General features: G+C 43.6%; 4 long non-coding RNA genes across 11 annotated transcripts; 3 read left to right on the plus strand and 1 right to left on the minus strand.

Moving 5' to 3' along the window:
• Positions 1-1,268: 1,268 nt before the first annotated feature.
• Positions 1,269-68,825, plus strand: LOC139045883 (uncharacterized). Its single transcript, XR_011505184.1, has 3 exons — positions 1,269-1,336; positions 42,275-42,403; positions 60,138-68,825. It is a non-coding gene; the product is annotated as an uncharacterized lncRNA (long non-coding RNA).
• A 26,322-nt stretch (positions 68,826-95,147) lies between these two features.
• LOC123286999 (uncharacterized) lies at positions 95,148-230,914 on the plus strand. Of its 3 annotated transcripts, XR_011505187.1 has the most exons (7): positions 95,148-95,235; positions 152,907-153,035; positions 153,746-153,829; positions 154,625-154,713; positions 166,599-166,721; positions 226,580-226,807; positions 229,813-230,914. It is a non-coding gene; the product is annotated as an uncharacterized lncRNA (long non-coding RNA). The 3 variants fall into 3 exon arrangements; XR_011505185.1 differs by having other exon boundaries at positions 226,580-230,914; XR_011505186.1 differs by lacking the exon at positions 153,746-153,829 and having other exon boundaries at positions 226,580-230,914.
• LOC139045884 (uncharacterized) lies at positions 147,533-157,498 on the minus strand. Of its 2 annotated transcripts, none has more exons than XR_011505188.1 (6): positions 156,023-157,498; positions 153,057-153,105; positions 150,067-150,144; positions 148,635-148,692; positions 147,985-148,071; positions 147,533-147,697 (listed from the first exon to the last, which is right to left on the minus strand). It is a non-coding gene; the product is annotated as an uncharacterized lncRNA (long non-coding RNA). The 2 variants fall into 2 exon arrangements; XR_011505189.1 differs by having other exon boundaries at positions 147,985-148,096.
• Positions 230,915-260,611: 29,697 nt separating the features above from the next.
• LOC139045885 (uncharacterized) lies at positions 260,612-272,280 on the plus strand. Of its 5 annotated transcripts, none has more exons than XR_011505193.1 (5): positions 260,612-262,057; positions 262,638-262,749; positions 262,903-263,637; positions 264,190-264,288; positions 266,668-272,280. It is a non-coding gene; the product is annotated as an uncharacterized lncRNA (long non-coding RNA). The 5 variants fall into 5 exon arrangements; XR_011505194.1 differs by having other exon boundaries at positions 260,612-261,738; XR_011505190.1 differs by having other exon boundaries at positions 260,614-262,057; positions 262,638-263,637.
• Positions 272,281-288,358: the final 16,078 nt, after the last annotated feature.

The raw sequence follows: 288,358 nt of genomic DNA on the forward strand, positions 1-288,358 counted from the left end.
TGACAGGACTTGCTCAACGTAATCTCTTGTCTCCTCCTCCTCGAGTCTGCTTCCGAGGAAGCCTGCCTTGCCTCGGACGGCCCTAATGGAGGAGACCACAGCTGATCAGATCCAGAGTGGACACCTGACTGGAAGGCCTGGCCTGCCACTTTAGTTTGCACAAATGGACTAAGCCACAGTCAGGTCATGTCCTGGAAATTTGTGCTGAGACATTCCAGTGGGCCTTTGACCCTAGAGCTGAAAGATTATGGAGGCACAGGTCGGGGTCAGCATTCTGGATGAGGGTTAAGATGAGCAAACAGAGAAAACTTGTTTAGAAACAAAAGACGGGAGCAGAAATGCCAAGAGAGAGAACTAGAAAGAACCAGAGAGCGGCTGAGAGACTAAAAGTGTGGCTTTACTCTCCGGTTCCCAATTTGGGTCCCTGTGAGGCCTAACTGTACCTTAGCTGAATTATGTGAATATCTGTGATTCACTATTGAATTCTCCACACCCTCTCCTCCTTTCTTTGGAGCCAACTTTGAAGAATCTAAGTTGCAACCTCAAATAGGCTGATTAGAGACACTCCTCCAAAAAAGGGAATGGATTTTTATTCAATTCTGAGGTCTCACTTCTGAAAAATGTTGCGTGTGTTCCCAAGGACATTTTTTTGGCCCTTTTTTTATGGAAGAGGGCAGGCTGAGAGGCTATATCAGGGAAAGATTATTTTTGGTGCTTCCTAAGTTTCTAGTTTTTATGTTTGCCTGGGGTTACCTCTGAGCATCCGTATCTCCCACAATTTAAGACTTCCAGTTGCCTCCCTGAAGCGACATCTCCTGTCATCAGTGTTTTCTTTTCCTTAAGACGGAAAAACAAAACACCAGTGTTACTCTCCAGGCTGGGAGAGCTGTTTCTGGAAAGGATCTTGGACCCTACTCCCCTAGATGCTATCACAATATAAATGCAGAACAGACACCTAGTTGGAGAAGAAAGAAAAATATGCCTGTTACGTGTTTAAACACAGATGCACTTCAGATGCTGTTCTTGTTATTATTATTCCACATTGATGGGCTTGCCAGCCTTTATGGTAGGAAGTTAAAACACCTGGTTTACGTTATCATGACTGGTATTTAAGACAAGTTCACGGGCATTTGGGCAGAGGAAGTGTCCATGCTTAGGGAAGCAGTGTCTGACCCTTACCGGGGATTTTTTGATTTACATTTCCTTTCTCTCTTTCCTGTTGCATTTCCTTGAAGCTGGCTTCTCTCTTTACAGCTACTGTGGCTGCTGGTCTGGGTTGGTGTGATCTTCTCTCACCAAAGGGACCCACGGAGGCCAGATGCTTACATCTTCTGAGGTATCCAGTGCCTATAGTCTTCTCCTGCCCTTTTTTCCTTCCCGTGTACCATTTTACTTAACCTCTTAAAGTAATTAGTAATTTAGATGGGACAGGATATGAGGATGTGCAGGTGGGGGGTTTCCAGCTCTGATCTCTTTCTCTGCCTTCCTTTCTTTGATGTTCTTGTCTATGTGCAAAACAAGGCAGCAGACTCCTGGGTTCCGAGGTGACTTCTGGGGACAAATCGTCCATTTTTGGGGAATGATCACTCTCCTTTTGCCACTGGTTATACCAGTGGGGGGATTGTTGAGGCAATCAATTTGGTACCAGTTAGAAAGCTACAGGGGCTTCCTTGCTCTGGATAAGATGGAAGGGTTTTATGAGAATGATTATGCTTGGGGGAACATAAAAGTTTTGAACTGGGTATTCTGGAGGTCACTTACCAGTCTTCTATCAGCCTTGTGGTTCAATATACCAAGGTCGCCACTGAGGAGGTCTGCGTGTGGCATCCATGGACCAGCCTGTAGATTCCTAGAGTCTTTCAGGTGATAATGAATAGCATTGCACTGAGGATGGTGAAGCCATGGGGTTTCTCTGCCTGTTCCCCAGCTGGGTGAGTTCAGACACTGTTTTATAATGTCACCAGGGGTGACCATCCTGAGGGGCTGATGCAATCTAACCTAACTCCCAACAGGGTGATGTATGTCACAGAAAGCTGAGGTGTTACTTTATGATGAGACTATGTTTATGACGATGACCCAGAGCTTCCTGGTCTGGGCCTCTCTCCTGGTGAAACACGGATGCCCACGTCCCCCTCCACTCTGGATTGTAAGACTCCATGTGTAGTCTCTGCACCAAGCTGGATGCCGAGTTTAGAATCTTCTTCAAAAGATTTCTTCAAAAGAGCAGCAGACACTTTATTGAGTGCTCCGTAGGGGAGATGGAAGAGGAGAGTTAAACCATATACTCAACGGCAAGCAACTTAAAATTCCCACTCGACATTCTATTCTCTCCAAAGTCCCTCTAATCCACCCAGTGCCCAACCTCTTGGGCTGCTCTCCCTACCCCCTACCCTGATTTTCCTGTAATTTTCAAATTTTTGCATTTTCATCATGCAGAGCAATTCAACTGTAACCAAACTCATAGTCAAGTTGACAGACCCAAAATCATGGAAACGCTCACAAAATAAAGGACCCTAAGGTGTCAGGACCCAATCTCTTTAGAGGGCAGATCAGCGTTATTATTTATTGCTTGCGATCTCATTCCTCAACCCATGTGGTTAATCAATGGATTTCTTCCTGGTAAATATAGGACTGTCTCCAGGAGGAAGTCTTAGTCCAGCTGCTAAAGGAGGAAAATTTCCTCTATCTCATTACACCAGAAGCTGGAAAGCAAAACTAGTCATTAGAATGTTGCTCAGTATTCAGAGAATCAGAGTGAAAATAGCTGGATGGTGCTGAGGGAGACTGCAGTCTGAGTGGAGAGCAGGCCTGGCACCTTCTCTGCTATGCGGGAGTGTGTCATTCTAATGATGGTGTGACTGTGGCCAGATTCACGGATGGGTAAACCCTAACCAGCTCTTCCTTCCCAGCTTTCCTTCTGGGCTTCAATCAGACCTTGCCCTCGCTACTTGGTCTGTCATTACAACCCTGTTTGTTACTTTAATACTCTTCCAAATTTTATTGATTTCATTGTGTATCATAGTTGGTTGCTTCTGGACTGCATAGAGAGAGGGACCTTCATCTCATGACTTCAGGTTTGCCACATCTGTCTTGTAGGACGCACTCCTTCAGAAAGCAGTCTTGGCTATCACCACTCTGCTCAAAGATTCAATATCACTATTAGAACTGGGAGAAGCCTCTATACCATAGATTCTCCTTTTACCAAGGATGAAACCGAGGGCACAGAAGAATGAAACTACTTACCCAAGTTCACAGAGTTGATGTTGGGGCCAAGACTAAATTTTGCGTCTTCTGACGTTTAATTGCTGTGTTTCTACCCCATCTCATTGTAATTTGTGGTTGTTCTTTTCTCCAGTGTCTCTACAGTTAGACCATAAGCTTCTTGAAAACAGGAACTGTATCTTGTCAGGATACAGTTAGTTTCCCAGTGGATGCCCAGTATATGTTGTTATGCATTTCAGCAGACATTTTCAGAGAATGTATTATATTAGAGTGTTATATTTATATACATACATATGAATATAAAAATACGTATACACATACATAGATATAATAGAATGTATTGTTATTATATATGACATATGTAATATCTATTAAATTATATATAACATATACATTAGTGCTAGGGATGCAGAAGATGAAGAAGTCTTGCCTTCTTTTCTTAAATGTTTGTAGGAAGCTCACTCATCCAGGGGCTCTGGAAGCTTTATGGAGAAGACGGGATTGGGGCTGGGCCTTACAGAGGAAGAATTTTGCTGGAGCTGTAGGAGAAGGAAAGGCTTGTTAGAGCAAACACTGAGAGGCTGGAGAGCCCAAGGGTGTGATGAGGGGTGGCCCACAGGCCACTGTGGCTGATGCTGTGAGCTGCAGTGGAAGAGCTAAGGGTGGAAGGGCGGCATTTGGAGGGCTTTGAGAATGGGACTTTGAGCACACGTGGCACAGTGCAGTAACGCATTCCCCTACCATCTGTCTGAGATAGAACCTGGCTGCAAACGGGCATCTACAGACCAGTGTGTTTGTAGAATAAATTAATAATCACTCTGCTGTGGGTCCACTGACTGCAAAAATCGTAGTATCTAGAGGCAGTATATTGTTCAGGAGCATGGATTTTGGAGACAGAGTGGCTAGGTTTATATCCTAGCTTTGCCAATTACAAGCTGTGCAACCTGAGAAAGTTTTTTAACCCCTCTGGATCTCAATTTTCTTATCTGTGAAATGCAGACGATAATAGTACCTACCTCATCGTTTGTTATGATGATTAAATTAAGTGAGTATATGCAAAACACTCAATTTAGAATACTGCCTATTTTATAGTAAGCACTATATTTCTTAATTATTTGTGTTATTATAAAAATTATTACTGGCTTTGTACACTGTAAAATAGGGGAAAACCTGTCTTCTCAAAAATGTCTTCCACTATATGCCCTACTGTCTGAAAGGCTTCCATTAGGCTTTCTTAAAGTCAAAGGCCTTAAGTAAAATACATATATAATTAGAAAGCCAATGGTCAGATATCAGTCATTAACTCTTTAGTAAGAATCCAGTTACCTAATAGAGCACAGAGGAAATGGGTTATTTAATGCCAAGTCAAGAGAATTAATAATAATACAGCTAAATAAGTCACTTATTTGGGGGAGGTGGGGAGGCAGCCGGGACGTACGGAAAATACAACTGCCTAGACGCTGGCAGTGTTTTACAAACCTTATGTTGTGGGAAGGCATTTAACGGGTTCCATAAATGTTTTATAATGTTTCATTTAAAAATAATCTAAGCTATTAAAAATAGGTGCTGAAAAACAAAACACATAAACGCCAAGTATTAAAACATTGGAGATTACCAACATGATATCATTTGCTATCAGATTACTGCTTTTTTGTGTAGGCCTTATAATACAGCCTCTTCTGCATCTCTATGTCATTGAAGAATATCTTGAGATTGTAAGGCAAACTGGGAAGTAGTTGCAAACGTTGTCTGTTTTTAAGAAAACTTTGTTAGTCAAAATTTTCTTGATGTTTTGTAACCAAAAAAAACCCCAGAAATAAATTGGATGAGGTTGCTAGAAGACTGCCACTGTTTTCCATAACTCCTCATTGAAAAATTTTATCTTCGCCAAAACACCATGGTTCTTATTGACTTTATACTGGGTAACTATCATTAATTTGAGTTTATAAAACAAATATATATTAATAAAATATCGCTTTCATCACTTTCATGTGCTAAAATTCTCTATAAGATGATTCCATATGAAAAAGGGGCTCCACCATTAGAAATGTTTAAAACCCATCAATTGAGAAAGGAGCTTTGAACCTGGAGATGAAATAAAAGAGAGAAGGAAAATGTCTGTGATGAAACCTGAACAACTGGCTATAGGAGACGCATGTTGCTGCTCTCAAGGCCAAGGACAGTGACTCATAGCGGATGTAGAACATGGTGGCAGGCTAGAGTGGCTAGGATATCGTGATTTTTGGTTATCTCTGAACTTAACACTTATGGTTTTAGCTATTCCCAAACAATTCTAGAAGGACCATCACACGGAGCATGTTGTAATTTTACTGAGGCGTAAATTTAAAAAATAATTCTGTACAAATGCCTTCATCAGAAAAATGATAAAATTATAAGATAAAAATTGAGGCATGAATTTGACTTCCACTTGTGACCAGGGTGGAGGTGGAGGTGTGGGCAGCAAGAAGTAGCCCTAAGGAGGGTACCCACCAGATCGATCGCCCAGCTTTCATCAGCCTCTCCACTCAGTTCTGCTCTTTCCTGGTCTTGCCTGCACTCTAACTCTTTTGTATTGTGATAGAAACTCAATTTCTTTGTGAAAAATGGCCCTGGAGCTCCTTGGAGAAATGGCTGATTCTAGGGCTGGAGCAGAAAACATACAGGGTAAACCGGGAGCATCTTGTGGTACCAGTAAGCAAGGAAGTGCTAAACAAAACAAAACAAAGCAAAACACCAAAATCCAGTACAATAATGGCGGTGTTTCAAAGGGACACGGGAGCCAACTGAAGGAGCTCCCAATGGCCAAAGCTGCAACAATTTGAGCCACAAAATACATAAGGTATTATTGGACTATAAAGTATAAAATATCCATGAGTCCATACTGATATAAATAAATGATTGAATAAATCAATAAACTGAGGAGAAGGGACAACTCTCCTGTGCAGAAAAGTTCCAAATAATGCGTGTAAATACTCTGCCCTCAAGAAAGAGTTATTTTATTTAACTCCCCACTTCCTTAAGTGTAGGCTGGACATAGTGACTTCTTTCAAGGAGCACAGTGTGGAAAAGGGGAAAAAAAGGATAACTTTACAGTGGAGAAATCTGGCAAACACAACCTTAGCGGGACGATCACAGTCAACATCCACAGTGATGTCACGTTGATAGTATGTACCATGATGTGATGCAATGAAAATGGCAGGCACTTCACCTCCATGATCTTCCTGCTCAACCCTCATAACTCTAGTCTAATCTTGAGAAAAATGGCAAGTTTCAGGGAAATGATGTCTTACAAAATACCTGGTCAGAACCCTTCAAAACTATCAAGGTCATCAAAAACAGGGTAAGACTGGGAAACTGTCACAGCCAAGAGAAGCCTAAGAAGACATGGCAACTAAACGTAATGTGGTTTCTCGGATGGGATCCTGGAACAGAAAACGGATATTTGGTACAAACTAAGGAAATCTGAATAAAGTATGGACTTTACTTAATAATAAGGTATCAGTCCTGGTTCATCAATTGTAACAAGTGTACTGTACTAATGCAAGATGTTAATAATAGGGAAAAGTGTGTGTGGGGTGAGGGGCAAGCACATATGGAACACTTCGTATTATTTACTCACTTTTTCCAGAAATCTAAAACAGTTCTAAGAGAAGAAAAAAAAGGCCCTGGAAAGAAATATGCTGCTATTATTACTGATGGAATGAAGAGGTCTAATGAATATGGTTCTTTCTTTTTGTTGGTGAGGAAGATTTGTCCTGAGGTAACATCTGTTGCCAACCTTCCTCTTTTGTGGCTTCAGGACGATTAGTCCTGAGCTAATGTCTGTACCAGTCTTCCTCTATTTCGTATGTGGGATGTCTCCACAGCATGGTTGATGAGTGGAGTAGGTCTGTGTCTGGGATCTGAACCCCCAATCTCGGGCTGCTAAAGTGGAGCATGAGGAACTTTAACCACTTGGCCATGGGGCCGACCGTAGAAGTTTCTTGGTATAAATTATATCTGGGGATTCATGAAGATCTAGGAATATACCCCTTATGAATGTCAAGAGTTTGCTGTTTTCACTAAAAGTTTGCTAACTTGGACTTTAGAGAGTCAATATGTTTCAGTATCTTATTAACTTTCATCATGGATAGTGGCTTTTTCTGCTTATGTCCATTCTCTGATTTGTCAGGTCAAGGAGGGAAAACTTTGCGTCTATCCTCTTAGGTTCTTTTCTTAGAGGCCTGCAAATTAAACTGACAAAAGATAGATTAGCAAGAGAAAAGACAGATTTTTATTCACATACATAAGTGGGTGTGCACAGAAAAATGTGACTCAAAACGGTGGTTACAATTTGGGGCTTGTATATCATCTTGATAGGAGAAGGGGAGGAGGAGAAAGGTGCTTAAGGGAAAACAAATGATTTTTAGGAAAGAAAAATGGGCCCTTAAGAGAAGAAACGGGAGGTTGATAGTTCTGTGACAATGTCTGTTTAGGTCATTTCTTATCCTAGTGCTGGGCTTGTCTCCAGCGATAGGAGTCAATTTTGGAGTCAATTTTCGCTGGTTTCGAAACTCCTAGGGAGGGAATTTACGACAGTTGAATTCTTTTGGGAGGCTCTGCTTTTAGGCAGATAAGGGAAGGTCAGGAAAAAAACCCCAAACAACAAAAAGCCCAAATCTCTCTTCCCAGTGCTATATTTTGGATTCTTTCACTTGAACGCAGGCTTCCCAAATGACACCACCACCACCTGTGCTTCCCGTGGTAAGGGAAACACCGTTTCGAGCTTTGGCAGTGTCTCCAGAGGGAATGGCAGGGTTGAAATGAATTGAGAATTGGAAATTTAGGTTAGGGCATGCTTTCAGTGTGGAGGCCTGATTAAGATTGGGTGACGATCATGACCCCACAGCCCCGGATTGGTGGAAAGAGCAAGGGGAAGATTTTTGAGATGAAGGGTCCAAAATTTTAGGGCTCATCTTGTTTGTTTTCCATTGAAGACTTAATGGGTTTCTCAGGAGGTTCCTGACTACAGTCTGCAGGAATAGTGAAGTCACACCAATGGGACAATGGGATGGTAAAGTGGTGTTAATGTTGAATGTAGATGGGGGTTGGTGGGCGTGTGTGGTGGGATAATTTTAGTCCTCAATGTCCAAAACTGTGTGTAGGGTGGATGGTTTTGTTTCTTATATTTCATTGCAAGATTAAAAAAATAAAGAAGATCAATGTATTATAAAGATAAATGGGATTCATGCTTGCCATACTTTCTCTTTTAACCTAATGATCTAACATGTCTGCCCTTCTGAGTCCTAGATTCAGATCTGCGGCGTTCCTTTTAATGGCAGAATCCTTGCAAGACTTTGAGACCCAACTGGCTTTCTGCCCTGCGGCTCTGTCTTCTCATCACTTACTTCGGGGCAGAACTGGCAACGGGCAGATTCTTCTGCCGTTATCTCCACTGTCTTATCTTTATTTTTAAGCAAAACAAACAATCCTCCCAGATGATAATGGCCACTTTCCCAAGGGGAAAAAAGTTCAACTTATCCATATCTCACAGACCTCAGATCAATCTGGAATGGGCTGGAGGGAGAGCTGCCCCCTCACTGCTGGGGTCCCTCGAGGCTGACTGGGTCCCCCTCTGTGGATTTGGGAGCACAGGATGAGGACCCTAGAGGACTTCGAAATTCAGAAGCTGGAGGTGGCTTGGCCAATGCCACACAGGCAGCTCTCTAAGTAAACTGCTTGGCTGAAGAGTTGGTTGAGGAGTATAGCTTTGAAGACATACTTCCTCCTGAGGAGTGACAGAATGAGCCTGCTGTATAAGGCAGTTTCTGAGCAATATTTTTTATTTAATTATATTTAATATACATAATAGATTATGATATAGTGTATACAGAATCTACATACATGCTGCTCTGTGGTCACCCTGGTGTGTGTTTTAGCCAGCCTGGGTGCCATTTTTTTCTCCCTATCCTGCCAAGGAGGCCCGGGATATGCTGCCAGAATTTTCCAGAAAGTTCCGGACAGAGCTTTTTAATCCAGCCACCAGGCCCCATCGCCTTTCCTAGATTGCCTCAGACCCCAAGCCCTCCCCCTTCTTCGCCTCCCCAACCCCAACACTGTTTCCCCCTTCTCTGAGCCCTTGGCAACCTTAAACCTTTCTCTCTGCCCTCCTTTCTTTTAACCAGGGACACAATCTCTTTCTCCTAAGCAGGCTTTGCACGGCCTGTAGGAGCAGCTGACAAAGAGAACAAGTAATTTCTTAGCCTTTCAGCTCCACACTGCCTCTGTTTTTTGTGAGTGGCCTGTGCACCTGTTGTGATAAGCAATACTCGCTTCACAAGCAATTTGAAAAGAGGGCAAGCTCTGCACCCCACTCCCGCCCTCTTTCTTTTAAGTGGATGTTAATAATTTTAAGAAGGAGTGGGAGAAATAAAGAGACAAGCTCTCTGGATGGATTCTTTAGCCTGACGCTTGCCGTGCTGACGCAAAGGCTAATCAAGAGAGGACGGAGCCGTCCTCTCTGGCTTTCTGAGGGGCTGTGCTGGGCCAGGCTAGAGCAGGACAGAGCTGGAGGGAGGCGGGCTCCATTTGCAACTGGGGGTTTTCCTATCCTTGCTCTCTGTGGGATGTTTTGGTTTATTTGTTCTGTGGTTCTCTAAGCTTCTTTGTTTGACCCTGGCTGGTCCAGAGCCTGGAGGCTTGGTGAAAAGAAGTTTCTCCCAGCAAACAAATTTTGGCATAAGGAGAATAAAGGGGTCCCTCTTTTCCTAGGCTGAGTGGAAGGGTGTGCATGTGGCCTCTTCCGTTTTTCTTTTCTTTTTAAAGTCTATTAAACTCATGCTGGCTAAAGGTGTTGGCCTGGCAGGCTGGAGAGCAAAAATTCTCTGTTTAGCCCTGGTTGAGGGTCCCACTGGGCTTCCTGGTTCTGCGTGCCTCAGAGGTGAATGGATGGCGCCACCTCTCAGGGGAAGGTGTCCTGACATTCTGTCCGTTGAGTTCAAGTGGAGCCATTTCCCTTCTGTGAGCTCCATCCTCCACTGCCTCTGTTTAGCTGAGGCTGTGTGTCCTGGAGGCTCCCGTGAGCCTGAAGTTACCATAAGGTGGTCTGACCTGCAGAGCTTTCCTCTGTGCAGTGCCTGGGGAGGTGTTTGTGAGAGGGCTGAAGGCCGGCAGTGTCTGACCTTCCCTGCACCAACTGCCCTGCATTGTTATTGCCTGTGTTGGAGAGGAACAACTTTTCCTCTACCCTGTTAGGTTTAGCATTTGGGGGCCTGCAAATTAAACTGACAAAAGACAGATTAGCAAGAGGAAAAAAAAATCAGATTTAATTACATATTAAGCATGGGAATTCACAAAGAAATGTGACTCAAGGAAGGGGTTAGAATTTGGAGCTTATATGCCATCTTAATAGGGGATAGGGAGGGGCAGAGGGACACTTCTGGAAGAATCAATGATTTCTTGGATGCGGGGTTGAGAAAGGTCATTTTGGGAGAAACAAGTGACTTTTTGGAAACATAAATGAGCCCTTAGGAGAATAGATGGGCGATACAATAGTTTGTGACAATGTCTGTCTAGGAGTGATACAGACTTCTCTCTAGAGAAGAGGAGATTATAGTGCTCTGGGGAGGGGATTTATGACAGTTGAGTTCTTTGGGAGGCTCTGCTTTTAGGTAGATAAGGGATTTCAGGAACTCCAATGCCTTCAGCTCAAAGTAATTTTTATGCCACAGTGGCTTATTCTAGACCCCTTCACCTGTGTCCTTACCTCAGGTCTCTCTGTGGCTTGGAAGTCTTTGAGGACCACAGCCAGCCCCAAGCACAGCCCTTGGCTCCTAGGAGGCCTGTCAAAAAGATTTGGTGAACAAAAGCTGAATATGTCACTCTGGGTAATATCGTTTAAATACAAATGGCCCCAATCAATTTGTGTCTCAGCGTGCAGGGCTTGGCTGAGAACTGTGGAAGGAGTGTGGTGGGGTTTAGAGGAGGCAGAAGGGCATTTCAGAGGGAGGGGTTGAGTCTCTGTGCGCGGGTGTTGAGTCGTGGGTTTAAGATGGGGTGTGGGGTCACGTTGTATGCCTGTTCGATACGTTAGCGATTTATCTGCGGCACACCTCACTCTGTGATTCTAGGTGTTTCCTCTAACCTGGCATTTCTTGGCTCAGCAGTCAGTGGGCCAGACCAGAGGGCAATCAGACCTTTTCCTTATCAAGTCTTGGGCACCAGGAAATTGGAAGGTTTTGAAGCCAAGTGCTAAGTTTCTAGTGTTTGGGCCTTTGGGCCTTCAGTTACCTCTTGGAGGCTGAGATTTGAATCTCATTTCTGATCTGCTATTCATTCTGCCACTGGCCAAACCCAGAAGGTAGGCTTTTGATCTCCTTCTGCCAACTTTTCCTTATGGGTTTTTCTGCTTAACTGCCTGCCAGTGTCAACTCCTTGATAATGGCTGCCTTCAGATACTTAAAAAAATGGGACTTTAATGGGGGTTTCTCCTATCCTGCCCCAATTGATATATAATCAATTAATATATTATCAAAGAATATTTACAGTGGCAAGGCGTTGGAGAGCATGTTAAAGGGAGATTTCCGGGGTTAAAAGTTGACTTAGTACTTATTTTAAAGAATAAATGTCATTATTTCTAAATAGTCCTTGCAATTCATAAGAAAATGAAACTTTATAGTGGTTATTTGGGTGAAGATGAGCCCTTCTTCTCTGAGGGTTGGGGCTGGATTGCCTTTCCTCTGGGGACAGTTCAGGGTCTTTCTGCCTGACAGCATTGGGGGGGTCTAGGTGCTTCCTGAAGAGTGGGAGATGGTTGTAGGTGGTACCCACACTGGGCATTAAATAATAATATTGAATTGCATAGCAAGAAAGCATTGCCTTTTCTTTAAAAATTTTTTTTATTGTAGTAACATTGGATTATAACATTATATAGCTTTCAGATGTACATTGTAATATATTTCAAATTCTGTGTAGATTACTCGTGTTCACCACCCAAAAACTAATTATAGTCTATCACCACACATGTGTCTAATCACCCCTTTTGCCCCCGCCCCCCCGGTAACCACCAATCCAATCTCTGTTGCTATGTGTTTGTTTGTTGTTGTTTTTATCTTCTACTTATGAGTGAGATCATACGGTATTTGACTTTCTGCCTCTGACTTTTTTCACTCAGTACAATACCCTCAAGGTCCATCCATGTTGTCACAAATGGCCGGATTTCATCATTTCTTGTGTCTGAGTAGTATTCCATTATGTATATATACCACATCAACTTGATCCATTCATCCCTTGATGGGCACCTAGGTTGCTTCCAAGTCTTGGCTATCGTGAAAAATGCTGCAAGCATTGCCTTTTCAATTCTGTTTTATGCCCACTGATTAAGTCAAAGAGTCTCAGTTTGGTCCTAACACGTCTTGAACACTTCTCTAATTCTTCTCCTCCTCCATTTTCATCCTCTTCTTCTTCTTCCTTATCATTGTCAAACAAAGAGGGAGCAGGTCTCAGGCTTCCAGCCTTCAGTGTCTCAGCATCCATAACATTGTATTCATTGTATTTATTTTCATGGTTCCTTCTGTTTATAGCAAGCGAGACTGGTTTTCAATTCACAGTGGGTGTCAAAGTCTTATTTAACATGGGAATATTTAAAGATAAAATGTGAACTGATTTAAAGAAAGACATAAAGGGGCAGGTAGAACTTGGATGTGACATAAATTTTGAAGGTGGGGTGCTGGTGGCTGTAGACGGGAAACAGTGGCTTAGGTTGTTTCTCTTTTCTGGCTCTAGAATCCTCTTGTCTCCTCACCCCTCCTGTTCTTCAGGGGTATTTCTTACTGTCGCCAGCTTCTCTTCTGCTTCTGAGAGATTTCCTTTCTTAAGGAGATGACTTATTACTTGATGAAAAAGTTCCTCTTTCTTCCTTTTGCAGCCATTCTTCCTGTAGTTTGCTGTGATAACAGGGCCAGGAACATCAGCAGGTGCAGGCGTGCTCTCTCCCTTGTCTGAACACTTTTAACATTTGTTTTGCACCTCCCCTTGGGCACTGATCACTAATCTGTCTTATCTTCTCTCCTGGATAGCTAGGCCTGGCTGGTTGGGCCTGTTTTACTCATCAGGCCTCTTGTGCAGAGCTTGGGGCATTGTTAGCACACACGGGGTCCCTAAAGTGGAGGCCCACTGGTCCATGCGGCATTTCAGCAACCGTCAGATTCATTTGGTCAATAGTGGCAGCCTCTGGCAATTAGCGACAGGTGGAGGTTAGAAAGCTCCTCCCCCACAACCTCATCACCAGGTAGAAAGCCAAGCCTTAGGCAAACATTTACTAGCAAGTTCCTATAGGCAGGTGAACTGGCTCTCTGTGCTCAGGCACAGGGACAAGCTCATGGCACAGGTTCACTCTGAAGTGACACAGTCACCCTGTTCTTGGGTCAGGTGACGGTGTCTCGGGTAGATAGAGGACACAGGCCAAAGCAGAGTTGATGACCTCAGTATTTATTCTATAATATTAAGATTAGGACTTACGGGATTCCTACTCCTTATTTCTACAGGGTGCTCGTACCGGAGCAATCTTTCTCTCAACCAATATATTGCACACTGAACACTTCACCAAAAGAAAGACAAAATTTAATCTTTCCTACTAATAATGAAACCTCTGGTGTACATTTTCATTAGGTTTTTTGATACACACTTGTAGCACCTTTGGTGGGTTCTTGATTGGGGAAGATCAAGTGATAATGAACTATCACTAGACCACAATGAACCGACACACACAAATAGCTCACTGTTAGTACCAGAGTATTTTAGATATGTTACCGTGCAGACAGTGCGATACTTTTGGAATTGGAGAACGTTGTCCGCAGAGGCAGATGTCTAGGTTTTAGCCACTGCTCCACCTCCCTGAACCCAAGGAGGAAGAGAAGCAACCCCTCCACGGTGGTTTGGTGACTTCCAGCATTGCTATGATGACCTTGTGCCAGCCCAGCCGGTCACAGACAGGCTCTTCTCTTTAATTTCTTGGATTGTTTCCTTATCTGTAAAATGGGGGTAATAAGCTCACTTAAATTATGCATTTTCTTCTTCCCTTGAAGAGCTCATGAGAAAATGTGTGTTAAATGACCTTGTAAGCCAGAAAAAGCCATACAATTGTCAGCTGCCTTTGTTGTCATCACCATGGAGGCCTAAATAGAGGCAAAGGATCTTGGGAATGGTTTTTTCCCTGGGATGGATAACTAAATCACCTGTACCTGCTAAAATCAAGGAGCGAGTCAAGTGCCATCTTTCCTTCCGTGGTGTTGAGCAAGGCCCAAGAAAGTAATCAGAAATAGACTATTTTCTGGTTCAAATGAAGATCTCTGTTCTGCTCTGAGCTTTTATGTGGAGTCCCAGGGTTTAATAGCCAGTACTATGAAGCATAGAGAAAAGATTATTTATTAATGCTAGTGTTGGAGAGATGGATGGTTCATTGGTTTGTCAAAAGGAAGGTCTCAACTTTGTAATCTGCCTGAGTCTGATATTTGGCCTGATCCTATTTGGCTTCCCCCATACGGATGCGCTATCCTCTTTCTGCCTTCAAATATTTCTGCCCACAATGCTTGGCTTAAGAAAACACGCATTTGCCTGCTATACGTGAACTGGGGACTCTCCCACTGAATCAGATTCTCATAGAAAGCAAAAGGAGTGGAGGGAAGAGAGATGGAACACATTATATTTCTTTTAGGCCAATGCTTATCTTCTTGGCTGGCAAATGCTTTTTTTCTCACCTTTTGACATAATCCTAATAGTCCCATTAAAATACGTTCAGCCTTCTCCCTCAGCTCCATCTGCCAGCACTCTGTGTCATATTGTGAATGGCAGGCAGGTTTCAAGTTCTGAAAAGCAGAGAACAGGCTAAGTATTGGGACGGGACCGTATGTCTCCTGTTTTTATTTTCAAAAATATCCCCCCATTTTATTGCTGAGTGTTGAGTTGCAGCTGGAAAGAGAGAGGCTGGAACAGCAGGAAGACAGCTCTGCCTCTGAGCTTCTTGTGACGCCGGGGCGGGTTTTCCAAGGACACTGAGGAATCTCTTTTATTAGGAATCTTTTGGAGCAAAATCTTCCAACTGTGTTATTTTTGGAAATTCCGATTTAGCCTTGTTTAGATGACTCCTGACATTCCTTCCATTTCTTGGAGTGGGTGATTTTTGTGGCTGTACCTTGGGTTCAAGTTCATAAATAAATGCGAGTGTGCCTTGGCCTCATCAGACTCTCGGCCAACAGACAGAGCTGGAAAGAGCTGAGGCGGTTGCACATTAAGGGAAAATAGAACTCACATACAGTGAACATGAGCTGTATTTACTCAGCTTCTTTCATCGCCAGCTCTCTGTCTAACGGTGGGCTGCAGCAGCTGGGGTAGGTAAGTGATACTGTGCTGGAGAGCCTCTTAAATTCCCTTCCCGTCAACGAGAGTGACACACAATCTCTTCCAGGAAACAACGTGAGCCCACCACAGCTGGCCGGGGGAACTTGCTCTTCTGGTCAGGAGCATTGTGCTGTGGTTTCAGCAGCTTGCCTGCAGCAGCCCATGGTAGCTCTGCATGCTGCTGAATGGTGCAGGCGGGGAGAATGGGTTGACTGCCAGTCCCTCGCAGGTGTAGGGGAGGAAGACATTTCCTCTACCTGCTCTGGTTCCTTCTGGTCGGAAAACGAATTAAATTCACATGGGACAGAATAAGAGGAGAAAATTAAACAAAGTTTTGTAACATGTATACATGAGAGAGGCTCAGGCAAACTGAGCACGTCACCAAAATGGCTGAAGCCACCACCTTAAATATCATCTTCAGCTAAAGACAAAGGAGGATGTTGGGGGTGGGGGGAATCAGTTATAGGAGGTTACCAAACAAGTACAGTAAACCAGGGTCAGGTTATTATGCAGATTTAAGTCCTTGCCTTGTGCATTGATAAGAGTTTCTAGAGATAAGGTCATCCCCCTTCTTCCTGGTGCAGAGAGGGAGACACCTTTGCAGATGGAGATTTCCTTTACAATGTAAATGTCTCTTAACAAAGGGCAAGTAAATTCTACTCTTCAGAGTTTCTTTCCTGTCTGCAATTTTTAAAAGTAACCAGCCCAAAATAATCCTTATGCCAAAGAGGCATATCTTGGGGTGGCCAATTCCAGTCCCCCACACAGTGTAACTTTAAGGGCTTGGGAATTAAGTCCGATTTCTAACTCAAGGGTTGGGCTGGGGCTTGGGGATCCTCAGAATGTGCCCATCGTGTCAGGCTACTGAGCAGAAGTGGAGGAAGAGCTTTCTGAGAGGTGGTTGGTCTTAGGCATGGTTATAGTTCAGAGTCAGGTTGTGGGGGCCAGAAGCAGCGGCTCTGACCTGCCTCAGGGCAGAGGAGGCCAACACGCTGCCTTCTTTCTGGCTTATGGAGCTGTGTTTTCAGGGTAGTTGCTTGGCTACACAGCTAAGGCTCTGGGTCTGCAGTAACACTCAGTGCCACGGTTTCTCAACCTGGGCAATGTTATTGACATTTGCACAGGATGATTCTTTGTTGTGGGGGCTGTCCTGTGCATGGCAAGATGTCTAGTAGCAGCCCTGGCCTCTACCCCCTAGATGCCAGTAGCATTCTCCCACACCATTGTGACAACCAAAAACATCTTCAGACATTGCCAAATGTCCCCTGGCAAGGCAAAATTGCCCCCAGTTGAGAAACACTGCATTTTGCGGAGCACAATCAACGCTACCCCACTCCCCAACCCCAATGTCCAAATGGATATGTAGTGTTTAGGAAGAGAGCAGGTGGGAAGTCAGATAATGTGTTTTTAATATCTGAATACCAGGCTCCTTTATTAGATTGAAGCTCATGAAATTGTCATTCTTTTCGGATGTCAACATAGTTAAATAACGACCATTTCATATGGTTCAACCTAATACTAGCCCCTGGAATTAGATTTGTACAAAGCTCGGTCACCAGGGACCTCAGGACAGGGTCATGACCTATATTGTTTATTAAACACCCCAGATGTGTCCTCTGCAAGGAATTGCATTATTTGAGGCGAGAAGGTGGGAGGGAGGGGAAAGGGGCAGACTGAACCTGAGAATGGAGCCAAAAACATTTAAGAATATCTGAGAGGAGAGTGGGGCTGGAATAAGTTTACATGTCCCAGTTGTGGGAAAAGAAGATTCCCACTGGGGTCATACCATTGAAGGATCACTCTGAAACGGAGGGCAAGAGGGGAAAGTTGCTCATGAGCTACAGAGGGGCTTGGTAGAAGAATGGGCTTTCTGGGAGGGAGGCTGACTTTAGAAGTCTCCTAGCATAGATCAACTGGAGCCCTCCTTCCTCCCTTTAGGATTTGTGGGCAGAGCTGAAGTACAGGTACAACTCTAGGGGCAGTTGGGGACTTGCCCTAGGGACTTCAGAGCGACCTAACTTTACTGTGTTTTGGAGGAAAGGGATTAGCTGAGGCTGACTGCAGCCTGGACCATTTCCCTTGGCAGGTTGGTACCACGGGAGCCTGCTCATCCGGTTTGGTAGATGTTATCACTCTTTGAGAAAGACTCCGGCACCTCCTCTCACTCCCGGCACTGGCCTCTTTGGGCGTTGGCTCCTTTGCTTTCATATGTTTTTTGTGCATAGTCATCATGGCACCCACAGGACAAGCTCCTCAAAAGAGGTGGGCCCTTGGTCTTCTTTTTCTCACCTTCTCCTTCATCTCAGCCTCTCTATCGAGTCTCAATATGCCCGTTTGAAAATTGGTGCGCTAAAATCTGTTTTTCTGTTTCGTAACAAAATTGTTTGTTTGCAATTTGACCAGATAGAAGTCTTGTTTGGGGCAGGAGTGGAGACAGGCACTGGGAGCCTGGGAAGCTGGGACAGGTGAGGTACAGGCTTTGGTGGCTGTATGAGGAATGTGATAGCTCAAATAAACAGAGAGAATCCCAAATGGAAACCCACTGAATTCACCGGATGAGAGGGAGGACCTTAGACATGCTCATTTCTGCAGCTCCATTTCACAGATGAAGCAATCAAGGCCCAGAATGACCTTCCAACTTGCTGACGTCACACAGTTAGTTCCAACACTGGGCACTTGAGTCTTTTTCGGCCTAACCATGTTCTTTTCTCTGAAATACCTGAGCACAATGCAGCCTGACCAAAGGTTGCAAAGTTCCATGGTCTCTGGGCCAAAAGTTTTAGCTTCCACATGGAGGAAAGGGCTGGCTACTACTTCTGCTTTTCCTTTTCTTTAATAGCTCCTGGTTTGGAGCAGTGCATTCAGTTGGCACTGGATACATGCTTGTTCAATGCCTACTTGGGTGAGTGACTCAGCATTTGGCTGCCTCCTCCAGGCAGGAGCTCATTGGCCATTGCAGGCTCATGACAGCTTCTCAAAGGATGGCAACCCCTAGCTCAGCCTCAACAAATGTCCACATCCATTGGTGCAGCTTTCAAGTGAAAGGGGAGAAGCAAAATAAAGAAGAAAGATACTCAAAGGGCCATTCCTCCCGACTCCTGTGAGTGGTTCCCTAGTACCCACTTGGTATTTTGGTCCAATGTACTCGGCCCCAGGAACTCTAGCAGAGGGTTCATGCACATACAGCTACCCAGAGGCAGATTTATCAGGAAGCAAAGGAAACTTAAGCTTTGGGGCCCTTCCCTTGCAGGGTCTTTTTCAAGACTCTGCCCCTAATTTGTATTTATAATTTTGTGTCAGCTTTGCATTTAAAAAACTGTACGTGCTTCAAGTCGTGCAAGATGTAAACCGGCCTCCATTCACATCTGCAATTAGAAACCACAGCCTTTGGTAGACCGGTATGTCATGTTTTCACTAAACCTGGCTGGGGAAGGCCGGCGACTCAGGAGTACCTTAAGGCACACGGGGGTGGATGAAGGGGGAGTAGAAAGACAATGTGCACCCAAAGGAGCAGTTCTGCAGAGCACCTTCCACCCCACTCCGCTTCGCAAATTTCAGCTCTGTCCATGAAGGCAGGGAGAGTCGGCTGGACTTTGGCTTCCTTTTTTCCTTTTGTCCATGGTGACATCTGGGGATGTGGGGGAAGAACCCAGTTGAGTGGGACATCCAGGGGGAGCAGGGCCTTCGAAGAGGTTCCAGGCTGTGAGGCTTTCATGGACACAAGAGTTCCCCAGAAGAGGACGATTGAGGGAGCCTCGAAGACTCCTAAAGCCACAGACTAGCAAAGACTGGGATGTCCTTACACAGTCTGGGGATGGAGAATTGGTGTCGTCTCATCTCTGTGTTCAGCTCACATGGGCCACAGGTCCCAGTGTCTTCTAAGGGAACAAGGGCCAAGCTGGGATTGCTTAGGAGCAATTTTGATCCGCTCCCACTTCCTTCCCCATGCTCCCCCTTCTCCCTCATTTGTGTGTGTAGAGTGCCCGGCTGCTGGCCTGCTTACAAGGGGAGGAAGTTTCCCCTCCCACTGCCTTTGTGGTAGCGTTAAGTGGACACTCTATTCTTCTGCGCTTCCTGCCTTGAAAGTACTGCCCAGGGTCACTTGCAGGGCTGTTAAACAGCTGCTGTGCCTCACCCTGGCGGCAAGCAAGGCCATTCCAGGCCCATCAATCAGCATGGCTTGACAAGTGTTTTGGGACCTGCCTGGGTGAAAGATGGGAAGTGAGTGTAGGCGTGGCCCTTTATTCACCCAACCACCAGACCTAATTTGTCCAGAGGCCCTTTGTGCCCTGAAACAGGGAGTCACAGGACCTGTGCAAAGAAGCTCAGACGTCCCCATGTTGTCATCTGTGTGGTGAACATGGATACTTTTTTCTTTCTCATTCATTCATTAAATATTAATTGATTACCTGCTTAAGGCTGAAGAAAAGGCTGCATCGTCAACATTTTTATTTCACTAGCTAACATTTGGAGTTGATAGATGTCAAAAAGATTGCTTGGTTCTGGAGAAGAGAAGGGACTTTTTTTCTGTCTTACTTTACCCTTTGGGGGTGACTAAAATCCAGCTCAAGGCTTTAGCTTTTTCAATAGGTGATGCCATCCATGGTACCGAGCCACCACGGAAAATTCACACATAATTCCTGGTTTGACAAATGGAGAATCTCAGATTTCAACTGGTCACTCTGTTCTTGAGAAACAAACATTGAAAATCCCAAACTTTTGTCTCCCAGGTCTTTTAGCCATCACTCCCTCTGTGGGCAATAGGAAACCGTGTGCATTCGAGGCAGACACCCCCAGACCTGGTCCCTCTAGCACCTGCTGTACTTCTGGCCTCCGCTGTTAGGAAGAGGGGAGGAGTTGACAGGTGGAGATGAGTTACGTACGGGTGAAATAGTGTTCCCCTCCCTTAACCCTCTGTCTGCCCTGAGAACTAGTTCTGGGATTTGTGAGCTCTGGCCCCAGGATAACCTGTGAGGTTGATCCTTGAAGAGCGGATAAGGGAAGAGAGAGACGGCATTGGTGGGCTGGGGACCAGGGGGTGATGGTGAATGAATAATGACTTCTACATAAGTTTTTCAAAGGTCTCTAGAGGCCGTTGTGATATTATACATAATTGTTTAGTTCCATAATTTATAATAGCCTTTTGTCATCATGTGTTTTCTTCATCAAAGGAAATTAAAATACAATTACTACCACGTGGTAGTCAAGGACATTATTTGACTCAAAAGGGGTTCTCATGGTTGAATAGTTTACTCCTCTTTAGGAAATAAAATATGAATGTGCATTCTGTTTTTTTTTTCTTTTTTTCCTAAATCCAGGGAGATAAAATAGAAGCCACAGAAGCTGGCCGTGCCGTAGAAACTGCTTAATCTGTCTTTCACGGTCAGATCATTTGCCTTTCAGCAGTGTACACAAGCTCTGAGCTCTGTACGGACCCAAGATTATCAGCACAACTGGTTTTAGAAGATCTCTGAGCCAGCGTTTGCGAGGTAGCACTCCGAGGGAGGAGAGAGAGAAAAAGAAAGTTAATCTTCGAACAGCTACTGGAGTGTAGAAAGCCCCTCGGATCCCTCAGCACACCTCGGCTGTTTGCCTCTGGCCCTCTTGCCCTGGTCTGGTTGTTGGTTAAATATTTTCCCTGCTTTCCCTTTGGCATGATGGATTGTGGATGTCTAAACACGGCCCCTTTCCCACCTGGGCCTGCCCTGCCTTTTTCCTGGGGATATAAGAGGCTTGTTTGAAGGGCCTGACCTGGCGTGGATGCCGGGCAAACAGAGGCAGGGGCGAAAGCATCTCTATGTGCACAGTGCTTGGGCTAAGTAGCTCTTTCACTGGAGCAGTCGACACCTTTTGTTGCTGCCAGCCCCTTCAGGATGGATCCAGTATTAGCTGTACTTTGAGGTGGCCTGGAGAGGGGTCAATGTGCCCAGAGTAGCTTCCAGAAGGGACACACTGAACACTGCTTCCTTTGGTTCCTTCATCCAGGAGATCTGCTAAGGAAAACAGAAGCTTGTTAGTCTCAATTTTGGCGATAAGTGGAATATATAAGCAGAGACAGTAAAAACCCTTTAGGAAGTTCCCACTTAACACATTTGCTTCTATGATTCTTCACATTTTTACATCCTGCCCTTGATTATCTATTTCCTCTCTATGAAATTTTCATGAGTTGGCTCCTTTTGAAGAACGAAATCTTAAATCACACATAATTATATTTACTCAGACTCTACTTAATGTATGAACTCATGGGAACTGAGAGGGGACCGCTCTGCTAGGAAAACCCAAATTCAGTCAGATGTTCCAAATGGGCTAAGCGAGACGCGGAAACCCGTTGGGTCTGGGATGTGGTTTCCAAACTGTGAAGATCCTCTTGTGAGCTGGTTGGTGGATGGTTGGATTAAAAATAGCACATCTAGTTACTGTTGCAAGAGATGAAGCTAAAGGATGGTGAACCAAACCATACGGAAGAGTTCTTAGCCCATCTTTTCTGTCTTCAAAGTCTCTTCCTTTGCCAAAACCATCAACATTCTGCCTCCAACCTAAATTCAACGAAATTTGACAAACTTGAAGCACTTTTTCCTCCAAAGCACCTTTCTTGATTCCATGCCTCTCCCCTTATATTACCCATTTTAAGAATTTTTTGTTTTGTTTTTGAATGGAGGATGGAAGGAGTACCAGGAGGAATTTTGCATAAATAAATGCTTATGCTCAAACACTTGAACTTTCATTCAAACTCTAAGACTTTAAAGCACTTTCATTATTATATCCACTTTGGTATCAAATTTGCAATGAAAACCAATGAATCCCTTGTACCGGCCCTGGTGCTATCTCATGTGCGGAGACATGGAAAGATATGCATAGTCTCATCCTTAAGAAACTTACCAGGCAAGACTTATGAAGGAGTCAACTGGAGAGCAATAGTTGATGGACCTTAATCTAGTCTCTAGTCTAGTGCTCTGCGTGTGAAAAGAACTCAGTTGCTGTTAGTCCAACAAATAAAGTGGTAAGTTGTGGTATTCCGACAATAGCGCAACTGGACCTCCGAGAACTGGGAAAGGATGTGGGTGGCCAATAGTTGGTGTAGTCTGTAGTCTGTGCAGGAGATGGGGACATGAGCCAAATTTGGAAGCATGGTGGAAAGAGGTTGAATGGGTTAGAATGAGGGTATTTCAGGCAGTTGAGACAATGAAGGAAAGATCCAGGGAACAATACCTTGGTTGGACTTAGAATGAGGACCCGTAAGAGATGAGATGAGATTAATTGTGGAAAAGTTGAAAATCAACTAGAGTCGAGACTTGGAGTAAGCCAAGTGGGAAAAGCTCTCTGGGAGCTATTGCGGGTTTGGAGGGAGTGACATGCTTATAGTAAGTTTCTTAGGATGAAGGAAAATTCATTGCCCTGAACCAAATGTATCAAGGGAGACAGAACAATTTTTTTAATTAAGAAATTTTTAATTTTTAAGTGTGGTAAAATATACATAACATAAAATTTACCACCTTAATGATTTTTAAGTGTACAATTCAGTAACATTAACTATATTCACATTGTGCAACCATCACCACCATCCATCTCCAGAACCCTTGTCATCTTCCCAAACTGAAGCTCCATAGCCATTAAAGAACAGCTTCCCATTTCTCCTCCCCTACAGCCTGGCAACCACCATTCTGCTTTCTGTTTCTATGAATTTTTACTGCTCTGGGTACCTCACATAAATAGAATCATACCGTATCTGTCTTTGTATGACTGGCTTATTTCACTTAGCCTAATGTCCTCAGGTTCATTCACACTGTAGCATGTGTCAGAATTTCCTTCCTTTTTAAGGTTGAATAATAGTCTATTGTATCCATATACCACACTTTGTTTATCCATTCACCTTTGATGGACATTTGGGTGGCTTCCACCTCTTGGCTATTGTGAACAATGCTGCTATAAACATGAGTGTACGAAAATCTCTTTGAGACTTTACCTTCAATTCTTTAGGATATATACCCAGAAGTGGAATTGCTGGCTCATATGGTAGTTCTACTTTTAATTTTTTGAGGAACAACCATACTGTTTTCCATCGTGGCTGCACCATTTTACATTCCCACCAACAGTACACAAGGGTTTCAATTTCTCCACATCCTTGCTAACACTTGTTATTTTCTATGTTTTTAAAAATTCTGTTTTATAGTGGCCGTCCTAATAGGTATGAGGTCATATGTCATTGTGGCTTTGATTTGTATTTCCTTAATGATCAGTAATATTGAGCATCTTTCTATATGTTTATTGGCCGTTTGTATATCTTCTTTGGAGAAACATCTATTTAAGCTCTTCACCCTTTTTTGAATTGGGTTTTCCTTGTTGAGTTTTAAGAGTTCTCTATGTGTTCTGGATATTAATCTCTTATCAGATATGTGATTCAAGTCCTTTGCCCATTTTCGAATCAGGCTTTTTTTTGTTAAGTTCTAAGAGTTCTTTATATATTCTGGAAACTAGACCCTTAACAGATATAACTTCAGATATAACTTATCAGATGTAACTTCCTTCCAAGCACTACTAGTATTTGACTTGCAAATATTTTCTCCCATTCAAGTGGAGATAGTGTCCTTTGATGCAAAAATACGTCCAGTTTGTCTGTTTTTTTTTTTTTTTTGTATATGTCTTTGGTGTCATATTCAAGAAATCATTGCAAAATTCAATGGCCATGAAGCTTTTCTCTTTTTTTCTTTTTTAAATTTTATTTTCCCTTTTTCTTCCCAAAACCCCCCGGTACATAGTTGTATATTTTAGTTGTGGGTCCTTCTAGTTGTGGCATGTGGGACGCTGCCTCAGCGTGGCCTGACGAGTGGGGCCATGTCGGCCCCCAGGATCCGAGCCAGCAAAACCCTGGGCAGCCAAAGTGGAGTGCAGGGACTTAACCACTCGGCCATGGGGTCGGCCCTGCCTCTTACGTTTTCTTTTAAGAATTTTATGGTTTTAAGTCTTACATTTAGACCATTTTGATCCATTTTGAGTTAATTTTTGATTATAGTGTAAGGTAAGGGTCTAATGTCATTCTTTTTTTGAGGAAGATTAGCCCTGAGCTACATCCGTGCCCATCTTCCTCTACTTTATATGTGGGACGCCTACCACAGCATGGTTTGCCAAGCAGTGTCATGTCCGCACCTGGAATCCGAACCAGCGAACCCTGGGACTGCCGAAGTGGAACGTGCGCACTTAACGGCTGCGCCACCGGGTTGCCCCCTAACTTCATTCTTTTGCACGTGGATATCCAGTTTTTCCAACACCAATTGTTGTCTTTTCCCTATTGAATGGTCTTGGCACCCTTGCTGAAAATCATTTAACCATATATGCAAAGGTCTATTTCTGGGCTCTCCATTCTATTCTACTGGTTGAGTATATCTGTCTTTTTGAAAGGACCACACTGTGTTGACTTTGTAGCTTAATAATAAGTTTTGAAATCAGGAATTATGAGATCTCCAACTTTGTTCTTTTTTTCAAGATTATTTTGACTATTTGGGGTGCCTTGAGATTCTGTATGAATTTTAGGATGGAGTTTTCTATATCTGCAAAAAACGTCATTGGGATTTGATAAGGATTGCATTGAATCCATAGATTGCTTTGGGTAGTGTTGGCACCTTAACACTAAGTCTTTCAATTCATGAACACAGGATGTTTTTCCATTTATTCGTGTCTTCTTTCAGCAACACTTTATAGTTTTCAATATACAAGTCTTTCGCCTCCTCAGTTAATTTTTTTCCTAAGCATTTTATTCTTTTTGATATTATGGTAAATAGAATTGTTTTCTTAACCAGAGCAGACAGGTTTGCCTTCTATGATGGTTCTTACCCCTCCATTTCACTCTCCCTTTCCCAAAGGCCAGCTGATACTAATTAGGATGAGCGTGCAGGCCACCCAGTGGGTCACCTTTGCCCTAGGAAGTGGCTGTAACTCTGAATCTGCAGAAAGAGAGAGTAGGGGCTGATTTAGAGTAGACCTGAGGTTGTTCAAGGTCTTTGAGCCTTACAGACGCATTATCTAATATGCTTTATTCAGAGCACAAGTATGAGTAACTTCCTTCCAAGAACTACTTCAAGCAAAGGCAAGAGAAATGGAGCAGCTGTTGGGAGGCTGTTCAATTTTTAAAGTTTGACTCCAGCAAAAATTGCAAGAGGTAAACAGCGTGTCCTTAGTTGTGCCATCTCCTCATGCTAATTCTGCTTTGATCTTTCTCTTCTTTTATCCTGTTTCCCCTTATCCACGTATCTCTCGGCCTCACTCCTTTTTCCCAAGTTCCCTTTTCTCAGGCTCCTTAACAAAATGTACCTATCCCACTGTACTTTCCTCAGCTCTTTGGCCAACCAATGCAAGCTCTTCTTGAAAAGTTAACTCTTGCAAAGCAAGGACAGGTAAAGTCTTTGCAGCTTTACAAGGTGACATCTTCATCTGAGCAAGGTGACATGAATCAGTCTAATCCCAGTGACTTCAAGAGTTCAAAGACTGGGAGGGAAAGTGATGTTGGGTTTGCCTAGACCCGGACCTGATCTGACAGTGGATAGAGAAGCCAGGGTCAGATGACTTGGAGGCAAGATGACATGCTGGCCTTTGAGGCAAAGCAGGTGCTCTCCCAGAGGTGCCCCAGAGGTCAACCTCAGGACTGACTTTGAGTGGATTGTCACCAGGTCTCAGGGAGCCTGGAGCTGTAATTGATATTGGCCTTTCAATGACCCATTTCTAACCTTAAAGCTTCCTGAGGGCTTGACGCTGGGAGGGATCCATCCTTGGACGGGGTGATTGCAAGAACCTCAGGGTACTCCAGGGGGAATCTGTTAACTAGACTTCAAAAATGAGGAAGATTTGTTTACAAGTTGCTGCAGACTGGAGGGCCCCAAACTGCTTGGACTGACGGATTGTCAGAGTGTGGGCTAGTGAAGAGGCCAGCGGCCTGCAGGCTACAGTCTCGGATCATGCCCATGGACCTCTGCCAGGTGTCGCCGGTGTGACCTCTGTGGGTGGGTAACAGGCCCCTATCTCCAGACGTCTTGGAGACTCCCTCTTTCTCTGGAGACCACTAGAGGCCAGGGCTGCACATTTCCTGGGCTCCACATTGAGGGGCGGAGCTTGGCAGTCAGCAGGACTGAGACTCTGCTTTGTGTCCGGCTACTCCACAGAGCTGTCTGCAATGTGAATTTGATACAAAGTCCGCAAACATTTCACTGCAAAAGGCACATTTTATCTCCCTTTCCAGAACCTCCGAGAGAGCCAAGCTTGGTGGCTTGCCAAACAGGCTCTACTTGTTGTGTCTGATCTCATGTAAGTGTGTTGGTTGCCATCCACCTATGGAACCCTGAGTCTGGAGCTCTGGATGCGAAATGAAGGAGATTGTGGTTGGGGGAGCTAGAGGAGAAAGACAGTGCCAACAAAACGTCAGGCAATGGTCAATGGACTAAGTCCACAAACAGATTTAGGTAGTCCAGAAGAGGAAAAAAACACAAAAACCAAAGCAAAGGCAAACACTTCTTTCCTACTTCCTTCCTCCCATGCACCTAATTTGTGTTGCTGGAGGCTGAAGATTGATTACTGTTTTGGGGCCTCTGATTATAAACCCATATGTAGAGAGATTCAACTGTAAGATTAGAACCTTCTTTGTTGAACCAACGGAATCTCATGTTATTAAACCTTCCCTCTCAACTTGCCACCTGTTCCTCTCCTTCCCGGGCCCTAAGGCCCGGAGCCCATTTTGCCTTTTATCTTTGTTGTCTGTTAATTCCTGTTTCATCAGGTGGAGGGCTTGTCCTGGAAATGAAAGTCTTGGGGCAGGGTTCTGCAGCTTCCTCTCTCTTTCGGTAGAACAGGGAGTCCTGAAGATTTCAATAATCACACCCTCCCTGTGCCCCCCTGCACTTATTATCTCTAGCATGCATCTGATGCCTCTAATTTACAGCCTTGAACTGCAAGGGATCTCTGCCGGTGTGTGTATTTTGTCTTCACCCAAATTGTCAGATTGGGTGAAATGATCTCCAAGGCTGCATCCGGTGGCTCCAGAATTCTCTAAGTATTTTATGTGCTCTCACAGAATCTCGGGACCTTCATCTTTGTGCACCAAAGCCCCTAACGGCATAGCAGGCGTTCAGTACATGCGTACAATGACCACCCTCCAGGAGCACTCAGAGTGGTTGTCTTAGAAGTTTTCTGGTCAAGCACTGGGATGGGCAATGACATTCCTCTCCAACTGATGTCAAGAGGCAGACGCCACAGTAACCAATGGCTTCTCCAAACTGCTTCGAAATAGGAGAGCCCAACTGCCACTTCTTAACAACTGTGAAGCCATGATAATAGGCCCAATAAATTTTCCTTGCAGTTTCAAGAGGATGTGGTATCTTTCACTTCCTGTCCCAAACTGCTCTGCATTGTTGTGCCATGCAACAGCTGCTTCGTATCAAGGCATGGCAGAATTCCAGCTGGGGAAGGAGGGGTGAAATTTGGTGTGCCACAGTAACGTAGGGGTAACTTTCATAGGTGGTATAGACACTAAGTCTCCACTCACAAGCTGTCTGGATGCTGATGTCTAAAACAGGACATTAAAATGTTAGATTGGGAAGAGACCAGACCCATCATTCCAATTTTATGGATGAAACGTGGATGTCCTATAGGGTGATGAGACCTGCTCGCTGCGTGCTAAACCACCGTCATATATCGTGTGTGCTTTCTTAAAACTTTGCTTCTTTCATAAATAGAGGGTAGGAATGAAGAGCTAAAGGAAATGTGCAGGAGCAAGGGAGAAAAGTACAGAAATCTCCACCGTGCTCCCATGGTACTCTCTATATACCTGTTTTATTACACTTTACTTACATTGTGGGAAAACATAAAGTTGTCGTTGACCTCACTGTAAAATAATGGGCCATTAATGAAGCGGCTGAGGACTTGGAGATGGCCCTGCAATGTCAGTGCTCACCTTTCCCTGAGTGCACTTTTCTCCCTACTGTTTTTTAGCAGCGCCATAAAGATGTACCTAATTTGTGTCATGTCTATAGAAAGAGAGAACACACATACATCCACGAGTCAGGGTTGACTTATTTTCTAAACTTTTAAATTTTGAAATGATTTCAGATTTGCAGAAAAGTTGTACAAACAGTAGAAAGAATTCCTGTATTCCCTCTCCCCAGATTTCCTAAGTATTAAAACTTTTACTACATTTGCTTCATCATTCTCTCTCTCACAGTGGTGTCCTGGAGCTGATTTGTTCCGGCTTACTAGAGACTTTTGTAAAATTTCTGGAATTTTGTGAGCTACTTGTTCAACATGGCCACTGTTAAATGTTAAGTTATTTTACCTTAAGATTCAATATTGAAAGTAAAGAGGCAGATGCTACAGTGATCAATGTCTCCTCCAAATTCCAAACTCAAATAAATATGCAATAAATCAATACTCAAAACTCATCTCCTAATCATCTTAGTGTTGTCTATGCTCTGGAGGTGATTTTCTTCTATAATATCACGGAGTGATGCTGTACATCTCTTCCCAACTCCATACTCAGTGAGCGCTCATAAATACAAATCAAGGCTTGAGTTATTTTTAAATTATCTAGACTTAAGAAAATGATGAAGGGGGCCGGCCCTGTGGCCGAGTGGTTAAGTTCGTGTGCTCCACTTTGGCAGCCCAGGGTTTTGCTGGTTCGGATCCTGGGCATGGACATGGCACTGATCATCAGGCCATGCTGAGGTGGTGTCCCACATGCCACAACTAGAAGAACCCACAACTAAGAATATACAGCTGTGTACTGGGGGGCTTTGGGGAGAAAAAGGAAAAATAAAATCTTAAAGAGAAAATGATGAGACTGTGCTAATAATGTGGATTAAAGTGTGTTGTGTGTGCGGCTGTTACAATGTGAACAGCAACCTCAGCTTGGCTACAGGTGTAAGAGTTTGGCAAAAATCACAAAAAGCATTTTGTAAGAATCAATTGGTTACATAGAATTTATAATAAAGTATGTACATCTAATTTTTTTTTGTAAATTATGTACTACACATTCTTGATATCAGTAAAATTTACACTAAACTTATTTGTCTGGTGTTTTCTCGTGCATATTTGCATATTTGGTAGGAAAACCACAGAAGCGATGTTGTGATCTTCTCAGTGTTTCACGTTGGAGGATATGATGCCAGTTTATCTCATTATAGGTGATAAATGTTAATCACTTTGTTAAAGTATTTGTCTACCAGTTTTCTCTACTGTAAAGTTATTATTTTCCCCTCGGAATTAATAAGTATCTTGTGGGGAGATAATTTGAGACTGTACGAGTATTCAGCTTCTCAACAAACTTTTATCTGTTAATTTTAGCATTCACTGATGGTTCTTGAGCGCATTAATTATTACTACAGTAATAATCAAGGGCTTGTTTTCTAGTTTTATTATTCATATTTATTAACTGGCCTTCTGCTGTAAGCATGAACTCTCCCTTCTCCCTTTATTTCTTTATTTGTTTATCTATTTATCTCAGTGTGGACTCAGAGATTCCATTTTTGTTCAATGGTTTCTGATCTGTTACTACCATTATTTATTTTGATGTTCAAATCGTCCTAGATTTGGCTGATGGGAGTCCCTTCCAACTGGCTCCTGTGTCCTTTTATAAGGTAGGTCTATTGTGGTATAAGTTTTTTTTCTTTTTTCTAAATGTGTATTCTTTTTTTCCTTTTTCTGGGAAAGATTTGCCCTGAGCTAACATCTGTTGCCAATCTTCCTCTCTTTTTTTTCTTTTCCTCCTCAAAGCCCCAGTATGTAGTTGTATATGCTAGTTGTAAGTCCTTCTAGTTCTTCTGTGAGAGCTGCCATAGCATGACAACTGATAGACGAGTGGTGTGGTACCATGCCTGGGAACTGAACCCAGGCTGCTGAAGCAGAGTGCACTGAACTTTAACCACTAGGCATCAGGGCTGGCTCTATCATGGTATGATGTACATGCAGAAAAATCCATTTTTTTTTTAAAGAAAACAGCTGGTTACGTTTTGAGAAACATATGCATTTGTGTAACCACCACCACAATCAAGATATAGAACATTGCCATAACCCCAGAAAACTCTCTCTTGGCTTTTTCTATTAGTCCTCTTTCTCCACTTTCATTTCCTGAATTTTTTTTTTTTTTTAAGATTTTATTTTTTCCTTTTTCTCCCCAAAGCCCCCCTGGTACATAGTTGTGTATTCTTCGTTGTGGGTTCTTCTAGTTGTGGCATGTGGGACGCTGCCTCAGCGTGGTCTGATGAGCAGTGCCATGTCTGCGCCCAGGATTCGAACTAACGAAACACTGGGCCGCCTGCAGCGGAGCGCGCGAACTTAACCACTCGGCCACGGGGCCAGCCCCTCATTTCCTGAATTTTTGTCTCTAGAGCTTACCTTCTCAGAATGTACTTTTTGTTTGATTTCTTTCACTTAGCCTAATTATTTTGAGATTCACCCATGTTGTTGCATATATCAATAGTTCGATCATGTTTATTGCTGAGTAGTATTCCACAGTATGGACATACCACTGTTTATTTATCCATTCACCTGTTGATGGACGTTTGGGTTGTTTCCAGTTTGGGGCTATTAAAAATACAGCTGCTGTAACATTTGTGTACAAGTCTTTGTATGGGTGTATACTTTCATTTCTAATGGGTAAATACTTTGGGGAAGAATGGCTGGATCATATAGTAGGTGTATCTTTAACTTTAAAAAAAATGGCTAAACTGTTTTCCAAAGAGATTCTACCATTTTGCATTCCCATCATCAGCCTATGGGAGTTCTAGTTGCTTTGCATTCTTGTCAACACTTTGTATGGTCAGTCTTTTTACTTTTAGCCATTTTAATAAGTGTGCAGTAGTATCTCATTATCGTTTTTTTCTTGAAGAAGAAGAAGATTAGCTCTAAGCTAATGTCTGCTGCCAATCCTCCTCTTTTTGCTTAGGAAGACTGGCCCTGCGCTAACATCTGTGCCCATCTTCCTCTGCTTTATATGTGGGACTATCAAGCCTGCCACAGCATGGCTTGATAAGCGGTGTGTTGGTCTGCGCCTGGGATCTGAACCGGTGAACCCTGGGCTGCCAAAGTGGAACATGCGAACTTAACAGCTGTGCCACCAGGCTGGCCCCTCTCATTGTAGCTTTAATTTGTATTTGCCTGATGACTCATGATGTTGAACGTCTTTTCATGTCCTTATTTGCCACTCGTGAATCTTCTCTGATGAAATGTGGGTTCAAATCTTTTACTCATTAAAAAATTGGCCTGTCTTCTTCTTACTGAGTTGGAAGAGTCATATTCTGGATTCAAGTCCTTTATTTTTTATGGTGAAGAAAAAGAATATGTTTGTCAATTTAAGTGAAGACCTAAGCCAGTAGTCAGCAAACTTTTTCTGTAAAGGGCCATATAGTAAATATTTTAGGCTCTGCAGGCCACATCATCTCTGTTCCAGCTTCTCAACTCTGCTCTTTTAGTGTGAAAGCAGCTGTAGACAACATGTAGACAAATGAGCGTGGCTGTGTTCCAATAAAACTTTATTTTCCAAAACAGGCAGATGGATGAATTTGGCTCATGTGCCATCATTTGCCAATCCTTGGCTTAGGCTTTTGTGTCCAGCACTTGAGAGAGTTGACTGAACCTGGGTTCCTGCTGTGAAATGCAAGATTAAAATACAGAGTACGAGAGGGCCGGCCCCATGATGTAGTGGTTAATTTCGGTACACTCCACTTCAGTGGCCTGGGTTCGCAGGTTCAGATCCTGGGCACAGACTTACGCCACTTGTCAGCCATGCTGTGGCGGTGTCCCACATACAAAATAGAGGAAGACTGGCACAGATGTTAGCTCAGGGCTAATCTTCCTTAGGAAAAAAAATTTAAAAAAATAAGACAAAATAGAGAGTAAAGCCTCATTTAACTAGAACTATCTGGGGGACTAAGTCCAGGTCTCTTCACTTAAAAGTCAGAATTGTAGGATATATGGAGAGACTTTCTATAAGTATATCAGGCTACACGTTTTCTAAGTTAATTTTAGTCTCCAGAAGCCAGTAATTTCAAGGATGCACTTTCATATGGAATAGGCTGCCAGAGGAAAGTTTCTGGTTAGTTGTCCCCGTGCTTGGGTGAGCGCCAGAATCCTTGGTGGCGTTTTCCCGTGTGTGTTCCTCGGCTCTATTGGCTGCATTAGAATCTCAGGGGTGGGTTGGGTTACACGCGTTTCTATTTTGAAAGCGTTTTCCAGGTGTTTTCCATGAAGCCAGATGAGGGCCTAGCACTAACTGATGAATAGCGAGTCCCAGGATTTATCTTAATGATGAGATAAGAATAATCTCTAATCACTGCATTGATTTTATGTAAATAGATACTTCTAAAGGGTTCACAATATTTTAAAAGTTAATAAGTAGTTAAAATACTCTTTCCTAAGCCCTCTCTCTCAACTTGATTGCTACTACTGAGCTTCTTATCAAACTATTTTTTCATGCACAGTGAAAAACAGACTTCAGAACAGACTCTGCTGGTTTTTCAAAAAATACCAATTATTGGACTCTAAATTAAAGAGTCTAGAAAGTGTTGTGGAAATTCAAGCCCATTACCATTTATTCATAAGGACAAGTGACTCAATCAAAACAGTATCTTTGATGGATTAAATGTGTTTAAACAAACAGTTAACTATAATACTAGAGGCTTAGTATTTTTGGAGGGCTCTGGTTTTGATAGAGCTTTAGCTGATATTCTTTTGATAATCCCTGTTTTTCCCTGGCAGTTGATACCTCTATTTGCTTTGGAAATAGTCTTTTAATATGTTGCATTTTAATATTATACCCGCAGCACAGAATATGAAATTCTGTTTGTGATGCAAAAATCTATCAGGTAAGCTCGGGAAATGACACAATACTTGTTTGCAAATTGCTTTAGACCTAAAATAGAGAATCTGAAGATATCAGTCTAATTGTGATTTGTTGATATGACTCTAAGCTATTTTTACATTAAAAAAATCTTATCTATTATTGAGAAAAATTATCTAAAACTTTCTATGTCCTCCTAGGACATTGTCCAAAAAGCCCATCCATGGGTTATTGAATTCACTAGAGAAGGTACTTTTGCTTGAATTCGTATTTACTCTTGATTAGGACTCAGACGCTGTGAAGTTACACAGTAACTCAGGGGCCTTTGTTCATTAGAGTAGAACGGTTTCTCATTGGTAGAGAAGGTACCCCCAATGCTTACAGTTTTATCCTCCTGGAGGTCATTAACCAGTTTAGTCTCTAACTCAAAAAACTTATTTTGGCATACCTTTATTTAAAAAATTATTTTATTGAGGTCGTATTGGCTTATAACCTTGTGTAATTTCAGGTATACATTATTATATATCAGTTTCCATATAGGCTGCATCATGTTTACCACCAATGGTCTAGTTTTTATCCATCACCATACATATGTGCCCCTTAACCCCTTTCACCCTCCCCCCACCTCCTACCCCTCTGGTAACCACAAATCTATTCTCCTTATCCATGTGTTTATCTTCCACATGTGAGTGAAATCATACAGTGTCTTTCTCTATCTGGCTTATTTTGCTTAGCATAATACCCTCGAGGTCCATCAATGTTGTCGCAAATGGTGTGATTTTGTCTCTTTTTTATGGCTGAGTAGTATTCCATTGTGTGTGTGTGTGTATATATATACACACACAGCATATCTTCTTTATCCATTCATCTGTTGATGGGCGCTTGGGTTGCTTCCACATCTTGGCTATTGTGAATAATGCTGTGATGAACATGGGAGTGCATAAATCTCTTTGAATTGTTATTTTATTTGGATAAATACGCAGTAGTGGTATAGCTGGATCATGGGGCATTTCTATTTTTAATACCTTTCTTGGTTGGCCACACAAATCTCTTTTCCTTGAATTCTCCTCTGAACTGGCTCTAGCATCCTGCTGGTCTCTCAGGAATGGATAACAGAAGTTTTTGATACATGCTGTACTTGTGGAAAAGTTTCACATTTTTCCCTTTTTGAAAATTATCTATCTTGTTTCTTTTTTCTTCAGTGCTTCAAAGGTAACCATGTTGTTTCCATATATAAATGACTTTTTGCCCTAAATTTTGTTATTTTCTAATTGCAATTGTCAATGATATGAATTAAATATTCTCTTTCACCTGTGAAGATAGTTTTTCAAACTGCCCATCAGCAAGACCTTCAGTTTAGCCAGAAAAATGAGAGTTGTGTTCATACTACATGTGCCAGGTATAGGGGACACTGAGGTAAGTGATTCATGCCCTGCCTTCCTCTGGCACTTCACAGCCTAGTGGGAGACAGATGAGCAATGCCATGTGCTGAGTTCTATGTCAGAGACTTGCACCAGGTGTCTGGTCCAAGCCTATCTAACTCAGCCTGGCCTGAAGTTCCTTCTTCACTGGAAGGGAGAGCACAGAATCGTTCACAAGTTTTATTTCATCCTTCTTGAGACCACTAGTGCATGAACAGGGCAGTATAAAGTCCACAAATATAGGCTCTGAAGCCAGGTGGACTTGGAATGGAATCCTGGCTCCTCCATTTACCAATGTGACCTTGCAGTTTGGTTCACTGTCTAAGCCTCAGTTTTCTCATCTGTCAAATGAGGATAATAGTGTTGATATGTAGGATTATGGTGAAAATTCAATAGGACTTGCAGCAAAGGGTTGACTCAGCTGGTTTAATGTGTTCAAACCCTGCACATTCCAAAGAAACTGACCCTGGAGCGGCTCCTGGGAGATGACCTCAAACTCTTTGGAATTCCCTGCCTGTTAAGAATGTCTGTTTACTTGGGGCCTTAGGCCATGCCAGAGAGATTATGCCAACAATGTGGTTTATGATGGAGGTGTGGGGCACACCATAGCAGTTTGAGTTCTGGAGTGGGTGGAGACTGGCTAACTGAGGTCAGCCATGCAGGCATGGAGTGCCTACGTGACTGATCACCAATAAAAACCCTGGACACCAAGGCTTGGGTGACTTCCCTGGTTGACAATACTCTGTACATGCTGTCATACGTTGCTGCTGAGATAACCAAGCACGGTCTGTACTTCAGTGGGAGAGGGCAACTGGAGGCTGTTGCTGGGCTCTCCTGGACTCTGCCCTATGTAACTTTTATTTTTGCTGATTTTAAGCTCTGTCCTTTTGCTGGAATAAACGGTCACTGTGAGTAAAACAGCTTTTCTGAGTTCTTTGAGTCCTTCTGGTGAATCATTGAACCTGAGGGAAGCTGTGGGGCTCCTAATGCAGGGATAAAGTATATAAAGTGCTTTGTTCAGTGCCTGGCACAGAGTAAATTTGGTTCCATCTTTACCTGACTTCTGATCCTTGGCTTGTTCATCCTTTCCAGCCCTGTAATGATCCTTTGGACCCACTGACTGCTGTTGCTTTCTCAGCTGGATCGAAGGATGTTCTCTGGAGACTTTGTTCTGGAAAACAAAATATGCAGCCTCAGATGGTTGGCTGAAGACAGTGATCCTAAAGATCCCGGCTTGTTTGGGCTTAATCATCTACGGTGGCGCTGATGTTTAACTGCTGATGCGTCTGTGTTTCACTTCCCCCACTAGATTCTAATTCGTGTGAAGTACATAGTGCTTCCTATTTCCTTGCCATCCACAGTGCCTGGCGCCTGAGGCGAAAGCATGGTCTAATGGGAAGGGCCTGGAACGCAGCTCAGCGATTCACCGCAACGTCAGCTTGGATGAGTTGCTTGACCTCTCTGAGCTCCAGCTTCCACATTTGCACAATAGGACTCATATTACCTATTTCACAGGGTTCTTGGGCATTTGGTGGTATCTCGGCTGGCTGAGACCTAAGACACAGCAGTGCCAACATTTAGTGTTAGGTGGCCCTCATGGGGTTTTTTTTGTGTGCTTTATATAGATGAAACCTCTCTAACTAGCATGGAATGTTAAGGGACACTTAGACGGAGGTTCAGCCCCATCCTTTGATTTGCACGGGCTCCAGGAGGTTTTTGGGAAAGAATGTAAGCCCCGCCCACAACCAGGATTCAGAAGTAAACAGGCTGCAGGTAGGGACAAGTGATTACTATTGCTATGACTGGTTGAAATCGTCTTACTATATGACAGATTCTACTGTAAGCAATTAACATATATAGACTCTTTTCATCTTCCTAATTATGAAGGAGGCCAGTTTTTCACTTTGGAAACTGAGGCACAGAGAATTTAAGTAACTTCTCCAAGGCTACACAGCTGGTAAGTGGCAGAGCTGGGCTTGAGAGCCGCACAGTCTGGAGCCACGCTCTTAACCGTTACACCATATGGCTCTAATTGAACTAACTCCCTGCCACAGTGCCAACACACCCGGGGCAGGAGAAGCGGTGGTGAAAATAGAGCTCTTTATTACTGGAAACATAATACACTCTCCGGGGGAAAGCTTTCTCAGAGAGTTAAGTGGTAAAACTGAAGTCACTGTAGCATGAGAGGCCCCCTGCCCCTGTGTCAAAAAGGCTGGCTATTCAAGGAGGAAGGGGCTTCTTCCTATTGGATGGAGAGAGAGGTAAGTCTTGGAGACTGGCAGGCAGCCAGTCTTCAGAAAGCAGCGGCAGCAGGGGGACTGGGCACACGGGACCAGGACCTCTGTGGTTTGGGGTCGATTAGGTGGCCCAAATGCAGCGTTGGCCTCCTTATTAAAGGTCTGTAGATAATGGTGAGGAACTTGGCGTGCCAGCAGCTGAGAACTATAGCTCAGACACCAGGGCAGCACATTCCCTTTAACTCCTTTTAAGACTTCTGTGTCACAGTGTATCCAAGGAAGAGGAAATGCACAAGCCATGTCTCGAGTTCAAAGAACACTTATAAACGGATCCCGACTTGTGACCAGGATCAAGAATCAAAACGTAACCAGCACCCAGAAGTACAACTCTGTTTGTCCTCCCCAAAGCCCCAGTGCATGGTGGTATATTCTAGTTGTAAGTCCTTCTAGTTCTTCTGGGTGAGCTACCGCCATGGCGTGGCTACTGACTGACAGGAGGTATGGTTCTGCAACAGGGAAACGAACCATGGCATCGCTGAGAGCGCCGAACTTTAACCACTAGGCCAGCAGGGCTGGCTCTGGAGCTGCCGCTTTTGCCCCCTTCCCATCATCCTTACTCAAGGACTCCACTATCCTCACTTCTAAAGCCTTGGGTTCACTTTGACTGATTATAATCTTTTTTTCACCATCATTCTAATTGCTTTATTGAGTTGAAAAATTTTGCAAACTGATGAAATATGTGTGTGAAAAGAGAGAGATGTAGTTTTTTATGAAATTTAAGCTGAATGCTTTAGTAAAGACTAAATAAAGGCAGTTGCTAAAAAATTGCTATGAAGGTAAGTGTAGGTGAGACAAGCATAAAAGATTGGGGAAAAGAATAAAAATCTCAAGGGGTACTACGCTAAGATTGCTTTGCGAGTGTCCTTGAACTTTTGTTTGGCCTTCAGGAAATCAAAACTGGCAATCGTAGGCAAGGCGTTATGGTTGTGGTTTAAGAAAAGAAAACAACTTAGAACATCAACGAATGGACCCACATTTAAAAAAATAAAATAAAGCCTTAGCCCAACATCAAAATATTGGTGCATGCATATACATTTTTAGGTTTTGATATAAAATAAAATGTTAGTGAGTGCTTCATTTTGAATGATTCCCCACTTTAGTGGATTCTTTTTTCCCTCCAGCTTCATTGAGATATAGTTGACATATAACGTTGTGTAAGTTTGAGGTGTTCCATGTGATGATTTGATACGTGTATGCATTGTGATATGTTTACCATAATAAGGTTAGTTAACACATCCTTCATCTCACATGAGTACCATTTTGTTGTTATGGTGAGGACATTTGACTTCTACTCTCACAGCAACTTTTAAGAATACAGTAGAGTATCGTCAACAGTAGTCACCATGCTGTACATTAGATCCCTGGATCTTATTCCTCTTAGACTGGAAGTCTGTACCCTTTGTACAACATCTCCCCATTTCCTCCACTCCCCAGTCCCTGGCAACTACTGTTCTACTCTCTATTTCTGTGAGTTTGGCTTTTTTAGACTCCACATATAAGTGACATCATGCAGCATTTGTCTTTGTCTGACATCTCACTTAGAGTATTGCCTTCAAGTTTCAACCATGTTGTTGTAGACAGCAGGATTTCCCTCTTTTTTATGGCTGAATAATATTCCATGATATATAGAAAAATATATACACAACATTTTCTTCACGCATGCGTTTGTCTATGGACAATGTCTTGACTATTGTGAATGATGCTACAGTGAACGCGGGGGTGCAGATGTCTTTTCAAGACAGTGATTTCATTTCCTTTGGATATATACTCAGAAGAAGGATTCTTGGATCATTTTGATTTTGATCTTTATATAAATGGAATCATTCTTGTGTTTTCTTTTGTGTCTTGCTTCTTTCGCTCAACTTTATGTTGGTGCTATTTATCCATATTGTTGTGGGGAGATGCTGTTCATTCATTTTCATTGTGGCTCAGTATTCCACTGAGTAAATACACCACAACATTTTCATCCATTCTATTGTCGATGGGTATTGGGCATAGTTTCCATTTTGGGGCCCCCTCCCCTTTGAGGACTCATAGAAAGACTCATGAAGGGGAAGGGTTGAGAGCCTTTACTGGTGGAATTAGCAGCCAATTCTTATGGTAATCACCTTACGACTCACAGCAGAGGATTCTCAGAAATATTTGGAGGAGAGGACCACTGGAAAGCACAAGCCAGGACCTGGAGTACTGAATGTGGAGGGTTGACTGTAAATTTTCCTTTATTTGTAATCACCTTCTGGAGAAGCCTACTACACGTGGGTTAGGAGGATTGGAAGCAATATATGAAACACCTCACCCAGCACCAAGTAGGTACGCAATAAATGGAAGCTGTGGATGTTACTATGCATGCACAGAATAGCCACTGCTAACTTTATGAATCAATCTCCATGTGTAACAAAAATGGGACATGGTAACAAGAAAGAGAAAGGTGTGTGAAAAGTAAAATGTGGTCCAAGTGGTACTGTTGCCATCCTCGCTGGAGACCATAGAGGCCTACAGCAAACTGGGGGGGCTTCAGGCACAGAACAGAGACGTGAAGTCTGTAGAAAGTTCTATCCAACCCCTTCATTTTAGACATGAGCACACATTGGCCTAGAGAGTTCTGTGGCTTGCCTCTGGGAGCCTTGAGTGGCCACTTCAGCTTAGAATGGCAGAACCAGGAGTCCTGGTGGAAGAAGCAAAAGGAGAACACTTCACCCAAAGATGCAGGGGTGGGGAGGGGGCAGTTCGTTAGTTCACAAAGTCAATTTGTTGAAGGTTAGGGTAGCAGATAGCCTCAGGATAATTTGGAATCAGCATCTGGAATGTTCTAGGACTCTCCTCTCGTCTCTCAATTGGGTTTTTCCTCTCATAAGGCTTTCTTCACAAAGCTGGAAGTAGGGCTGCAGATGGCTCTTGGCATCTTAGCTTCACTACCAAAGAGGGACCATCTCTCTCCCTCAGTCCCTACAACCAGGGAAAGGCTCTGATTGGTCAGGCTGGGCCTTCCATTTTCCCTTGTGTCTTGGGGAGGGATGGTGTGGAGTGTTTTAATTGGCAACCTCCTTTAGAACTGTTTTTTTGGCGAGGAGAAACATTGCCCCCAAAGAAGCCAGGAAGAAAAAACTCCACGTATGCATTGTTTCAGCTAAGAAGCTTTGAGTTGCAAGTGACAAATTCTGACTTAACTAATTTAAACAACAAAGGCAATTAGTTGGTTCACATAACTGAACAAGTTCAAGGTAGGTCCTAGCTTCAGGAGTGTTTTGATCAGGTGCAGGCTCTTTTTAGTCCATTATTGCCTTTTGTTGGATATTTCCTGCTGTGTGTGTTTGTCTGTTTCATCTTCAGGGTAGCTTCCAGAACAAGGAATGTTATGCATGTCTTCAGCTGAAGTCCTGAGATCAATCTGATTGGCCTAGGTTGGGTCGCAGGCCTAGCCCTGACCCATTTTGTTGTGGTCAGGTGATGGAATACACTAACTGGCTTTTCCTAGGTCACTTGGTCCACCTCTGCAGCTGTGGTAGAATTGGTTTCCCCAGAAGGGGAAAGCATGGATGCTAGGGTGGAGGAGCAACCAATAGGAACCCACTTTATCACTAAAAGATAAAGGGAGGTTAAAGAAATTACCCCAAATCGCACATCTAGTAAATAGTGGTTATAAGATCTGACCTAAAGTCCATCTGATCTCCAAGGTCATAAGCATTTGATTAGACTTCCTCTCATACAAATCTGTTCCTGTTATCTAGTGCTGTATTCCACATGGCCCCAAACATAGTAGCTTAAAACAAGAACAAATTATGATTTCTCACAATTCTGCAATCTGGGCTGAGCTCAGCCAGGCAGTTGTTCCATTCCATGGGATGTCTGCCAGGGCTGGAATATCCAAGATGGCTTTTTCACGCAGATGCCTGGTGCCTTCACTGGGATGGCTGGAAAAGCATTCATCTCTCCACCTGGGCTCACCAGTAGGATAGATGGACTTCTTCACATGGTGGTCCAGGCCTCCAAGAGCAAGCATTCCTTCCAAAAGTATAAGCCTCTGCTTGTGTCACCCTTGCCAATTTTCACTGGCCAAGGCAAGTCTCATGGCCAAGCCCAGAGTCCATGTGGGAGGAGTCTGCACAAGGTTGTGAATATCAGAAGGCATAGGTTATTGGAGGCCACTCAATGTAATGACCCCGTGACCTACTTTTGTCCCCTTCCACCAACATGGAAACTATTCTGTAACAAGACAAGGAGCAGAAAGCTCTTTTTTAACTTCTCTATTCTTTAAAGGAAATTACTATCCATAATTAGTCCAATCAAGGATGCACCATCCCATCAGACGTGGGGTGTGGCTGCATGGCTGTCCTACAGTGGGGTCTGCTGACAGCTCTGCAGCTAATGGCAGTTGCAGTTTCCATTACGACCTGGCTTTCACAATATAAATTGTCCTACATGTGCACTTTGGAGTATGGAGTTTTATTTTTATTTGGTTTTGTTTTTTAAACATGGGCTGAACTTTAAGTTGTTTGACTTGGGTTTTCCCCCCTTAGGTTTTATTTTGAGAGCTTTACATGTCTAAAGCCACGGTAGGACACCATACATTTCATCATCTTTTTCCGACACCCAAAGCGTATGTTTTACTTTTGGCATTCGGCTGGGGGGAAGAAAGGAGAGTATTTCAGAGGAGAGGCCATTTGTCACCCACCCAGTGGTCTCCCATAAGGCCGTTGTGTGCTGTTCAACTAATAAATGTCTATTCTCTGCTTTCCCAAGGACCTGGATGACCTGTCTGCTTTTGACTGGTTGTAGGTATTCTGTTTCTTCTTTTGGTAACTATAGCAGATTTAAAATTGGTATCCCTTTTCCATAAAGCTTATCTTCCTCATTCTATTTCTTTCCTTCTCCCCTTCTAATGTAAAATAGTTCCAATATATTCAAGTTTCTAAACTGCAGGGTTAAAATTTGTCAAGCCCAATATTCTTAACACCATATGCATTTTTCTTTGAGGGGATGTAAGAGTATTTATTTTTATTTTCTTTTTCCTTTCAAGGGACATGGCACAACAATTTGCTTAATTCAACTCCACTTCTTTCCACAAATGGATGCCGTTTTAAGTTTAGTATTTTATTACCTCTCTCCTCTCATTTTAAATATCTGAGTTTTGCTCTTTTATCTTGTAGCTTGGCGTTTTTGGAGGAACATATTCTATTGATGTGTCCACCCCACTTCAGCTGTTTTTCTAACTCTGGTTTCCTGGCTCATAAAGAAGAAACAATTTGAGGGCATGGCATTCCTGATGACTCTCAGCGGTAAGTGTTTTGAAGTCAAATGATGATTCCTTCCAGTAGATTTCCAGACTATTTCAAATAGTGAGTCAAATCTCCATCCTAGTCTAGAATCAAAATTGAGTATCAAGTTCCTTTTTTGAGATATTGAAGCTTGGAGGATGCCATTAAAATACCTATAACTCTTGGTATCTCTGGATCTGCAGAGTGAATTTCCCAAGGGTTCATTAAGGACTGAGTATATGACAACCTGTGTACTGCTATCAACCTCAGCGAGCTTGTTGGTTTCTGGCTCAGTGCAGTTGAGAACCATTTGAAGGGATAAGATCACAGGACACTGTGAGATTATTTGGGGCCCTTGCCAGGTCCCTGGAACAAAGCAACTGATCGGTGTTCTAGCTGCATGCAAGTAAGATATGGACTCTTCCAGGGCTGGAAGGAATTTGACTTATCAAATCTATTCTCATTTATTAAATGATACTTTCCAGGTAAATGAGACTCTTGGCTTTGAACAATTTCCTGGATGATTTCCAACTTTGGTAGAGTTTAACCACCCCTTTTGGAAATCTAAGCCAAATTCTATAGAATTGTTGCTTAAGAGTTGATTAAGCCTCCATCTTGGTCTACGCTTGTTAGTGGTTGTGGGACACCCTGGCCAGGCCCATTTGTATAGAAAATTTTGCACCGGCGCTTCAGTGATTTGTGTTCCCACTCGACAGTGGAGGCTTGTTGCTTTCCCAGCCCATATAGATCTAGGCGGGGCCATCGGACTGACCAGCTGAGTTCTGGCCAATGGAATATGGGCAGACGTGATGAAACTACTTCCAGATCTGGCCCCCAAACCCTCCTGAGTGATCATGTATGTACATTCTCTCCCCAGAGATGCCAACTGATGTCAACTCCCAGGTACAGGGAATGGGAACTGTGGGTGGAAGACGGCAGAGCCTCTGTCAGCTGTGTCCAAAATGGCTGTGTGAACCGCATTCTGACTCCTTGGCTCCCTACCACATCCCCTGCCCCCGATCACTAGTCTCTGCCATTGGGCTTTGCGTGAGAAAAATTAAATGACTCTATATTTTGTTGAGCTCCTGAAAATCTGTAGTGTGCTAGGTACGGTGGAGAGCATTAGCTGAACTAATACGCAGGGGATTTCTTAACCTTCATGGGTGGCTGGTGATTACCTCCACCCTGGGCACAGTCCCGTGAGGAAAGTCAGGGGTCACTGAGAATCTCACTAGGACTTCTCTTTGGTGTGAGCTCTTCTTTCCTTTTCAAACTTGCTGAAGCTTGTGAATAGAAATGATTGATACCCTTAAGTTCCATTTCTGCCTTCCCCTGAACCGAGACCTGGTTTTCCAAACTGATCCTAAGACAAAATTGCTTTTTGACAGCTGTTTGCTCTTCTTTATGTAAGTGACAAACATTTCTTAAGCCCCTGTTATCTGTCTAGCCCTGAGCTGGGACTAAGAGAGATAGCAAAAAACACAGTTTCTCTTCCCAAAGATTTTATAAATTAAGTAGAGAAGCAGGAGATCCATATAGAAGTCAACCAGAGGATAGTGAGATGCCATATGGAAAGAGATTCTATAGGAATTCAGCAAAGGGAAAGATTCGTGTGGATTGGGGTTGGTTGCAGAAGCTACTAGCAGATATAAGAATTCTACTTGCCCTTGAAGGGAGTCTGGGCAATGGGGTATAGTGAGTAAGAATGGGTCCTGATGCAAAGTCTCATATGCCCTGCTTAGCACAGAAAGAACTCATCCCCTTTTCTCTGGAGCGGGGGAGTTAGGTCTGGCAAAGCTGAGAATTTGAGGTGACTGGAGAGGCCAGTGGGGTGGGGGAAATGACTACTATTTACACTCTATCTCACAAGGCTCCTCTGGGGAGAGGAGTGCAGGATGGAGACAGAGGAGCCCGTGGGCCGGTTTCCCTGTTCTAGGCCTTGGAGGGAACATAACTTTTCTGGAGGGCCCTGCCCATAGCACCCACTTCCCTCAACCAGTGGTGTGCTGAAGTCGACTTGTGTTGGCTTAGGACGGTCAATTGACAAATTTTCAGGAATTTTGTGAGCCAGTTGTTAAACACATCTATTATTATTATAAATTAAACTAGGTAAGTCTTATTTGAACTTATAATTAAACAAGTATATTAAAACAAAGACAATCAATACTTGAAACTCATCACTTCCCTGGTATTTGCTACTTTTTTCTATAATCTATGCTATGGAGGTTACTTACAACTATTGTAGCTGTAGGGTGGTCTTGTGGGTTGAATTGTGTCTCCCCAAACTCATATGTTAAAGTTTTAATCCCCAGTCTCAGAATGTGACCTTGTTTGGAAATAGGGTTGTTGTAGGTGTAATTAATTAAAATGAGGTCATTAGGGTGGGCCCCTCATCCAATATGCCTGGTGTCTTTATAAAAAGGGAAAATTTGGACGCACACAGGAAGAATACCAGGTGAACATAAAGGCAGAGATTGGGGTGATGCTGCAGAAGCCAGGGGCTGCCAAAGATGTCCAGCAAACCACCAGAAGCTAGGACAGAGTCACAGAGAGTCACGGAACAGATTCTCCCTCACAGTCCTCAGGAGGAACCAACCCACTGACACCTTGACCTGGGACTTCCAGCCTCCAGAACCGTGAGAGATTAAGTTTCTGTTGTGTAAGGCACCCCGTTTGAGATATTTTGTGATGGCAGCCCCAGGAAATGAACATAGGCTGACATACTATATTATGCAATGTGTGCTACAGGTCACGCCCTCTACCCGCCAACTCCTCATTCTTTGACTTCACGTTGATAGCTTGAAATCAGCCACAGGGTGCCACAAAATCTCGGTTTGATTCATTGTTTCTTTGATTGTCCAGAAAAGGTGTTGGTGAACTACAACCTGGGGGCCAAATCTGGGCCTCCACCTGTTTTCGTGGAAGTTCCATTGGAGCACAGCTGTGCCCATTCGTTCGTGTGTTGTCTGTGGTTGCTCCCACCCTGCAATGGCAGAGTGGCGTAGTTGTGACAGAGACCGCGTGGCTCACAGAGTTGACAATGTTTATTATCTAGCCTTTTGGAGTGAAAGTTTGCTGACCCTTGGCTTAGACTGAAGAAAGTGATGGAGGCGATGTCAAAAACACAGAGGAAACTTTACAAATGTGACTGTCTGTAGCCATTACCTTGTGATAGGACAAAAATTGAGAAAATATTCTTCCGGTATTTGAAAACGATTATCTGACTCTGCAAAGTAGTGGCTCTTATCTTTGGTGAATGAGTGAAGTTCTGACATAGATTTTCATCATTTTGCTTACCTCTTATTTGTTTATGCAAATAAAAAAATTAACCAACATTCATGTCAGAACTATAATTGTTTGTCAGTTGCAACCAGAGACTGGCTGCAGATACAAGAGTTTGTCAAAAATCAATGGAAGCCTCTGTGAGAATCAATCGGCGCTGTGGAATTTATTTGCCCGTACTGAATAACAACAAAGCTTATAGTAAACCTACGTGTCTATACTATACACACACGTTTCCTCCCCTGGAGAACCAGTGGTTGAACCTTTCCCAGCACACCACTTCCTCCATCCTCCGTGCGGCACCCTCCGCTGAGCAGAGGTCACCCAGTTCACGGGTCTGTTGCAATCTGACTTCGGCCTTGGCCTCCCCGCTGTGTAGATTTGGCTTGTCTGAGAGAGTGCTGTTGGTGGGAGCAATTGCAGTAGGAAAACTCAGTGTCACCAAGGAGCCTGGCCTGGCTAAAATCTGCTCTGGGTGAGGGGACCGCGAGTGCCAAGCGCTCACGGGTGGAGTGGGCCTTCTGACAGCCTGGGGCTCCAAGGTACATCTGAGTTTGGACCTGCTCCCAGCCGCGGGAGAAGTCCTTATGAAAGAGAGTGACAGGGTGAGGGGGCTGATTAGGAAGCCGGATTTGGTCACAACGTGAAGGACTTATAGGACAGGAAGAGCAGCTGCGGGCTGTCGCAATTCGCACTTTAGAAAACAGCCTCTGAACATCGTGGCCCTGCCTGAGGCGTGTTTGCTGGCACTTGTAAGGAAGACTTGCAAAATGTTAAGAAATGGGATCTTTGCTTGATTGTGGAAGTCTCAATGGACCCTCAGAGCCTGCAAAACAGAAAACTAGAAAAGCGGTTCTGAAAAGCTTGGCCAAATGGCAGTCATGTGGCTTTCTCCATCCCTCTGCTGCTTTCTGGATGCCTGGCAGAAATGAAGAAATAGTTTTTTAGTAAACTTTTTCTTGACGACAACCAGATATGGATGGAAGGCCTTGCTTTAAAACTGAGACTGCGTATTTGTGGTGAATTAGGATGGCCTTGGGGCTCCATGAGACTATATCGGGCGGGGCCTCCTGCAGCTCCTTGGGTTCACCCCTCACAGAGCATTTTAACCCCTGCCCAGCCTTCCCTGGCCCTGGCCAATAGCTGCCTGTGACTTTGCTAACCTTTCAGCCCCCGGCGAGGCAGTCACTTCAACCAGCGTCTTCTCACGCATCTCTCGCCCTGCGGAACTTCTCCCCAGGCTGCTCTCACTTGCCTCTTCCTTCTGGGCCCAGGTTTGATTCCGGGAGGAAGATTTAAGGAAGTCTAGTTTGACACTCTGGCCCGCAGCCCCCAGGCCTCAGTCTGCTCTCTGCCTGCTGAGTTGGGCCCAGTACTGGTTACTGGGTGTGTGCCTTTGTCCTGAGGCAAGGTGGGACAGGTCTGTCCCCGGGAGCCCCACTCAGTGCTACAGATCCCGAAGAACTGGAGTGTGGACTTATTCAGGCCAATCTCCCTGTGGCCTTTGGAAATGGATTCCTGGCCCTGATTCCTACCTTACCTGCTGACAGATGTTCGGATAATGGCCTACCTACGTGCCTTCCCACATCTCCCATTGTGACCTCTTGCTAGATTTTTCTTTTCTTCCCTCTGTATTGCACTTCAGGGATGCAGTAGAATAGACAATAACTTTGAAATCCACCAGGTTTGGGCTTAAATATATGATTTGTCGCCAGGTAGCTGTGTGGTCTTGGGCAAATTACTTAACCTCTCTGAACCACAGTTTCTTTGTAAAAAGGAGATAAGGTATCAGGTTGTTCTGAGGATTAAAAGTGATAACATAGTTGGAGAGTCTGTTATTTACTACTACAACCTTGAGAGGTGAAGGTCTTTATTTATTACTATGCCCTTGAGATCCATTGACTGAGATGCTGCTCAAATGCACATTCTGATTCAGTGGTTCTGGGGCTGGGCTGGGATTCTGCCTGTTTAAGAAACTCCCAGGTGACGTTGATGCTGCTGGACCCTAGACCACACTTTGAATAGAAAGACATGACATTGACATTGACTCCCTTCCAAGCACTCCCTTTGGCCTCCAGCTCCCCTCCTTCAGGCCAGAGGCTCCTGATCTGCCCTTTCCTGCCTCTCTGTCCAGCTCTGTCAGGAGGTATGTCCCTGACCTCCATAACCTGGGGGGACTAGAACCAGGGAAGAACTCTTCTCTTCATAGAGGAAGAAGGGAACCGTGGCCATGTGCGGTGGGGAATTCAAGAGGACAATGAACAGGAAGGACGCAGTGACAGGTATTTAGCAGGAGCAGGTGTGTGAGCGCCCTTTCATCTATTTAGTTTGTCTTAAGAATTTTAACGTGTTTTTGAAACTTATGATGAAGGAACCCTAGAGAGCTGGGGTGTGAAAAAAATTTGGAGGGAGGTCAAGCCTCTGTCTCTGAGCTGATAGACACTGTAGAAAAATGGCAAGAGGGAAGGCGAAAAACAGTGAGGAAGTGTGTGTATTTGCGATCTCACTGGTTTTCATTCCTGAAAATGTGCCTTTTCTTCTCCTTCTTTACGTTTTCCTCGCTGAATGCCTTTGTGTGAAAGCTTTGGATGTGCGGCTCTCCTTGATCCAGGTGTCCAAATCCCCCGCCTTCTCCGAGGCCCAGCTCAGCGGGCACATCCTTAGTTAACCCGCTGATCAAAGCATAACAGGGGTTCTCCAGGCCATCCAGCCCAGGGTGTAAGGCTATCCAAGTGCCGGGAACCCAGTGGCTGCCTGACTCACCCGTCAGCTCATTGCTACATCTCCAGTACTGCCGGGCTCTGCCGCAGGTGGGAAGGGTGGGGTCCAGCAGGGGGCCTCTCAGGGTTTGTAAATGGCGGTAACAGTGATGGAGACACCACAGCAGCTACCAGAACCAGAAGCCACACAGCTGATCTGGCTGCTGTCGGTGCCTTCTGTCTCCTCCAAGGAGGCCTCCTGGTGGGAGCCTGTGTGATTCTCCCTCTGTTTCACCCCCTCTGGGTCAGAGCGGGTGGTTGAGGGGGTGGGGAATTTCCATTCTCCCTCCCCCCACACCAGGCCACACCCTGGGTCAGGACGACAACAGAGCTTTCAATGGACCTGTTTTTCACTTCATCTTCCCCTTCTCAGGAAGCTGGCAGCGGTCTAAAGGCAGGTGGCCTGGAAGAGTTTATCTTCCAGTTCTCTGCTGGGCCTTTAAGGGCAGTGACCCTGTTCTGCTGTCAGAGGGTCTTCATCAAGGGACTCCTTGTTGGTGTCCAAATGGACAGTATTTTGCCCTTCCCATGAGGCTTCTCAATTGCTCGTGCAAATTGAGTGGCTCTCTTCTCTCTTGCAGGTGGCACTCGGATTAGGCCAGCCTGTTTGAAACTCCTTGAGAGAAGTTTGCAGCCTCTCCACATCCTGAAGCATGTCTGTGTTCTGAACTTCTATGACATATTTATCATCTCTGCTTTCTTTTCTTTTTTCTTTTGAGGAAGATTAGCCCTGAGCTAACATCAGCTGCTGATCCTCCTCTTTTTGCTGAGGAAGACTGGCCCTGAGCTAACATCTGTGCCCGTCTTCCTCCACTTTATATGTGGGACGCCTACCACAGCATGGCTTTTGCCAAGCGGTGCCACATCTGCACCTGGGATCCAAACCGGCAAACCCTGGGCTGCCAAAGCGGAACGTGCCAACTTAACCGCTGCGCCATCGGGCCGGCCTGTATCATCTCTGTTTTCTAGTCTAGTCCTGTATACACATGCATTATCTTGAAGACCAGGATGGATCATCCTTGAGGGCAGGATTTGTGCCTGATCTTTAGATCATTTGCATTGGCAGTATTCAAAAATACATACTCGATGAGTGACTGGGAAATTGGGATGCTTTTAAACCACAGCAGTCCCATTAAGCCAGTCTCATTTAGATCTGGAATTGATATTTTTGTGCCATCTTTGGCTCGTCCCAGCTACTAGAAACTCTTGAACCTTTTTGTGCAGTTGTGATGGGCAGATACACCATTTGCTGTACCGCATAGATCTTAGGAAAAATATCATCAGACCATTTTCAAAGTCAAAAGCCAAACAGTTTAGTATCTGGAAATACAGGATAGGGGCCAGCCCAGTGGCACAGCAGTTAAGTGTGCACGTTCCACTTCGGCAGCTCGGGGTTCGCCAGTTTGGATCCTGGGTGCAGATGTGGCACTGCTTGTCAAGCCATGCTGTGATAGGCGTTCCACATATAAAATAGAGGAAGATGGGCACGGATGTTAGCTCAAGTCCAGTCTTCCTCAGCAAAAAGAAGGAGGATTGGCAGCGGATGCTAGCTCAGGGCTAATCTTCCTCAAAAAAAAAAAAAAAAAAAAAAGAAATACAGGATTTTTCCCAAGCTCTAAGACTGGAAAATGAAGCTGGGATGCCAAACATTTGTTTTAAAATTCTTTAAACATATAATTGATATTTCTTATTTTTTGTGGTTTGGAAACAATTCTCTGCAGAGCTGGAGAAGAGCTCCCTCTGACCCTGGCAGTGGACTCAGGCCACCATGTCCCATGAGTATTGGAGAGTCATCCTGCCTGAGTCTGGAAGTTGCTCTGTTCCTGCTCATCAGTAGCCGGAGCAACTGATGGGGACGGAAGTGTGGGCCTCCTTCAGAGCTGTTAAAAAATCAATGACGCTGGCGGAGAAAAAAAAGGGTGGGGAAGGAGGTCAATATGGATCATAAATGCGAGCATCTTTTTCATTCACTGCTTCCTAGCCTGTCCCCGCCCCTAGGCCAGCTCCCACACAGGATCGTCACCAAGAGCGGGTTTAAATTTGCTTTAACTGGTAAGACCCCAAGCTCCAGTGTGGCCGTAAATCAGGGGCTGGAGGTGCAGCAGCTGGAACTCAATGGGATTACCCTATCTTGTGACCCGCTGAGCGAGCTGACTGAGGAGCAGTCCCTGTATCCACTGCTGGGGACACTAAAATTGTCCTGCACTGTGTCAGCTGCAAAGGTTTCATATCGCGTTATGGCTTTGTGTTGTCTTGGTGGCTCCGGAGTTGCTAACTCAGGGCAGTTGGCCGACGTTCTGGGGGAAGGAGTGGCTTCTCTGGGCTGTCTGCTCTTCCCCGTCCCTTCAAACTTCGCTTCCCAAGTGGAGTTTCGGCAGCAGATTTAGCCGGTGGCCCTGTTTGCACGTGTCACCTTTCTGTAGCAAAGCTCCTTTTCCTAGCTCCCCCTCAGTGCCTCTCAGACCTTCATTTTAAACCAATCTCTGGGCATCTCTTCAGGGCCCAGCGACTCTGGAGACAGCCACTCTTGGATCACGGGCTTGAAGTCGGGGTGGACATATGTGGAAGCGTGGCGGTTGTTTAAATTTTTGATCTCCAAAAGAGTTAATTAACATGCCCCCCACACAGAGAGAGGAAAAATTTTTCTTTTTTTCCTTTCTTTGAAGCTGCCAGCTCTTCTTGGCCAAGCAGCTCGTTTTATTAAGTTTAAATGCATCTCTGCCTTGTAAGGAAAGGAGACTATAGTCCATTTGCTTGTAGTAACTGAAGAGACCAGGCACTTCCTGGGCCCCAGTGTCCTCCTGAGATTTCTGGTTTCCACTGGAGGCGTGTTGATCTTTATTCCTTACGCTGGGGTTTTGTAATAATGCTATTTTGGAATCAGGCGACTAGATTCCATATTACAAGGAGAGCTCTCTTGGCATTTCAGCTGTTTATCGGCCAACAGAGACCCAGCACCTACTAGGCACAGGTGCTCTGTGCTGAGGACGTCGAGATGAGTGACATGCTCCTACCCTGGAGAAGCTCCGGGAGCCCTGAGGGAGAGAGTTATGTAAACTGTGGATTGTAACTTCACACGATAAGTGCAGGTGTGCATCTATTTGTAAAATGCATGTTTCCAGGCCCTGCCAGGCTGTGGGTACAGATGAGGTCAATTCACCATCCAAATTCGAATTTCACTCCCCCGGAACGCAGCCCCTCAGCCGGTTATTTCTGTGTGTCCTTGGGGTCTCTCTCGGATGCTCTTTGGCTCGGCCTCCTGTGATGTCCCTTGTGCCCAAATCCGCTCCTGGACTTTGCCTTCCAGTTGCCAGTATTCCGCCAGAGGTCTGTCTGCCGGCGCTCTGCAGGCTCGGCCAACTGGGCCCACATTCCTTGTGACTTTCCTGAGCTGAGCCACTTTGTGTTCCCGGTGTGAGAGGAGAGAACACTGCTCTCTATTTTGGGTCACATTTTGTCACCGCGGCCTGGAGCAATGTGGCTTGTGCTTCTGTGTCTCACACAGTCATTTGAGAAGACAGCTCCTTCGGTTCCTGCCTGCGGCTTCTTCCACGGAACTTAGGTCTGAATCCACGGGGCTGTGTCCGGGGCCCAAAATCTCTGACAAGCACAGTGAGCACCTCCTCGCTAACATCGCTCCCACCACAGGAACTGCACAAATATCTCTTACCCTCTTTCCCGCCATGCATCACTTCCTCAAGCAGACAGCTTCTGCTGGCCACTTGTCGCCATTTCTCAGACAGGCCCAGGTTGAATTCCTCTTAAATGTGTCTTTTCTTCCTGCTCGCACCATTTTATTTCTGGTCCTCATTCCCTCACCTGGATCACTGCCGTAATTTCCTAATTAGCTTCACTGCTTCTGGTCTCTTCTGCCCTCTACCCTGTACTCAGAGTTACTTCAATAAATGACCATCCTTGAACGGGGTCCGGGGGGAATCTGCCTCCTGCAGAATTTCTCTTGCTAGTTAGAGCAAGGTCCCAGGATATCACTAAAATCCCATTGCTAGTTATTGGCCTTTTCAATATTTTTACGTATGTGTTTTCTACTTTACCGGGTTTCAAACAGAATTCGACAGTTTCTATTAATCGTTCCAGTTATTCCCAATGCATCAGTATCAAGAGGAAATGGCCGTTTAGGATGAACATTTTTATTTGTTCTACCTATTTGTTCCATGTTCTTATTTGTTCTATGAAATTCGAAAGGATTAGAACTCTTTTGGAGAAGTTAATCCTGACCAAATTACAAAAAGAAGGATTGGATTTAGGCCAACCATAACTCCATTTGCCATGGGCTTCAAGACCCGTATCTGCAATGGATTTGCTGGAGGATGCCGTCCTGCCTGGTGTGTGACGCTTATGGATTGGTGGAAACCACTGGACAAATAGGTGCAAGAAGTCGGGGTCTTAATTAGGCAGCATTGAACGAGTCAACTGTGATACAAGAAATCAGGAAACTGAGACTTCCTCAGAGAGTTGGCTTTTAATACGGACTAGTGCAAAAAACTACAACAATAAAAACATTTAAAAAATGTTTCGCTAAGGCCGGAAAGAGCCATAAGTGCTTCTTACACATTGACACTTAGGACAATTTTAATAGAATGCATACAATTCAGATTTTTCTCACTGTTTTCATTTCGAAGGGAAGACTGCACTTCAGGAAGCTCTTTTCTTAGTATGTGTTCCACCAGATGTGGGGACTCACGTGGGAGATGTTAGAGGCCGGGGGCCAGGTCACTCCCAAATCAAGATGACATCAACATAGGGGAGGAAGAAGTTTCCCTCGGCCCCCTTAGGGTCCCTGCTTAGGTCTGAAAATCAAACTGATAAAGAGAAATTAATAGGAGATAAGCATACAAATTGATTTCTATGTTTTATGTGATATAGGAGCCTATAGGAAGATAGAGAAGGATACAAGGAAATGAAGATTTGAAGAAATGGTTAAACCTGGGTGTATTTATGCTGGGTTTGATGAAGAGTGGACGGTCTTGGAAAGATCTGACAGGACAAAGGGTACTTGGCAAGTGTAGTGAACTGGGGGCGCTGAGCAAGGCCTGTGTGCGCAGATCCTTCTCGTCTTTGGGATGAGGATGCTCCCTTCCTCCAGGGGTGGGGAAGGCCCCTCTCACGTGAGGGTCTAATGCCTGCTTCCGGGGGAGAGGCAGGAGGAAGGTCAGAGCGAACTTCCTGCTTCTGCCGTTTTCTCAAACTCCTTCAGCTTGAAATATTCAGTATGCAAGGTGCCAGATTTTGGGGTAGAGTGTTAGGAACCTCGTCACTAAGCGTATCGCTCAAAGACAAGGAAGCCAGGATCTTGGTGAAGGAGGCAGCCACGTTCATCTCCTTTCTCAAACAAAGAAAGTGTCATCATCTCCTTACAGCACTTTGTTGTAAGGTAAAGACTGATTATAGAACGAGATCCTGGCAGGCTGTAGACAAGCAAATCTCCACAAGGGGAGAGGAAATTGCCCTTGTGTCTGAAGGATGGACGGGGTTTAGACAGCATATTCTTAGCGAGGACAAGTGAAGTGGGAGTGGAAATGAGAATGGATTCCCAAGACAGTGAGGTCAGGGGCCTTGCCATTGAAGAAGGTACTGTTGGAAAATAGTAGGAAGCTACACTTCTAGACAGGGTAGGACTTTATTACTGAGGGTCACGAAAGCCAGGAAAAGAAGCTTAGCTTGAACGCTGCAGGAAGCTGGGAGCCATGGAAACAATAATGAGACAGTTTTGGAGAGGAAAAGCCTGGGTTTCAGGGTGCTGTAATTTGAGACGCAAGGGGTAGGTGAATATGGTTGCATCTGAACGACTATGTGAGATGGACGATTTACAGAGAAAAAGGGTTGAGACTTAGAGACTGACTGTTATGAGAAAGGAAAGAAAGTGATGTTGAAGGTGTCCCCAGGATTTGGGCCAATGGAAACCAGGGGACCAAAGATGCGAGGAGGAGCTAGTCTGGAGGGAGGCTTATGAGTTTTGCTTTGGCTGTTTAAGAAAATGATGAGAAACCCAAGTGGAACTCAACCAGGGGCTGCTGCCTTAACTGTCAGAGACAGAGATCTGCTCCGAGGTGTTGACTGAATCTGTGAGCGAGGCAAAACCTTCTTTTAGAGAGAGAGTGAAGAAAGAAGAGCAGAGATCTGAGATGGGGCTTTGGACCAGTTGTTGAGGAGGAAGCGATAAAGGAAAGAACATCCTCCTGGCCAATGACTCCCTTGTCCTGTAGAATGCCTTCCTGCCTGCTCTTTGGGGCATGGCCTTCATTCCTATCAGTACACTGACAGTGCCAGCTTGCTGCTGAGAGAAGCAATACAGAGCTGGAAGCCAGAGAGAGTGTTTAAGGTGATTTGCTACATTATTTGGCCTACCACTTCGGTGTCTATTTTAGGGCATAATTCTAAACGTGGCACCCTCTGTCAGGCTCAACGTCTATCTTATCAATTGCTTAAGCTGGTGCTTAAAAGACGACCCTGTAATTAGGGTTGTGAGATTTGGCAAATAAAAAGTATAGGATGCCCAGCTAAATTTGAATTTCAGATAAACAATGGAAAATTTTTTAGTATAAGTATGTCCCAAATATTGTATGGTATATACTTACGCAAAAATTGTTATCATTTATCCGAAATTCAAATTTAACTGGTTAAATCCTGTTTTTCATCTGGAAGGTCTCCTATCCCTGATGAATCTTTTGACTTCTACACTAACAGGGTCATGATCACTCCTTTTCTTAGCTGAGAGGTCCCTTCCCCAAGATATAGTTCATTCTCTTTTTCTTTCCCTCCCACTGAATCAGATGACGTAATTCAGAATCAACAAGCAATTGTCCCACACCCACCATGTTCCTGACAGGGTACAAGGCATTTTAACACATACAATATCTGTGGTTTGCAACTTGTTCAGGAGATACAGCACTTGAAAATCAGGTGTTTTTGTCAGACTATCCTGAACTTGAAGTAATTTTACCAGCAATCTAGACAATACGATGGTATTTGAGGGTGTTTCATAAACATTGCAATAGAAAAACACACATGCCCGAAGTAGAACCATTACGTTTTTAAGTCATTCCACTGATAATTGCAAGGGACAATTTCTTGAGATATTTATTTTTTCTTCTCCTTTTGTGTTTTCACCTCTCCCATCCTGAGAAACCCAGCCTTTGTGTTATGAGGCCAAAGCACGATTTGTTGGTACCCAGAAGACAACCTTATGCAATGTTTTGTTTTCAAGACTCTTTGAGTAGGATTAAACTAGGTGTCCAAGAGAGGAAGGGGATGAAGGAAAATGTTTGCAACTGAAGAGCTGAATTGGCTCGGTGTTCGTGGGTAGGGAGTGGAAGATTTCATAAAACCAAGAGGAGGGGCCAACTTTTGGGCTTGCAAGCGTGGAAGGTCCTGGATCCCTCTTGTGATAAGTGCCTTGTAAGGATTTTGGCTGATTGCCTGTAGAGCAGTGGTGAGGTTCCCATGGGTCTGTGGACAGAGTGACTGCAAGGGGGCATCTCTGAGTCCTTTGAGTGTAGAATGTCCAGACCTTACCAGGCAACTAGTGGCAAAGGCTCTTTTCTTGACTAAATTTTAGTCAGACTCCTGTAAGCCAAGTAGACTTTGACCTTGGGCTTCAGTGTCCATCCTTGTTGATCCCGCGTTGCCCAGTTTTAGCAAGGATCTTGTTAGGTCACTGTAGAGAGCACCTCCACCTTTAATGTCTAATCATCCTTGCTGTCTGATCCAGTTTCTCCTCCATCCTTGGTGTCTGGTCATCCTGACGCATCTTTGGCAAGAATCTTGTCAAGCCAGTTTAGTCAGAGTCCCCCTTACCCTTGATGTCCCCTCTTAGTCATTTTCTATCCACTGCACCCCTCATCCTGCTCCTTGGCTAAAAATCCCCACTTTTCCTTATCGTGTTCTGACTTAAGCCCCATCTCTCTCTCTTACCAAAAAACCCCACTACAGAAGTCTCTTGAATAAATCTTCCTTTCTGTATTTAACAAGTAGAATCACTTTTGATACCAGTCAACAGCAGCAGGAAGAGGAGTGTTGGCCCTCATGGAGGCCTCCACAGCTCAGGTTCCCGGCACCTCCCCACCTTCCTCTTCCCTTCTCCGTGTCCTGGTACCATGCAGCACGCGTGATGCGAAGAAGGTGGGAAAGAAGCCCCAGTAATGACCGAGACCACATTTCCCACCAGCCAGGCAGGTGGGGACAAGAAACAATAAATTCGATCAAGAAGAATAAAAAGTCATCTTATTCTTGCTTCTTCATATTATGGATTAACGTTCCTTCCCAATTTTTCTTTCTGTTTGTTCTTTCAGTCTCAGAGATCACAAGAACTATAAGTTTAAGGACAATCTGGACAAAAACTTACAGTTGAGAAGATTCTATCCATTAACTTGATCCTGCCCAAGTGGTCTCCTCCCCCCACTGCTCACCACCCGGCTTACGAGAATATCACCATTTAAAAAATTTTCAGCAGCTGAACACTTCACTTAGTTCAGTGCCACAGGAATGCAGTTAGAAAAACTGTACGTTATCTCATCATGTAAGGCCGTGCACAGGATGCTGACATTTAAAAACCCAATGTCCAGCATGACACAATGACATTATTTATAGACCAACGAGGATCTCAGACAAATGTGATGCATAGGGAGAAATAAAAAGAAGGAGTGCAAGTCATAGAAATCTGAGGCTGAATTGAGAAGGAAACCCCCCAGCAAAATCTGAGACACATCAAGCTTTTGTAGGGTTCCTGTGATTAGCAGGAAGTTGAGATGACTCACTGCGTCCTGTCACCCTTGCCCCGTGCTCCCATTTATCCCCTCCAAGGGTTTTAAAGCCCTGATTTGTGTAGAAAAATTACACAACTTGTCAAAGAATGACTGTGGTCTGTTTTCCATAACTGTATTTTAAAAAAGCACAAAATGGTTATATTTCTCAATCTCTAAAGATCATTGGGTCTCCCCAGAAAGACCTCGCCCTGGAGGCTGGTGCCATGTGGTGGGAGGGAACCCAGGGAAAGCTTTCAAGGGCTTCTTCTTGTCTCCCTGGGGAAACCTGGATGGAGAGGGGTGATTTTGGCCTCCAACTCTTGTCATGCTTGTTATTGAAAGGAACCATCCTCAGTTGAAATATTTAAGAGCAGTTTAAGTTTCTTTGGCTTTTCTATCTACCAGCCTTGTTAGGTCTTGAGTTAAGGGAGAGAGAGAGAGGGAGGGAAGAGTGGGGAGAGAGAGAGATGGCAGGGGGTGGGAAGAGAAAGAGAGAGAGAGAGGGAGAGAGAGAGAGCTGGCTCTCCCAATATAATAGGGATAAGATCAGCAAGAGAAATTCTTTTTTGTTTTCTTTCTTGCTCTTCTCCTAATTGCCACTTACTGGGGTTATTCCTTTCCTAGATGGGCCTCCACTTCATTCTCACGACAAACTATGATGATTTAAAAATTAAAGGGAGATATCCTGGCTCATCCATTTCCTTTTACTAGGATGACCTGTGGTAATCAATAGAGGAAATGTGGGAATGTTAACAAATGTGTGGCTCTTTTGAGAGTATTGAATTAAGTGGTATGTGTTCAAGGTAAAAAGATGAGATCATTTAGAAATGAGGTTTTTTTTTAACTCTTTGGTCATTATCACTTGCATTTAGAAGACCAATTTGAAAGAAAATCAATCTGAACTGGATTTTTCCCCTTAAGTCTTTATCACTCCTTAGGTGACAGAATGCTATGGAGAGAAAACTTGGAATTGGCTTTTAAAAGGAAAAGAAAAGGAAGACACAATCTGTTGGCTGAATCTATGGAAACAACCACAAAAACTCTGTTATTTACCTGGCTTGGCGCGTCGGTTTATACAGTTTCTCCTTTCTGTCCACCCTCACATTGTCTATTGGTTAGAAATGTTTAATGGTTACAAGTTCTGGTGAAATGCCACAGGTGAATCAAGAAAGAATTTTGCCCAAGTTTAAGGGGCTTTCCTGGGAGATGATGTATTTTGTGGCTCAACATTTTACTACTTAGCTTGTAGATCTGGTTTCTTTTGAAAACAAACTCTAAGTCTGGAACTTTCCATGCTAAGACTCCACATCAGTTTCAAGAAAGCCTTGAAGATGTAGCTGAGTGAAAACAATACTCAGTATGAATGGTTACTGCTGTTTTTTCTCACCGGGAAGCCTGGGGACGTCAAGGATAAAATGACGTTTTTATACAGTGGTGATGTTTCTCCACATCTCAGCCTCCTCTGAGGCTGAACAAGGTGGAGAAAAGCTTTTGTGGAAAACAATGGCAGCGTCATAATTGGCACCCAGTCATCTCAGGAGTCTTTACGTAACTTCCTGTAGTCATGTCAGAGGCTGTGGGGACATGCGCGCTTTGTACTCTTCTCTTTGGATTGTGCAAGGAAGCCAATCAGTTTTAGCAATTTCCAAAGAGTTTGAATTAATATCCCTGAATATGGTCCCTGACTGTGCTTTCCCCATCCTCGACTGCACCCATCCAGAGAAAGTGCTGTCTGCTGCATATCAGAACTCTCAAACAGATGGATGATGCAGAGGTGTCACTGACAGCCTCAGCGATGAGTGCTCAAAGGGATGGGCATGTGATTACTTCCGTCAAACATCCATTTGTCCCCAAAGTGGTCTAGGCCTTGATACACAGAAGTCTGACACCTTCTCTTCTCCTTTGGTTTTCTAATTTAAGGACGGTAAGTAGCAGGCAGCCAAGCAGAATAAAGGCCTAGGGATTTCAAAATGAAGATGGAAGGCTGGTGGCAGAGAGGAAGAGCTTTCCATGGGTGGTTTTAACTGTAAGAATCCTGGAATTTCACCTCAGCACTTGGTTCAATCCTAAAAGAACTTGCATCAGGCGTGGTAACTTGCCTGCTTTGTTTGTGTTTTCTCTGGTGAATGAGGTATTAATAAATGGCTCCCTGAGGAAGTTTGGGCAACCCATACTAGAAAACAAATTGATATGCAAGATTCTTAGGATGGTGTAGACGTGAGACCATATTCACTGGTGGATATCTACTCTCATTTCCTCAATTTCAGAAAAAAAATCAGGAAAACTGTGTGGCTGGCATAATTCCCTATTCTTTTTTTCGCCCACGAACTCTTGGCTTTAAAACAGCAACTAAAACCACAGGTAGATACTTTAGTGAGCAGATTTTAATCTTTCTAAGAGACACAAGGAAATTGAGAGGATAGTCAGTTGTTTGCCACTGAGGAGCGAAAGGGGAGAAAAAAGATTATTCTGGTCACTTCCTCCGCTCCCAGTCTGCTGCCTCTCACCCATCACAGGCCTGCCATCTTCGAGCAGGGAATCAAGACATGGTGGCCTTCCATGGGCATCTCAACTTCAGAACAGACACAGGCAGGTCCATTTGTGCAATCTAGTTTGGGATAGTAGCATTTGTGTAGTTCACCTTTCTTGGGTTAAAAGTATGTGAAAGACAAAGGTGAAACTTGAAAGTTAAGACATGCCTAGGTGTAACAAATTTTCTCCTTGCCTTCATATTTATCTCCCAAACACATGCAATCTCTATAGAACGTCACTTCAAGAAAAAAACTTCTTTACACAGCAGGGAGTAGCTTGCAGAAGAGAGAGAAAATCCAAGACCTACCGTATTTTATTGATTTGTACCTGGTCTTGTTCCAAATTGTTGTTAGATACATGCATGATTAATTATGCCACTGACTGCTGTGTTACTTACTGCAAATCTTTTTTTTACTGCAGTTTCATTGATAACCTTGGCATATCCAAGATTAATGAAGACGAATCCGCGTCCTTACTACTAAGCAAAGAGCCTCCAAGCAAATGATTGTGGACCAGAGAGCTATCTTCATAGCCATAAAAAGTACTTTTCAAATAAGAGATGTCAAATGAGCCAATTGCGTGCTAGATACAGGAGACCACTAGTGCTCCCTAAAGTGCTGGGCTTCCTTGCTGTGTTATTTATTGATGAACATTGGGGAACCAGAGATGACAAGAAGAAAGGAAGAGCAGGAAGCCAATAACATGGCCAGTGCATTGGAGCTGGCCAACTCCGAGCTATCACTGAGACTTGGTAATGATATGAAGGGATGGGCAATTCCAGGGCTGCACCCCGCACTGGGGGTCTGCTGGATGGTGCTTTGAGGATGACCCTAATCCCAGATCACACCAAAGTATTCCAGTTTTGATGGCAAGTTTTCTAGGTATCCAAAGTGATGGCTGCAATCCACGATGACAGAGGCTATGTGAATATCAGGGAAATTTAAGTCTGAGTGGTGGTTTTTTCCCCCGCAATGTGACTCAACTTCCCTTTCTCTAAACACGTATTTCATTTTCCTTTCATAATTTATCCAATTCCTCTCACAAAAATTGCTTTGGGTTGCATTATAGGAATATTTTGGAATTCCCCCCCAACCCCCGTCTTATATTTCTCTTTAATTGTTTGTGCCTAAAAAATGATATTTTGTTTAAGAGTACAGTAACTGGTCAAAAGGAAATGTCACTGAAACACCAAGATCCTCAATTTGGTTTTGTTTTTTCTTGCTAACTTCTCTGAGAACAATTTCCCCACAAAGCTACAGTCACGTAAATCAACAGAGAGCAGATATGTGTCCTTAGAAGTTTCAGTCATTGGCTAGCCTTGGTGATCATGATATTTCTTTCTCCAGAACACTTGACTCATTTACCAATTTCATTCCCGGTGTGTGTGCTGGAAAAAGCTGCCAAGTGTTACTACCAGTTGGGGTGATAGGCCAGCTCCCTGCTGGCAGCATTTATTTACAGTCAAGAGGACAACACTGAACTAACATGAACAAGGTCTATGAAATGTTCCCAGGAAGGAGTCGGTTGACAGATGGCAACATAGACTCAAGGTCCCATTTTCCACAGGGGTCTCCACATATCCAGAGGAGTATGCCCAGGGCATCACACAAGTACACACACGACACCTTGAGTTAATTTCACCCTTGTCTACCCAGCAGTAACTTTAGACTGTGACTTTTTCCTCTTGCATTTGCAGTATGCAACTTAGTTTTGAGAAAATCGGGAAAAGCACCATCACCTTGGGCTTCAGCTAGCCTCTTGCTTTTTCTTGATTCTCTCTGTTCCTGCCCATAAGCCACTCATCTCAGGTCTGAATCAAGGCTGGTGAATGTATTTTGCAGGAGTTTCTATGTATCTAGGGTACAGCTCTTCTTTCATCATTACTCACCTTTTCTTTCATCATTATTCACTTTTTCTTTGGTCTGCTTTCATCCACATAGGGATGTCTTGGCTGACAAGGTGGACTCAAGTGAGAAGTTGTGTCTTCTTCCTTGTCTTCTTAGACATGTGGAAATCTGGACTAATTAGACCATTGAGGAAGTGGTGGGTAAAAACTTCCCACATCTTTCTTCCTGGAGAGGTATCTTCAGATTATTTCTGGAGACAGAGGAGGCAGGTCTGTTGTGTTTTAAAGAGGGACATTTATACGTGTGTAACAAAGAATGTGTTTTGCTGACTATTTTTCACTATATGAACAAGTGGTCTTGCTGTGGGAGCACTTCCTGAAATCTTTAATCATTGATTACACATGAAGATGTTTTTGTTGCAGACCGAGTGACAGCACTTGTAAAGATGGGATGGGAGAACTGAGATGTTCTGAAATGAAGAAGTGGTTGCTGTGCCTGGAGCTTGGGGGAAGAGAGGGGAGAGAAGGCCCAAAAGTGGTTTTGAGCCAGGTTGAGAAGGGCTTAAAACCAAGCCAAGCAGTTTGGGATTTTTGTTGAAGGGTAAAGAGAAGCCTCTGAAAGATTTTAAGCAGGGACCAGATTCACATTTAAGAAAGATAGTTATGGCAGCAGGATGAAGAATGGCTGTGAGGGGCACAGGTGGTGGGCAAGGAGTTTAATTAGGAGGCTATTGAAGTAATCCACAGAAGAAATGATGAGAGTCTGAACCAAGTATGTTAGGAGATGAATTTTAAAGATATTAAGAAAGTAGAATGGCTGCAACTGATCTCTATCTTGCTTTACTAATAGCCATTCCATCTTTGCTCTTTGTGGCTAATGAGATATGAGCCAAATGAAGTGCCTATGTTGCCTCTTCCCTCTTTATCTTTCTTTCTGCCTGGAACTTGGGAATGGTCATCTTATAACCACAATGTGCTCTTAAGGATGGGAGTCTTGTGAAAAGCATGGCAGAGAAAAGAGACAGGAGTACAGGGGCCTAATGACATGGTGGATCCAATGTGCCAGCCTTGGATGGTCTGCCTCTGAACCTCATACTCTAGGGAAAAAAAAAACTTTTTTGTTTAAGCCACTGTGATTTCCATCCATTTGTATCCAGCAGCCAAAAACCATTCCTAACTGAGACAAATGTTGACAAACTGGGTATAGAGGAGGAGCGGAAGGATTGAGGATGGACTCTAACTTGTTACTTGACTGATGGAGTAGATGATGGTGCTAATTGCAAAGATAAGGAATGGAAGGGGAATTTAGGAACGAGTATGCATTTCATTTTGTGCATGTTGAGTTTGAGGAATCTCTACAATGGCCAATATATGTCCAGGAAATAATGGGAGGTAGACTTTTGCTAAAGATATATATCTAGAAATCATCACCTTATAGATAACAATTGAAGTCATGGGAATGTTTTAGGTCACCCAGGGAGAGCATAAGAGAAAAGCACCAATGACAGAGCCCAAGGAATCCAGTACTTAAGATTGATGTGCCCGTGAACAGGACAGGGCAGAAGCAGCTAGAAAGTTAGGGAGAGGCCGGGGAGAGAGTGGTATCAAAGAGATCAAGAACATTCAGAGGACAGAGTGGTTACTAATGCCACGGTTTGGAAATACACAGAAAACAGAAGAGAGAGTTCAGGAAGAAAAATGGCCAAAGAATTCCTTCTTTCTACAAAAAAGCTATTCTCAGAATGGTCATTCCATGGAAGGTGCCTACAAGCGCAATTTGTGTCATGACACCACTGCACCTGTGATTCTTCCGGAGTCTTGTGATGCCCTGTTATTTGCCTTGTTTTTTAAAAAACCATTCCCTCCCCTACCAGTTGATCTATCTCCCCAAATGTACGAAATGATATGTTTTACTTAAGATCAAAGTGAACACAAATACATTAAATATTCATTCTAAGTTATTTCTTTAAAAAGAGTTTTGGGGGAATCCCCTGTATCACACTGAGGTGAAACACAACTGAGATTGGATTCTCTGCTCTGTTAACTAAATACATCATTAGAAAATCTCTTTGAAGGGCTCTGCTATGAGAAGAAAAAAAGTTTTTAAAGAAGATTAAACAAGAAAGTAACACAAGGCAGAGGGCAAGAATTCTTTGGTTTGCTTTGTGTGTTTGTGGTAGTGGCACTGCCAGAACCTCCCCTCCACTGGTGGGATCCAGGCTCTCACAGACTCTTTGGTCTTTGCTGGATGCTGAGCTGAGTTGTCATGGGCTAGATCTGTCTTTTGTCTCTGAAGTCAATTAGTGTGATGTTCAGGGCTGTTTTCCTAAACTTTTAATTTATTTTCTTAAACTAAGAAAAGAGGAGTATGTCTTCTGGGGAATGTCCTCGGATTGCATCAGCCAGGACCTCTGAGGATCAGCTCTCTCCCTGGTCCAGGTCTCTCAAGGATGCTCAGAGAAGCTGTTCTAGCTCTGGGCAGCTTCCTGCTCAGAATGATTAAAATAATTGTTTTTACAGTTAAAGGGCAGTTGAGTGGGAAGCTGTGAGGTGAACTCATTGCTTTTAGCTCTCTAATAGTGCTCTCCTTGGGGAACAGGTGATAGTCCTCTATATTTTAATTGGGAAGAGATCTTACTTGATATCCCCAAAAAGGACCCCAGACACTGCTTCTGTAAGGAGTGTCTTGTCACTTAAGAGTCATGACTATTCCTTGACCCATTAGCCAGCTCTGGGAGAATCAGCAGCAACAGAAGTGTTGAAAGTCAGTCTGAACATTTACTGGAAACTTCCTGGGTATACAATTTCTCTTCAAGTTGCCATACAATGACACATTAGAGATATGATACCTGTTCTCATGTTGCTTAAGCTCTCGGGGAATACTTTATGGTTTGAACTCATCACTTTTGGCTAAATATCTATAAGCATATGCCTATATGAGCACATAATCCATCACATATATAGAGATGCCATAAAACTGCCTATCTGGTGGCCACTTCTTCAGCCGGCTCAACTATCCAGAAAAAAGTCGAGGTGTCTGAGCAGACACATTAAAAATAAACTATGATTCTACAGTTCATGCATTTTACTTGCATTGTTCCAATTCATTTCCCCCTATTTTGGATATATTCGAGCTATCTTTTCCAGAACATGTCAGATTAGAGTTGTGGAGATGGGCTGTCCCAGGCAATGGCTGTAGACCACCTACGAGGAGAAGTGATTTCCGAGAACCTAACATTGAGGCAGTGGTTCTCGAGCTTCTCTGACACACATTAACATCATCTGGGCATCTTTTAATAATTCCTGAACCCAGGTCACATCCAAGATGGATTAAATCACAATCTCTAGAAGTGAGACACAGGCATTGGTAGTTTTGGAAGCTACCTGGGTGATTCCAATGTGCAGGCAAGGTTGGGAGTCACTGCATTGAAGGTTAAGGAAGAACAACACATGTTTAATTGTTTGGTATTCTGGGGCCATTTCATGTAGGGAATTACCTTTCGCATTTATATAAGCAGCCTGTATCTTCCTTGCGGGACATGAAGGTGAGACAATGTCCTGAACAGGTAGCCGGGATAGGCTTTCCTTCCCTGGTCGTTGGTAGTCCTGGGAGGCACCACTGTATTACAAATATAACACACATGAGAGCTTCTTCTTCCGTCTTGCATGAAAAAGCCGGAAACTTGTGAGCCTTCAACATGGGGCATATTATAGTCTTCTCTCCTTGGATAGCCTTCAGAGAGCTATTCCTTCTCAACTAGTGCAGTGTAGTCTCTAAGAGGCTATCACCACTTCTGCCAATGACCAGAGAGGAGAGTGGACACCCCCAGTAGTCAGAGGATATCCCACATGGATGCCCCCCTCCACCTCTATTGGACAAATCTTCTCACTTTCCACAACTTCTCCCTTTCCTTTCTTTCTATCTTAGCATCTAGAAACTCCCGCTGCCATCCCCTGCCCCCTGGGTCTTGCATTTCCTCTCTATAGCAACGATGAAGACTCTGTCCCTTAATTCATTCTCGGGTCCTGCACATTTCACAGCCTCAGGCATTTGTGAAGTATCCACCACTATTCTGCTCTTTCAAGCTTCTGCTGTCACAGCAGAGGATGGGGTGAGCTCTGCTCCCCTGCATGGGGACAGGAGGAGACAGAGAAGTCGGGGATAGAGTGAGGGCCCAGGATTTCTGTCCTGGTTGTAGGGCTGTGTGGGGAGGATGCGGGAGGCAATGGGAGGGGAAAAGTCTCAGTTTACCCTGCCACAAAGACATGGTTCAACAAAAGATGCTCACTAGAAAACCCTCTACACTATAATGTGAACTTGTATGACAGGAAGCTATGAACTTTTATCTTCAATATATTACGTTTTTATTGAGGCAAATCTCCTGAAAAATGAATTGGATAAAAGTCTAGAAAGAGAGACACAAATATGTCAGCAGTGGTTGGTTTTTGGGTGGAATGACCAAGGGTAATTAATTAAAAAAACTTTTTTCAACTTTTTGCAAGGAGCATATTGTTTTTCTGATTAAAAAAGAAAAGCTATTCTTTTAAAACAGGATGTCCAAGAGGATGCACCCGAGTTAATGCAAATATTTCAGATTTTGTTCATTCCTCTCTGTTTCAGAAGGCGAGGAAGAGCCTAATCTACTTTAGCAAGATCTATCAAACAAGGCAGTGGGAGCAGTTAAGATGGAAATTTTTCATCCCCTAAAGGAGGCCCAGGCTTGTTTCTTGGCCTGTGTAATGAATGCTTTCTGTTTGTTTACTTTCATTTATTTAAAATTTCTGTCACGGTACTTGGCACATAACAAGGAAGTGCTCAATAAATATTGGTCCACTGAGTGAATTAAATAAAATATTAATGCTGGGAGGCAGAGCTTTGGTTATCTAGAAAAGTCTGCGTATTCTCCTAAATAATTATGGCAAATGACATAATTTCTGTAAGAAAAAAGTTGGCACACACCAAGTCTATAGTCAAAGGGCGGTAGGTGTGGGCCATATGTTGAGGTTATACTCAGAAAATGAAGGAACGCTTCATGGACTTAAGCATGGTTTTAAAGAAATCAATAGAAACGTTATACAAAGAATGGGGGTGTTCCCGGCACGTGGACTAGCTTGTGCCAAGATCTGATGGCTAAAGAAAGGTGAGCGTAGAGGGTGGCCAGGTTGTTGACTGGAGCAGATGGTGCGGGCAGGAAGGATCCTGGCAGAGATCCCTGTCAGATAGAACAGGCTTAACTGGTGAGAAACTCGTAAACAAGATATTAGATTTCCTTCTGATGTTTGTAAACACAGAGCTTTTGCAGGGTTTTGTGGGAAGGTGTTCCTAAAGACCCACCCTGCTCTCTCGTTTTTCATTCTGTGGCAAACAAGGAGAAGTACCTTCCGGAGAGTTAGCCAGGAGGGAGCTGGAGCTGTCTGCAGAGCGATCGTCCTCATCCTTCTGTCTCCCTCAGTTTTCCAGGCAGACTTAGAGGAGACGAGTGCTATAGGACAAGCACGAATGAGAAAACTACCCCCTTTAAAGATCCAGTGTATCCTTGAACATTTAAGAGGATGAAGAATTTGATCCCCTCCATGGTTATTTGAAGAGCTCTCCCTCCTCCTTATCTCCCAACCCCCTCACTCTGCATTGAAATGTCCTCCATTGACCTCTGCTTTGTTCCAGATACCCACCGACTATTTGGCTCTCCTGCATCATCTCGCTTCTCTCATATGCCTCATTGCTTTCTCAGCCGACTGCTCTTACAGTATCCCCATAGCTTCCCCTACAGTCCTCATACCAATGGCTGCCAAGTCCATCTACATCCTGACTTCTCTCCTGAGCTCAGACTTTTATTTCCAGACACCTGCTGGACACATCCTGCTAGGTATTTTTCAGGCAATTCTAACAATACATCCACAATTAAACTCATTTTCTTTTCCCCTCAAATCTGCTCCTCTTTTGTTCCCAGTCTCAGTTATGACCCCACCATTCAACAGAACATCTATTTACCCTGGACTTGCTCCCACTCACCTCCTTTGTCTAGTCAATCACCACATCTGGACCACTCTACTTGTGAAATGTCTGCTGAGTCTCTTTACTTTTCTTTATCACTCTTGTGCTAATTTTGTCCCTTAACCTCTTTCTCCTGGACCAGTTTGTTAACTCTTAACCGGCCCTCCTGCCTTTCTGAAAAAAATTGGATCCTGCATTTTCTTAAAAATCATTAAGGGCTCCCCCGTTCTCTAATGATGGAGCACAAGCTCCTGAGTGTGGCTTATGAAGTCTTCTCAGTCTGGCTCAGGGTACCTTCCTAGCCTCATCTTGTATCACCTATGCCTCTCCCTCCCCCTTTGCACAGGTGTCCATCCACACAGAAATATTTCCATGCCCCAAACGTAACCTGATTCTATTCTCTGCTTTCACAACTGCTATTTTTCTCTAATGTGGCCTTCTCTCTTGCCCCACCCACAAACCGCTTGTGCAAAATAATGTTATGTACAGGGCTGTTCACAGCCCTGCTCATCCTTCCTAGTACAGCTCCTGGTACCTTCTCTGTGAAGCCTTGTCTATTCTTTTTCCCATGCTTCAATTAAAGTTTGTGTGAGCATGATGTATTTATATGGTTATCTCTCTTTTACAATACCAATTCTACAGAAGGTCGGATCTGAGCTGTATTTGTCTCTATAGTCCCAGATCTGAGCATAGAGCCTGGCGCGAGGTAAGTCGTCAATATTTGTCAAATGGAGGAATGAATGCATTCTTCATTCTTCTCATGTTTTTAATTTTTTTCCTCCAGAAAGATCCCATTTTCTTTATAACTTCATCCCCAAAGGTTAAACAATTAGTAGAGTATTCTTATCCCCTTCTCCTTACATTTGCACAGGGCATGAGAACTACCCTGTCTCAGGTGGGAAAGATGTGGGGCGGGACACTCTTGTGGCTGCAAGTGACTGGCCAGTCTGCTTGAGGAGACCATGTGGCTCAGCCCTCCTGCAGACTCCCACTAGGCTGGCCTGTCCTCAGGACACGCACTCTCCTCTGAGGTCCAATAATGAGTGGCCATTCCTGCTGAGAGGGCTGCCCTTGTCCAGGCCTGCCTGTGACTGGGTCTGTGGCTTTAATTATGGGCTTTTGGTTGTTGTTGTTTTTTGGTTCAGGGCAGATGTTAGAAAACCCATCTGTTTCCTGGTCTAAGCTTTAGACTCCAATCGGCTTTATCAGATGTAAAGCAGATATTTTCATTTCCATCTGTCTGACTCCTGTGACCGTCTCCTGATTGGTTCCAACTTGAAGCTGGGTGGGGTGAGGGTTGGGGAGAGAACTGGGACAGGAATATTATTTATTTGCTCCTCTAGAAGCCCGATAATCATTCTATTATTCCACAACAAAGATATCAGGAGTTACTCAAATCCCAGCCATCTGGAGGCATCTTGAGCCACATATGATTTGAAGAGAGGTTTTGCTTTATACAGCGAAGAGGTGGCTGGGATAGAGTCTTACAGGTGGTAAAAGCCTTATACTATTTAAATGAATGAATAAAGGGATTTATTCATTCATTTTTCATTTATTTGTTCATTTCATTTATTCATTCATAGTGGCAGCAAGTTATAGTTTAAACTCAAGTAACCTGAGGCAAGAGAAGAAATGGATTTTCCATTTTCACCTATCAGATGGGCAAAGACCAGAAAGTTTAACAATCCACTGTGTTGGAGAGGGTGAGGGCAAATGACCTCATCCATGGCTGGTATGCATGTACTTTGTTAAAAATAATCTATATGGGGCAATTTGGGAGTATCTACTAAAAATACATATGCACGTGGCCTTTGACCCAGCAATTCTGTTTCTAGAAATTTATACCGTGGATATACTAACATGCAAAATGACATTATGTACAAGAGTATCCATTGTCATATCACTTACAATAGTATAAATTTAGAAATATTCTAACTGTCCAACAGTTAGAGAACCTGTTAAATAAATGATGGGACATCCTGATGAATTATTTTCAGCTGTAAAAATCATATAATGTTCCTTATACACCAATGTGGAGTGATTTCTAAGAAGTGTTGATAAATGGAAACAATCAAAGTGTACAACATTGAGTATATGGTGCTATCGTTTTAAAAAGAGAGAGCGAGGAAAATGTATTTGCTTGTTATGCTTTTATCTGAAAGCATACAGAAGCTGATATCATTGTTTGCCTCTGGGAAGGAGAAGCAGATGGCTGGGAGAACACGGTTAGGAGGGAGAACCTTGCTCTATTCCATTTGTACCTTTTGAATTTTGAACAATGTGAATATTTAATTAAATTAAAATGGACACAGATACATACACAGTTAGGTTTTCGTTTTTTACTGAAAGGAGACATTTTTATGTATTGGGGAGAAACCTGACAGTTTCCTTAGACAACAATCTCAGCAGGATAATTGAGGAAGCACGAATTAATACAGGCAAAAGGGATAACTGATTAATTTAGCACAATGATCAGTGTTCAGGCTTGGAGGTCAAACTACTTAGATCTGAATTCAAGTTCTGGTGCTTTCTGTGTGACTGTGGGCAAGTCATCTCTTTAGGCTTCATTTTTCCCTTCAAAGGGATAATAATAGTATCCAACTCTCGGAATTGCTGTGAGGATAAAATGAAAGAATGCATGTATAACCCGCATAGAAGTGGCTTCCCATGTGGTCCTGTCTTAGCTTAGCATCACATTCAAAGAAAAAAATAAGCTAACAGAGAAGCTTAGTCAAAAGCAATTCGAGTGTTTACTGTAGTTTCTTAAGAAAATTCCAAGAGGGTAGTATATGCGTAAGAAATAGCTAAACTTAAAAAAATTTCTCTGCCTTCATCTTGTCCACCCCTCACTTTCAACAGTGAGTAGCTGTACTTGAAAATCTCTCTTTATTCCATTCTCAACTGCCAACTAAAACTTCTCATGCTCACCCTACTATGCTTTCTTGGAGCTATCCTCTTCTCTGCCAGGAGTTCTCTCCATTTCAAATATAAATCTCCTTGTCTCTTTAGGCTCAGAGTATTTCCCCCCAATCTGTGGATTAAGGCCCATGAGCTGAGGATACGGGGAAATGCCAAGTGAACCAAGTCAGAATTTTACTAGTGGAAGTAGGGGTGGACAGACATAGCAAGGAATAGAAAAAAGGCTTTAAAAATATTGCTATAATTTTTAGCCCCTGTTACACATGTAAGGAATTTATAACATTGCCTGGCATATTAGAAGCACTCAATAAATTTTAGCTATTAATATTATTCATAATAACCACTTTCCAACAACCTGATAGTAATAGCAACACAAACATTTACTGAGAGTCTGCTCTGCATTAAGTACTGTTCTAGCATTTTACACTTATCAACTCCTATAAGCTTCACAACAACCACGTGAACATAGGTCTTTTTTATAACCCTCATCTTATAGATGAGGAGACAGATACAGCGAGGTTTAGCAACATGGTTGGAGTGACAAAGGGAGAAATAGGGAGAGCCAGGACATGAAGCCAAGCAGTCTGACTCAAGTTCCCCTGTTGACCACCATATTGTATTGCCTCTAAGTCAGGTTTTCTGTTTTAGTGTAGTTATCAGGGATCCAGCCAATCTGATCCATCTCTACTGGATGTTTTCCCAGGGTTTTCTTCTGCCAGTTTCCATAGCCTTTAGTGGTCCCAAATGAGATATGGGCAAATAGTAAGGGTGGTGGGCACCTTCATGTTCCTGGGAAGACAATTGCTGTTATTGTTGCTGCCTTATTGGATGCCAAAGGTTTCTGGCTCTGGACCAGAGAAAGACCCTTGCCAGAAAATCATTAATGAACGAATTTGATGGTTCTCTCCATTGCCTCTCTAGGAGCCTATCTACTAAGGAAAATAATGCCGGTGCCAACTACATCAATAAATGCCCTTAACAAATCAGCTTATTCTGGGGGATGTACTAGAATATTTGTTTCACAGTTTCTAGTGCAACAGGAACCATATTTTCAAGATATCAATGTATTTTCATTCCTCGCTGTCAGGTTGTCCTGGCATTGAATTGATCAATTCAGGGGAGGAGGGGAGACCACCCAGAATAAAGAGTCTTGGCTTGGTTTTTGGGTTTCACGTTAGAATTATTATGTGAAAAGTGAGAGAGTCTTCGAATTCATGCTTCGCAGAGAGAGAAAAGTGTTTACTGAATTCCAAAAAGCTTCCATCTGTACATCAAGAGTAAACTTTGGAGGCCTGAGATGGAGTGTTATTATTTTGAACCATGCTGTAGAGAAGAGAGAATATGACATAATAAAAGTTCCCATACTTCTGGAAATAGAAAATCCTTCCAGTTCAGGGAGGTAGAGCCGAGGAGAGAGAGAAAGGGAATAGTAGGTATGTTCTGGTTTCTTCCTTAGAGTCCAAACTTCTTGGTGAAGGGAGAATGTGTGAGGTAAGGAAGAGGTAGATATTAAACACATCCCAGATAAGCCAAGGGGGAGTCCATGTAGAGGGGGCTGGACTCCCACGCCATGCTCAGAACTTGCAAGGAGGTCACTCCTGTGGTACCACAGGCTGAGGTGGGGCAGCCCCCGGAGAACAGGGCATGTGATGTGTCAGTCAAAGGAGTCCCACGTTGCTACCACAGTGTGTGTTCAGTGGAGACATGGACAATAGCTTAGGGATTGGCTCCTTGAGCTTGCTGGGGGAGGCCACCATGGTGGAGGGCAAAGCCTTCTTGGAGATGAGGGCTGGAAAGGTGATTGCTGGAGTTGAGGATCAAAAGGGAGCTGTAGCCAGACCATGGGGCACTGGTGGGACAAGTGAGAGCTGAGGTGGGGCCTAGTCAGCAGTGGGAGAAGGCAAAGTTCCCTGGGAGCAATGACCTTATGGTGCCCCCACCAGGATAACAGACGTTGAGTCACATTGGCCTCGGACACTTCAGCAACAACAGCAGTGATAACAGAGATCCTCGCCTGGACTCAGGCAAGAGACACTGCAACCAGAGGGGAATGTGACTCTGGGCTTTCCTTCCACTGCCCCCAGAACACCATGTTTCCCTCCACACCTGGTAAAGGGGGTGGGAGAGTCCTTGAGAAAGGAGAGACACTCTGTAAAACTGAGCAATTACTGGAAGAGATTGGTTACTCCAACAAGACTGTTTTGAGCCACAAGAAACTGAGTTCTTCCTTCATCCCTCCTGGCTCCCACCATAATAGTTGGAATAGGAATTTCTGAGCAAGTTACAGAAAAATGTAAAGTGTGTGCCTGTGCCTGCATGCACACATGCATATATGTAAATGTTGACCTCAGCAATTTTAGGGGGAAAAACAAATTTTATGAACTGAATTGTATGACCCCCCCCCCATTCATATGTTGAAGTCCTAACTCCCAGTACCTCAGAATGTGACCTTATTTGGAGATAAGGTCTTTAAAGAGGTGATTAAGATACAATGAAGTCATGAGGGATGGGCCCGAATCCAATATGACTGATGTCCTTATACAGAGAGATTAGGACACAGACAATGCACACCAGTGGGTGACTATGTGAAGACACAGGGAGAAGGTGGCCATCTGCAAACCAAGGAGAGGCCTCGGAAGAAACCAACGCTGCCCACACCATGATCTTGGACTTCCAGCCTCCAGAACTGGAAATAAACGTGAGAAAAGAAAATCTCTGTTGTTGGAGCCACTCAGCTGGTGGTACTTTGTTATGGCGGCTCTAGAAAACTAATACAGCAAACTGAGTTTATCTGGATTGTTGAACAGGAGGATGAAGCCAATAGCTGCAGAGGTCCAGAAGTGTGTTCTCGGTGTAATGTAGATCAGGAACAAAGGAAGTAACGTGGTATGGTGGAGAGGCCTGGCGTGGTGAATAATAGCCTGTGTAGGGCTTTGAGCCAGCTCAAATATGTGCTACTTGATTAGTTTATTTAGTGATCTTGGAATTTCTTCTCCATGATTTTCCCAAACCAATACAGGGCCAGGAGACAAAGTAAATCAGTCTTCCCTTTCACAAGTTTTCCTCCTATCTTGGAGAGTAATAATTTGCAGTAGGCAAAAACAGAGTGATGTTGATTTTGCCAGTGGCACTGTCTGTGTCCCTATCAAGGGCAGAGGTAATGAGTGGTGCCCGGGTTTGGTTGAGGAGAGTGGATCAGATGATGGTGAATGAAGACCAATAAAGACAGTTCCCGCCACGTCCCAGTGAAAAGGGAATGTTGAAAGATTTGTTGTAGCTGAGACCATTTCCTCCAGCTCTCAGGAAGCCATTTACTCAAAATGTCTTTATAAACAGTCTTGTTTTTATCTCTTCCTACGATGCCAGTTGCTCTAGTCTCTTAGCACTCTGACAGACACTGCTAGACTAAAAACACAAGGTGATTTATGATATCCATAAATCACAGAGCCAAATGTTATGATTAAATCTCGTACTTATAGCTAAGAAGTCAAAAGGGGTTGGTAATCATTTTTAATGTGGGATTGTGGTTCTTGAATAAAAAATGCATGATTTTGCACAACCTGAGGCCAATGTGAATGCATTAGAAAAATTGCACGCTGGGCCTACATATCACCCAGCTGGGCCCCACCCAGATTCTGAGTCCCTGGGCCTGCAGAATGGTACACGCTGAGGCTCAGAGAATGTTCTGTCACCATAGCGTTTCTCTCCACTGTTCCCCTGCAAATTGGGAACCGTATGGATAAAGTAACTATTACAGTTGTACCGTGATTGTGGCATTGCATCAGTTACCTGCCAAGAGGTCATTCTTGCTTTGTTCCAGAAGAAGTGACATGTCAAGACACCATTAATTAAAACTTCATCTGTTTTGTGATAATCCTCTTTTTTCTTTCCCATACCTATTATATCAGCAATTAATTAAACTGTGCCGCAGTGGTGATGCTGCCACTAATTAATCTCTCCTCACATCAGTGAAGACCTTTGGCTAGGGGGGAGTATTAAAAATAAAAAAGACCCCCAATACAAGCATTCCATCTGTTTCTGATGCATTGGGATTTCTTTCAGTCACATTTCTTTTCACTCTTCCCAGGAAGATGGTGGGCAGACAGGTTTGTAAAACTACATTTTTCTTTCTCTTTGAATCGAGACAGCATGTCATTTTTTAAAAAAATAATAGAACCTCAGTTTGGTTCTTGAGGGGCAAGCTCTATTCTGCTCCCATTTCTAATGTATGCATCTCGTGTTAGTTGGGTTTTGTCTGTCAGTCGATAGACTTTGAGTGGCCAATGGGAACATGAGGACATTGCATTAGGTGCATTGTGAGGAAGGGACCAGGATCCCAGACAAGTTACTTTTTTCCCTGAAAAAGCAAGGTCAGGAAGGTCAACTGGACAAGTCTCTGTCAAGCTGTGGTGAGCTAGAGTGTTAGGGGGTACAAAAAAAGGAGCTGAGGGGAGCCAAGGGGGTCCCTGCATTGCTCGGGCAATAAACCCCAACCGTGGAAATCACTTGAAACAAGGTGCTGAATAATTTTGGGTTGGTTTTATGACACAGACTATGGGGACAATATGGATTTAGAGAAACGCAGAAGCTCCTGGAGTCACAGATAGCCAGGAAGACTTATGGAAATCAACAATGAACTTGTAACCAAGAGATAAAATCCATTCACTTAAGTTCACTTATGAGAATAAATATTCTGAGCTATATTTTCTGCTAAGTCTGAACTATTTGGTAGGGTTCATATTTCTTTAGGGAATAATCAAGAGAATTGGGCATATCTTTTGGCTAAATGGCAGCAAGATATTATCTCATACCTAGTGTGACACAATTTAATTACCAGTTCTGGGGGAAGCATCCTAATGTTTTGTGTCTAATGAGCACATCTTTTCCCCAGATACAAATGTCTTTAAATGAACATTTATTGGTTACTTCTCATTTAGCTCTTTTATGAGTAGAAGAAGAGCAAGTAATATTATCCCCATTTTACAGATGGAGCTGAAACTTAGAGGGGAATTTGCTGAACTAGGGAGAAGAAAAATTTGTTTTTCAAAGGCAGGAAAACCCAGGACACTGTGGTTAGTAGTGAAACATGAAATTTCTTTTGTCTTTACTGTTGATGTGTTCTTTGTAGAAAATTTGTAAAATCTGAACATGTTTAAAGAAGAAAATAAGAACCATCTATAATTTCAAAACCCAGATCTCTGTATTATTATAGTGGATGTCCTCCATTGATACATTATTGATACAAATATGAAAGTGTCATAAACACTTCTCTAAAATTGGATTGTGTTGAATAAGCAATTTTGTATTCTCCTTTTCTTACTTTCTAGTCTATCGTAAGTATAATGGAAGAAACTTTTAGCATTGCCCATATCTGGCTCACCTCTCCTCCTGGGCACATAGTAGGATTACATTTTTTCATCCATCTTGCAGGTAGGTAGAGCTATGACTAGTCCTCGCCAATGGGCTGCCAGCAAAAGAGAGATGTGTCATTTCTGGGTGGAATGTGTAATGCCTGTGTGGGCCTATCTAGTGGTCTCTTTCCCTGCTAAGAGGGTCGTTTTATGTTCCTCTGAGAGTTTGGGGCCCTGGGTGATTGTATGGGGAGAGCTTTCCCCATTCCTGCCTGCCTAATCTCAGTTGGATGTGGAATGTGAGCAAAAAACGATCGTTGTTGTGCTAAGCGACCGAGATTTTGAAGTTGTTACTGCAGCATACCCTAGCCCATCCAGAGTAATAGAATATTTCCTTATGTCAGGAATACTCTTGAAAACTTGATTTCCAGTGATGACAATCATGTTTCCTTATATGCATCTTCTAAACTTTATTGTCACTCCCCTATTGTTAGGCATTTATTTGTCTCACACTTCTTTTTTTTTCTTTTTTAAACCCCGCAGCTGTGAAAACTCTCAAGTGCTTATCTGATGTGTTCTCATGAGAAATTTTTGTAAATGGAGCTGTTAAGTCAGAAAGTATGAATGTTTCCAAGGCTTTGGATACAAATGGACAAGCTTCTCTCCAGAGATGGTTTTCAAGTCACACTTCCTTTGGCAGCGCACGAGAGCGCCCATTTCCGTGCACTGTTGCCAAAACCAGGTCTTATAAGTTTCAATATTTTTTTTTTTGCCATTTTAAAGGAAAAATAATTGTCATTTATTTGAATAACAATGAGTTTGAACTTTCTTTAAATGCCCTTTTGCCTATTTGTATGTTTTGTGAATGGTATGAAGTATGGCCGGACCTACTGGGGGTCTTGTCTTTTTTTCACATCCTACCTCTTAAGATTCTTGTTGGTTTAAATATTTTGATTGCTGATATAGTTTCAGGGAGAAAAAGGAGACAGATTTGTATGGGTTAGGTGCTCCATAATGAGAGTTAATTTTGTCCTTCGGAATGAGAGGGAGAGAGAAGCGGAGCAGCTACATGGTGTGCCCCTCTGTCCACACTGATGCTCCCTGAAAAGCCATCCTGCATCTTGGGATGAAGGGAGGAGCACCCCACTGCTCCTCAGTGACTCACCCACACAGAGGGAGAGTGAGTCGTGCAGCAGCACGTCACGGTGTTTCATGCACACATCTTAGCTCCACTTCATACAAACCCTAGCATATGAGAAAGGTCTAGGTTTCAACAAGCAAGGCTCATGCGCCTTAGTGGAGGAACATGTGACTCCAGGGTACCCTCCCAAAAGAGGTCTCTAGGGGAGAAGAGCTTCTGTCTAGGAGAGAAGGTGAGCCATGTACATGAATGCCTGCCCCATGCCGTGGGATAGGAAAGGAAAAGCAAGCAGAAGTACAGGTAAAGAGCAGGGCCTGCTCAGAGGAGCAGGTGATTGCTTCTACCTGTGGGCAGGAGTGGGTGGGAATGAGGGCATTTGGCTCCGTCATGAACATTGGGTAGAAATGTGCTTTTCTGAGACATACATACAGTATGGGACATATCCTGAAAATGGCTCTCTGTTTATCTGGAATTCAAATTTAACTTGGCATCCTGTATTTGCTACATCTGGCAATTGTGCTAGAAGTGGAGGGAGATAGAGGATTTGGGTGGCCCATCCCTTTGGCCTCTTGTCCCATGAGAAGGACATGGCTGGAGGAGAGCAGGAATGGAGCCTCCAGAATGTGGGCCCAGAACAGGGACCCTGGTTGCCAGGTCTAAGGACTGTAATGCTAGAGATGTTATGAAGATTAAATTAGGTAACAGATGTAAAGTGACTTGATAAATGGTGGCTATTATTATTGTGAATCTCTCCTGGGTATGGTGAATTGTAAATTTACCTATGGACCTGAAAAACAATTGATTGGCCCATGGGCTACATAGAAAAGGATTCAAAATAAGATTTTCTTTTCACTCTTGAATAGACATTTGGATACTGTGTATAGATGCCTTTTAGAATTCTTTCCACTCTTAACCTGATTTTAAAAATTTTTGTTGCATGGCCTATTAGCCATGGAAATCTGGGCCTCAGATTCCCTAGTTTCGTTGTCTGCATTCAATTGTTGTACAATAAAGGAAGGAACAGGTTTCTGTAGCATCCTACATTCAAATTCTGGGTCCCCTGAAGGGCCTCTGCCAGTTTCTGTTTTATGGAACTCCACGCGCTCAATCTTTCTTGAATTGTTTCACGGCTGTCTGTAGAGTTTGCATGATTCACTCCAGAAGGGCAGGGATCTCCTTTTGTTCTGCATTCCCCCAGCATTCAGCTCTGAGGCTGGCGAGCTGCTGGTGTTTGTCATTCAACAAATACTTGATTGATTAAGTGCATCACCAAAGGAACTGGGTTCTCTCCTTGGGACCCCTCCTTCTGTTATCAATGCAGGTATTATAAGTGGAATTTGTATAATGGATGTCTGAATTTTTGAATGTGCCAAGGCCTCATCCATCATCGTTTATTCACTGAATTAACAACTACCAAGCATGTCTTAGGTATCAGACGCGGGGCTAGGCCCTGGATACAAAGATAAATAGACAGTCCTTGCCTTCAAAGAGCTTGTAGTCAGATGGTGAGCCAGCAAGACAAATAATTAAGTAACAGTGAAATCATGCTGTGATGGAAGAATGGGCAAAATAAGAGGAAGAGAGGATCCTGGAGTGGCTAAAAGCATATGGGTACCCCAGGCCGACTAATCACTGACATTCCTCAAACTGATATTCCTTTAATGTATGTCTAGCCTATAATCAGGGTGAATGTAGGAAAAAGAATTCTCCATTAATAAAAACTGTTTGCCTTTTTCTTCTTGTTCAAAATAGGGGATTTATGACAGACTCTGAATAAACCAGAACAGTTTAACCTTTTTGGAACTGCACTGTTTGAAACCAGGCAACTTTTTGGGAGGCATGTTAAAGTGCTTCAGATTTATATAGTGATATGACCCACCTCTTCTGGTGAATACTGCCCTACCATGCATTGTTTGGTTTCAGAGTTTTTGCAAGTGTCTCAGAAACGGCCTGTGTTTGTTTAGAGAGACCGCTCACACCCAGGGCAAAAATACTTCTGAGAGATAGGCCAGGGGAGGTAGAATGATTCCATTTTGGATCACTGTGCACTTCAACAGTCAGTATTAATCCATATTTCACCTATTACATAAAGAGTCACCGGTGGAAACCTGGGTCAACTGGCATCATCCGCCTAATTGATTCCAGCGATGTTTTCTCATCCCATGCTGCAATCTGATCCTAGGAGTAGAAGCCCCAAAGGCAGTCTGAGGGGAGAAAGGGAAGGTTCTGCAGTGGAGGAAGGCTTGGAGCACCAACCCGAAGGCGACATTAAATTTTTCCTGGAGGACAAAGAGGAGTGGCGGGGGAGAGAATAGCGTTCTGGCTTAGGGGGTCGCAGATGAAAAGAAGTGGAGGCAGGAAAGACCACGGTGTGTCTGGATGACCCCAAGGTGTCCAGTGTTTGCATCATCAAGTGGTTGGAGTGGTTAGAGGGCAAGAGATGAGGCTGGATAGGGAGCCCAGAGCCAGGATGCAGAGGCCAAGGGTAGTCATTTCACCCTTCAGCTTCGGCAACACCGAGTGAGCTGGCAATTTTATTTTTTTTACATACACAGAAGACCTTTTCCCCCAACATTTTATTATGAAAATATAAAGATATTTAGAAAAATTTAAAGACTAGCACAGTGAGCACCAACCTACCCACCACCTATGTTTTATAATTAGTCTCTTCTTATGTAGTCATGTGTCGCTTGAAGACAGGAATACGTTCTGAGAAACGGGTCATTAGGTGATTTTGTCATTGTATGAACATCATGCAGTTTACTTACACTAAGTAAATGGTATAGCCTACTACACATCTAGCCTATATGGTGTATAGCCTACTACACATCTAGCCTATATGGTGTAGCCTGTAGTTCCTAGGCTACAAACCTGTACAGCATGTTACTGTACTGAATACTGTAGGCAATTGTAACCCAATGGTAAGTATGTGCTTATTTAAACATAGAAAAGGTACAGTAAAAATAGGATGTAAAAGATTAAGAAAATGGTACTCCTGTATAGGGCACTCATCATAAATGGGGCTTGCAGGACTGGAAGTTGCTCTGGGTGAGTCAGTGAGTCAGTGGTGAGTGAATGTGAAGGCCCAGGACATTACTGGACACTACTGTAGTCTTTATATACACTGTACACTTGGGCTACACTATATTTATAAAAAATAGTCTTCCTTCTTCAATAACAAATTAACCTTAATTTACTGTAACTTTTTTACTTTATAAACTTTTTGCTTTTTTTTTTTTGGCTGAGGAAGATTCACCCTGAGCTAACATCTGTTGCCAATCTTCGTTTTGCTTCAGGAAGATGGTCCCTGAGCTAACATCTGTGCCAGTCTTCCTCTACTTTGTCTGTGGGTTGCCACCACAGCATGGCTGCCAATGAGTCATGTGGCTCTACACCTGAGAGCCGAACCCAGGCTGCTGAAGCAGAGCATGCCAAACTTAACCTCTAGGCCACAGGGCTGGCCCCAACTTTTTGCTTTTTTAAACTCTCTTTTGTTATAACAGTTAAAAACACAAACACATTGTACAGCTGTACAAAAGTATTTTCTTTCTTTACATTTTTATTTTATAAGCTTTTTTCTATTTTTAAATTTAAAATTCTTTTACTTTTTAGACTTTTTTGTTAAAGACTAAAACACAACACACTCGTTAGCCTAGACCTACAGAGGGTCAGAATCATCACTATCACTGTCTTCCACCTCCACGTCTTGTCCCGCTGGAAGGTCTTCAGGGGCAATAACATGCGTGAAGCCGTTATCTCCTATGATAACAATGCCTGGTTCTGGAACACCTCCTGAAGGACCTGCCTGAGGATCTTCTTGAGGAGGTGTCACTCTTTTCAGAAATATGTCTGCTGTGGTTTGCTTGGTTTCTTTTTTTCATTGTAGGTTTCCTTGTAAGCCGATAATGCACCACGAACATTCCTCTCTTTTAATGAAAACCTTTCAGTGATGAGGTCCATGTTTTCAAACTTTTTAAGAAGCTTATTGAAGTCTGCAAAAGTTTCTGCTAAACACTTCACTGTGAACTATCTTGAGGATTCTACTTTTTCTTCTCCTATAGTTTCCTTTTCTCTTGCTTCTTCTTCAGCTTTGCAATCCTGTTCCAGTTCCAACAACTCCACATTAGTCAAGTCCTCAGGAACCCCCCCAGGAGCTCCTCAGTGTCATCCTCATCCACACCCAGGTTAAGCTGTTTGCCATCTCAACCACAGCCTTGTTGATTTTTGCAACATCCTCGTCCTTGGCAAATCCTTTGAAGTCATGGAAGAGTTTCTTGAGTGTCTTCTTCCAGATGTCATACATATACTCCTTGATGACATCACCAAAAGCCCAAGCAAAGTTCTCGATACAGTCATAGATGTGATCCTTCCAGAATTGCATCAGTGTGTTCTCAGTGTCTTTCTCAGTCACAGCAACAGCCTGGGCAAAGTTCCTCTCAGGTAGTAGGCCTTAAAAGCTGCTGCAACTCCTTGATGCATTGGTTGAACAAAGAGGTGGTGGTGGAGGGAGAAACATCAGTTTAGTATTAGGAAGAAGATCACCAATAAAAGGGGGATGTCTGGGAGCACTATCGACAATAAGAATAATCTTGAAAGGTGTGTTATTCTCCAAACAGTGCTTCTCCATTTTGCTGGCACAGCAATTCAGGAGGGCATCCTGGAAAAGGAGCTGGGTAATCCATGACTTCTCATTGCTCCTGTGGTACCCTGGCAGTGTGTGTTTATTGATATGCTTGCAGACCCTGGGGTTCTCACTGTGCCAGACCACAAAGGGCTTTAATTTGTAGCCTACAACACTGCCCCCAAGCAAGACTGTTATCCTGTCCTTAAAAGCCTTGAAACCTGGCATTGACTTGGCCTCCTTATGGATGAAAGTCCTTTTAGGCAACTGTTTCCAGAATAGGGAGGTTTCATCCATATTGAATATCTGCTCTCGCAAGTAATTTTATCTAGAGTTTCCAAAAATCCTTCAGCTGCCCTCACATCAGCATTCGTGGATTTACCACTCACTTTCACATTATGTAATGAAGAATGATTCTTGAATCACATAAACCCTCAGAGCTAGAAGTAAATTCAACATCGTAGTCAGGTCAAGCCTTTTCTTTCAACATTGCAAACAAACCTTTTGCTTTGATCATGCTTGTCATGGTGCCGAGAGGGACATGCTTCTGTGTCTGGTCTTCAATCCAGGTCTAGAAGTTTCTCCATGTCTGATATAGGCACTTCTCGCATTTTTGTTAGTCTTCTTGCCTTCAATGACGCAGATCCTTTAACAGCTTCTGTCACTTTGTTCTTGTTCTTCAAGATCATAGCTACGGTGGAATGGGACATGTCTGACTGGAGAGCAATAACCATCACTGATTTTCCACCTTTGTAGTCCTTAATCACTTTAAATTTCATTTCCAGATCAATCACTTGATATGGCCTCTTACTGGAACATGAGCAGTGTGTTTTGTACACTTAGGGGCCATGATGAACAAAACAACACAAGATTAACTCAACCACAAGGAAAAATGATGCAATCAAGAGAAGCAGTAAACACGAAATGTTGAGGCTGTTGCTGGTGTAACATAGCACACTATTTTACAATGACCTTTTTTTAAAAAAAATAAGTAGAAAGAGTACACTCTAGAATAACAATAAAAAATATAGTATAGGGGCTGACCCTGTGGCATAGTGACTAAGTTCGCATGCTCCACTTCAGTGGCCTGGGGTTCATGGGTTTGGATCCTGGGTGTGGACCTACATAGCACTCATGAAGCCATGCTGTGGTGATGTCCCACATACAAAATAGAGGAAGATGAGCACAGATGTTAGCTCAGGGACAATCTTCCTTACCAAAAGAAAAAATTAAAAAAATGTATATATACATATATAGAGAGAATAGTAAATACATAAACCAGTAACATAGATTTTTATTATCATTATCAAGTATTATATACTGTACATAATTGTATGTGCTCTACCTTTACATGACTGGCAGTGCAGTAGGTTTGTCTACACCAGCATCACACAAATATGTGAGTAATGCATTGCACTATGGCATTATGACAGCTGCAATGTCACTGGGCAATAGGAATTTTTCAGGTCCATTGTAATCTTATGGGACCACTGTTGTATATGTGGTCTGTTGTTAACCAAAACGTCATTATGCAGCATGTGACTGAATTTGCTTCAGCAGTTTCCAAAATATGGCCCGGAAGCTCTTGAGGGCCCAAGACACTTTCAGGGGATCCTTGTGGTCAAAATAATTTTCATAATAATGCTAAAATGTTATTTGTCTTTTTTTTTACCTGTGTCAATTTTGCACTGATGGAGCAAAAGTGAGGGTAGATAAAACTCTGGTGCCTTAGCACGACCAAAGGCAGCAGCACCTACTATACCACTATATCAGTAGTCACGATATTCTTTACAGCTACTCACTTGTAGTGTAAAAAATGCCAGTTTTGATTAAGAGTATCCTTGATGAGGCGTCAGAAATTACTAATTTTATTAATTCTCACTTCTTGATTACATATCTTTTTAATATTTTGAGTGATGACATGAGAAGTGTGCACGAAACACTGATGCTCCATGTTGAAAGCTGCTGACGATCTTGAGGAAAAGTATTCGTGTGCTTCTTTGGGTTGCTAGTTGAATTAGCAGCCTTTTTCATGGAACACCAATTTTTACTTGCAAGAAGGACTGTGTTAGTTTCCTAGGGCTGCCTTAACAAGTTACTATGGGCTTGGTGGCTTAAGACAATAGAAATTTATTCTCTCACAGTTCTGGAGGCAAGAAGTCCAAAATCAAGGTGTTGGCAAGGCCACACTCTCTGGAGGTTCTGGAGGAGAACCTGTTTTTGCTTCTTCTGGCTTCTAGTGGCATGCTTTGGTGTCATGCCTTGGAGTTCCTTGGCTTTATGCAGTGTCACCCCAATCTCTGCCTCCATCTTCACATCACCATCTCCTCTTTGTATCTTTATGCCTTCTCTTCTATCGCAAACCTCTCTCTTCCTCTCTTACATAAGGGACTTGTCATTGGATTTAGGGTCTACCCGGATAATCCAGGATATATCATTTTTCTCAAGATCCTTACTTAATCACATCTTTTGCCATATAAAGTAGGAGTCAGGTTCAAGAGATTGGAAAGTAAATATATCTTTGGTGCAAGGAGGGTGTTTTTTTCTGCTTACCTCAGTGACTGAGAGATAAACTCTGTAGACTTGGGTATTTGCCAAACATTTTCTTGGAAATGAACAAAGTGAGCCTATCACTTCAAGGAAAGCAACTGACATTTTTGTTACCAATTAGAAAATTTGAGCTTCCAAGTAAAAATTAGAATTCTGGTAAACCTGTATTTGCTGCCACGAGCTTGACAGTTTCTCAATACTTGAAGGCTTTTCGGATGAGATTGGTGGTGATATGAGTGTATGGGATTTTTAAAATGTATATATTCTTTGACGAGACGTTTCAACATTTGGATCTTCTGCATAACACCCCAACCAATATTTTCCAAATGATCAATGTTTGATGCTATAAAATTGTGAGTAGATAAAAGATCCATTCAAAGTGCAAGATAAACCAATGGATTTTGATATAACAGAGTATGAAGAGCTTACTGATAAGGCTTCAGATTCCACATTGCAGCTAATTTTTAAGAAACAATCACTTTTCCAGTTTTTGTTCGTATGAAAAAGGAATGTCCACAATTATCTGAAAAGACTATTAAAATTCTCCTTCTTTAACCCAGTATAATCTTTGTGAGGCTGGATTTTCTTCACGTGCTTCAACCAAAACAGCCTACCACAAAAGATTGAATGCCTAAGCCGATATGAGAATCTAGCTGTCGTCTGGTAAGCCAGGCATTAAAAAAATTTGAAAAAATATAAAACATTGTGCTATTCTCATTTTTTCTTTTCATTTTGGAAGGTAAAGTTATTTTTCATATAATATGTTTTTTATGATAACACGTAATGGTTTTTTAGAAATGATTACTAAATATTTAAAAATATTCTCAGTTTATATTACGGTAAATTTGTAGATATAATACAAAAATAAACTTGGGATCCTTAATAATTTTTAAGTGTGTGAAAGGAACCTTAAGCCAGAAAGTTTGAGAACTGCTGTTCTAAGGCAGAGCTGTGCGCGGTTGAGGAGATGGGACTTGGTGGACTCTGGATAGTGAGAAGGGAATTCCAAATATGCTAAATGGCAGGAACAAGGGATGAAGGGCAGGAAAAGCATGGTGTTTGGGGAAGGTCAAAGCAGGCCAGTGTGGCAGGAGCAGAGGATTATGGTTGTGATACAACAGGAAGTCAAAGTTAGTGTGGAGCCGGGTTGGGAAGGGCTGTGTATCTGGCACAAGGGACTATCCGGAGGTGGCGGGAAAGCATTGATGAATCTGTGAGTGGACGTGCCCTGCCTGATGGTGATGGTCAGGTTGGGGGAGTTGAGGCAGAGTGTCTGTCCTCAGGCAGTTGTCTTGATTCAGGCATGAGACAATGAGGATCATGCCCGAGTCAGTGGAGGAGAACTGTGAAAATATACAAGACTGAACAAATGGGGCAGCCATTTTACAGGAAAAAACCAACTGTATATGATAAATGACATTAAAGAGGATGAGTGAAAGCAATGAGACAAAGATAAAGTCGAAGTTAATCCTGCATGAAAGCAATAATATGACATCTGAAGCTTTCTTTTCAACTCTCAGACAAAAACATTTCCATTCAATCCCCCCTCTCCCGTCTTCTTTAATTCTACAGACTAATTTTGCTAAATGCAAATTGATTTGCAAAGTTCTTGGATAGGATCAGAGTCCCACTCTTTGGAATGATCAGCAAAATTTTATCCTTGATCACTAAGCAGTGGTTACACCAGACTTCAAAATTTATGCTCTGGTCTGGGGGGATGGAAAAGCCATGTCTCTTTACTGAGGAAAGAAGGAGTTTCTTAGAAAAAAATGCACTGAAAGAAATGAGGGACCTACTGTTTTCAGAAGTGGAGATCGTGTGGTTGGTGTAGGGACATTGTTACCATGTCGGAGGGACATGACTGAGGACCACAGTGGGTATACAGTCCTATCATTCTTCAGTTCTCCATCATGGACTTGTGCCAAAGTCTTCTTGGTGATCAACCACCTATTAAGTACATTCCCTCTCTTGGACTGCACTTTCCTCAAAACTCTCTTCTCTTTTGGCTCCTATGGCATCACTTTTGCTTAGTTTTCTCACTACCTCTTAGAACGTTTTGATTTTCTTTCAGGATTTCTTTTCTCTCTACCCCTTAATCTTTTGATTAACTACCCTTAGTTTTCTTCCCTATTCACTTTATATTCTCTTCCTAAGTGATTTCACTCATTTATGTTATAATGACTGGAACATAAATTTCATGTGGATTGAGAATTTGTCTTCTTCATAGCTGTATTCCAAGCCCCTAAAAGAGTACCTGGCATATTGTGGATATTCAATAAATATTCATTGAATGAATGGATTGTCATTCATAGACAAAATCTAAACGTAACCCTAATAAAACCTGGCTTCCTTGAATCTAGTTTAACATAGTGAACGTTCAAAAGAAACATAAATTTGAAGGTAGGGAGAAGTATTTGTAAGTGCAGATTGGTGGAGCCATTCTGGAAGGCAATATGGCAACTTTTAGTTAAAAGAAGTGTGTGTGCACACCATGACTCAGCAATGCTTTCCTGCTTATATATTCCAGAAAAAAAAAATCTCATCTAGGTCTATAAGAGAACATAAATGAGGATGTTTGTTCTAGCATTATTTGCGGTAAAGGGAATTGGAGGCTATCTAGATGTCCTTCACTGGGGAACGTTAAATCAAATGTGGCAGATGTACAAAGGGGACACTCTGAAATAGTTGGGAGCAAATATGTAAATACAGATGCATACATCAACCTTGAAAGCGCTGTGCTGTGGAATGAGGTAAGAAACAGAATGATATCTATTACACAATGCCACTTATGTAAATTAAAATTTGTACACAGAGTTGCAGAAAATATTCTATGTTTTGATCTGGGTACTGGTTACATATATGTATATGTGTGTGTAAATTCAACAAACTATATAATTAAGGTTATTTCACTTTACTGTGTGTAGTTATACCTCAATTAAAAAAAACATGTACACAAAATAAGATACATTATACAAGAGTATCTACCAAAATAGAAGGCTACACAACAAACACATCAGACAATTGCCTGTGATGGGGAGGATTCAGATAAAGGGAATGAATGAATGGATGAATGAAATAATTAATTTAAAAAAATTAAACAAAAATGGGGCTTTGCATGAACCAAAGATGATAATGTACCATGAACTGAGAAGTTTGAGGTCCTTTCATATATTTCATCTATTTATCTATCAGTCTATTTATCTATCGAGTTATCTATACTCATGGCATCAATTGACACGTCTATGTGGATGGGCCCCAAAACATTACCCACAGGCCTGCTGTCTTCCTAACCTCCAATTCTACATCTTCAGTAGCCTTCTAGGCACCTCTCCCTGGATACTTTTGTTTTTGTATCTTGAACATGAAAAAAAACCCCTTTTATCTTCCTTCAGAGATGGTTTTTCCCAGCATATTGAAATCTTAGTGACTGAAAGGATCCGTGTCTCTCTCCAAAGGTTTTAGATTGGAGCAGGATTTTGGGTGAGTAGCACCGGCATCACCTGGAAGCTTACTAGAAATGCAGAATCTCAGGCCCCACCTCAGACTTTTCACAACTTTCCTTTTAACAAGATCCCAGGTGATTTATTTGCACATTAAAGCTTGAGAAGCACTGCTCTATTTCTTATCTCCTTTGTTAACCCCACCCAGACTATTGAGTTGAAATAAGTGGGGACCCCTTCCGGGAGTACCCAAGTGGGGTTAAAGACATGCTGTATTCAGGCTTTGTTTGATTGGTCTGTTAGATGAAGAGTAAGGTATCCAGAGTTCTAGCCTCTTCTTTGGCGAGTGACCTTGAAGGAGGCACTGCTCATTATGCATTTCAATAGCACTCTATATTAACAAAGCACTCCACCGTCAATTTATTAGTGATTCTCTCTGAAACTCTCTGCATCATCTTTCTAAGCAATAAATTGTGGTGGATTTTCTTTGTAACCCATAAGTCATTGATAAATTGTAAACAGATGGGTTGAAAAGGTAACATAGTGGAAAAGTGTTTCAATTTTCCTTCATCCATCCTCCATGCATCACTTAAGGAGAAACCAAGTGCTCACAGTCTTGATTGTGTATCTAGAATAGAATTCTAAACAGAGGGAAAGAGAGAAGAACTTTATCTTACGTGATATGAGCCATTAGTTCAATAACTCTGGATAGCTTTGATGAGGTGGTCTGTCAATCCAATGACACTGGCTGAACTGAAGTCCAACGTCAACAAAATTGAGCTAATGCCTTCTACCCTCTCACTGTATGGACACCACTAATCAGCTACTGCATTTACGCAGAGATTAAGTATATTCTGCATTAGCTTATGAGCTGCCTCAGTTTGAGTTGGACATAACATAAAAACAATGAATATGTAGTCTGATTTTTCTCCTGTGTAAATTGGTTCTTGAAACAAGTTCCTTCTTGTCAAGAGTCGGAGCAAATGACAACTATAAAATGCCCTCTCCATATGCATGCTTTTTTTTTTTTTTTTTTTTTTCCGGGAATCTCTTTAAGCTCTATCTCTCTCTGTGTTGCCTCTCCTCAGTTCTCTGCCGGATACTTTTTCATGTTTTAGACTTCCTCTTGGTTCTAGAGACTTCCTTTTTCAGAGACACAGCCTTCAGTTCCCTGTGGCTTCATATTCATATCCTCATGCCAGCCTCACCTAGCCCATACACAAACCAGGCTCCCCCCTGGTCCCCAGCCCCAAAAGAACAGCCCAGGTAGGCAGCGTGACCAGACCTCAACCTCCCTCTCAGCATGGGTCAGACGCCCCGTATTCATGCAGGCGGCTGCCACGTTTCATAAGTTCATCCTAGATAACAAGCAGAATATGCAGACCCGTGATTTCATGGCCAACTTGTCAATTGCTGGGATTGTGATGCTCCTCAAATCAATATTTGTTTGACTCCTAGAGTAAAAAGATTTCCATCAAGGCACAATAAAGAAGCAGCAACCACTGGCCCATTGAGAAAGCTGCATGTTTACTATTGAAAAAAGAAAAAGGAATGGGCTGTGATACAGGTATGAAAACAAGTTTTAATAGCTAATAAAACTGGAGCGAGCGTGGATGAGAAGAAAAAGAGAGTGGGTCGGAAAGAGACAATCTTCTGGTGGGGAACATCAAAGATCACGCTGACCCCGTCAGAATTTCACTAGTGCCATATCAGCATGTGGGGGTGGGGTGGGGGGGTGGGGTGGGGCAGGGAAGCAATTATTTTAAGAAAATCTATTCAAGAGTAACATTGTCATTATCCTTTTAATGGTGCTGCTCCAACAATCCAGTTAAAGTAGGCTTTAAAAAATAAGAAATGCTCTTTTTGCCAATACAATTAAGGCATTTTGGAGAGGCAGATGCTATTCGTTCAGTTTTTAGAGGCTTTTTCTCCCCTTGTCTAGCAAAGAACATTTTTGCAAGTGTAGTACAGTGCAGTAACCAAGTCCAATATAGGTGTGTGCAGTCTACCAGGAAAGACACACACACACACACACACACCAGAATGCAAAATGGAGCCTCCTTTGAGATTCAAACAAATCTGTTTTACATCAGTAGAGAATAAGTGGAAAATTACCGTGCTTTCCAAATAACAAGAGAAGAGATAACTTTTGGGAAGCTAACAAGAAGTTTGTCTGCGTGTAATAAATCAGTCACCCTGAAAGTGGGTTACGTCATACTTCTCCTTCTCTGCACAGGGCAACTCCATTTGCCTGACATTAGGTGATTCAAAAGGGCTTGAAGTTTCACTAATTAAAGGAACTTGGAGAGGGAGCTGGAAAAGCAGGAGTAGAAAATTGAAGCTTTTAACCTAAAGCTTTGGCCCAAGTCCATTCATCACTTGAAATCCAAAATGAACCCACAGAATAGTGTTCCTGAGAGTATGTGGGGTTCTGAAGGTAAGTGTTTCTTTGGAAGCTTTGCTATACATCTGCTATTGACAGGCCATACAAATCACAAAGAGTCTCTCTCTAGCAATGTGCAAATATTCCCATTTAACATTAAGTAGGGCAGATAGGAGCAAAGGAAAGAGGAAATAGGGACTGAAAAATGACATTGTCCTAAAACTTTGTACCTACAAACCAATTCCAGTTTGGGGGTACAAGTTGAGACTGACTTTGTTTTACCTGGATAATGATGACTCATTGCTATGAGACATATGAAGGAAATCCCTGTGATCAGGGGCTATATCTCTGAGATGGTTCCCAGATTGGAATTTTCACACGATTGTGTTGGAAAACAAAACCTTTCTCCTTACTGCAAAATGCAATGTAAAGGGCCTGGGTGTTTCCTTACTAACCACTCAGTGCGTGACCTGGAGCAGCTCGCTTTCTTTTGGCCTTAGATTTTTCAACCATAAGAGATGAGGGGCTGTAGTAAATGACCTCTGACATGTTCAAGACTTTACATTCCAAAAACTATGAGTGCAATGCATGGTCCACTTGTTTATGGAGGGTTAAGTCTATCAAGGAGATAATGCACGCACACAATAAAAGTTGTCAATCCAAGGCCATGTAGTTTAGATGTCAGATGCACAGTATAGGCATTTATTTATGTAAGGCTAGGATGCTCTGCACATAAGGCAAATCCTCCCACGACCATCAGCCTCCTCTAAATTTGTATGCCTTACCTCTCTCCTTCCTTTCATCGGCAAATTTCTAGAACGATTAGTCTTCATGTACTGTCTGCGTGACCTCGTCTTCCCTTCAATTCTCAACCCACTGAAATTTGGCTTCCAGTTCCCCAGCTCCACAAAAACTGTTTTCTACCAGGGTCACCATCAACCCTCAAGTTGCCAAATCCCATAGACTCTTCAGCTCCCTCATCTTTCTTACCTTCTCAGCATTTTATTCTATTGACAAGTCCATCGTCTTGGAACTGTCTCCTACCCTTATTCCCTAGATCCCATTCTCTCTGGTTCTCTTCTTTCCTCACCAACTGCTTCTCGGTTTCTCTTATGGGCACCTCTCCCCTGCCTGCTTTTAAGTCCGCATGCTGCCTCAAGCTCTGTTCTTGGCTCTGGCTGCATATTTTCCCTCTCTAGACCAAAGATTTTAACATCACATAACTCCTGCTGACTTTCCAATCTGTCTCGCTAACTGAGACCTCTCTATCTTACTGTTTACTGGCTAATTAATCTGGATGTCTCATCCATATCCCAAGATTACATCCAAAATTCAACTTACAACTTTTCCTCCAAAATATATTTCACGCTCTTCAAGTCAGTTTCTAACTGTTGCTCAAGGTAGAAATTTGAGAGTTACTGGTGGATTTTTCCCATTCCCTCATCCTGCCCCTACCCCCACTGTGTCTAATCAATTGTCAAGAGCTGTCAATTCTACCATCCCACCTGCTTGTCCCCTCCTCTCTATCCCCTCCATCTTTGCCCTAGTCCAGGCCCTCATCATTTCTCTCTGGAACTTTGGCAATGGCCCCTCTGACTATCCTCAGCCTCTGAGACTTTCTCTTGCACATCATCTTCTCCAGTGACACCAGTGGGTCCTTTTTATGCCCAAATTTGATCGTGTTCAACATTCTTTGTTGTATTGAACTCTAGCCATGTCGTGCATGCTGATGCATTTAGGGGTGTCTGCAATTTACTTTGAAATCCATCAAAAAATAAGATAGATTGATGGATGGATCAAGAGACTGACAAACGGGTAGATGTGTGAAAAACTAGAGTGTTCATTGTCCTTTTTTTGTTCTGCACTGTTAATAATTGTCAGTCAAATGCATATATCATCTATAATGGCATTTAAGCTTCTCAAGGGCTGGACCATTGTAATGCACTTCTGTAGCCCTCATTGTTCCTGACATTGGCAAGGGTTAAAGAGCTTCTTGGCCAATATTTTGGCACAAAGAGATGGAGGATATCACTTCTATTTAGCCTTTTGTCTGAGTTCAAAATAACAGCAGGAAATACTAGAGGATGAATTGGGATATATAAACTGAATGTATCAGTACCTTCAATTACACGCATTTTAAAAAGTTGTTGATTGAAATATGCTTTTCGAGGAATTAAGAGTTCATCCACATACCAGAAGGTAGCTCTCCCCTCTCTATTTTTCTTCACATGTGAGATTAAAACAGAAGTAACCTTGAGGCAATTCTCATTTGGGGAGAGAGTAAAATGACAGATTATTTTGTCAATAGTAAGCTGTTAACATTGAGTTCAGTACTAGATATTTAAGAGGAATTCACTGGAGCCCCACTATGAAACACTAGCTGGGTTTCATGCCTTGGAATCAACTATGAGGCCATTGCATAATAAGGCCTTTTATCGACCTCAATAAATAAACACCATTGGATGGTGTCCAACACACCCTTTTATACAAAATTCTGCCCTTTACGGAACAGTAATATGGTGGGGGCCCAGAGTAAAGTTAAGAATTTCTTTTGCAAATAATGCAGTGCTTAGGGGTATTTATAATATCTAAAAATAAAGGATTTATTCCACATTGTACACTTTGGTTGTAATCTGGAACTATTTTGTCACATGAAATCGGAACCAAGCATATCCTAGTTCCAAGCATAATTTGGCATTATTTTATTATATGTGGTTCCAATTTCTTGGAGTAAAATAAGTCCAATTTGTTTCCCATGAATCCAATTCGGAGGAATTTTTCCAAAGGAGTTTGGCATCAGAGAGAATGTTGAGGAACGCATGTGCTTAGGATGTTACAAAAGGGGATTGGTCATTAGCATTGAATTCAGAATAATGAAGACTCTGGAATTGCAAATCGTTTTTCATCGCAATCTGACTTTCAGGTACCTTTCCAACTTTCTGAAAACTCCTTCTTCAGGTGCCTAAAAGACATAAACCAAAAAGCAAACCCAAAAGGAAGATAACTTTTCCCCCGACTTTTGACGTCAGCATAAAATATGTACTGTAGGCACATTTGGGAAAAATGCTATTAAGCAAGTCTTCTTATGAAGATGTAGACAAACATGTACTTTTACCAAACGTCAAAATTATGTTGTCACATTTGATATGCAATGCCACAAAAACGAATCGATTGCATAAATTTCCATGGTAGCAGTCCTCTGTGGGAGAGAGTATATCTGGTTAGGGAAATAGTTTGCAATCAGAGTGTTATTGCTTTGGGGGCAAGGAGGATGTCATTCAGAATAATACAGCAGCAAAATATGCTGATAAATTCTTAGTTACTTACAGCATTGTTAGTAAAAAGTTACGTGTGTTAGCGCTACCAACAATAGTCTGCATTCTAACTCTTGGAAACTTCAGCAATACACTTATGGAACCAGAACGAAATGTAAGAGTTTGGCAGAACCAAAGCAAAACCAAGGATTCATGGATCTTCCGGAAAATTAGCTCTACCAATAACGTCTGAGGTTTGATTACCAGAGACTTATTGCAACAATGACAACTACTCTTCCACTCTGGTTAAAATTGCCAGTCTTTAACCTTGGGCATGCTTTACCAGACTACCTAAACTAGAGCAGTCCAAATCCCCACACCAACCTCTCGTTAGCACATCTATTTGTTTCCATGACTTGTGCCAAGATCACAGACTTTGAATCGAACGGAGCTGCGCTTTAATCCCAGCGCTCCCACTGCCACCTGGACGGTGCTGGACCAGCTACCTGACCTTTTGAAGTCTTAGTTTTTTCATCTGCAGAAGGGGTATAATAACTGTTACCTTTTGAACGTTATTACTGAAGGTTTCATGACATATTGTTGAGCAGGTTTTCAATAAATAGGAGCAATTATTGCAATGATAATGGTAGTAAATTGCTTTTCCTCTAAAGGTAATGGGGGCTGTTCCCCTAAATGACCTAGAAGTGAGGAAGGATTTTGCCACGAAGATCAAAGATGTTTTGATGTTCCATCCCAGTCACTGCAGAGCAGCTCCTCTTAGGAACTGCTCCTGGAGGCCCCCTTTGGGGTACCAATTTCTGTCCTGCCTTCCCCACCAGTGACCCTTGTGAGGCTGCATGCACAGAACCAAGAGAAAAAGTTGTAGCTACAACCAAGAAAGAGCGGTGAAACCCCATTTAGGGACGACACCAGGGTTACTATTTAAAATGTTAAAATACTCCTGTATGGAGTGGTGAATAGCAGCTACCTCAAATCCCCTGAGTGACACCCCCCCCCCCATTTTTCGTACTCCCCTCAACCCCACTGTGATGGTTAGTGTTCCATGCCAACTTGGCGAGGCTACAGTTAGGGTCCAGTTATTCAGTCAGGCATTCATCCGGGTGTTGCTGTGAGGTTTTCTGTAGATGTGGCTAGCATCGACTCTCAGTCGACTTTAAGTGAAGGAGATTTCCCTTGATCATGTGGGTGGGCTTCATCAAATCCGTGGAAAGACTTAAGAGTGGAAACAGGAGGCCGGCCCCGTGGCTGAGTGAAGTTTGCGTGCTCCGCTTCAGCGGCCCCGGGTTTCGCTGGTTCACATCCCGGGCAGGGAAGTGGCACCGCTTGTCAGGCCACGCTAAGGCGGTGTCCCACATGCCACAACTAGAAGGACCCACAAATAAAATATACAACTATGTACTGGAGGGTTTGGGGAGAAAAAGAAGAAAAAAAAATAAAATAAAATGTGTATCCTTAAAAAAAAAAAAAGAGTGGAAACAGGCTTTCCAGAGAAGAAATTCTGCCTCAAGATACCAGTATCAAATTCTGCTTGAGTTTCTAGCCTGCTGGCCTGTTCTGCAGATTTTGGACTAGTCAGCCCCTGTAATTGCATGAGCCAGTTCCTCAACATCTCCATCTCTCTCTGTCTGTCTCAGCATCTCTCTCTTTCTCTCTGTCTCTGTCTATGTCTTCCTCCATCTCTCTGTCTCTGTCTGTGTCTGTCTGTCTGTTTCTCTCTAAATATATATATGTATATATCCTATTGGTTCTGTTTTTCTGCAGCACCCTAAATAACACACTCCCTTACTGCCCTTTCCTAGAAATCCCCCCAAGATCCAGAAGTGAAAGAGTTAAATCTTGCCCAGCAGGAATCCAGGCAGGGACCCTTTTTGGTTCCGATTGGTCGGTTTCCAGGCTGCGTTGCCTGTTACACATTTTGAAACTACTCTTGGCTGGACTCTGAGAGCACATTGTCCAGGAAGACACACAGACACACAGTGGACAGAGCTTCTGGAAAGGTAACCTCCCTTTCCCTTAAGCTACTCTTGGTGTCTGTCTATCATTCTCAGCGCTGGTGTTCTTTTCCTTTCTATGTCGAGGGGTTTCAATTTTTTTGCAAAAGAAATTGTGCTGCTGATAAACATTAGTTATGGAAAGGTTTTCTTTCAAACCCGAGGGAAGGAACAAGATAATTTCCCCTGGTTCAGGAGAGTCAGAATAGAATAAAGCTTCTTGAAATATGAGCTTGATAGAAATAATATTGTCGGTGTGAAATAAAAGTGAGGACTTGGAGACAGTTTCATTCAAACTCACTTGACCATATATAACAAAGCCAAGAGAAATTGAGTCTAAGGGGTGGGGCAGGGAATTTAACATGCTGAATTAAATCAAGCTGAGCTCTCAGCTTGTAAGTTTAGGTTTTTCTGGCAGAATGTTGGAAGAGTCACTTGGGCAAGGATTATTTCGTTGATGTCAGGGGTATGGGTGAACAAAAGAATCTGCTGGCTCCCCAGTTGGAAATATTTCTCTGAGTTCAGGTTAACTTTGCTCCCTTCCACCCCACAAACAAAATCATTCCTAATCTGTGTTAATAGAGTTCGTCCCTAGAACATACACTTATACGGATAAAATCTGTGGTAGCCAGAATGGCCTACCTCTCCAGTTTAGAGAATAAAGTCGGTCACGTTTCTAGTAATGTTCAAACCACAATCACTCTGAGAGCCCTGTTATATCCAGATGGAAGAAGTTCTGGGTTTCTTTAAGGTTCCCCTTATAGTTTCTGGGTATCCCTGATGAATGCCAACTCGTTCCACATATTCATCCTGGTGGGATCCTGTCATTTAAACCTGATATATGAGTCAACCCTTTTTGGTTCTGCTACTATGCTCCACTGATCTCTCTTTCTATCATGGAATTTTCCAGATCACATGCTCACTTGTCTTCTCCCCTTCAGCCCCACCTCCATGTTGACCTCAGCAGGGGGTCTCTCAGTGCTTAGACGCCCTAAACCTGGTTTCCAGCAGATTCCCACAAGTCTCTTCTCCATGTGTCTGTGGAGCACTCTTAAGGCCTCCTCACTGGATCCTCTGCCCTGTGGAGCAGAGATGGTCCTTCCCTCTAGCAAGGACTCCCTCCTTGACCAAACTTTAGTCAGGGTCCTTTGATTCCTCTTTTTTTTTTTTTTCTGGTGCGGAAGATTGGCCCTGAGTTAACGTCTGTTGTCTTTCCTCTTTTTGCTTGAGGAAGATTGGCCCTTAGCTAACATCTGTGCCAATCTTTCTCTATTTTTTATGTGAGCTGCTGCCACAGCATGGCTTTTTATGAGTGGTGTAGGTCCGTGCCTGGGATCCAAACCCAAGAACCCTGGGCCCCCAAAGTGGAGCACATCAAACTCAACCACTATGCCACTGGGCTGGCCCCTGAACCCTCTTCTTGACTAAGCCTCGTCCTTGGTCAGCTGAACTCAGTTTAGCAAGAATCCCCCCACTCTTTATATCTAATAAAGTTCCGCTTAAGAATTTCCCACCCACTGACTCCCTCACTCTGACCGTTTTCTATAAACCTTCAACTATCTTTGCTGTATTCAAAGTTGAACTCAGTTTTATACTGAAGTCTCTCCCTACTGCAGGGGCTCAAATAAAATCTGCCTTGCTATTTTTAAACAAATGTGTAGTGCAATTTCTCTTTGATCCTTTCCCCAAGTTCGAAGCCCACTCATTCTCTCCCTATGGCCCGATGTGGTTGATAATGGGGACGTTCATTTTCTTAAGAAGAAAGTACAATGTTTACCCAAAAGGCGACTCTGGCCTCCAAGTCAACCAACCATCTCAATGACAGTATTTGGATCCACAGCAACTCACTGTCTGGCCCCTCCCTAGAGCCCAAAGGGAGGGAAGGTGTGAGCTACCCTCGTCCCCCTGCAGTGCCTGAAACACACCACCTTCACAACCCTCCGCCCGCTTCCTCATACTGCAGGTCCCAGCTCAGGCCCTCATCAGCCCTTAACTGTCCTATTATAATCGTCTCCAGGATTGTTGCCCTCAAATCTACCCTCTGCAGAGTCACCTATGTGAGATGAAGGCCTGGTGACTCCCTCCCTGATGCTCCTTAATAGCTCCCATTTCTTATAGAGTGAAGACAAAGCCTCTTAAGTAGCCCATCAGGCCTTTCTCCATCCCATTCCTGTCAGCTTCAGCTTTACACTTAGAATAACAGTCCTAAACTGCTCATCTTCCCTGTCCTCATTATGCCTTGGTCCTGTGGCCTGAGACACCTACGAGGAGCCTACCCTTTAGCAAGAGGCAGGGAAGCTTGCAAAAAAAAATATAAGACATTCTTTCCTTACCCTGCAGGTTCAGATGTGTGTATTTCCGTGCCAAGTGGAATGACAACTGAATAAAGAGGAAGAGGGCCTTTTGGTCACTGGGTCTGTGCTTGAAATTTCCCCAGCAGTCCTAGTGGGGTCTTCCCAGGGGAAGAAAGTGTTGACCAGCATGTATTTGGGACTTTAGATCCTTGCAACTCTAGTTCATTTCTTTGAATCTTGATGTCTCATCGGAACAACTCATTTCCTATTCTCTCGACTGTGGGCATTACCTGAATATTTTGCAGTTTCTTTTCTTTAGTGAAGGAGAAGAGGAGCTGGTCCATTCATGTCAATATTCTTCCTCCACTATTTCAGGTTACTTTACAAGGTAGATTTGAGAAATCGACTGGGGAACAGTAAAGTTACAATTGTAGACATTTTGGCATTAAGGCCAAAGCATTTGGGAGCTAGATGAGATTGTGACCATTTGCACGGTTTCTGGTTCCTGGTAGTCTTACGACCACCTGGTGCTGGGAAACTCTGATCCTATGAGAAGAGAGAGGCGCTTTGTCTTTTTATTTCAGTTTCTTCCCCTTACTCGTTTCCCAGCCCCGTCCTTGCAATCTCATGCTCCCAGTTCAGCTAGAGTATTCCTGGATGTCTTGCCCAAGACCATGACCTTCTTTCCTTCTGAGTTTGTGGCTGTAGGACAAGCACATTTGGTTTTCTTCTGACTCCTTCTTTTTCTGGTTCGTCGTCATCTCTGATTCATTATCATAGTTAGAAACTTACTCTGTCTTGTTATCCTTTACCTACAGACAGTTTTATTAAGCTTTCATTATGCCATGTGGTGGGGATAAAGATAAATGAGACAAAATTCTCACATCTGAATTAAATAGTAGTAAAAAACCCAGGAAAATGAAATAGTGGAATTTTGAATAAAATGCATAATTTCCTCTCCCTGGGGCATCAGGGGAGCCTTCCCGGAGGAGGCAACTTTTAGACTGTTTTCCAATTCAAGATCATCCTGTTAGAGACACCAAGAGGCTAGTCCATTCCCGACTTCATCCCAGTCAGATTCTAGAAGCATCGGTGCCAAATGGTTATTGGTACCGCCTGGGTGAGTCCAAGAAACTTGTCTCCCCTCCCCTGTTCATGCTGTTTCTAAGTCTGGGGGTGGCGGTCGTAAGATGAAGAAGCTCAAACAGTTGGCATGGAGGTTTCCTTTCTTGCTGGTGATCTCAGGGCAGACCAGAAGGGTCAGCTTCAAGTCTGAAGCATGTGGATCCTCAGGACCTCATGGCCTTGCCTTCCCGTGTGAACGCCATGCCCTCTCCTGGATTGGCCCTGACCTGTGCACATTGTCCTGTCCTTGGCTCTTGGCATCCACGCACCTTTGTGCTTTTTTGGTGTGGAGACCCCACATTTGTCTATTTGGCCTGAAGGGGCTAGTCAGGAAAAGTTTCCGAGGAGCCATTCCATTCTGCCCCTTTGGCTTATGATCTTCATACCTAGGAAGACCTATAAAATGCAACCAATGCATCGTTAATTTTAAACGAATCTCCCCATGTAACCACTCATCTCTGACGGCCACAATTAACCTCTACTCCCCACTCCTCTCCTTTTGTATTCGGCTGGCTGATTCCTTACCCATTTGCCCTCTCTTAACTTGCACCCCTGGAGGTTACAGGCAGTTCACTAAAACTCCGGGAGGGACTCTCAAGTTTACAGCCCCTTCTTTTCCTCTTGCTCTTTGGGCCCCTCCCCTCTTCTTTCTGCGCCTACTACTTCCAGACCGTCTAATAATGCTTTAAACATGTTGAGTAATCAGACTTCCCCAGGCAGTCACTTTGACCTTGCAATTTCCTCCCCTACCTTCCTCCTTTGACTTTCAGACTTGCGTTTTCCGCCCCATGATGTGTGTGGGTCGTGGGTGATGGAATGGGCTTCATCAACTATGCATTTCCCACAGCAGGAAGGGGGAAATTCAAGACTTGGTCTTTTCTTCGCAGCTAACAAACCACTGTTTTGCTTGCTGCTGTGGCCCCTGGGTTTCTTTGTCTTCTGCTAGTCCTGGGTCCAGCTTCCTTTATGTTTATTGAGTGGGGAAAGTCTGAACATGGTCACAAAGAATGGAACGTTCCCTGTGGCCTAGAGAAACTGAAGGCTGTGTTTTTTCCAATAGACTTTGTCTATCTCGTATTCATTTGCACTTTACCCTCAGAAGGTTTCAAGGCCTTCTTCCATGTGTCCATTCGGCCCGTGACTGTGGACCCCTGAGGGAAGGTCTCATTGCTCCAATATTTTCTTCGCCTCCCACACCCTCCCCAGCTTGGCTTATGGTACAGGCTTTGGGGAAAGGGGAATCGCTACTGACAACTTGCAGGTATGATTTATATCTCGGCTGGTGGGAGGACCAGCCTAGCACCCAATGAGGTGGGGGTGGGGGACTTATTTCCTCAGGTTGGGAGAGACACAGCAATTATGGTAAATGCAATAAGGTGTCTGGAGAAAAGCAATCATCTGAGTGCAGAAAGCCCAGCTCTTGTTGTGGAACCTGAGCAGTGTCCCGCTTCCCTGAGAGGCTTAGCGATGCTGCAACGATGATGAAACCTTGGTCCTTAACTCCCTGTGTGCTGGAAAGGACTAGTAGCTGATAGACTCCCCACTACCCGGCACCTGGGGCCAGGAAATGAGTTTCACATCCATTCTTAAATTATAAGAAAATAATCCGTGATGTATTACGTGTTTAGGTTACCTTTCAAACTAGCTAGGGAATTCCTTGTGTCTGTCTGCCTGCTTTCCTTTTGTCCTGCTCTCTTTCTGTCTTTCCCTTCCTTCCTCCCTCCCTGCCTTCATCCCAAACCCAACTCTGCTCCTCTCCATACTTCAGTTCCTTTTGACTCTCTCTTCCTCAGCCACTTGATCCTGCCTAGGAATGGGGGTGACATTCTGTAGTCAGTGTGTGCGAAGTGGATGATGGGCTCCTCGAATTTCTCTTTTTCTGACTTCCTAAACAATTTTCTGGATCTCCTTCCAAATTGCTTTGGTGGACCCATGCAATGGATGATCTGGGTTGCTGGATTTAGTGAATAAATATGCAGGATGCCCAATTAAGTTTGAATTTCAGATAAGCAGCAAAAAAAATTTTACTACAAGTATGCTCATGCAATATTTGGGACGTATCTCTACTAAAAAGTTATTCTTTGTTTACCTGCAAATCAGAGGTAACCGGGGGTCCTGCACTTTGTCTGGCAACCCCATCTATGATCTAAGGCCCGTGGCAGGTGGGCTGATGAGCTGTTGGTTATTGCCCCTCCCTTCTCTATATAATCGAGTCTTCTTGACATGGGACAATCTATTTCTTTTCCTTAGATATTTTATTATCTTCTTATTCTTAGCCTCAGCACAGCCAACACAGCCAACTGATCTGTAGCACTGTTTACCCTACAGAGTCGCGTGTCTGGGCTTAGGGTGCCTAACTTGGGTATTGCAGCACAGGATGGAGTCCCCTTGCATTGGGCACCAACTTAGTGGTGTCCTTGTGCCGGGCACTTTGGATAAATTGCTCGTGTCACCTCCACAGCAAGCCCTTGATAATAGCTCTTCCAATCCCATTTAACAGCTAACACTCAGAGTTGAAGTTACTTGCTTAAACACAGACTGAATTTGAACCCTAGGTTTCATTTTGTTCTGAATTCCATATTTTTTCACTCTGTGGCTATACGCATTCATGTCTGCTAAAGCAGGCTCTGTAAAGAAAATTGTCATCCACGCTCATTTCTCTCTTAATATATAGCCATTTCCCATTAGTCCTAAAGTGGACTAATTCCCAATCGCCGGAGGCAATTTCCAAAGATTAATTCTATTTGGAGAGCATGTCTGTCTGAGGAGGGAAATGAGTCCTGTGCTTCTGCAATGGGGGCACCTGTTTTGATGGGAAAAACTAAGACAAATGTGTAGGAAGCTCTCCAGGTCTGTGGAGAAGGCTCAGTGAGTTCCTGATCCAGTGCCTTCTGGGAAAATGCTACCTGGGATGGGGACTGTAGGAAAGATGGAGTTTCTTTCTAGGCAGTTCCTCTGAAGCTCTGCTCCCTCGGGTAGTTTTTCCTTCCTCCAGACTCCTTTTCTTTCTCCTATCCTTTTCATTTCCCAAATCCTACAATCTCTTTTAACTAGCCTTTCTCCTGTTCCTAGACGCCTGCTTATATGATAGCGTTGTTTTAGCTTTAATGTTTGACAACTCTCTCAGAGACAAGAATTTAATACTATTTTAAATCGTCTATCTCGGGCAAGGGGAGGTTGTGTTGTTCTGTGACTTAAAATTGTATTCGCTCTTTCCTCATTTGTGCAAGTCCTATCTTCCTAAAAGCCATAAAGACCGTGCAGGAGATTTCAATAGATATGAAACTACTTAAAAGAAAAAAAGAGAAAGAAAAAAAAGAAAGGCTTTGTCCTTATCATGGTGCAAGTTTGTTTTCCTAATGGGGAATTTTCCAAGACCTCTTAGTGCTGTGACTTTATGGAATAAATGTGGTGGAAAGGGGCACACTTCCCGTGCTGAATAATCTTTTTACTCTCTTCTGCTCCTCTAAGCTTTGCTTCTGAATACACAAAACCTGTATTTGTGACTGCCAAGAGGCCTTCCACTGTGAGGGAGAATGCATTGTAAATCACTCTTTCACAGCCAGTTAACAGGCAGTGTCTTTCTCACCAATAATTATGGTTTTGCTTTGAGTTGAGAAGGTTGTTTTTGGGGCAATAAATTGTGATGTCAGTTATCCTTCACTCTCTTTGCATGTGACTCCTCAGTCGGAAATTGGTGTTCTTAACAGCTGAACCTCTGGGGTCTTCAAGGCTTTGCAGCTGAAAATCTTGGAGTCCTCTGCTCTGGAAAGAAGAGAAGGAGAGAGAGAGAGAGAGAAAGGAAGAGATGCAGAGAAGGCCCTTTTGTTTTCAACTTTGGTGATAGGAAATTTGAAAGTGGGAGAAGGGATCTTGGCTCCTCTTATTAAAAATATTTTATGTTAGAGAATTTTAACAAGGCTTTAAACTAATAAGATTTTTAAAAAAAATTTCAAAACTAAGTACATCAAGGTCATGACTATCCGATTACTTACAGTGACATGTTCTTTTGTGTAAGAGCCCTTGTATACACACATCTCTTCTAAGAAGTACCCACACAAACATGTTCAGATCCTCATTGTGTCACAATGTGAAAGTTCACGAGCAAGAAAATTCCAAGTAAGAGAATCAAAGCTCTCCAATTCACGGAAATTGTCAGTGGAAAACTTCATTCTCAACATCACATTTAATTTTACTGAGTGGCAAGTTATGATAAAACCATTGTAACAATTAAAAACATACTGTTTTGAAGGTCTTCTCTCTGACTGTTTTATGACATTGTTCTTCTCATCTCTTTACGTAATCAGTTACGAGGAATTGTTTGGCAACTTCTGCAAGAGAGAAAAGCCATTCACCCAGATTTTAGGCAAACCCAGGTAACTGGTAAAGCCTGCTGTGACTGCGGCCAAGAGTTTGTCCAAGTCCTAGAGGGGCTTTGGGTCTTATTTCCCCTAAAGCGGAGGGATTATTCCAGTGGTAGGGGCACAATGCTCCTTCAACAATCTGCTGGATTGACCCTGGGGTTTGGTCTGTTTCTCTTTTACGTGTGGTTGGGGCAGAGTAGAATTGGGACAGTTTGCCCCGTGGAATTTCTGACTTAGGAAGCTCAGAGGTCTTAAAAGTGAGGCAGTAGGGCAGTGTGGTGAAGAGGATGAGCTCTCGAATCAGCTCGATCCTCATTGGAGTTCTGGCTCTGTGTTTTATTAGCTGTTTCGTCTTGGTTGCTCCACCTTTAGTTACCTCATTTGTAAAATGGGCGTAATAATGCTAATAGTAATAGAGCTTTCTGTGCCTTCCAAATATTTCCAGAATCTTGCTACTTCTCATCACTTCCTCTGCTGCCACCTTGGTCCAAGTCACCATCATATTCTACCTGGATCACTACATTAGTCTCCTAACCAGTCCCTCCTTCCCTGGTCGTATATAGGGTAGACAGAGTGATTTTTTGAACCATAAGTCAAAACTCTCCTGTGCCTTCTCAGCTCATTCAAGGTAAAGCCAAAGTCCTTGCCATGGCTTAAGAGGCCCTGCTTGATTTGGCTTCTTGTCCTCACCTTTAAATACTCTCTTCTTCATCCAGCCATTCCAGCCACTTTGCTATTCTTAGAACACAAGAAGTATGTTCCTGGCTCATGGAATTGTACTGGCCTGGAATGCTCTTCCGATATGTCCATCCCCAGGACTAACACCCTCATTTCCTGCTCAAATGTCACCTGATCAATAAGACTCTTATTCTGCTTTATTTTTCCCGTAGTTTTCATTTCTCACCATCCTACGTGTTGTGCATCTACTGTCTTTCTCCAACCCTGGATTGCAAGTGGCACGAGGGCAGGGTCTCTGTGTATGTTGTTTATTTCTGTATCCCCTGTACTTGGCATAGTGCCTGGCTGACTAACATTTGATAAATAAATGAATAGAATCTGCCTCATAGAGTTGTTTAAGAAATTAAACGATATACTATTTCTGAAATGCTTGGCACAGTGCCTTACACATGGTAGGAATGTGATAAATGTTAGCTATTATTATTTTTACTGCAGAGTTTAGTAACAAGAAATTCTCTTAGGAATGGAAAATAGGAATTTAATTATGGTGCATTGGCAGAGCCAACTCTTGGGGAGAAACTCATCCAACTTATTGTTGAGGCCTGGGTTATTGTCACAGGTCTTCCTTTTACATTATTTCTTATTCACCATTTTAACGATTATACACAAGAAATAGAGAAGAATAATAAAAATGAGCTCCAGGACATGGTAAAGCAATTACCTCAGACAGTATGGGTATGCAGGTATAAGAAAGTGCCTTTAAGCTGGCGTGGCTGAGATTAAAGGTATGTGTCTTTGCTGATTGAGGTCATAGTTTTGGGGGTTTACCAGAAGGAGGCATTGAGGTGATGGGTCCTGTGTCCTGTGTCCTAAGATCCATGGGGGATAGCTCTCATCTTTTCTATAAGTTACTTATTGCTGTGTAACAAGTCATGCCAAAACTTAGTGACTTAAACACTAATGATTTACTATTCCTCACAATTCTGTGGATCAGCTAGGCAGTTCTGCTCCTCCTAATGTCAGCTGGGGCCACTTGTGGTGCATTCCTCTGGGAGTTGGCCAGGGCGGGGACATGCAAGAGGGTGGTTTTCTAGGGCCTTAGTGCTGGCTGTCAACTGGGAGGTCTTGGTTCTCCTCCACTTGACCTCTCTCCAGGAGGTCTCCCCTCATTTAGTAAGTAGTCTAGCCTAAGCTGCCTTACTTGGTGGCTGGCTTCTAAGGGAGCAAAAAGAAGCAGCAAGACCTCTTAAGGCCTAGGTCTGTAACTCACAAAATGCTACTCTGCTGTATTCTATTGGTCAAAGCAAGTTGCAAGGGAAGGGATAAAAAGAGTCCTCCACTTGCTGTGAGGAGTGGTGTCACATGTGCATATGGAGGTGAGAGGGTGGTTGGTTGCCATCTTTGCAGACAATCTACTGCACCCTTTAACTCGCTCCAAATGATGGCTCTTGTCTTAGACTCCCGATGAATCTTTACTGCCTATGAGGGAGCTGGACTTCATAGCCCCAAAGTTACAAGATCAACAGTCTCAGTGCCCAGTTCTAACACCTGTGGTGAGGGGCACAGTTTTTCTCTCCACTTAAAAATGGAAATCATTAATAATTGTTGATTGGAAACCAATCTCTTCGGAGCTGTATGCTCTGTGGTTGAGATTTTTTATAGGTTTTGCAAACATTTATTGAGCCCCTCCTATATGTCAGCCATTGGCCAGGCTCTTTAACATATTTGTGTAATTTAATTCTCACAGCAACCCCAGTGGGGGATTTTGATGATTCAAATGGAAATTATTCACCTCATTTTTTGAATACAGGATGTCATTTACTCAGGGTCACATGGCTAATAAAGGGCAGAGATGACAGTCAATTTATGCTTCTTGTACTACACATTACATGCATGTTCCACGATACAACTCAGCCTCTCTTATGTGCATAAAGAAAGTCACAAAGGAACAAAGATGGAGAAAGACAATAGTACTTATTTTAGTCTATTTATTTGAAATGAGCCATGGATCCATTTAATGTATAAAGAAAGGAACTGGCATATACATGGACTTTAGAAGTGAAGCTCTGTATGTGTGTATTGGGCAGAATTTTGTTTTGGAGTTTCTGGAAGTTATGAATTGAGTTATAAGTTTTGATTCTTGGGTAGCTGTATCAGTTAACATTAGTCTAGCTGTGTATAACAGAAAACCCCAAATAACAGTGACTTAAATAGGATCTTTATTTCTCTCTCCTGAAATGAACTCTGGAGGCAAATATTGCAGAGCTAGTGTGTCTGCTCTGTAAAAATCAAGAACTGGGATCCTTCTATTTGGTTACTCCACCATGCTCTGCACATGCTTCCACTCATGGCCCGACAGGCTTGTAGGGTCCAAGTCATTTGTCTGTGTTTATCAGAAAGAAGGGAACATTTCTTCCCTTTAGGTACTTTCCAGAAGTTGCACTTCACATTTCTGCTTATATCCCCTTGGCCAGGTATAGTCACAGGTCATTTCTAGCTGAAAGGTCATTTCATCGCTGGGCAATGGTCAGCTGAAAATTGAGGGGTTCTATTACTAAAGAAAGGAAAGCACACTGGGGGACAACTAGCTATTTCTGATACAGCACATGTGGACTGTACAGCGATATTTTCATTAATGTGGGAAATAAGAATAAAAGTTCAGATTAAGTTATTAACAATAAAGATGAATAAGAAAGATAGTAATTTTTTCTGGGTGCTTGATTTCTCTAATAGTAAGCTACACTAGTGTTGTCTTTTAAACACAGTGTTTGGTGTAATGTGATTGGGTCTTTAAACTTAAATGTTTTACCAAAGTGCTCTATTTCATAAAATAGGAAAAGTCTGCTTATCGCCATTTCAGATAAACCACGTTGATGGCATAAGCCATCCTGTTTAGACCACATAGCCTAGTGTGATACACTGCCATTAGCTGATGACAGCTGAACCTGACCCCTGCCAATAAGTAGAAGGAAATAAATAAGTCTATTTAGTACTGAATTTGTCAACCTAAATCTGGAGAATGAAAACTGTAATATATAATGATAGACTTTATAATCACCAATGTTTGCAATATAAGCAATATTTGAATAAAAATTATGTTCCACATTTTGCTTGTTGCTGTGATGGTCAAGACAAAAGGATGTATAGATTAAGCATATTTGTTAAATGAATTTGTTTAATACCTTTTATATGTTTGGCTTTGTTTGGCTTCCTTGTGTCTACCATAGGCTTTGAGGGGATGTACAAGGGCATGAGACACACCTCCCTAGTTTTCTGTGCATTAATAATACAAGTAAGACAAGATGAGAGTTTAGCTGGACTTTGAAATAGGAGTAGGACTTGGATAGAGAACAGGAAAGTAGGAGGGAGATGGTCCGAGTAGAGCCTTGGGGTTGATCAATGCATTCACACCTGTGGTCCAGGGAGGCCAGCAGCCTGGCTGGAGCAGAAGGAAGAGTAGGAGATAGGTTGGCTGGGTAGGGTCAAGTGGAAGACCTCAACGGCTACGACAATGAATTAGTACTTTGTTCCATCAGCAATGAGGACCAATGGGCTATCTCAGAGCAGATGAATAATGAGAAAAGAGCAAGGATGAGGAATAATACAAGCCATGGGGATGGATCATCCTTCTGCTCCCACCTTCCGAAAAGGACCAGAAAAGGACACAGAAGAAAACACGGAGGGGAATTAACCCAGTAGGGCTGAGTGCCATAGAGATCAAAATGGAGGATGTCAGGGGAATGGGGGTGGGGGTGGTTGTTACCAAATTGTGAAATGTTTCAGAGGATTAAAGGTGAATGAGAAATGAGAAAATGTTGTTATTGGATGTGGTCTGGGATTACTGCTGACATTGAGAGCTTGAGGTTTCAAAGGTGCCGTATGGTGTGGGCCAGACTGCCTGAGGGTTAGGAAGGAATGAGTGCTAAGGAAACGCAATGTGGGTGAGACTGAGCCAAAGGTTTAGCTGAGAAGGAGGGAGGTGAAGCAGTTCAAAGGGAACTCCCCCAAGCCCATACCCTGAGATGGGGAGAATTGCATGTTTCAAGGTAGAAAAGCAGCAGCTGTAGAAAGGACCAGAATAAAGAGATGGAAAATGAGTGCCCATGGACGTGAAGTTCCTTGGGTATTAGGGGTCTAAATCATACGAGGAGGGCTGGCTGTCTTAGAGGGGAGGAAATCTCTTGAACTTCTGGGGCTGGTAGGACACAGGACAAGATGGTAAGCAGAGGGAGAAGCAGGCTGAAGCAGGAGGCCAGGGTTAGAAAGTTGGCAGCGAGCTTTGGAACCCCCAGAGGAGTGTGCGAGGGGAGATGCCCAGGCATCAAAGGATTGTAAAGCAGCAGAGAGGTTTCTGTTGAATGTGCCTCTTGGAGTGGGAGCAGAGATGGGTGCCTGATTGTGGAGCAGACAAACTGGGGCGATGGCCTACGCTGGTGATTGGCATGCTGGACTTGGCAAGGGCCTGAAGGAGCCAAAGGGGTCTCTTGGTGATGTGGAGGTTCCCACCTGCCTTTCTTCTTTAGAAAGGATCCCATAATGCATATTTAGTCATCATTCTGCAAATGTCTCCATATGATCATTTTACTTCACAAGAGCAGACGGTGAAAGCAGGGTTCCCTTTGGCCACTGGATTCTTGGATTCTATGGCACATGTTAAGTAGTAAAGACATACTAAAGTACTAAATATGGAGGAGGGGGTAGCAAAAATAGCTTGCTCCGACTTTAATGGTGTGCCTCACATTCTGTGTGTTGGGGGAGTAGCTAGAGCCCCTTTTGTACTTTCTTCTAATTCGATTTGAGGCCTTCACCCGCAGTACCTCATGGGCGTTATTACACGGTCAAGGTGTTATTAGCTTCAGGCAAAAGCAAAGCTCATAGATACAGGAAATACCTTTTAAAAATAATGTGGTTGTTAGCACTTCCACATCCTGACCAGATGTGAGGGGTCCACAGGTGGCCTGATGGCATGGGTGCAGAATCCATGTGGCTTCTGGTGACTGTCAGTAGCAAACACACTACAGAGACAGAAGGGAGAGAACAATGGAAGGTGGAACCTCCAGGTAAGTGGGGACACCTGCCCTCACTTCTTGCGCTTTCTTCCCTCGTTCACCTGTGCTCTTACCAAGAGAGAACGAAACAGAACGTGTTTGTTTCTCAGGCCCTCATTAAATAGTTCCTTGGCCACACAGAGCAAACCCGCCCAGGCAGGTGTATCAGAGTTCACAGCTTGCTCAGTGGGAACCCTCTGTTCTGGAAACAGCATCTATGCCAAGCCCAGGAAGAGTTCCTGTGCAGTCCCCACTGGATAGCAGTCCAGCCCTGTCTCCCCCTCTCCAAGAAAAGCCATGCTGCTTCGGGCAGGAGCTTTGCTGTCTGGGTTTCCATGGAACACATTGGTTACTAAATGGAGCACTGAGCGCTGGAGGCGGAGGTCATGAGTCTCCAAAGTGAGCTGCGATGCTGCCGAGGGCCGCTTTGGGGCCAAGGACTCCTGCCCTTCCCTGGAGACGTGATCCTGGAGATCGGGAGTCACCAGAAAGCTGAGGGTTGACTGAGTCCTGTATTCCTTAGATACATGCCACTCTCTGGTTTACACATCGTGTTCAATTCATACTGTCTCCAGGAACCCCAGAGTTAGTTTACTCCATGCAGCTAGAGGGTAGGGTTTCAGAAACCTGAGCAATTAAGTTTGGAAAACGTGATCTTTTTTCCGTAATCCCTGTGTTAGATTCTCTGAGAACTCCAGGTTGGTCCCACAAAAGATGGCCTTGAATGTTCCTGGAAGCGTTGTGTTTTGCCCTTTCCCTGGAAGCCACAGGTTGAGATAAACAGTGCCGTAAAAGATAAGACACAAGGTTAGGAGTTAGTGTTACCCAAGACTTGGCTTCCATCTGCTGAGTGACCTTGAATAAATCCCTTTTTCCACTCTGGAGTCGGAATGTGGGCTGATAATGCAGTCTGGCTGTCGGCTGGCGGAGCTCACGGAGGGGTGGGGAGGCTGACGGTCACCTCTGTAAAGGGCTTTGGGATCCTTGCACGGAAAAGCATAACAAATGATGTCCAATGGTCACTACAGGGGTGGTGTGATTGTCCCTTTAGGCTGAGTTCCAGTCACAGAGTCACAGAGTACAAAGCAGCACACGGGCCTTCCAGCTTCCCCACACCCACAGACTCGGTATTAGTCACTCCCGGTATCAACCAGGCTCTGGGGTTTGTGTCAGTGGCCATTTAATTTGATTTATCTTGGTCTGGCTTAGGCCAGATGAAGTCAACCAGCCAACAAATCCTCGATTGTTTCTGAGGAGCGGAGGCTCAAAGGCTGTTCTCGAACCGCTTAATTACCCTTGGTTGGAGGAAAAGTGAAGCCTGGATTTGAATAGGGTATTTGCATATCTGCACAGCTTTCCTGTTCACTTTCTCCCCAAACTCTCAGAAGGCTCCTGCTGCACAGCTCATAGGATTTCACGAGGCTTTCTTTTGACTTGGCTGGAAAAGGGAGGTTATTAAGTAGCCCCAATATTCTCTGTTTTTGTTATAGTAGTGTTCTGTGTTTAATAACTGTTGGGTCTGTCCTGCCATATTCTTTAGTTTTGTTTCTGTCTCTCATATACACATTCTCTTTTTAGCATCTGGTGCCACAGATATCAACTGCTATTGACAGTGCTCAATCTTGATGCAGAAAAATATTAGGTTAAGTAATTTTGTAGCCCTGAGACCATCTCTCATCTGTACCAGAAAGGCTGTAGCTGGAGCAGACTTCTGGGAGACTCCACCTTCCCGGTAGACTAGAACAACTCTTTCTGTGGTCCCTTCTGTAATCAGCATTACACAGAGAGTGGAAATTGCAGACTGAGTCCAAAGTCGACCCACTATCTCTCCTATACCAAACAACGATAGTCAGTTATCTTTCAGAGACAAAGAATGCTGTGGCATTGGTTGTCTCTTCTTCCCTGCAGTTCTGACACGGAGGCTGTGCAGATCTTCACGATCTCTCTACACTACTAACAACAGTGCTAATGACTCCCTGGCCTGGTCCATTGTCCTTTGTTCATGACGCAGGAACTATTTCCAACAGTGATTTAGCTGCGTTCCTGACATTACATTTTGGGTCACAAGGAGGTGGCATGTTCTATTTCCATATCCCCTTGACATTTCTTCCCTGTCAAGCTACTCCAAGCTTTTTCATTCTTTTGGCCACGAAAACATCTGGAAAGAGGAGCCTATAATCATGGCCTCCATTTTCTCTCCTCCCACTCATTCATCATTTAATTTCACTCTGGCTTTTGCCCCATCACTTGCCTGAAACTGCTCTGGCAAAGGTCAACTAGGGCCTCATTGCCAATTCAGTGACTTGGTTGGGGTCTATGAATTTTGATGGGGAAAATACTAACCTTTAACTGAAAGTTAGCATTTCCTTCAACTATGAATGTAGGCAACAAACCACAGCAGTATTAATAGTATCCATAGATATTTCAGTATCACAGTACAGTTATTGCAGATATCTTGAAGTATTGTTTTCTTTCATCACTATTGGGAAATTACAATGGTTTATAGACTAACTGCTAGATCTTATTTCTTAATGCATTAATAAAGAAGCACATAAATGACTACAGTCATGCACCACATAACAACATTTTGGTCAATGATGGACCGCATATGTGACAATGGTCCCATAAGATTATTACCATATAGCCCAGATGAGGAGTAGGCTATACCATCTAGGTTTATGTAAGTACACTCTGTGAGGTTTGCACAAGGATGAAATTGCCTAAAGATGCATTTCTCAGAATGTATCTCCATCATTGTGACACATGACTATGTAGTGCAATGCTTTAATATTTTGATAATTATATTTAAATATAAGTAGTTTTATTTATTATCATATGTATTGTATTTTATATATGTAACAGTATTATTTTGAGAAGGGCCCATTGGTTTCACCAGACTGCCAGAGAGGTCTATGGCACAAAAAAGGGCAAAGAACCCAGTTTTAATCATTAGCCCCCTGATTTCTCCAGAGCATTTCTCTTACAATGAGAAGAGCATCCTGTGTAAAGTTCTCTTCTTTATTTGCACAATTACACTCTCCTCCATGTTTCTCATTACTCTTTTCCTAGTTCTTAGTTCTTCTTTAGTTTATTTCTTACATTTGAGGTTTTTCCAGGATTCTCTTCTATCCTCCCTCACTCTTTGCCTCCTCCCCTGCTTTCCTTCCTCTCTCCCTCCCTCCTTTCTTTCTTCCACAAATGTTTATTGAGTGCCTACTCTTAAGTAGCTGACAGTCCTGTGAGGGGTACAGACAAGGAAGAAGGTTATTACAGTACAGTCTGACATGTGCTGCAGGATACTTAGGGACACTTAGCAGAAAAACCTAAACCTGCCTTGGGGGTAAGGAAAGACTTCTCATTGGAGGCACCCTTAAGCTAAGTCCTGGAAGATCAGGTAGAGTTAGCTAGGCTTGGTGGTGGGAACAGAATGGCAGCTACACAGGACTGGTTGGATGAATAAACTGAGACTGAAGAGATAGGAATGGCTGGTGTGTATTTTAAGCCATGCTAAGATTAGCCACTAAGGGATTTTAAAAGAATTCCATTTGAGAAAGATTGCTCTGGCTTGGAGTGAAGAATGGATTGGAAGGGGGAAGCCCAGAGGTGAGAGACAAGGTAAGAAGCTGAGAAATGCTAACCCTTGCTCTTTCTTGAATGCATCATGTGTGTCCATCCTGGGCTCAGGTTTTCCTTCTGCCTGAGATGCTCTTGTGTGGTACCCAATGCTCCTGGACAACTGGGCTCCACCTCCCAGGCAACATCCTCTGTTTAGAGTTCCTTGACTTCCTTGCCACGTTCTTAGAGGACATTTACAGTTATTTTTATGCATCTGTTTCTTATATCTTTTTTGAGTTACTTGTGGTCAAAGACTTTATATCTCTAGCACCTAGCATATTGACTCCTAAATTGAGCCAAATGATGGGAGAGAAAGCACAAAGAGGCTATAGACTTTGTCCATAGTCATAAAGCAAAGAGAGCCTAGGAAACCCTGCTGAGCTATCCATAGAATCATTCAATCTCAGCGTGAGGAGGTCTTCTAGTTGTCCTTTAGCCTTTTAAATAGAAGCTCTTAGTTTTTGTCTGGGAGAAATCTGGGGCTTTTACCTCTCCTCACACTTCCTGCCACCACCAGCCCATCAATGACTGTCGCCGGAATTCAGAGGTTTTAACAGGACTTGAGTTTATTAGTTTTAGTAAAATAGATCTAATGGTCTTCTTTCATTTTTAGTGGAAAGGAGATTTTCCCCCAGGATGACACAGTAGAGAGTAACTAAGTTAAGCGGGCTGAGTCTCACCCAAGGGTTGAAAGCCAGAACATCTGAAAACCTGACCCTGTGGTGAAATGCATCTGTGTGTGGCCCACTCTCTTGGGGCTGGCAGTGGGATGTAGTGGCAGCCCCAATTGTAGAGGTTTCATCATGAACCTGGGCGAAGCCCTGGAGATGCCTTTCTAATTGGTAGAGGATGATCCCTCACATAGCTCCTACCTTGAATTTCAGGTTCTGGATGAAGGTTCTAGAGGAAAAACAGGGCACAAACTATATATGTTTTTCCTGCTGGCACTTTCTGTTTCCCAGCTTTCCCCATGATCAAGATGGAAAAAATGTTAATGGTTCAGGTTCATTGCTATTTATGCAGGTGGCAGCCAGACACCAGAGAACCCCGGGAGTTGGAAAGAACACCACAAAGATTGCAAGTCACTCCTTAAACTTTCTGTGTCTGCAGGTCAAGTGGAGAAAGGGTTACTGGCTGGCTGGTGGGGATGATCGTATGATGGGCTCTTATTCCCTGCCAGGGAGACTGTTGATCAGCATTAGAACCAGGCTTCTTCCCATTCTTTCCAAAGGCAGGAATAAATGGTGGCAGTGGAGTTAACCATTGAGGAGACAAACAAAATAAGAACTTCTTCTGAAGGCCCTAAAAATAAAATGAAGAGATACTCCCGATGGTGCATTAGGGAACCTCAGTTTACATTTGACACATACTTCAATAAAGTTTTCCTATAAACCTCAGGCAAAATTTTGCCTTTAGCTGGATTTTGGCAGGGAAAGTTCATTTAGTTCTTGTCAGGGCTAACTGGTATTGGAAATTTCATGAAGGAAGTTGTTGAGCTCTGTCGATCAGAAAAATTGAGAGGCAACGTTTTTGAGATAGAGAGGAAAAAGAAGGGATAAAAGTTGTTTTTTAAGAAAATATTGGAATCAAATTGGTCACCTGCAATGGTCTGAAGGTTTGTGTCCCCCACCCCCCGCACCACCTCAAATTCATAGATTGAAAACCTAATCCCAATGTGATAGTATTTGGAGGTGGGGCCTTTGGGAGGTGATTAGGTCATGAGGATGGAGCCCTCAAAAGTGGGATTAGCGCAGTTATCAGAAGAGACTTCAGAAAGCTCTCTCCCTCTTTTCACCATGTGAGGACACAAGGAGAAGTCATTAGTCCACAAACTGGAAGAGCTCTCACCAGAATTCGACCATGCTGGCACCTTGATCTTGGACTTCCAGCTTCTAGAACTGTGAGAAGTAAATTTCTGTTGTTTATAAGTTACCCAGTCTATGATACTTTGTGGTAGCAGCCGGAACAGAGTCAGAGCACTACAATTCTTGCTTTTGATCACTGCAACTGTTGAAAACTCAGCCTTGCAAAACTATGACTTCATTGAAAGGAATATAGCACTCTATCCTGATGAGGCTATGAAACGGTCATACTAGATGACCTATTAGATAAAAATTGAGCTGGCATTGTTTGAACTATTATAGATAGATATTGAGTATGGTACGGTTTCTTCAAATTTAAAGTATTCTGTAGCACCCCTTTAAGTTTGTTGGGGCACCCTCAGGTGCTTCCTTGCACAGTTTGGAATTTAGCATTAGGATGGGTATGGCAGACTAGAGACATTGTAGAAAGCTAGAGAAGAGAAAGTCAACGCAGGCCAAAGTCATCAACGAGAGCAGAATCTCCAAAGCCTGTCCACATCTGCCACCTTCATAAAACAGAAGCTCTTGAAGGCAGTGAACTGTAGAACCATAAAATATTAGGACCAGAGGAAGCAGAGAGAAGGCCTGAAGCTGTCCTTAGCCGTTAACCATGTATGCCTATTTTCAACTTAAATTAATTGAAACAAAATAAAACCAAAAATTCAATTCCTCTGTCACACTAGCCACATTTCAAGTGTTTGATAGCCATGTTGCAGGTAGAGAACAGTTCCATCAGCACAGAAAGTTCCGTTGGACAGCGCCGATCTGATCTAAAGCAGGGTCGGGGAACTATGGCCCCCGGACCGAATTCAGGTCACTGCCTGTTTTTGTATAGCCTGTGAGCTGAGAATAGTTTTTACATTTCAAAATGGTTGAAAAAAATTTGTGGAAATTAATTTTCTTTCTTCTTGGGTAAGTACCTACAAATATCCTTGGTTTTGCCTCTTGGACCATAAAGCCTAATATATTTACTGTCTAGACCTTTCCAGAAAATGTTTGCCAAACTCTAGTCTAAAGCATCTTCTAACTCCAGTTGAAGAAGCTGAAGCCTGGAGACAGAAAGTGACTTGTGGTAGATCACATAGCCAGGAAGGACTGTCTCAACTCTGGCTTTAGTTTAACCTCTTATTTTGCTGTGTCCTGGCCTCTTTCCTTCTGAGCACCTCTGTTGCCATTCACCGAGCAGAAGAAGCAATAGATTCCTTTAACTGCATGGTGAACTCGAAAGGGAGTAATCAACTTCTTGAAGAAACCTTGATCATCATTCACTTATGAGCCTGTTACCTGGACGACCAGGAAGATGATCTGCTGGAGTCACCTGTTCACAAAGGGACTCAAATGTAGACACTGAGAGTCTCTTCAAATGAGGTGACAGACACAGAAATACCCAGAGGGAGCAAAAGACAATTGTCATTATATAAGTTAAAACTCACGTTCCTCTGCTAGACTATACTGCCTATGATGATCTATGAATTAATATTTTAAAACTCCCTTAATTATCTTATGATTAATGCCAATTATGTTGTGTTATATTCATATCATAAGTTAAAAGCGTTAATTTGCCAATTATAAACATTTAAGATAGACTGCATTTTTAATAACTGTGTTGGTCATTTCTCCATTTTTTCATGTTTTTAAAAATATACTCCAAAATATCCATATTTGCAAATTTACCTACTGGCTAACATTTATTTATAACTCCTAAATCAATAGTTGCGGTGCTTTCGCAGTCATTTGTGGACATGCGCAGAGTGGCAAAGAATTCGAGTTGCCTGATGTGCACATTTCCAGCTGAAGTGGAACAAGGCCAAGCTCCCCCTTCTTGTTTTGGTTCTCATATCTTAAACAAGTGTCCTTTTCAGGATCTATTTAATGCCACATTTCCCACATTTTTTGTGCTTTATGTTGGTGATTTCACTGTTTAAAATGGCCCCCCAGTGTAGCGCTGAGGTACTGTCTAGTGTTCCTAAACGCAAGAAGGCTGTGATGTGTCTTAAATATGTGTGTTAGAGAATCTTTGTTCAGAAATGAGTTACAGAGCCATTGGCTGTGAGTTCAATGTTAATGAATCAACAATATATATCAAATGAGGTGTCTTTGAACAAAAACTCACATAATACAAGGTTATACATTGATTAGTGGATGGAAATGTAACCAGAGGCTCACAGGAACCTAACCCTGTATCACCTCTAGGAGCAATGGTTCAGTGTTCACGGTGACTTTATAGAACATATCTACTGCGAATAATGAGAATCAACCATACTTGTAACACACAAGATCTTGTGAACCCCTCACTGTGCCTCTTACTGGGCAGCTCACCTGGGCTGGTCTTAGGGTCCATACTGTATTTGAACAGGAGGTAGTTTAATAGTTGGCCCAATAATACAAGTGCAGACTGCCCCCTTCATATGGACGGCTGGAACTCATTTCTCTGAATGACCATCATAACTGGGAAGGCTTGTTGTAAGGCTGAGCTCTGACAGCCAACTTACTGTATCATCTCGTGGACGGTCCTTATTCTCTCTGTGCTCCAGCCGGGTAGTAAAATGAGACTAACAGGACTGACTCATCTCACAGGCAGGCCAAGTAGAGATCAAAGGGATGGTGAAGATACCTCTGTCTATGGTACAACTGTGTAGGTTTGGATTTTTTCCTGGGCTTTATTCTCCACCTGGAAATTACGGTGTGTACTAGATAGGAGTGGATTCATGGAATTTGGGGCAGATTAATTGATGTGAAAGTTTAGTTAGAATTTCTTGGCTCTTGGGGAAGCCAGGACTTTAAGAAAAATATCCAAAGGGACAGAGATAATAAGGCAGTCTGTCTATTGATTGTTCAGGATTTCTTGTTCAGAATTCACTAGATAGATGTCTGGTGGGACCATTGCTGTGTGTTAGAAGCCTGCTGCTGGTTCAGACTGAGCAACTGAGCATAGGCTGACTTTGATGATGTACACTAAGAAGTTTTCTTTTTTTTATTATTATTATTTCTTTTCTTCTTTGAAGGAGGAAGAGATTTCCTGAGGTTACAGAGAGAACTGGGGTTTCTTTCTGAGCTCTTTGGAACATATGTGAGGAATGAAGCTAGAGCATTTCTCCCCGGTTTGGAAGTGTTCCTGGAGTCTGCTTCATCATAACTTTAACCTGTCAGTGCCATAGCTGCCTTCTAATTGTGCACTGCTTTCTGTGGCATCTTCTGAATTAGCAGCAGGTTTTCTTCAAACATGGAAATGTTCTTATCAGGAGGATGACACATCCGGAACTCTTGGGAGTGTGTGTATGTGAGCACGTCTCTGCATGAGACTGTGGAAGGAAACCCCATGCAAATCCCAGAGCGGTAGAGGTCCAGCTCTCTAGGACAGATCTCTTACGTGAGCTCTAGAACTCTAGGACCCACACTGGATTGCTCCATCTGTCATGACAGAAGCAGCATTCACCATGTAAAACTCATCATTTGCCTGCCTCCACCTTCCTGGGCTCCTTTGTGTCCTATCATGTTAGTAGAATCTCCTCCACCACTCCTTCCCCTTACCCAAGCCAGAGAGCTGGAAGTTATTTTAAACTCTTCTCTCATCCTTCCCATCTAATAGTCTCTTAAATTTTGTCTGAAGATAGCCTACCTCCCAAATATCCTCATAGTCATGCATCCCCTCTAACCCATGGTCAGCGCCTTAGTTCCAATCCCTCACATCTTGCCACTTGCCTGTTTCTTAACCCTTGGAACATGTCTTTCCCCAGACCTGTCTCCTTTCTCCTCAAAGTGGTCCAATCAGGTCTCTTTCCCATTAAAGGCCTCTGATAGCCCCTCATCTCCTTTGGGATAAAGGCTGCCCTCCTGAGCGTGGCGGACAACACTCCGTGGGATTCAGCTCCCGGGTGTCAGCCCAGTCTCCCTCTTCACGACTCCCCAGCTTGTTTGGTAAATTTCAGATTTCTTTGCCTTTCTGTACTGTTCCTTCTGTCCAGAATGTGTTTCCCAGCTTTTCTGTTTGGGAAACTCCCACTTGGTCTTTAAGATCCAGCTCTAGAGTCTCACGTCTCTCCCTATGGATGACAGCCAAGATATTTAACAACTGGTCGGCTGACCTCTGAGCAATTAGAACAGATGCCATGGACAACTCCAGATATGGCCTTGTCTCCATGCACCAGGCCACTGTCATCTGGGTTTACCCCACCTGAGCAGAGTTGATCATCCCTCCTTCGTGTCACTACTGTACATGGGGAGGCACCCATTATTTACTCTGTAGTCATTCAACAAACATTTCATAATTGCCCACTCTGTTTAGACCTTGCTTGGATCATGGGAATACAAGAATGAATAAAGCAGCATTTCAGTGATTGGGGTGCTTATCGTCCAGTCATACACCATTTTTTTTTCTTACGTGACCATCTTCTATAAGACTATGAGTTCCCTGGAGGGTGGGGACCAGCTCTTTCTCCTCAACATCCTTGGTACCTGCCTGGTGCGTGGTATGTAGCGTGCTCAGTCGGTATTTGTTGAATAAGGGTATCTGTCTGGGATCGCTGGTATCTGGACTCAAGGGCCAGAGTGTCAAAGTGTTAAAATGGTTCAAGAAGTTGATTGGTCACGGGGCAAAGGGCTTCCAGTGAGAGAGGTTAGGTAACGATGTTTATTTATACAAGTATAACCCAGAGAAATAGTTCATTTGTCTTCTCTGTTCCTCCTAATTCAGCTTTTTTCTTTCTTTTTTCTAGTTCTTTTTTGAATGGAATCATGTCACCCACTCACTGGTTTTATATAGCTCCTATTGAAGTAGAACTCAACAGAAATTGCGCCTATTAATTAAAAACCCAGAATGTGGGCAGTTTTTGAACTGCTAATTAAAACTCTTACCAATCAGGTTGCATTAGCTGTTTTAAACTTTTTTTTCTTTCCTGAATCTAGGACTTTGCTTACCAGAGAAAAATGACTTTACAAAAGACAACTGCCAAGAACGATAGCATCTTGTCTTAAAAACCGTTTCATGTACCTCCAGTGAAATCATAGGGTCGGATATCTTCCCAGTGCTTTGAAGGTTGTTAGTGAGTTGAAGTTGTTAGGGGCTGGAGAGGACACACGTGGCCTCCCAAGGTCACTCTCTGCTGCCCTCAAATGATTTCTGCCACCTGCCAGTGTGTAGCTAGCACAGCTGGTAGGTAAGGGCCTGGAAACGCTTTCCTCCTCAGGCTGATCAAGAAGAGAAAATCTTACCAATTTTTAGGAGCTGCTGGGGCATCTGTGACCTCTGAAGTTCCAGCTCATCCACTGCTGATCGACACAGCTGCCTGTGGTGAACCAAAGGAATTCCACGAGGGTAGATGGCAGGCGGGTCTGAAGACTCAGAATCTGCTCCCTGTTCTGCCTTCTTTCAGGGACTGGAATTCTCTGCCATGCCCACCAATGCTGGTACTTGCATAAGATGTGGCTTTCTGGGCACGGTGCCAAGGAGCTCACACAGGACTCCCTATTCAGCCCCACACAGCATCCTGGTGCTGACATTTAGGTGGGGCGGCCCAGCAGGGCTCCCCTTGTGACTGGAGTCAGAGCTCATGTGGGTTCCCTCGAGGTGGGCCTGGGTGCAGGGCATGAGGCTGCTGCAACAACTGGCCCCATTGTATCCTGAACAGGGAGGCTGCAGAGAAGGGCTCTGTGATGACCGTGGTGAGATGGAGGAGCTGGGGCGTGCCTGCAGGGTTTGATTCCACTGAACCAGGGGAAGAAGGCATGTGGCGAGCATGTGCTCAGGGCTGCGCTGGGGTCCACGGGCTGGCAATGTGCTTTGAGTTTGGCCTTCCTTTCTTTTTTCAGAAGGTGGTTGATTCATGCAAAATGCTTAACGATGCCTGCAATGCACGGAGAAGGGATCGGATCCCCTTTGATGTGCAGGGTCTTTTTGGAGGTTCCAAAAAAATAGTTCAAAGGTTTACTTTGGACACCACACCTCGAGCACATGTCAAAGTCAAAGCCTGGCTCCACAGGCAGCACGATGAAGAAAATATTTTGTGCCGGTTTCTTCCTCTCTCTGTTTTGTCTTGTGCTGAGCACAGATTCCCAGACTTCACACTGTCCTGGTGGCGAAAACGGGAGATTGAGCAAAAGAAAATAAACGGCTCTGAGTTTTTTGAGTGCACTAGGGTCTTTCAGTCCTGCTGAAATGGGGCAGTGAGAGCAAGGCTGATGTTTGCCTGCAATGACAGCCCCTCTTACTGCCTCAGAGCTTGGGGCTATCTGACGGAAACACATTCTCAGGCAGAAAAAGAGCCATCTGGCCGCCCCATGTGGGTCAAATCGCAGTTCTGCCTGGGTTTGTTTGAGGTTGCTGGCAGCAGTGCTGTCTTCCCTCTCCCCTTCTTCTCCATGGGGTGTGGGACTTAGGCACGGGCTGGGCTAAGATGGGGATGTGGGGTACTGAGTGGGGGGCAGGACTGGAGGCACATGAAAGGGAAGGGCCAGTGTACCCAGTTGGAGACGGACAGGGAAATCACACATGGTGCTTCCAAGTTCTGAGAGTTCTCTTGACTTTCTGGGCCCCCAAGGCGTGGGCGTGGGGAAGGTACCCCCGGCTCTGCTCACAAGCTGGAGGCTGGCCAGGGGAATGGTGTAGGATTTCTGCCTGCTTACTGAGCGAAAGCAAAGCAGAACTGTGTCTTATCATGGACTTGGCTGTGACCTTGAAGTCAGGGGTTTGGGGAAGAATTTTCTTCCCTCTCTTCCTCTCTAATTATCAGTCCCTTGGAAGAGTCACTTCTCTGTTCTGTGGGCTGTTTGCCCATCGGCCAGAGGTGGATGTTTCTGCCATGACATCACAGCTGTATAAGCTGAGGGGAGGATCGGCGAAATCCAGATGCCAATCCTTTACTCTGTTAGAAAAAAGGTTTTAAAATGTACAAGTCAAATGACATCACAGGCTCCATGTGGGCCCAGAAAACAGAATCTGGAGCCTCCCTGGAGAAGGGGAGAGACATGGATGCTCCCACAGCCCCACCCTTGTGTCCTTGGAATTACGGTTCATTTCTCTCCTCATAAAGGTAGGTTACAGCCCCCAGCAGCCCCATCCCCCTTGCCAAAGCTGGCATCTCTGAAACACCACCCATGCTCAGTCAGTGTCCGAAGCGACTTTACTACCACATAAGGAAGTCTCATGGAATCAACTCTACAATTCAGCAAATTACAGGAGTCTCGAATCTTACGCCATTTTTTACGCAATATAACTCAGGCCTTTGTGTCTCCCTCCAGTTCCCCTTCTAGGTTTTCCTTTTGCTTCTTTTCAACCTCGAGCACAGGCAACATTGCACAAGGTCCAGTCCTCATTTGCAGGTGAAAATAATCGCTAAGTGCCCAATGAGTGTCTGTTAGGCTAGGACTGCTCTGAAGTCCTGTTCATAGAAAAACGCAATGAATTTTTCTTTTTCTTTGCTGGGTTCATGTCCTTGGAGATCCCGTCTGGTTTCAGAGCATTCCTCCGCATTCCTGTCACTTCATGCTGTGTTTTTGCCAGTTTTCTCATGTTTTCTGAGGATATAGATTTCCTCCCATGAATCATTTTCCTAGTGTTTACACATCATATCCTTGCAGCCCTTGTCTCTGTCTCACTCTAGATTCTTATTTTCACTTTAGAACAAACGTTAGCATTTTTTAAATGTCCATTTCTAATGGAGCTAACAACTAATGATTAATTACTCTGGGTCAGGCAGCATGCTAGGCTCTTTCATTTATCAGTTACTTTCAGAGAAATCCTGCATCGCTACCCTGTTTTTACACATGAAAATACTGTCACTTGGTAAGTTAGACTTGTAGTAAGCAGTCGAGCAGCATTTCTAACTTAAAACATGTTCTCTTTTCTTTGTATCACAAATGGTTTCCCTCATAGCTAGATGTAGCTTGCTCTCAAATTCACATAATGTTTAGAAGTTGCTCTAGTTCCCAGACAGAACTAGTTCAGAGATGTCATTAATCCAAAGTAATAGATGAAACTCCGTTTCATGTGTGAGTGTTTTATTTAATGTTGGTCAACACTGTGGACAGGTATTACTCTCACCTTTAGTGAACAATGAAACAATTTGAAAAAACAGCTCTGAACTTACTTGCCAATGGCATATAATGAGAATCAATCTATATCCCTCCTCATTTCGTCAATCCATCTCCTGTTTTGTTCAGGCCTGCTTATCTTTTCCTCTTCTGGCTTTGGTGCCTGGGCATCCAGGCCAGTTCGCACAGCCACTTTTCTCTGACTCCTGGAAAGCAATCGTTCAGCATGAGGCACAGCAGCGGCCAGTGCAGCAATGCAAGTTTTGCTGTTTGGGTGGCAGGAGGAGAGACGTTGAGTGATTATCTCCAACATTAATAGTGCACGACTTACAAACAAAAGATGCAAAGGCCTGGCCCCCTTTATGTGCATTAGGCCCAGAGAGGAGAGGGCATATTGGAGGAGTTGGGAGGCCCAAGTCACAAGGTCAACGGCATGAGGACATTGACAGTCACACTGGGACCATTTCATAACTGGGAAATTTGAGGTAAAGCAAAACTAAGTGATCTGGGAAAGGGAAAACTTATTCAAACACCACAAAATCTTGTTTTAAATTGGGAGGCCCCTCAGGCCAAGAAGAGCGTTACCGGTGAAGGTGGAAGAAGCGTGGCTGTTCACCCACCATTGATCCACTGGTGTGGAGGTTAACAATGTACGGTTCCGCTTTGTGGCGTTTTTCTGTCTGTCTGGTCTTCATGGCTGGATGATAAACTCGAGGGCTGGATAACGTCATATATATCTCTGGTGCCAAGCAGAATGCTCAGAAATATTAACTGATTAATAAGTCAATTGGCATAAAATTAAAAACTCACTTGAACCAGAGACTTGAGTAAATCACAATTTAGGTGTATGCTCTGCTAAGTACTCTAAGATGAAAGTCTGGAGTCCCTGTATTTGGTAAGGCGCAGGCTAATGTATTGAAACGGAAAGATCCCAAAATATAGTGAGGTACACAGGATTGAAGCTTCTTCTTCTCTTATGTAACAGTCCAGAGCTCAGCAGGCGCGGGCTGGAGGCAAGGCAGCAGCTACAGCTGCGGTCAGCAGGAAGGAGGGAAAGAGCCAGGGGAGTGACCTGGAAGTGGCACGTATCCTTCTGCTCACATCCCATTGGCTACAACTTGATCATATGGCCATACCAAGCTGCAAGGGAGGCTGGGAAATGTAGTCTCCCACTGAGAGGCTATGCCCAGGTTCAACTTAGGAGTTGCATTATTAAAAATGGAGAGAATGAATATTAGTGGACAGGTAGCCTCTGATATAGTCCCTAAGCTAAGTTTCCCCTAAAAGCCTTCCCTCCTGACCTCTCCCTCTCTTCCTGACTTCAGAGGGGTTGAGCACTGTTCTTGTAGGCAAACGAAATAAACCTTCTGGAGCATTCCCCATGATTTACCCATGAGTGCTCTCAACCTGGGAGGAATCCTTCACATGTAACCGAAGGAAAACAAAACTTTAGCTCCCATCTAAACACAGGGCAGGGACAGAGCCAGCCAGAGGAGCTGGAAACAAGGTTTGGGCAATTACGCAAGAGAAATTTTCTTCTCTCTGCAAAGATTACCTCTTTAAGCGGTACTGACCCTGCCGAGCTGGAGGATCAGGAGCTGAGGGCAAGTGACAGGTGACTGGGGCGCTGAACGTGCTACCCCAAGCCCTCTAGTAGCTATGTGGGGAGGCTAAGGAAGTCAAGGACGGGGCCTGTTGTAAACTGGAAACAGAGTCCACCTGATGAAGGAAGGGCTATGAGACAGAAAACATAAGGCTCTGGAGGAAGCTGACTCGGTTTTCAGGGCTGGCCCATCCAGGCCTGTGGAGCATGAGCAAAACCAAGGGTGGAAAGACTGGCCAAGTTTGGGTGCCAGGGCACAGGCTGGCAGGCAGGACAGAAAGGGAAGACTCTTAGGGAAGCTGGAAGGCCTCCCTCAGAGGCCAAGGGTGAAAACCTGGGGAAGTTAGACACAGTGGGAGATGGCACATTTCTTCCGCGATAAACATTCCCTCCCAGTGGCAGATGCTCTTGTTTGTCACGTAGAGGAGATCTTGCTTCTAGGCTGGCCAACTATATGGGGGGAGGGAGGTGGGGGGAAGAGTCTCCAGGAAGAAGCACATTGTAATAAAACTGGTTTTGAAAGTTTATACACTTGAACCTATTTGTCCCTGATTTGTTTTCCTGGAGGCAGCCTTAGAAGCACAAGCACAAACCCTTCCTCCCTCCCTCACTCCTTTCCTTCCTTCCTTCCCTTGCTAGTCCCATAATAGGACAGCTCTAAGTGGCATTTGCTTGGTGATCATGGGATGATTTGTTCTTTTCCAAGGAGGTTTCAGGAACAGAAGCAGTAGTTACTGAATCCTATTTGCAAACCACCTGCAACCCTATAGATGTTGACAGCAGAGCTATGCCCAGAATCTGAAGTCTCCTCCTCTGGAGGCGTATTAGAGACAGAGATGGAGGCAGATGATGAAATTCTCTGAGGTATACAGAGGCAAACCATCAGAGACCCAAAAGATTTTTGCCCCAGAGAACTGAAGTAATCTTGGTTGACTGTTGGGAAAACATTATAAATGGACACAGCATTGTGCAAAGTATTAAAGCCTAAGGAGAACTGCTGAATACATCGGGTCAGTACTTAATCCTCTTGGTGCTTATGACGATGTTTTCCTCATTTTAAAATTAGTTCATGTACAATTTCAGAAATGTAAAGTTACTCTTTATTCACCTCATGATTCCCCAGTATGTGCTGGAAATTGACTTGGCACTGCTGAGATTTATTTGTGGTAAAATAAAAGGAGCTTTAGATTTCAATTTAGAAGACTTGAGGATGAATCCCGTTTTTGAGCTTTTTTGGCTACAGTGTTAATCTATGAAAGGAGGATAATAGTAGCCAATTTAGAGAGGTTTTGGGGATTAAATGGGATTGGTGTGAAAGCACTTGATCGCCTCTCAAGCATTGTACAGATGTTAGATTTTATTATGGCTATTACTATTACCCAGCCCTGGTGGTGTAGTGGTTAAGATTTGGTGCTCTCACCACCGCGGTCCGGGTTTGGCCAGGGTTTGTTTCCTGGTCAGGGAAACACACCACCTGTCTGTCGGTTGTCACACTGTGGCAACTATGTGTTGCCGTGATGCTGACAGCTAGGCCACCAGTATTTAGAATACCCGCAGGGTCACTCATGGTGGACGGGTTTCAGTGGAACTTCCAGACTAAGACAGACTAAGAAGAAGGACCAGGCCACCGACTTCCCCAAAAAATGGCCATGAAAACCCTGTGAAGAGCAGTGGAGCATTGTCTGATAGAGCACCGGAAGGGGAGAGGATGGCGCAATAAGACCGGGCAGGATTCTGCTCTGCTGTCCACGGGGTCGCTAGGAGTTGGAATCGACTCAATGGCACTAATAACAAACCACTATTAGTAATTTTCAGTTTATTTTTAAATAACTTTGAACGGCCTGATATCACCTTGGGCATTTTGAAGCTTAACTGTATAAAACTACAAAACGAATTGTAATGGTTGGATTGGGGCTATAAGAATGTCTGGCCAAGCTCCTTTTGATATGACACAAGTTTTCTAAAGTACTTGGAATTGTCTTTTGATGTCTTCATGGTTCACTTTCTTTCTCAGAATATAAGACCTATGCAGTTATTTTGGTAATAAAATACATTTTATAATTGGAAGGAAAAAGATCTCTGCTCATTGATGGCGAAAATACCAGGGAAGCTTCCTGGCTAATAGTATCGTGTGTGACTTCTTTCTTCTCCCTCAATGAGGAGCCACCTTGTAGAAATCTTGTATTTGGATGGCAATGTTTTAAAACAGATTATCATTTTATCAAGGCTGGCTTACTTGAGGAGCTGCCCAGGCCATTATTATATTATCTACAGAATAATTCCAAGATGAAAGAAAATCCATGATTTTCGATACAAAAGGCCCTTCCTTTGAACTGTTCTTTGGCTGTCACCCAGCGATGATGATACAGAGCAAAGAGTCTGAAAGCCATGAGTATGTCCTTGTGCAAATGGGAGCTGGGCAAATGGCTCGTCTCTTCTCTGTGTGAGGTTCTTCATCTGTCAAATGGGAAGCCCACTGCTAGATTCTTCCCTTGCAAGGCTGCTCTAGGCGGGTGCTACGAGGCATTTGAGGGTGGAGCTTGTTTAAAACCACCTGGTCTTGGTTTAGACACCGCCAGAGGACTACTCTCCTCTGTGGGCTGAAAGGGATGTATTTCAAACACTGGAATATATAAAGAAGAGCTCTTCTGCAGCCCACATCTTCTAGGATGAAATACGCACTGAGAGCCAATGATCTATATCCTGCCAGAGAGAAAGCTATGCCCTGGGAGCCAGATAGGAACTCTTCCTGCCACTAAAGTACCATTTGTTACCTTATAGAATAGCCAGTTTGTTTCCAAAGAGCTGACCCATTAAATAAAATAAAACAAAATCAGTTCTATTATCTTGTAAATTGCTCTATTCTGATGACAACAGACAACGATAGAGAGTAATTGGTACTATCGATGTCCTAGTTATAGTAAACATAAGACCACGGTTTTCATGGGATTGCTAAATGAAGGAATCATTCTCATTGTAAAATTTGGACATCAAACCAGTCCTACTTCTGCTGAATACCACAGATTACAGTTTAAACAGTTGGAACCTTTAATACTCAACAGAGAGACTGCTAGCGAAGACCTGCTGTGCTCTGAATTGCAAAATGGGGGAGGAAGGGGAGGACCCTGGGTACTAGACTGGGTGTGAGATCCATTTCTGCTTGTGGCACTAGCCCAGCTGGTGGAAAGTGGAGGATGTAGGAATCTGGAGAGAGACACCACAATTGGCTGAGTTCCTCAGACAAGGATCATTCTAGTCACAGTCCAGGTATTCGGTTTCTGACCTGCTTGGTGAAGCAAAACCACTTGCTCTTAGTTCTGAGAAAACCAACCACTAAACTGAGAATCAACCCCTGGTGAAACCAACTGAAAGTTGCTTAGGGCTAGTGAGACTGACTTTATTTCTTGCCTCTGTGCTCCCTGACTTGCCTCCACTGGGTTCTGCTCTGTCTCTCACCCTAGTACAAGAGCCAATATCCTCTGGCTTTGAGGTCACCCCACCCATGGTTTGACACGTTTGTACTTAGTTCTTGAAAATGCAAAGCACTTGTGACAAAACATAGTTAAGGGGTAGAGAGGTACCATCAACCCGAGGCTCACAAAACACATTTCTAGTGCCTTTTGCCAATAAATAAGTTAATTCTCTGCCACCTCCACTCTGATCCATGTAAAAGGTCAGATATGGAAAAGACCTTAGGGTTCATTTTCTAGTCCATTCTCCTCACTTTTAAAGATGAGAAAAGGGAGGTCCAAGAGTTAAAGCGACTTGCCAAGGCCACAACTGGGCAGTGGCTGAGCTAGTAGAAGAACTCTATTTCTCGTGTCTTCTGTGTAAACATCCTCCTGAAGTACAATCCCAGAACGCAGTGTGAGCGGTACGCTTGGAATTGTACCAGGACTCTTGGTCTACTGCCCTTTCAAGGCCATGCCCCAGGGATTGTGACCTCTGTCTCCTTTGTCCTTCTTGCAATTGTCACCTAATGTCACTGAGCCTGTTCCCCGAAACCCTCAAAATAAGAATTCCTCACAAATGTATAAGGTTGGCCAAACATTTATATAAATGAATGGATGGAAAGTGTCATTTGTAATTTTAAGGCAATCTGCTGGTATAAGATGTGATTATTTAAATATCCACCACATAACATCATTAATCCACTTTTTTCCCTTTTTTGGCCTGGAGCACGTTAATCCCTAGGTCGGCCTTAATTAATTTCAGGTGTGTGATTAATATGTTAATGGCGCTCTCACTCAGCCCTCAGCCCTTAAGTGTTCTGCAATTTCTTGGACTCCAGTTGTGCTCTGCACTCTGAAGCGCAGCGGGGCTTTTGTGAAGAGGGCATATCTTTACCACATTTTCAAAATCCCCATTCCAGCAAAAGATAAACCAAAGGATTGAACATTATTGTTGCAAATCGATTCCAGAGAAACATTACCGGGGAGTTCTGCTAGTGTATAGAGAATGGCTCAAGTTACAAAAATTCAGATAACTGTGCAACTTCCCAGGAATCTAACTATTGTTTAAAATCAGGAGAAACATGATTTTAGCCTAGTATCCTGGGGAATCTTCGGAACGAATGAGGCTGAGCAGTCGTCCTTGGCAGGTAGGGTCGTTGGCAGGAAGGGAAAGAGTTTATAGTGGCCTTAGTGAGCAAGGACCAAGTGTGATCTTTGACAAACAGAAGAATTTTAAATCAATTCATGTAATTGGGCTCATGTTGCCTGAGTCCAACCTTTTCTTTTGCTTTCAGTCTCTTCTTCCTGTCAAGCCCCATGGGTGAGTGGAGTGGCTAGATGTCTCTGCAGCTAACTGCTACGGCATCTACAGGCAACAGCAAATGAGATAAGGAAAAGTTCTTGTTTCAAGAGATTCTTTCAGAATGCAGCCCCAAGTGCCTGCTGTTGTCTTGCTCTGGGAGGCTTTTCTCCATCTCGGCGTGTCTGGCTTGATGGATAATCTTTCAAATGTGCAGGAATATTTCAGATTGGAAACAATAGTTTCTTAGGCATTAGAAGAGCTTCAAGAATTCATTTTTCATCCCTACTGCAATGTGTTAATGACCAAAGGTTACACAAAACACGAAGTATTTGAATCTCCTGATACGGAAAGTTCGCGAAAATGCTTCATGCCATTTTCCATTGCTGTTCCAAAATCACATCTGTTTGGAACTGAACCGTAGCATGTGTGCTGGGGAACCTGTATGAAATTAACTTTTATAGCTGCCTTTACAAGCAGGATCTTTTATTGTCTACAACTTGGCTGGGATTCAGGAAGTTCCTAAAATGATTTATTGTCATATGTGCCTATTCGATGGCGGCTGATGAAACTGATATATTATTGAACATATGCAGTCATTCTGGCTAGAGACAACAGATCATCTGAGCCTTTTATCCAAAATGATCGAAGAATTCACATTGTGGAAGAGGAAAAAAAGTTGAGTATTGTGTTTTAAGCGAAATAATTACTTGCAGGAGCAAAACATTTGTTAGCAATCCTATAGTTTTTTTCTCTTTGCCAACACAGTAAGACCTTACTAGAATCTAGAATACATTCTTTAACTGAATGCTTAAGGGACTATTTCCCCAGTAAATGTTGGTTCCCGTTCTTATAATATCTGAGATGTTTAGTTCGGCTTATTAGACTGTGGTATCAAGAATCAAAGATCATGAATCTAAATTTCTTTCGTGTTACTTAATGCAAAAAACCCCCAATTCTCTTCATGTTTGACAGAGGGGCCCCTTCAGTCCACTAGTCATCTTTCATATGATTGCAAGAGGAATTTGGTGAAATAAGGGGTGATAGCAATGGAGTCTGTCTTTCTAGTCAAAAAACTCAAGAGCATGTTTTTCTATTGATGAATCGCAACTTCCACACGTGAACGACGGCACCCTTAACCAATCAACAAGAATGACATTGCATTTGATCAAATTAAAATACAGGGAGAAAAGAGCCAATGTAATTCTAGGATCTGCATTTATACCATATAAAATATTTAATCCTGTGGCAAAATCTGGAGTTTCTGGATTCAGTGTGTACTCTCGCCGCCAGATAGCTAATTGACACAATCATATTTCGATTGGAAATGCATAGTCAAAGATCTGGGCGTTTCAGATGGATTTGGAAACGAAGCCACAAAACTCCAGATCTTAGAGAGCTGTGTTAACCAGTGCCATTCAGATCCAGTTTTCTAGTTACCATGTCAATTGAAGACATTTGAGTTATAGTGTCAGTGGAAAAACAACAACGACAATTCCTAGTTGTCTACAGGGTCATTTATAAGACAAAGGTGGGAGTAGTTACTCCAAATGGAATTAGAGACAGTTGTTTTTTTCTCTTGATGCTGCAGAGGCCCACTTTTTTGGGAACAGAATTTGGAGGCTGGTGTTGGGGTTCTGCCTGGTCTATGTTATTCCTCTTTATTCCAAAACCATTTTTTATTTAAAATGGAAGTGATTTATGTAGTTACCACCTCACTCATCTTCATAAGGAATTTAGATATCAACAGAGGTCATTAACTTTCTACAAACAGAAAAATAGAAATGAACTTAAGGGACTTAGCAGCATTGATTATGAAACTATTTAGTCCCTGAAATCCTGATGCTGTTTCCGTCTATGAGCTGACCGAGGATCAGAATGAATCCTACTTGAGTAAGTGCCTCAGTTGTGTTCAGACTTTGCTTTCCCCAACCTTAATGGTTTGGTGGTTTGACAGTTACGTGCTAATAAACATATTTCGCAGTCAGGCGAGTTAGCTTCAAATAGTAAAGGAATCTTTCATAATTGTGGACAATTGCTAACAATGTCGGGGCTGTGTGCTCCTGTACCAAAATGGGTCCTACTCTGTCCACTCTTGAGGCTGGAAGCAAACAATTCAGAGTGCACGTCTTATTGTCAGGCACATCGTCTTTGCTTATAAAGAAGGATAGTGGGTTCTCAAGGGGCTTGGAAACAGTTGAATATGGGTAATGTTAATTTGGTGTAAAACTTCAAGTGGCATATTACTAATGCCAAAGAACAAAGCAATGGAGGATGTGGTAACTAATTACTGACAGCACTGTCACTATTTTTTATGTAAGTGTGAACAAGAATCATATGTTTCCTATAGTTCATCCTTGTTGATGTACTTAGCATTACGGGTAAAAAGAGTGATAATGAGCAGCCAGCTGATTGCTGAGAACTGCCGTGGACTCCCCTTGCTAGCAGTATTTTGTACCCATGCTCAGAGGCCCTGGGGGCCGTGGACATTCTTTAAATACATGAGACAATTTAGTAGTTGTGATTTAAAAGCACTCTCATAGACTTGAATGAGAAGACCCTGTCATAATAATCTGAAACTAATGACACTGTGATTTGGTGTTGCAGAAAGCTGCTGAGACTACCAAATGGGGACGTCTAGACTCCACAGTGTGGCTCTGACTTCCTTGGGAGCTCTAGATTGCACTGTGGAAATAGAAGGACTAGATATTGGGGGGTGTGAGGGAACTATGTTAATTCAGGGATTCCAGCAAGAGAGGAGGACGTTAATATTTCTTCAAGATGAACTCAGCAGCTATGGACACCTGGTTTGATGATTTTTTTAAAAGAGTCTTTTATTTGAGAATCTTGAGGAGATTTATCTAATGTCCATGACAGGATGAAAAGGACCCATTCCAAAAACTGGATAATTATGGACTCAAAGAACCTCAGACCAAGGGCTAGAGGTTTGTATGTCAACATATAAAAAGGGATGCTGAAGGTATAAGGGCAGAGTAATTTAAAGGGAAGAACTTAGAATCACAGACTCCTAAAATGTAGTGCTAGACGGACCTAAAGGCAATTGTCGAATCTTCTGCCATTTAGTCAATGACGAAACTGAAGCCCAATGACGTTAAGATCTTTTAGAGGGAGAATTAGAATTAGAATCAGCTTCCTAACTCCAAGTCCAATAGTCTCCCTAGTACATCAATTCCTTTAGAAACCCTGACTGCTGTCCTCTAAGCCCAGCCTTATCAGAAAAGCCCCTTTAATTTATCATTGGGCGGGTCTCTCTCTAGGTGACCAGTCTCGAGTCAGACACATCTCTCTCCTTATTGCAAATCGGTACATTTACTCTCTGGTATGAATCCATCTTATGTCCCTCTGGGAAGCTTGAGCTCCTTCCTAGGGCCGCTGGACTGGAAATCAGAAAATCTGGGCTCTGGGCTCATTTCTGTCAAGTCTCTTAACCTCTCAGTTCTGTTCTCTTATTTGTAAAGTTGGGAGAATGATTGTATGATCTCTAAGGCCCTCTCAGCTCCAAATTGCTAAGACTCTATTTAAACACATTTGAAGGGGAAACAATGGGGGCTATTTCCTGGACAGGATGATGACTGTCTTTTCATATGCAAATATGTATTGTGAATTCTAAAAGGGAGAGTAGATATGAACTGCTAGTGGAGGAGAATGGACCCAGGTGGCTTGACAACACCACCAAGCAAAGTCGGGAAAGACTTAAGAGGTCTTTGAACAAAATGATGTTTAGATGAAAGGAATGATCAATGAACCTGGTAAACAGAGTCTAAGTTAAGCTCATTGAGAGTCCACTGGCTGAGGACATGGTAGAAACCAGATCTTTGAATTTTTCCAAGTATGCTCCAATAACGTCATAGGAAAAGTTATTCATGATCACATAAGTTTTTGAAACACTGGGAAAACAAAATAAATTGTTTTCTTTAGGAAGGACTTCTCAGTGCCTTTAATGTGATAAACTGCTTTGGGAAACTCTAAGGTGCAGAATTTCCCAGATTCATTTGGCCATGGAACACACTGTTTTCTGGCACATTCCCTGGGAAACACTATCTTAGAACAGACCTAGAGAGAGGGGAGAGGACAGTTCAGGGTCATATTTTAGCACCTCTTGAAGGATGTGGATCAAAAGCTAAAGTGTGAGAACAGAGCACCCGCACAGGTGTCCTCCCTTAGACACCAAAGCGGTCTCAGAACATATCTGAACCTGAGACCGGAAACCGTAAGGTAGTGGGAATCTGTGGGAGAAACCGTGACCTTGAAGGGAAGGCTGAGGATAAAGTACATACATGTCTTCTAAAAGGAGGGAGAGGGCAAACAAGAACTCCTAGACTCTCTAACGTTTTCAAGGACACCAAACTAACTGTATCACTTAAATGGTTTCTAGTTATTTCCTGGCCTGCAAAAGGTGTGCACACAACAGAATAGCCTTATGCTGAAGCAAAGATTAATTTTTATATAATTTTTTTGCAAAGGTTAATTTTGTAGCCCATAGTATAAGTAAAAGGAGCAGGTTAGAGCCCACAACAAGGTCTTAGATGAAGACATGTGGAATTCACTGCTATGGGGACCTGGAGTTCTTAACTGGAGGTCCATGGATGTGCATCAGAGGATCAGAGGATGCGTATGTACAACTTTGTGGTGGAATGTACACCTGCTGGGTTTTTGGAGCAGTGTAAATGGCTTTCATCAGATTCTCAAATGAGCCTATAATCTCAAAAGCAGTCAGCAGTGCCTTACTGAGGCTCATTTTGCAGGGGAAGAAACTGAGGCTCAGAGAGGTGAGTGTACTTGTCTTTATCTTTCGTTGCTGGCAGTGAAGTTCACCTGAGAGCTGATAAGCATAGGTGGAATGGATAATCCACTGGGGGCCCTTGACCATTGGTTTTGGGGGTGCCCTTGCCCCTAGACTGGAGTAGTCCTTGAAATATGCATTACACTTCCCATTTTGCAGGCAGAACACAGACAGTACCAATTATTCAGAGTGACCTGCCACTAGAACATTTGCACTAGAAACCCCGAGTCTTGACTCCCACAAGAAATTACTCATAATTAATTTGTTACATATTCCATATATCTAAGAAAAACAAAAATGAATTTTGGTTTTAAACATGCCATAATCGTGAAAGGTTTTCTCTGCATTCAGTATCACACTGTGGTTTTGCCGTGAACATCACAAAGATTTTGAAATCAGAAGGTTTTTCATTTTACCTTTTAGAAACATGGTATAATTTGTCTGCATGATTGCATTTTAATTAGCACTCCCATTGCCTATTTAAACATGCACAGATATAAAACGAGCCAAGCAAATAGAAAGACATATAGCCAAGGTGTTTGCTACTGTGCTGTTACTGAACACTGCCTTGGGATAAACCCCGTACCAGACTCAGGTTTAATAGTGTGAACTGGTTCAAAATGAACCCATTTGTATGCATAATATTTTACATAAGGGTTAAGCTGCTTTAGCAATTGTTGATAATTATGGATCCTTGCACAGCTCTGAGGATCTCCAAACATTTTTTGGAAGTAAATCAGCCATTCCTACAATTTAAAAACAAAAGTGTAGAGAGTTTTATAGGGGGCATTTTACACAAGTCTTGGGTGGTTAGATGATGACCCTTGGAAATGCAAAACCACATCAGAGTTCCGCCAGTTTGCACGTTGTGGGCGGGGAGGATGGGGGAAGGATGCAAACCACAAGAATGGACTTACTTTGGAGGGAGGTTTTAACTCTCTTTATAGCACAGCACGAGGTGGTGGTTCAGCGTGGTTTGTGCTGCTCTTCTGGGAGGCACCACTTTTCAAAATTCTGAACTAGGCTGTTAAGATCAGAAATAAAGGTGAAGTAAAGAGATTCGCCCTTCCGGACCCACCCTTGGAAGCCCTAGCTTCTAACACTTTTCTAACTAAGACCTTTGTGGGTTGAGCAGATCAGTCCTGAGAAAGCCTTCAGCCTTTTCAGTAGTGGCTGTCGGGAGTCAGGTGAGCTGTAGCTCAGGCTAGTGGTCAGATCACCATGAATATCCACCAGCAATCAGCTCTCAAAATTAGGTTGATACTTGGCTTAAATAGTAGTCTACGAATATTTCCCAAAACATCAGCTACATGATAAGATGAAATATTTATTGTTACATGGCTTGCTCAACTACCAGCTAGTCAACTAAAACTGGGATTCATTGGAATGAAATTCCTAAATCCTCTTCCTAAGTCACACCACGACCAAAAATCTCTGCAGAAAAATGGCGTATCTATGCAGCGTTGAAAGAGAACCTGAAGCAAACTTAGAACTTGGAGCTTTAAGGTGACATCAGTTGTTTAGCAGCTCTGGGATGATTGCCTTATGACCTCTCGTTGGACAGACCTGTTCGTGCGACAGAACTATCATTTTTTTGTGGAATTGAAAATCATGCTTCTTGCAAAGCAGGGCATTCCCATCTTTGTACTGATAGGTCATTATGAAGTCCATTGAAAATAATTTTGTAATGAAATCTCAGTTAATAATTGTAGATGTCCAGAGTATTCTGGGCCCTAGATGTAATAAACAGTCAGAGGGGCTTGACCCCTGAACTCTTAATGCCTAAACAATGCACCTCCAACTCAATAACCGACGTCGTTGATGGCGAGGGCCCCAGCCGATGACTGACTTTTCCTCCCCCATCAAATTCCTCATAAAAAGGCAGGAGTGTGTGTGGACAACAAAACAAGGGTGACAAGCTAGAATCTTCATCCATCTAGACTCTTCGCCACAGTGCTGACAAATGAGAGTAAAAGCTCAGACTTCCTGCTCTTTCTCTTTAAACCCATTAAGCCTTCTCTGGTAAACAGCCCTGCTGTTGCTTTGTTTAGTTTTCCTCCCTTCCCCCATTTGTTTAAAGCATTGCAAGTCCTACAACTGCCGTGGCCATCATTCTCCCAGAACACAACCTGCACAATGGCAGGGCTACAATGGGAGAGGCAGCCTGGCAGCGATTCCTTTGTGCCTCAGAGGGTTTCAACCGATTTGTGAGGCTGAAGCAGCCATCCCAAGATAGGTACTGAGGGCTGACTAGTGGAGCAGGCTCTTTTGAGTTAATCTGTAGGAACACATTTTTGCCTTTTTCAAGTGTTATTAAGCACGAGTCAAGGAGGCTCGGGCAGAGTCCTCACTAGTTCTCCCAGTTTTGACTTATGCCTTGAGCACTGTGCAGAGTGCTTAGATACACAGAGCTAAGTACTACCTGCATCTGACTTGCAAGGACCTCTAGGACTTTGTTGATGCTCAGGGCCTGCCTCCACCTCTCGGCTGCTGTGCAACCCCCTGCCCCCCAATGCTTGGTGGTAGTTGTCAGGTTTGGATGAAGAGAGAAGGAAGAAGTTTGTAAGAACCAGATAAGTGGTCTCATATGTACCTAGGAGATCAGTAATTGCCAGAGCCTTGGTTAAAAAATCTTCATAGCTCTTTATTTCGCATCCACTATATTCTCCTAAGACCTGGGTGGGGTTGATGTGGGCTTGGCGAGTGGAGGAGTCAAAAGAAAGATTTCTTGGACTCTCAGGGTCTGGTAATAGTGCTCTTTTATTCAGAAAATATCTTGGGGACAGGACCCATGGGAAGTGAAGAGCTGCAATGTGTTGAGGGTAGGGCTAAATTTATAAGGCATAGGTGTGTGAGTTATTTCTTTACAAGACAAAGGAAAGATCATGTAAAAAAGTCATTAAAATGATATCAGTGCAGCTGGGGTCTGGTTACTGGGTGGTCTATAACTTTGGATACGAATCAGGTCAAGATGTCCTGTACTTCCCAGAGGGTGGTATAGATCATAGACAGGCATGGAGGCCAGAATGCCTTGGGCTTCTCCCCGTGGGGCAGCCTTGATCCACATCAGGTCACCAAGAATTTGTGTGACCTTATGATAAGTCACTTGCTGTGAGACAGTAGAAAATATATATATTGGTCTCTGCCCCCTGTTCCTGGCACAGAGCTCCTAAAACCCTTGTAATTTCTTAAGATAAGAACACTAGGAGCATCTTTTGCTCAAATAGTTGGTCTTTGACCCAAGTTCCTGACACAGAGTTCCTAAATCCCTTGGAATTTGCTGGGTGATAGCAGTGTCTTTTGTTCTAATGAGATGACTCTTGGTGGACTCCTGTATGGAGGCTGGTCACAAGAAAGATCAAGCCATGATTAGAAGTTTGGAATTTTCAGCTCCACCCCCCATTCTCCAGAGACAGGAGAGGGACTGGAAATGGAGTTAATGATTGCCCTGCCTATGTGATGAAGCCTCCATAAAAATCCCCAAAGTCCAGGGTTCAGAGAGCTTCCGGCTTGGTGAACTTATGGAGGTGCTGGGAGAGTGATGCTTCCGGAGAGGGCATGGAAGCTCCAGGCCCCTTCTCACATACCTTGACCTATACATTTCTTCTATCTGGATGTTCATCTATATCCTTTATCATATCCTTCTATAATAAACTAGTAAACAATGAGTAAACTCTTTTCCCAAGTCCTGTGAATTATCAGACCTGAGAAGGGGGTCATGGGAACCTCTGATTTATAGCCAATAAATGATCAGAAGCATAGGTAACAATCTGGACTTGGAATTGGCATCTGAAATTGATTGAGAACTTGTGGGACTGAGCCCTTAACCTGTGGGATCTGACGTTATCTCCAGCTAGATAGTGTCAGAATTGAGTTAAATTCTAGGACACCCAGCTGGTGTTGCAGAATTGCTTGCTGTGGGGAAAAAACCCACATCTGGTGTCAGAAGTGTTGTGAATGTGGTAGTCGTGTGAGAGTAAAGGAGACACACAGGAGGAGAAGTGTAGGTTTCTTTACACTTACATTCTCTGAGTTTCCGTTTCTTCATCAGTAATATTAGAGTAGTTCAGTGGTTCTCAAAGTGTGGTCCGGGGACCAGCAGCATCAACATTGCCTGGGAACTTGTTAGAAATGCAAATTCTCAAACCCCAACTGAGACTTTCTGAATCAGACCTGCTGAGTGGGGCCCAGCAATCTGCATTATCTTAAGAAGCCTTCCAGGAGATGCTCATGCAATCTCAAGTTTGAGAACTTTTGGAAAATGTTTCCAGCAGTGGCATTTGGATGACGCATAGTTTCAGCTCATCAAGTCAGTTCAAACCCAAAGTCCTACATACACATGATAACATTTCCAGGGTGAGACTTGCCACGTGTATCAGCTGTGAGCATCCTTGCTCTTACACAGATGAAGAATTATAATTACGTGATGAAGGGAAAGCTACAGAAAGGTGAACTAGCTTGGCAAGTTAAAAACCTTTCTGTTCAGGATCCTATATCCCTCTTAAGTCAAACTGAAATGATTTCACAGGATGGCGATAAGTGCTCGACTGCTGTTGGACTGCTCTAGGCAATATCGACTTGGATGCGCACATTTGCTTGCTCTGAAAAGAGAACTGGAGGATTTTTTTTCTTACCCAGGATCAGTTCTTTGTTTGATAAAGATGCCCTGAGAACACTAGTAAGTGCTGTGCAGCTTCACCTGTTAAAGTAACTGCTATGTTATATCTTAAGGAGAGAAAGACAGGCCCTTCTGAAGTAGGCATCAGAGTTGTCATAGCAAAGTTCTGACCCCAGGCCCCATTGCATATGCGATTTCTCCTGCCTTTATGTACCCCCCTTCCTCCTCCTTGCTTGTGTACCTTTTACGTATCTTTTGGGACTCTGTACAGTCATCAGTCACTTCTGGGATACTCTTCCTGAACTTCCGCAATTGGGTTAGGAGCCCCTTTTCAGTGTTCCCTGGGCCCCCAGTGCTGATCTGTATCACAGCTGTCAACAAGTGTCATCATTGCTGCTTGACTCATCCACTTCCCCAACTCATCCGGAGCTCCATGAGGACAAGGGCTGTCTCCCTCACCACTCATTTCATTCTTAGGGTCTAGCACAGTGCCCTGTACATAGAGAGCATCAGTTATTACTTATTTATGGAGAGTGGCTCCATATCTCCCAGCCACCCTCCAATAGATTGTTTGTTTTTTTAGTCACCCATCTGTTTATAGGTCCATCAGTCAAATAGCTATTGTCCAAATAGTAGACGTTGCCCAAAGATAGGATGTGGTGGGGCTGCTGTCAGGGACTCAGACATGAGCCCATTGCACTTTCTCCTCGAGAACCTGAGGGCCCGATGGCTTCCCCCCCCCAACCCATTTTTTGTTTGTTTTTGCACCTCAGGTGCAGACGCCCAGGTCACGGCACACCACAGTCACGGATCTCTTCAAGGCCCTTCTCTAGATGGAATGTTTTCCTTTTTCCCATTCCCCACCCCCATGTTTGTCCTCTCTGTCGGCAACCAGTTAACATGTTTGTGTGCATTCTTTGATTTGCCTATATTCTTGCAAAACATGTATTTCTGTTTTGTGAACATGTGTTTTAAGTTTACATAAGTGGTGTACAAGAAACCTCATTCTGCTTCTTACTTTTTCCGCTGTGCATGTTAACAGGCGTCCGTGTTGCTGTGTGTGACATCCTGTTTTACTCATCTGTTCCCACAGTGGTGGGCACCTAGGCTGCCTCCAGCTCCCCATGGCCACAAACATTGCGATGAGTATCCTTGTTGACCGATGGGAGAATCCCTAAGAATTCATGGCATATATGCCCCAGGACTCAGGGGCAGGACTCTGGGTCACAGTATGTGTATGTTCCTACATTGGCTGATTACCACCAGATTCTCTCCAGAATCGTTTCTGGGATCTTGTAGATTGGCAGAAACTCCTTGTTTACATTCTAGATTGTAGTCCCTTGACAGTTTTGACATTGGAAATTTCTTCTTCTAATATGTTGTTTGTTAGCTTTGCCCATGGTGTCCTTTGCTTAAAAAAAAGTTTCCGTCTCCAAAATGTATTACAGACTTTGGTTTTGAATGGTCCTAAATGATCTTTTGATTATGAGCAAAAGTGGGTAGCTTTTTACCGTAAGATAAGTTTTTGCTATGTTTTAAGAGCAGCCGTAGACAGCATCATGCTTATCTGGACCTCAGCATGCCTCAATGAGTTAATCAGTTGAGCCTCAATGCAGAGAAGCCCCTAATATTAACCAAAAAACTACCTACATGTCAGTCCATTGTGGAAATAGGGCTACAAGTGTTGTAAATAGGAAGTCATGCACCTTTGTGATAACTCCTATAAATAACCAAAACAAGAGAAGAGAGAAAGAAAAAAAAGCATGAGAAAGTACTTGTGACCTTAGGGAGTGGGGCCCAGGACTCAGAAAAGCTGAAAGAGCCAAATTGGTTTTCCCGTGGGCAAGCCTGTGTTTATAGTCCTTATGAGAATTCAGAAACCCCTCTCTTAACGGTTCCTGTTGGCTCTGCATATTTTACCTTGGCTGGCAGATATCCTGTTAGAGTTAGCAAAGATTCTAGGAGTGGATGTATAAAAAGAATCGGAATTTCTTAGTATGTGTTAAGAGCCTTTATGATACAGTCTCAATAACATCAATCTCATCTGCTCCTTCCAGCCCCTCCCCACTCCTATTTGATGGCAACCCACATCAAATGCCATACTCAGTTCCCCTTAGCATGCCACTTGTGTGCACATGCTGGTGTCTGTGACCTGAGGGACTTGTACCTGTACTCAAGACCCAGCCCAAGCTACGTCTCGTCTATTAAACGCCATACTCTTCCCTTCCCATCTCAGGTGGGCCTACTGTATCAGGTATATACCTCAACTATTGCATATATCGTGAGGTCGTGTACGTGTTATGTGTCTGCCTGCTCCAGCTCCCACTTAACTGAAAGCTTCTTGAGGAAGGAGCAGGGTCATGTTCATTAAGTATCACCAATAGAATCTCAGACATATGGTGGAGACTCAATAATTCTCTCCAACATGACGGAAATCTGCTTTCTTGTCCCTTAAAGATTACCATCTGATAGCCCAGATCCTTAAGCTAAAAGCTAAAATACCAACTAACTAATCTGAAGAGTAAGTCCATACTATTATGTTTCTGGTTTAGTGTGTAAAATCTTCCACCTGATATTCACAACTGAAGAGGAAATTTCTTGCAACAGAGAACTCATAGTAATATAGAGGAATGATGGTAACAATGGAATTTACAAGCAGCAACATGGCAGCTAGAAAAGGTTATTTAGAGGGATTTTTTGGGTCAGGGGGCCCTTTTGCTGCCACTCAAACGACCTCACCTCTGTAAATATCAATATTTAGGGATGTCTTGGGTATGTTCACAAACAGAGTTAGCCTTTCCTCCCCGGTGTTATATTTGTAGGTTTCTCAGCAAGGTGGGCAGATAAGTATACAGCACATAGAATTTCTGAGTTGTCATGTTGATTTGGGTCAAATTTCATCATGACAATGATATACTGATACTTTTTCCCTGAGTAAGATGTGTTTGATGATAATGTTTTGTTGCCAGAAGTTCACTGCGAGAGGAAGTAGAAATAATATAGGAGGTATAGGAATGTTTCTCCCAAGAAGAAGATTCCCTTCTTAGGATCCTAGGTGGGGTTTTCTTTCCTGACCTTTCTTCCTTAGCCTTGAATGTCAGTGCGAGGACCCTCGCTCCACGAATGCAGAATTCAGCTACATAGGTTGGCCTCAGAGAATAGATGCTCATTGGTTGGGCCATTGGGCACCCAGTTAGCCATTTCCCTCCATTTTGCTTTTCCATTTCTTTTTGTATGCTTGTTTTATTTTCCTTCTTCTTTCAGCAGGATGACTTTATTGTCGCCTCAGTCCACGTGGTGGAAAACACAGCCGCACCCTAGTGTCCACCCCTTAATTCCTATTCCAAAGTCCTGGGGTCTGGAATTTGGAATTCTCACTGGTCTAGAACGGGTATGGTGCCTATTTTTTTCCTGTCAACTTGGCGGGGGTAAAAGACCAGGTTGAACAGTCATGGCTACTGGGAACTCCCTGCGACCAAGGCAGGAGGGTGGAGAGCAGTTCCAGAAAGGAGGGCTGCACATATGCTTTAATAGGCATCTGCTCTACAGCAGTCTTTAGGAAGGGTTTCCTAGGCACTAACCTAAGGCCCACTTTTGAGAAACAGCCAGTTCTTTTTCGTCCCAACACCAAAAAAAAGTAAGAAAGAAAAGAAATGGACAGAATTTGGAATGTGTTCTAAGAGCCCTGGTTCTGTTGTAACACACACATCTCTGTCCCCTGTGGTACGTACATAGTGTGCCTGCATATAGAAATGTCTACTGTCAGAGTTAGTGTAGTGCAAACATATGCTCTCTTGAGATTCCAGCATATGAACTTTTCAACACACACACCTCGCACAAAAATTTCCCAAGGAAGGCAAATAATTTCAGGTTTAGGAAAGAGCAGAGATGTCTCGATAATAGCATTCAACAAGTGTAACATTCTGGGCTCAAAGCGAATGCCTTGTGGGAAAAAAAGGTGCTAAAATGGCTTGATTGGGGTTTTAATGAGAGATTTTTCTCCTCTACTCCATCCTCCTCCCCTCCTCCCCACCCGGGTTATTTTCTCCAGCAGTCCAGTCAAGAGCCCAGTGCTGGGGAACACTAAGAGAATGTTAACAATTCAACTCTACCAATTAATTGCCGGCACTTTCTCCATCCTGCTCAGCAGGGCCTCTCTCTTGCAGGCTGCCGAAAACATAACAATGTGCCTTTCCGTTGTGAATGCGGAATGGGATGTTCATCAGAGGGCTTACAAATCCTCAGGGCTGCAATATCTGCTCCTTGGGCACACGTTATGGAGGCCAGAACGTGTCTCCCTGTCACACTTGGATGTGAGTAAATTCTTATGTGACAGTAAAATGAGAAACAGGAATCCCCTCTTCAAAGACAAAAGGGTATACAGGAAACGTACAGAGGCAGTGACTTAAAATACACGTGTGAACACTCTGTCTGCCTCTGGTTCCTCCCTGCCTGTTAATGAAATGACTCACTCAAGAATCCAGGTTTGAATTGTAGGGTTGCCATCACACCCTACCTAGGTCTGCATGGACGTTTTAGAAATTGAGTTGGCTTGTTAGTTCAATACGTATTGAGAATGCCTAAGGCGGGACCTCTGTGTGGGAAGAGACCAGGAGAAACCTCCCAGGTATAGATCCTCCATATGGAGCTCACAGTCCGGTTTGGGAGCTTAAGTGCAGAGGTGGAGTGTGAATGGATTTAAGGGAAGATGTGAGGCTGCGGATAATTAAGTACCAAATAAGTATCACTAATAGTGCTATTTTTAGCCACAGTTCAGTTTAAAAGAGGAAGGAAGGAGAAGACAATTGGATTTCTTTCAGATTCCGCTCTTTTTGCCTAATTGGCTATGATGGGTGTGTTTGCCCAGGAGTAGTACACAGTGATCTAGGAGAGGAAGTGGTGAATTCTATTGTGAAAACAGGCATACAAAGAGCCCCAAAGGAGTTGGTTTTTAAAATCCAGCTGAATTTCACTGCAAACTTTACAATGTGAATTTGTGTCTCTAATTCAGTGGTTCTCAAACTGGGGATGGTTTTGAAATTGAAGGTTGGGAGTTGCTGGTTAAAAAAGGGAGAAAACCGGGAGAAAAGTCAGATTGAAGGCACAGCAGCATGAAGCAGCTCTGCGCATGAATGGAGCTAATGTCTTCTGCAAGGGAAAAGCTCTCCAGGTTTAGAGTGATCCCAGCTTACAGGTAAATACCTGGGAATTTGGTAAAACTGTAAGCAATCAAATTGCCTTGCAATTAAACCTCATTTTGACATCTCAGGCCCTGGAATGTTTTGTCTTCTCACCATCGCCCTCTCTAAGTCTGTAGAAGTTTATCTACGAGAAGGTAGTCTTTTCTAGGTTGATCTTGGAATGGTAGAGAGAAAGGAAGTTTTGAATCCCATAGTTTCCATGGTGTTACTAGTGTTGGGAGAGAGATTCGGGTAGTAACCTACCAGAATAATGCTCCACAACGCTCACTCTACCTTTTAGAGGACTCTTCGGCAACAAAACAAAACAAACTAGGAAACTTACTCAGAGTTGGTGTCATCCATTGAGGATGGCAGGAAGGGAGCCACCTATAGATGCTGCGATGACTACTGCAATACAAGCAGGCCCAGGAAAGAGTAACAAGCTCCATCACCCCATCCTGCCAGAGTTGATCACTTTGAAAAGGGCAAGGCCAAAGTCAGGTTTACTATAGGGATGTCTTTTCTTCATGTGAAATAGCATTGCGATGTTTCCAAGGAAAGTTAGTGCTTGACTTGGCAAGGTGTTCTTTGCAATTACTAAGGAAACTAGTTAGGGGTTAGCCTAAGTGCTTCTTGGTGGAGATGAAGATATTAAACTGGAATTGGGCACTTGATTTTGTTCTCATTCATAGAACTGGAGCTCATCCCCAGCCCCGCTCATGCCCCTAGCCTCCAGTTGTATCAGCTGAAGTCAGGCATTTGCAAGAAACTAGAAGGAATCAAATCAAAACTAGAACCCTTCTTCCGGTGAAGAGTGGTGGAATTTTCAGACTTGAAACAAGAGGACTACGGAAAGGAAGCGGGGCTGGAGAGAGAAGGAACTGTGAGAGAAGGAGCTTCCAGATGGAGCATTCTTGCAGAGGCTCAGCTCCGGAAGACCTCCTTCTCCTCTCCGGAGGAAGGAATAATTAAATTAGACAAAGTTACAAGTTCAGTTCCTACTATGCTATGCTGGTCTTTGCACATTTAACTTATCCAGAAAATATAATAAAGAATAAGATGCCATTCCAATAGTAACAAAAACAACATAATATTTAGGAGTTGATTTAACCAGGATTACATCAGACCTCCATGGGGAAAAGCTTTAAAACTCTAATAAAAGACATTGAAAATGATATCAATAAATATCACATGCTTGGATGGATGATTTAATATTATAAAGATTGCAATTCTCTCCAAATTAATTTATGGTCTCAATCCACTCTCAGTCAAAATTCAAATTGGATTTTTTCTCCCAGGAATGCAGTAAATTTATGAAAGAATAGAGATTCACAAATAGCTAAGCAAATATTAAGAAGAAACACAAAAGTAAAAAGGGGGACATCTATTCAGATATTAAAATATAAAACGAAGCCAAAGTAATGCAAATAGTATTCAGAAACAGACATATAGACCAGACGGAGCAGACTAGAAAGCTCAAAGATAGACATGAACTCGAGTGGAGAAGATATTTGCAATGTCTAAAACTGACAAAGGGTTAATATGTAGAGTAAGCAAACAGGGCTTGCAAATCAACTCCAATAGAAAAACAAAAAAAAGATATGAACAGGCATTTTAGGAAGGAGAAAACCTAAAAGGCAATAAACATATCAAGAAATGCTCCTATGTGCCAATAACCAGAGAAATGCAAATAAGAACAATGAGATTTCGCTTTACACTAACTTAGACTGGAAAAAATTAGAAAAGTGAATGATGTCAACTGATGGAGGGGAATGGGATTTGGGTTACCTAGGATCACTTGCAGCCATTTTCTTGAGTAATCTGGCACTACTGAGGTAAGTTAAATATCTGCGTAATCTGTAAGCCAGATATTCCCATGACTAGGTAGATATGCCAGAGAAATTTTCACAGTGGTCTGGATGGGGAAATAGATAAGCTTGTTCATATCAATAACGTATTGCCATACTATTGTATTGATGGAGAGTTAGAGATTACCTGTCTATCACCAGGAGAATCGCCATGTAGACATAGTAGATGCATGTCCTCTGTGTAAGTCTTATGCAGTAATAAGAAGCAATGGGCTAAATAGACAATAGCAACATGAATTCTCTCAAAACATAACGCTGATTGAAAACGTAAGAAACAGAATAAAATGCACAATACAGACTGTTTCTGAAAGTTAAGGAAACACATACACTAAAGAGCAGTAGATACTGCTCTTTGCAAGAAAACATACAGACAAAAAGATGGATATCAAATACATTAGAATAATTGTTTATGGGGAGAAGTCAAACAAAAAACAGAAAGACAGACAACAGAAGGGCCCCGTATGGACCAAAGAGGATATCGTGCCCGGAGCTATTAAATATGATTATATCCATCAGTGCTCCACAGTGAAGTTAAAGAAAGTTTTAACTGACCCACCAGGGAGGAATTCTTTAAACATCCATCAGAGTTGTGTGATGAAGGCCAACGAGTCAGGAAGTATCTGGGGACAGCTGATCACCACCCCGGTCATCTTTGGAGGCAAAGAGAACTGGGTCTGGCACCAGCGTCTCTGTGGGTCAGTGGGCGGAGTCAGCGGGAGTTAGAGCTCTAGTGGAGACGAACTCCCTCTAAGCATGAGAGGCAGGAAGAGCAAATTCTTTGAGTACTTTCCATGCTTATCTCTGAGGCAGAAATAAGGTCACTTTCACATACTAAGGTTAAAAAACTCAGAATATAGAGGAGAGAGCAGGAAGTTTGAGCTCCTGGCGGGGGGTCTTGAGTGAAGGCAGCAGGTCAAGGGAGTTACGCAGCCAGGAGATGACACAGGAGAGCACCAGAGGCAGGGTGTAGTGTGGAGACCACCAATGACCGGGAGGATGAGCCACAGAGAGGAGGGACATGACAGCCCCGGGAGCTGGAGGCTTGGGCAGGGCTGGACTCAATGCTGTGGGCATAGGGCAAGCAGGGCTTGGTCCCTACCCTGGACTTCCTCCCCCTGCTTTCACTTCTCTGTCACACAAGACAGGAGCAGTTTCCAGTTGACCTGACCTGCGAAACAGCCTGCCTCGACACTCTTAGGCCAGTCTGGACAGCAGGACATTGCCCACAGGGCCTCGTGTACCAGGGTATGACTGTCTAGAAGAACGCCGCAAACTCTCGCTTATCTACGGAATTACGTCTTCTCCTGCGCCCTCTCCTGTGTACAGTGCTGAAGCTTGTGACGGTCCACTTTATTTAGGGTTATTTGTAATCTTTCTCCAGGATCCCCTTCCGCCTGGCAAGCCTTCTCCTTGCTTTCCCTGGAGGGCAGGCGCTTATGCTCCCCCCCCACCCCATTCCTCAGCACTTAAGTCTTCTCCAGAATTCTCTTCCCTTCTCTAAACCTCCTCCTCTGCCATTCCATCTCCTTTTTCTTATACGTTCATGCTCTACTGCAGTGTGTAGGGGAGACGACAAGTGTGGGTTTAATTATAACAACATCCTTCATGATGCCTTTGACCTTGGGAAAGTTTGGGGAAATGAAGGCCTATCACCTCGTGTAGCCTACAGCTGAAATCTCCAGGTTGTGTGGAAGTGGGCCGTATTTAGGGACAGGCAGAGGGAAATATAGTGTGGTAATTGCATCTCAGCTTGGGTTCCGTCCTTCTGTTGTCCGCCCTGCCAGCTCTCATCGCACAAACTTCAGTGAAACGTCACTGCATTGTCAACTGCAAGAGTTTTGTATGTCTGGGTCTACCCAGACTTTGTGTATTTTTTTGTGTCTCCATGTTTCAAAAACATTTCACTTCAATAACAAAGGCTTGTTGTTGCTAGGAGGTTTTAAAAATATATCCTTGATGGAGACCAGCTCGAGCAAATGCCCTCTTGTTTCTGCCGATGTGAATCAGGATGACCTTTTCACCCTCTTCAAGAGGATATTTATAAGAACCAGACGTGGTGCACATGTTAGAGAGAGAACGTGCGAGGATGCCAAGCACAGCTGGAAAGAGGCAGAGAGCGCACCTCTCTCTGGAACGATATTCATGGGAACCTGCCTGTAGATAGTGCATTTTTCTAGTTGGTCTTTGGAGGAGAGAATATTGTCTGCTCAGTGTACACACACACACACACACACACATTTTTGTTTCTGTATTTCCCTCCCAGAAGTCAGAAGCTTAATCCTATGCTCTTTAGAAGGAAGGAAGTGGAGATCAGTTGGGCCTGGTTAAGGCGGGGAATATTTTTAGCAGCCAGCGGAAGGTGACCTCCTGGAGAAGCTGGGTGGTGGTGTGGGGAGGGACAGAGTTAGATGTGTCTTAGTCAGCTCGAGGTCCCATAACAAAGTGCCACAGACTAGGGGGCTTAAACAATAGATATTTATTTTTCATGGTTCTGGAGGCTGGAAGTCCAAGATCAAGATGCTGTCAGATCCGGGTTCTGGTGAGGGTTTTCTTCTTGGTTTGTAGATGGCTGCCTTATAGCTGTGTCCTCACATTGTCTTTCTGTGGTGGCCAAGGGGTGGGCGGTGGGCTGGGGGAGGGAAGAAGAGAAAGAGACCTAGAGATCGATCCATAGAGAGAGTGAGGGAGAGAGAGAGAGAGAGAGAGTTTGTCTTCCTCTTCTTGTAAAATCCTTGATCCCATCATGAAGGTCCCACTCTCATTACCTAATCTAAACCTGATTACATCCCAAAGGCCCCATCTCCGAGTACCGTCACACTGAGAGTTAAAGCTTCACCATATGAGTTTGGGGGAGGGACACAAACATTCAGCCCATATCTCTCTGGCAGGCTGGAAAGTTCTCAATGCCCAGCATACCAAGAGCTGCTCCTGCTCCGTCAGTCAGGTCCAGCCTCAGGAAACTCTGGACCTTGTGGAATCCTCTTCCTGGTGGGGCTGGCATCCCTGGGGAGGGTGATAGTCCCATGAACTGAATGGAGAGGGAGGCAGAAGAACTTCCTATGGAATAGAGCTCAAGGGCTCTACAGCTCTACCAAAAGTTACCAGCCTTTGATTTTGAACCAGATAGGGGATATTGGTGCTTTCTAGTTGGCCAGAAACCCCCCTCCCGCAAAAACAAACAAAAAAAAAGTCACACATTTTTAAAATTTTTTTTTTTTTTTTTTTTTGGTGAGGAAGATTGTCCCTGAGCTAACATCTGTGCCACTCTTCCTCTACTTTTATATGTGGGATGCCCCCATAGCATGGCTTAATAAGCAGAGTGTAGGTCCATGCCCAGAATCCGAACCTGCAAACCCTGGGCCACTAAAGTGTGTGAACCCAACCACTATGCCACTGGGCAGGCCCCTTAAATGAAGTTTTTAAATTATATTAAGTTAATAATTAGTTATTACATTTAATTATGATGTAAGGTAATAAAGATATGTTTTTCATATCATTTTGGTTTTCAAAATTTAACTTTTAAATTTCACCAAGGTGTTTTCCTTGATGCCATCTGGACAACTTACCTATCCATTTAAGCAAATCCCTATTTCTCTTTTGTATCCACTTCCCCTTCCTCTTTACCTGGTGGTACAAAGAATGGTATAGAATTAGTTGTTCCCTCACAAGGACCATTTTATTGTAAGCGATTTCATTTTCAATTTCTTTTTAGCACTATATTTGGAAACAAAACCCTGGACTGTGCTTGTAGCAGATGTTGCTTCCTGTCCCGTGAGTTTCCCGCAGGAGGCGTGGGTGGGGGGATCTGCCGCTGGCCATTCGCCAGGGAGCATGAGCTGGTGGTGCCGGAGGTTGTATGGCTCCTCTGGTGGCTCGAGCTCTGTGGCAGCCAGCACATGCACATCAGCTTGATTACCTCTCCATTCAGGGAGCTCACCCCTTTGAGGCTGGCTAATGCAAGGAGGGGAAGAAGGCCGGGAGCAGGGACGGTTCATGTTTTTAGCAGCCGGGGAAAAAGTCTCTTTGTTTTTATTTTTTTTTCCTCCTTTTTTCTTGGATTCATATAAAAGTTTTAAGTTGTTTGTGACCGAGTATCCACAGTAACCTCACACGGTGTCCCAACAGCTTGAACTGGAGGAGCCAAACCCCACCATTTCAAAAGACACAGTAGCCGTGTGAAAGAGGCCATCCACTCTCCTGCCACTTAGGGGGATTCTGTGCGACAGGCACGACGGGCTTTGCAGGCTTAATGCCTCATTTGCTTTAGGCAGATACAGCGATTGGCAGTTTTTGAAAACAAATTCAATTAACACCCTTTTCTTTGGGGGTGTCCTTTATTTCCCCTTCCAAAGTCATTCTCCCCGTCTGTTTCTCACAGGGTCTCGCGTGGGGCAGTTGGGGAGCGCTCCCTTCAGCCATGGACTTCCCCGTGGTGAAAGAGTAGTAAAAGCAAGCCCTTTCCTGTCTACATATTCAAATTTAGAGGAGGAAAGTGCCAAATTATCCTTCAGAGTGTTGTAAGACCTGATCTGACCCCAAATTGGACTGTGAGAAGAAACAGATGGGAAAATAAAAGATGTCCTTTTTTAAAAGAAATCCTTTCTTCTCTCAAGATGCTACTACGGAAAACTGTCCCCACATTCCCAAGGATGAGGCTGGTCCAAGACCGCCCGGCCCGGCTGACTGGTGCAGGCCGTGTGGTGGAGGAGCACATGCGCTGTGTGATCACCGCCTTGAGTGGGTTTGGAAAACACACCTGCACAGTGTTAGCGAGCCGAACCCTCCCATCCCTGCCTTGCCTTCCATTTCTGAGGCCTGATTCCTTATTTAAAGGATTTTTCCTCTCTGTGTCCCTCGAGCTTCTTCTAAAGAGACAAAATATCCCAAATTTTTAGGACTGGGTCCTGATCCCTAGCAACCTGCCCCTTATGAAAAGAAGGCTAAGCCCTGGCTTGCTGATTTTTACAGCAGGATGGAACTGACCAACAATTTACTTACGTTGCCTGGAGCCAGCTCCAACACGAAGCCGGTCAAAACATCGTCAGCCTTTCAATGTTACCATGCTGGATTCAAAGTCTAGTAAAAGTAGAGAAAAATATCTTTCGAAGGCACAGGAAACATATGCAGGCACGAGTGTATGTGTGTGTGTGATTTTCTAATTGCATTGCAACGAGTGAAGTGGCAACTGTGGAGTTTTGCTTCGATCTTAAAGCTTTTCTTTTTTTTTTCCCCTGAGCGTTTCCAATCTAGGAGCCAAGCTGAATGTTTCCTCTCCCTGTGACAAGGGGGAGCCCAGGGTGCGCGGGAGGCTTGCTTCCAGTCTCGGTGGCTGAGATCCTTGTGCTGGTAGAGGCACAATACGATGTTAATGTTTTGTGGGCACAGCGGGGTTTTATTGCAGCGGTGGTTTGTGTGTATGTGTGTGTAGAAAGAAAGGAAAGCGACAGAATTCAGATTCTCCTGAGTAGAAGTTTCGGCCTTTGTTTTAGCTTTTGTGTTATGAAGAGTTGCATGTGGCTATAAATATGAACGTGATTGGCAAAACCTGCAGATTAAATAAAATCTGTGAAGGGTGGAGAACGCTTTATACGCATCACACATTGGCAGTGTCTATTCATAGGATGCACATTCTAGAATTTGTTCTCTCTCTCTCTTTTTTTTTAGGCTTACTCATTCTACTTTTATGTGTCCTTTCCTCCTCTCCTCCCCTTTCAGAAATCTTATGCCAAGCAGCAGAACTGCAGATGTATGAGCAGGGTAACTCGGAGATGCTATCTGTTTAGATCACAGGGCAGGGCCATTCACCGATGTTGGCAAAGGGATTATTTAAGAGAAATCCTTGTCGGTGTCAACATGACACATGGAATGACTTCACACTTGGGAAAAATAAGGCTGTAAGTCAATATTCCCTCACCAGCTTCAAAGTTGGAAATGCTTCTATGTAACATGCTTTTTACTCCTTGTCGGTTACTTCCTGATTCGAACCCACGCTTGAACATTTTCTCCTGCTAATTTTTTATTGTGATTTTGCCATGAGGCTGTTCATTAGAAAACCTTGGCTGTAAGGTTGCCTTCCCTAAGCAATGGAACCATCAGCGTTTTCCAACTCTGTACCCTCTGACTCCCCTCCTTTTCAGCAAAGCATGAAAGGAGATTTGCTTTGCTACAGAATTTGGCAAGTTCCAAATATTTAAATTCTTCCTGCTGTTTATAGTTTTCTGATTCAGGAGTGGCTGGAAATATTGGAAATCTACATCTCCTTGGGTTTTGCAAAACCCAACCTGTTATAGGAATTCTTGTGAATTTGTCACAGATGACAACTCGCCTGAAGAGGAAAGACTGAACCACAAGCGCTCTGGAATGAACTATTTAAAATGAATGTCTCTGCTCCCGAGGCAGATCCCAAGATGGATTTTAGCATTTAGAAGACTGTGTAAATCTTACTCAGTCTTCAAAATCTCTGACCTGTCTTCCACTGGGCCTGGCAGAAAGTTTGTGACTAAAGGAGGCATGTTTGTGAAGAGAACATTTCCAAAGTTCTTTACATTGCTGCTTCTCAAACTTTTATGTGCGTATGAGTTATTTGGGCATCCTGTTAAAACGCAAATTCTGATCCCTTAGGTTTAGGAGTGGGGCCCAAGATTTTGCACTTTTAACAGTTTCGGGTGATCCCCATGAGCCACCATGATCGGATCTCATTTCTTCATTGGCAATGGAGGGGGAGTGAGCATGGGGTGAGCATGGTGCGAAAGTTCTGGAAAATTCGTTCTGACTGCTTCCAGCCCCACCAGCATTCTGCTCATTTGTAGGCCTTCTTCCAAAAGCATTTAGAATAAATTAAATAACGCTGTGCTCTTTCAGCAGCCAGCGTGCGGGAGACAGGACAGACAGGTTACAGAAGAGAATGGGATCAGGCAGATACAGTGAAAGATAAAGACAAATAGGGGCAGACAGAGAGTCTCTCCTGTAATTTCTGTCACTCTCTATCTCTTCCATCCTTTCCTCTCTGTTTCAATTTCTTTTTTTTCCCATCTTGTTTCCCTCATTGCTTTTCTGTCTGTTGTAAGATAACAGAATCATTTCACTCAAGTTCAGAGGCAAATGGGGACTTGTAAGAAAAGTGGACTGGACTAGCAGTCAGGAAAGCAGCATTCGAGCCACAGCTCTGCCACTGGGTGCAGTTGGGCCAGTAACTTGGGATTTCTGGCCTCAGTTACTTTTCTGTAACATGAGCAGGTTTAGTTGGGTGATCTCTGTATCTTTCCCAGCTCTGCAGTCTTGCAATTTACAATCCATGTCAATAAGTTTATCTGTTACTTGAGGCAAATTTGTTCAACTTTCAGTGTAAATGAGTTAACGTGATGTCGTCAGGGTTACCGGAGTGCATAATTCCCATTCCCACCAGGCATGTAAACGTGTGCTCAGGAAGCTCTTGAGTGAGAATCCGTATCCCCCAGCATCACGGGAACACGCATGTGTGAGGCTGTTTGAACGAACCACCCTCTAGATTTCTCAGAATTGAAAGTCTGTTCTTCTGCAGGACCTTCACAGTCTTTGTCATTCTGGCAACTTGAAAAGATTACAATTATTATTGTTCACATCATTTGAGGGGCAGATTCTTATCTTACATCCGCCCAGAGTCAGAAAACTCACTTGGAAGCCTTTAAAGCTTGACACTGTGAAAACTGTATTGTAAATAACGTCATTGTTATTTTTTGGGGAAGGAGGAGGAAGAAAAGATGGGGTCTGTTGGTTAAAGAGATGGAGTGTGGTGGAGAAAGGGGTGGTTGACCTGTTGATCACCTTTTGTTTTTCCTTTACGTTTTTTGATTTACAAGGGTAATAATCAACAAGTAATCAGATACGAAACGCCAAGCAGAAGGAAAAACAAAGGGAAGCCATTCAGCATTGCAGAGGATAAAACCTGTCCTCAGCCCAGCGGGTGACTGCGGGGAACACAACAGGAGGTAAAAACAGAAATTTGTCACCTCCAAGAATAACTTTCACTGGCTTCTGCTCCTGTTCTGGGTCCCGAGTCTGTAGAAAAAATAATCAAATAGAAGTTGAAGTTGTTTTGGACCATTTGATAAGGTTGCAGGGAACAGGGGACAGCTTAGGTAGGCAGATGTGTCTTGAGATTGTTTTTTAGAGATGGGAGACCAACGCTTACAGGTCTTCATGGGTCAGATTCACAGGTTGGTGCCCACCCAGGTCCCTTAGCCAGTAAGGGTCCCTTCACTGGACTGCTCATAGGAAAGAACCTGTGAGAGATGGAGCAGTCTAAACCTGAAAGGCCTAAACTTCATTGCCTTTCGATGTCCTAACAGCTGCTTAATGAAGATGGCAGCCCCCTGTTAACTATGCAAAGCATACTATGAGAGTGCGTATCAAAATCATCGCTTGCCTTTACTGGACTTTGGTTTTGAGCCTTGTATCTCAAATTGCATTCATAAATGAGTGACCTGCCAAACTAAACATGCCAGTTGAGAAATCGCTTTCCCAGAATTGGTACTTCAGAGAATTTTAAGTACATTGGTGGAGGTAGGAGGTAGGTACCATACAAGCGAGGGCAGAAAACTGCTCTGGGAGGATGGGGGACACTGTTTTATTTTGTGTATTGTATATTTTGTATATTGAGTATAATTTTATTGTGATTGTCTTTTATTTATTTTTCCAGGAGATAAGAGGGTTTTCTATGAGAGCTCCTAAGCTAGCTGAGCTTGTTGATAATAGTTCTAATGGCCTGCAAATCCTCATTCAGGTTGTAGTCTATGTTTATTCATCTGATAACAAGTTTTCAAATGCGAAGGCTTGGAAATCTATTGGTAAAAGCCACTGTCCTGATTTAGTTTCTTTGCCCTCTGCCTTTCCTACCATCTATTTAATGAAGTGTTGTGTTGTTGTTTTTGTTAATACTGATGCCTTAATTGAAAAAACAGACAGCAAGTCAGTTTGAGCAGAGGGACGACGCTATCCATCTCTGCCACCACCTCCCTAGTCTGAGCATAGTCTTGCTGTCGGTTTATAGCAGCCTCTTGGCTGGTCTGCCTGCTTCCACTCTTGCTCTGTTCCAAAGACGTCCCCACAATGCAGCTGGAGAGATTGTTTGAATTGCAAATCAGACCATGTCACCCTCCGTTATAAATTGCTTTAATGGCTTCTCATTGCAATTTTTAAATTTTTAATATCATAAATACCTACGAATCCATTGCCCACCGGAACTGGAACATTAACAAGAACATTCATCTACTTATGCATTGAGCCCCATCCCATAACACTGCCAACTCACTATTCTGAGCCTTGTATTTAATTATTCCCTTGCTTTATTTAAATATGGTTTTATTATATAAATGTATTCCTAAAAAGTGTCCTATTACCTTAAACGTTATGAAAAGTTTATCATGCTATGTGTTATCTTCTGGGGACTTGCTTTTTCCATTTAATAATATATTGCTGGGATTCATCCACACCGTTGCATGTGGTTGTAGATTGGCTTTAACTACTTTATAATATTCTCTTGTGTGACTATGCCGTGATTTGTTGATGTGTTCTCCAGCGGATGGGTCCTTTGGCTGCTTCCAGAGTTTTGCTAATGGGGACAGTGCTGCTGAGAACACTCTTGGACAACTTCCCACTGCTCTAAGGGTAAAGACAAAAATTCTCATGTGGCCTCTAAGTCTCTTTATGGCTTGGCCCCTACCAAACTCTGCACACTCGTCTCATTCCTCATTCCCCTCATTTTCTATGCTTCTGTCACTCCATCCCAGGTAGAGGTACAGTCAAGGGTGGAAGAAAATAAGAAGCGTGTGTCCAAGAGATTGAAATAGGTCATCTTTCCCTTTCCCTTTTCCTTGTTAACTTCAACATTTCCTACAAATCCCAAATCAATCAGTAATCTATACTTTGATATATCTTACTTGATAGCCCAGAACAAGAGGTCTCTTCACTTATTTTGTGCTTTTATAGCTCCATGTACCTCCTGTTGAGGACACTTGCTGCTGTTATCATTTTTAGCACACCGCATTTGCATGACTCTGATTAACACCTGCTTTTCGACTGGACTCTGAGCTCTGAGGGCTGGGACAGTCTGTCGTTGTTCACAGTTATACCCCTGGGACCCAGCATGATGCCTGGCACTAAGTAGGAGCTCAGTATGTATTTCCAAATGAATAAAAATGGTAATTCACAAAGAGTTAGGAGAGTGATTGAAAATGCAGAAAGACCACATAACAGGATGCAGTAGGTTTCTTGCTCAAACCTCTAGAGCAAGAGTTGGCAAACTTTTTCTGTCCAGGACCAGACAGTCAACATTTTAGACTTTGCAGGCTGTGTGGTCTCTGACAAAATTACTCAACATTGCTGTCGTATCACGAAAGTAGCCATAGTTAATATGTAACCGAATGAACATGGCCGTGTTTCAATAAAACTTTATCTACAGATATTGAAACTTGAATTTCAAAAAATTTTAGCGTTCAAGTGTCATAAAATGTGATTCATGTGTTATGAAATATGATTCCTTTGATTTTTTTCCCCCCAACCATTTAAAAATATGAAAACCACACTTAGCTTGGGGTGCTGCACAAAATCAGGTGGTGGGCTGGATTTGACCTGTGGGCCATGGTTGGCTGACCCCTGCTCTAGAATTGCCCTGGACTATTGCAGTGATGTTGGATCAAGGTCAGCCCTTAATCACTGTTTGTAAACAGGCAGCCACTGGGGATGGAGAGTGAGGAAAATGTCCAGAGTTAGTGCCTTATTTAAAGAATTAAAAGCTACTTTTTTTTTTTTAACTTTTCTTGAAAAGTTGCCAAATGTTTCTCCTATCCCCCAGCCCTTCCATTGCCATCTTCCTCCTTTGATGCTGAAATTAAAATTCAGGCACTTAAAAGTGCATCTTGTGACAGCCCTGTCCTCACCCCACATTGCATAATAAAGAAACTGCACGCCCACTCACCTTGCTGTTGCCCTCCAGGCTGATTCATTTGGCAGGAGTGAGCGACCAACCGCTGCAATTCGCTGACACTTTCACATATCAAGGTCCCGGCCGGCCTGACCTAACGTGCTCTGTCTACCTTTGCACGGATGCAGGCGTGGGTTCACCAACATTACCATGAAACCGGCAAAACAAAGCGAAACAAAGCAAACACAGGCTTCTGCTTTGCAATATTTGTGAATATAAAGCCATGTCGACACACTTTTAAACCTGTCAGCAGACAAACCCTGGAAGGTAGCCCACACTGTCTCCGTGTTAACTTGTTGTTGTTCACTGAGGTGGGAATATTAATTTATTGGAAGGGACGTGCATCAGTACAGCTCTGAAAAGAAAGTGACAGTGTGCGGCCCTGGTGTGTACCAGTAAGGGCTGGAGAGAGGAGTGGGGAGACGAGAGGCAAGGGCACTGTGGCCTTCTCATGGCCTAGTTGTTGGAGGTGGCAGATGCACTTCCTTGTCTTGACTTACAGTGTGGAAATTGTTAACACTGTAAACCCCTACAGTTGGAAAGGTGCCCAAAAGACTATCTAATTCTGCCCTCCACACTCAGAAACCCATCCAAGGCATGTTCTGGTCTTTACTTGAAGGCTGATGGTCTTTAAGTTCCAATTTACCTCTTTTGGTGGACTGTGCCCAGATACCTTTCTCTCACTGACCAGTTCTCCAGATGAGAGATGACACCTGGCTAGATGCTATATAATATTTGACCACAGGTGTCAGGGCACCTTCTTCCAAGCCAGCAACATCTTTTGCCTGAATTTCTGCACCAACTGGTCTCCTTGCTTCTACTCTTGTCCCAAATAATTCACTCTCCACTTACAAACCTGAGTGGTCTTTGGAAGCAGAAATCAGATCATACCACTCACGCGCTTCCCATCCTCCACTGGGTTACGTTTAGAATAAAATCCAAAGTTCCTACCCTGTGTTATGGGTTGAACTGTGTCCTCGCCGAAAGATGTTGAAGTCTTAAGGACCTGTGAATGTGCACTTATTTGGCAACAAGGTCTTTGCAAATGATTGAGTTTGGGTCAATAGGGTGGGCCATAATTCAACAGAACTGGTGTTCTTGTAAAAAGGGAAATTTGGGTACAGAGACAGATGTGCACAGAGGGAAGATGATGTGAAGACATAAGGAGAATGCCATCAACAAGCCAAGGAATGCCTGAAGCCAGTGGAAGCAGGAGAGATGCCTGGAACAGACCCTCCCGAACAGCCCTCAGAAGAAACCAACCCTGCGACCCCTTGATTTTGGGATTCCAGCCTCCAGAACTGAGAGAGAATAAATTTCTGTTCCTGAAGCCCCCAGTTTGAGGGACTTTGTTATGGCAGTCCTAGGAAACTAACACTGCTTACAAAGCCTGTGTGACCTGGGCCCACCTTCCTTTCTGAACTTCCTTCCCTTGATACTTCAAGGCTTGCTCCCCACCCACTGTGCTTTAATGCTTCCCAACTGGGGCGGCACTGTGGCTGCCCAAATGGCACTGGGAAAAGCAGGAGGGTGGGGGGGGGGTTGGGGGTGGGTGGGGGGGGTGGATTTTTGGTCATTAGTGTCAGAGGCTTTTTTTGGCATTTAATGGAAGGGGAGGCCAGGGAGGCTGGAAATACCCAAATGCATGGAAGTGTCCCACACAGTATTGCACTAATGGCCCCACGGAGAATTACTGCACCTCATTGGCCTTCATTCAATTCCCTGAACCTGCCCCCTTCCTCCCTTAGCTCAGGGCCTTTGCATGAGCTGTTCTCTCTGCCTGGAATGTTCCCCCCTGCTCTTCAGTTGGTTAGATCTCAAATGTGATCTTCTCAGAGAGGCTTTCCAGATTGTAAAGTATCCACTTGTTCACTCACTTTCTCATCAGTCTTTAAAAAACACTCCTGCATGGGTTGCATTATCACTATTTGATTTTTTAAAAACCTCAGTAGTTTGTTTGTCTCCTCCACTAGAATGTAAGCTTCATGAGAGCAAGAATCGTGTTTGCACGCCCAGGATCTAGAGCAGAACATGGACACGTAGTAGGTGCTCACGTACACATGTGGGTTGAATGAATGAATCCTGAGCCCTGCAGCTGGAAATCCATGAAAGCCTGGGAGTCAGGGAGAGAGGAAGGGAAGAGGTGTGGAAGAGATAGGGCAGGGAAGAAGATGGAATTGGTGAAATTTCATGGGAGACATGAGAAGGCACTGGTAAGGCGGTGAATTTAATGGCAGCTGGGCTTTCCAGACTGTTCTCAGACTGTGAAACAGGAGTGCACAGGTTCCTGGAAGAGCTTTTGGTGAAACATTCTTTCTTCTTTATACAGCAAGGAATAGCCTTGTGGAGTTTCATTATCCCCAGAATGGCGGAGACTGGAAAATTGAGCTAGCTTCCCTATGGTTTACAGAAACTCATGGATGTGATGGACAGCATGTTGCCTTTTAATGAGTTTTAGGATAATTGGGAGCCAGGTGGGGAAAACCCAACTATAAAGTTGATGTTAAGAAGGACAAGCCCACCTTCCGTGGAATGCCTTTTGTGTCTCTGTGAGAGCCAGACCTTAGGCTGGATGGGACATGGACTTCCAGTGTGGCCATCCTTACTTTTTAGGGGCTTATCTCTTCCTGGAAAAGATACAAAACAAATATTCAGCAAGCTTCTGCAAGGACCTTGAAATTGGGTCATTTCAAAGGACATACAGTAATGAAAACAGTGTTTTATTTTTCAACCCAGTTGCAGCCTTTGCTCTTCCCTTAGAAGTCCTGTATTTTACTTAGCTTGCTTTATATAAAGTTTCATTTTCCATCTTGCTGCACACTCGGAACTATGGAGGCAAGAGCCACGGCTCTCAGCTGGGCGAGAGATGACCCGCGTTGAAATTCCACTTCTGCTGCTAATTTGTTGGGTGACCTTCAGTGTTTTGCTTAACCTTGTAAGGGCCTCACTTATTCTATAGAAAATTTGACGAGAATACATGACACCACAGGGAACTGGTGATGGTCAAAGAATGAAATAATATATGCGAAAGCACACCGAGGATCTTTCTCTCTCGTCTTTCTTTTCCTTTGTTTTGTTATTTCAGCTCTTTCCCTGAGGCCCTTCCCTTCAGGGCAGCCCCTCACCTTTCTTGTCATCTTTCCCTCCTACAGGTTTCCTAAACGTCAGTCATTCATGTACCACATTCACAATTTGTGGTATATTTGAGCACCAATTGCACTATTATTTACTTAGTATTTTCTTTAAATTGACTCACTTTTTAGGGGCCAGCCCCATGGCCGAGTGGTTAAGTTTGCGTGCTCTGCTTCTGGGGCCCAGGGTTTCCCCAGTTCGGATCCTCGATGCAGACATGGCACCACTCATCAGGTCATGCTGAGGTGGCTTCCCACATGCCACAACTAGAAGGACCCACAATTAAAATATGCAACTATGTGGGGGGATTTGGAGAGAAAAAGCAGAAAAAAAAGGAAGATTGGCAACACTTGTTAGCTCAGGTGCCAATCTTTTAAATTGACTCACTTTTTAATTTAAATTGGTTTACTTGAAAAGGAAAAATGTGCATCACTATATATGATGATGATGAGATCATAAGTTTTCAAGCTTATTTTCTCTAAGACACATTGTATTACTATATGGTCATTAAAGTCAAAAAACATAAAAACAACAGTCTTGGAGTCCTGGCTTAAGCTCCGCTTCCTCAGTGACTCCTTTCCTAGCCACCCAGACTAACTCATTCCCCTGTCATACACCCTTGTTTCCTCTTTTGTAACACTCTTCATGCCCTCTTGTAATTATCACCTCATATCTGCCTCTTCCATTAGAAGGGAAGCTGTATGAGGGCAGGAGCGGTTCTTGTATATCCAGGGTATAGCATGGGTCCTGGAATGTAAAAGGTATTCAAAAAATTTTTGCAGAATTCGATAAGAAGTTCATCTACATATTGATTTAAGACTATCTCGAGACCACTAGTGGAAAATTGCAGTGCAAGACAGCTTCTCTTTCTTCTATCTCAGCGCTTTCCAACGTGGAGACTTTTGGAGTAACTATGAGCAGCCAAGTCACAATGAACTCATAGAAAGCTGTGGGATACATAGTTAGGAGTCTAGGCACTTCCTCTATTGATCCAAATTTGAAGAATTGATATGTGCAGGGCATAAAGAGCTTAGAGCTATGGGATTCTCAAAGCTATGAGTTCTTGGGATGTATAAGTAATGGATAATTGGCAACTTCTTTTTCTATTCCAACAGACTTCTTCCCACGTAAAGTATATTCTCACTGGGAGTGTTTTGTTGTTGTTGATGATGCCTGAGCAGTACTTAAACCTCCGTGGAGTCCCCAGAGGAGTCTCTAAACCTTATTTGTACCTGTTGTTCCCTTGACCTCCCACATCTGGTTCTGTTAAAAGTTTCCATGAGTTTCTGAACATCTGAGAAAGCGGTCGTGCAGACATTGTAGTTGTCTTGGCAGGTGTCTGGTTCTGCATGGGTACTGAGTCCTTGACAGTGGTTTTCTAGAAAAATGATGTGCTCCTTATCTATTTGTTAATTCCTTCCACATATCACAAGACTTTTCTGTAAATTCCCATCAGTCTTGACAAAGTTATCTTGTAGACTTATGTAGTGATTTTGATGGCTGCACAGAGCTGTTTGTCTTGTTCAGAACTAAATTAATAACACCACGATGGCACCTACTTTAGCACCAAACTTCTTAAACTCTCCTAATATACTAATCAGCATGTCAGTGAAATATTTTTTTTCTGGATAAAGACAAGCCTGGTGAAATGGATTAGACATTCACATGGCATTGCATAATTCAGCATGCCAGTACGGTGCATATGATTTGCATTAATAGCCTGCACTGGAAGCTGCTGCTCATAGGTTTCTCTCATTAGGTCGAATATGGAAGATTCCAGACTGTCAATCAATTACAGTAATTTCCTTTTCCATATTTATTCCATCACTATCATTGACAGCTACCATTAAGTGACATTAATACAATACAATATCATCATGCATTTCTACAGAGCATCTCAGGGTGCCTAACAGTTCCTCTCCAGCCAAGAAGTCACATTACAAAGGAAGAAGTGCCCTCATTCTCTAGGTAGAAAATAGATTGCCAACTCTTGGATACTGTGGGAGCTGCCAAGAATTTCTGGAGGTGTTCCTGACTTCTGGACATGAGTGTTTACTTTTGTGTTGTCTAAAAGTACCCAAGGCTGTGACTCTGAGGCATGGGGTGGCTTAGTGGGCAGTGACGACTTTCCAGGCAGCCCACTTGACCACACTCCCCCCCTCCACTCAACCTTGGTTTAGGACATGCTTACAAGGCAGAGGCAGTGGGGACCCTTGTGAAGGAACTCACTTTCTTAGAAGAGCAACAGTTGCTGAATACCACTCTTCTGCAGTAATTTCTGCCTCCACACCTCCCTGTGCTATGCAGCTTACACCATCACTTAAAGTGCCATTGGCCATTTTGACTTGGGAGACATTTTGACTTTAGCATAGACATTATTTGTATATGTGAAGTCTCCAGACTTGATGTATCTTCCCTTCTCCTTCTGTCTTTCCTGTAGTCAAGGATTATCAGAGTTTTGCTGCACAGAAGCCATCTCTGTTATCTGAGTGTCACCAACTGAATATATGGATTACTCCCTTGCTCAGTTTTGGGTGACACACTAGTAGGTTTTCCAGATAAGATACAGGATGCCCAGTTACATTTGAATTTCAGATAAGTAAGGAACTTTTTAGTATAAATATGCTCCAAATATTGCATATAAAAATTTCATCTTTTATTTGAAATTCACATTTAACTGGGCATCTTGTATTTTTATTTGACAAATCTGGCAACCCTACCCATCATGTGAGTCATAGGCCTGAGAACCAAGCCAATCAAGCTGCTGACATCCTAGGAGAAATCAAATCAAGACAATATGTCTACACTGAGCTGAAGTATTTGCAAAGTGCCGTGCTCACAGCTGTGGGAGATGCAAAACAGTGTCAGACCTCGTGAGAAAACAACAGGAGAGGAATGGCCACCAGCCAGAGGGAAGCTATAGTGCTAGTGCAAAAAGTTGGGCTCAAGAACTACAGAAAAGCAAAACAGTATTAAAAAAATTGTTCCTGGTGGTTTTCTTTATCCACAACCTTTTGTGATGACTTCTTGCAATCGAGGCTTCTGCTCTGCAGCCTGGGAGAAGGCTGGAGAGGCTGGAAAAGAAAGCTTTCTGAAAAGCAAGGAGGCTTGTGGGCAGAGCACTCACCTTAGTCTTTTATGGCTGGGTAAAGCAAACATCAGCTTGATTGATGATTGAGGGAGAGCCTGGGAGAAACAATCAATAGGTATTTGTGGTTGGATGACTGACAAATTTTTGAGTAGGGATTGCATGATGAAAGATATTTTACCAAGACTATTTTGGAGATGTTGTGCAGGAGAATAAGGAGGATAAGGCCTCCTTTGATAACTGGAAAAAAATCAACCATCTGCCCTGATGGTGTTGCCCTTGCCTCAATATCCACACTGGGTAACACCTGACACCACCATCCCTCCTCACCCAGTAACCTAGTATCAAGTAGCTCAGGGGTCCCAGAGCGCTTGTGATTATTATAGCAGATTATTATAGCTCTGCTTCGTCTGAGAACTGGGAGAATAATTACACACTGGAGGAGGGAAGTATGGAAAAAACAAGAGGCAGCATTGTGAGGACAACATTAAAAAAAGTGACAAAGGAAAATTAGATGAGCTGGGGAGTAGGGTGTCATTAACTTTTTTCTGATCAATTAATATTCGTATGGTTTGGGGATAAGGAACTGTATGCCTTGTATTTTTGCTTCTGTTATCTGTAAGGCAAACTTTATTCTTATTTTTAAGGACTTTTAAGCAGTTCAGAAACTTTCTCAGGTGGACAGCAGCAAGGACGGTGGCGGGATTGGAGAGTGGGTCTTTAAGACTTGTTCTTGTCCCACTTCCCAGACCCCTGGCTCCCTGTTGAAAAGCAGCTCTGCAAACTCCCTCTCCACTTTCACAGATGTGCATGTTGGTGAAACCAACACAGGTCTCTCTCAGTCTACGGCTCTTATGCGCGTGTATTGTATTTTATTTTACTGTTTGGTACAAAAAGAAACAGAGTCTGGATTCAGCATAAATGATAAAAAGGATCTAGCCTGCCTCTGTGACAGAATTTATTTGCAAAGGGGATAAAGACATTGACTCACTTCCATCTTTCGACTTCCTAGAATGGACAACTCTTCTGGAAAAAATGGTGTTTCAGGCACTGGTAAGGAGGTGATCTGGTAAACTAGTTAGCCATAATATCTTACAAAAAGAAGAACTGTAATCAGATGCTATCCCACAGAATAAAGCAAGACAGAACAACAGAAATATGTCTAATCTTTTGAAAGACACCTAGACTTGTTTCTGAGGAGGGTGGGAAGGCTTTTGAGATACTGGGAGGGGAAAAGGATATTCAAGCTGAGAAGGCTCTTTGTGGTATGAAAGCTGCATGAGGGTTTGAGGGGAATGAATGAGATGACACCTACATAATAAACCTTAGGCCATCACACCTCTCCCACAGAGCTTGTTTGGGAACCGAGAAAGAGTGACTCAAGAATTTAAAAATTTATGACAAGAACAAGCACTCAACCTACAAGCTTCCCCCTCTCTTTCCTTCCCGTGCACTTTGTTTCCTTGGATTCTTTATATCTCACAGTAAGTAATTAATAGTTAATAAAGAGGTAACTGCTAAAGCCTATGATTTTGCCCTCATGCCAACTTTGAAGCAAGGCTCCACCCTTCTTTACATTTCCTTCAATGAAAATTCACTCCACGAGGTAGAGAATGCAGATTTTACTGAAGATTTTATAAGGGTGACTAAAGAGGGAATTTACATCTCACAATGCTCAGACTTCATTCCCCAAATTGCCATTAGATGTTTCTTCCCAATTCTGTTCTCAGCTATTGGCCTTTGGGTCCTTTAAACCTTCCACAAAGTAGCTTGTCAAATTCTCCGTTTTAGAGAATTCTTCACTTCTACCTGCCCATAATTCTTTTGCAGAAAAATTTAGCTTTTCCTCACTCTCTCAGTCCTTGGCACCAGCCCACCCACAGCCCCTAGGTGGGTACCCAGCCTTAGATCAGGCTTATCAAAGCATTTCCCCCGAAAACATGTTTCTCCTTCTTGCAGGGAATTCATGTAAAACTGCTAAGAAAAATGATATTTTCTTTGTGTTGCCACAGGAACATAATTTATCAGGGAACAATATCTGGCAAAGTTTACCATATGCTTTGGGTTTCTTAATTTTTAGATTCCTTGCTGATTTCTTATTCAAGGCTAGAGGTTGGGCTTGGTGGCAGTGGAGATAAGTGGATTCCTGTCCAGCTACACTTTCAGGATGACATCAATTCTTCCCTTACTTTTGAGTGAGTGTTTCCAAAGCATTCCTGGTGGATGTCTACCCAGTAGCGGGGAGACAAACTGGTATTTTGTTTTTTAACTTCTCCATCCTTGGGCACTGGCCAACCGTCTTTCTTCCTTCTCTTTGTTTGGGGACTGTCCTCCTTGGAATTTCCCCGTGTCTCTTGTGGAGATCATGGGCTTTGCCTTCCACTGGGTGATAAGAATTCCTTTATGACCACACTGAATCAGATTCTAAGATCTTAGAATAACTATACTAATTTTCAGATTTTATCATTATTGGTTGCTTATACTCTTGGGGACACCAAAGTTTAGTGATTCTGCATATGGTCCCCAGCCTGGGGGACTCCAAGATGTTTCCTCAAAAGTTGGCTTATAAATACTTTCCTCCCATGCAGCAATTCACCCTCCTGCGTCTTGTGTTACTTTTATGGAAATGATTTTCATTAAGGTCATCTTTTCTGAAGTGAAAATCAGACTCCATTTATACTTGGTAGGTACTAGGCTATCAAAGATATTTGTTAAGTAAATCTGGAAAGTTTAGGATGTGTCATTGGTTTTTAGACCTAAGTGGGGAACACCTTCCCAGAAGTCATGTGTTTCGCTGCTTGTCATTTCTCTTCCCTGAAGACCTGTTTTCTGTCATTTTTCCAACCCTGAGTGAGCTCTTTTCTCTTTCTGACTCACCTACCTGTGATATTCTTTGATTAGCTCATCATTATTTGATCAGTAATTCTGCTCACGCTCAAGAATTTTTCTTCTTTCTCAACTTACTGATTCTATAGCGCATCTTCCTTCCCAACATTTCTTTCTAAGGCAGACATTTTTCCTAGTCATCCTTCTTTCTCTCGTTTGATGTATGGCACATCCTAAGGAATATCAGCTGCTACATCCACCTCTCCACATGCCCCTCTTCCCCACTAGACCTCCCTGTAGCTATTGCTCCCACAATGACTCCATGTCTTCTTGCTCACTGTGCCTCATTTCTATCCTTGTCATTCACGGGTAACAGTTCAATGATCTTTCCCCTTCTCTGTCCACTGAGTTCACTTACAATTTACAATCCAAACAGTTCCTGGTTGTCAGCTTGCCTGATGGTAACCTCTAATATTTACTCTTGTTGTCCCTCCCTCCAAATATTTCCTGTCACCTTTCATCTCTGGAGTTGTCAGTATTCATCCCAAGTTCTTTCTTTTTCTTTCTTTTACTTCCTCCTTCATTCTTTTTTGCTCTCTCTTTACTTTTAAATTTTTTTTAAAAGATTTTATTTATTTATTTTCCTTTTTCTCCCCAAAGCCCCCCAGTACATAGTTGTATACTCTTAGTTGTGGGTCCTTCTAGTTGTGGCATGTGGGATGCTGCCTCAGAGTGGCTTGATGAGTGGCACCATGTCCGCACCCAGGATTCGAACTGACGAAACCCTGGGCCGCCTACAGCAGAGCGCGCAAACTTAACCACTTGGCCACAGGGCCGGCCCTTCTTTACTTTTAAATTTTGAGTAATGGTAGATTTGCAAAACGTTGCAATGATAGCAAAGATAGTACAGAGTGGTCCCGTGTACACCTTACCCAGTTCCCCGCATGGTCAACTCTTACATAATTACAGTGCTATGTCAAAACCAAGAAACTGAGATTGGTAAAATGTGTGTGTTGAGTTCTACACCCTTTTACCACATGTGTAGATCTGTGTAACCATCAAGATACAGAACTCTTCCACCACCATAGAGATCTACCTCATGCTAAAATTTTAATAGTTAAAGCAAAAGTCAGAATATTCTCTATTTCATGAAGTTTCTAAGTCTTGGATTTGTTGGGGGCATTGACATAGAGTTTCCCTTCTTCATAATTATACTCATCCACCATCTCTAACCCCATGGCGACCACTAATCTGTTCCTCAATTCTGTAATTTTGCCAGTTTGAGAATGCCATATAAATGATATTGTACATTATATGACCCTATTGAGACTGGCTTTTTTTTTCATTCAGCATAATGTCCTTGAAGTCCATTCAAGTTGTTGCATGCATCAATAGCTGATACCTGTGTATTGCTGAATAGTGCTCCAGGGCATGGATGTACATTTACCTGTTGAAGGACATTTTGGTTGTTTCTAGTTTTTAACTTAGAAATAATCTTTTCTTTTTCTGATGTTTTTCTTCTAGGCTGCTACTTTCTAGCTGGTGTTTGCAAGACAAGAAAATCTTTTGGAAGAGGAAGACTTACCCACTGGTTCTTTTGCTTATTCAAGGCTTGGATTCAATCCAGAGTGATTGACAACATTGAAAGTAAACTTTTCTTTTCAGAAACAGTCTTGGGTTTTGGCATCTGGACTTAGACTTTCTGTTGCAATTTTCATTTGTCAGTAAATGCTCTGCCTGGGGTGAACGTGCTAGATTTCACCTCCGAAGAGGTGTTCCTATATAAATTTTGATCATAAACAAAAATCAAGTTTAGTTATTTTAAGTGAGGATGTTAATTTAAAATGACTACATCATTACAAGGCCTTTGGTGCCTGTTCAGGAAAGCCTTCAAGTTATTTCTGGCAAAATGTATCGAAACTAGTGGCTTTTAGAACTCATTACTCAAGGGAAACAGGACGAGCTGAGTTTCAGCTGTTTGACTTGAAGGCGGGCTTACCCGGTGGCATTTGCTAAAGAAAAAAATTCACAGGCTCATTTTCCAAATGAGTTGAAGGTTCAGTATTTTGTTGGTGTTTGAGAGGGAACTCCTGAGCACTGATGGGCTAGTTTTATCTTGGTTTTAGTAAATTAGTGAAGTTGCCTGACATTTTTGGCATGTAGTGATGAAGGTTGACAAAGAGTTTCCCTCTCGTGAGTAACTTGGCTTCATGTTTGAAGATTTCACATATTTGCGTAAAGTCCAAGTTGAGGTGATTATGTGGCAGAAAAATACAACATTACCAGATACTTTAGTCTTTCAGGGCTGAAAGGAATTTTGGCATATGTGAAACTGAAGTTTGGATGGGCACATCAATATTTTTTCTTAAAATTTACAGTAAATTTAAAATTTTAATAGTTGAAGCAAAAATCAGAATCTTCTCTATTTTATGAAGTTTCGAAGTGTTGGCTTTGTTGGGGGACATTCAGGTTTAGTTAACACTCTTGTGAGAGTAAGCTCCACTCCCCATCCTCCCCATCTTCCCTCCCCCAATTTTGAATTTTTCTTAACACCTGGGAGATGATAATGCCTTGGATTTGTATAGCCTGTATCGGGAAGAACTGAAAGCACTTTGTACACTTTATCTAATGAATCCCTAGTTTCCCTCCAGAGAGGCAGAGGAAAGTGAGCTATAGATAGGCCCAGCAGATTGCTGTGTTGTATGACAAGCACTGAGTCACCCAAGTGAGTCACTGGCAAGATGGGGAGGGCACTTTCCACCCAGGCTAGTGTTCTCAGACCAGAGTTTCCAGCATTTGTTTCCACAATGTCCCAAGGTGTCTTCAAGTGTCTCATGAGATTACTGTAAGAGCTGCGTGTCAAATTTGAATGAATATCAACCCCCCAAAAAGGACAAAAACAAAACCATTTTTGGAAGGTTTGTTAAGATGTGCTACAGAGTAGACCCATCTAGGGCAGTACTGTAGCTCAAGAAAGTTTGAGACATAGCTCTAAATGGGGATTTATGCAACTTCTGATGGGCCAAATCCCAGAACTAGAACATTGAGGTAAAGGGCAGGGGAAATCTGGTGGTCTTTTTTCCAAAGAAGTTACTGGTCAGAGTTCTTGGCCTTCTCCTTTAGTAATACCGCGAATGTCGTAGTAATCAGAATTCTTTATTAATCAGTCTTTTTGCACATCTGCAATGTGAGGACGAATACTGGCAATGATGACTCAGGTGTGAAACATCTTGAACTGGTTCTGAATGATCAAAATCCAAATTTTATTGAGCTAATAGTGGTGTTGGTGTTCATGCTATTCCACCATATTTGAGCCCCTTAAAAAGAAGAATCTGTGACTAGCTCTGGTGGCTGTTGAATAAGCAAGCCTGCTCATTTGCTGGTGTTTCTGGGTTGTGGAGTTCTCAGTTACAATCCTCCCAGGCTGCGAGGCTTCCAACCACCCAACTATCCAGAGGCCTGCTGGGATGTGGCTCTTAGCACACAAAGCATTTCAGAAACAATGGTGGGGATCCGGAAGAGACAGTGCTCAAAGCTGAGAAGCAAGGCAAAGCAACAGGAATTAACACTCACCCAGGGCCTAATGTGTACTAAGTTCCATGCTGGCAGCTTTAACCCATGTTGTCTCATTTGTCACAGAGAAATGACAGCTGATCAGTGCCAGGAGCCTCCCCAGAAATTAGGGATAATGTGCTTAGAAGATACTCCTGTGGGTTAGGGTGTTGCATTGGCAGTTAATAGAAAATGTGAAAGTGGCCTAAGTGATAAGCACATATATTGGCTCAGGGGAGGTTGATGCAGTGGTTCAAGGATGATCATAAGGACCCAGGTTATCTCCATCTCTGCATGTGCTTTGTTGACTTGATGCTAAGGCTGGCTCTCCTTGTGGGCGTAGAGTGATTGCCAAGAGCATTAGTGCTAGTAGTCTTTATCCTGTTCAGAGAGTGAGAGTTAGTGGGAGAGAGAGCTGGTTTCCAGTACTTTTCCAGAAAAGAGTGAACCTCCTTTCCCAGAAGCCTGTAGCCCTTTCATTTCATTGGCAGAATTGGGTCACAAGGCCAATCTTCAATTGTCTGGAATGTCTTCTCTAACTTGAGACCTAAGCTGCAGACATATTTCAAACTGCTTACCAGAAATCTAGCCCTTGTGACCTGAGGCATCTTAAATCCAAGGTATTCAAAATGGCACCCATCATCTCTTTTTTCCACTTCATGAAACGTGCTCTTACTCCTCAGTTCTCTGGTTTGTTCAATGACACCATCATAGGCATAGACTCCCAAGCAACAAAGTGGAACATTTCCTAGGAATCTCTTGTACCTCTATATGCCAGGGATGTCTCAGAAGTTCTTTCCCATAAAGGGATGAAGCTTAGTTGGCAAAATGAAAGTTGACATAAACATATTTGGTATTATCTTGAATCATGTTCTAAGATGTCTCTGATGACGTGTCTTTAATGTAGATTTCACTTCATTTGAGCCAACTGCAGCATCCAGCATGTGTGACATCAAATAAACAAGTTCAGTCCTTGTGGTTTTCTTCTGGGGCAAATGTTGGTGTGTGAGGGAGGCAGCTGAAGCTAAAGGCGCGTTTTGGCCTGAATGGTGAGCAGAGCCAAAGTTTTACCCCATGGTTTGACAAGATCTTTGGTGAAGGTGATGGGAAGTGTGGGTGGACCTCAGAAGTTTTCTGCAGGTAAATTGGTTTCACCTGGTTGTGCTGTGAATGTCATATGGTGTTCTGCACATCTAGAGATATAAATATGGAATTTTAAAACTTTGCTACTTGGCTTTTGTCAAATTAAAGCATGGACATTTTCAGCCAGGTGCTATCTCAGCTCACCAAATGGTTTGACACAGGAAAAACATGTGGTTAAAATATGGCCTCATCTTGCGTATAGCCCAGACCTTATGCCATCAGAATATGATTTTCTTTGGTTCATTGTTGTATTCGTCTTCTAGGGCTGCCATAACAAATGACCACAAACTGAGTGGCTTAAACAAGAGAAATTTACTCTCTCACAGTCTAGAGGCTGGAAATCTGGAATAAGGTGTCTGAAGGCTCTGGAGGAGAATCCTTCCTCGCCTCTTACAGCTTCTGTTGACTCCAGGTGTTGCTTCGCTTGTGGTTCTTTCACTCCGATCTCTGCCTCCATGTTCACATGGTCTTCTTCTCTCCGTGTCTCCATGTGGTGTCCTCTTCTGTCTCTCCTAAGGGCACTCATCATTGGGTTCAGAGCCCATCGGGCGGTCCAAGATGATGTCATCTTGAAATCTTACCTACAAGATCTGCAAAGACCGATTTCCCAGATAAGGTTATATTCACAGGTTCTGGGACGTGGACATATCTTTTTGGGGATCACCAGTTAGTCCACTGCAATTGCCATGTTTCTTCTCAGATGGTGGATTTGGAGATATTTGACAAGGATGGAACTGACTGTCATGAGTTCTCGGCCTCCAAATCCAGGGAATGGTGCCACCACCAAAATAAACTGCTTGAAGAAAGACCGGTCTCAGATGTCAAAAATGATGGTCTGTATCCCACGGAATCATCTTGTTTCTTTGCTGTTTTATTTATTGCCTGATGAGCTGTACATGTATGAGAAAGAACTTTGAGATATTCTAGTGAATAACCATCAAGTTCTTTAGATTGTATCTTCTAAACATTCTCTGAATCCATTGCACTCTTTCCTTGCTGCCACCACTGCAGATCCCTATAATTTCTCACCTGGATTGTGTCTTACTTCTCCCGTTTTCTCGCCAGCTCCCATTTTTCCCTATTACTGCTGGATGAGCTTCATGAAATTCCAATCTGGTGTTACTTGCCTTGTGCTCTAGCACAAGTTTTCATTTGTCCCACCAGAGGCTTCTGTCTCCACCCTGACTTCTTCTCCCAAAGCTCCTTTGCCCTCTGGCTTCTGGTTGGGTTTGCCCAATGGGGGTCACTGGTGAGATCAGGGATGTGGGAGCAATGAGAAGGGCCATGTTTCTCCCCAACTCCTTCCCTGGAGGTCACCACACCCTGGTTACATCCCTCAACTGATGCTCACAGCTCCCATCAGTCCGCCTTCTCCGCATGACTCTCTCATCCAACTTTTAGTAACGTTTTCTCCTCTCACCCTTCCAAGCCTAAGGATGGCAACAGGACCCCTTTTGGTTTCACTACACCCTACCCACACCTTTGAACATAATCTCTTTGTAAACTCTTCTCAAATGACTGATTTCAGTGAGCCATATGTTTCTTGCCTGGACCGTGACTAATACAGCCATGCGTAAAGCATGTCACTGGCTCTGTCTTGCCCAGAGGACAAATGCAACATCCCTCAGCAGGGGAACAAGACTCTAGCCTTGCTGCTTCCTGACACACACTTTGCACTCCTGCATCCTGACGGGTTTGTGGTTCTCTGAACTTGCAGTGTTCTTTTTTCATCTTGGGGACTTTGCAAGTGATATTTTCTTTCCTGATTTATCTGCCTGGACATTGTCTTTTTCATCCTTCAAGACTTCGCTCAAATGTGGCTGTTGACTTTTGCTGACTTTCCCTGGCGGGGTTAGTTGCTTCCTCCTCTGCGCTCGCACATCACATTATACACACGTCCATTAAGATGCTTATCATCATTCTAAGTATTCATTCCCATGTCTGTTCTCCAACTAGTCTCTGAAAGCCTTGACTGCATGGACTGTATTATCTTTTCTTTGTTCTCCAAGTGCCTGCTGTTGTCCCTGGTGGGCTTAATAAACATTTTTGAAGGAATACATTTTCTTTATGGACTATATTATTTCTGGCTCTGTTCATATAAACGAGATTACTGAAATAAAATAGCATCTTTATCGAGGCAAGCATGCACATTTTCTATTTTGATGAGCAGTATTTTGTTTTATTCTTACGACAACTCTGAGAGATGGGTAAATGGGAGGCAAATTCCTCTCTGTCCATAAGAATGTTGAGTTAAAATAGAACCATATTACTAAACCTAGATTTTTAGTGACAGAACTCTGCCAAGAATCTAGACCTCTTGATATGAGTTTGGTTCTCTTTTCATTAGACCATTCTGCCTCCTGAGATGCCAGATTAAAAAAACAACAACAAAAGCCAGGGGCAGACCAGAGGACTGAGCCCTACCCCAAGGGCCACTTCAGATGGAAGGCAGCTCAAGTGCCATAGAGATAACTCCAAGTGATTATAAACACATGTCAGGAAGGCTGTTTAGAAAGAATTTGTTGTCAGAAGGGTCCTAACGAACGGAACTGGTCACATTAACTAGCTTCCTGTTGCTCAAGAATTATGTCTGATGTAGACTCCAGAGACCATTGACAGAGCATACACTTGGATTAAAATTAGGATATGAACATCAAAAAGAAGTATTCTGCAACCCTGGGGAAGGGCTGGCAACCAGTGGGGAAGGAACGGATTGTTTCTATAATTCAAACCATATCCCATGAGAAAGTAATTTATAGGCAGCAGCACAAATAAAGATAAACTTGAGAGCATTTGGGACAATTTCTGTTATGTCAATAGAAGGCTGAAAGGTTCTTCCTTCTGTCTGCCTTAGGGGAGGGAGCATTATGTTGAAAGCACTGCTACCAATGGAGCTGGCTTGTAAGGAACATTCATAGAGATACAATCAGAGAATTTCAGCAGGAAAAGGGACCTTAGAGATCATCTTATGCTAGGTTTTGGAAGTTTGAATCTTTTCCAACAGGAAGGAAAAAATGAAATCTGAATTCTCCAGTTGGTTGAAGGTCAGGACAAACAATTTTAAATGCAGTGCATAGGTACTACCCGATATAATCTTTGCAACACCGATAACGTCAGAACATCCGTGTGATCCCCGTGTGCTCGTTTCATAACCTCGCAATCATCATGACAAACCTTCGATTAACTGAAACACCTATTAATTGCTTGGCTCTTTCCCCCTGTTCTTCACTGAAGACAAAGACGTGAGTTAACAGAAGATAAAGAAAATAAAGAACACAAATTTCCATGCATTCAGCTTTACCTCTTAAATCTTCTACATCAATATTCTCAATCTTAAAATGTTCATTTCTTTTGACCCAATGATTTACGTTTTTGGGAATTTATCTTACGGGTATAATAAATGTTGTAGACAAAGATCTGGAAAGAAATCGAACTGTCCAATAATAAGGAAGGCATTAGCTAAATCCAATTAATAGAATTCTACACCATTACTTAAATCATGTGTTTGAAAGACATTTAATGATGTGTAGACGCTTATGGTATAAATTACGAGACAAGATACAAAATTGTACCTATGCTGTAACCTGTTCAATGTTTTGAAAACCTTTTCCCCTATGTCTAGATACATCTATCTATAAATAGAAAAATACCAGAAGGAAAACCATCAAAATGTTAATTATGGTTATCTCTGGGTGATGGGATTATGGCTGTATTTTATTTTCTCCTTTGTACTTAATTTATTTTTTGGACTTTATGAGTATAAATCAGAAAACAACTTTATAAACAATATCGAAAATCCTTTCCTGGTTTCTCCCTTGACTTCAAGATGAAATCTAGACTCTTTAGCCTGGTAAACGGGGTCCTTTACAGTCTGGCTGCCCAGTTTCCTGGCTCATCTCTCCCCACACCTCAGCTTAGGCCCTGCCTTCCAACCTGCTTCATGAGTCAGCTGAATTACTGGCAGTTTTCCAAAGGTGCAAGGCTTTCTGAAAGTCCTTTGCCTCAGCACATGGCTGTTTTTTCTGCCTAGGACACTTTTCTCTCCTTGTGAGTATTTGCGTACTCCAAAATTCAGCTCAGATCTCTTCTCTTTTGGAAAGCCTCCTGTAGTGGACATTGTGTCATGCTGCTCCATCTCCCCTTCAGGCCCAAGGTGCTCATCCTCCCAGCATCCAGATGTTGCCTGTTGCTGGCTTATGAATGAATCCCTCTCCTGGAATTGCCCTTGGTCCAAGGGAGCAGCCTTGTCTGAGGTCATGCCCCTCCCCTGGGATGCCTCACATCTAATGAGTGGTCAACAGAGGGCACCAAGTCTTGACCCTCTTGTCTCAATTAGTGACAGTTCTGAAAGGTCATCCCAGCTTCAGAACTCCCTGAGGGATCAGCTGAGCCTCTTTGACAACTGCATCCTCTGCATCCTTCCTCTACGTGGTCCTTCTTCCCTTACGCCCTTGCAAGTGGGCACTTTCCAGGAAGCCCCTTGCGCACAAATCTGTCTCTGAGTGTGTTTCTTGGGGAACCCAATGAGGACCTCTCCTGTGATCCCTTACCTCACACCTTAAGTTAGAGCCCTATCCTCTGGGCTCCTCCAGTGCCCTTTATCTGTACTTTAGCACTTCTCTCATTGTACTGTAACAGACCACAATTCTAGTGTCTCCCCAACCTGACTGGGATCCTCTGAGGGTAGGAAGCAGTGTCTCATTTCTCTTTGTGTCGGTCACAGTGCCTGGCTCCTGGTTTGTGATAAATGAATATGTGTGAAAGGAAAGCAGATAGTCAAAAGAATAAGAGGTGGAGAAATGGAGTGAGAGCCTTACTGACAAAATTAAATAGCACAGGTCCTTCTACATCTTTTCTCCTGAAGTTACCTTTCCTATTGAACCCTTCTGTGTATCCATCAGTAAACGAAGCTCTGACTTGTGCTCCCATGCAGCTCCTCTCAGGGGCACCTTGGGAAATGCCAATTGGAAGTTGAAAGAATTCTGCACTTCATTTTTCCTCTTGTCTCATATTTGCAAGACTAACCCTCTTTCTTCTCTCTTTCCTCAACACTTTCTTGTCTCCTTTCCTCTTTGCTTCCCTTTCTTCCCACCATCTTTCAAACCAAGCCGAAGGCCAATTTGTTGCCAAGAGAGTTACAAAGAAGTCACGACCAATGGCTAAACTGAGAATAGTTCTTCTTCAGGATGATGCAGGGAGAAAAGTTGGGTGCCCTTTCAAACTCATACCATTCTCTGATGAATAATTCTTGGAGTTGGGATGTTCTGGTTTCTTGTTCCTAAGGAATGATTCAGGTAAAGGCGGTAAAGGCAGTCTGTCTCAGGTTTCAGAATTATCAGTGTGATTAATCACAAGCGTGTTATTAAGTCCCTGGCTACGTGCCATCCAAATTGAGTCACCAACACCCGGCCCTTAAGCTTACAGGTTTAGGAACCCTCCCTACTCCTCCCTTCTGTTCTACTTTCATGGACTCCACTCTTGGAGAATTCTCTAGTTCTGAAAAAGTTCTGAGTTATGACAGAAGGCTGCTCCACATTTATTCCATTTTTCAAGAAAAACGTTACTATTTTCTCTTATTACAGACCAACCTGGTGCCTCTGTGAAGTGGAGCTGAGTTATTCAGTGACCCCTTCCCATTTTGTCTGCTGTTTTACGCGTGTGGCAGAACAGCTGCTTTGATCCCCAGTGCATAATTGGGGACAGAGCACACGGAGGGCAAATGGGCTTGAATAATTATAAAGCCTCTAAACGCCAGTGCTGGGACGGGAATCCACGACTCCTGACTAATGGATCTATACCTCTAACACTAGTCCATGCTGAGGGCAATCCCTCACTTGGGAGATTTTCTCCACGAATGCATTCATTCCCCTCAGACTTAAAAGTTGTCACCCATCCCAGAACTACAATGTGTGACCACAGCATTGGCAGCCATGTGTGTGTGCGTGTGCATGTGTGTGTGTGTGTTAGAGACTTCAACCCTGCAGAGACTTAGCCCTGCCTGTTGTAGGTGTTACGTGGGAACATTTATTCCCCACCCCTCTTGTTTCCAGGGGGATATGTGCCCATTGAGTGAATCCCCTGGGCTCTCTTCATCCTCTCCTTTACCTTTTCGGAAGAAGAGGAGAGTGTTCAATCTGGTAGAAGCAACTGAGCACGTGTGCCTCACTTTCTTCTCTCTCTCTGTTTGGGGATCGCCTGGAGAAAGTGAACATTTCTGCTCCTTCAAGCCTTAAGTTTTAAGGGCAACTCCTCACATGGCAAAGTTTCCTGTCTTCCAGCATTGCCTGGCTCTGGCCAGGTGACTTCAGTTCGGTGGTACAGTATTAACAAGCCCACAGACCTGAAGTCATAGTCTCCAGCCGAGACTTTGTCAATTAGAAAGATGGTGATATTTTTACCTCTATCTGTTGAATTCTTACGTCTCTTAATTGGTTCAGGCCTCGGGCCGGAAAGAGGGCTGCCGCTTATTGGGTTTCCTAAAACATCAACTTCAGGCAGGGCTCCTCTGCTTGGCCTTCAACAATGGCCTGGCGTGGAAAAAGATCTGCTCTTGGGGGGTAGCCAAGAATGTGGGGGAGAGAGTTTGGAATGGGAACACAAAGGAACTTAACAACGAGATTAACTGGGCAAGGGTTTCCTTTCTACAGAGCGAGTGACTCAGGGCAGGTCCTGACTCACTTGGGGCTTCTGAAGAGAAAGGAGGGGCCTTCCCAATAAGTCACCCTCTCTGTATGTGACAGTCAGAGTAGTCATGGAACAAACAAGTTTCCTGCCAGGGCTCCTTTCGGTTCCCACAAATTTTCAAGTTTAAGCATCCGCGTGAGCCAGGGAAACTCAATAGTTACTAGAATAGTTCCCTTCTGTGTACTGAAATCCAGTTAACACCTGACCTCCCCAGCCAAAATTAATCTCTCTCCTCTAAACTTCTACCTATGGCCTAGAGCTTGCATTTGAGACTGACTACTCAAATAAACTGACTTATTACCTGCTTAATTGTTGCTATAGTCATTCTTGCTCTTTGTGCATTTTATCTCAAATCCCAAAGTTTCAAAGTTATTTATGTATAAGGACCTTGTCTTACACCTCCTTGTATTTTTGCCTATCCTCCAAGAGTCCGGAATAGAATTCGTTTGCACTTGGTCATGTGGAAATAAGTGAATACTGAGCAAATATGAACAATCAGAGGTTATTTGTTCAGATCTTGCTATAGCAAGAGAGTCAGCCACCATCACGTGTTTTGGCAGAGGCTCAAAGGCAGGCAGAAGAGTGGAAAAACTTTACAGGAAAAAAAGAGAAGACTTCTTAACTAATTATATCTGCAATGACCCTATTTCCAAATAAGGTTACATTCTGAGGTATTGGGGGCTGGAATTTCAACATATCTTTTTGGGAGACACGAGTCACCTGTAACATTATGAAGAGTTCTTTCCTCTCCATGAACTCTGCAGTTGCGAGCGGCTGGCTTTCCATCACTTCCCAGCCTCTGCCAGCACATGGCTCATGACTAAACAGTGCTGCTCCAGGAACCGTGGTGACTAGCAGTGCTGCGAACAGGCAGTTCGAAGGGGTGATGAATAAGAAGTTATCATTTAAAAAGCCACCCAGTTCCTTTGTAAATACATGTCACAGGGTATTTAGAACCATCATACCCCACCCCCTGCTGCACGTTGGTGGAGCTATTAAGTAAATTACACACACACGCGTCTATTTTGGGCACCTCTTATTCACAATCCCCCGGGAGCCTTATCTCCCTGAGGGAGTGTGCTCATCCAGCCTCATTTCAGCATTTAACTTTGCCTGTTTCTAAAGTTCAAGGTGTCCTGAATTTCTTTGCATCAGCTCAGTCCCCTCTCTTAGTCATCAACTGCCACTTTTCTCTCTTTTTACTCTTTCAGAAAGTACTGTTTTTGCTCAGGTAAAAGAGTCATAGGAAGAGTGTTCTCTCCCTTTGATGATTCATTCCTTTGCTTTTCACCATTTCTAAATGTTAGAGGGAAAAGAAAACCCTTTTGTTCATGGCTTTGGTGAATGAGCATGATCAATGAGGGTGAGAGAATGCAGTCATAAAACACTTTCAACCTCGGGCGGAAGCAATCTCATTTATCGGTCTTTCTGATTCTTTTGAGAGGTGGCATCATGATTCTCACGGCCCCTGGAATCCATGAGAGTGACTTCCCTGCTTTCGAATGATGTGCCCACCTATTGCACTTCCTTCGTGTTTTGCTGTGAGTGAATCATGGCAAGAAGGATGCCATATGAGCACTCCACTCACTTCGTTTGTGGATCTAAGAAATAGGCTCAGAGTGTGTCAGAGGGTGATAGAGCTGAGCTTATTCAGTTGAGTGAGTCCATCAGAGGGTATTATGGGTTGAATTGTGTCCCCCCAAAATTCATATGTTGAGGTCCTGACCCCTAGTATCTCAGAATGTGACTGTATTTGGAGAGAGGGTCTTTAAAGGGAATCAAGCTAGAATGAAGTCTTTACGATGGGTCCTAGTCCAATATGACTGAGTCTTTATAAGATGAGGAGATTAGGACACAGACATAAACAGAGAGAAGACCAAGTGGGGACACAGAGAGGAACTGGCCATCTACAAGCCGAGGAGAGGGGCCTCAAAAGAAACCAACTCTGCCTACGCCTTGACCTCAGACTTCTAGCCTCCAGAACTGTGAAACAACACATTTCTGTTGCTTAAGCCACCCACTTTGTGGTACTTTGTTACAGCAACCTCAGCAAACCAGTACAGAGGGGGAGACAGGTTCATACAGGTGAAGTGAGCTTTTCGAGGTTCTGTGTCCACCAATGGAGCTCCAGGCCCACGCCCCAAAGATCCTTCCTCCTGGTTCAGTCCTCATCCCACTTCGTGATGTGATACAGCATTTGTTATAAAAAAGATCCCACTAGGCTACTTCACCTATGAATTAGATTTAATTGGCATCTCAATTGTGGTGTCAATTCTTTTGCCATTTCCTGCAACACCGAGGGAGAATTTTTCTAAGCTAATTTTTTTTAGCTGCAAAGATGACAAATGTTATCAATGATATCCAACCAGAGTATATTTTCATCCCTTTTCTTCCCGTCAAGATAAGCCAGAGTGTTTGTTGCCAGAAATGGAAAACAGCTTGCTCATCAGCCAGATGATCGCAGTGCTCAAAAGTTCCACTCGTTTGCCATGTGTGAAATGTTAAGAATTGAAAACAGACAGGCTTACTCTGCTTAAACTGTGGGCTCCGTGAAGCAAGAAAAAGAGATATTTGGATACTAGAAAAAAGAGTTGCGGAAATGGTTTTGACGGCAAAGTGAACAGGGTCTTTTCAAGTAGCTCTGAGGTGGGACACCCAGGTTGATTTGCTAGTGGCTATGGCTATTCATCAATTGGATGAAAGATGGAGCCTAAAGGTACCAACCTCTGGTGGCTACCTCTGTGTTCTAGGACAAATTCCAATGTCCTACACAAATGTGGCCCTTGGGACTTCTACTGCATTATCTGAAATGAAAATTTCTACACATTTCAGTTAGACTTCTTCCCGATTATCCGGATCAAAATATCTCCATGAGTTCATAGTACAAGTCAGAAATATGCAGTGGACCTGAGGCTTCTCTAGAAACAGCGAGGCTTCAGATAATAGGCTTGAATTGTTCCATTATTTTTCCACTCATGAGGAAATAAGGGGTGTTTGTTGAATTTTTGTGAGATTGAGTTAAATTACCCAGTTATCAATCCATTATTACGTTAGAATAATGTGTGTTTGCTGAGTGATTTCTGGTCATTTTTATTAGTCTCTCTTTGCAACTACTTAAGGGACTTTTTGACAATTGCGAGAGCCGTTTTAAGAAACAGAAACACAGGCTTACAGAGGTTAAACGATTAACTCAACATTGACCAAAAAAAAAAAAAAAAAAAACCCTGAAGAAAAGTCAGAATTCACACTCAGGGCTCTAATTACCATTCTGTAGGTTTCTGGAAGCTCACATAATCACTTTACGCTTTATTTATGTCTTGGAAATCATTTGCATTTCAACATTTAGATTTCCTCCTGTACTTGATTCTCAAGGTCTTGGACGTTAACTCGAACTCAAGGATTTGGCTACCTAAGTGGAAAAAAAACACCTGCCCTGATTCTTCTTTGTTAAGACGAGCTCAAAATAGGGCAAAATAAGTAAGTTCTCAGGGAAAGACAATGCTGCATTGAGTTCCACTTCCTATGGGTAAATTCATGACCGCCAATTTGTCTTAAGGGGGGTTGTTTTTAGCAGCAGGGAATTCTGGCTGGCTGGAGAGCAGACAAGGAAAGGAGGAGGGGGGAGAAGAGAGACGAACTTTCAGGTGCACATAGAACGCGCAGCTTTCAGCCCACTTTCTCCTTCCTTGTTTGAGTCAGCTCCATGGTACCCCACCCACTGCTGGCCTTTCTCTGGGGCTCAGGTTTTGAGCTGACTGAGTGCTCAGCAGTTGGCCGCAACTCTTCTTCCGATGAAAGGACAAATCAGAAGGTACCTATTACAAGTCTGTGAGCAGAGAAACAAAGGCCCGGCTGCTGACACCCTCCCACTAACTTGGGTTTTAATGGTAGGTTTAATTTCCTCACGCTAGCTGAAAGAAACAGAAAAAACTAAGCGGAAAGAGCCAGGGTGTGGGTAGTGGCGGCGGTGGGGAAACGACAGCTGTTGTATTCATGGTTAATCAGGTGTGTCTGTCTTTGTGTCGCATCTGTCTGCTACTGTTGCGGGGCCACATGTGAAAGGGAACGGAGGGGAAGGGGCCATTCATGTTCAAAGCCAGCAGCACTGACCTCTGCTTCGTTCTCCTCGGGGTAGGAGAGCTTGTCTATTTAACTTTCCCCATTATAGGAAGCTGTAACTCTACACTATTAGCCCACCCTAACCATTTTGGCCTGACAGACGCAAGCTGCATCCAGAATGCCATAAATCTGCCTGGAGAAGGAGGCCTCGTCCCTCCTCCCATGCTTTTCCTCTGGGATTCTGTTTGATTTGTCAAACAAGAGAGAACAACAAGGAGAGAGCAAAATGAGAACGGAGGGCATCTGGGTTCCCTTTCTATCTTAAACTGACCTAGACAGTGAATGTACGTTTTCCCTAACGAGCTTCGGGGGGGAGCATGGCTTCCCTAGGCCACGACTAGAACACCCATTTGCCTCCAGACCTGTTTGTCCCACGTGTCCCCCACACTCTCGGTGTTTGCGTCAGAACTTAGTCATCTCCCTGGCACCAGATCCTCCTCCTACCTCCCTCTGTTCCATGCCTCCCTCTCCACCCATGTGCAGAGGGACAGCCGCAGAGGATGGGGAGGCTTCCGGCTTCTCTTGGAGCCAGGTCTGCACTTGAGATATTGCTAGCCTGCCTCTGCCAGACAGGACTCTTCCTTCTGGAACGTGTAGAAACAGCTGAAGTGCAAACAACCCCCACTCTCCACCCCTCAGTGCACGAGATTGTTTTAAGGCCTAGTGTCTAAGAGTTCAAAGGTCTTCTCCAGCTGGAGGCTCAGACTGACCTCTTCCTACCAGTGGTTTTGGAGACTCTATGTTACCCCTTTGAGGGAGCTTTGCTTCCAGCCCTCCTGCTTCAGGACCAGCCCTTGTGTTTCTTGGAGTAAATGGTAGTCATCAGCATTTTCAAGACCAAAGCTCTGGCTCAAACTTTGACTTTCCTTGAGAATCAGCCATCGTGGACTTATCCCAGGGTTCAACAGAGCTTGCCACTTGCAAATCTATTTTGGTTTAAGCCACTTCTCAATATAGGCAGTAATTTTTACCCCATTGTGTTAATTCTTCTCATGGGGAGGCTGGAGTCGGCCTCTACTGATATTGTGCTTTTGGAGTGTGTGTGTTTGTTGTGTGCGTGTGCATGTGCATATTGCATATATATGTATATATCTTTTTAAAATCAATGTTGTGACTGTCCCAGAATGTGGGTTCTCATCACCACAGCTGAGTTTCCTCTGTCTCTGAGCCTGTGCTGATTGCCGTGGCTGTGTTACTGACATGCAGCCCTGGGGTCAGGGAGCTTTGGTTTCCCTGACGATGAAGGACTTTGGAAAACAATCCCACTGCCTGTGCCCTGCCCTGTTTCCTCTGATACCCCTGGATCTCCAAATTTCAATAAAGTCAATAGGCAAAAACGAAGCTTTTAATAAGAGCTCAGCACTCTTCTGGGCTTCAAGAACTCATCGTCTTGTGAGAGACCGAGAATTGTATGAATAAAACGAGCAATAACAAGTAGGGCTGAAAAACTTTTTTAATAACTTAAAAGAAACACAAAGTCTAACTTGCATACAGAAAAGTGCACATATCCTAAGTGTACGGCTAGATGAAAGATCACAAAGTGAACACACTCATGTAACCATCACCCAGATCGAGAAACAGAACATTACTGCAGCTGGAAGTTTCTTATAGTCTACCTATGTGGACACCCCATTACATCTAAAGCTATTCTTCTATGACACTGTTTGGGACTGAGATTTAGTTCTTAATTATGTGGCTATGGAAGTTCACAGACAGAAGGGTTCTCGTTGCCTGGAAGGGATTTGCTCATGGAAGGATTTGAGTATGACCTGGGTTGGCCTCCTGAGGTTGGACCTTAGCAGGCCCAGGTGGGCTGGATGTGTAGGGCTCTTGGCTCCGAGGGAAGACATTGAATATTCTGGCATCTTTTTTTTCAATTGTGGCAAAATACACATAATATAAAATTTACTATCTTAACGATTTTTAAGTTTACAACTCAGTAGTGTTAAGTACATTCAGATAGTTGTGCAACCAGTCTGCAGAACTCTTTCCATCTTGCAAATTGAAACTCTACACCCATTAGACAATCACACCCCACCCCCACCCTCTCCCCAGCCCCTGGCAAGCACCACTCTACTTTCTGTCTTTATAAATTCGACTGCTCTAGGTACATCATGGAAGTGGAGTCATACAGTGTTTGTCCTGTTGTGACTGCTTATTTCACTTAGTATAATGTCCTCAAGGTTCATCCGTGTTGCAGCTCATATCAGAATTTCCTTCTTTTTTAAGGTTGCATGATGTTCCATCGTATGTATACATCACGTTTTGTTTTTGCATTTATCGGTCAATGGACACTTGAGTTTCTTCTACTTCTTGGCTACTGTGAATAATGCTGCTATGAACATGGGTGTACAAATATCTCTTCAAGAGTCTGCTTTCAATTCTTTTGGGCATATACTCAGAAGTGGAATTGCTAGATCATATGGTGGTTCTATTTTTAATTTTTTGAAGAATTGCCATACTGTTTTTCACAGAGGCCGCACCACCCTGGCATCCTTTTCACCTGGACTGTTTCCTCCTGAGCAGACTCCTAGGTGGCATTAGAGGGAGCCTGAGGCATAGATTGAAGTGGTAGCCATTGTTACGATGGTGGTCTGGACCCTCTATGTGCCTGTCCCAGGGAATTTAGAGCAAACGAGGGAGGAGGGACTGGAGACAAGGAAATCCAGGGTGGATACTTGGAGACTCCACTAAATAGGGCGGGAGTAACTTATTTTGCACAAAGATAAATGATTTTGCCTTAGTTTGTGGGCAGATGGAGGGCAAAGGGGTTCTTGATAACTAGGCATTCAAAGGCCTAACATCTATTCAATGTATCACATCCACATTTTCTTTGGGGCTTTAGGTGTAAGTGCTGGCATATTTATAGAACAGATGGTGAAGAAGAGGAGGGAATAGCAGCTGATAAAACAACTGTGGAAGCCACCCACTTTTTCCCAATAGACATCGCGAGAATACCTGAATAAAAAGGTAGTCCTTAGAAATATGGCTGCTGTGGTATGGTTCAGTGCTGGCCCTAAGGCCAGAAGCCCCCCTGTGTTGACTATTCGGGGGCTTCTTCAAGCAATTTGAAGTATTTCTGTTTTCTAAATCTTGATGCTTTGTTGCTAGGGCCAACCTAGCATTAACTTCCATTTGAAGTGGGCATTACGTGGTCACGAGGGTAGGGACCTTCAGGACTGTAGAACTGGGGGACTCATTATTGTTTTTTTTTTAATTTTTTATTGAGTTAATGATAGGTTACAATCTTGTGAAATTTCAGTTGTACATTAATGTTTGTCAGTCATGTTGTAGGTGCACCACTTCACCCTTTGTGCCCACCCCCCACCCTACCTTTCCCCTGGTATGCACTAAACTGTTCTTGGTCCATAGTTTTAAATTCCTCATATGAGTGGAGTCATACACAGATTATCCTTCTCTCGCTGGCTTATTTCACTTAACATAATTCCCTCAAGGTCCATCCATGTTATTGCAAATGGAATGATTTTGTTCTGTTTTGCAGCTGAGTAGTATTCCATTGTATATATGTACCACATCTTCTTTATCCATTCGTCTGTTGCTGGGCACTTAGGCTGCTTCCATGTCTTGGCTATTGTAAACAGTGCTGCAATAAACATTGGGGTGCACAGGACTTTCGGGATTGCTGACTTCAGGCTCTTTGGATAAATACCCAGTAGTGGGATGGCTGGATCGTATGGTAGTTCTATTTTTAATTTTTTGAGGAATCTCCATACTGTTTTCCATAGTGGCTGCACCAGTTTGCATTCCCACCAGCAGTGTATGAGGGTTCCTTTTTCTCCGCAACCTCTCCAACATTTGTTACTATTAGTTTTAGATATTTTTGTCATTCTAATGGGTGTAAGGTGATATCTTAGTGTAGTTTTGATTTGCATTTCCCTGATGATCAGCAATGATGAGCATCTTTTCATGTGCCTATTGGCCATCAGTATATCTTCTTTGGAGAAATGTCTGTTCATGTCTCCAGCCCATTTTTTGATTGGGTTGTTTGATGTTTTGTGGTTGAATTGCGAGAGTTCTTTATATATTATGGATATTAAGCCTTTGTCAGATATATGACTTGCAAATATTTTTTCCCAGTTAGTGGGTTGTTTTTTTGTTTCAATCCTGTTTTCATTTGCCTTGAAGAAGCTCTTTAGTCTGATGAAGTCCCATTTGTTTATTCTTTCTATTGTTTCCCTTCTCTGAGAAGGCGTGGTGTCTGAAAAGATCCTTTTAATACTGATGTCAAAGAGTGTACTGCCTACGTTTTCTTCTAGAAGCCTTATGGTTTCAGGTCTAACCTTTAGGTCTTTGATCCATTTTGAGTTTATTTTGGTGAATGGTGAAAAAGAATGGTCAATTTTCATTCTTTTACATGTGGCTTTCCAGTTTTCCCAGCACCATTTGTTGAAAAGACTTTCTTTTCTCCATTGTATGCCCTCAGCTCCTTTGTCAAAGATAAGCTTTCCATAGATGTGTGGTTTTATTTCTGGGCTTTCAATTCTGTTCCATTGATCTGTGCACCTGTTTTTGTACCAGTACCATGCTGTTTTGATTACTGTAGCTTTGTAGTATGTTTTGAAGTCAGGGATTGTGATGCCTCCCGTTTTGTTCTTTTTTCTCAGGATTGCTTTAGAAATTCGGGGTCTTTTGTTGCCCCATATGAATTTTAGGATTCTTTGTCCTAATTCTGTAAAGAATGTCATTGGGATTCTGATTGGGATGGCGTTGAATCTGTAGATTGCTTTAGGTAGAACGGACATTTTAACTATGTTTCTTCTTCCAATCCATGTACATGGAATGTCTTTCCATCTCCTTATGCCGTCATCCAATTCTCTCAGAAAGGCCTTGTAATTTTCATTATATAGGTCTTTCACTTCCTTAGTTAAATTTACCCCAAGGTATTTTATTCTTTTTGTTGCGATTGTGAATGGTATTGTGTTCTTTAGTTCTTTTTCTGTTGGTTCATTACTGGAGTATAGAAATGCTACTGATTTATGCAAATTGATTTTATACCCTGCAACTTTGCTGTAGTTGTTGATTACTTCTAACAGTTTTCCAATGGATTCTTTGGGGTTTTCTATATATAAGATCATGTCGTCTGCAAACAGTGAGAGTTTCACTTCTTCCCTCCCTATTTGGATTCCTTTTATTCCTTTTTCTTGCCTGATTGCTCTGGCCAGGACCTCCAGTACTATGTTAAATAAGAGTGGTGATAGAGGGCATCCTTGTCTTGTTCCTGTTTTCAGGGGGATGGCGTTCAGTTTTTGCCCATTGAGTATGATGCTGGCTATGGGTTTGTCATATATGGCCTTTATTATGTTGAGGTAGTTTCCTTCTATGCCTATTTTGCTCAGAGTTTTTATCATAAATGGCTGTTGGATCTTGTCAAATGGCTTCTCTGTATCTATTGAGATGATCATGTGGTTTTTATTTCTCAGTTTGCTGATGTGGCATATCACGTTGATTGATTTGCGGATGTTGAACCATCCCGGTGTCCCTGGTATGAATCCCACCTGATTATGATGTATGATCCTTTTGATGAATTGCTGAATTCTGGTTGCCAAAATTTTGTTTAGAATTTTTGCATCTATGTTCATCAGTGATATTGGCCTGTAGTTCTCTTTTTTCGTGGTGTCCTTGTCAGGTTTTGGTATCAGCGTGATGTTGGCCTCATAGAATGTGTCAGGAAGTGTTCCATCTTCCCAAATTTTTTGGAATAGCTTGAAAAGGATAGGTATTAAATCCTCTCTGAAAGTTTGGTAGAATTCCCCAGGAAAGCCATCTGGTCCTGGGGTTTTATTCTTTGGGATGTTTTTGATTGCTGTTTCAATCTCTTTCCTTGTGATTGGTCTGTTCAAACTGTCTGCCTCCTCTTGAGTGAGCTTTGGGAGATTGTAGGAGTTGGGGGACTCATTATTATCCTGCTTCTTCCAAATCCTTTAGTTTTGGCCTTCTCCATTTCATCATGGAAAAAACCCCTCAGTTACGGAACATATTTTTTCCTAATTTTGAAAATAATGTATGGCTACCATCTACAATGTTTCAAGGAAAAAAAAATAAATGCCCTACTCCAAAGGGTAATCATTATCCAGTAGTTTGTTTCTTTCCAAAATTATTTAAAGTTGGTATTATTCTCATTTAACAGAAAAGAGGCTGGGGAGATGAAAACATGTGCCCAAACTTAGACTGCATGTTGGAAATGGAGTTGGGACAAGAACACACGTCTTTGAAGTCAACTCTTTGTCCACCAGTCTTTCTCCTCCACCATAGGCTCTGGAGTGACCATTGGAGGCCAGATGTCAACTTGCAGAAAGATTCAAAGAAGCTACCAATTCACCACCTTCATAAAATTTACTAATCTTGATCTCTCCAAAGTGTCAGTTTATAAACCTCTTTTTTTTTTTTTTTAAGATTGGCCCTGAGCTAACATCTTTTGCCAATCTTCCTCTTTTTTCTTTTTTTTTCTCTCTCTCTCTCTTTTTTTTCTCCCCAAAGCACCATTACATAGTTGTAGCTCCTAGTTGTATGCCCTTCTAGTTCTGCTATGTGGGATGCCGCCTCACCATGGCTTGACGAGTGGTGCTAGGTCCCTGCCCAGGATCCCAACCAGCGAACTTGGGCAACCAAAGTGGAGCCCGTGAACTTAACCACTCTGCCACGGGGCCGGCCCCTATAAACCTCTTTATCTTATACTTGTGGGCACACTAAACTCATTTAAATATAAACAAAATAAAATAAGAATTGAGGTTATTGGAATAGGTATAACTCCAAAGGAATCTTAGGGAAGACGATCATTAGCTGGCAAATATTTTTGTATTCATGAGTGCGTTGGTACCAGCATATTTTTTAAGTTGTCTTGATAACATACGAACCTTGAACTTCTATTATAGGGATTTATAAGATGTAAAATGGAGTCGACTTCTTGCCCAACTGAGTTTTAGATCAAATGGCAAAGAGGTCTTCATCTGCTCCTTTGATTTAGAACAATAACTATTTTTTTCCTGCTAAGCCTATTTTTTAAAGTCCATAGTTAATTAAGAACAAGTTACCTAAACATATGTCCTTTACCTTATCAAGTATGCACCAAGAGCGTGGCCATATATGTTAAGTAGCAACAGGAGTGCCTCTGTGATTTTGAAGACGACTTTTAATTCTTTTTTCATCTTGCAATAGCTGTTCAGGGAATTGTTGACTGTTCATGTTTTATTTCCTTTTGTTACAAAATTTTCATAGTTTGCAAAAACAAAAGTTATGAGCTATGTGTCCTTTATTTGCTACTCCCTGTGAGAAAGGTTAAGATAAAGAAGATTCAGTGATGGCCATTGTTGGAGGAGAATAATGCTGCTGGTACCTGGTAGATAGGAATGGGGAGAAAAAAATTATTTCAGTACTGTTCTGATTAGGACTAGATTCAGCTTTATAGGAGACAAAAATATAGCAGTGGCATAGAAAAGATAAAAGTTAAAATCTCTATCACATAAAAGATGCTCAGAGTTGGCAGTCCAGGGCTGGTATGGTTCCTCCCTGAGGTTTTCAGATACTCAGTTTCCTTCTAGTTGATTAGTCTGTTATTCTTAGGATGTAGCTTTTGTCTTTATGATCTTTAGGGTCAAAAATGGCTGCTAGAGCTCCAGCCATCATATCTGTGTTACTTTTAAAGAGGAGGAACTTTTCAGAAACTCTATACAATGCTTTAGCTTATATCCCATTGTCCAAAACCTAGTCATATGGCCACACTTAGCTGCAAGGTAGGCTAGGGAATATAGTATTTACTATGGACGGCAATAAGCTGGAATAAAAATTGAGGTTCTGTTATTGAAAAGGGGAGAAATGGATATTGAGAGAAAAATTGCATCCTGTGACACAGTACATTCATTTTGCTACCCAAATATCTATGCATACCTTTTTTTTTTTTAACCTTCTTATTACCTGGATTGCGATTATAACTGCTAGAGCTCCAGAGCCATCTTGGATCAAGACATAACTTGAGAATAAAAGCCACACACAGCAGAGCAATAAGATTAAGGGCACATGAGCACATGAGTCCCTGGCACTGTGGGGCTGTGCACAGACTACCTCTAGACTTCCATGTGAGAGAGAGGTACACATCTGCTTCGATTAAGCCATTTTTATTAGGGTTTTGATGGCTGCAGCTGAGCTTAATCTTAACTGATACAGGTTTAATATAAACTTATAAAATTGCTTTCTTTTGAAGAGTGTATCTTACTTTGTCTGCCAGTGCAGGTGGACTGACCATCCATCTATGCATCCTGGCCTACTATGTGCCAGGCAGCAGGCATTCAAAGATGGCTAAGATGTAGATCTTATCTGTACCACCTCTCATTCCAGTGAGCAACAAGCAAACCAATGCAGTAAAGGGACCAGTTGCTTTAGTAGAAATTTGTATAAAGGAGAGTGGAGCCCAGAGATATTTGCAATATTCTCTGCTGCCATCTTTAGACTGAAAAAAAAACCCCGAAAAAAACCTTATAAATCGTTTTGGGATATTGACCGTAGCATATTTTTCTTCATCGTTAACATTATCATTATGCTAATCATCTATAATTATTTCTTAGATATACAAAATTTGGAGATATATATATATTTTGCTTATATTGGGAGGATGATGTTATCAGATTAAAGACAAATTTCCCCTTGAGAAACTTCCAGTATAACTGGAGCACAATATTTTTACATAAAACGGAAGGTAGATTGGCTTCTTATAACCTGCTCAAGAGGTAGTGAGCATTTTAGGTGAGAAGAAGTGTACTTCCCATGTTGGGTGTTGGAGTAAGCTGAAACCTTACTGACTAGCTATTATTGGCATGACGATGAGTCATCCTAGCACCTACGTGTTCCAAACTGTTCTGATCTTATTTGATTTTTCACAGCAACTTCTATTTTATAGACGAGGAGACTGAAGCTCATTAGAGGTTAGGCAACTTGCCCAAGGTCACGCCACTGGGGAACAGTGGAGTCAGGACTTGAATTCAGGTCTGGGACTCTTTTTATATTCCATCCACGTGTCGATAACAACCTTACCGTGGAGACAGCCGCGGAAGCAGAATGAGGCGGAAGTTAGCGGAAGCTGGAGAGGAAAAAAGGTTAAACTCGTTTGAAGTTTTCTGGCTCAGCTAGGAAAACATTGCTGCTGTTATCAGGTAATTGAAGTGTCAGGGTGACGCTGTCAGAGGGCTGGATGAATTTGTTCCTGTTGGCCTATATGTGGCTGCTAAGGGAGCTGCACGGGCGCAGTTTTCAGTTGAAGAAACTCTCCGGCAGTCGTGGGAGTTCCTCTTTAGAAGCAACTCTTCTAACAGGCAAAATCAATGTCACTGAAGTTTTTGCTTATGTTACTGCCTCCGACACTGTTTGATCCTTACATAAAAGAGACATTTGTCATTTGACAAGACTAAGACTGGAAAGATCGTGGAGGCTTCCCCCAGCTTTGTTGCACAAATGTCTGCAAACTCAGATTCCCTGGTGTGTTTTCATTGCAAAGTCTAGGTCACCCAGGGGGCCTCCCCTTGTCCTTTGACGTTCGTGAAATATTCCTCCCACTCCTGACGAGCCTGAGGAACGGACCTCGATCATCTTCCCAGCTTTGGCGATGAAAGAGTCTAGACTTCCTTGGCTTCATTTTTATCTCTATCCTCCTTTTTCTTTCTCTTGGCTCTTGTTCTTGTTCCCACAGTGACTACCCGCCCCTGTGTGACTGTCCCTCTCTTCCTTTCCTGGGACCCCACCCCTTCTATCCTGGTCTCCACCCAATCTCAAAGCTCACACCTTCCAGCCCCAGAAATGGTGAGTTATATGGAAAAGCCGTCATTGGTCCTCTGGATTTTCGGCATCTTAACTCCCTGATTTTGATTCAACTGCTGCCCAGACAACTGGAAAGAAATAGCCCCAGCCCTTGTTTTCTCAGTGAGCAACTAGATTTTGGTGTTGGTTCATGGCATACATACCTTTGGTTGTTTTTCATTTTCAATTCTGGGACATGCCTTTTTTGGAGGCCCGTGTCTTTCACTTATAGAAGCTTGGCTGATAGATGACTGGGAAAACGTGTTTGAAACACCAGATCCTGGAAGTTGTGTCTTATGTTACAGACACTTAGAAAGAGGTGCATTTTAATTGTTTGTTGAAAGGGTTGGAATTTTGTTATCGTGTCTACCACATTGGGAGGCAGTCAAGAAATCTTATAGGAAAAAAGTGGTAGTTATTGATCCTTTTGCCCCCTCCTGTTGGAGGTATTTTTAAAGTATCCCTTCTTCTTATTGCCCTGGTATGTTCTTGAATAAATATGGAGTGAGCCAGGGCCCTACAGAATCTCCTCAAATCACATGACTTTCCACTCCTAGTGTTGAAAATATTTCATTTTTTACATAACATTTTAAGCAATATCCCATTAAAAAAACTAACGGATGTTCATTTTTAGGGAATTAGAAAGTATACGAAACCACAAAATAAAACTATAAAAATCATCCATAACGATGATAAAGTTGTTATGTTTTATCTTATTTCCTTTGTTTAAAGGGTGATAGAACCTTTATTGGGTAATCATACACTTGTTAGTGTCACTAGAGATTAGCAAATTTTGGGAAACACCTACTGAGAAAGAGAAAGGTGTCTTGATTCTCTCTAAAGTGCTGGAATCTTCTGTGAGCCAGTTAACAGTAACATTCATTCTTTTTGCTCAGTTGTCACATGTCAACGATTCTAGTGGTAGGCATCTAAAAGTGTGTCTGAGAAGTCAGTGTTCTCAACCATTGTCCATACTGGATGTGAGAAGGAATTTGTTAACTAATAGTAGATGAAGTATCAAGGTTTTGGATAATTTACTTTGTTGATAAATTACAAATGTATTCCAGAGTGAGCCCCCACAATAATATGGTTCTTAGATTCTTGCATTCTGATATACTTTTTGAGTGGGAGAGGAAGAGGTGCACAAACATCTGGCCCGTGGACATGCCTATGGGGCCATACTGACGTGAACATCATCTGGGCTGTGAGCTGGAGCAGAAGAAACATAGAGGTCTGCTGTGGAAGGTCATGCCTCCACTACTCACAACCTTCAGAGGATGTCGCTGGTTTCCATTGACAAGTCACCCACTGGAAATGGTAAGTAGAGAAAGAGGGTGGCAGTGGAGTATAGGTCTATGGAGTATGGGCCACTGTGATAATCTGAGTTTCTGAAGCTGAAACTCAGTTGAGATTATTATTATGTATGTAAATAGCACATGAAATGAACTGACATAAGCCCTTCAGACATTGGTTATCAACTGAGTCAAAAATTTTCAGCAAGAAAACAGAGAAGGAAAGCCTCCTGCAGAGAAAATAGCTGAAATCTGGCCTTTTGATACATGTAGCCATTTCTGACAGGAGGCAGAAGGCTGGCACTGATTCTTTGGCATTCACCAGGAAGGGTCACCCTTGCAGGTTGTGGGGGCTTGCTTGTCTTAGCTCCACGGCTTTTAGTGGCTCCTTCTCTCCTTCTCTGAGTTTTACAGGGTCAACTCCCCTGCAGATTTTTTTGTGGAGAACGGTTATGGTAGAACTAGAGAACTCTTCCCTGAACTGGGCAATTTGTACTTAACTTGAGGACTTTCAAATATGACCAGTCTACAGTTAATCTAAACCCGGGAGAACCCGCCGGTCCCCTCACTCTCCAATTCGCTGCAGCAGACATGGGAAGGCTGGCCAGGTGCGTAAGGGAGGGAATCACTGCTTTTGTTTTCACAGCAATGTCTTTCTTTCCACAGGCCCAGGCTGTTGTTAATTCTGGTTTGAACTATCCCTTGCAGTTTGTCAACTTGGAGGAGGAAAGTTGAAGGTCTTGTATTGGGCCATATATTTTTATGCAGTGTTTATTTTTGCCTAGTGAAATATGAGGAATTGTAGGAAATTAGGTTAACATCATAGGCATAATATAAAGGGCTGGGCTGGAAGGAAATCAAATTCTGAGTGTCGGCTCTGTGCTAGAGGCTGTGAACATGAGGTTATGACTCTGAGTAAGACAGGTCCCTGCCCCAAAGGACAGGGGCAGGGGGAGACGGGGAGTGCTCTGATATAGGCATGCAGAGTTGCATAGGGCAGGGCCCCTAACCCACTGTTGGAGGTTGTAGGGATCAGAGAAGGCCTCCGAGTATCCGAGGCAACAGGGATTTGTCGTGTGCATTCACAGGGAAGTAAGCAAGCAGAGAATATTGAGTCTGCAGCCGATCACTGAGGTGGTGTGCGGAAAATGGTGACCCTTTCATTCCCAAGCGCCTTGTCAGGTCTTGTGGGGCCATCTCTCTCCTTCCATGCTTCAACTGCTGCTACCTACGGCAGCCTTTCCTGTCTCTTGTTCCTCACCTCATGATTTTTGCTTCCTCTTGCCTTCTAGGCTTCCTGGCTTCTGCTCCCTGCTGCTTCTTGTGATATTTCTCTGCTTACTTGCTGCTACACCAGCTGCTTCAACTTCTGCTGCTGGCTGTGACAGACTCTTGCAACCCAGCTTCCTGAGAGAAGATCTGATGCGACCTGATTGGTTCATCCACAGGGTAGAGGTCCCCTCTGGCAGAATTTTCCTGCCTTGTCTTGCCAGAGGCCACTGGGAAGCTCTTGTTTGACTCAGGCGCTGCTGCTCACATCAGATGAGTCCATGGAGGCAGGACCCTCTTAGATGACAGCAGCCTCTGGCGAAAGAATTGCTCAAGGTGGGCTCATTCCTCAAAGAAAGGCTGTGGGCTGTCGTAAAGGGGAGACCTTCGTGCTGGACACTTGTGTCTACAAGTTTTTCCTGAACTTCTCTACATGATGGAGGGAAGAAGACTCAACTTGCAAGGGAGATCCTGGAGAAGCAAAGAGGCTGGGTGCTGGGTCAGAGGGCAGAGAGAGAGGATCCAGCCTCCCTCACCTCCAGATTGTGGGGTCACCAAGAGGAATTTGAGAATATATGTCATAGATTCTTAATTTGTGCCTGATGTAAATCTTTCCTCTTGTTCCCTTCTCTATAGTACCTATTAATTATTTTGTAAGAGTGGTATTGAATATGGGGGTGGTCAATATGATGCAGCCTGGAAACAGTATGTACAGGTGTGGGAACCAGAAGCAGAGAGGGTCATCCCCTAGATTGGCTGAAATTACAGGGAAGACTTTGGACATTCAACAGCCTAGAATTGGATGTTTGGGTTGAGGTTACCTGAATCTCTAAGGGATAGAGTGGTCCTACTTAACCTATAGATGTCATATAAAAGGCCATGCCTAGGCATAAAGATGGGGTCAGACACCAAGGGCACAGTGTGAATGAATATTAGGTCCAAACATGTGGATGAAATGAAAAACCAGGAGGCCACAGTGGAGGGGGCCAAGAGGCTACAGAGCTGCTAGACTGTGGCTCAGGGCCTTTTGTAAAGGGATGGCCTCACCAGTGGCTGGAAGGCATCCTTTAGGGACACTTTGATGATTAGGAAAAGGGAAGCAAGAATGATGGAGAGAGGACCAGACACCCAATCTCAACACAAATCCTTTCCTTTCAACAGACGTCCCTTTCTGCCACCTAGCAGAGCTGCCTCTGGAAGATGTGATAAAATGCCTAAGAAAAATGCTCTGCAAATCCACACCCCTTCCTTTCTCTCTTTTAGTTCAGTGCCTCCACTTCCTCTTCCTCTGGACCCTCTGTGAAAGATAGCCCCAGCCTCGATGAAGTCCTTGATAAAACCCAGCGTTGATACACACCATGAAAATGAATGTAGGAACATGAAGGAAGTAAGCTATGGAGTGGATTTTTGAACCTGCATTGCTGTTGGTCACCTGCCTCCTTTGGCTGTAATAGAAGTCATGCAGCTTAAAAACTCTGGCTGCTGATTTGAAAATTTACCCCATGCAGTGATTGATAATAGAACCTTTCAGGAATTAATAAAAAAAAGAGGGGGAGGGGAGCAAGCAAGTACTGGGGAGATATGTGGATAAATATAGGGTTCAGATGTTGAAAATGAGGGTGATTAAATCTCTGACAGTTCACCTTCACCTGAGCCCCTGAACACCAGCTCAGATGTCCAGATTTCCCATGTCTCTGATACAAGTAGGAAAACAGGCACAAGGAAGGATTGGAGGCTGGCAAGCTGTCATGTCCATCTTGGTATCATTATTGAAAGAGGTGCACGAACTGGGCCTGATGGCCTAGTGGTTAAAGCTCCACACGCTTCACTTTGGTGGCCTGGGTTTGGTTCCCAGGTGCAGAACCACAGCACTCATCTGTCAGTAGCCATGCTGTGGTGGCAGCTCACTTAGAAGAACCAGAACAACTTACAACTATACACAACTCGGTACTGGGGTTTTGGAGGAGAAAAAGGAAGACAAAAGGGGGAAGGTTGGCAACAGATGCTGGCTTAGGGTGAATCCTCCCCTGCCAAAAAGAGAGAGAGAGAGAGAGAGAGAGAGAGAGAGAGAGAGAGAGAGAGAGAAACTGCTATTAAAATAGATAGATAAATAAAGAAAGAAAGAAGTGCGGTGACCAGGTTTCCACTGGTGGCTTATTTTGAACCAACCATTGGCAGAAAAATGAGGCCTGGCCATTGACACAGATTTGTCTCCAGTCTCTTCCTGCACTTGTAGTAGCCATTTGACCATTCCTAGCAAGATTTGCTGCGGACAGTGAGCTACTAAAAGGGCTGAATGAAGCAGAAGTTAAAAAAAAGTCGTTGTGTCTGACGGGGGCATTCTCCAAAGAGGGAAGGTGTTGCCTCGTCTTCCCCTGTTTGCCTTTGTAGCAGAGTCTTTCCCTTCACTTGGGGTCTTTCATCAGATTATAGCCCTTTTCTATAGAGGTCCTTGGCTCTATTAGAATTTTTCTTAGGGGCCACTCAGTGGTTCAGATTTTAATGGAAGGATGTTTGATGGGACTTAACTTTGTTTAGGCTGAGCTTGAGGCTGAGGGGAGTGCTGTGATCTGTCCTGTTTCTTGTTGTCAAGGAAGGAAGGAAAGAAGGAACTTACACCAAGTATCATGCATGATGCATTCTTAGAGAAACTGTCTTAAGAGTCAGCACTGGTTTTAGCAGACTAGAAGGAATTTATAGTCCAGAATAGCAAGTTCTGAAATGCAGCCACATAGTCAAAACACTTGAAGAACTTATAAATACTGATGCCCGGGCTTCATTCCCAGAGACTCTGATTCAATTGGTATATTAGTTGGGGCTGCCATAACAAAGTACCACAGACTGGATGGCTGAGACAACAGATATTTATTGTCTCCCAGTCTGGAGGCTGGAAGTCAGAGACCAAGGTGTGGGCAGGGTTGGTTTCTCCTGAGGCCTCTCTCCTTGGTTTGCAGACAGCTGCCTTCTCCCTGTGTCCCCACATCATCATCCCTCTTACTTGTCTGTGTCCTAATCTCCTCTTCTTATAAGGGCATATTGGATTAGGGCCCATTTTAATGACCTCACTTTACCTTTATCACCTCTTTAAAGACCCCATCTCACAGACAGGCTCATTCTGAAGTACTGCGAGTTAGGAATTCAACGTACAAATTTTGAGGGGGACGCAACGTATCCTCTCAACAGTTTGCCTGGGTGGATCCTGGCCATCAGACTTTTAAAGTCTCCCCTGGAGAATCCACTTGCAGCTGAGGTTGAGAATCACTGTTCCAGATGGTTCCCTCCTAGCATCCAGGACCAGCTGTTTGGAATATAATCCTTGGACAGTCAAGTTTTTTACATTGTGAAAGTGTTGGGAACTTGTGTGGGAAAAGGCTTCTGTAAGCAGAGCCATGTGAAGAGTTTTTGATACCAAACAAGGTGACCGTGGAGAGTCTTTGTGAAAAAGTCCTTTCCACTGACCTGGGGAGAGAGAGCTCTGATTTCACACATTGGGGTCCAGTAAGCAGGGTGCTTACTACACTTGAGGAGACCAAACTCTGAGGACAGTCAGCCTGTTTTACTCCATTGCTGAATTTTCTAAGCTTTGTGATCTGTGGTTCGGTTTCCTGAATTGACCTACCCCCTAGGAAGGGAGCGCCCCGCACAGGCAGCTGCTCTCAGTTCTTGGGCCAGGAATACAGTAGAACCTTACATAACCCTGCAGTTGAGCTCTTGGAAAGAAACGCCTGCCTCATGTGAAAATGCTTAATGAGAGGTGAACAATTAATGGGAGGATGGAGCTCCGTTCCCAGGCAGACTGGGAGCAAGTGGTGACTAGTGTGCGGGGGCTGAGCGTCGTCGTGATGCGGTGCTCATCCTGACTCATGCATAGCTCACCCAGCTCACGCACTGATGTCTCAATAGCTCATCCCCCGGCAAGGAGTCTGTTTCTATGTTGGTCTTGCCCTGGAAACTCAGTGTTGGCATTTTAAAGGACTGCTAATTCTTTCAAAGAATTGCTTTGTGAATCTGTCTTTTCTTCTTGTTCATATCTGATGGTTGTCTGGCATCTCCTCTGACTCCCTGGCTAGTTATTCACAGGTAACGGGAAGATTTCTTCCACCTTAGTCCTCATAAACATCAGAAGGCCCTCAAGCTCCTCTCTCTATTTCCCTTGTCCTTAGTTTTCTCATTGAGGAAGACAAACTCAACTGCTACCCCATTCACTCTCCAGCTTACAATGCGTGTCAGGCACTGGTATAAGGGCTTTACTGACTTTACCCCATTTAATCCTCACATAGGGCCAATGCAGTCAGTGTGATTATTATTATCCCCATTTTACAGATAAGAGAATCAAGGCTTAGAATGGTGAAGAGCTGCCTGGGATTATCCAGTGGTGGTAGAGTTGGATTTAAATCTATGTCATGCTGACTCCAAGTCTTATTCCTAGCCATTGCACATTCTGAGCCATGTTGACATGTCACTGGTAATGTCATCCAATCACATGGCTTTAAAATTCATCTGTATGGTGGGCAAATCTCACATTTTCACCTCTAACCTAGACCCTCCCCTGAGCTCCAGGCTTGGGTGTCCAACTGCCTACCAACACCATCACTTGGATTTCCAACAGGCACCTCAAACCTAACCTGTCCCGATCATAGCTCCAGATTATCCTTTCTCTTCATAAGCATGATCCTGCTATGTCTTCTCCCCTCTCCATAAATTTGTTTCCGTTCAGTCACTCAGATCAAAATGTGGGAGTCAGCCTTGACTCCTCTCTTTCTTTCACAGCCCACAGGCAAGTCCTCAGCAAATCCACTGGGACTAACAATATCCAGAATCCAACTACATCTTCCCACCTCCACTGTTAGTGCTCTCCTGCTGTCTGTTCCCCACAAAGTCGTCAGAGTGAGTCAGCTTATGTCACTCCCTTGCTTGAAACCCTTTGGTGCCTTCCTGTCTCATTCAGAGGGTGTGCTGTTAAGTTATTGCCTTTCAACTCCTAACCCATCCTTCTCTACTTGATTTTATGTTGCTAGGCTGGGCCCCCGGAAACCACCTTTCTCCTCTGTCAGCTGCCTCCCTGTTGGGCTCAGCCAGAGGGTGAGACTGCATCCTCATCCTGCTAGAGGAGTGCTAGAGGGAGACTGTGCCAGGAGAGGGACTTCCTCCTTCCTGTTTTGTTTTCTCTGCGTTTCCCGTCAGCTTGCAGCTCATGTGAGTGGCACCCCAGCCCCACTGCCTCACCCCGGCAGTGGCACTTCCTTCCTGTAGCCATAGTTGAACCCACTTTACAACCTTTCCCACATTCAAGAACCAGCCTCACTCTGTGTCCTCAGGGACACTAGAACCAGCTGCCGTCACCTCCTCTTCAGTGATCTGCACTCTAGCCCCATGGGACCCTCTTCTGAGCTTCTAGATTTGAATAATCTGCCTCTTGTTTCCCCTGTCTGAGGGCGGAGACGGCTTCCGGCAGTTGCCCTCTCTTTTACCCTTTCAGTTGCCTGGTTAATGACTTTATTCCTAATTAATATTTCTTTTTTTTTTTTTTTTTTTTTTTTTTTTTTTTAAAGACTTTATTTTTTCCTTTTTCTCCCCAAAGCCCCCAGTACATAGTTGTATATTCTTCGTTGTGGATTCTTCTAGTTGTGATACATGGGATGCTGCCTCAGCGTGGCTTGATGAGCAGTGCCATGTCCGCGCCCAGGATTCGAACCAACGAAACACTGGGCCGCCTGCAGCGGAGCGCGCGAACTTAACCACTCGGCCACGGGGCCAGCCCCCTAATTAATATTTCTTTATATTAAATGAGCTCTGTTGAAATAACTCATGTGGCTTCTGGCTCCCGACTGAGCCCTGACTGATACGCTGGGTCAAAGCCAAAGTCCTTTAAATGGTTTGTAAGGTCGTCTGGAAGCTGGCTTCCACCGCCTCTCCTGTCTCAGCGTCTTCCACTCTCTGCCTGCTCACTCTCTTCTAGCCCCTCTGGCTCCTGCTATTCTGCAAACAATGCCAACTCTCTCCAGCCTCAGGGTCTATACTGTTTCTCATCCTTTTGCCTGAAAAACACTCCCTATCATTCTGCATGGCTTCTCCTTCACCTCCTTAGGGTCTCTCAGATATGTCACCTCTTCAGTGAGATGTTCCCTGGTCACCCTACATGATCCACATACCTCCCCTCCCCGGGGCGATTCCTATCATTCTAAATCTGTCTTGTTTTCCCCATAGCACCTATCACCATCTGATAGTCTATATATTTACTTGTTTGTTAGTTGCTTGTCTCCTCCTAACAGAGGAATGGAAGATCCAGGAGGGCAGAGACTTCTCCCACTTTGATGATTGCTACATCCCACGCTTTAGGACTCATGCCTTGCATGCAGTAAATGCTTGATAAATATGGGTTGGATGAATAAATGAATTGAAGTTCTGGACTCTCAGGATTAAGACTAAGGTGCCCCAGGCCAAGGTGGCCCTGTTCTTGTGTCTTGGGTGGAGGTGGGGAGATCCTAAAGAGGATGCTGGCCTCGTAGGAAAATGACCATAGATGCTTTCTCCGTTGATATGTGAGGGAGAGCCAGGTTGGCGGTGCGGTGCCCACAGTGTGCATGGACTTGGGGTAGACTTTTGAGGAATGTGTAATAATTTTTTTCCTTTCTTCCAATTGCTATTGCTAGATCTGAAAAACAAACAAACACAAAAACAAAACAAAAAAGACCCACAGCAAAACTTAGGAGCCATTGTGGTGTCTGAACTTTACCCTCAATTACCACTCTAACTGGCTTTTGAACTAGTGGACACTGAGGGGCTGCCATGCTAGAACACTATCCTGAGAGCTTTATGGACCATTCTAAGTAGTTAGCAGCTGCTATGGGCTTAATTCATAGTGAGATAGCCTGGGAATGTTGGTTGTTGTCTTTCTGTTGTTGTCGTCTGTGTATAGACTGTATCTGTGAGGGTGGATCTGCTAAGTGGCTTGACGTGCCTCACTCCTAAGATAGAGCCCAACTTCCTAATCCAATATTTTGGGAGGCTGACAACATTTTCAGATCAGGAAGAGGCAAGAGAATTCCTCAACATTAGCCATTAGTGGAGACAGAACTTCCGAGGGTCGAAGGTTGCATCCACCCTAAAACCAGGGCATTACAGGTTACACCCTGCCCTGCTGGATTGTGGGTAAGCTCCCTGGATTACAATGGCAGCTGCTGGGTTCTCCCTGCTGACATTCATCTGTTCAGTCTTGTTTGCCTTGGATTTCTGCCACCCGGGGTTTCAGAAGGTGCTGAGCTGGCCACTGTTCTTGGCCCCAGAACACAGGTGTGATTGGTGCCATGTTAAATGCTAGTGGCAATTATGGTTGCTGATTTGAAAGGAAGCTAAACACACTGCCTTTCTTCAGGTCAGCTTTGCTTGGCTACATGCAACTTTCCACTTGGGCAAAGGATGGCTGAATTCTTTATTCAGACAGAGTCTTTCAAGGTGTTGTGTTTCTGGGCTCAGATAACTAAACAAGACAACCCTGTGAAGGTGAGTGTTGTCTACACTGCCGTTGAACTTGGTGTCCTGTGAAAGGAGATTCTTAAGCACATAGATCCCCTCACTCTGATTTTGCTCAGTTTTGGCTCCAAATTTTGCTCAGCTTAGAGCTAATACAGCCTTAGTTTACGATTCCACATCTGAAACAAAAAATCTGATTGTATTTTAACTTTTGAACTGTAGGATGCATGGAGGCAGGAGGTAATTAATAAGCACCTTCAGAATATCTAGAACTGTGCTGGGTACTAGGAGGGATCCAAGATTGAAGACTTGGTTAACGTCCTCAAGAAGCTCCCAATCTATTGAGAGACATAGGAGGTGCACATACTCAGAGACACAATAAAACAAGGATATAGATAAGCATTAATGTTTGTATAGACAAAAGTACTACAGAAATTCAGAGAGGGGCCACCCTTTGGCTGAGTGGTTAAGCTTATGTGCTCTGCTTTGGCGACCCAGGGTTTCAGTCGTTCAGATCCTGGGCGTGACATGGAACCGCTCATCAGGCCATGCTGAGGCGGCATCCCACATAGCACAACCAGAGGCACTCACAACTAGGATATACAAGTATGTACCAGGGGGCTTTGGGGAGAGGAAAATAAAAAAAGAAGATTGGCAACAGTTGTTAGCTCAGGTGCCAATCTTTGAAAAACAGAAACAGAGAAAGAATAGATAATTGTGGACCTGTGTTTGCTGGAGAAGCCTTCATTGGAATTTGAAGTGGGCTTGGGACAAGAGTATGGATTTAGATCTGTAAGGAGAAGGACAAAGGATCCTAAGGCCAGGGGCAGCCTGAGTAGGGGCTTGGTGTCAAGAATATGTGTAGCATCCATGGCTTACACAAGTGGATGAGCTCTCTCCAAGGGAGTCATTAGAGAGGGAGATGAGCAGATGGGAAAGGACAGAGCATTGGAGGACACCCAATCTGGTTGAGTAGACAGGATATGTGCATAAAAAAAGATAAGTCAGACTGTTGTTTTGCAATTTAAAACATTAAAGGAAGATTCAAAGGCAAAAAAGATAAGAAATACTTGGCAACTGTACCTGAAAAGCCAAAGGAGAGTTACAAACAAGAAGTGCTTCAGGACTTCAGGGGAGGGAGGAAACATCCAGGGCAGGCTTTGTAGAGGAGTGTTGAAGGGGAATAGGTTTTAGGAAAGAGAAGAAGAAGGGGGAGAGGCAGCAGAAAGGGATGCATGGGACGTGAACGGGGCTCAAAGGCAAAACTGACTCTACAAGGTCTCTGGCTACTTAGTGAAGAAGGAGATGGGTATTTGGCCAAGATTGGGATCTTAAGACAAGATGAGAAGGTCTGTAACAGTTCCACTGGGGAAAGGAGCCAGGGAGTGGATGAGGGACAAATACCAGGATTACTGATCACCTGCCAGGGCCCAGCTGTATTTGGATGCTGTGAGTCTGTAGTGGGCCAGGTCTTGGGCTCTGGGCCTTTCTCCAGTTGTGTTTTGTGATTCCAGAGGTTGAGATTGGGAGTAGGTGGGGCTGACTTGAAGGGAAGATCTGAGAGGATAAAGGCTCTGTTGCTGATGAAGGCAGCATTTATACAGCTGAGTACAAGGTTCCATGGCTGGGGGGAGGATTCTGGAGGAATGGGAGGAGAGTCTGAGGGGTTAGCAGACTGGTGGAGGTGGAGGCAGTCTTGTGCCGATGAGGTCTTGGGGAGACCTTGTTGGCCAACATGACAATAAGCCAAGAGGAAGAAGAATTAGGGAAGCTGGAAGGAGATTATTTAAGAAGGAAACAGAGAATTAAGTGTTTTCTTTAATCCTTCTCGACAAGGAGGAAGTTAGGTTGTCAACAGTAGCATGAATAATATGACAATGATAAGATCACCAACTTAGAAGGTCTTGGAACAAACCATTTTCCAAATTTCTTTAGATTTTCATTGTTTTCTGTCCAAACTTATTTTATTAAACACCCTTTGGTTAATATTTTTTGATAGATTTTAGAAGTTGAAAGAGAAGGAATTAGACTTAGTTTGGAAACTCAACTCAATCATTTCCTAATTGTGAGATCTTGGGCAACTTGCCCAACATTCCACTCTTGGTTTTCTCATCTGTAAAATGGGAATAACAATACCTTTCTTATGGGGCTCTTGTGAAGATAAATATTAGATTCCAACAAAGGAGGGCTATTGTTATTTTAAAATTAGAATTTCAGAGGAGTTTGTGTGTTTCAGTATGAGTCGTTCTTCCCCGTGGCTCTCCTTTCTCTCTCTCACTCCTCACTTACTTAAACAGGTCTACTTAGATTTGTGATTGGGAATTTGGGGTGCTGAGGCCAGGTAACTGGATGTAAGCCAGTATTTTTCAACAAGTTGCAAATTATGCCATGTTTACGCACAATAAGGGAAGAAGAGGGAATTACTCCTGTGTGTTGGGGCTATCTGTCAAGTCCCAACAGTCTTCATAGGCTAGTTGGGATCTTTTTCTCCTAGACTCACACTGGCCTTGGTGGCGGTCTTCTTCCACATTGACTGAGTAAGGGTCACTGTGTTCTAAGTAACCTGGCTCTTGCTGGGAGGGAAGTGGGCAGCATTAGGAAGGAGCACTAAGAGTGACTGATGCTGATGCTGTGGGAAACTACAGAGGACTCCGTGAGCCCAACATGTGTGTCAAAACCACCTGAGTTGTGTTTCCAAAAGTAACTCACATCTGTGAAATATATCAGGGAAAATTAAATAAGTTCAAGCAGGAAATAAGTTCAAATATATTTGGAATACATTAAAGAATGGGGAAAAAAATGTCCAAGAGGTCTGATCTCATCTTTCACTCTTTATAGAAAACATTTTGGTTCTCTGGTTACATCTTTTCTTGAGATATATTAGCAATACTGTGCTCATTTGACAACTATGATATTTCCTTTTTAGTGCTGTATGTAGGATGAAATTTCAGTTCCTAGTTCCTTGATGAGTTCTACTTCCTTGGCATAGAAAGTCTGGAACAGTCCTGGGTTTGGCCAAGATTTTCCTTTGTCTGATGTCATCTGTCTAAAGCACAAGTGAAAACTTTGTGGGCTGATGCCAAGACATGACACTTTATTCTTGCATAAGACTTTTTGCCTATAGACCTCAGATCCTTAGCTCCTTGACAGAAGAGTTGAGAGAACACAGATTAAAAAATAATCCTTACTCAACTATTTCCATTGTGTGAATCTGACAAAGAAACCTGCTTTACCTGTGTTGTCCCCAATGTCTTTGCTTTTATGACTTGCCCTGGAAACTTCCTTCCTTTAGAAAGCAACCAAAATGAGTGTGAAGTTTTGTCAGATAAAAGTACTTTAGGGGGCCGGCCGGGTGGCGCAGCAGTTGAGTTCACATGTTCTGCTTCGGCGGCCCGGGGTTTGCCGGTTCGGATCCTGGGTGTGGACTGGCACCCCTTGGTAAGCCATGCTGTGGTAGGCGTCCCACGTATAAAGCAGAGGAAGATGGGCACGGATGTGAGCTCAGGGCCAGTCTTCCTCAGCAAAAAGAGGAGGATTGGCAGCAGATGTTAGCTCAGGGCTAATCATCCTCTAAAAAAGAAAAACAAAAACTTCTTTGATATAAAACTTTTCCAGAGACAGACATTGCAAAGTTGCCCATCAGGATATAATTTTGGTTCTTATGTGTAGAAAGAGGAGGGAAAGGGTTGTTTATTAAAAGTTCAGTATGGGTATCTCTTGCTATTTGACCTCTGGCCATCCAAATTTTCCCCCTCAGAATTCAGGTAACAAATCGATTTAGATAAACCCATCATCCTCTGAAATCTCAATTCTTGTTTATTGAAACTTAAGAAACAAATAGATTTTTCCCTCCCAACTCACTGTCTAAATACTATCAGAAATTAGGAATCAAAGAAACCTAGAAATTGAGGGGTACTTTCCCCTCCTCTTGCTTTTTAGAAACCACTTACTCACTGTAGAAAACTCGGACAGTACAGAAGAGAGGAGAGATAACAAAAATGACTCATTATCAGAGGTGTCATCCTGAATGCTAATTTCCTGATGGTTTATGTTCCTTTTCCTTTTCCTTCTCCCCAGCTCAGAAACATTCAGCATCCACGAGAATTTTTTAAAAACAGTTTGTTGATAGATCTACATGCTGGCTTGGATCACTGTTTATATCTGGCCAGCGTGCACTGTGTGCGAGATTTCTCCCATTGCCAATCTTCCGCACTTGAATCTGCATCAAGCCATTGCGCCTTCTCTTGGTGGCTGGCTTCTTGTTGTTCTTCTCAGGCACTGGAGGATAGTCTACTAGCCTGTTTTTTCAGGATGACATTTGTGGCCACAGGATCTGTGAAAGTGTGTGATAAATTATTGACAGTAACTCATTTCCCTCCTTACAGATAAGGACGAAAATGCTTCGTTGAAATACAGTTTGAAATCTAAGCATAAAGAAAGGAATGAAAATGATGCAGAACTGATGGCACACATTGACTTAAAAAAAGTACATTTTCCCCCAAGTGCTCAAAAAATAACTACCACTGCTGTCTGGTGTCCAACTGACTGTGTGAGCAAAACAAAGCCAGATGCAGTCGATTAACTTCCAGGCTTTCTTATGCAACACTGCCATGGCCAGTTTCCCTACTGCATTTATGTTCTCTAAATGAGCTTCCTCAGTTTCATCTGCATTGCTTCTTGGGGCTACAGCTGCAAGTGAAGGAGCAGGACATGGAGAATCTGGTCGATTGCTAGGGAATGTGGCCATGGTGCAAAGAGGGTTCTCAGTTCAATATGTCTGCTCGTTTCCAACCTTTTGACCACAAATGTTCGTTGTGAATATGACTCTTGCCAAAGCAGCTCAGTTTGTAAATGTTTCTCCTTCATCTAGCTTTCTGAAAAATGACATCAACTCTGAGAGTTGCTCCATTTCTGTTTAGGGCTTGGGCCTTTGTCTATGGGGTACCTTGCAGGGAATTAGAAAAAGGCACCCTCTCTGAGCCTATGAGCCTTCCGGGCCTGGAGGCAAATAACAACACGTGAGAAGATAAGGCAGTTTCCTCCAGTTGGATGAAGCCTTGATCCGGGTGGAAAGAGGACTTGACTTCAGCTCCTACTGCACCCTTTTGCAGTTCAGAGACTGCACAGTCATCCAGTTAGGGCAATAGAGCCCTTGGCAGAAAACATTCTGGATGAATTTCTGTCTATGCATAGATACCTTTCTTGCGTGGAGCTCTGAGTCCACTGTCTACACTCTTACCTCACCATTCCTGTACACTCAGGGCAGAATGTTAGCTTCATAGATGAGCAAACAGAAGCCCAGTGAGAGAAATTACTTACCCAGGGGACAATGTTAAGCCAGTGGTCCTGCCAAGACCAGAACTTGGTCTTTTAACTGGTTCTATAAATCCCCTAGTGGGGCTTGACTTAGATTTAATTTAGTTTTTAAGTCTTGGCAAACTGGATGCTGTGTGTTTGTGTAGCCTTGCACCATTTAAAAGGTTCTTGGAGTTTAGATCTTGCATGTAATTTGCTACATTAGCTTTGGGCAAAAATATTTGCTTTTTGGTCCTTTGTGGTTTAAGTTCCTTCTCAGCATTGACCTGGCGTGTTAGAGAGAGCTGTCCTGTGGAACACAGCAAGGGGCCCAGGGTTCAGGGCGGGGTGAGTCCCGGAAGGCTTATTACCAATGGCAGCTTTTCAGGTTGCAGGAGCTTGTATAAGATTTTCTTGGTTTAGTTGTTCGTTTGTTTATGTATTTTGGACATTATGCAGTTCAGATTAGGGAGTTGAAGTAGTCCAGATTTGGAAGTAAAGAAAAGATTTGGATTAAGGTTGGGAAAAACTCTCTTGATACGTTGAATTAAGTAAGAACATCACTGTGATATTTGTCTTACAAAGTGACATTCACTATCATAATTGTCCCTACACCTTTCGATCATCTTTGAGGCCAAAGTTTGGTTCATTTTTGAGGTGGACAGAATGAGGGTGGGTTATTGCAACCAAAATTTGGCTGTCTTCTTGGATTCTCTAGAATGTTAAATACTTCAGCATTGGAGAATGGACTACCTAGTAATTAGATCTAATTCCTATATATTCTATTGTGACGATAAGCAACAAGCAGAGATTATGCCCCCATTTCAGGACAGGCGTAGCTGGGGCAGAGGAAAGCAAGTAGCTGGGTTAGTCATATGATGAATTTCAAAGCAATACCTGGACATCTTGGGGACAGCCTATGACGATAAATCCTGCAGCTATACTCATTTTCAGCAGTGCCTTTTTTTTTCTCTCTCTCTCTCTTTTGGAAGCTAAGGCTAATATTCTTGCTTTGGTAGACTGTGAAACTCCTTTTCTCCTGTTCCTGCACAATTACCAATCTCTCAACTGAATTTTCAGTCCCCGTGTACATGTACGTGAGAGGGTTAGGTTCTAAAGTCAGCATGGGAGGCGAGAATCTGTTACATTTTTAAAAATTCGCCTTCAAAATATCTAATTTGCTTATTTCATGCAGTATACATAGTTTACAGCATTGGTATGTATAGAATATATAAAAATACATATATAGTTAAAACTATGTAAGCAACGTTTAATTTTTCAGTGCCAAATCTTTAAACAATGTCTTGGCAAGAGGCTCTGAGAGATATGCAGGAGCAAAGATAGATTTAGCACAGAGCAGATCACATCTCTCGTCTCCTGCTCACTTCAGGGCATTTGCTCACTAAGTGAAATAGTAAGTAGAATTGCTATGTTATTGGAAAATTTCCCCCCTCCTCTTCTCTCTCCTAACCCCTACCCTGTGTTCCCCCCTCTCTGGTTCTCTTTACTTTTCTCCCCTAAACAGAGATAGTTGATTTTGTAACAGTTAATTATGTATGTGATATCATTTTACTGTAGGTTTCACAAATGCCATCTGTAAGTCAATCAATGTCACTGTGAAACACAAGAAAAAGTAGAAAGAAAGCTTGCTGCTTTCTAGTGTTCCTTGGCAGGAAAATACACTGACGGATTTTATGTTTTTATTGGAAGGATGAGCCTATAATGGAATATAGGTTTATTGTTAATGTTAAATTGGTAGTTTACATGGGGGATGTTACATTGTTTAAGCCAGTGAGATCAATGCCCTTTTGCAAAAACAGCAGTAGTGTTCTATTCTGGGATGCCCTAGTTATAAGCAAGTATAACACATGTTGGAAAGCATCTAGGGAAGAATTCTGGAACTTATACAGCTGAGTGTCGTATGACTGGTCTTTACATCTAAACACCACTTTATCAGACCATTTGTCAGCAACTTTTCTTTTAGTTACCCCAAGGCATTGATACTTTACAGCAAGGTGTGATGGCAGCAGCTGGGGTTGGGAACATCAGAGAAGTCACAGATCAAGAGAAACCTCATTCTGGAAAAATCATCTCTGAAGCTAGCTTCAAGACCATCTGGGTTTGCTAGTTGTCTATTTGCTCTCAGACCCCTTTCTCATTTTATCCCTCTCTGTTTTGTTTTGTGTGGGGTCGATCCCTCTAGACTACATTCCCAGACTGTCTTGCCAAGTGTCCTACAGCTAGGTTTGGCCAATGAGAAGGTAGGAGAAAGCGAGAGGCCAAGGTATTTTTCCCTCTTGTTTTCTGCTTGGGATGGTGTATTTGGGGGTAGTTGGATTTTATCTATGGTTGTAGCTCTGTCTATGGTTGTAGCTCTTGCTGGAAAATCCCTCCTGCTGGACCTCCCCAGCCTTGGGTACTGGTAACATCACCTCCTCCCTTTATTTCCTCAGCCCTACAAGGGGTAGTGGCTTCCTGCCATTGCCAACTTCTGGGTTGCCTCATTATTCCTTTTGTTTTTTTAGCTCTTCCAACAACTTTGTGGCAAGATCCCTATATTAAAATCTCTATATTGAGCTACCTGATGTGGACTCTGTTTTGTTGTTTGTTTTCACAGACCCTGACTATTGCCTATCCAGCCTCTAGCCTCCATCTTGAATCTTGTCCGTGGCCCAGTGGGTTTGCCCTTAGGTCTGGTTTAAATTTAACCAGGCTATTGCTTCTTTCTGTTACTTTCTGATCTCTCAGTCTTGGTGCTTGGGTAATACTTAGTGCGTTTATGCTTTAGCTCCCTCCCCCGTATCTCCATCTCTGCAGGCGCAAGACATTGTCTGAAATATGAGACACTGGATTTACAACCAGAAATGTCATTGCGTATTTAACTCAACTCCCTGTTTTCACCAATGAGGGCACTGACGGCTAGGATAGTTACTGACCTCTCAAAGGTCACCAAGTTAAAGATGAGGAGTGGGGAGGGAAGAGAAGGTTCATATTTGTGTCTAGATAAACTTTGTATCACCTTATTAACTGTAGCATGTGACAGGGATTGGAGACATGAAGATTGAAATATTTACTACCTAATGGCCCTCCTCGTTGCCTGAACTTTGCCTTCAAGCAAACATTTTACACTGAGTGGGCAGAAATATTAATTAATTAATTCAACTCATATTTATTGATTGTCACTAAGGGCAAGGCTCAATGTTGAATGCTTTGGGAAGGACACCTATGAATAAGAAATAACCCCCATCCTCAAGAAACTCACTCCCTATGCAGGAGTATGACATCTTCATAAATGACTCATATGCAAGTCATACATGTTATATACAAGATAGAGAAGGATAAGCTCCACAAGAGGGATGCAAGTACAGTATTATTTGATGTGGAGGAGAGAGAAAGTTGCTTCCGGCCGGGCAGCGTTAGTGGAAACTTAATGGAGCAGATGGTATTTAAAAAGGACTGAAAAGCACAGATGATGTTTGACCACGTGGAGCTGGTAGGAAAGCCACTCAGGAGGAGTGATCAAAAGCCCATAAGGAGACAGTGAGTGATTCAATGTGGCTGGAAAGCTCATTGTCTTTAAGGGGAATAATAATAACAATAATAATAACAACAACCATACCTAACGTTTAATGGACTCCTACCATGTACTCAAACTCTGTGCTCAGTGCTTTACAGGGTTTATCTCAACCTGTGAGATGGGCAATGTTGTTTCTATCTTGCACATGGGGAAACTGAGATTCAGAGAGATTAATAACTTGTTCTAAGTCACCCAGCTGGTAAATGACGGAGCTGGGACTCCACATGGTCCTTCTGATTCTAGATGGGCTGTTAACCCCTAAGTCAAATGGGTAAGCTATAAAAAGTACGGGATTAACGTTTAGAGCTAAAGGCATAAATGGTAAATTTAATACTGAGTTCTTAGAGAAGTCATTAGGAAAAATGAAAAGACCTAGACTCCTGAGAAAAAAATTGCTGTTCCCACAGCCTCACTAGAGCAGAGAGCTATGAACTTTTTGAGCATATTCTCTCAGTTGAAGTATATTTATTTGTTCTTATGTGTGTGTATGTTTGTGCACACACGTGTGTGCTATGGTCCTAATGTATTACGTATTTTATAAAACACACCTAAAAATAAGTTTAAATGGATTAAGATAAAAATATTTCACAAAACATAATTTTTATTTGTTAACAATTCAAAAAAACATTTTTGCCTTCACAAAAAAGAGGTTTTTAAATATTTATCATTAGGCTTCAGCTCAGTAAAGTGTTAAAAATCCTAATTGTGTTTCACATAACTTTAAACCTAGTCAAAAGCATTGCAGACATTTATTTTCTGGTTCGGCATGCTTTTCTTTTAGTGTCTTGGTCATGGTGAAGATTTCACACCATCACTAGCTAACATCTTAAGTCACAATAGATGCTCAGCACAAGGTTCATCATTAATGATTGCGAGTGTAAGTCCTTATTTTAAATAAGTTTTTTCAAAACATAATTTTGAAGGTTTTTTCAGTGATTGACATTTTGAAAGTGAAATCTTCAGCGTTTTTTACTGTGTAGTGTGACCGATGAAGAGATTGTCTTTCTCAAGGGATGTTGGCTCTGCCATTTTCTCATTGTTTGCTTGGATTTCTGTCATTTGTAGGACTTTCTATCTGTGGTTTCTTTCTGTGAATCTTTTGCAGTTTTTTCAATGACCTGAGAGTGCATTTAATTAAAATTATGTATTGTGATGCATCCAGCCACTTTACCAGGCACAAGGAAATAGCAAATATTCTAAAATGCTGAAAACAAAAGAAGAGCTGAGGACAGATATCCCTCTCAACCTCCTGGGGAAACCTCATCTCTCTTGAGTTTTGCGGACTGGGCGGAAGCTCTGGGTTGGTCTGGATATAATGTATTTGTTAAGCTTAATTCATTTATTTTTGAAATAAAAACACATAATGATGGCCTGACGGTCTAAATTCCTGCAGGGTTCCTTCACTGTTGAGTCAACCTTGCCCACTTCTTCATAAGACTTAGGCTTCTGGAGAAAAATATGGAAGGAAGGGACAGAAGTATTCAGAGAATGTCATTTCCTCCAGAAAAATCTGAGATGTGACTCATAATCCCTGACAAAATTCTCCTGGAGTTCTTTTGGGTATGAGTGACTAAACGCTGCTCTAACTAAGAGGAGGGTATATTTTATGTGTATAAATATTCATTATTTCTGTATATTAGGGTTGAAGAACTCAAACATTTATAGGAAATTAAATCCTATTTTCATTAAAACTCCTCTGTTCGGAATCCTTAAAATGGATAGCTCTGACATTTAAATCAGGATCCACTCCTTTCTTCTTTCTGTTGACCAAAGTAATACTGGGAAAATAGGGGGATTATCTGTTTACCAAAGTCATATCATCTATTTCCAAGCCTGTTAAACCCAACTCCAGAGCCTTGTGGATGAAATAGCTGCCTCCCGTGTTAAGGCCACCAGGTTCAATTCCTGCTGGGATGGTAGTTTTTTCAATTAAATTTCCATTAACTTTTCGCCTCTGTGTCATTAGACACTAATTCTTATGTGCGGCAAAGATGAAAGAGTAAAAGGAACTCTCTGATTCATGCATCATTTTGCTGACAAGTGAAATGTGACGATGACAACTTTTTAATGTGGGAGATAGGGAAGCCGGCAAGGGGACAGGTCTTTTAGACCCGACACTGACCACGGCAGAGGAGTGGTGGCAGCTGCAGCTCGAGAAGGTAATTTGGAAGATAGGGATTGTGCTGTGGGAGCGTTCAGGATGCTAAACGCTGAGATGGGGGAAGAGCTGGGCAGAGAGAACAGACTTCAGTGAGCCTGAAACACTGGAGGGGGAGGTATGTGAATGGTAAGGAGAGGAGATGGAGGGGTGCTGGTCGTTTGGAACAGCTGGTACAAAAGGGGAAGGGGAAGCAAACCTCTTTCACTAAAGAAAAGAAAAAATGGCAACCTTAGAGGCGACCCACTTGGTTAATGCCTGGATTCTTAGATGACCTAAAGTTCCAGCAACAATCTGCAGAATATCTAGAAGAAAAAGTAACTGAAGAGGTACAAAAGAACAGTTCATGCATCTCAACCTAGAAATGGAAAGCGTTCCCAGGGCACAGATGAAGACAGTGAGAAACAGACAGAGGGTCCAACTATTTGGCAAGAAGGGAAAAGATAAAAAGACAAAAGCCAACCAACCAAAAATCAAATCATATATTTGCTAATTGTTGGTGTGGAGAAATAGTAACAGTTGATGCTCAAGAAGGCCAGCTCAAGAAGACTTTTAAAGAAGTACTCAAATTCTTTCAATTTTGCATGGAAATAAGTGTAAATGGTTTTTAGAGCTCCATTACACAAATATTAACCAAATGAACTTAGACACAGAACTTAAAAAAAATAGAGACAAAAGAGATAAAGGACAATTTATTCACTAGGGGCTTGTCTGAGTTTATATGTGGGATGTCTGGAGGACTGGATGATCAAAGTTTAAAATTATTCCAAGTTTTATTTGAGAATACAAAGTAAAACACAAACAATTGTTCACATCCATCCATATATATATATACACACACACACACACACACACGTGTATGCATGCATGCATAGTCTATATGTATTTGTATACAAGGAGTAGAGTCAACTTTTAAATGCCCTAATAATGCCTAGTATTTATTAAGAGCTTACCATACCATGCACTGTTTTAGACATTGTACCTATTGTTTATTCATCACAATTATTCCCTTAGAGAGGTAGTCTGTTTCCCCTTATTCTACAGCTAAGAAAACTAAGGTGCAGAAGTTCAAGTTCAAGTTCATAGAGTCCATACATGACAGAGCTAGGATTGGGATCCAGTCATTCCAACTCTCGAACCTGTGTTCGTTACCACAACACCATGAAATGGCAGTTAAAAATTTTTAAAAATACGTATGGAATAGGTTTAACGTTTATATTTGAATATAGCTTTGCCTGCTGTTCTGAGAATATTTACTTCCAAATAAAATAGTGGACCCAAATTGAAATAAAATAAAAAGGCTAAATTGATTCAGGAAGAGCTATTTCTTTCTTTACTGCTGGAAAGAAACCACAGCACTTCTTAAAAGGATGGAGAACATCAGCTTAAAGTAAAATAGGCTTATCTCGGCAAGATTTCTGTTTAATTCTTGACCTTACCCAGTGCCAGCCCCTAGCACTGTGTGTGTGTGTCTGCGGTGTTCTGGAGTCTACTCTCGACTCAGCCTCGTTACTTCCATGTATGCACTGACAGTTTGAAGGCACCTCCTGACTTTGGTCTGTACACAGTTTTGCTTTTGCTTCTCCTGTGTAGGGATGGACATCTCAGAGACCTGCCCCTCTAAGTCCTTGTGTTAGGAATCCATTTGGCTCCAAGAAAATCGAGCTCACAGTACCTTAAACAAATAAGCATTTATTTTTCTCATGTAGCAAGAAGTCTGAAGCGAGGCAGCTGCTGGTATTGGCTTAGCTGCTCAACTTTATCACAGTTGGAGTCTCTGTGGTACCCTTGGCCTCTCCATGTTTGCAGTATGGCAGTTGTGGCTGCAAACGTTCAAGGCAGGCAATGCGGGAACAGTCAGCACCAGCCATGTCTGTCTCCTTTATCAGGAGAGCGAATCTTAAAAGACCTTGTACCCTTTCCTTGTCTCTCTCTCCTCCAGGGACTTAGCTGGGACTGGGTCACCATTGGCTGCAAAGTAGGCTATGAATGTATTTGGTCTGCAAGACGGAAGGAAGTTGGATGTGGCTGTTGAGTAGCTAATCTATGGAGTCAACCCTCGCATCTCAATTTGTTGTTGTTAGTGCTGTCCAGTCAATTCTGACTCCTAGCGACGCTGTGCACAGCAGAGCAGAACCCTGCCCAGTCTTTTGGAGCCATCCTCTCACCTTCCAGCGCTACATCAGACAATGCTCTGCTGCTATTCATAAGGTTTACAAGGTCAATTTTTTCAGGAGTGGGTGACCAGGTCCTTCTTTCTAGTGTGTCTTAGTCTGGAAGCTCCACTGAAATCTGTCCACCATGGGTGACCCTGCTAGTATTTGAAATCCCAGTGGCATAACTTTCAGCATCACAGCAACACTCAGCCGCCACAGTATGACCACCGAGCGACGGGTTGTGTGGTTCCCTGACTGGGAAATGAACCTGGGCTGTGGCTCTGAGAACACTGAATCTTAACCTCCAGACCACCAGGGCTCGCTAACATCTCAATCGACCTTGAATAGGTTGAATTATAGAATTGTGTACTAGATAATCAAATAACTGTCAAGCTCATGCTATAAGTCAAATTGGGCTAAATCATGTATTTTTTCCTTTATAATACTTTTATAGCATGTAGTTTGATCTCTTAAACATTTGGTCCTAAAATCTTATTTAAAAATATTCATTTTCATTGTCATGAAGAAATGACTTCTTAAGCAAGGGTAAACTTCAGTTCAGATCCTGTCCAAATGATCTCAAATTCTAAAATGTTGGATTTGAAACTAGTGAGATTTTGCTATACTCCACTTGTTCGAACAATGTTTACTTCGGCATCTATGCTCACCTGGATGAGATTTACAGAGCAGAACTTAAATAAAATTATCTTTTCCATGGCACTTTTAAAAAGTTAGCATTAACTATTGTTAAGTTTCATTTTTACTTACTAACATACATTCTTGGAAATATACAATGTGTTTAAAACAAAATTATGCAGTCTAATTTCAAATAGGAAAATTAACACATATGGGAGTCATGTTTCTACAAAAATTCAATCTGTAAAATAAGAGAAAAAGTTAAAATAAGTGTGGAAAACAAGCAAATAATGCTGTTTAAGGATAACAAATAATGAAGGGGAACAGAGAGCAGTATGGCACCCAACTGTTGATGGGGGGTTCCCTTTGGGAGGCAAGTTATGGGTTGAGGGACCCCATATTTATCACCCATACTAGGAGAGTTTGAAAGTGAACGGGACACTATTAATAATTCTGCCAGGACAAGAGGCATAGACTGGCACAATTTTAGGCAAAGCAGAATGGGTAGTCACCTTATTGGACTTAGGTTTGGATCCAGGCTCAAAAATTGTGAATTCATTAATTATGAGAATCCTTTCATTATTCGTATTATGTTTTTGTGAAATGTTTGATTTTGTCTGGTTATGTATTACATATGTAATTTGAAAAAAGTCAATAAAGATTTTAAAAATAGGGACAATGTGAGAGTTGTGCTTTAAAAATATTCAGAAACTGGAGCTGACCCGGTGGTGCAGTGGTTAAGTTTGCATATTCTGCTTCGGTGGCCTGGGGTTTGCTAGTTTGGGTCCTGGCTGTGGACATGGCACTGCTTGTCAAGCCATGCTGTGGCAGGCATCCCACATATAAAGTAGAGGAATAAGGGCATGGATGTTAGCTCAGGGCCAGTCTTCTTCAGCAAAAAGTGGAGGATTGGCAGCAGATGTTAGCTCAGGGCTAATCTTCTTCTTCAAAAAAATCTTAGATACTAAACACCATTTTGGTTTTTTATCGGTGTTACCACTTCATGTAGCAAATGCCCAGCTGATGGTAGTTTCAGCATTTTTACTTTTGTAGCTTATTTTCAGTCATTCATTTCATTCGAGTAATACTCACCAAACCCATATTCTATATCATATTATATCACTGTGCCCCTTAATCCTTATAATGGCCCTATGAAGTAAGTATTCTTAGTCCAATGGAAAAAAACAACAAACCTCTGTGAGGGTAAGTGACTTACCCAAAATCACATGGCAGGTAAATTGTAGACCTTAGACTCAAAGCTAAGTCCAGTGCTTTTTCCTTTACTGTACGGCTATTTTGAATATTATGTTTAAAAAGTTATCTTTACTTTTTTAAATATGTGCTACATTCTTAAGTGTGTTTTTAATTACATTTCAGGGCCAAATTATTTCCATAGGAGTGCATCTCTAATTTTACAGTGGTATCAGTGGGAAAATAAAAGAGATTATATGGAATTTTCCTTTCCTGCCAACTCCATGGGAGAGATGCAAGAATCATAAGCCTAGGAGTTGAAGACAGGAAAAAAGTTAGCAATGTCAAAGCACTATCGTTATCAATATAAGATATTTTAAAGTATAAAAGCACCTTGGTTTCTAACAAGATTTCCGAGAACCATGAGCTTTGTCACAACACAGTCCATTGTAAAGGAGGTGCAATCTGACAAGAAACATCTTGTACCTACCAGAGGAGTGTCATTTATCACTCAAGTCTCAGAGATATTGTTATAGTGACCTATCTTACAAAGAAAGCACAATGTAAAATTTCATGATAAAGAGCTCGTCTTTTTTTACCCATTTAGATATAAAGTAATTTTTTAAAAATTCCAGGTCAATTTATGCAGCACTAAAACAAAGATGCCGGAAATAAGTAGCAGCTGTTTACCCATGTACAACAACAGTGCACAAGTGTTCAGGACGGGAGGCAAAGATGAATTATGCTGATAGGCTGTGAAGTGGCAACATTATTTGTGCCTTGTCTTTTAGCCATCATTCTTGAGTTCTCCATTACACACTCCTTTTAAATGATTCTACGGAAAAATGCAAAATAGCTCAATCCATTCATTTTCCTTAACTTCCCTTAAAATAAAACACCAGAGCTGTAATTTGCTAATCATATTTCATCATTCATGACAATCACCGCATAGAGTTATGGTTGGTGAAATCGCTGAGCGTCTGCGTGACTGTTATTGTATGAAGAAGGCCCGTTTTGGCAATGGAAAAATGTGTTGATAAAGAGCAATTCATAGCATCACAGATTCTATACAGAGCGTAGGTCCTGGTAGAGATTTATTTTTATCTTGTAGCAGCTCTCAATTTTCTATGACAGCAATGAAGACTATTGACCTAGATGTTCAAAACAGTGGATTAATCCATCCAGTTGGGTGAAGGCTGTGGGAGTTGGATAAAAAGGAAACTCTTCCGTTTATTTGAGCCAGTATGGTGGCTCTAGTTCCAGTGGAAAATGTCTCTGTTGGTGACTTACCAATAGTCCAACTGACTGTCATGGTTGCTGAGCTGTCAGGACCATGTGACTTTTGACACATGACTAATCTATGATGCTGATGACATGGTTGAGTATCACCAAGAATCCATTACTCTTTTTCTGAAGAACACGTAGCATTTAAGAGCCAAACCATTTTGCTGAATGTTTCAAAAACACATCATATATTTCATTTAATCTCCCAACAACTTTAAGAGGTGAATGTTATTACTCTGTACTGTAAAGGAGGAAGCTAGGGCTCAGAGAGGTCAGAGTCACTTGCTAAAGTCATACAACTAATAAATAGCTGAACTAAGCTTGATCTCAGGTCACTGGTCTCTAAGTTAATTGTTGTCTTTTTTAGACTACACTACTTCTCAGTAGCTTGGTACACAAAAGAAAATCTTATGGATGGCTGGTAGACTCAAGGCAGTCAGCAGATATAAGCCTAAATTAAATTAGCAGGCATAAAGAAATGTAGGCTTATGGATCCTTGGGTCAACAAACAGTCTGTGTCTCATTCCAGAATTCCTATAAAAAAGCGTGAGCTCTTGGTAGTAGCTTGTCCAAAGCTTCTCTCTCCAGGAGTTCATATTTGTCCTTCCCTGACTGCCTACCAGCTCACTGCTGCAACAAACTCCTTTGCCACCATTCTGGTGTGGGAGACTCCCTTGTGAGATAGAGATGTTTACAGAGCACATACTTCAGATCCTAAGTTCTATTGCGTAGACAGCCATAGGGTTGGCTGGCTCAAAGTCTCCTTTTCAGATCCTCTTTAGTTCCTCCTTCTTCCTCCTATGAGTATTAGAAACTGTGGAAGTAATGAATGAAAACATGAGCCTCTCCTTACAGAGAAGTCCTTTCTGTATTGTCTCTGGTATGACACCAGATTCTCTCCCACAGCACCTGAGTTTGTGTCTCGTCTCTAATCTTTATTAGCTAAGTAGCCTCAGTCAGCTCACTTAACCTCTCTAAGCCTTGTTGAAAAACAGCCAGCCTTAGAGATGTCATATGAGAATGAATTGGGAGGGTGTAGATAAGAGCAGTCTCGAATCTGTAAAATACTCTACAGACTTAAGATATTAGGTAGCTGCTATCTCCTTTTGAAGATACTCACTCCCCACTGAGTTCCTAAAATATATAAAGATAAAGTAACATTAGGATTTGAAACTATTTAAGAGATTCTAACTCCAGTGATAGAGAAAATTCTTGTCCTGGAAGGACTCTCTCTTCTTTGCTCCTGCAGTATCTTGTACATCCCTTCCTTGTAGAACTTACCCCATTGAACTGGGAATGTCTGTTTTCCCTCAAGAACAAGGAGCCAATCTTAATCATCTTTTTATCCACAGTGCTTAACATTCAACCTTCACTGATTTACTCTATGTCACTGTGTTAAGCATCTTACATATATTAATTCAGTTAATCCTCACAATGGTAAAATTATTGTCATTTTATTGACGAGGGAACTGAAGTTCAGGGGTACTAAGTGACCTGTCCAAAGTCATGGGGCTCTTACGTGGTGGATCTGGGATGTCTGGGATGTGAGCCCAGGCCTTCTGACTCGAGACTGCTCTTAACCACTAGACTTTCCTGCCTTTAAAACACTAACGCTTACTGTAGACAACTTGAACAATAAAGGAAAACATAGCTAAGAGAAAAATATTATTTCCTTCATTATTTTATACATAAACATAATTCTACCACCTAGAGGTGGCTATACTTAGCATTTTTCATCCTTCTGTGGGTGGTATTTTGTATAGTTGAGCTCATACTATAAATAAATTTATAGCTATTTTTTACTTTTACCATATCATAATCATTTTTAGTGATAAAAATATTATTGCATAAATGGGTGGATCATTATTTACCCAAGCATTCTCTCATAATTGGGCACTGTATTTTTCCTTTCTGTTTTAAGTGATTCCGTAATTAACACTTTTGTGAATAAATCTTTTGTATGGATTATATTTTTGTGTGGTTCACAGAAAAGGATATTCTTGAGGTTTTTATACAGACTGCCAAATTGCTTGCTACAAAAATGGTATCAATTTACACCCCCACCAGTAGGATCTGAGCAGCCCTTAGATGTTGGAGAGAAGATTCTGAAGGAGGAGAGAGCAGAGCCTTGAGGATTCTGAGCAAGAAGGAGACAGCACCAGCAGACAGTGAGCTGCCCACTTCAAAGGGTTAAGCACTGCTGGCCTTTAACACTCTAGCTCCTCACCCACCTCAAAGAATGGAGTGAAACGAAGCTGCCCGAGAGGAAGTGCAATTCTATTGTTTTAGGCTGCACCTCCATTGTCTAAGGATCTGAACAGCCCTGTTCTTGCTAAGTGGCAAGTCATTAGGCCTCAGTTCAGCAACAGGATGCTGATATTGTCTTAAATTTGACCAAAGAATAACGAAACACATTTCAAAGGCAAAGCAGCCCACCCAGAAAATGTTCTTAGAATTGTCTCTCTTTCTCTGTGTGTGTGTGCATGTACATGTGTGTGGGGGGGTGGGGGGGTGGGGGGGGCGGTCAGTTTGAGAACAGTTGCTATTAAGAGAAATCAACTGATCAAAGGAATCAACTTTGCCATTTTTTGCGGGTTTTCTGAGCTTATTTTGTGCAGTTTGGCAGACTGCAGTGAATTTAGAGCCCCATGCTGAGGCCTGTTCATTAACACCTGGGAGGCTGTCTCTAGCCTATGGCGCTCCAGTCGAGGAATTAGAAATATATAATTCACCAAGTGTCTAACCTCATATCTTGTAAGATCCCAGTTTTAATTATCCAAGAAAAGCATTTACTTTTCTCTGCCTTTATCTTGTGCTTTGAGTGAGTCTCTTGGCTTTCCCCATATTTTCCCTCCCTCCTTTTTCTCTTCCCTTTAACTCTCTGGCAATTATGTCTTGACTGCAGGGCACACAGACTTCCTTTCAGGGGCTCCATTTTTATTGTTTGTCTTCGCAATAACTATATTCACCTGTTTATATCTCTTGGTTTTTTTTTTTAATCCCAAAGACCAAGTGTGCTTTGCTTACCTCCGTCAGCAAGAAGAAAATGACCTCCCTCAGTTTCAGAGCTGCAGGCCTGGCATCAATAGGAACGCCACCCATGGAAGCTACAGATTATTTTCAGTAAAAAAAATTGGATCCTATGACAGAAAGAATAAAAATCCACTGCAGACAGAATTGGTATCATTTTCCTTGGGCGTGTGAGAACTTTCATTTTGGCAAGGAGAATCGTAATTACGCCGTGGGCTTCAGAATCAGATAAACCTAAATCGGAGGGCTGGCTCTGCTTAACAGGTTATGAACTTGGCGATGTTTTCTGAGTCTCAGTTGCTTCATCTGTGAAATAGGTATAATGACATTTACCCCATAGGCTGCCTGGAAGGATTAAATGAGATAAATCACATAGACCACTCAGCACAGGGCCTGGCCTGTGTACTCCATCAATCTTGACTACAATTATTTTAATAATTATTCTTATCATCATTATTTGTTTGACTCATAAAGTTTCTCACTTGCTCTATCCTATAGTAAGGACTGTTTTCTTCTTTCTAAATGTAGCCTCCATTTTGCTGACAATCTCAACAGATGAAAGGGAGGGAATTTCCTTTCCCAGCAACCAGTTAATATTGTGATAAGAATTGCACGTTTGATGTCTTTCTCCTCCTTTGGCGACTGTTTGGGAAACAGCTCTCTTTTTCCACAGCTCGCCCAGTAGTGTTTGATTATGGGGTTAGCTGGTCCCTAAAAGGATGGGGAAGAACATGGAGACACCAGAGGAAATATTTATGAACAAGAAGGCAACTCAGATATAAATATGTATCTAGCTTGGAATAGAATCATTCAAACCAGTGCTTTTCACAGGCACCTGGATGCACGGCTGAGAGCTTGCTGCTGCATTTTCACTCCCACTTACTCTCTCCTATGGTGCCTACTACAGAAACAATAAAACATTAATAATAAAAAACAGCCTTCCTGAAGATGCAGCATGTTACAACAAGTTGTAGGGCATTAACAGCAATTCTGTGAAATGTAATTTGAGGCATATATTTTCCAAAAAGCCTGCCCCAAATCTATGGCACACTTGCTTCAAATCGGCTGCTATGGTCTGACGTGTCTCCTTGAATTTTTCCTTTCATTGCTCGAGTTTACTTGCGCAATTTTTTCCATTCCTTTCCTCCTCTGATCAATTTCCCACTCGCACAAAGCGTCAAATCTCTCAAAGGCTAGTTTCTCAATATTTAGCAAAGCTTTCCAGCTTTCTCTTCTGTAATGCTAGGGGGTAGGGTGACAAACAAGAAGATTCAAAGTGAGCAAGTAATTTTTCTCTGAGTTTTTCTTATCCTCTAAAAGCAAGACCTTAATTCTTAGTTCTTTTGGGTCTTGCGTTATTTTAATAGATTGACAATCCACCCACTTGGGCTTTCTCCTCATGTAACGAACCGAGTAGAAGACAATAAACCCACTTGGTTGGAACCTAGAGACCTGGGTTAGGTTTGATTTCCATGTAAACAACTGGCCTTGCTGGCTTCTACCTTCACAGCCTGGAGAAATGCTGGTCAGCGGCAGGAGAGAGTGTGGGTGGGCCCCATAGAGTCATCCCTCACCCCCAAGAAGGACAACTGAAAGGGCTTGTCCAGCCTCTTAGTGAGATGGGATGGAAATAATTGCAATTTTTATAAATTTGTCCGCCGCTAATGTTTGAATACTTGGGTGGTAGTGGTGGTGGGTGGGAGGGGAGTCCAATGCATCTCGTGGGTGAGAAACTCTTGGGAAAATGAGTCATTGGGACAGTTTATGTGAAAAGGGAAGACATTTCAGACTCAACTTTCACGCAGTGCTGTCTCTGCAGAAAGAGGAAACAGATCTTGGGGAAGTTGCTGCTCCTTGTTTGATAGTCAGAGGTGGGAAATTTGAAGAGAGACTGCTGGGAATAGTAACAGTATCCAACCTCTATTGAGTGATTACTATGTATCAGGAACTGGTCTCAGTGCTTCCTGTGTGTTGACTCATTGAATACTCACAACTGTAGTGATGTTGTCATACTTATGTGTGTGTTTACGGAAGCGAAATTCACACAACATAAAATTAACCATTATAAAGTGAACAATTCAGTGACATTCAATACATTCACAATGTTGTGCAACCACTGCCTCTATCCAGTTCCAGAACATTTTCATCACCTGAAAAACAACCCCCGTATCCATTGTATTCGTTTTTTTAGGGCTGCCGTAACAAAGTACCACAAACTGGGTGGCTTAAAACAGAAATGTATTGCCTCCCAGCTCTGCAGGCTAGAAGCCTGAAGTCAGCGTCTGCAGGGCGATGCTCCTTCTTAGACTCTGAGCAGAATCCTCAGTCCTTGGTGATGCTTGGCTTCCAGCTGCACCAGTCCGATCTCTGCCTCCATCTTCAAATGGTGTCCTTCCTGTGTGTTTTCACATTGGCTTTCTTCTACCTGTTGGTCTCTTTGTTCAAATTTCTCCTTTTTATAAGGACACCAGTCATATTTGGGATTAGGTGCACCCTAATCACCTCATTTTAACTTGACTACCTCCCTAAAAATCCTACTTCAAAATAAGGTCACATTTTGAGGTGCTGGGGTTAAGGCTTCAGTATATCTTTTGGGGGAACACAGTTCCACCTAATACCCCTTAATCAGTTACTCCTCAGTCCTCTCTCCTCTAGCCCCTTGCAACCACCAATCTGCTTCCTATTTCTATGGATTTACCTATTCCGGACATTTCATTTAAATGAACTCATATAATATGTGAACTTTGGTGTCTGGCTTCTTGCATGTAGCATAATGCGTTTGAGGTTCATCCATGTTGTAGCATGTATCAATACCAATTTCTTTTTATGGCTGAATAATGTCATACTTGTTTTCCAAATAAAGAAACGGAGGAGTATAAAGGTTAAATAATGGCTCTGAGATCACACAAGGAGGAGATATCAGAGGTGGGAACTGAATTTAGAAAACTACTTGAAAAGCCTGTATGTCCTTAAGGAGTTTTGCCTCTAAGGGGCATGGACGTAAATGAGCACTGGAAAGAGAGTGGCCAGCGAGAAGGGAGGAAGATGGCTGGTCCTGCATTCCAAACAGCGGGAAGATGTCCAAGCTTTGCAAGTATGGCGCCTAATATTCAATTTTAAGTTGTTTTCTATTCCATGCAGCACCTACTTCTTTCTTCCCAAACCTTCAGTAAACTCTTCCTCACTTTCCTGTTTTAAATGAAGTGTGCCCTGAGGAAATGTTGAAGGGTGGCCCCCAGAGTGGAGACAGAAATTTGGAGTAAAAGGTGAGCTGGAAATTGTAAGCCCTGGGCATTTTACAAATACATGGATATCTGACTAAGCTATTTTATTGAAGAATTAAGGAAAAGTAGGATCCCTACCAGCTTTAAGGAAAAGCTGGCCCTGTGGTGATGTGGTTAAGTTCATATGCTCCGCTTCACTGGCCTGGGGTTTGCGGGTTTGGATCCTGGGCGTGGACCTAAACACTGCTCATCAAGCCATGCTGTGGTGGTGTCCCACATGCAAAATAGAGGAAGATTGGCACAGATGTTAGCTCAGGGCCAATCTTCCTCACCAAAAAAAGAGAAAAGAAAAAAACCCCAATATGTTAACATAATATAGACAGACAAGGTGTTGACACCATTGATTCCCTCCAGAGGGCTCTGAGGGATAGCCTGTTCCCCTCGGCTGCGAGTGGCCAGGAACAATGAACTCATTCTGGTCTGAGTGGTCAATGATGGGAGAAGGTATCCAACGGCTGCTGCCACTGCTGGCAACTTGCGTGACCCTCAGCCTGTGTGAGATCCTGTAGCCACCAGGACATAGAGTCATCGTGGTCAGAAGGACTCATGAGATGGCTTGGGTTTCGTGGATGGGGAAATGTGTGCTGAAAATAGTTTGAGTGGTCAGTCCCACCATGCAGTGTAGACAGAATGGTCTGAACGCTCTTACAGCTGCTACCTCAGTGGCTTTTCAGTTATCACTTAGTGTAAATCTATAATCTATATTTTTTACCTTATTGTGTGATACTACTGTTTTTTTCCTTGCTTTGCTTTTTTGCAAAACAAAACAAAACCCTTTCAGCAGCACCGAGCTAAAAAGGTGCATGTTTAATGAAAAATTAAGTCCTGTATATCCTTTGCTCCAGAATGTTGATGAATGTGAAACTGGCACAACTACTTAACGTTTGCCAGATGCTCTGGGGGCTGTAGGAATATCACTGACCGCAGCTGAGCCCAGAAGACAAAATCTGGTGAAAATCATCACCGTCTATTTTAAAAATTTCGTGGCTATTTTAAGACAGCCATGCCTGATGACGCCAGTTTCACACGTGCAGTTGTGTTTCTCTGTCACTCTGGGAAGTATGACTCTTCAGTTAGGTGAGATGACTATTCTTCCAAGTTAATTTTGCTTAATTTTGGTTTCATTTCGTCTTGTGTGCCAAGGAAAAGTAAAGTGATATTTATTAGGGGGGTGGCTCCATGAGCAGCAGCAGAATGTCACAAACAGTTGAATGATGCAGTTTTATGTCAGTTTCTTCAAGAGAAAGTCAGTTAATTTCAGTAATGGTTTGATTTTTTTTTTTAGCCAATTCATGGACTCAAAGGAAAGCTTTTGAAAGTTTCTTCTGTCAAAGATACAGCCTCTGACTTTATTGTAGTTTATCACTTCACTTAAAAACAATTCAACAGTGAAGATGCCAGTAGAACTACAAATACAGTACAAATACAGATTTTGGTGGAGCACAGCATCATGGGAAAAATAGCGTTCTTACTAAATTAAGAAATCTGTGGAGCAGAAATGTATTTGGAACTAGATGTAGTGTGTTCATAGTTCATAACTGCATCCAGACAAGCTGTGATAGTCTACCAACAAAATAGAAGCAATAGTTGACAGACATTATAGATATTTTTATTTATACACAGAGATTCTGAGCTACAAAATATCTGTGAAAGAGATGATGTCAAATTTAAAAGTGCTTCAACCTGGCAGTATGTGCTTTTTTTTTTGGTGAGGAAGATTGGCCCTGAGCTAACATCTGTTGCTAATCTTCCTCTTTTTTTTTGCTTCAGAAAGATTGTCCCTGAGCTAACATCTGTGCCAAGCTTCCTCTATTTTGTATGTGGGACACCACCACAGCATGGCTTCATGAGTGGTGTGTAGGTCTGTGCCCAGGATCCAAACTGGCAATGCAGGGCCACTGAAGCAGAGCATGCAAACTAGGCCACTGGGCTGGTCCCTGTCTTTTTTTCTTCTCTGCATGTTCTTAGGTTTTAGCTATGCTTGAGCCTTTGAAGGGTTGCTTTGTAAATCAGCTCAAGTGTACTACAATACATATTGACCTTTTAGGGGTTTTTTTTTTTAAATGAATGAGTCCTCCAAACTTTGTTTTAATTTTGTTTAAAATCAGTTGTAATCTTTAATCAAGTATTCAGCGAATGGTCAGCCAAAAGACTTCAGCTCTGGGAGCTTTTAGGAAAATGTAATTATTGAAAACAAAATTTGTACCTACAAAATCAAAGTAGGAATTGAACAAATTAAATAACTTAAATTTGAGAGCAAATAATTAGGCTTTGAAATATCTTACTTATGGGAAGAATATTTTGGTGGAATTTTCACATTTAACTGGATGAATTTATATTCTGTACCGGAATGGAATGAAATTGAGATGATTTTGTAGCATCTGAATTTGGCAAAACATTTAAAAAAAATCGTAAGTAGAGGCAACTTATTTGATGAGTTTTATCTTGCAAAATATTTCTCAAAGAAAGTTTTCCTGAATGACAAAAAGATGGCACCTGTGAAAACTGAACTGAAATAGTATCACATTTCAATAAGAAAAACTTTTGTTGTTAGTGCCATGAAGTTGATTCCAACTCCTAGCGACCCTGTGTCCAGCAGAGCAGAACCCTGCCTGGTCTTTTCCCACCACCCTCTCACCTTCCAGCACTGTATCAGACAATGCTCTGCTGCTATTCATAGGGTTTTCATGGCCAATTTTTTCGTAAGTGGGTTGCCAAGTCCTTCTTTCGCGTGTGTCTTAGTCTGGAAGCTCTGCTGAAACCTGTCCACTGTAGGTGACCCTGCTGGTTTTTGAAATACCGGTGGCATAGCTTTCAGCATCATAGCAACTCACAGCTGCCACAGTATGACAACTGACACATGGGTGGTGTGGTTCCCTGACTGGAAATGAACCTGGGCTGCTGTGGTGAGAGTGCAGAATCTTAACCACTAGACCATCAGGGTTGACCAAGAAAAAAATGAAAACTGAGAATATTTTTCATATATTATGATTACTTCTTCACTTACCAGGTACCTCAGCACCTATAGAAAGAATATTTTCTTAATTGAAAATACTATGGTCAACTGAGAAGAGGCAATTGACGGTGTCAACAATTTCAAAACTATTTGTAAACTAGAAAATGCAACTTTGAAAGAGATTGCAGGCAATTTTATGAAAAAATAGAAATATATATATTAAAAATACATTCTTTAGAAAAATACCTGTGATGTGGTATTAGACAGAGATATAACTCCAAAACTGATTACAATAAGTGTTTATGAAATAAGAATAATATTCTGCTTAGGTTATTTTTAACTGTTTAGACAAATCAATCAAAATAATTTAAAATATTTTGTTTTAATGTATACCGATTTTTTATTTTTAGAAATGATTTTATTTTTGAAAATAATTTTAGACTGGAATTACTTTATAGAACTCCTTGTCAATCTATAAATGCATACTTAAAAAGTATACTTTTATTTATTTTTCTCTCTTTCACTTTCAAAATTGTCCTGGTGTGGATAATAAATTATATAGTTGCATGAAAACAGACGCTTATTTTAAGGGTTTTTTTTAGATGCTGTTGCCTCATTTATGATTATGGATGATGATCCAAAGTCCTCCATCCATGTCCAAATTCTGGGATGCCAAGAAGAGAAGACTGCCTACGAATTCCTTGATTAGGAAAAGGACGCTGGGAATTCAATGGTTTCACTCACTCCTTCACCAGCTCCTGTGACCTCTCTTTCCCACAATCGTACAGGAAGAGTGACTGCCATCTCTCTCTCGGGTAACTCTGCCTTGAGTAAGTAAGCATTGAAAAAACTGTTTATTTTATTTTGGGAGATATATTTGCATTCTTTATATATCTTTAACAAATCATTTTATTGTTTATTTACGTTACAGACTATGGTTCCTTTCCATGTAGTAGCAAAGTGTAATTCTTTCAGTATTCACAAACATACTAATGAGTTCATTAAGAGTCAAATAATTAGGAATTGGTGTTTTAAATGCCTTATATCATGAAGAAATCCACAGTGGGCTGTTTTATAGGTGATTAAGGAATATAGATGATATAGGGAACAGATTATTATTTTTCCCTTTAATGTAATAGAATATGGGCTTCTGCTATGCAAAAATTCACCGTCCAGTGGCATTTCAGGAAAAGACTAGACTTAAATAACAAGAGCCCCCTATATCTATTATTTTTTTCAGCTTTATTGAGACACAATTGACATATAACACTGTATAAGCTTAAGGTGTACAAATGTTGGTTTGATACACTTACGTATTGCAAAATGATCACCACCATAGAGTTAGCTAACACCTCCGTCCCCCTGAGTGACTTTTTAAAATGCCCGACACTCTTCAGGCCCTGGGGGTTCAACAGTAAACACACGGTCTTTGTCTTTATAGAGCTTACCTTTGGTAGAGGGAGAAGGACACTAAAATAACAAATAACATAAAGTATGTCAGGCGGAGACGTGTGCTGAAGAGGAAAATGAGCCAAGCTAGGGAGATACAGAGAGAAGAGAGAGGTGCTATTATGTAGTCAGAGTCTTTTGGGTACAGTGCAGAAACCCACTGAAGTGTTCAAACAAGGCATTTGAATGTCCGGGGGAAGGGCAGGCCAGGCAAGGCTGACACAGGAGGATGCCCGGTGTGCTTGGGGAAGAGTGAAGGGGCCAGCATGGCTGGGGAGGAGGAAGCCATGGAGAGAGGGGAGGAGGGGAGCTCAAAGAGGTTGGGGGTGGGGAGATCTCGGAGGACCTTGGAGGCCAGAGTAAGGACTTTGGATTTTATCCAGAGAGAGATGGGAAGCCACTGAAAGTTTTGAACAGAGGATTGCCATAACATAGCTTAGATTTGCAAAGAATCATTCTGGCTATGGTATAGAGAAAATACTGTGTGTGCGCATGCACGCATGTGTGCGCGTGTGTGTGTGTGTGTGTGTGTGTGTGCACACGTGATGGGGAACTGAAGGGTAGAAATGGGGAGATCAGTATGAAGACTGACGCAATGGTCCAGACAACACAAGATAGAGGCTTAGACTAGGATGGTTGCACTAGGAGTGGTAAGAAACAGTGGGTTCTGAATATATTGTGAGAGCAAAGCTGACATGATGAATTGGAGGTGACAGAAACTTGAAGGTTTTTGGCCTGGGTATGAGGAAGAAGGGAGTTGCCATCCACCAAGCTGGGGAAGATTGAGAGAGAAGTAGCTGTGGATGGGGTGGAGCGGGGGGGTCAGAGTTTAGTTGCTGATCTGTTAAATTGGAGATGCCTCTAGGACATCCGAAGTGGAAACATGGTGGTTGATTAGCTGTCTTCCTGTGCCTGGTACTTCATCAGTAGACTGGAGCTGTTCACAATACCTACCTACACCACAGTAAGATTGCTGTGAGGACTAAAAGAGTTACCAGGTTAAACTACTTTGCAGAGCTCATGGTAACCACTCACCTGTTATTGTCATGAATATCTTTGATTAAGTCACATTTTCTGAGAATATTCATACAAAAAGGAAGTACGACGTCCCTGAGTGTGATCGAGCCCATCCCTAGAGTCATGGCTTAGAGCCAGAATGAACTTCAATCTCCGCTAATTTGAACCCTCATTTTATGGATGAGGAGATGGATGGAGGGCCAGGGAGGCTCGTCGTGAGTCTAGAATCCGGGTTCTCCAACCCAGGGCTGCTACCCCGGGAGCCTGTAATCTTTCCATTACCCGGTACTTCCCATGAAACATTACATTTTTCCCCCCTGGGGTCTCAATTTTGAAGGGTGTTTGCTAAAAATCTGAGATGATTCAACATTTAGTGAGGCTTGTCACAGGTTTAATCTTCAGAGAGCAGGGAGGCAGTTGAGCCCGGAGAGGAGGTGCCCTGAGTGAGGCTCACATGCAGCCTCTTTAGAAGAGTGAGATGTGGGGAAAGTAACACCCAGGTGACCAGGCCTGAGGAGCACCGCCCGGCTTGCCCGGGGGAGGTGATCCAACCTGCGAGGTTCTTTTCCTTTGTGGAAATATCACATGATCAAGCTTCCTTAGTCACACGGGCCACGGAGTGGAGGATGGGATAGATGAATCCACTGCAAAGTTAATGCCCTGTAAACGTGGATGTTTCCAGGACTCTGTATTTTATTGTCATCTAAGAGGTTCCTTTTCCACCTGTGCCTCACATCTCTCCTTGCCCTCTACCCTCCAATTTCCGGGTTAATGCTGCTCAGAAATCACACATGTCCCATCTTTTCCATTCGTCTTGGGATGCTGATTAGTACGTAATCTATTCTTGAGCCCTTTTGAGAGTCTGAAGTTTCTGCAGAAGTGCTTTGTGGCAGGCCTGGAACTGAGTCCATCGGATACCTTTCCACTGAGGCCCACCGTTGCTGTGAGGGCTGGAGAGTCGAGGACTGTTATCTTCCCAGGGCTTTCTTACTCTGCCCAAAGCAAAGGAAGTCACCAACATCTCCCCTTGCCCTTGGGAATATGCACTCAGCTGATGATGCTGATGATCCAGCAGGCTCTCCTGCATGCTCAGCTTTGCGGTTTAGCAGAGCACGTCTTGGGGGTGAGGGGAGGCAGCTGAGCCTAGGCAGCGAGACTTAGTCGGTGCAGGTAGAGTGTGAGAGACCAGAAGCCTGGACCGTGCTCAGGGCTGGTCCCCTAGGTTCCCTGCCCAGTGTCCATGCTCCCTCTCCCTTGGTAACTAATGCTAATTTTGTTTGTAGCAGGAATGTTACAAATTCCTAATGAGCCAGTGAGAAGCCTTGTGAATTCGTCTTTGGGTAAAGCTATTGTTTTTCTGATAAAAAAGCACAGGATTGGGAGTAGAAATTTTGATCTTGAAAGTGAAAGTCCCACGCTAAGGATGGCAAAGCAGAAAGACGCAAGGAGTCGGGACTTCTCTGACGCCGCAGACGTGCTGCGCCAGTTCTCCACTTGGTCCTACTGTTTGGTGAGAAGAAATCGCCCCCATCGGCCGAGGCTGGTGTATCAGAGCTTTGTCCGGTGCGGCCGAAAGCAATCCGAACGGCTGACAGCATCTTGCCCGTCAGGTGGAAGCTCGGCTCTGCCACTCACTTGCAGTGGAGCTTTAAGGAACGGCACTTAAACTCTCCGAGCCTCAGTTTCCCCATTTCTAAAATGAGGACAATAACACCTTCCCTGCAGGAGTCCTGAGAGAATTCCCGGGGCTTCTGTAAGCCCAGGATGCATCACGGGTCACTGCTGCTGTTGACAGCCCCTGGCTCTGCCCCTGTTGGGGAGGGGGAGCCGTGTGGTTTGACAGGATGGGTAAGCACGGAAGGAGTGTTTGGAGGGGAAAGAGTTCTCTCAGAGGTCATGAACAGGCCAAGAGAGATGAAAAACCTCAGAGGACAGAGGAGCCAGTCCAGGAAGCCAAACCCAAAGATGCAAACTTGCCTGAGGCCTAGGCCGGCTCTGCTAAGTGTCTCAGGTGGGGCCTGTGCAGGGGTGGGCCGGGTATGCACGTGCAGCGTTTGAGGGGCTGCAGCTGGTGAGGAGTAAGCGCCCAGGGCTGCAGGTAGGTCCTCCCACTTAGGTCATGAGTGTGATGAAAGAAATAGTGCGTGTGTGTGTGTGTGTGTGCATGCATGTCAGTGTGTGCCGGCCCTGGGGCACTGGTAGGTCAGCCAGTAATCTTTTAAAAATGGAAATCTAATTTTTCACTTCCCTGTTTTAAAAACCCTTCACTGCTCCTAGGCATGTATCCAAGAGGAGGGTTGGGAGTGACAGCTGAGGGGTGCGGGGTTTCTTTTGGGGAGTAATGGAAAGGTTCCAAAATGATTGTGGTGATGGATGCAGAACTTGGTGAATGTACAACAAGCGGTTGAACTGTACACTTTGAATGATGAATTGTATGGTGTTTGAATTATATCTCAATAAAGTTGTAAAAAAGGAAAATCAGGCTTTGTTAGTTTCTTATTGCCAGCAGGATAAAGGCTCTCCCAGAACTGGCTTCTGTTGGCTGCCCCAGCAGGATCCTCTGACCAGCATCTGTTTGCTCAGGTGCATCTTTACCTCCAGCCACAGGGAACTATTTGTCTTCTCCCGGCTGCATCATGTGGCTTCTGGGTCACGGTGCCTGGTGTTCTTTCATCTAGTGGAATCTTAGGTCTGGTCCTGCAAAAGGAAGAACCTTCCTTGATGCTTTCTGCTCCCCACACTATTCATTCATTTAGCTGTCTAGACTACGGGCAACTTGAAGGCAGGGCCCATGTCATGTTTGATGTTGTGTCTCCGGCCAGCGTCATTCCAGCGGTGTGGGAGTGGTAGGGGGACTAGCTGAACAGGGAGGGGTTTTCATTACTGACTTTTTTTGGCATTGCCTTCACACGGTGATAATAAAAAGCAGACTGACACTAGTTTTATTGTTTTTTTTTTTTTTTTTTACATTTTCTACAATATACTCTCTTTTTGCTTTGCACCAGGGCTGACTACTCTCAAGCTCCTGGCCTTGGTAAGTATTTAACGCAGTGCCTTGCATATAGTAGGCACTTTATAAAAGAGTCAAGGTGGCTGGATCCAGAGGCCAGGCAAAGGCTGAGAAGGAGGGATGTCTCTCGGAAATTGCCAGAACAAAGGGATGCCCAACAGACATGCCAGAGAGAGAGGCTCAGGACCTGTAGAGAGGCCAGGGGCTCAAGGAAGCTGGCAGGTTTGGAGTATTTAACAAAGCCCTGAAGAAGTCAGATAGAAAGATCTACGTCATTTAAAATTTCCCTGTGTGCCTTTTTCTTCAACAGCTTCCCTGTACCTCTGTCCCTGTGTTTCCATTGGTTCTCCATTCTGGGACCTTCCTCCCTTTCATCAGCTACAAAGGCTCATGGCAAAGATTCTGCCTCTAGGGCCTCTAAGAAAAGCAAACAGCTTCACATCTCACAATCCACAATTATTAAGCACCTACTATGTTTCTGGTACAGTGCCAGACACCTGCTATATATCAGGCATAGAACTAGGCACTCTAAATGTATTCTCTCTTCCATCTGTTAATGAAACCCACGAGTATATTAGATAGGGTAAGTAACATTAGCTGCTGTGACAAACAACCCTAAAATCTCAGTGGATTAACACAATAAGATTATTTTTGTTCGTATCACAGTCCAACGTGACTCATGTGTGTGTATGTGTGTTGGGCTTGGGGGCTTTGCTCTTTGCAGTTCTTCCATCTAGTGGCTCTGCCTCCTGTAGGGCCTCTGAGCCCTCTGCTGGGTTTTTGCATCCAGCTGGCTGAGGAGGAATAGACAAGGCATGGAGGATTGTGGGAAAAGTTTCAGAGGCCAGGCCTGGAAGCAGCACTCAACCCTTCCATGCACATTCTATTAGCCTGAGCTCAGTCATGTGGGTACTTCAGGTGAAGCTAAGAAATCTTGTCTAGCTGTGTGCCCAGAGAGAGAACAAACTAGATTTGGTGAATGTATAGTATTGTGCCTGTCGCAAAGAGATAGTCCTTGTTGACACTATTTTACAGATTGGCTAATTTTAGCCATTTTATAGCCAGACAATGAACTTTTTCCCTGAAATAAAGTCAGGGAAATCCTCTGTACCTTGCACTTGACACACAGAAAGTACTCAACACTTCTCTCTTGCATTGGATTGAATTGGAGAAGCTAAACTTTGCAGCGGAGCCGGTGTGCGATTCCCAAAGACATCCTCACTTCTCTGAGACGTTCTGGTTTCCTACTTTAGCGGGCAGCCCTTCCCCTCTGTTGGAAGGTTGACAGCTGGAATCCCTGGCTCCCATCCAAGGCTGATGTTGCACAGTGAGATTCCTCCTTGCCAGGTGGGCAGCCCGTGGTCCTTTGGAACGCTCCCTCTCTGTGTTTCTTCAGTGGGATAGGAAAAGTCTAATGATGCAGAAATAGAAGGGAAGTAAGATGGAGGAGGAGAAGGAGGAAGAATCTGTTGGACCTGGTAGCACTGTTTTTCTCATTAAGGAGAAAGAATAGATGATTATCCCAAAGCAGAGGACTATTGCCTTATGATGAACTGATTGCTTAAGAGGGAAATTTTCCCCCTCCTTATACCAGGCAAACTCAAGCCCAGGTTCAAGTGTTGGTCCTGGGCGTTCCACCCTCACCGTTTTGTTCTGCCTTTGCCGTGGGCTAGATGTTATATATGATCCTTTAGGAGCACTCCATCCTCTTGCTCCTCGTGGGTCCTTTCCCTGGGGAAAAGAACCCGTGAAATTTCATATTGTTTCTGACCCAAATCCTCAACTCAGCAATACCTAAAGGGCTATTTCTTTCTTTTTCTCAATTGTGTTTCCTTTTTTAAATTTTTCCTCCCAATGACCTAATCCACAATGGTTATCATTGTGGATATCTGAGAATAGATACAAATGAAGGAGAGCCTGGTAAAAGGCTACTAGAGAGGAGAAAAAGGCCCCTGAGAACGGAAATCATCAAAAACAAAGACTGGAGAAACAGCTTAAAGAGCTTCATCATTATTAATTTAGGAAGCTTAAAGGGGGTTGGCGACCAGAAAAGGGCAGTAAAAAACGTCCTAATGATAAGCCTGCCAAGCATGTGAAGGTTGTCCAATCCTCAGAGCCAGAATGATTGCAGGCCCTTCATTTCCTTTGTTCTTCCACTGGGACCAGTGGGAGTGGACTGTGTGGGCACCAGGCCCCAGGAGGCAGGCAGTGGAGAGCAGGTCTGCAGCGGGTGGCTGTGCCTGCAGGTTGTTGGCGGGGTTTGAGAAGCCTCAGCAGCGTTGGGCGGTCTAACGGGCATGTCTAATCGAATATGCAAACTATTTAATAATGGGCTTGGCCTGGACATTGACCAGTCAGAATGGAAGTCGCCTGAATCAGGATGCTGGCAGGCTCCTCCTGTGCCAAGCTTTGCCCATTTAGTAAAGTTGCTGAGTTGTGATGGTGAACTAGGGGTTTTAAGAAAGGGGTGGGGGCCTCTGAGGCCATGGGTGGGACAAGGGCTTGGGGAGCGGTTTGTTTAATCAAGCTGTACACACTATTTCAATATTTTCGCAACTAGCCTGGCTTTCCCGGTGCACACCAGCTGAATTTTCGCCTTGGGAACATCACCCCTACAATTTGGGCTGCTGTAGTGATGGAGCCGTGACGTAGAACTGGATTCCTTTGGTGGAACCACTCATCGGCTCTATTGGAGAAAGTTAATCAGGCATTGTAGTGACTATTTCCAAGAGTGCGAGTTCCAAGGTCAAGGCTGGTTACCCTTGACCTCTCTGACTTTCTTAAACGTCTTTTTCCTTAGGTGCCTCCTCCTTCCCTCCATGCCGCCCTCTTGGGTCTCTCTCCCTATCGGGGCGCTTGCTCTCGATTCCTCATGCAGGTCCCATGTATTTTAATCAAAGCAAGGAGAAGGCAGCTCATGGGTTGTCATTAGGATGATACGATGTGAAATGACCACTGTATTGTTTTCATTTCTCCAAGACAGCAGCCTGGTGTTCTGCGTTGTCAGCTCATTAGAGGATGTCACTGAGAAATGCAAAGTAGCCCAACTCCAGCACTCTCAGCTCCTTCCAATTCCCTCAGCACAGAACATCAGAGCTGGAGCATGCTAATCCGATCCCATCACTGGGGCAGCGGGCTTGTTTATTGAGCTCACTCAGGGGTGGCTGCAGGGCTAAAAAAAAAAAATTTAGGCACTTTTTTTTGGAGAGGGCAGACAGCAGGTATGTTTCTACAATTATATATACATACATACATACATACACACATATATATATATATATATGTGTGTATGTATGTATGTATCTTCTAGCTTATTCCAGATAGGACTTAAGGCTGTTCTCAATCTGACATCCTTCAGCTTAAACCTAAAATACATAGCTCCAATATCTTACACTCTTTAAGAAAGGAGAAATTAGGGGATAGTGAGTCCCTACATAAAAGATTTCTTGATTTTAACAAATGACATATCTTCCAACTTTTCAAAACGATTTGAGCTACCTAAATTTATAATAAAGGAAGAGAGCCCTTTATTGGAGCAAAATGCGTTCAGAGTTGCCTCGCAATTCTTCTCATGCTTTCCCCTAAAACATCCTGATGCCAGAGGGCCAGGACTCTGGCCCCAGGGGCCTAAAGGTGAGTTCAGACGGGCCTGGAGCAAGCTGAAACATATTCTAGACTGAAGTGGTAAATCTTGCATACTAGTCCATAATCTATCTGGTTTATAGTATAAAATTACGTATCCAATTTGTAATATCAAAGAAGATCCTTTCATCTCCCTAAACTTTGCGTAGAGTTGACGTCCCTCGTGGCACACCCTGCTGTCCTTCTGCAGCCTCTGCCTGCAGGAAATGCCACTGGCCCACTAGTGCTGCTGCAGCCAAGGAGCAGGAGCCTGGGAAAATTCTAGCCTTGGAGAGACCAGAGCCCAAGGGTTCAGACCTACTGGGATTTCTAGGCCTTCTTGCCCCCAAGATCATTTTATCCTTATTATTGGGCTTTTGAGACAGTCCGCTCTGTTCCCAGGTCTACTGACTAAAAGAGAGAATCTGGAGACGGGGGTGGGTGTCTATTGTCTGCTTTCAAAAACTTCAATGTGCTTTAAGTTTGAGTTGGGGTAAAACAACTTAATTGAGTCTAAGTTTTTCTATGTGTAAAATATAGTTCAGAAGGTTTCATTCTTAGAAATACAATATTATGAGGGCTGTTTATGTCTTAAAATGCCTGAGTCCCTCTAGGACTCAGATGGTGATCGCTAAACATCACTGAAAGGAAGCAAGTCTCCTTGGAGAAGTGGCTGATCCAGGAGAGGAAATATGCAGAATGATCCTAGAGTATCTTGTCCTCCCGAAATGCAAGCAAACTTTTGAAGACTACCAGGGTGGGTCAGAAAGACTCAGGAACCAACCCGAATAAGCTCCTGCTGTCCAAAGGTGGGACAATTTAGGCATCAGTAAAAATCATTGCTGCAGTGGAAGAAACCCATCCAATACCCCCGAGTTCATAAATGATCCTTATAAGAAGAAATCTTATTGGTCCCCTTTGGAGGATGCTAGGAAACTACCTTGTCATCTTGAAAACTGGTAAATGAAAGAATCAAGCATTTACTTACATCTACTATATGAATTCTGCCTCAGGGAAGCCAAAAAGTTGATTAGGAAGTTTTTCTTTATGTGAGTAGTCTGGTTAACAAATAAAAAATGAATGATAGAATATAACTTTTTACTGCCCCTAATAAATAAACAGATTCAGGCCAGGGTTTCTCAACTTTGCATAGTGGACTTTTGGGGCCAGATAATTCTTTGCGGTGATGGGCTGTCTTGGGCACTGTAGCTGCATCCCTGGTGTGTGCCCACCAGATTCCAGTAGCATCCCCTCCCCCAGCTGTGACAACGAAAATGTCTCCAGATATTGCCAGATGTTCCCTGGGAGGGCAAAATCAGCCTGGCCTAGGACCCCTGCTCTAGGCAATAATCACCGATGACCGATAATACCACAAAAAGAGGGACAACCAGGTTTTGTCTATCTCCTGATGGAAGTGCACAACTACCACCTTTGAAATTCTTGCCAAAACAAAACAAAAACCAAAACAAACTCATCTGAACTAAGCCTCTATATCTAACTTCCCCAGAAATATGAGACACAGAAGTGCACGTGCGTGCGCACGCATACACACACACAAACTAATCAGCATTACAGGGTTGCAGTCCCCCAAATCCAGACTGTGCCAAATGCGAAGGCCGATGACATGATTAATTCAACAAAAAATTGCAAGGAGTAGGCAATGGTAGAGGAGAACCCTACAGATTCAAAGAGTATTACAAGAAGGGGCATATCAACCAACTGCACTGTCTGGACCTTATTGAGATCCCAATTTAAACAAGCTTAAAAATGTGTAAGATTCATGAGGAAATTCAATGGTATTGAGGAATTATCATTGATTTTTTTTAGATGTGATAATGGTATGGTGGATATCTCTTTAAAAAGTCCTTATCTTTCAGAAATATATGTTGAATACTTATAGACGAAATCATATGAAGTGTGGGATTTGCTTTAAAATAATTCGGAAAGTGGGTGAATAGATGGTATAAGATTAGCCATGTATTGCTAATTGTTGAAGGTGGATGATGGATACGTCAGATTCACTGTGCTATTATCTTCTTTTCATGTTTGACTATTTCCATAATAAAAAGTTCAAAAAATGCATGGCCCCCAGAGGGAATCCCAACATTAAGAGAAGGTTGCTTTAGTCCATCCCACCACTTTGCCCCTCAGGATTTGACTGGAATACACAGTTGACAGGCAATCTGATCTCCATTTTCTGTCCTGAAGTCTGTATCTACAAGCGGGCGCTCAGGAGTGAGTGGAGATGAATCGAAGGGTCAGCCCCTGTCCTCCTGTTAATTAGCTATTAATCGTTCTAAGTAATGGACTAACTGATTCATGATTTTCATAAATTTATTGGCCCTCCAGTTAATGAAGAGCCTAATGCAGTACCTTTGGTATATATCATTCCTTTGTGGGACTGGCATGTCCTCTTCCACGAGCTGTCGAGCTTGGCTATACAGGAAACAACAGCTGCTCAAATTTGGTGCTTAAGGAAACTGGTGTATCCTGAAGAAAAGGTGGAGAGAGTCGAGAAACCCAGGAATACAGGCTGGAAAGGGTAAAAATGTCCAGATGAATTAATAATGCATATAGACTTCCAGTGTGCATGCAGGCATGGTGAGTGTTGCCATTGTCTGCTGTCAGGATGATGGTTTTGAAAAGTTAACCTGTGTCCTGGCTGCTCCCTCCCTCAGCCTATCCTTCTGTGTTTATCAGCCCCTCCCTCCTTTAAAGCTGCCAGGCCATCTAATGCTCGTTGCCTCAGGGGAAGGATGTGGTAGGATGGAGAGCAAATGGCTTGGGCACTTTTTGCTGTCTTACACTGTTTCAAAGGACTATGCCCTTAGGGAGAAATGTCAGGAGATGATGCTGGCTCCCTACACCCATCATTACCCCCAAATACGTAAAGTTTTCCCTGGGGTTAAGAAAGGAGTAAAGACAGTGGGTAAGTGATGATCATATGGCTGTCTCCCCACCCTGCATCCTACTTCCAGGGGCTGGTTGCAGAGTGAGACCAGCCTGGTGGCCTCAGAGACCTCCAAGGTCCCATGTGGCATGGACCAGACCAAGATGATCCCCCTGCCCCTTAGTCATCTGTGCACAGACTAGTAAGGAGAGCCAGTGGACTGGGAAGCGCCTGGGGGACAGTGGCAAAGGCTGTCTCAGTGGACCCGTGGGCCAATGGCTACCTCAGCCTGCACCTGCTCTGTCAGATGGATCCAGGGCTGGGTGACAGCCCCTCTTACAAGATCTTGCTCCACATAACTGCTCCACCCAGGAAGAAGGGATCTCCAGAATTGACTGAGACAAAGTTTCTGCCCCTCAGGCAGAAGGGAGCTGTAGCAGGCCTTCCTGGCCTGAGGTTCATGTCCATGACAGCAAAAATACCCCAGATTAAGGTGGCAGCAGTAGCTAGTTGCACATGATCATCTTCCTTCCTTCCTTCCTTCCTTCCTTTCTCTCTCTCTCTCCCTCATTCTCTTTCCCTCCCTCCCTGCCTGCCTTCCTTCCTTCCTTCCTTTTCCTGCTTTTTCTCATCAGCACCACAAAAAATGCCTTTTCTTATGGTGCACATTATGCTTTCGTGTTCACATGCAAGTGTTTCAAGGGACAATTGTGCACAAGCCCCTGTCTCTTAAGTGCTGAAGGAAAAAACTGCCTACAAATTCTGAACTTGTTAGAACTACATGGCTGCAGGTGACTGGACCACAGTTTGAACTGGTTTACACAAAGAGGGGGTCTTTGTTATAAGGGTCTGGGATGTGGACCCAAGGATAGGAATGTGGCTGGAGGCAGGACCCGGAATGCAACCAGCACTGTCTTCCATCTCTTCTCTCTGTGTTGTCTCCTCTCTCGCTGCAATCTACTGTCTTCCCGCCGCACACATCCTGGCCCTCAGCAGTGCTTGAGTTTGATATCCAATGGCAGGGTCATCATCAGGGCTGAACTATCCTAGACCTACTGAATCAGTCTCTGAGGAAGTGGCCTGAGAATCTGAATTTCAAAAAAAAGATTTCTCGTCTAGTTCATTCTTGTCTACTGTAAAGCTTGAGATTCTCTGAATTAGAGCTTCAGCCACTGGAGAGAGAATGAAATGATGATGTCTTTGTTTCTAAGAAGAATCTCAAGGAAAAGAACTTGTTGGCTTAGCTTGGGTTAGATACCAGGCCTGTATCAGTCCACTGTGGGTTAGGGAGTGAGATGTCGTGAAAACATGGTCACTCCTCTGAAAAATACATGGGTGGAGTGAGGAGGGATCCCAGAAGGAGGCAAGTGCTGGTCCCAGGGGAAAGAGGATGGTACCAGCCAGGCGAAACTATAAGCATCTACTCCACATTTTAACGGACTCCACAGAAAGTGATGTTTGCCACTCTTCCCTCAAACCTAAGTTTTCCTTAATTTCCTCACTCTTTATGAACGACCTCGCTCTTCTTACTTCATCATAGAAATGGAGGCCAGCAGGCACAAATTGCCCCCATTTCCCTAACCATGGCTTCCAGATAAACTTGTATTGTCATCTGCTCTTCGGTGTTCTCTTTTCTAGAGGGAAGGGGTGTGCCTACTCCTTTCCAAGGTTAATTCCTTCACCACTGTACTTTGTCTTCTCTTGGTTTTCCTTTCTCTCTCATTGATTTCTAATCCCTTCCTCTCTTCTAGGTGTTGCCCGAGTCCTCCCCATTCCAGAATACATCCCCTCTGTCCTGCCTATCCATCAGGCTGCCATCCCACCCCTCTCCTTCTGCCCCACCAAATATTATCACTAAAATAATCGTAATATAACTTTATGGGATTTTTCCTGAGTAAAAAAGCAATACATCCTCTGGCCTCCAGAGGAACTCAGAAAATCAGAAAAATACAGAATAACATGAAGAAGAAAATAAAATTCACCTATAAGTTTATTAACCAAAAATAGCGCTATTAACAAATCACTGTATATCATCTTAGTATTTTTATGCATATATTATAGATGCACCAAAACTGAGGTCATACTATTTATGTCTTTTGTATCTTGCTTTATTCACTTAAACTGTGAACATTCACCCATGTTATTAAATATACTTCTACAATACACTTCTTTATTAGCCAATATTTTGTCTTTTAGGTAGTTGCAAATTTTATTACATATATAGCATGTTTTTATTATGAATAGCCCTTGTGTATAGATACTTTTGCACATCACTGTTTCTTAAAACCATGAAATATTTTGGAAAGAGCTGTTTATCTTTGTTGTTTTCCATTTACACTCCTCATTATCTCCTCAGGATGCTCACCTTGGTCCCTGCAGCTCTATAGTAATGGGTTAGGAATTGGCTAGCATTGACCTTCAAGGTGAAAATCCAGCGATCTCTTCTTTGTAGTGATGTTCTGGTATTCTTCCTGCAAATGCCTTCTCTCTTCACCTCAGTGACCCTACTGTTCACTTTCTTCCTCCAAAAGCATCCCATAGCCTGTGTGCAGATGACTATCAGGTACTCCATGCACTTGCAACAGCTGAAGGGTGTGTCTATTACTCGTTCAAAAAGCAACTCTGACCCAGCGTAACCCAGAGAAACCAGAGACTCACATGGTCCAGTCTGGAAGGGAATGATGAATTTTCGGAAAATCTCTAGCCTCCAAAGGAACCTGAAAATAACTCAAATCCTATATTCACATTTTCAAAGACCATCGTAAAGGAAATCTAAGCACAGAGTTCAAAGCAACCGGTTTTCCTACTTGATTCTCTAGCCTAACCTTTCTCCCAGTTATTCAGAGACTCTTACTCTCCAAATCCTAGAAAACTCTCTCATCCCTCCCCTTCATTCCTTACTCTGGTTATTTTCTCCTCCTGATTTCGGGATCCTTACCACCCTGCTCCCCCAGCTGTTCTCCCTGGGGCTGAACTGCTAATAGAAGTTTCCTCATACTCATGGTAGCAGCACCTTGAGAAGTGGAGAAGACAAGAACAGAGGAAGGAGTCAGAAGGATAACAAGCTCTGCTTTCCACTGTACACACTGCTCCCTACCACACACATTTTTTTTCCCTGTTCCTGAATTCTTTATCTCTCTTGATGACACAATGTCCAAGTTGGAAACTAATATAGACTGAATGTTTATGTCCTCCTAAAATTTATATGTTGAAACCTAATCCCAATGTGATGGTATTAGGAGGTGGGGCCTTGAGGACGTGATTTAGTCATGAAGGTGGAGCCCTCAAGAATGGGATTAGTGCACTTAGAAAAGAAACCCAGAGAGCCCCCTTCCCCTTCTGCCACAGGAGATTATAGCTAGAAGACAATGTGTGAACCAGGAAGCAGGTTCTCACCAGACACCTAATCTGCTGGCACCTTGACCTTGGACTTCCCAGCCTCCAGAACCATAGCAAATGAATCTCTGTTGTGTATAAGCCACCTAGTCTGTGGCGTTTTGTTATAGCAACCCAAATGGACTAAAACAGAAACTCTGGATTCTCTTCTCTCTTTCACAGCTAATAACCTGTTGGCCATCAACTTTTCTAGATCCTATAGCAGAAATGTGTGTAGACTTTGTTCCTTTTCTTTATCGCCACTGGCAAAGCCTTGGTTCAGATGGCCCTCAAAACTTAGTTGGGTTATTTCAGAGTCTATTAGCCGATCTCCCTAACACTCATCTCTCTCACCTCCATCTACCATGGACATGCTGCTGCTGAGAAGCAGATCTGCTCGCCTCACTCTCTTGCTTGGCAATCACTCACAGCTCCCCATTGCATGCATATGGTTCGAATTCCTCTCTTTGGCCTTCATAGCCCTGCATATTGTCCTTCCTTCAGGCTGTCTCTCATCACTTTCCTCAGTGACCCTGCTCACTCAGCCTGTATCACAAGGTCTATTCACTGTCCCTCAATCTTCCCTTTACTTTGGCACTTTCACTTTTCGTTCCTGATGATTTTATTCCCTGGAATACACTGCTTTCCTCTAGCTGAGCAACTCCTACCAGTTCCCACTCTCCAGCCCCACTGCTCCCTCCTGTGTGAGAACTCCCTCCTCGCTATTCCCCAACCCTAGGCTCCATGCACACACTCTCCACTTTGTGCTCCGGGAAGTGGTCCATGTCTTTATCATGTCACTTGTCACACTCTGTCTTTTCTACTACATTGTAAGCTCTGGAGCAGGGGCATGATTCATTTGGAAAATCCCCAGTATCTAACCCATGCAAGTTGCTACATCAGTGATGCCTTATCCACGTGGGACAGATTCGTGTTTACTCATCTTCAGTGTGACCTTCATCATATTATTGTGTGAAGCCTGAAGGAACGTCTGATTCCTGCTTGTAAGGACTGAAGGTGGAAGAATTTCACTCTAAATTCAGCAGCTAGGCTATATGAATGAGACACTGGAAGAAACTTAATGGTATAAAACATCCCATTGAGTCCAAGTTGCTGTGCAACAGATATTTACTCAGCTGTAAACAAGCCTGCTACGTGTGAAAACAGAGATGTACAAAGCAGATGTATTGTGTATGGTTATTCATTTTGTAAAAATAAATCACCTTTGCATCTGTTCCCCTTGTCTATTCAGTACCATGACCTACAAGACACAAAGGAAACAGCCGTCACCAAGTCCTGTAGATCCTTCCTCCTAAAATCTCTCTCATTTGACTACTTTTCTCCATCTTCAACACCAATGCTCTGCTCAGGCCACTGTCATCTCGCTTCTAGATTATTGCAATCCCTCTGTCTAACTTCAGGCCTCAGCTTAGACAGCACTGCCTTTCAAAACTTTTCCTCCCTCCAAGACTGGTTAGGTGCCTTGCCTACATGTTCTTGTACCTTATCCTGTGACTGTCTGAACTTTCCTGTATCCCCTATCGGACTGCAAGTTATTTCCATTGCATGCACATAGGAAGTACTCAATAAACGTTTATTGCACAAACAAATTACAAAGGAATGTATCAAAATATTTTGAATTCATATCTTTTTTGCATCATGTCTACTAACTGGAGCAAGGCATGTTTTATTTTGGTATGAAAAACTAGGCTATTTGGTGAATTGAAATTAACTGGATTAGGAAATATGTCTTTTATTTCCATCTTTGACTTTTCAGTATACATTAAGATTTGCCTAACATAACATGTGTTGAGAGTTATGTCTCAGGTGTGGGGCTAGGTGCTTGCACATACTTTCTCTGTCTTTCTTATAGTTTTTCATCAGTTAATTGGGGATAGTAACTAGATCTGTCAACAAATAGTGCTGTAAAGAGTGGATTTCCATCTTGAAAGAATGTATGTGCTTCTCTAAGCACCTGTTTTTACCAAGAAGGAATTCACTCCCTGGGAAGACCAAGCCAGGTGTTGCGAATGCTTTCGAAGTCTCCCAGTCGATACACATCCATCCAGCCATCCATTCATGGCTTCAAAGCTCTCAGAAGAAATCCTCAAATTTTATATTTTTAAAGAAATGAGGTCAAATATTATATTTTTAAACACCTGTAGAAGTCATTTTCAACAGTATATCTCTTCCTTTCTATCCATGTGGATGACTTCCAGCAATTTGATTCTGCTTGCAAAGTGAACGAGAAGAATTTTTATGAGATTCTGAGGGGATGAAGTAGCTCCTTGAAATTAAAAGTCAATTTGAAGGAAAAGATTCCATGAAAAATAGGACTGGAGAAAAACCAGTATTTTTAAAGAATGATATGTTCATGCAGGAAAGGGAAAAATCAAGCACTAACTCTCTCTCCTCTCATTTAACCATGGGTGAAATCTCCTGGATTCTTGTACCCATCAGAAAAGAGGGACAGTCTAAGACCCGTGTGATCAAGCTGTTCAATCTCTGCTTGTCTGGCAGCAGTTTCAAAGGAAGGATACCTGGAAGAGAAATCCGTGGCCCCAGGAAGCCGAGACGTGGAACCGGGATGTCAGTGACAGCTATTTCAAGCTACTGAGAAATTGCAGAAGGAAGAAGAAAATGCCCCTCCCTCTTCCTTCATTGCATCAAGTAAAACAAACTGGACAAGATGCTCTGTCTGTTCAGATGATGTGAGTGAGAAGCACCTGTCACAGAAGACATGAATTGAGTGAGATCTTAAAAGGTTGCTCATGGGGCAGAGAAAGAGAACAAAGAAGCCGGACTAGCACCAGCAAAGGGAGGGAAAGATGAGCCTACATTGAGTGATGAGAGAGGGCCGGTGCTGAGACCATCAGGCAAGTGAAAGGGGTTGGAGAAGAGCAAACTAGAAGTTATATGGGTACCTCTGACTCCTTTGACCTCAGGAGACCCTGACAACCAAAACATCATTCCCCGTGGTGACAAGATACTCGAAAACCACAAAGAAATTGGAACTGGGGCCATGTCAAGGCCACTCCCTTTTCAGACTTCTAGACTCCAGAACTGTGAGACAATAAATTTCTATCATTCAAGCAACCTAATCTGTGGTACTTTATTGCAGCAGCCCTAGCAATGAATAGTCGGCCGGTGCTAGTGGCCTCTTCTTTCCTTCAAGGGAGGGTGGAGAAGAGAAGACAAGGATTCTTGAGATTCTGCAAAGCAAGGTGGGTTTCTTCTGGTATAATACCTGGAAACCCCAATGGCATTTACATGGATGAAACAACTGGCCTATATCTCAGCTGATTCAGTGGTTTCTGTCATCTTAACAAGCAGTGTTCATTGGCCCATAATAGTTGTGCATTTGCTACATCATCAGTTGGAAACTGGCCAAATAATCTGGTAGACGAGTGTCATGGCCAATTCCGTTCCTGTCTGCAGAAAAACACCAGCGAGCTAGGATGAGACGTAGTGAGTGAGAACTGTGTTGAAAGTCTTTCTTGAGGTTCCCGTAAGTTCTTTTAATGCTGGGCTCTCTGTATCTGCAGCCACAGTCACTTCTAACGTTGAGGATTGAGAAGGATCTAAAGCTTGGACTAAAAAAGTTGCCTAAGATGCTCTTTCTTTACTGGTCGGAATGGAACCTCTTCATTGGATTTCCATCCATTTGAAGAGGACAAACTGTTAGGAAGAGAGCAAGTGCTGATATTTCCTTTATTATTAAGTGATTCTTTGAGAGTGTTATTTTTCTTTCCTTCCTTTTTCTTTCCTCCTAAAAACATGTAGAAAATATGAATGCTAATTAGGATACAATTATCCTAATAGTGGATCAGTTTACTGGATGTGTGAAATTGACGCTCCCCATAGGAATGATCTGGCAACAGTATAATAAACTATTTGTAAGAGAAGTATTAAAAAGGGAAGAAGAGTGAGCCAACATATGAATTAGAGAATACACACAAATGTGTGCACATACACACTGAATTTGGACATAGCCCATCCCCTCTGTTGCTTACGCATTCATTGAAGCCTTCACCTTTTCTGTGGCTGCTTGTCTAAGCACGTGTCTTACATTCAACATCTTCTCTAGGTCTCAGGTACAATGGTGTGTTTCCAGTCTCTTCTACTCGGTCAATTCTCACAATGCTTGAGATCTTGATAGGGCTATTGGAACAGTCAGTCAAAGTAATAGAAAAGGGAGAAAGTGTTACATAGGAAGCAAAAGCAAAAAGATGTGCCTAAAGGCAATGAGCTCTGTAGAGGTGGACAGAGTTGTACTCATGTCACTTTATACAAACATCCTCTCCCTGTGGGCCTCCAAATTATTTACACAAAAGACCTTTTGACTTAACAGGGAGAACCCATGCGGGAGAGATCCCTGTAAATCCAGCGTTTCCAAAAGGCAATATGGGCCTTGGAGACAGGCCAACTAGAGTTGTAATCCCAGATCCACCATTTACCAGCTTCGTGAACTTGGGTAAGTAGTTTTTAACCTCTTGAGTCTCAGTATTGTTAACCTGCAACCTTTACCTTAAACTTTAACCTCAACCTTAAAATGAGCATAGACCCAATCAATAGTAAAATGGAAAAATAAACTGTGGCATATTCAGGTAATGGAATATTCTGCAGCTAGGAGGATGAGAAATTTACAACTTCACACAATACACAATGCAATTGCACAACACAAGTACACATAACAATATAGGTGAAACTCACAAACGTGTATTGAGGGAAAGAAGCCAGATGCAAAGGATATGTATTGTATAATGCCACTTACATAAAGTTCAAAGCTCGGTGAAACTGACATGCTATTTGAGGTTGGGATAGTGGTTACCCTTGAGGGGGTGTGACTGGGTGGGGGACAGGGGAGGGCTGGAGATGTCTGTTTCTTATTTTGGATGGTGGTTACCTGGGTGTGTTCAGTTTGTGAAATGCACTGAGTTCCATACTTAAAATTTTTGTAATTTTCTGTATGTATGTTACACTTTAATAAAAAGTTAATTTAAAAACCCCAGATCATAACAATACCTAGCTCACAGAGATGTGAAGATTAAATGAAATAATGACTGGAAAATACCCAGCCATAGTAAGTGCTTGATGCATGTTAGCAATTTATTATTGTTACTATTCTTATTGTCCTGGTAAAGGCATTGGTGACAAATTTACCTTCTGTCACATCTGGGTATGCCTGTGACACTCCAGGGTTTTCCAATAGGAAGGCTTATAAAGGGTCCGGTTCTTCATCAGAGGCAAACCCTAGCATCATGTCTCATTCAGAGGCAAGCATTCCAGTTGGGAAAAAAATAAAGAAATTAGCCCCCAGTAAGATAATTTTCAAGTATTTTTTTTAACATTGATTAAAAAAGCAAAACAAAACAAAAACCCTCCCTATGTCCACCCAAGTGTGCAAAAAATACCTTGGCAGAAAAGAGAAGGCCTGTTTCTGCTGTTCTTAAACTGATTTACACTTCCTCTAGTTTCCTCCTTAGATAAAAATAGCAGTTTAATCTATTGACAGATAAAAGCCTTTCAAAGTACTAACTCCATTTGGAGCTGTTGCTCTTCATTGTTGATTTTCCATAATACAGATGTTTTCGGCATAATGTATTCTCCAGAATGTCCTCTGTCAGCTCAGTAAAGAAGACAAACAGCAGCCTGCTCTTGAAAACAGGGCCTCTCCATAAACCAGCTGACACAGGCTCAATCGAGCTTCACCCCACATAAAGATTTTAATAAACAAACCTCACTGGTCAGCATATTGCTCCGGCATATTTAAACATATCACGTGCTTTCTGCTCCTCTTCGCAGTTCTGCAGCTTTTGCACAAAACAAGTTCTGGGTTAACAGAATGTAATGAGTCCGAACGGAAGAAAATGCCTCTTCTCTCCGGACCCGGAGAGAGCGATGGTGTGAGAGCATTAAACAGTGGGGCTGCGGTGTGATCCCAAGTTCAAGTCCCAGGGCTCAGAACTGCAATTTCTGCAGCCGAGTCAGCATAAAGAACTCTGAGGGCACGTGTGACCCTATTCCTGTCCCACTGGGTCTCCCCAAGTGTGTCTCTACCTAGTTCTTCTCTCCTTGCATTTACATGCTGTGTTAGAACTTCATCTGCTTTTCTTGCATCTAGGTCTGTTCCTCTGGCTCTTCTGTCAGACTCCCTCCATTCCATTCCTGGGTTGGCACTTAAGACCCCTGTGACCTTGAACATCTCACTTAACCTTTCTTAGCCTCGGATCTCTCATCTGTGAAACGAGGATCGTAGCAGACCTATCTCACAGGGCTCTCATGAGGATTAAATGTGGCCATGTATTCAAAGCTCTTAAAGCAGTGCTTTGCCAGCTCATGGTGAATGCTCAGTAAATGATGGTTATTATTTAGTTCCTTTGCAACCCCAGCTCCATCTATTTATGCACAGTCACTAACCCCACACAAATTAGAGAGGAAACCCCATCTTCCAGAGAGAGGTTAGTTAACTGGATTCAGGAAGTTTTAAAATAGAAGGATAATTCCTAAATTAAGAGTAGAGTTTAGGAAGTAGTGGTTTTCTCAATTTTGGCAGCCTTATTTAAAATTTTGGGCCACATAATCATTGTGGTGGGGGGCTATTTTGTGTAGAATGTTTAGCAGCATCCCTGAGTTCTACCCACTACCTGCCAGTAGCACTCCCCACCGCAAGTTATGATAATAAAGAATATCTTCAGGGGCTGGCCCTGTGGCCGAGTGGTTAAGTTCGCGCGCTCCGCTGCAGGCGGCCCAGTGTTTCGTTGGTTCGAATCCTGGGCGCGGACATGGCACTGCTCATCAGACCACGCTGAGGCAGCATCCCATATGCCATAACTAGAAGGACCCACAACGAAGAACATACAACTATGCACCAGGCGGCTTTGGGGAGAAAAAGGAAGAAATAAAATCTTAAAAAAAAAAAAAAAAAGAATATCTTCAGACATGGCCAAGGGACTCCTGAGTGGCAAAAGTGACATCCCTGGTTGAGAACCACTGAGTTAGACCCAGACTCCGATTGTGAGCTAGAGCACGAAGTGTAATAAATGAACTATGAAAAGAGGGGGCAGAGCGAGTTAGCCTGAGACTGTGCCTTGCCGACCTTACCACAGAGCTTAGAGAAGATGGTAGGTCTGACTCAAGACACTGCTGACACCCATGTTGGTCTACAGGGTGCTCATCATTCTTGTCAGCAGTATCTTCCTGAAAACTTCCACCTGCCAGGAATGGGTGAAGGCAGAACAACAGAAAAGGGAAGGAGTCCATGCCCAGAAGGCTGCAAAATAGTCACATCTCAAGTCATACCTCTGCTTTTAGATCCACTCTTTGAAGATATATTTACAGCACTTCATAAAACTTCCTTAGTTTTCTATTTTCCTTCTCCAGCTTAAATCCATTGAGTGTTTAACCACATCGGGCTGCCCTATTTCCGGCTTTATCTTGATTGTGTTAAGTTCATGAGAATGACAGTTAAGTGCTTTCATTTTTCCATTTCCTCACTTATTTTTATAAAACCATAGGAGCAAAATGCAATAAAAATTTTCAAATAATTGCAGAAACATTGCTTTGCAGATAAAAATGACAACACTGCCAAAACTCAACTCTTGGCTGACAGCACCACCATGCAAGAGCTCAAAATGTTCATTTTTCAGCTGATTTATAGAGATCTGAATTTGGCATACAAAAATTCGTCGAGAGGTGTCAGTGTAAAATGTGTGAAAGGACAGGGTACAGAGAAGTTTTCAGTTTATGAAAGTTGAAAACTACTAGTAATTATGACAAGGTGAGATATGGACACTAGGTCACAGTGTATATTTTATCTTCTTAATTAGATCATAAATACTTCAAGGGGAAGAAAGGACTTTCAAAAAAGTTCTTCAGAATCCTCTTTAGTATGCATGCAATAAACACTTATTAAATTCTAATTTAATGAGTAGCGAGTGGAATAAAATTAGTAGTTTCTTTAAAACAAGGATGCAACTCTTAAGGATTCCTTAAATTTTTAGATCCAAAAGTACTTTGTGCCTAGTTAAGGAGTGTTGTGTATATAGGTAAAGATGTATAGATATCTATAGATGGATAGATAGACATATATCCATTACGAAATGTAAATTTATTCATTAATTTTATTTGTTGGTGTTCATTTAGATCTTAAGCACGTTTCTCCTGGTTGCTAACAACAGAAATCAACTTGAACTGGTTTAAGTGAAAAAGAAGATGTAAGAAGGATATTAGAATGTTGCATAGAGTCCAAGGGCCCCTTGACAAACTGTAATGAGGTAATGATTAGGGAGCCAAGAGGAGCCAAGAGAGGACCCTTTTTGTGTCTTTGGTCTTTGTTTTTCTCTGGCACTTGTTCCATTCTTCTCTCTCGGGACTGAACTTCTCCATCTGTACAAATGCAGCAAGACGGCCTCCTTATAGCTGCTGAATTTACCTCTCCTCCAGCACCCAACCAACCCAGTGAGCCTAGCTATCCTTATCCCAATTTCCAATTCCCGGGAGAGACTGAGGGACTGGTCCAGCTTGGGTCAAGGTCCATCTCTGTTCCAATCAGCTATTACTAGTCTAATGGGGGTGGAGAGGAGTCATGTGATTCAAACTTATCCTGGGGCTCAATTCTGTGGATGTGGGGTGTGATTTTCAGAGAAAAGAGATTAAATTGTTGAGGACAGACAACCTCAAAGATGTCACATGCGTGTTTATATGTATTTGTAGTGAAAACCTTAAGCATATGTCTAGCAATATTTTCAGTTCAACTGTCTTTTTCTTGCTACAGCAAATCAGTAGATTTTAAATGTATTTATTGACTGATTAGCCTGAGTGATATGACCAATTAAAAAATGAAAGAAATCTGTGAGATTTCAAATTTCAAACCTGTGAGTTTGATCATAGTGTGACTTGGCTTTTTGGATCATGAGAATGTAATTTGTCCTTGAAAATGAAGTAAGGTATATGAGTTTCCTAGGGCTGCTGTAACAAATCACCACAAACTCGGATGGCTTAAAACAATGGAAATTTATTCTCTGACAGTTCTGGAAGCCAAAAGTCCCAAATCAAGGTGTTGGCAGGGCTCGGTGCTCCCTCAGTTTCTAGGGGAGAGTCCTTTCTTGCCTCTTGCAGCTTCTGGTGGTTCTAGGTGTTCTTTGGCTCTAGCCACATCATCCCAATCTCTACTTCCATCTTCCCACGTCCTCTCTTCTCCATGTGTCTCTTATAAGGACACTTGTCATTGGATTTAGGGCCCACTTGGATAATCCAGCATGATCCCATCTCCAGATTCTTACCTTAATTACGTCTGCAAAGATCCTTTCTCCAAATAAAGTCACATTCACAGGGTCCAGGACAGGGACACACCTTTGTGGATGCTTTCACTTAACCTGCTACATAAGGTGAAAATGGGCTGAACAGAGTCCTTCTTGCACTTTGGTCTTACGGTGCCACATCTTGCTTAGGGCAGTGCCATCTAAGACGTGGCAGCTGCATGAATGGACCTGCGATCTGGAACTCCTGCTTTGGGGCAGGAGTGAGAGGCAGAGGGACACAAAGGACACAGTCTGGGGCTGCAGGAGCCCGTGGGCTGATCATCTTAGGCTGATGAGCAGTGCATCACGCTGACCTTTTCCTAAATGAGTTCTGTAGATGGAATTCACCATCTGCTTTTCTCTCTGTTTTTTGAAGGATGGAGTTTCCTGCTTTTTCTGATAGACTGAATTAGGGAGGAGAAATGGATTGGAACCCATTTTTGTGGTGAATTCACCTGCATATTATAACCCTGGGTCTGGCTGGGGTCACTGTGATCTTTGAGAGCTAGATAAGGTCAGCATAAACCATCCTCTTTTGGCTAAAGTGTAAGTCGAGAGAACCTGGGAGTTAATCAGGTCAACACCCTTATTTCTCAGCTGCATGAGCAGGTGTGCGGAGGTATTCTCCTTTGTAGTATGGAGGATATTACAACAATTATGATTATTACTGTTTTTATTTGTCAAAATATTACACTCAGGACTTAACCTGAGTCACATTTTTAGAGAAACGATTAGCAGCTACGACATGGTGTTTTCTAACTGCCACTTATCTCAGGCAGAAAAAGTCCTTTACTGGGCCGAGTTGCCAAAGCACGACTTTCTAGAAAATTGTGCAGTTGTGTTCTTAACTTTCCTTGGACAGCTGGTGAGTCTTTGCCAATTTTCTTAGAAACTCTCTTCTAGGACATAATTCATTTTTCAGAGATAATGGCAGGGCCCTGAGGATAAGGGCTGGGTTAGGATGATTATCTATGTCTTATTCATCTTATTCTACTACAAAGAAAATCAGAAGAAAAGTTGTCTTACTATAAGATGCTACATATGTTTCTTAAAAATACAGAGCAAAGGAGTCCTTCTAGCAAACAAAATTGAGTTTTATTTCTGAACTGCCATATTCCACCCAATTTGCACATTGTCTGCTTGCCTGTCTCTTTTATATCTCACGTCTCAGCTTTGAAGGATAAATAACATCCACAATTTGCCTCGCAGTTGTGGAAGGCTTTCCTACAGAAGGAAGTCTCTGTAGTGAGATAGGAACCTCCTAGAATCATTTGATAAGGTTTCTGTTTGATTTCTCTCCACCTGGCGTCCCCATCATCCTGAATAACGTCCTTCACGCCCTCCAGGCCCACCCCTTAGGAAATTTAGGAGAGGGTTTTAGGATTCTCTGTTTTGAAGTGGAAGAACACGTTTGCCTTGTTTCCCTGTCTGTAAGCCAGGCCATCTCTTATCTAGAGTGCTAACCACACAAGGTTTCACACGGGAGCTCAGACATGGCCCCACAGAACCAAAGTATTAAAATGCTTAAACAATTCAACAGTGAAAGAGCGAGCTTGCTTCTTGGCTTCCATCCAAGTTGTCGATTTGTGCACAATATGTCGAAGCTTTTTCAGGGAGCCATCACTTCTGTCCACGTGTGAGCCGTTTCGGACTCTGAGATGCTCTCTGCTCAGACTTCAGAAGCGTTATGCCCCCAGTGAGCTGTTTTTGCCAAATGTCTGCCCCTCTTTTTAATATTCAGACAGATGTATTTGTGGTCTAGAGAAATTTCTCCAGGGAAGAAATCTCCCTCGTCCCCCCTTGACACTCCCTTCCCTCATCAGTTTTCATTCTTCTGGTTAAGCTGATTCAGTGGCATATGAACAAAAAGAAAGCAGCATTGCTTGGAATATGGGAATTATCAGGGAACTGGGCCATAGAGTCCTTCAGTGATGAGACTTCCCCAATTTGTTTTCATGTTTTATTGTAATGATCTATTTGCTTTTCTGTCTGATTTACCAGATTAAGAACTTAGGGAGGGCAGGCACCGTGCCTTATTCATCTTTATCTCCAGTGCCAAACTAATATCCAGCATCCAGTACACAAGCAACACTCAACACTTACTGGTCAAATCATTTAGTAACTCGAAGCACAATGCTATAACTCTGATTTAGACTCAACAGCATTACTGGAAAAGGGTGTAGTGAGTTGGATGGTGGCCTCCAGAAAGAGATGGCCATAACCTAACCCCGAGAACCTGTGAATGTGACCTATTTGGGCAAAGAATTTTTTCAGATGTGATTAAGTTGAGGATCTCAAGATGAGATCACTTTGGATTATCCAGGTGGTCCTTAAATCCAATGACAAGTGTCCTTAAAGAGACAGAAGAGGAGAACACTCAGAGAGAAGAGGAGATGGTCCTATGAAGAGGGAAGCAGAGATTGGAATCATTTGGCCATAGCCCAAGCACGCCTGGAACAACCAGAAACTGGAAGAGGCAAGGAAGAATTCTCCCCTGAAAGCTTCAGAGGGAGTGTGGCCCGGCCAACACTGTGATTTTGTACTTCTGGCTTCCAGAACTGTGAGACAGTAAATTTCTGTTGTTTTAAGCCCCCAAGCTTATGGTAATTTGTTAAAGTAGTTCTAGGAAACTAGTGCAGAGAGTAACTTACCTTCAAGAAAAGCCAGAAAAAACCAACACACGGAGCTTGGCTCATAGTATTGCAAAGAAGAGACCGGGGAAAGGCTAGTTGGAGGATTCCTGCTGGCAGAGCCTGGGGAGTGCGGAGAGGCTAGGAAGGGTGGATCTTAATTTCCAGGGGCCTTGAGGAACGGAATGAAGTTTCAGCCTAGGCTAAAGAGTTGGAGTAGCAGGAGCTCATCCTTTTCTACAATTGCATAGTGTAGACCTGGAGCGCACACTGCAGCGTGCACACAGACTGACCAGAAAAGCACTTCAAGGCTTTGGACATGAGGAGAGAGAAGTACCTCAGTAAAAAGTGGGGTGTGGGTACAGGGAGGACTGCCATTTCTCTAAGCCACGTCCTTGAGAAATCGTCTTTTGCCACTACCAGGGTTGAAAGAAAAGGACCTAGGAAGGCAAGGTTTGTCCTCCCAAGGAAGCAAGGATAACAAGCCGGTTTGGTCCATCTGTTCCCTGGAGTGTCCTGTGCTGTCCAGCCTGAGGTCACTCTGCCTCATGGGGACCCAATCTTCATGCACATGGGTGGTAGGGGCCTGCATGGCCCTTTGGGGAGCCTAGCATCCTTCAGAGATCAGAGAGGCACATGGCAGGGAAATGTGAGAGATGTCCTCAGGACCAGGGCCAGGTCAGAGAGAGCAGCCTGTGTTTTTCGTTACTGAAGACAAATGTGAGGCGATTGAAGTTTAGGTATTGTAGGGAGTGGGAGGTGTGCTGGACTGAACGTCAGGAGGCCTGGGCTATTGCTGCAGTCCCCCAGTCAGTAATTCAGTTACTTTACAGGAGAAACTTAGCTTCCTTGTCTTTACCATGAGAAGATTGGCTAGATCACTTCAGGGTCTATAACACCAAGAGTGGTTGCTGCCTGGATATTGAATAAAATGCATTCAGCCCATTGAAAGGTTTTCTTACTGAGACACCCAAACCATCAAGAAATGCTTTCTGACACACACCCCTTCCCACCAAAAAAAGTAGAATAGAATAGGATAAAATAAAATAAACATGGAAAGCTTATTCCTAAGAAAAGGACCACGTGATCCTAGGATGGCACAATGTGGGTGTTCAATGAATGAATGTTGAAGAAATGAATGGGTGAGGGTTGTAAAAGGATTCTAAGGATTTTCACAGCCTAATACCCCAAATCTCATTTCAGTCAGTTATCTGTATGATAACAAAAATTCATTTTGTTTAGCTATAGCTATCCTCTTTGAGTCTGATGTTACTTCTAGGTGAGCATTGTGTTAACTCTTCCTTTTTAGTCTTCGAAATCAGCTATGACAGTCTTTTGCCCAAGCCGGCGGTCAATAAGTGTTGGTGACTCATCGTGTATTGATTTCCATCATGTGTGCTGTGGACTGTCCAGAAAACCAAAGAGAAGGGGCTGGCTTGACAATATCTAGGAGTTGTTATGTTCTGCTCTTCAATGTTTTTCACCTTCTTCCTTTGGACTCTGGTACCACTTGACCTAACTATTCATGTCTTGCTTCTTTATTTCATGGAAAGAGATACGAGTGACAAATTATTTCCACGCTCTCCTTATTTTTATTCCACTTATAAAAACAGGTAAAAGTTATGACACTATGCATCTTTTTCAGGGAGAGATTACCAGCCTTCTTTTAAAAGAAACAGATTACAAGACACAGAGAGAAAGCTCAAAATGATGGCAGGAGGCCAGGCAGGTAGCAGCAAGAACCCCCAGCCACCCGGCCTGAGTGCTGAGGGGACCTGGCGGAAGCTGGCTTGGAGCCACGCCTGCCTTGCTTTGAGTGTAGCCGGTCATTTCTGTGTCAAATTCTCAACAATCACATTAACCAGCCATTTAGCAGACGCTATAACCACCCCGACATTTGGATGTTCATTGGATTTCTCCTCCTGTGGCAGGCCCTGAACGGCTGTGAAGATCTAACGTGATTGTTTTTGGCAGGCGGCGTCTCCCCATCTTCCTGGCACACCCCTCCATGCCCTCCGTCACCAATGAGACCTACTGGAAGGACACCTGTTCTTGAGGGTGCCACCAAATGATGTGCAGGACTGACACACGCCCACACGCACACATGCTCACACATACTCTAATTATGCTCCTGGAGAAACGAAAACAAAGACGACAAAATAGAGCTTTTGGCTGAGTGAGGTGAGGCTTTTACTTCTGCAAATTCTGTCAGTTTGCATAATAAACTGGAAATAACCACACTCTACATATTAAGGAGCCGTGAGGAAATTTACTTGTTTGCGCTGGTAGACACACATTTGCATCAAGGAAATCTATGTAGAAGACAAGACAGCGTGGAAATTCATTCATCCATCCATCCATTTATCCATTCATTCATTCATCTGGAAAGTCCCAGAGACCGTGGGTGTATGGAGATGTCACATAACAGTTTCTGTCTTTCCTCCCTCCACCCTCCCCTTTCACACACAGTCTAAAGAATGAAGCCGATGTGCATAGAAAGAACTTTAACAATATCAGAAATTCTGTCGTCGAGGAACAATCTAAATATCATCAGGGCACAGAAGAAGAAGCATGTCACAGCCCGCAGACGACCAGGAAGCCTTTGGAAGAGGGCGAAGCCTCGTCTGAGTCTTAAAACAGTAGGAGGTGTTTATCGATCTGAGTATAAACTAACTTGGCCCCCTGTCATTTGTCCCTTTCTTTCTGATTGTCGCATCAGCTTGTCAAAAGCAAGAGTTGTGTGTCGGGTTTCTTTATAAAGCAAGAGTCTGGCCCAGTGCCTGGACCACAGTGACCACTTACCGTGTTTTAGCTGAGTCAATGAACTAATCTATAAATGGCAGGTCCCGAGATTCTTTACGTAGCACACATTGGTGAGTCAAGGTCAAGATCTTACTTTCGTTTTAGGTAACAGCAGGCAGGGTAATGTGGCAAAAATACAGTGTACACAATGACTAGGGGGCCTAGACACTATCCACTTGGGGCCTGGTGGCAGTTGACCCCAGATCTAACCACGAGTGCAGAGTCAACTGTTGACCATCCACCTGTGCATAACAGCAGACCACCACTAATTCGCCCTCCTGGCTTGGGAGGTGGACTTCCACTGGGAAATTCTGCCTAAGGGCTGGGCCCTGGGGAAGCTCCTTGGAGGCCATGCCTCTCTCTCTAGGTCCCGGACAGTGTGTGAATAATTAGGTATCCATCAACCATGACACGGATCAGAATGATGGAAAAGACAGCAATGACAAAGAGTTGTCTCTTTCAAAGTTTTCCTTTCTTCTGCATTGCCCTTCTGTCTGCAGAGCATGGTCTAACAAGTAGAGAAGGCTCAGGAGAGTCAGAAACCTGTTCTTTGCTCATTTAGCCTCATTTCTTAGCCTCCTTGCCAAGAATTCCCGAAAAGGAAGGGAGAGACCATTAGGAAGGTCAGTCTGAAGCTTCCCAGCAGCAGGAGGTAGTCAGATCTGTCTGGGACTTGGATTAGGTGGCTGGGAGACGATGTGTTGAAACGAGAAGGGCCCAGACTAGGAATCAGAACCCCCCTCTTTTCATTCGAGCCCTACCGTGACCAGCGAACGACCTTGAGCAAGTTGTTTAATGTCCCCGGGATAGTTCCCTCACCTGTTTCCCAAATCTAGCACTCAAAATCATCACTCATTTTTATTCATTAGAGACTCAATATACATACTCAACATATATGTGTAGCAAATGTAATTTTCCAAGTAAGAATTAAGGATATAGCCTTTCAAAAGCCTGGGCCTGCGAATCTTTTTGCAGACTGCACATTATTTCAACCATTCCCACATTTAGCAGTACCCCTGGAGTGTGTGCTGTTTCTAAAGGGACAGAGATATTAAATGGTGATATTCTATAGCTAAAGTGGAAACGTTTATTGCAATCAGCTATGTGACTGGTCTCAGGGCCTGCGTTTCCCACAAACAGAAGAATCAGGTGCCTAGGTGTCTGATTTCAGAGACACAGAGAGGTGATGAGTCATTTCATTCATTAGCTGATATCTTTCATTATACAACTGGATTTGGAATTAAAATGCAAATATGTACTTATAACATTGCAGCTAAAAAAATGCTGAGTATCTTAATTCATACTAAGGTGTAAATGACTGATACCAGACCCTACCCTTAGGGTACGTTTTAAGTAATAGTAAGGAAAAACAAAACAGGGAAAGTAATGGAAACTATAGATGGCAGGGGTATGGGAAGAGGGATAAGAACATGGAATGGAGAGAACAGAGTTTCCAAAGATAAATTCTCCTTTACTTACTGCTTTTTCACCAAGGTTAGACAGAAACCAGTGGTTTAGGATCCAATTTCAGAGAATGTCATAGTCTCCTTGTTTTATGACCCAGGCTAATTTTCAAGACCAGAACACCACTTCCACAAAAATCAGATAAAGCTGCCAAAGCAAACCTCAGGATCTTGAGGGATTTTTATGAAATTGAAATAATTTTCTTTTTTTACATCATCATTTTTCTTGACTGTAAAACATATCCCCTTACTGTAAAACATTTAGATACCACAACAAAGTACAAAGGAAAAAAAAAAAACGCATCCTCAATTCCACCACTCTTAATATCGTGGCACTTTTTTTTTTAAAAGCTTAAAGTTTAAGCTTTAAACTTGCGGAGTTTTCATCCACAGCAGTTTAGACTGAGGAGACTGCAAAGCCACCACAGCCAGAACAGAAGTGGAGCCTGGACATGCTACGTGAGCAGAACCTGGGACCAGTTTTCTGGGGGAGAAATCAAACCACCCGCCCTGTGTGTTTACAATGAGGTGTGTCTATATCAGGCAGAAGACTTGGCAAATTCACTCACCACTTCTTTTATTCACTCTGCATTCCTAGGAAGTAGGTTACCTGAGGAGCCCATTTGCTGCATCCAAATTGGAACTGATTTTCAAATTTGGTGACGACTGTGAGTAACGCAGATCAGAGAAAGTCTGTGTATGTGTATGCGGTGTGGCCTGAGTGTTTGTGTGTGTGTGTGTGTATGTTGTTCCCCTGCATAGAGCTCAAGTAACCAAATTAAGATTGGGGTGCGTTGAGAAAAGCTTTTTATTGCTTACATTCCTGTCCCCATCTTTCCGACTTGCAAAGGAAGATTTTCTTGAAAAACTAAGCCAGATCGTGCACAAAAAATCCAGGTTGGGGGAGTTTTTCCGCACTGTGTGCTCAGCCCCAGAAAAATCGGAGCATGGTTGACTGTGCCCACCAGGCTCAAGGTGAGGCCTCGTTCTCCTTGCAGTTTTAAAAGGGGTCTGGCAGTGATAATAAATATCATTTGCTGACACGGAGTCCTGGGCCTGCGCTGACCACAGGAGTCGCGGTCCCCAGGATGCTGGGACCGCTCACAAAGCAGGCATTTATGAAGTGGTTGGCTTTGCATTAATTAATTCCCCAGCCATTCACCAACAGTAACAATCCCTTCAATTAGAGTCCAGGCCCGGGAAAGCCCTGGTGTTTATTGGAAGTGACATCTGCATAGCAAAGTGTGACTGTGTTAATATGGAATAGCACAAAGGGACCCAAAGCCCCTCTCCTGCCTGGCGCCTTCCTTCTCGCGTAGCTTTTAAGGAAGAAAGAGGACTCTTGTAGGAGCGTTCAATTTGTGCTTTTCCTCTTTGGTGGTTAGCTTGTCAGCTGAAGTTTTCTCATCTGCTTCTCCTCTGGGGATGGGTTAGTTCTGAAGTGGTGAGTTCTGTCATGTGTCCATGGAGTATTAAGGGGCCTCAAAACAACCCAGGGTCCTGGCAGGCTGCGGAAGGCTGACGGGCCGGGGCTGAAAGGTACATGGATGTGGAGCCCACCGGGAGGCGGGGCAGAAGTTGGCAAATTCCCTCATTGTAAAGATAAGAATTTGGGGGCCAACAAGAGGCTTGGAGTTCCATGGGTCTTAGTATTGTGAAAGCTGGAGGGGTGGGAAAAGTCTGTAGAAAGTAGGGCTAATTGTCAGTTCAAGAAGGCAGGGAAAACATCTGGTTTTTTTTTTTTGGGGGGGGGGAAGACTGGCCCTGAACTAACATCTATGCCCATCTTCCTCTACTTTATATGTGGGATGCCCGTCACAGCATGGCTTGACAAGTGGTGCATAGGTCCGTGCCTGGGATCCAAACAGTGAACCCTGGGCAGCCAAAGTGGAATGTGCAAACTTAACTGCTGTGACACTGGGCCAGCCCCAACATCTATTTTTTAAGGGTAGCTCTATGTCATGTACATGGTAGGCTCTAAATAAATGTTTGCTGGCTGGCTGAATGATGGGTTGATCAGACACCTGAGCCTTTAATCCTCTAGCTTGTTCAAGTGCCCGAGTTGCCAGTTATTCAGCCTCTTTCATTTCCAGTTCTCTCAATATTTGCAAGTATCTGCATCTGTCGTCAGCACAGAGGATGCCCACGTTTGCTGGGTGGACGTCCCTCATGCAGCCTTCCTGGAGCTGCAGGAGGCTGGGCTGGTACAAACCCAGTGGATCCGTTAGAAGGGTTGCTACATATTTACACATCTCAGCAAATATTGTCTAGTGCATACTGTCATTTATCATTTTCAAAGTCTTTTTCTGGTTTTGTTTTTGCTTGCACTTTTAGAAGGTGGGCTTTTTAAACGTCTCACCCTTTTCTAGACGTATGTTGTGCTAGATCATCAAAATGATTAAGAAAGAGTTCCCCTTGCCACTAGAAAAGAGGATTGAACATAAGCACATTTGCAATAACTGTAAGGCAGGATGAAGACAGGCCAGTGCTGAAAGAGACATAACAGAAGGGGATAAAGAGTCCTAGGGAACAACATACTGGCGGCCTTGTCAGTCAGCAACTTCTCTAGGCGTTTGCAATGAGTCTTGAAAGATGGCCAGGGTTATAATGCAAAGGAAAAACATCCTTGTCAAAGAGACAGGAAATTATCTAAGGGTGCACATTCTGGGAAGAGTGACGAGTCCACTTTGGAGGAAAGCATAGATTTGGACTGGAGAAATGGGGGGGGGGTCAGTCACCGAGGATGTTGTCACCTAGGGTGAGAAGCCTATGGTTAGTTTGGCGGACTCGGAACCAACTGGTGGGTTTTTATTCTGGGGAGGAGGGGGTGGGGTCAGGACTAGGGTGAAGCTACAAATCTGAGGAGAGGCTCACTCTCAGGTGTGGGACTTGTAGGAGCTGAGGGCGATGCCTCCTTACTGTGGTTCCAGCCTGGGGGGGAAGGGGGAAGTGGGTGGGCAGCAGCTCTACGATTAGAGCTGTGTGTTTAAAAGATTGCTCTGAAAGCTGTATTTAGGATAGAGTGGAAAAAGTGGGATGAGGAGGTGAGATTGTGTAGATGTTATAATAAGAGTTAAATCCGACAGAGGAGACACCGATCCAGGGAGGTGAAGGGCAGTAGGAGAGCTCCTTTAAAGAGTTAATACAGAAAAGAACTGGCTGATGGTCACTATGCCCATATGAGCGCGCACTTAGCGAGCACTCACCATGGTCCAGGAATGGTTCCCAGCACTTTTCACGGATTAATTAATTTGATGATGAGGGAAGAAGTCCTAGGCCTGGAGCCCAGAGAGCCGAGTTCCAGTCTAGTTCTGCTCTAACTTGTTGTGGGAACCTCTTTGGCTTCAACTCTTCATGTAAAATGACTGAGTTACTTTAGACAATTCCAGAGGTCCGCCAGCACTCTGAAATCCCACGTAACTCCTGACATCTCTTCATGGCAGCTTGCTTAGAGAGGGAAACTGAACCTTGGGGAGCGCAGTCTAGGATCATGTAAGATCTCCCAGATCAGGTGCCTTGGGAGTTAATCCCTCTGTCCAGACTCTTTTTTCATCGGTTTGCACTTCTAGGTTGCAGGTCCCCCTTGAAGACAGAGATTCCAACAAACTGATGATGCCTTTCCACCTTTATCCAACACCCGCCTGGTCCGCATTTCTCTCCCCCTCCCTATTGCTCTTTTGTCATTAACAAAACTCCCCAGACCCTTAAAAGCCCCTACAGCAGAACTGTCCCATGAGAGAAACGGTGGATTTAATAAGCTTTTCCTTAAATGGCCCCAAATCCCTTCCAGTGATTAGGGGGAAAAGCAGCTAACACAGGACAGAGCCTCCTGGTGCAGGAGGTGAGGGAGGGAGAGAAGAAAGAAAGTTCCCGACATCCCGGGCCTCAGGGACCAAATTAAAAAAGCAGCAGCACTTATTCAAAATCAGATGAATGTCAGTGGGATGTTTGTCAAACAAACTTGTCATTATTTGTCACAATTTGAGGAAGTATCAGTCAGTAGTCACGCTTCAGCGTGTAACAGAGTTATTTATAGCTGCCAGCCTACAGTTTTAACTAATTCGGGGCCAAGGTTCGATGTTACAAACAGCTTTATTTATCATGATTGTGTGGCTATAAATAGTTTGGTTCGCTGGGTGTAGCAGCATAGCTCCGTGCTGTTCTGCCAGAGCCAGCCAGAGCCGGGAGGAACGCGACAGCGTGTAGGTGAATCCTGTCTTTTCCTCTTCTTGGCAGACCCTGTCTGTGAGTCCTTGGCCAGGCTATTTCATCCGCTTCCTCAATGTCCCTTTTGGAACGAGGAGTTGTGCTCCACCGTGTTCCCAGGAGGTGGTAGAAGTTGCTCAAGTAATTAATTAATGTCTGCCCCAAGATCTCAGTTGAAAGTTGAAAGGGAACAGGGTGCCAGCACAGCCTCCTTTGTGCCCATTCACGGACAATGAGCTAATTACAGCCTCTTTCTCATGCTGGAGGGTGGAGCGAGATATCCTGTTATTCTCCAGAGCAGGCAAAGCTCTAAAGGTTTGTTTATAGCTTCAGATTTAATTTGACCGCCAGCGATAGTCGCTTCTAAAAATAAGTGGTTGTCAGAAATTTAGAAATTTACTAGTTTCTTGTGTCAGCAGAATCTTGTTTAGGAAGTGGGGAGGTCTGGGTGGGGGGGGGTGAGCAGAAGAGAGGAGAGGGAATATGTATACATAAATTTTACATGTAAAATACATAGGTATGTCAGCTTAACAACTGATCATTATCCTGTTTGGCACAAGGGCAGTATTCTTACTGGCGGCCAGACAACCTCCATCCACTACCTTCCAGAATGCTAATCTATTTGTCATATTGAAATTTCTAGTTCTTTACCTATTCCCATCCTACCCCACTCCCAAAAGCCTGACACTCAGTTTTAATACTGTTAGGTGAAATCTTATTTTGCTTTTTTTTTTTTTTGTTAAAGAAAAGGTGTGGCTATGAAAAAAATTTATTGGCTCTTAATTTGCAAAATTAGTTCTGGTTCATTTTATTGCTGTAATTTAATACTCATAATGATTTTCTGACACATATGTTTTAGCAGCAAGATCCACTTCCTATTCATTTTTCATTTCAGGACAGCTGAAGTGTATTAGGCAGGATGGTACAAATCAGAGAGAGCAGGGCCCGGTGAGAAACTGACATCATGCTGCCATCTTGGCTTCCTCTCAGATGCGCTCTGAGCCCCTGTAAGTGTGCAAGTAGGCATGCCCAGGGATTTGGGGCAAAAGAGATAAGCAGGCAGTACTTCTTGAAAAAGGAGTTACATTTTTTTTTTCATTCTACATCGCCAACATTTTCATTATCGTCATCATCGTCATTATTGCAATTCTCTGTCCAAGGGTGCTATGAGATGCATCCTATTTGAACCTCTCCCACTGGAGCTGTGGCAAGGAGAGCCTGCCTGAGTAAACTGCCAGGTACACTACAGGGAACTCAGGGCATGGATGCCAAAGATCCAACGCCATGGGACCCTGAGGACCCGCCTCTCATCCTGACCTGGGTGCCAGGGAAGGCATCCTGGAGGAGGTGGGCCCCCTGCTGAATCCTACAGGTAGTTCCTTAGGGCAGCAACTGTGTCTTTTGGTTCCTGTGTGGACACCGCCTGGCATGGTAGGCTTGTGATAAATATTTGTAGAAAGAACAGGCGAGGGTTTCCTCTCTTTTGGGATCTGACTGTTCCTATGGGAACACTTAAGTTGTGCATTTGCGATACACAAGTAAATACATAAATGAATTCAAAATGGTTAAAAAATGAAAAATTAAAGAGAGGAGAGATTTCCAGAGTGTGTGCACTCCCGTGGGACGAGGAGTCCCTTCTGACTGATGCCCTGGCATTCTTAATCAAAATGAGAAACTCCCCATCGGGTTATGGCGAGAGGGTGTGAGGCCAAGGTGTAGGGAATAAAATGGAACAATGTGATCCTCGAGGTGAAGTGATTTCAATGGCCTGAGACAACATTCTCTCCTTGTCTATTTTGGACCCATACATGGGTCTCAGCCCTCATCTGCCGTGAGTTCCAATTCTGTGCTCGTGAAGGAGGCGGCGTGAAGCCAAAAGGAAGAAGACGAACAAGGTGATGGATGTTACATCAAGTTTCCCCCTCATTCTCTTTAATTTCCTCTCCCAGGCTTTTTCTTGGTTATACTTATCTGCCTGTTATTTTCACCCTTTTAGAAAGAGAGATTCTCAATGTTTATTTTAAAATAAAAAAGACAAATGTTTTTCCATATTGCTTATTGGGCGAAGGGAGCATTTTATTATTAGCATCATCAAGCATGTGATTTCAGAGAAGATTCTTGGAATCGGAAATGTGTTTGGCCGGTCAATAATAACTCCCATCACAGCAATATTGTGACCATATATCCCAGATCTAGATGTTCTCAGTCAAAGAAAAAAGAAGAGCACAATAAATTTTGCAACATAATATGTAAATCTGATAGATAGCTTTTACCTAATATTTTTGTTTGTTTCTGTTTCTAAGAATTTTCCCTGATGCCGAGTACTAGCTGAGGAGAACGTGGGGTAATGGGTTAGCTTAGGCTTTCTGGCCTCTTCTTAGAATTGTGAATGTTTAGAACTTCAAAACAACATTTGCTTCCTCTGCCCCATTTCTCTCCTTTTGTAGATCAGGAAACTGAGCCTGAAGGACCAAGTGACTTGCTCAAGGTCGTTTGACGTTTAAGAGAGAGAGCTGGGATAATATGTCTCTTGCCTACCATAAAAGGTGACTAACATTTCTTGGAAAGAGATAGACGGTCCGTTGTACAGATGCAGCACTGTGGTTACGGAGGAGGGTTCTGGAGTCAGACACGCCTAGGTGCGAATCGTAGCTCTGTCGCTATTTGTGAGGCAATGGCATGTGGCTGCTCTTCTTTGAGCCTCAGTTTTCTCATCCATAAAGGGGAACCATAATGATACAACAACAAAGGCACTGGGAGAATTAAATGAGATAATGCAGGTCAAGTATTCGGCTGGGATTCCTAGCACACGGAACATCTCCAACATATAACAGAAACTGCGGTGAAAACCAAACCAAAAAGCAAACGAATGAAACCACACAAACACCCCCAAACGAGGCTCCTTGTTCTTTTGCCCCGGCAGGTCTGTCACAGAGATGTTACTGATGAAGTTTCCTCCTTCTGCGCATCCTGTTGTGCGCACTTACTGCTTCGGAGAGAGAAAGACAGGAGCTCGGTTCACCATCAGGCTTTGGGCCAGAGACAGAGACAGATCCGATAGACAGAGATAGGGATGGGGACATCGAGGCAGGGCCCGAGTGAGCAGTGCCCATGAACAAGAGGAATCTGATGTGTTTAGCTGGCCCAGCAGGAAGCCCGAAGGAGGAAGGCCAGTGAGGGTCAGGGACAGCTGCCCCCACTTTGGAGCCCAGCCCGCGCCTGCGGCAGGTGCACTTGCGCCCTGGTGTTAGTTGTTTTGATCAGTGGTAGTAAGTCAAGGTGGGAGGGATCTCCACCAACGGGAGCCTTCCCCTGAGATGTACACAGGTTGGCAGCTTCGAGAAAATGCAACACATTTGGGAGAGAGTTAATTATAGAAAACGGTATCCCCGGTAAGTCAAGCAAGGGAGGACTTAGAACACTCAACTTTGGAATATTTGTCTAATCACATAATCAGTGTGATTTCATTCACATCCTGGGAAGTACTGTCTGCGCACAAAATTATCTCGTTGGATTCCCCACTAACCTTGCAAAGTTTTTATGGTACTTTGCAGATCAGGAAAGTGGAGGCCCAGAGAGATGTAAATCACATGCTCAAAGTCACAGACCTCGAAATGAAGCCTAGATTGAAAACAATCTCACTGATTTCAAAGTCTGTCCTGTGCATGTCCACCGACCCGGTTACATTTTACTGGAGTGCGTTTTTCACTACCCTCCCTTCTCACCTTGGTTTGCCCATGGAGATGTGGCTGTGACTTCCTGTGGCTGAGAGAAGCAGCAATGTCTGGGTAAAGGAGCAGATTCTGGAGCCAGGCTGCATGCGTTCCTATCCTGCCTGTACCACTTACTGGCCTTGAAACCACGGACAAGGGAACTAACTTCTCTGTGCCTCAGTTTACTCATCTGGAAAGTGGGCTGTATTAGTCAGGGTTCTCTGGAGAAGCAGAACCAATAGGGTGTGTGTGTGTGTGTGTGTGTGTATCTAATATACATATGTGGTTCTGTTTTATATATACATATTAATACACATCTTAGTGGTTCTGTTTATATATATACATATTAGTGAGAGGGATACTTATTTTAGGGAATTGGCTAAGTAATTGTGGAGGCTGACAAGTCTGAAATCTGCAGAGCAGGCCAGCAGGCTGGAGACCTAGGGAAGAGTTGATGTTGCAGCTTCAGTCTGAAGGGAGTCTTGAGGCAGAATTCCCTTTTTCTCAGTGGACCTTGGTCTTTTTTCTCTTAAGACCTTCAACTGATTGGATGAGGCCCACCCACATTATGGAGGGTAGTCTGCTTTACTCAGAGTCTACTGTTGATGTTAATTTCATCTAAGAAACACCTTCACAGCAGTATCTAGACTGGTGTCAGCCCAAACATCTGGGTACCGTGTAGCTGAGTTGACGTATGAAATGAACCATCACATGGGGCTAATAAGATCTACCTCATGAGGTTGATGTGAGGAGTAAATGAGCTGATATGTGTAAAGAGCTTAGAACTCTCCTGGCACAGGTAAGTTCTGGCTAGGTGTTACCTATCATTCTTCCCCAGAAATGGACATGCTCTCTCTCATTTTGGCTCGGACATGTCATTTCTGTCACTGGGCCAACACTCCTGCAGCCAACAGCTTTCACCTCTCTTCCATTTCCTTCTCCTTGTGGCTGCAAAAGAGTCTGTGTGCCTCCTGTGTGGCCACTGCATCTGGCAGGAGATTGCTCTTTCCTGGTCCCCAGGATAAATTAGGATACTGGGCATTGCTGCTCATGGACGCCCTCAGCAAAGTCCCAAGAGGTAAAGACTGCAGGTCGGGGGCGGCTGAGGACAGCTGACAGAACCGAAGGCAGGAATTCCATGGAGAGAATCTCTGTTGTTGTTTATACTTGTGGCAAGAAGCAAACACATTGCTCTTTAATTTTCCTTGGCAGGGTCTGCGGGCCGCGTTGCTGCCAGCCCGTCTGCGGGTCATGTTGCACCCCCACCTCCCTCAGCCTCAGGTGGATGGCCCCTCAGCAAATGCCTTTCCTGGAGAAATGAAAATGCTGCAGCCCCCGCCGCCCGACTCCCGTTCGGTTCAAACCTCTGCTCTATCTCTGTTGCCCAGCTGCGCCTGCGGTGCCCTCTCTACCTGGCAGAGGGAGACACCTTTGGTAGTCAGGCGTCCATTTCAAACCGAAGGCACGCTCCGTTTGGAAAACGGAGCATTTTCATTGTGCTTTGGTTTCTGGGGGTTGGGGGGTGGATTAAAACTGGGATAAATGCAAAAGATCCTGGAGGACAATGAGAAAGGAAAGCTCTTCGAGGAAGAGGCAGAAAGGGGGTGGAGGTGGGAGATGGGAGGGGGCCGGCAGGACCAGTGAAAGAATCAACCACGCTTTCATCTTGAGTCTGATCCATTTCTGAACCCTGATGGGAAAGGTCATGAATTTTAAAATGCGTCTCTCCAGCCGACAGCTCCAGTCATAAAACCCACACTCTCTGAAGCTGTAGACTGCTGCGGGAGACCCGAGACCGAGGGAGCCGGAGGCGGGCGGGGGAGCGCCGGCCGCTGTCAGCAGGCGGAGATGAGAGGGAGTTTGAACAGCTGTCCGGAGGAGGCTTCTGAGGTCGCCCTCCTCCCGGCCAGCTCCGGGAGGTTTCCACGAGGCCTTGGCACCAACAGATAACTTTCTGAGCTGGCCTCTTGGCAGTGCTGGCTGCTTGTGTCACTAGCAAGTCCCCTGGCCACCTGCAGTCCTGGTTCACCTGCTGAGAGGGGGTGGGGTGGGGATGGGTTGGTGCCTTTCTCACCAGGACCCTGAGAGCTGGTCCAGAAGGGGAAGCCCGGGGTCTCCCGATGTCTCTGAGGAGGGCCAGAGTTTGCAGGTTCCAAGTTGGGTTGTTGTTGGGGTTGCTGCCCGGCTGTGGGAGGGATCTGAAGGCGGCTGCTGTCTTTTCTGGGCTGGAATAGGCAATGGTGACCATTTTCCTTGCGGCCCTGGGGAATGTCAGTGTATCTTACTGGAGGAAAAGTGCATGCTCTTGAGGAACAGTGTGTGTGTTTTTGAAAATGTATTGTTATATCTTAAACAGAAGATATGCTCATTTTTTCGGTAGGATGCTGGGGAAGTGCAATCATGGCTTATCTTTTTTGTACATTGAGAGTTGGGAGTATTAAGTTTTCGGAAAGCAGGATAGTGGCAACGGAAACAAGATTGCAGACATTTCCCGAGGCGCCAAGCCGCCCGGAGGAGTCCCCTCATAGCCTCCAAGAACTCGGCTCCTTAGTTGGATGCTGACCCCGGGGACCAGAGGCTGGTGGCCTTGGGAAGAGTGATGCCATGCACAGCCAATCCTGTAGAGACGCTGGGGGCTTTGGGAGCCCCAGGAGAGCCCCCGCCTCTCTCTGTGTCCTGTGTGGTCGTGTCCTTCCACTCCTGAAGAATCGGGAAACCCTTCCCAGGGGTCAGAAGCGTGTGCAGGGGAATCGCTGTGCTTCAGCATTGGGACTTCCAGGTCTCTCAGTTTTGTGGAAGCTTTTTTAGAGGGTGTGCCGGACAGAACAGCCTCCCTCTTATTTAAGAAAAAAAAGTTTTTAATGTAATAAAATATACATAATATAAAATTTACCATTTTAACCGTATTTAAGTGTATAGTTATGCGGTATGAAGTGCACTCACGTTGTTGTGAAACCGTCACCACCATCCGTCTCTAGAACTTTTTCATCTTCCCAAACAGAACCCCATACCCAGTAAACACTACCTCTTCCTTCCCCCTTCCTCCCAGCCCCTGGCAACCACTGTTCTACTTTCTGTCTCCGTGAATCTGACGACTCTTGGTACCTTGTGTAAGTGGAATCATACAGTATTTGTCTTTTTGCGCCTGGCTTATTTCACTTCACATAATATCTTCAAGGTTCATCTAGGCTGTACCATGTATCAGAATTTCATGTCTTTATTTTACTAATTTTTTATTGTAGTAAAATATAGATAACATGATGTTTACCATTTTAACTGTTCACAAGTACGCAATTCAGTGGCATTGAATACATCCGCAGCGTCGAGTAGCCATCACCATTATCTAGACTCAAAACTCGTCATCATCTTCCACATAAATTCTGTGCCTGGTAAACATTAACTCCCCTTCCCACAGCCCCTGGTGACCGCTATTCTGTCTTCAGTCTGTGAATTTGCCCATTCTAGGTACCTCATGAAAGTGGAATCATACGATATCTCCCTCGTTTTTGGCACAGATTATTTTAGGACATAGGTTTGCAGAGACCTCACCCAGAGACAGAAGAGCAGTGAGTCACAGCATATGGCTGTACTGGCGAGAGGTTCCTCAGAAGTAGGTGGAGACTGCAGTGGAAAAACAAGGTAGAGTGTCAGGAGGCGCCCGGACAGGAGCCCCCGAGCCCCATGAAGGGGTGCTCTGCTGGGGATGACCTGGCAGGGATGCCCAACTATGAGACGGCCGCAGCAACAGAGGAGGCCTTGAGATTCTCACATCGCAGAGCTTCCCCTGCTTTGACTTCATTGACAGTGAGCAGCCTTCTGAAAACCTGACTCTCCACGGAGCCTGCCGGCAGGAGGGAGAACGGGGGACAGAGTGACACGGGTATCTCTTTAGCTCGGTGCTGATGCAGGTCTTGGCGACAGAGAGGAGTGGTCAGGACCTGAATGTAGGAGTTGTTCGTGCGTTTGAAGACCAGCTCTTCCATTTACAGTGTGTGAGACCTGCAGCAAGTTCATGTACTCCAGGAGGCTCGGTGTCCACTTGTGAAAAGCAGGAATGAGAAGAATCCCCATCTCACAGGGTTAGGGTGAGGAATAAAGACAGTAATACAGAAGATGGAAAAGTGCTCTGCTGAATGCCTGACCCACAGTCAGTGTTCAGTAATGATCATGCTTGCAAGAATAATTCATTCTGATGTCACATATCAGTTTCTTGTAAGTTTTGTTTGCATGACTCCCTATCCTTGAGTCCAAACAGCTTTAAGACTTTGAAATTGAGTTTGGGGGTGTGCATGCCTGAGGGCTGGGCATTTCTGTAAATTTGCTGGGATGAATAACACCTTGTGAATCTTGAGAAATCAGCAGTTTCTCTTCCTGTTGACATCTCAATCTTATCACTCACTTTTTTTTCTAAGCATTGGTGGAAATAGAGAATTTGGAAGTGTGAGCTCTTATATGGGGAAGAAATATTAAACTGCAACCTTCCTTGAGTTGGTCATACTGCAAGGATTGCACAGTGGTAGATGGGAGACCTGGGAAGAAGACATAGAGAGAACAATTTGAAATCGCCCCCAGACAGACAACTTTACCTTGGGGGGGGATCCACTGGAGAGGGGTGGAGCTGATCTGGTGAAGCCGTGCAGTGTGAACATGTGTGTCCAGGGCGTCTTCCCTGGGTGTCTTCAAGGGTTCTGCTCAAGGCAGCACTGGCTGCTGTCACAGTTGCCGGTGGGATCCAGACAGTGGTCCTCATGGTTAGAGGAAGAGCATCTTCCTCGGGGATACGCTCGGCAGTGACTCGGATACACTCCCTGCAGACTCAGGACCATCAGTCCCTTGACTCCTGGCCTTGAAGTGGAAGCCCACCCACTGGTCCGATTTCCCCCAGCCTTACAGTGGGCGAATTCTTCCTCAAAAGCCTCCTGGTCCCTTTTTGCCGTCTCGCTCAGGTTATCTGAAGATTTTTATTAACAGCATATCTCAAAGCCGAAGCATCGTGGTCTTGATCCCTCTCCTCTCAGGTGCACCAACTGCTCCTGTCTGCATTTGCTCAGCCCCCAGGCTCCGTTTAGCCATGGGTGTGTCAGGGCGGTTGGGGAGCGTCCATCTGCCCACAGATCGCGGTTGGGTGGATTAATTAATGATTATAGAGTACTTTGAAGGTTGGAGGGCTAATTATTTAGCCAGTTCCTTCCCTTCCCCCACATCCCCTTGACAGCCTTTTGTCTCTTCCCCTCTTGGGACGACCTTTGAAGTGAATAGGAGAGAATGAATCAGGGGTCAGTTAATAGAGCTGGCCATTCCAGATGGCCAGACCAGAGAGCCCCATCTGGATGCTGCTCCACTGCAGGAGCTGAGATTTTCTATGGGACCTGCAGCACCCGGTACCTTTCTTTACATCAGAGCTGGCCAAGGTTTCAGAAGACCGTGGCTTCCCACATTCCCAACTGGGCGTGACAAACAGCAGGTTTTCATTGGCTAAGGTGGAGCCTGATGCCTGTGTGTCCAGGGTTTGCTCGCAAGTTTGATGTGAAATCCTTTCTCTAGTAATTCATTCTCTCCTCTCCCTCTAATTACTCTTTTCCAGAGCTTGACCCCATAGGAAGAACATGGTGGTTTCTGCTCCCATTCCTGGGTTTGTACGAGGTGGGAGAGAACGAGTTCTAAGCTGTGCTGTGGGAGAAATGAGTTTGGGCTGCCTTGCAGAGTGAGTGGATCCTATTGTTTCTCTGCTTTCCCTCTTTCCCGACAAACCAAGACTTTGAAATAAAAGATGTTTTTCTATTATTTTAAAATCCTGAATTATGCATACTTTTTTAGTTGGAGAAACACAAGGATAAAAATAATAACTCAAGTGGTGGGATTACACTTATATATTCCCTCCCTGGGCCCAAGAGTGGGTCTTTAGTGCGTTTATGAGCATATTGAAGGGAGAGAAAATCCTGTTACTTTAATTCATGAATTCGTTCATCTATATCTATAATGTTTACTGAGGAGCTGCTCTGGTGTGGAGACGTTAGAGATACAAGAGGGGACAGCACCCAGTTCTGAAGGTGTGTGCAGTCTAGTGGGGAGAAAAGCATGAGAACCTGTGAATGTGGCGGAGTGATGGTTTTGCATTTTGCTCTATTTTTACGTTTCCTCAGATCATCAGGTGGATGGACCCTTTGCCTGTCCTTGCCTCAGGATATTTTCAGGGCAGAAAACAGAAGCTGCTTGAAGTCCAAGGCTTTTCTAAAACTCCCAAGCTCTTTGAAGAAAGGATGCTAAGGGCCCTAGGGGTGGAGGGGAGAGAGAGGAGGCCTTTGAGGGCAGCAGGAGGAAAGAGATGACTCTGGGGGCAAGAGGCTGAGCGAGAGAGGGCTTTGAGGGTGATGAAAGAGGAGAGGGAGGACGGCAGAGAGGCCAGGAAATGTGGAAAGATCATGAAGGCATGGGTGTAGCACACCTAGAGAGGCCAGTGAGGCTCACGGGGTCCAAGCCTCACCCCGAACTCCCCAAAGGTGATCCTGGGGCAAGGAGCTGTTGGCCCTGGAGGTCCATGTGGGTTGGGACAGTGGGGGACTCTGGGGACCAGGAAGGGCTGACTAGCAATTGGACAGGGCTCCCCAGTGCTTTGGTGATAGAGGTGGCCTGGTCACTGCACAGTCCTCTGGAGCAGGCGGGTCTGGTAATGACCATGCTGGAATTTCTGCAGCCCCAGCAGGGTGGGAGTTCAGAGTGGGTCTAAGATGATTTAAAATAAAAAGAACATATTCTGCACATTGGAGTGATACTCTCTGAAACTAAGCCCACGACACACTATGATACAATAAAAAAAGGGAGGTTGGAGATACCTAAGGTAGTCAATTCAGAGACAGAGAGTAGGATGGTGGTTGCCAGGGGCTGGCGGAGGGAGTGATTGGAGAATTGTTCAATGGGTACGTTTCTGCTTTGCAAGATGAAGAGTTCTGAAGGTTGATTGCACAGCAATGTGAAGGTACTCAACACCGTTGAACTGTACACTAAAAAATGGTTAAGATGGAGATATCCCCTCACACCTGTTAGAATGGCTATTATAAAAGAAAAAAAGGATGTGTTGGTGAGGATGTGGAGAAAAGAGAGCCATTACATGCCATTGACTTGAATGTAAATTGATGCAGCCATTATGGAAAACAGTATGGAGGTTCCTCAAAAAAATAATAATAGAACTGCCATATGGTCCAATAATCTCTCTTCTGGACATATACCCAAAGGAAATGAAATCAGTACCTCAGAGAAATATCTGTGCTCCCTTGTTCACTGCATTGCTCACAACAACCAAGATATGGAAAACAATCTAAGTATCCGTTGATGGATGAATAGATAATGTGGTAAATATACAATGGAATATTACTCAGCCTTAAAAAAGGAGATCCTGCCATTTGCGACAATGTGGATGAACCTAGAGGACATTATGCTAAATGAAAGAAGCCGGGTACAGAATGAAAAAAGCCTCCTGGTCTCACTTACACACGGAATCTAAAAATGTCAAATACATAGAAGCAGAGAGTAGAACAGTAGTTACCAAGGGTGGGGAGGTGGGGGAAATGGGGAAACACTGGTCAAAGGGTACAAAGTGGCAGATATGTAGGAAGAATCAGTGTACAGGTCTAATGGACTGGAATGATGACCATAGTTAATAATACTGTATTGAATACTGGAAATTTGCTAAGAGAGTAGATTTCAGGTTCTCTCATCCACACACACAAAAGGTAACTATGTGAGGAAATGGATACCTTAATTAGCTTTCCTGTAGTAATCATTCACTCTATATAAAATCATCATTGCAAACCTTAAATATATACAATTTTTATTAAAAAGATAAAAAATGGCTAAGATGGTAAATTTTATATGTATTTTACCACAATTAAAAAAATATGGAGTTTGGTCCAAAGAGTGCCAGGAGCAAAGATGGAGGTAGATCTAAGTCAGCCTGAGGGGAGTCAGGGAGGCTTCAAAGACGGGGGTCAAGTGATTGAGACTTGAAGCTTGAGTGGGCAGAAAATGGGTGGAGGGGATGGTGGAAGTGGAGAGGGTGGGATTGGGGAGAATGGGGTGGGGGCAAGGGAAAGACACACACACACACACAGAGCCTTGGAAGGAGGAGAGCAGAGCACCCTGGGGACAGCTGGGCAGTGTGGCTGGAGTTTACAATGTAAGGCAGGGTGGGAGGCCAGGGGAGGGATGGCCTAGTTTAGATTTTATCTGGTAGGTAATGGGAGCCATTGAGTATTCTTGGCAGAGGGGATGACATAATCAGATTGGTGTTCTAGAAAGATCACCCTGGCTGCCGTGTGGAGGATGAAGTCGAGCCCAGAGGTGGAGCCCCACCTGCATCCCTGCTTCACCCCTTTCACTGTGGCTGCAGAAGAGGGACAGCTTCTGCCTATCTCAGAAGCCCCCCGCTCTCCCAGCTCCCTGGAAGCATGATGGTTGACATCACCTCCCCTCTTCCCACACTCCACTGGCTACTCAGCCATCTGTGCACATCATGCCCTATGTGCTTGTCCATTTTTGTCATTTTGAGAGTCTCTGCTCTTATCTCATAGCCTCAGGGGAGGGAAAGAGTGATTCACAGACAGACCTTTTCCCAAGCTTTACCCTTCCTCCCTGTCCCCCTTCCTCCACTTCTCTTATGGGCAGAGACTCATTCCCGTGCCCCTGAACCCACAAAATGCTCTCTCCGTTGTACTTACTGAATCAACCCACGTTCCCATCAGTGAACGATTTCCGGCTTACTGGGGCCATCTATTGCTGTATATGGAGGCAGAACAGTGCCTTTCCCGGGGCAGGGGCAGGCTCAAGAGTCTCACTGCCTGGGTTGAAGCCCAGCTCCAACACTGCAATGTGGCCAAGTTACGCAGCCTCATAACTGCGTCTGTAACACAGGAACGTTAGTAGTATTACCTCACTGGATTGTTACAGGGTGTTAAAAAATGATTAAAGAAGACAATTTAGGTGATACAAGCAAACTTCATTTAACACTTTGTGAAATGAACAGTCTCCTTTCTGAGAACTGAAAAATGGGGTGGAAGGCAGGAAGCTTTATGGGACAAAGAATAAAAGACAAAGAAGAGAAAAATAGAAAATATCTGATTGTGTGGGGCCATGTAGTCAACCTTGTTTGGGGTGAGAAGACCCAGAGTGGCCTGTCCTTTGGGGACTGACTGACTGGATATACCATGTTTCTGGTGAAGTGGAGCATTTATAGGAACACAAACATCATCTAAGTTTGGTTTCTGATGTGGCACCCCAGGCAGGAGCAGCTCCGTCTTGGGCCTAGAAATTTATTTCATTTGAGGATGAATATTTGAAAATCACTTAGAATAATACCTGGTACAGAGTTGGTGCTGGGTAATTGTTTGTTTAACTAAACACCTTCTTCAAAATGTAATTATGGAAGTGAAATAAGATGCTATCCGTAAGGTGCTTAGCACAGTACCTGGTAAACAGTAAGCACACAATAAATGCTCACGGTTTCTAATTGTGTTGGAACTTGATCTGTGAGAGGTGGGATGGAGGAGATGAGAAGGCGGTTTGCAGTGGGGGTCATATGTATGCAGACATATTGTGACTATCTCACCAGACTACCTGACTGGCTTAAAAAACTGCTATTGATCCTTACTATGGGTTGAATTGTTTCCCCTAAAATGTATATTGAAGTCCTAACCCCTAGAACCTCGGAGTGTGACCTTATTCAGAAATAGAGTTGCTACAGATGTAATTAGTTACGAGGAGGATAGTTAGTTACGAGGAGGTGGAACTGGAATATGCAGTATGACTGGTGTCCTTAGAAGAAGACTGCCACGTGGAGACACAGAGACCCAGGGAAACCCCAAGTGAAGATGGAGGCAGAGATCGGAGTGAGGCGTCCACAAGCCGAGGATTGCCAGCCATCACCAGAAGCTAGGAGAAGGGCGTGGAACGGATTCTCCCTCACAGCCCTCAGAAGGAGCCAACCCTGCTGACGCCTTAATTTTGGACTTGCAGCCTCTAGAGCTGTGAAACAATACATTCCTGTTGTTTTAAGCCACCTGGTTTGTGGCACTTTGTGACGGCCGCCCTTGGAAAGGAATACAATCCTCGTTACCTGCAGAGACCAACCACACTTATCAGCCTGGCATTTGGGGTCCACTCTGCTTTCCAAAAACACACACATAATGCTTTAGCCACACACTGTGCCACAACAGACTATTTGTAATTCCACAAACATGACTAAAAAAATTGTCATAGAAGAAATTGTTGGATATTTATAAATGTTCCTGCCAATCAGCTCAGATCCTAGTGCCTGGAGCTCCCCTTTGTGGGGCATCTATACCCCAGAAGACAATTGAGGTGCCAGAGTGAGAGGATGGAAGAGGAGAGGAAGGGCAATAAAGTGAAATATCTCCACTTGTGAAAGGGAATGTGTGCTGGACCTGGGAAAATTTGCAGGGCTGGAGATTTGGGCCTTGGAGGCTGTGTAATCTGGGGAAAAGGTAATCTGGGTTCATTCCCAAGGGGTTTTGGAGAGGAAGGACAAAGATGTCGAGGGGAGATTTTTGGAGAGCAATGTTTCCTGCTATGTAATGTGAATCGTCCATCCGTGCTCTCTCTCCCTATAAAATTTTTGGTGAAATCACTCCTCCGCTCCATGCTTCTGGCGTTCATCCCTTCTCCCTTCCCTCCCCTCTCTGCCCCTCCGCTCCGCTCTTCTTTCAATGAGTGGCAATGGAGTACCTGCCTCCAGATGGCTCAAGGGGAAATCAGAGGCTGGGTTATCCAAGCCACGTTACTCAGAGGCTAAGTAATCCAAGCTCATGCCTGCATTCCCTTGTTCACCCTGTTCCTGATGCCTGGGATGTCTTTCCCCTCTCTTTCTGCAAAACCCAACCCGCTCATCTTTCAAGTGTCCTCACCTGGATGAAGATTGCAGCGCCCCTCCCCTCTTCCTATTCTAGGCAGAATTGCAATTCATCGCCACCTCGGAAATCCCACAGAGCTTCTCAGATCCCCCTGTTGTAGTGCTTGTCTCCTCTCTTTGAGGATGGAGCCTGGGTCCTAATTCATCTCTGTTACCCTCTCCCCTGCACAGAGTCTAGCCCGTAGTAGGCACTCAATGACTGGCACAGAATGAGTGAATGAATAAAGGGATGGGTTGAGGGATGACAGGATTAGGTAGGGAGAGGGCAATATGTACCGAGAAGGAAATGAGACAAAAAAAATGAGGAGTTGGAGCCGGGAGAGAGGAGTGAAATGACAGCCTTCCTTTAAGCACCCCTTGGAGAAGTCTAATTTACATAATTAAAATCCAAATAACTAGGAGAATGAATGGTGAGCCAAGTGGCAGATAGAATTGTAAAGACGGAAAGGAAGCACAAAGCCAAAGACAAGATGAAGAATGGGGCTTAGAGATGTGTTTGTACTAGAATCATAAAAAAAGACAAAGTTGGAGGTGGTAGAAATGCATCAGGGGCAGGAGAGAATGAAGGGGGTGGGGAAAGGCAGGTAAGAACTGAGTTAATAAAAGGGGTGGGGGTGGGGAGTCCTGGGACTGGAGAGAAGCAAATAAAATCCATGGCTTTAACTCCAATATAAAGGCAAATGGGGTGGGTGGTTGTAACGAACTGGGTTTGAAATCGAAAGGCACATTTGTAGGGCTGTCAAATCCCCGAGGCAGACCATTGCTGAGCAGAGTGGAAGCAGGAAGTAGGAAACTGGGAGGACTGGCCCAGAAAGGACTGGAAACACAGCCTAGAAGCTCAACGCTTGGTTGTTTTTGTGGGGAGGGAGGAAATGGTGGATAATAATATACTGTAGAGAGAAATTAATAATACTAAGCTACCTCGCCAGGGTGTTATGAGTGTTAATTAATTAATTATTGTTTGCAAAGCACTTTGAAGGTGGAAAGGCTCTATAATTATTATGAATAAAATGTCAGAGATAATAATCCGGCAGAACGCAGTGACCTCATCAGCACCTCATTTGCATGGCCCGAAGTAGAGCAGATTCAAGGAATCTCTGCCAAGGGGGAGACCTGCTGGGGACGACAGATGCCCCGCTCAACGCCCTGCCTTCCCCTTGCCACGTCTCCCTGTCAGCCCCAGAGCTGCGGCCTCTGCTCCCTTGGCAGCGGTTCGTGAGACGCTGTGGGAGGTGATATTTTTACTGGTGGGAAAGCGACATCTGTAATAAGCTGAAGACTGGATCACTTTACACTGGGGAGCGTCCTAATGTCACAGGCCTGAGGGACAGTCTTTGCATCGAGCAGCTTTCCATTTTGCGGGGCTGCTTTGTTTCAAAGGAGATGAAAAATATGGTACTTTGGGTCTGCTCTTCAAGAGTGGGATGGGCAGGGACTGTTAGGGGAGGGCAGACTCTTGGAAGATGGAGTGCCCAAAACGTACCGGCTCAGGTTTGGGAGAAGTGACAATGCCCGTACCACGTCATGGACCTGACAGCCTAAGTTGGGGAGACACAATAGACAACAAACAACCCGCCCTTTCTATAGGTAATGTGTCAGGTGGCCATAAGGCAAAGAAGAAAATTATAGAGTGAGGCAAATAGAGAGGGCAGGGAGAGGGCTGGACAAACAAAGTACATCGGAGACCAGTGCTGGGAAAGGGTCTGTGGCTGTGTGAGGGTCTGCAGGTGTCCATCCTGGAGAAAAGATGACTGAGGACAGTTGCTTTCAATCTATTTCCCACCCTCACCCCCAGGCTTGGATGACGAGGCGAAGGAACTGCAGAGTGTTTACCAACCTTTGCTGTGTGTGTAAGAAACAAGCAGTCCTGCCAGCAAGCTCCCCTTCCGACCCGGGTGGAAGAGAGAGCAGAATTTTGAAACTGGGTAGCGTTCTCTGAGTTATATGCATGTGAGGGAGCACAAAAGTGGCTATTAAGTCTGGACAGAAGTTCACACCAATGTGTACAAATTTACACCAGAAAAATAGACGCACGAACAACGAATACTTCTTTTATCTCCTTCAGACAAGGAGAGTCCCCTTGGTTGTCTCATGTACACCTTGTGAGAGATCCCCAGCTAATTCTGGAGCTAACTGTTAGCAGTCCAAGGGTCAGAAGGCCCACGACCTTGCACTGTCAACTCAGAAGTTCAGACTGTTTGATCTAGCCTAGGATGTCCTCCAGGAGACACCCCGAAGAGGGGAGGGGGGGAAGGCAGTGGCCTCCCTCCTCAAAGAAAATGTCATCATTCTGCCCTCACACCCCCGCTGCCATTTATTAATCTCCTAAAACCTCAGCTGAACTAACCGTTGGAATATCGCAGTTATGATGAAACACCCACGTCTGTATAAACAACTGGTTCCTGACTCCAACCTGGACTGTTTCTGTGATCTTAGGAAAAACAGCACCAGATGCAGGCCACTTGTGGTTAAGCAGTCATTCTCAAGCAGCAGAATACTGTGCTGCTCTCCTTAAAACACAGCTTGCTGGGCCCACTGCCAAGCTCTCTGATGCAGAAGGTCTCAGGTGGAGCCCAGCAATCTGCATTTCTAACAATTTCCTGGGTGATGCTGATGCTGCTGGTCCAGGGAACGCACTTTGAGAACCACTGACTTGAAACCTAACAGCAGTGGGGCATCCGGATAAAGAAAAGTTAGTTACAGACTTGATGAGACACAGACGTGGCTGGGAGCTGGTAAAGGGGGCTGTAACTCTTCTCCCCATTCTGAGGGGGTTGGTCTCCCTCACCTTCCGTATTCCCCACGCTGTATGAACAGCGCCTGCCCACTACACGCTCTCCACTCTCTAGCCTCCAGGAGTGTCAGAAATGCTTCCTTCTCTGGCAACTTGCAGGTATTCCAGGGTTGGTGGGTGCCTTAGTTTCCTAGGGATGCTGTAAACAAGTTCCACGATCAGAGAGGCTTAAACAATATGGATTTGTCTCACAGCTCTGGAGGCTGCAGATCTGAGATCAAGGGGTGGCCCAGTTTGGTTCCTTCTGAACGCTGTGAGGGAGCATCTGCCCCAGGCCTCCGTCCTGCTGCTGGTGGCCTCAGACATTCCTTGCCTTGTAGATGGTTTTCTCCCTGTGTCTTCACTTCATCTTGCCTCTGTGTGTACCTCTTTTTGTGTCCAAATTTCCCCTTTCTAAAAGAATACCAATCGTTAGATTAGGGCCTGCCCTACTGACCTCAACTTCATCCTCTGCAGAGGCCCAATTTCCAGCTGAGGCCACATTCTCAGGTACTGCGGGTTAGGAATTCAACCTTTTGTTGGGGACACAATTCAACTCATTGCAATACGTTTTCTCCTCCTCCAGTAAGGGACCTGGTCCATGCCTTTGGTGGCCTGATTTCTACCTGGGTGTGGGGAAATTGAGGTGCAATAGTCCTTACCCTGAAAGCAGGGTATCCTGAGGTTTCTGTGTCCAATGGGCTTGTGTAGGCCTGTGTAGGCTACATGGAGAGGTTGCTGGGAGGCAGAACGTGTGCTATTACTTTTTCTTTCCAAGCCAACCCTCGCTCCTGCAGCCTGGAGCCACTGACCACAGGACTGGCTATTGGGGTCTGTGGGGCATCTTAGCCCATGTATGATAATGATAGGCTGGACTCGCATGGACTGGAGAATGAGCCCGGTTTGGAGTCAGACTGAGAGCTGAGATCCGGCTCCCAATTCCTCATCCATCAGGTGAAGGTGACAATATCTACTGCCCAGGGATGTTGGTGTTAAATGAAATAGTCTGCAGAAAGCGCCCGGTACGGAGGGGGTGCTCGGTGGGGGTGGTTGTTATTAACAATTAGGAACACAACAGGAAATCTAACCAGAAAACGGCCCTGGAGGACCGAGGTACGGATTTGCACTGAGAGTTTGCTGAGTTCCTCCTGACTTCTCTTTCCCCTGCCATCCCCCACCGTGGCTGGGAACCCTGCAAGTCAACGGCTTTGAACTGGGACTTCAAAGAGAAGCCAGCTCTGTTCTTCAAACAGGTTTATAAAGAGATTTTGATACAAGACAACAATACTTGTCAGCAGTGCCCAGTTATCGTCCTTCCCTTTGTAGTTTTATTAGGAAATAATTTCCCAGCCGGTGAGGCTCCTGCTGGCACGCCTTGTTTCTCTCTTTGCGATTGGATCTGCCCACCGGAGGGGCTGCCCCGCGCTGCGACAGTTTTGCCAGCTGGGGGCCTGGAGAAAGACATCACCAGACGGGTCTCCGCCGGCCGATTTACCATCTGCCCCTCCCCTTCCCTCCCCTCCCCCTCTTTGTAGCAAAAATGCAATTTGTTTGACCTCTTGGGAGGTTTAAAATCTCAGCTTCTCAATTGCCCCCCCCCTTATTATTATTTTTTTTTTAAGAGGGAGGAGAAAGAGGAAATCATGGCCAGAAAACAAAAAAGAACCATTTAAGCCTTGTTTTCCATCATGCCCTGCATTCCAGGCTGGCAATAAGGATTCCCAATGGACTGAAACTAGGGAGCCAAGTTCACTAGGGGAGTAAAGCAGGACCTTGTGCAGGGGCCAGCTTGCCAAGCAGAAATAGGGCGTAGTTTTCCAGAAGTGATTACTCTTCTTTCCTAGGTGCTGTTGTTTTCCCATAACTGGGAACACACGACAATGAGTCTACTATATGCAGAGCACCGTTGGACGTTCTGAGATACAGAAATGAGGAGCACTGGGTCCCTCCAGGCACGTTCTCAGTGTGGGCTGGGTGAGCTTGGTGGAGAAACAGACTTTTCGGGGGCTCTTCCTCAGAGGCGTCTGTGCCATGGCAGAGGGAGTTTCCCTGGGCTTCCGGAGCTCAGTGCTCCAGGACCACTTCCCAGACCTGCTAGAGGTGACTCCAGACCGTCAACCTGAGGCGGAGCCAGGGTCCAGCAGGGGGTTTTGTGGTGGCGGTTTAAGAATGGGGTCACTGAGATACCTTTCCACGCTAGGGAAAGGGGACAGATAGAGAGGGAGAGTGGAGACGCAGGGAGGAGGAAATAACTGATGGAACCTGATCCTGAGATTGGTGGACAGGAATGGAATTGGGGTGGAAGGAGGCACTTAGCTACAGAAGAAAAGATGCTTTACTTTCTTTTTATGAAATTGAAGAAGAAACATGAGAGGATGTCCATCGTTTAGAGGATGGGAGAGCAGAGGATGTGGACGAGTTCACCTTTCCTACCCTTTATTTTATTGAGAAGTAGGAACCTTACTGGGAAGTAGGAATGAAGGGCATCTACTAGGAGTGGGTTGGCTTAGTGGGACTTAGAAAGTTAGAGGTAGAAATTTCCTAGACATCATTTAGTTCACAGCCCTCATTTTACCCAATGAGCTTCACAGGGATTAAAAAATTTCCTAAGGTAGTATGTTGATGAGCGATGGAGCAGGGACTCAAACCCAGGTCTGCCGGCTCCCAGGTCAGGGACCACCGCTCTGCAGGATGCTTGCTGCATCCCTGAGAAAGCGTCGCTGTTCTGCATCCACCTGGGTGGATCATGTTCCTACAGCAGACTGGTCAAGGCCCTCTGGGATTCCTAATCAACCAGGCCATGAGGTTGGTTCCAGTGCACTTGGCCTGTTTGGAGGAGAGGCGTCAGTGTAGAAGGGAGCCTGGTGTGGTCAAGGGTCCTCCAGGGTCATTCCATATCACTGCACAATGAGCAGAGTGCTCCGGGGAAGGGAGTCACAGAGCCGATGCCATTCCTCAGACCCTAAGGCATTTTGCTGACTCAGGATTACTCACCTTCCCATCAACGATTTCCTACAGTTGCCAAAGGAAATAGTAAATGCTTCCACTGAAAAGCCGCAGAGCAGGAACTGACCTAAAAACTTTAGTTTCTGAGCAGAAAGTGCCAGACCACAGAAACACAAGTAACCTATTGGTTACTGCCCAAGATCCATGCCAATATTGTTATACCCATTGTACAGATGGGGAAACCTAAGTGGAAAGATGAATGATTTCCAAAGATTCATCCAAAGGCAATGATAATAGTTTAATTTTTGTCACACTTATTCCTAAATCTTCCTCCTGTTAATTACTTTATATTTCCATGGAGTGTGCAGGGAGCATTTACCAAGACATTAAGAATAGACCATAGGCCTTTTTCCATGAGGTCTGGCTGGCGTCTGGTGGACCTCAGGTCCAGCCACTTATATAATTTTTTGAGGCAACCAGTAAAAAAATGAAACTCTAATAAAAGGGTTGTAATATATTTTATATGTTTAAATTTAGGGGATGGCAAACTGTGGCTTGCAGGCTGAATCTGGCGTGCAGCCTGTTTTTGAGTAGCCTGTGAGCTAAGAAGGGTTTTTACATTTTAAAGGGTCATAAAAAACAACCCCCCAAACAAAGAAGAATATGCCACAGAGACTGTGCCTGCCCACAGAGCCTCGAATGTTGACTAACTAGCCCTTGCAGAAAGAGTTTGAAAGCTCTTATCACAAAAAGACAACGATGTGGAATTGCATTATAAACAGGATAATCATAGGACTTATTAAAATATTTATTTATTGTATACTGAAAGTAGCGTGGCCTTGTAATACGATAAAAATTCCAAGTTGTTAGACCACCGCTGTTTATTTCAATTATGTCAGCCAATCTCATTATGTTCACTTGGACATGAGGCCAAAGTGAACCGGGGAGGCCTTTGGAACCCTGAGGGGTGGCCATGCAGCCCTCGTGACCCCTGGTCCAGGGAAGTGCTCCAGGGTTCCTTTGAGCTGGAAAGAGGAGCTGCAGGGCCTGCCACCCTGGTATCCTGTGTGCAAGCATTTGGCATCTTAGCTTGCCTGGCTTGTGTTAAGGGGCCATTTGTGGGGTGAAGGTCCTTCCTCCATCCTAGGGAAGTTGGGCCACGGAGTGCGGGAGATGTAGTCCATGGGGCCTGTGACTGACGGACACCCTGACTCCCTGACCGGCATGTGCATCCAAAGCCTTGTGACGTCCATCGTAGATTAACTGGAGGGCTATTCACTGCAGACAGGGAGAGCTGTGTTTCTCAACTGCCAAGCCTGCTGGGCGGAGGCTGCCAGTGTGCTCTGGAACCTCCCCCCGGAGACGGCCAAATGAGTTAACGCCTCATGACACTCAGCAGCTGGCCAGGAGGAGCCCAGGCACAAGCACACCGCATCAGGGTCATGTGCAGGCCACTGAGTCAGGGAGGGGCACGCCTAGCTCTCCGTCTCTGGAAGCCAGAAAGGCAAAACAGTGGAGGCAAAAGAATGTAGTGGTGAAGCCACACAGAATGGGCCTCAAATTCTGTCTCTGCCATTAATTAGTCATGTAAACTTGGACAAATGACTTAAGGTCTTGGATCTTCAGTCTCCTCATCTGTAAACTGAGATAATAATAGTCCTACCTCATGGAATTATTGGGGGGCCGAAAAGAGATATTGGATGCGAAGAAGTCAGAGGAGAAGGCAAAAAAAGGGAAAAGTCATGGGAGTCTTTGTTCTAGTCCATCCTTTAAACGCTGGGCTTATCTCTGCGTAACTGCTTCGTAAAGTCTGTGGCAGTCTCCAACAAACAGAGGGAGATTGAGAAAGAGAGAGCTATATTGAGAGAGACAGTGTTCTTTCTGGTTTAGAAATGGTACAGAAAAGACAAATTCTGGAGGGAGAAATTGTGACTAAACCACCAAAGTTAATCAATCCTTCTTTTTTTCTTTTTTTGAGGAAGATCAGCCCTGAGCTGACATCTGCTGCCAATTCTCCTCTTTTTGCTGAGGAAGGCTGGCCCTGAGCTAACATCCGTGTCCATCTTCCTCCCTTTTATATGTGGGACGCCTACCACAGCATGGCTTGCCAAGTGTTGCCATGTCCACACCCGGGATCCAAACTGGCGAACCCCAGGCCGCTGAAGCGGAACGTGCGCACTTAACCGCTACGCCTCTGGGCTGGCCCCAGTCCTTCTTAATAAATTAAAAGAATCAGAGAGAAACAGCTGGCAGGTACCTCAGCGATCATGCAGTCCAACCGCCCTTTGACATTTGTGAGGGAATATTGCTAGTGGTTGTGTCTCCTGAGGCAGACAGCCCTGGGCTCAGACCCCAACTCTGCCATTTACTCTCTGCATTGGGAGAGTGATTAAAGTTCTCTAAGCCTCAGCTTCCTTGTCTGTAAATAATAATAATAATAACAGGTGCCACCCCCATGGCCGAGTGGTTAAGTTTATGTGCTCCACTCTGGTGGCCCAGGGTTCGCTGGTTCGGATCCTGGGCATGGACCTACACACCGCTCATCAGGCCATGCTGTGGTGGCATCCCACATAGAAGAACTGGAATGACTTACAACTGGGATATACTACTATGTATTGGGGCTTGAGGGGGAAAACAATAATGATAATGATAATGATAATACTACCAACCCGCAAGGTTGTTGTGAACATTAATTTTTGGTCTCAAGGCCACCATATGAGTGAAGTTGAGGACCAGGTGCCTCCATGTGCCAGGTGTGATCTGAATGGAGGGACTAGGTCATGGGACTGCACTGCTGTTCCTCATGATCCAGGTCTCCCACTTAATGGGGCTAGCTGGAAGCCCGAACAAGGTTTTTCTTTGTGCAGAGTCAACAGACCTGTGGAGATCAAGTTCCATTAAATGGTGGCAGCAGCAACTCAGAACCTTCTAACCTTCATCATTGAAGTCCAATCCATGCAGTTAATTTCCTGTTTCTCTTATGAGTTGATTTCCCTTGCTTTTGGTTGGGACAAAGTCAGTTTTGAAAACACCCCTTGTAATAGGTGTTTCAAAACACTTGAGCATCGCTATGAGCCTATTAAATTCTAACAGCTCTGCTGGCAGGTAAAGCACATTTATAGACTTAGAAAAAGAAGCACGCTGTTTGCCTTTCGGACTGCTGGGGCCATTCTGAAGAGATTTCGTGCTTAAGGTCAAGGAGTTTTGAGGGGTGGATTTTGTCTCTCCAAGTCATTCTCCTCATTTTGTCCTTCTGCGCAGTATAAATTGCAGGATTGTTTATCTGCCTCTCCCTGAAGCTGGTCTTGCTGGAAATCCATTGCTCCTCTTCAACCAAATATAGCTACATTTTAGTTGTCAATACCTCAAAGGCTATTTGATTGTGCAAATAAAAATCCCAGGCCCAGAAGGTTTTGCTGAAGGAGAAGGATCTAGACTAGAAGAGGTTAAAGCAATGTCTAGCTTTGTGGGAGACAGAAGGAGGAGGAGGAGAGAATATGTTGAGAATAGAAAAGTACTTGCAGGTTAGATACAGGAGGGAAGGAAGGGGTAACAATGGCTGTCAATGCTCAGAGTAATCTTGATATTTGGCAGAAAGATCCCCTGGGGTAAAGTATTTGGAACCAATGCATTCCAGACCCAGAGGAAGTGGGAGCAAGGACGTGTGAACTGGAAAATGTTGGGACTCAGGGAACTGCATCCTAGGAGACTTCTTAAACTGTTTCATCTCATATGTTGACCTGTGGTTTTGAGACCATGAAGCAGGAAAGAATGAACTGTCCGAACACCAGATAAGTTTTCAACGTGGCGTAGAGTCATAAAATGACGTCAGAATTCAGAAAATGTGTTTAGACTAGACTCTCTCTTACCTTGTGGGAATTGAGTTCAAAGAATCAGTAATTTTTTCACATGGCTAATGTCATTGATTTACGAAGAATTCTTCTCTTAGGCAAACATAAAAGGACGCAAAGTCCCATAATTAAAGGCCTGCTATGACCACAGAGTCAGGCCATCTTAAACCGTCTCTTTCAGGCACACAGAAAGATGCATCTCTCAGCACCCACTGAAAACTTGTAAAGTAGATTTTTCTCCCTTTCTCCCTTCCTGGTACTGCTGTCAAACTCGGCTCCACCTCAGAAGAAAAGCAGCAACAGGAAGAATTCTGAGTCAACTCTTTTTGCTTTGGGAGTGTTCTCTACTGACTTGTAGACTGGTAACCTCTTCTCTTTCAACCGTGGCAGGTGTGTCTAGAACAAACTAAAAGCGAAACTTGGCCAGTATGAGTGAATGCTGAGTTAGAGGTGAGGGATTCCTAACTGACTCCATTTCTGGGAGTCAAGTTGCAACCCTTGTCACCTTCATGTATGTGACTCGGAGGGTTATAAAGGTTCCAGCTCTGTGAGATGAGATGGAGCCAGTGCAGCTGCCTGAATGTGCTCTTCTAGATGGCAGAGGGGCAAGATTTCGGATTTCTGGCTGCACTCCAGGAATTTCTGACACTGTATTTACCCCGCTCCCAGAAAACCCATTCTTCAGAAGTCACATATCTCAAACCTAGTTGTAGTAGGCTGAATAAGGGCAACCAAAGATGTCTACACCCTACCCCCAGAACTTGTGAACGTTATCTTACATGGCAAAATTCTGAAGACGTGTTTACGTTAAAGACCCTGAGATGAGGAGATTATCCTGGATTGTCTGGGTGGACGCTAGAAGTAATCACAAGTGTCCATATAAGAAGGAGGCAGAGAGACGTTTGACTACAGAAGAGGAGAAGTCAACGTGATAACGATGGCAGAGATGGAATGATGCAGCCATAAGCCAAGGAGAGCCGGCAGCCACTGAAAGCTAGAAAAGGCTGGCGCCTCCAGACGGATCTAGCCCTGACAATACCTTGACTTTAGTCCCGGAAGAGTCATTTCAGACTTGTGGCCCCCAGAACTATAGGAGAATAAATTTCTGTCGTTTTAAGTCATAGTTTGTGGTAATTCATTGCAGCAATAGCAGGATGCTGATACACTGTTCTTCTCAGATGTGCTAACGAGTGAAGGAACACATCTCTCTGGTTCCCGTCTGGATGCTACTGGCACACTAAAGGGCTGCCTGCCTCGTGTAAAACACATCCACAGTGTGTTCTAAGGAGATAAATTCTCATGTTCCCAATCTGTACACTCAGGCCGTTTCTCAGAGCAGAGCTGTGCTGAGAATAATAGCAGAATGAATAGACGATCACTCTCCCAATAGATTAGATCAGTATTTGTGCTCTGATCTACTTATGCTGGCCCAGGGAAAAGTTAAGTTGTCCGAGCATATCTTAGAAACAAGCCTAATTTTGTAACTGACGTAATAATATAAGGGAATTTTCCCAAAATACAAAAAAAATCCAAAATGCCCCCAAATGTTTCTGTCTGTTGGTAGGTTTTAGAGTCAGGTACATTTGAAGATGCTTCATAAATGCTGCTAACCCTGTCCAGGGAGCTACTTGGATTTTTCTGGGAATGTCTGAGCTTTGGGGAGGTGAGGAGCTGCCTATAGGACTTGCCATGGTGCCTCTTTCCTTTTTACAGTCGTTTTCGCTGCTTCTCCAGTTCCACACTCGCTCTCCAACATCCCATAAAATTGCCTGGTTCTGTGTCTCATTCACTGAGAGTCCGGCCTGATCAGTAACTGAATCAACTAATCTGTGTGGTTGAGCAAAGATTACTGTCCCTCTTCCCATCCTGGCAAGCTTCTCTCTCGTCATGTCAACCACGCCCTTTTACCATGAGCCTCTCAGAGACGCTGTTATACTTCTTGCCTGACAGTCATTGAATTTCAGAGTTAGAAAGGACCTTTATTAAGCACATCAATTCCAGCTCCAGTGAAATAATTAACTTGGAGCCCAGACAGTCTGGAGGAGGAATAATGGGGTCCAGGGACCCACAGTTGTAATGCACACCCCAGGCAATTCTGAGACACATGGGATGGGGGCTAATCTCCGAGAAACATAGATTGGGAAGTCAATGGAGTGGAGGCAAGCAGTTGGCACCTTCATTTTTGGAACAAATTCTCCATAACAGTCGCTCTAGTGTCCCTTTGTTCCTACAGAAGTAGAAAACAGCCCTGGATGACTGTGCTGACCTGCCTCCTTTGGCATGTGCTTGGCAGATCCGTGGTTGGGTTTTAGTAAACCGGGAACCCACAGGAAAACCTGGACGCCCGTGGCACTTGGGCAAAGCCAGCTAAATTGCAATGGCACTTCATTGAGATGCTGGACTGCTTGGGAA

This window comes from Equus asinus, chromosome 8, assembly GCF_041296235.1.
Source record: "Equus asinus isolate D_3611 breed Donkey chromosome 8, EquAss-T2T_v2, whole genome shotgun sequence".
Lineage (NCBI taxonomy): Eukaryota > Metazoa > Chordata > Mammalia > Perissodactyla > Equidae > Equus > Equus asinus.